This window comes from Gorilla gorilla, chromosome 5 (assembly GCF_029281585.2).
Source record: "Gorilla gorilla gorilla isolate KB3781 chromosome 5, NHGRI_mGorGor1-v2.1_pri, whole genome shotgun sequence".
Lineage (NCBI taxonomy): Eukaryota > Metazoa > Chordata > Mammalia > Primates > Hominidae > Gorilla > Gorilla gorilla.
The window spans coordinates 50075201-50357445 of record NC_073229.2 but is presented as its reverse complement, the minus strand read 5'-3'; the positions used below and the strand labels follow the sequence as shown (position 1 = coordinate 50357445).

The 282245-nt window shown below is 41.1% G+C and overlaps 4 protein-coding genes and 4 pseudogenes across 7 annotated transcripts; all 8 read left to right on the top strand.

The window, feature by feature from the left end:
- The first annotated feature begins 43283 nt into the window (after positions 1–43283).
- LOC115935014 (HLA class II histocompatibility antigen, DRB1 beta chain) lies at positions 43284–229146 on the top strand. Of its 3 annotated transcripts, XM_055390116.2 has the most exons (7): positions 43309–43489; positions 51461–51769; positions 53996–54277; positions 54975–55085; positions 55561–55584; positions 81937–81959; positions 229071–229146. In XM_055390116.2, exons 1-6 carry the CDS (start codon positions 43390–43392, stop codon positions 81948–81950), a joined length of 840 nt encoding a protein of 279 aa, XP_055246091.1. In that variant the 5' UTR covers positions 43309–43389; the 3' UTR covers positions 81951–81959; positions 229071–229146. The 3 variants fall into 3 exon arrangements, with proteins under 3 accessions (XP_030868381.2, XP_055246091.1, XP_055246089.1); XM_031012521.2 differs by lacking the exons at positions 81937–81959; positions 229071–229146 and adding an exon at positions 56373–56707 and having other exon boundaries at positions 43284–43489; positions 51500–51769; XM_055390114.2 differs by lacking the exons at positions 81937–81959; positions 229071–229146 and adding an exon at positions 56373–56707 and having other exon boundaries at positions 43310–43489.
- LOC134758654 (HLA class II histocompatibility antigen, DR beta 4 chain-like) lies at positions 67227–81648 on the top strand (annotated as a pseudogene).
- LOC115935015 (HLA class II histocompatibility antigen, DRB1 beta chain) lies at positions 103363–120312 on the top strand (annotated as a pseudogene). Its single transcript, XR_010134175.1, has 8 exons — positions 103363–103497; positions 103988–104158; positions 107324–107438; positions 114994–115377; positions 117621–117901; positions 118602–118712; positions 119175–119198; positions 119962–120312. The product of XR_010134175.1 is annotated as an HLA class II histocompatibility antigen, DRB1 beta chain (transcript).
- LOC101131587 (HLA class II histocompatibility antigen, DR beta 4 chain) lies at positions 130775–153497 on the top strand (annotated as a pseudogene).
- On the top strand, positions 133969–136095 carry LOC115934941 (putative male-specific lethal-3 protein-like 2; annotated as a pseudogene).
- Positions 177873–190870, top strand: LOC101131235 (HLA class II histocompatibility antigen, DR beta 5 chain). The gene is made up of 6 exons (XM_019029088.4): positions 177873–178075; positions 186035–186304; positions 188556–188837; positions 189541–189651; positions 190130–190153; positions 190455–190870. The coding sequence occupies exons 1-6, from the start codon at positions 177976–177978 to the stop codon at positions 190466–190468; spliced, it is 801 nt and encodes a 266-aa protein (XP_018884633.1). The 5' UTR covers positions 177873–177975; the 3' UTR covers positions 190469–190870.
- Positions 224016–227748, top strand: LOC134758703 (HLA class II histocompatibility antigen, DR beta 3 chain-like). The gene is made up of 3 exons (XM_063707317.1): positions 224016–224037; positions 226556–226837; positions 227537–227748. Exons 1-3 carry the CDS (start codon positions 224016–224018, stop codon positions 227746–227748), a joined length of 516 nt encoding a protein of 171 aa, XP_063563387.1.
- A 28383-nt stretch (positions 229147–257529) lies between the features above and the next one.
- LOC101132303 (HLA class II histocompatibility antigen, DR beta 3 chain) lies at positions 257530–271805 on the top strand. The gene is made up of 6 exons (XM_031012520.2): positions 257530–258864; positions 266543–266812; positions 269097–269378; positions 270063–270173; positions 270649–270672; positions 271472–271805. The coding sequence occupies exons 1-6, from the start codon at positions 258765–258767 to the stop codon at positions 271483–271485; spliced, it is 801 nt and encodes a 266-aa protein (XP_030868380.1). The 5' UTR covers positions 257530–258764; the 3' UTR covers positions 271486–271805.
- Positions 271806–282245: the final 10440 nt, after the last annotated feature.

The window sequence follows — 282245 nt, the reverse complement described above, 5'->3', positions numbered from 1 at the left end:
TCGATTTCCCTCCCTGGCAGTCCCCATCCCCTCCCCTTTCTCTGGCTTCTGTATGTGGGTTAGCTGCTTTTTCTTTTTTGCTTCCATAGTGCATATGGAATTCTCCAAATGTTAAGTTGACCCCCACCTACCTAGAGATCTCTGCTGGTGGTAGCCGATCAATACCTTTGCCTTTTCTACTTGTATAAATCCAGTTTGATAAGTTATTCTCAGGCTCTCAAAAGATCCAGGTGGTTTTGGCCAGGGCAATAAAAAGAGGTTATAATGTCAGATGGTGCTGTCTATAGTAACTGTATGAGATTTTATACAGTTTTTCTTTGCGTTGAGTAATCTTTACGTTCTGTGTTTTGGTGCTTCTTGAATGTGTTTAAAGGAAATTTAGGGACATTGATTACATTTAAAACTTGGCTGGCTCAATTACTCTAAGAATTTTTTTTAAAAATTAAGAATGTCAAGTTAAAAATTGAGGGTAGAATAAGGAGAATTGCATTGACTTAGAAAAATGGTTTTCTTTTCTTAGAGTACCAGATCTTTTAAAACTTGTTATCCTACCACATTAAAATTCCAAATATTTGCAAGGGACTAGAGATTGAGCTAAAGTTAGTCATTAGAATGAAACATTATTTTTTTTCAGATACATCTATTTTCTGTATGTGATAGAAACCATAAGTTAATGGAAGTTCTATTTAGAATCACTCTGTCCCTGATAAATGGCCTTCTGAGATTCTCGGCACTATGTTTTACCTCCTACTGGCAGAGACTGTAAAAAAAAACAAAAAAAAGGTGAAACAAAAAAATGTCCTGACACCTGAGAGCTACCTGGATGCAATTAACAAAGCCTTGGGGTTGCTAGGAGCTAGGCTGGCACTCCCAGGTGGTTTTGGTTCTCCTGTTGAAGATAAAGGATTTCACAGAACATCAGAATCAGACAGTTACTCTCTGAGCGCAGTGGATTCTGTGCTCAGTGGATTCTGAGACAGAATACCAGAATGCTCAGTCATCATGTCTGAACCCAGACAAAACATGAATATTGTCCAAACCACAAAAATAATCAGGCACATCTCTATCTTGGGAGTGATTACTGCTTCTTTACCAACAACACCTGTAGCCTCAGGATAGTCTTCTGTCCCTCTATGTAGGATTTATGAAGCTATCCAATCATAACGTTGCCACCCCAACCCTCCACTTTCTATCAGAATCCAATTAAAAGCAAAATCCCTCTTTCTTAAATCCTCCCCAAAATCACCTAAAACAAGCACAAACCCTACAATTGATTAAAGGTTAATTTTATGTGTCAGCTAGACTGTGATCCCCAGTTATCAAATCAAACACTAATAATCTAGATGTTGATGTGAAGACATTTTGTAGATGTCATTGAAATTCATAATCAGTTGACTTTAAGAATTTATCCTAGAAAAACTGGGTGAGCTTAATCTACACTGTTGAAAAGCCTTAAGAGCAGAGTTGAAGTTTCTCTGAGGAAACAGAAATTCCACTCTGGACAGTGTGTCAGCCTGTGCTGAGAGTTCCAGCCTGCCCTTCCTGACAACTACCACCCAGTGGATTTCTGACTTGCCTAGCCCACCCCCACAGATGCAAAAATTAATTCCTTGTATCATTCTCTTAATGTATTTATTCTCCTGGTTCTACTTCTTTGGTTCCAACAATCTCTTACTGAGGGGCTGCATGATTCTCATGGTGAGTTTTATCCATCATTGCAATGAACAATAAAGCCGACTTGTTCATTGCTTGTATGCTCTTGCTGGTCTTTGGCTGGAGGCATTGAGGTACCTCATTAGGCAGTTGTGAGGAATGTACATACACTGCACTTGGAATGAAAAATTCCTAGGACTCTTTACATATACATGTCATATTTTAATATCATCCTCATTTTCCAAGGAGGACATTAAAGCCCAGAGAGTTGAAGGACTTTTCCCAGGGTCACGCAGCTGGTAAGTAGCACAGATGTGATGCTATGGGGCAAGCCATGAGTCCTTGTGAGGAGTGATGGGTGAGAGTCTCCTTCTGTGCGAATTCAGAATCCAGTGCCTTAACATGATTAGGAGAGATATTTGACCCTATAGGTGGCTTTATTCTTTCTAGCCATTGTGAATGAAGAGGGTTTTTGAGGTCCCCTTTGAGATGTGCTCCCTTTGCCACTCAATATCCTTTTTGCTGTGTAGCAAATAACATGTTTTTATCTTTTTTCCTGTATCCAGACTTACCTGCTTTGTATCTCATGGAAATTCCTTAGGACTTTGGCAAATGAACAAAATGTTTTGGGATGGTAGTCCAGAATTTCACCTATTAAAATTACAGTTTAAATAACTCAACTCCAGTTAAGAAATTAGGGTGTTAAATGTAGGATTAGAATTACATCTTGGATGGGAAGTTGAGGGTGCCATTTCAGATCTCACATCCTTTGGGGTGAAGGGAAAGTCCAAGCAAGGCAAAGTCATTGAAGAGACAATAGACGCCATTTCTTTTCTTTTTTTCTTTTTCTTTTTTTTTTTGAGACAGTCTTGCTCTGTCTCCCAGGCTGGAGTGCAGTGGCGTGATCTCGGCTCGCTGCAAGTAGCTGGGACAACAGGCGCCTGCCACCACGCCCGGGTAATTTTTTGTATTTTTAGTAGAGATGGCGTTTCACCGTGTTAGCCAGGATGGTCTCAATCTCCTGACCTCGTGATCTGCCTGCCTCGGCCTCCCAAAGTGCTGGGATTACAGGTGTGAGCCACTGCGCCTGGCCCGATAGACACCATTTCTATCTTCAACCTAGTTTTGTCTCTCTCCTCCTCCTGCTTCATCCGGCCATAACACAGAGAACCTTGTTCCAGCTGCTTCTGTCTTCAGGTCATAATTTTAATGTAAGTTAAAGTAATAAGTAAATGAAACTCAGAAGAACAGTATACCATTTTAACAAAAGCTAATTTGTTACCTTTGTCTAGTAGAAAGAGAAAAGGTCCTCTTCATAAATAAATAGTGGGAATAAAATTTGGAGTTCAAAATAGTACTTTGTCCAACAATTTTCTCAGAAAGCACTTATTGACATGCCATTGATTCCATAACTAAAATAGCAATGGGATGTGCCATTATAATTGACATCATTAAGAGCCCTCTAAGAAATTAGGTAGAACTTATGTTAGTTCTAATAAACAGTTATAACATTCTCTAAGACTCTGTATATTTTCAAATTGTTTTAGTCTGACTTTATGCACTGGTGAAGTTTTACTCTGAAGGCCAAGACTTCTGTCTTGCAGTAGTTAAAGGTGCTTCACAATAATAACAGAGTCTAGAGTAGCAAAGTGAAAAGAATATAGATTTTGTAATAAGATAAATATATATTCCATGCTGCTTTTCATTTTTTCAGCTGCAGCACCTTGGGCAAGCTACTCAAAATACCTGAGCCTTAAGGTTATTTTCTATAAAACAGAAAGAAAATTATTAGATGATAGTTAATATGGTAAAATGAAATGATAGATAAGTGCAAATTATAAAGTTAAATACAATCCAGTGTCTGACACATAGCAACTATTCCCAAGTGGTAGCTCCTACGTAAAGACAAATATTAGTAATGATAATGATAATAACATCATGCTTTGGGCTGGGAAAGCCTATCAATTTTTCCTCATTCATTTAACCTTCTCCCTGTAGCACTCCAGGCATGTGGGAGCCTGTGAGCCACAGAAGCACTAAGACTTTGCTGAAAAACAAAATTTTTTTGAAGACTGTTGTATCTGTCAGATTTTTCTATGTAACCAAGTACTCCAAAACTTAATGACTTCAAATAATTGTTTAGTGTCTCCTCATGATTCTGTAAGACAGGAAATTGTGCTCAACCCACCTGAGTGGTCTTTATGTACTGGGCAGGTTCAGCTTTTCTCAGGTGGGCTCCCTCACATCTCTGTAGCATCAGTAGGTTTGGCAGGGATATGGGGCCTGTCTCCATCCATGTGGGCTCATTATCCAGCAGGCGGGCTGAGGCTTATCACAGGTGCTGGAAAACTCTCCTGTGCAAGATAGAAACAGTAGGTGTCTTGAGCTGAAACTTAAAATTCACAACATCACTTCCATTACATTCTGTTATTCAAAGCAAGTCATAGTACTAGCTCACATCAAGAAGTGGGTTAATAGATTGCATTTCTTGACAAAATGGGCTACAAACAATTTGTAGCTATTTTTGCAACTTATCATAAATATCCTCTGGCTTTTGGCAATATGTAAATGAATTTGGTGTGCAAGCATTGGAGACCCCCCATATTTGAAATAAATTCCACCCACTTACCTACCAGTCAAGGTCTTATCTTTGCTAATCTGCATTAAAAACACAGTGAAGCTTTCTCAAGGGAGACTTGAACTAAGAACTGTTGAATTCCAATATGAATAAGGTGCTACAATTTATTCTTATAAAAAACTTTATGGAGTTTTACAAATGAAAATACAGAATTATGAAGAATTGTAAGTAATCCCTTATGACTGCCAAGTTCATATTCTGATACAAAGTCCTGTATGCTGATATCCAGTCACGTGGTCTCTCACAATCATAAAATTAATGAAGCAGAGGAAACTTCTAAAAACAATTGTTATTTAATATCATTTCCACCAATTCTTTGTCAGCAACAACTCCTATGTGTGTGAACTAGTTGTTTTAAATAACTCACTTGAATAAACTGCACAATAAAAAATAATATGAGGAGGCCAGGCGTGGTGGCTCACGACTGTAATCCCAGCACTTTGGGAGGCAGAGGCGGGCGGATCACGAGGTCAAGAGATCAAGACCATCCTGGCTAACACGGTGAAACCCTATCTCTACTAAAAATACAAAAACAAAATTAGCCAGGCGTGGCAGCGGGCGCCTGTAGTTCCAGCTACTCGGGAGGCTGAGGCAGGAGAATGGCGTAAACCTGGGAGACGGAGCTTGCAGTGAGCTGAAATCGTGCCACTGCACTCCAGCCTGGGCGACAGAGTGAGACTTCGTCTCAAAAAAAAAATAAAATAAAATAATAATAATATGAGGAAAGATTGCTTTGTAATGCTCTTCTACTGAAAAACATGCAAAATTACCTCCATGTCCAGACCTACCTTCTCCATAGCTCCAGAGTATTCTACAGCTAAACCTAAGAGGTTATTTCATGAAGACTTTGCAGAGACTATGGTATGTAATCAATAAATACTTGTTGATTTGGACTGAAATTCTTAATCATCTGAATCAGTTTACAGAACTGACTGTCTGGAGACTGATATTCCTCATGTCCGGTAGTGATTGATTCTCCTCCCAGGAACTCCCCAGTCCTAATGTACATATTGTAAACATTCTTTGTATAGATCTTTTTATTTACTTATTTAATTTTAGAGATGGGGTCTCACTGTGTTGCTCAGGCTGGCCTCAAACTCCCAGGCCCCACCTCAGTCTTCCAAGTAGCTGGGACTACAGGGGCATACCACCCCACCCGGCTATACAGATACCTTTCCTTAGCATTAATCATTAAACAAACGACAAATAATTTTTAATAAAAACTTTAAAAGCAAGTGCTGCCCAAAGCAATTTATAGATTCAATGGTATTCCTATTAAAAACTACCATTGAGATTCTTCACAGAACTAGAGAGAGCCTGAATAGCCAAGGCAATCCTAACCAAAAAGAACAAAGCTGGAGGCATCACACTACCCGACTTCAAACTATACCACAGGGCTACAGTAACCAGAACAGCATGATACTGGTACAGGAACAGACACATAGAGCAATGGAGCAGAATAGAGAACCCAGAAAGAAGACCTCATACCTACAACTATCTGATCTTCAACAAGCCTGAGGAAAACAAGCAATGGGGAAAGGATTTCCTATTCAATAAATGATGCTGGGAGAACTGGCTAGCCATATGCAGAAGGTTGAAACTGGAACTCTTCTGTACACCATATACAAAAATTAACTTAAGATGGATTAAAGACTTAAATGTAAAACCCAAAACTATAAAAACCCTGGAAGACAACTTAGGCAATACTACTCAGGACATAGGCATCGGCAAAAGTAATTGCAACAAAAGCAAAAATTGACAAATGGGATCTAATTAAACGAAAGAGCTTCTGCACAGCAAAAGAAACTATCAGCAGAGTGGACAGACAACATACAGAATGGGAGAAAAGTTCTGTAAACTATGCACCCAACAAAGGTCTGATATCCAGCATCTATAAGAAACTTAAACAAATGTACAAGGTAAAAATGAACAACTCCATAAAAAAGTGGGCAAGGGGCATGAACAGACACTTCTCAGAAGACACACATGTAGCCAACAATCATATGAAAAACAGCTCAAAATCACTGATCATTAGAGAAATGCAAATCAAGACCACAATGACCATCCCACACCAGTCAGAATGGCTATTATTAAAAAGTCGAAAACTAACAGATGCTGATGAGGTTGTGGAGAAAAGGGAACGTTTATACACTGTTGGCGGGAGTATAAATTATTTCAACCATTCTGGAAGACAGTGTGGCAATACCTCAAAGACCCAAAGGCAGACATACCATTTGACCCAGCAATCCAATTACTGGCTGTATACCCAAAGGACTGTAAATTGTTCTATTATAAAGACACGTGTACATGTATGCTCATTGTAGCACTATTCACAATAGCAAAGACATGGAATCAACCTAAATACCCATCAATGATAGACTGAATAAAGAAAATTTGGTACATATATACCATGGAATACTATGCAGCCATAAAAAAGAATGAGATCGGCTGGCACAGTTGCTCACGCCTATAATCCCAGCACTTTGGGAGGCCGAGGCGGGCGGATCACGAGGTCAGGAGATCAAGACCATCCTGGCTAACACGGTGAAACCCTGTCTCTACTAAAAATACAAAACATTAGCCGGGTATGATGGCTACTTGGGAGGCTGAGGCAGGAGAATGGTGTGAACCCAGGAGGCGGAGCTTGCAGTGAGCCGAGATCGTGCCACTGCACTCCAGCCTGGGCGACAGAGCAAGACTCTGTCTCAAAGAAAGAAAAAAGAATGAGATCATGTCCTTTGCAGGGACATGGATGGAACTAGAGACCACTATCCTTAGCAGACTAATACAGGAACAGAAAACCAAATACCGCATGTTCTCACGTATGAGTGGGAGCAAAATTATAATAACACATACATGGACACATAGAGGGGAACAACACACACTGGGACCTATTGAAGAGTGGAGGGTGGGAGGAGGGAGAAGATCAGGAAAAATTACCATTGGTTACTAAACTTAATACCTGAGTGATGAAATAATCTATAAAACAAACCCCTATGACACATGTTTACATGTTTATGTAACAGACCTGAACATGTACCCTTGAACTTAAAAGTTCAAAAAATGCTCTAAAATGAGGTTTCCCAACCTGAGAACTATTAATATTTTGAGCCAGAGGATAATTATTTTTTTGTGGGAGGCTGTCATGTGTGTTATAGGACTTTTAACAGCACCCCTGGCCTCTATCCAATACATGCCAGTAGCACCCTCCCCAGTAGTGACAACAAAAACTATCTCCAGACATTGTCAAATGTCACTTGAGGGGGAAAATTGCCCCCATTTAAGAATCATTGCTTGATAAGGTAACAGACTCTCTAAAATAAAAATAGTAGCAGTGTATTGTGTTTATGGAATATGAGAAAGAAATTATATGACAACAATTACACAATGGATAAGAGAGAAATCTGGAGTATGCTAATCTAAGGTAGATTTGAAGATAGATTATACATACAAGTAAAATTCTAGGGCAAGAACTAATCCAAAAGAAAGCAAAAAAAGATTTTAAAAATAAATATTTCATAGAATTAATAGAAATATATAGCAAAAATAATTCATCCATATTAATAAGTACATTAAATATAACTGGTCCAGACAGACCAATTAAATGATGGAGAAGAACAGATTGAATAAAAATGGAATATTGAACTATAACCTATCAGCAACCCATTTTAAATATAAAGACATACCTTCATTAAAAGTAAAAAGAAGGGAAATATATACCATGCAAAAGAAATCAAAAGAAAGTCAGAATGATTATGTCAATACTAGACAAAGTAGAAATTGGAGCGAGAAATGTTAATAGGGATAAAGACAGACATCACTTAATGATAAAGGGTTATTTCTCTAAAGAGACATAACAATCTTAAGCACATATGCACCTAACAACAGAGCTTCAAAATACAGGAGACAAAGTTGACATAAAAGGAAGGAGAATAGAAAAATCCAAAATTATCATTGGAGATTTTATACTCATTTCTTAGTATTTCATAGAAAAATTAAGCAGAAAGTCAGTAAGGATATAGAATAACTGAACAATGCTATCAAGTAACTTGACTAAGTTACATTTACAGAACACTCCACCCAACAACAGGAAAGTACATAATTTGAAACTGTATTAATTCTATCTACTATATTTCTCTCTCTGTGAACACCATGTTCTTCTCCACTTACTCATCTTCTCTTGTGGTCTCAAAGAAGTTTTATAACATTTTCTCTGATGATTCTTTATATTCCTTGTTAAATACTTTTTATATTATTTTGCTGTTGCTAATGGATACTTTTTTCCTTCCTCCATCACTAAATATTTTTTCGTACAGTCTTCATGGCTTAGTCTGCCAGAGACAGATGATGCTGCTTCCCACAGGGTTGTGATTTGCTGAAGAGGAAAATATTTAATGTCTTATTTTGCTTTCACTTAAACCCAGCTTCTGCAAGGGCCGATGGTCACCAAAACCTGACTAGAAGGGAGTGAGGTTGTGGAGATTGGGGATTGGGGTGAGGAATTGTAAATAACACATGATACATGGGTGTCCTTTCAGTGCCCTCTGCCTGGAAAATTAACTAACCAGAGAAGTGAAGGGTTCAACAGTCAGATTAAAGAACAGGTAGGCCGGGCGCGGTGGCTCATGCCTGTAATCCCAGCACTTTGGGAGGCCAAGGTGAGTGGATCACATGAGGTCAGGAGTTCAAGACCAGCCTGACCAACATGGTGAAACCCCATCTCTACTAAAAATACAAAATGAGCTGAGTGTAGTGGCACATGCCTGTAATCCCAGCTACTTGGGAGGCTGAGGCAGGAGAATTGCTTGAACCTGGGAGGTGGAGGTTGCAGTGAGCCAAGATCGCACCACTGCGCTCCAGCCTGGGCAACAAGAGCGAAACTCTGTCTCAAAAAGGAAAAAAAAAAAGAAAAAAGAAAAAAGAAAAAAAAAAAAAAGGAAAGAACAGGCATTACCCTGTGCTTTGTGCTTTGAGTCACTATCAAGTGACTTAAACCAAGGACGGCTCATGCCCACAGGTCTACAGAGAAAGAGTAACTGTAAATAGCAGCATCTTAGTGTGTTTGCACTTGTGAAAAGGTAGAGGATGCTTCATTTCTTTAGTCCACGCAGTCTCCAGTGAGTTTCAGGATGTGCCAGTTGAATCTTATCATCCAGGCACTATTTACTAAATTGACAATGAACCTCCAAATCAACTATGAGTTTGGCTTACTGGTATGAACCTGATGTTTGTAGTTTTAAAGTCAGCCAAAAATCCTGGGATGTGTACATTGTGGGAAAAAAATCAGAATTAAAGTGAAGGAATGGACTTGGTTGTTTCCCCAGATGTGTGAGGATAGGTTAATTTCCTGGAGGTAGTTAAAATAAAACCAAAAGGACAAATTGCCTGTACCTCTCATATTCCTTCCCTCCTTATTCCCACCCAATATAAAGAAAGCCAGGCCTCTTTTTGCTTTTGACTCTGAAACTTTCTCTTCAGATATACTGGATGTTTATCAGCCAGGGTGGTAAGAAAACGTCGACAAATTGCCATGTTACCTCCCAGTCATAATGATGATAATAATAATTGATAGTAATGATGATAATAGTGCCTGATATGTATTGAGTACTTACCACATGCCAGATGTTCTTCTAATTGCTTTTACCATACTCGTATTAACTGACGTAACTTTTAGAATGACACAATTAAGTAGGTATATTATTATATCTCCCTCCCCCATTTTACCAATTAGGAAACTGTAGCATGGAAGAGTTAGATACTTGACTAAAGCTACACCGCTAGTAAGAAATGGAGCCAGAATTCAAATCCATGCAGTCTAACTTCAGAGTGATACCATAGAGAGAGGGCAATTGTGCTACACTGTAGCCCAGAAGGGAATTTATGCCACAACTCCTATCACAGGCAAGGGACCATTTGTCAAGCCACAACTTAATTCTCCTAAAGAAGTAATTGCACATGGATCTGGCCACTTACACATCCAACTGTCTTCATCTAGAGGTGCTTCTCCAGGGCCAGCCCTGAGGTGGAAATTTGCATTAATGTAGCTGATTAAGCCCTCCTTTGTAGATGCCTTATGGACAGAAATGGGCCCTTCCTCTTCTCTTTTTTTCTCATACTTGACTGTGGCTCTGCACCCCCAGGAGATTGGTTGCAGGACCCCAGCTGATATCAAAATCTGTGGATGCTCAGTCTCTTCTATAAAATGCTGTAATAGGCCGGGCGCGGTGGCTCACGCCTGTAATCCCAGCACTTTGGGAGGCCGAGGCAGGCGGATCACGAGGTCAGGAGATCGAGACCGAGACCATCCTGACTAACACGGTGAAACCCCATCTCTACTAAAAATACAAAAAATTAGCCAGGCATGGTGGTGGGCGCCTGTAGTCCCAGCTACTTGGGAGGTTGAGGCAGGAGAATGACGTGAACCCAGGAGGTAGAGCTTGCAGTAAGCCGAGATCACGCCACTGCACTCCAGCCTGGGGGACTGAGTGAGACTCCATCTCAAAAAAAAAAAAAAAAAAGCTGTAATAACCCATATCCGTAGATTTAAATCCATGGTAGGTTGAATCCACAGATGTGGAACCTTGGATAGGGAAAGTCGACTGTATTTGATTTATGCACAGACAAACACTCTTGGTCAAGTCCAGCATAATTCATCTACAGGTGATTTAAATAGTGAATGCACTTTGAAGTCTTCATGGTCAGCTGAAGAACCTGAAATTTTACTCTCAGACTTACTTAGAAATCTTACAGGTTCAAACATGTTATGGCTAATAAAATTTTGCAGCTTTGTCAAAAACCATAGAAATATCCCTGAGCTTACACCAGGCTACATGGCACCGAAGGTCAGGGCTTGCTCCCAACCCCAGAAGAGGGGGACCAGAAATTTCCAGTCTGGGAGGGTCCCACACAAAAGTTGCTCTAAAACTACAGACTGGAGTTTTTTTCTGAATTTTTCCTTCTTCAGGGAAAAGAGTGTGAACCTGCGTAGTGCTCTTCTATCTCTGCTCAACTGAGTACCACAGGGTTCATACGTTTCAAGTTTAAGACATTAGATTTAGGGAGGATTCACATCTTTCTTCTTCTGTTTATTTGTGAGGTATGGTGAGGTCATTGTTTTACTTCCATGAGGACAGCGGATAAAAAAGAACTCTTTGGAGGGAAGGAAGAGGTAGAGATGAGTAAAGTTATGTAAAAGGATTGAAAAGTAGACCTGAGAGCGCAATTGAGAACAGAAACTTTGTGGCTATGATCCCAGAGGACCATGAAGACCTGCAGCAGAGGAAAAAAGACACTACAGGGACAGTATAGGCGAACTTCTATGCAATGTCCACATTAAAATGTTCCATACAAATTTCCCTGAACAGAGATTTTTCAAGGCCACTCACCTTAGACCTGGAGGCCCTATTAAGACTGTTGGGAGGAGAAAAATGTAGTCGTTCTTTTATCATCTAATCCTAGTCTTCTGAGTGTCATTAAGATCCTTCCTGTTTTTATAAATATAAATATCACAGTATAGATACATTTACAGAATTGTAACATTAGTCTTTGTAGTTTTTTTTTTTACTTAATCTGTGGATAATTTCCCACAGATCAGACAATCTTCTACATCACTAAACAGTTTCATAAAATCTTATCTTTAATGGCTACAAAAACATCACCACACACTTGAAATAGTATTTATTTAAACATTTTTTACGAGTTAGTGGGTGCGGCGCACCAGCATGGCACATGTATACATATGTAACTAACCTGCACAATGTGCACATGTATCCTAAAACTTAAAGTATAATAAAAAAAAAAAGACAAATCCAAAAAAAAAAAAAAAACAAAACTTGGGGACACTTCAGGAGATTAATTGAAAGATTATATGGGGAATAGTTAAGCCCACCTCTCTTCCACTCTGACCTCTGCCACATAGGTGGCTGGCATCTATCCCTCAAACAAAATACATGAAGTTTCCTCTCAGAAGAAATTGAATGGGCCCAGAGAAAATAATTCCACGCTATGGCCTTCATGGTCCTCCAGTGAAAGAATCAGACCCTGAAACATTAGCCCCAAATTCCTACCAAATTTCATCTGATTTCTTTGAACTCATGACCATTTTTTAGTCCCTGTTATATGTAAAATAATATGAAGAAACAGAAAACATTTTAAGAGAGCAATAAGGATAAACAAAAAGAAAAAACTTAAAACAGATAGATTAGAAATTCAAGACAGCTTTAAATATATACATAAAACAAAGCCAAACAAAATTTTAATTATTATTTTCACAAACATTGGAGAAGGTAGTTCCTTTGTAAAACAAATCAAATTGCTATTAATATTTTCTCCATAGGTAAAACAACAAAAACACTTTGAAAATTAACAATATAGCCATAATATTCATAAGACATTCTTTTTTAAATAACCCAAACACACATAAATAAAGATAAAGCATTTGCTATGCAAGCACATCCAGCTTCAAGACAAGCCACAGCCCCTACCCACCATGCAGAATTCTGGGCCTAAGCTCCTTCTCCATAGATTGATGTAGAAATTACACTACCATAGATGCAAAACAAGGCCTGTCTAAAATCAGATTGTGGTTGCTGAGGAGGAAGTGGGAATGGGGAGTGACTGCTTAATGGGTACGAGGTCTCCTTTGGAGGCGATGAAAATGTTACGGAACTACATAGAAGTGATGGTTGTACAACATGGTGAATGCACTAAATGCTACTGAGTTGTGCACCTTAAAATGGGTTAATTTTGTTATGTGAATTTTACCTCAACAAACAAAAAGACTGCCTAACTCAGGCCCATGCCTTTATATAATATGCTATATAACACACTCTACTACTCTTTAAAAAATCAACAATACAGGACAGTATACTTATCCTAGACTTTCAGAACATATATTCTTTTTTAAAATCTCATTATTTTGAATAAAAACAGTTTTAAATCTATAGATTATATCTCCATCCAACTTCATGATTCATTTATAGTTTGTTTTCTTTTCAGTAAAGTACATTTTTTACTTTCTGTTGAGTCTATGTATTTCTTACAAAACTTATTCTTTGATATTTTCTATTATTCCTAATGCTAATGAAGCTCCCCCTGCCACCAACCTTGCGTATGCCTTCTTGACAGTTTAGTCTGCCAGAGACAAATGATGCTGGCTTCTCTACTTTGCCTTATTAGATAAAAAGAAAAGTATGTAATGATAATATCAAGGTTTCATGTTAATGTGGTTTATGCAAAGATTTATGTCATCATCCTTCCCCTTCAACCACAACCCTATTCTAATAACCACATCCTGTGACCAAACAGCTTTTTTTTCCCTACAAGCATCACACTTATTATTAGTTACTCTGAGATTCTCAATGTGAATTTTAGATAGTGACATATCCTTTGGCCAACACTTGAACAATCTTCACACAAGATGTGAAGAACATGACAACAAACTGTCTGTAACTAAGGGTATCAAAGAACATAGTTAAGGACTCCTGGCTGTGATGGCCGTTTTCAGTAAGACATTATTCTACAGGACACTTTCTGGAGTATGAATTCAACATATTAGAAACTACATTGTGGAGGTTTCCCCTGAAGAAAAAAAAGTAGTTGGGAAACCCGTGACAATAAGGATCTGAAATTAATGTGGTATGAAAATGAGGGTAGGTGCACAGCTCTGGGCCAGCCACACAGAGTTAGGGCCACTGTCTCAACATCTGAAAGAGACTGGGCTTGAACAGTGAGGACTACATTAACCAGGGGGCTGGATCTGCATTGCTCACACTTGAACACAGATTGGAACCCAGCTGACTGTGAATGAGTGTGGAAGAGCCCCCTGCTGGAGGCAAATGACTGGAGCCCTGAGCATATGCTGGGCCATGAGGAAGAGCACAAGTATATATTCTCTGGAACAGGGCTCTTCAGGGCCCGGGCTAAGTCAGCCAGCGCCCTCCTCCTCACCCCACCCAATGGTAAATCTGATAAATCAGTGCTAATTTGCTTTGTATGATAGAATTTACTAAATGTGATGGCTGATATTTTGAGCCAGGGTGGCAAATGCAGCTACTGACTCAAGAGCAATGTGTAGTAGTAACTTGGGTATGAGAATAGGATTGTGAATTGGTATGCAACTTTACCAGTGACAGATGTGTATCACTACCCATTGGCATATATGTTCTAGTCTAGTGCTGAGAAAGATACACAAAATATTAAGATTTTTACAGCAAGATTGGTACCACAAAATGCTCATTTTTAGCTCTCGTGGATTTTCTGTCTTGTAGTTTATTGTATATTTCTCACTCTTGCTGAGGCATCACCAAGTCAACTTGTAAATTCTGTAATCACTTTCTTTCAGTAGATTTCTTATATCTAAATTTTAATTAAGACTAGGAATCCTTTTTGACACTTGGACACTGAAAGGAAGCATCTCTCAATTTCCTCCTTTACTCATGCATCTTCTTATCAACTGGGGAGTCTGGGGGTCATAAGACTGAAGTAGTAGGTGAGGCTCAGACATCAGATCAAATTGAGAATTAACTAAAACAGGGATGGGGCAGAAGCACCTCTCCATAAGACATGCCTACCAGTGTGCCATGTCAGTTTACCATTGCCATGGCAACACCCAGAGGTTACCACTTCTTTCCATGGCAATAATGACCCACTGGGGTCATTGAAGTGGTAATTGGAGTTACCGTCTATAAATTAAGGGGTGGATTATGCAGAAATTTCTACCCTATTTCTAGAAACTTCTGCATAGTCCACCTCTTAATTTGCATATAATTAAAAGTGGGTATAAATATGACTGCAGAACTGCCTCTGAGCTACTATTCTGGGCACGCTGCCTATAGGGTAACCCTGCTCTTCAAGGAGTAGCTTAGTTCCGTAAAAGTTGCTGTCTAACACCACTGTCTCATCCTTGGAATCTTTCCCGAGTGAAGCCAAGAACACTCTTGGGCAAAGCCCCAATTTTGAGGCTTGCTGGCCCTGCATCAAGACCACCCTTGCAATGAATAAATTTATCTCTAGTTATCTCAGTACTGAGGGCTTCTTAATGTGGGAGTCCTCACTTTGGGGAAAATGAAGAATTTGACTGGTTTCGGGGGGTTGGTCAAGGGAGATCTGCTGCAGTCTATGAAGTGATTCTGTGAAAGACAATGATATCTTACTCCACTTTGAGCATTTGATCTGAATGCCCTCTTCACATTAAGCCTCTGTGGGTCCATAACCAAGGGTGCAGGAGTTTTGCTTCTGAGAACCTTTTCCATGATAGAATTCTGGTTATTTCTTTTCTTTCTGTTTGCTATTATGACCTACACCTCTGTTAACATCCCTGTGCATGCTTCCTTGTCCACATACCTAATGTTTCTTTAGAACAAATGCCTAAGACTGGAAGTTCTATGCACTATATTTGTGTCTACAACTTTACTATAACTAGCTGTATAAATTTCAACCCCCACTAGAAGTGTTTAATTGTTCACACTAATGAATTTTCTTGCCAATAAATTATTGTCAGACTTCATTTTGCCTATCTCTTGAGAATTAAATGATACTTTCTAGTGATTTGAAATGTGTTTATCTGATTACTAATAACGGTGGAAATCTTTTCACATTATGTATTGACCTGCTATGCTTCCTTTTCATAAGCTAGCTCTCATCCCTGGAGTGGCACTGAATTTCTTATTATTTTTATAAATATAAAAAGTCATATGTATAGATAGATATAAGCTTATAAGACTTAAATTTTAGTTTTTACAATTTAATTTTCTTATATTATAAGTATTAAAAATAACTTCTTCCAATTTTTGTCATATTTTTAAAGTATATTTTGATTACATTTTTAAAAATATGTATTAAAGTATATTTATTAAAAATTTTACTTTTTTTGTTATTTCATCCTTGTTAAGAAATACTTCAGTTCATAAAATAATCTTCTAAATTTTCTATTTAAAAAATTTAAAAATTACCTTTCCTTTGGCTAAATATTCTATAATGGGATTGCTAGATGATATGATAGCTCTATTTTTAGTTTTCTGAGAAACCTCCATACAGTTTTCCATAATGGCTGTACTAATTTACATTCCTACTAATGGTGTATAAAAGTTCCCTTTTACCCTCCTCCTTACCAGCATTTTTTTGTTTTTGCCTTTTTGATAGTAGGCATTCCAACTGGGATAAGATGATAGTTCATTGTGGTTCCTGTTCACATTTGATTAGTCTGAATTGAATTGATTTTTGTGGGTACTATGTTGTACGAATCCAACATTGAGTTTTCTGTCTGGATAACAAATTCTCTCAGGATGACTTACTGCACTATTTCATAAGTAAATTCCAATGCCAACTCCAACATAAATATGATTTTACATATGAGTGAGTTGGTTCTGGGCCTACTGTTTTTGTTCATTTGTCTATATGTCTATCCATGCATGAATACAACTCTTCTATTTATACTTAAGTCTGATAATAAATTGAGGACTAGCTGGGCAAAATCTTACCAACCTGTTTCTTTCTATGTATAACTAGTAAAGAAACCAAACTGTTTATTTGCATGTGTAACTAACTTGTAGGCTAATCTTAAACAATTGTTCTTCTATAAATATTTATAATCAGCATAGTGATTCCACAATATTATGTTGGGATTTTGAATAGAACTGCATTGGTTCTATAGATTAACTCAGAGAAAAATTGTGTTTATTTTTTGGATATTTTATTCATGAATATAGTATATCTTTCCATTTACATAGGTATAGCTAACGTCTTTTTTTTGTTTTTTTTGTTTTTTTGACAGAATCTCACACTGTCTGGAGGCTGGAGTACAGTGGCACGATCTCAGCTCACTGCAACCTCCAACTCCCAGGTTCCAGCGAGTCTTGTGTCTCACCCACCTGAGTAGCTGGGATTACAGGCTCACACCATCATGCCCGGCTAATTTTTGTAATTTTAGTAGAGACAAGGTTTCACTATGTTGGCCAGGCTGGTCTTGAACTTTTGGCCTCAAGTGATCCACTGCCTTGGCCTCCCAAAGTGCTGGGATTACAGGCATGAGCCACTATGCCCAGTCTCTAATGTCTCTTAATGAAGTGTTAAATTAAATTAAACCACCTAAAATTACCAACAATCATCTGTTTTTGATCAAAAATAATTTTGATCAATTTCATTTAGTTCAATGTAAAACCCTGATGTAACAGACCTCTATAACTTGTTAGATTTATAGATAGTATACCTAACTTTAATTTTAATGTTGCTCAATTATTTGTTGATATAAGACTTGCTTAACATATTGTGTAGGTTAAAAAGTTGAGACTCAGAAAGACCATTAAAATTACCCAGAGTCAGACATCCAGGATATAGCAGAGTAAAATTTAAACTAAATTCTGCCTAATTCTAAAGCCCTGGTACCCTTCTTCTGCAACCAGTTATATTACATGATAAGTTGACTTATCTACATGTGATTGAGCTTATAGACAAATGGGCAAGGAAGTATACATTTGCATCTTGACTAAAGACAATGCTAGTCTTGGCCAGACAAGAATTACGAGGCAATCTGTACCATTAGAGAATTCCAGCTTCTAAATTTCCAGATGCAATTCCTTGTGTTTGAATTGATCCCTAGAAATTTATACCTAAAAAAGCACACATGAGAATGAGGTAATATAGGAAGCAGTGGTTTTTTTTTTTATATAATTCATTTGTTAGTTGTAACTTATGACTGAAGAAGAGCGAGACCAGGAACAAATAAATGTGTTGGAGGTAAGTATAATACGAAAACACTAGAGAATGTAGGGTCAGTGTAGAGTTGTAGAGAAACACCCCTCTGTGTTGAATTCAACTCAATTTGTTTAAAGACACAAGAAATATTTTTTGAATCAAGGCCATTTTCTAGGCATGGTGGGAGATGTAGACTGTGGAAAACAGGCCTAAACTTCAGAGGCTTATGGTCTAACGGGACAGAAAAGAAGTACCCATTTATAATGTTAAGTAATAGGTGGTTTCTTAGAAAAAGATAAATTATGTGCATTTGGAGAATGATGCGTACTTTCAAGGGAAATGCTACAATTAAATATACTTTGAAAATGTCTTTGGATTTTAAAAGGCAGAGACAATGAGAAAGAAGCATGGCATAGACTTACCAAAATCTTTTTTTTGAAATATAGTTTAAACTTTTTTTCTATAATTCTTTTTTCTGCTAGGTCAAACCTATGGTTGAGCCCCCTCTAGTGAATTTTTATTTCAATTATTGTACTTTTCAACTCCATAATTTCTATTTAGTTCCTTTTTATTATACTATTGTCTAAATATTTGTGTCCCCTGCCCCCAGATTTATATTTTGAAGCCCAATTCCCAGTTTCTTAGTGTGTGGTATTAATAGGTGGGGTCTTTGGGAAGTGATTAGGTTATGAGGGTAGAGTCCTCATTAATGGAATTAGTGCTCTTGTAAAAGAAGCTGAGGGAGCTTATTCACCACTTCCACTGTATGAAAACACAGGTGGAAGGCACTGTCTGGGAAACAGATAAGCCCTTGCCAGACACTGAATCTGCTGGTTCTTCGATCTTGGATTTCCTAGCCTCCAGAACTGCGAGCAATAAATTTCTGTTGTTTATAAATTACCTAGGCTAAGGCATTTTGTTACAGCAGCTGAATGGGCTAAGACAACTAACTATTATCGCTGCTGTTGTAACGCCAAAGAATTGGCGTGGCGGCTGCCCACGACGAGTGATAGAGACACGGACCAATAGAGAGAAAAAGCTGTAGGCTTTATTGAGCAGAGTGAAAGTACAAAGCTTCCACAGCATGGAAGGGGTCCCGAATGGGTAGCCACTGCTGGTTTTGGGTGATTGCCTTTTAAACTCTTTAAAGTGGGAAATACGTGCGGTGGGAAGATGTTACCGGAGTGAGAAACAAAGGCAGTAAGCTGCCTTAGATCTTGAGGAAAACCGGAACTGCAACCTAGGTTTTATTTACTTTATGACCTTGTAGTGGCATAGCAAAAGAGACAGGCTCTTACAGGACTTTGTAAAGTATGTTCACAGGGAATTGGAATTGGGAAGTTATATCAGGTATGCTGGTCACAGAAAAAACGGGCAGTTAACATTCCTTTCATCTTTAGTTTTGGGGGAGGGGGAAGGGAGAGAGGGAGAGAAAGACACAGGGAAACTTACAGCAAAATTTTCATTGTTTATAGCTTTTTTGGGGAAGAAAACACATACACAACTCCTGGTGTTAGGAATATTTAAGCATATATCTTCAGTGTTATTCATCCAGGACCGAAGTAAGTCCTGATGCAGGAAATGAGTGAGTTTCACAGCTTTCTGAGCCCGTACTCGACCCAGGAAGCCCAGCTGCACCTCCTCTTATTGTTATTCTCTTTTTGATGCAACATTGCCATCACGCCTTCTTTCACTTCTTTAGTCATCCTTTCCTTTAGGTCTGTGAATGTAATGGATAATGTTATGTGTCAACTTGAGTTGGCTGAGGGATGCCCAGATAGCCCAGACAGGTAAAACATTGTTTCTAAGTATGACTGTGAGGATGTTTCCAGAATATTTTAGTATTTGAATCAGAAGACTGAATAAAGAAGATATCCCTCACTAATATGGGTGGGCATCATTCAGTCCATTGAGGACCCAAATAGAACAAAAAGGTGGAGGAAGGGTGAATTCTCTTTCTCTTTGAGCTGGGACATACATCTACTTCCTCCCCTGGACGTCAGAGCTCCTTCTTCCCCTCCTCCTGCCATGACTCCAGCCCGTGTCCTGGTTCTCAGGCCTTTGGCCTCAGACTGGGAATTGTACCATTGGCTCCCTTGATACTCAACCCTTCTGACTCTGACTGAATTACACCACCTGCTTTCCTGGGTCTCCTACTTGCAGGTGGCATATTGTGGCACTTCGTGGCATCCATAATTGAGTGAGTGAATCACCATACATATCTTTTTGTCTCTGTTTCTCTGGAGAATCCTGACTAAAACATTGAATATATTTAAACATATGTATAGTGGCAACTTAAAATATTTTTGTGTTAAATTTGTTCTCTCAAGCAATTTCTTCTGCCTTCTATTTTTCTGGTGTATTGGTCATACTTTCTTGTTTCTTTGCATAGCTCATAATTTTTGTTGAAAAATGAACATTTTAGGAACTATATTATAGCAACTCTGGGTATTACCCCCACACTGTGCTTGTTATTCTTATTTGCTTGTTTGTTTATGTGATTAACAGTGATTGTCTGGATTATTTTAATAAAGTCTGTCTTCATCTCCTCATCCCACAGTGTTAAGCTTTCGATGTTACCTCAAGGAGGCCCAGCTTCGAGTATATCCAGAGTTACCCTGGAATGACAGTGGTCCTGTAGGACTCTTTTTCACTCTTTCCCTCACCAACCCAGCCACTGAAGTCCATTAATTACCACTCTTTTCAATAATGCCCTGGGGCAAAATTCCTCTACAAAGTAATCCAATAAAATAGTGAGTCGTTCTATGAAATAGTTTCTGAGGTCAGTGTTTGATATTTGTTCTACTTCAGGAGAGCTCCTCCCACCTCTTTTATTCTCTAGTTCTCTTCTGTAAACTAAGCAGCCTACAGTCTAAGCTGTACCTGCATTAGATGCACAAATCTCCCAACTGCTTTTCACCACAACTCTACTGTAATTGAGAGTGCCCTTAGGTTTAAACTTCTCCACGCTCTATTCCAAATGAAGTCACTTCCTTTGGGAATGTATTAGGATATCTATTCTATTTTATGTAGAATAGATATAAAATATATTCTATGTTCCTAAAATATATTCCTAATATATTGCCTTTCCTCCCAGGCAAACTCTCTAAGTCAGGGCTCTGGAGCTGGGTGTAACTGTGGCAAGCTTCTCTCTGAGTGACTCCTCAATTCTAGGAGCTGAGTACTGAGTGGAGGGTGTGGCCAGCAGCCTGCTGTCCTATTGGTTTGCCTCTCCTGGAGTGGAGCCATTCCTTCATGAGTTAGGTAAAGGGTTATTAGGGCCCCAGGAGTCTTAGCATACCACACCCAAGGCAGATTCTCCATTCCACAACTGGGAGTTGGGCAGAAGAAGGGTCCTCTCACTTCTCAACTGCACTTGTGTGGGACATAGTCTCAGCAACAGGTAGCTGCGGGCAGGAGGAGGGATTCTGAATTCCTGCCCTTCCTAGAAATAAAGCGCTCTGATATGGAGCTATGGGGAGAGGGAGGCCTGTGCTCTGGGCTGTAGCAATCTAGAGTGGAGTCTATGCCTCACTGACCTCACTGAGCTGGCATGCAGGGGAGAGGGAGGGTATAGTCTTGGTTCAAATATCACAGACTCTTGCTTTTCTTGCCAATTTTCAGAGATTTTCTTGAACAGATGTCTCATTATTGCTGTTTGTCCTTAAGAGGCTTTTCAGAGGCTTTAATTTTTTAAAAATCAGTTGCATTGGAGAGTGGATCCCATAGTGATTATCTCACAATGAAGAAATGACAGATTAATTTGTCTCTATTAATTTTGTAGACTTCCAATCTTTCCTTATTGGGCAGGTGTTACTAGTATTATAAGAAAAGTAGTGTGTTAATTTTTATTTTTTTAAATAAAAAAGAATATGACTCACTGTACTTTTTCTTCACTTGGATTTTGGAAGTCTGTACCTGCTCCAACAACCAGTAGCCCCGCTGAAAGATAGCTGGGTACTGACATCAATGAGGCAGTGTTGCAGTTAAAATATTCTCTTGTACTTGAGAATTCACCCGAGAAAGTATTGACCAATCCCTACTTACATTGCATGTATATGGAGGTTTCCTTTTGGACCAAGACTTAACTCATAAAGTAGACCTCTTTTACATGAATACTGATATTTTTTTCCAAAAATGAAAATGGCAGATCACTTGGTTATTCCTCTTCTCCCTTGACAGGAATTTCTATATTCTAGGGAGATCTATAGGACATCTCAATAAACCCTACTTAGGTCTATAGCTTCCTGCATGAGGTGTGACACACTTTTCCAACTACTGCTTCATACAAAAGACAAGGAGTTTCAACTTTTTCACCCTTACTTAGGAATTGGCAAGCACAGAATATTAGGAAGTTGTGCACTGGAAGCACGGGGACCATGCCAGGCTTTCAGCAGAGTATCCACATGAAGTTACCAAGGGGGTGACAAATAATTGTAGCTATGTGGCCAGTTTTTCAGGAAGTGAGTTGGAAAGTTCATGAGTATATAATGATGAAAAACTAAGCTACAATGTTTCTTGCCTAATTTGTGGGACTTATATTTCTTAGTCAAAGAGTAAAGATCCCATTCCGTAATTCTATGTTAAGTGCAAATGGTACTATCAATGTACTTACTGGCTAATTGAATTTCACTGAGCATAATTACTCCCAAAATGGTTTCAACAAATAATGTTCTTGTCTTGCCTCTAAGGAGTACTTGAAAAAGAATCCACAAAGGACTGTTTTTATTAGTTAACATTGTTTAGTCATATTGGGGAATTATTTTTCTTTAGGATAATTAAACTATTTTATCTTTATTTTTGTTGAAATCAGTTTCAGAAAATTATTTTCTCCTTTTTGTAATTACAGCTCACTTTTGAACAACACAGGTTTGAATTGCATGGGTCCTCTTATGGGTTGATTTTTAAAAATAAATATATTTGAAATTTTTTGGAGATATATGACAGTTTGCAAAAAAAACCCACAGACGAATCATGTAGCCTAGAAATATTGAAAACTTTCTTAAAGTTAGGTATGTCATGAACTTATAAAACATATGTAGATACTAGTATGTTTTTATAATTTACTACCATAAAATATGCACAAATCTGTTATAAAAAATTAAAACTTATGAAAAGTTATGCACTTACAGACCATACATAATGCCATTCACAGTGGAGAGACATGTAAACAAACATAAAGATATAGTATTGAGTCACAACTGCATTGAATAACTATAATACATAGGACATTACTGTAATAACTTCATAGCCACCTTCTGTTGCTGCTGTGGTAAGTCCGAGTGCTGCAAGTATGTGCATAAAATGCCTCCTGATGCTAATCATCATAAATTGTGTATTGCAGTAAAAAGTGATCTCTTATGGTTCTCGTATATTTTTCATGTTTAGCGTTATGTTGTAAACCTTGAATAACATCATGGGATCTATACAAAGTGCCACTAGTGATGCTGAAGTGCTCCCAAGGAGCAGAGAAAAGTCCTGGCATTACAGGAAAAAGTTGAATTCTTTGATATATACCATAGAGTGAGATCTGCAGCTGCGGTTCTTCACAATTTTAGACACATGGTTTGTCTTGTAAACCAGCTCATGTAAACTTACAGTATCGATAAACACAGTACAGTACTGTAAATTTATTTTATTTTATTTATTATTTTCTTAATATTTCCTTTTTGCTAGCTCATTTTATTATAAGAATATAGTATATAATAAATATAACATACAAATATGTATGACTAGACTGTTTATATTATTGGTAAAACCTCTGGTCAACAGTAGGCTATTGGTAGTCTTTAGGGAGTCAAAAGTTATATGAAGATTTTTGACTGTGTTGGGCATTGGTGTCCTTAACCCCCGCATTAAGTTGTTGACAAAAAGAGTCAAACTCTGTAAAATATTTGAAGAGATTTATTTTGAGCCAAATATGAGTGACCAGTGGCCTCTGGCACAGTTCTAGAAGATCCTGAGAACATGTGCCCAAGGTGGTTGGGCTACAGCTTGGTTTTATACATTTTAGGGAGACATAAGACATCAATCAATACATGCAAGATGTACATTGGTTTGGTCCAGAAAGGAGACAACTTGAAGTAGGGGCTTCCAGGTCACAGGTGGATTCAAAGATTTTCTGGTTGGCAATTGTTTGAGAATTTATCTAAAGATGTGGATTCAACAGAAGGAAGTGTCTAGGTTAAGATAAGAGATTGTGGAGACTAAGGTTGTTATTACCATGCAGATGAAGCCTCCAAGTAGCAGGCTTCAGACAGACTAGATTGTAAATGTTTCTTATCAAACTTAAAAAGGTGCCAGATTGGCCAGGCGTGGTGGTTTACACCTGTAATCCCAACACTTTGGGAGGCCGAGGCAGTGATCACCTGAGGTCAGGAGTTCAAGACCAGCCTGGCCAACAAGGTGAAACCCCATCTCTACTAAAAATACAAAATTAGCTGGGCATGGTGTTGAGCGCTTGTAATTCCAGCTACTAGGGAGGCTGAGGCAGGAGAATCGTTTAGAACACAGGAGGCAGCAGAGGTTGCAGTGAGCCGAGATTGAACCACTGCACTCCAGCCTGGGCGACAGAGTGAGACTCTGTCTCAAAAAAAAAAAAAAAAAGAAAAAAAAAAGAAAGTGCCAGATGCTTAGATAATTCTCTCCTGGATCAAGGGAAAGACCTGGAAAGGAAAGAAGATTTTCTACAGAATGTAGATTTTCCCCACAAGAGACAGCTTTGCAGGGCCATTTCAAAATATGTCAAATAAATATATTTTGTGATAAAATACTTTGATTTCTTTCAGGGCATGCTATCTGTCACGTTGGTATCTTATTGCTACAAAGAGTCTGGTCAGTCTTAAGGTCTTTGTTCTAGTGTTAATGAGGGTCAAATGTGCCTCGATTCTAGAGGGAGGAAGGTATAATGATGCAAGTCCAACCTCCCCTTCCCATTGTGACCTGAACTAGTGTTTCAAGATTACTTTAAAATGTCCTTGGCCAAGCAGAAGGGCCCATTTAGTTGGTTGAAGGGCTTAAATTTTATTTTTGGTTTACAGGGTGAACTGTATTTTCAGTTACTGAAATGACTAATGACAGTGAAATAAAAATGAAATGTTTTTTAGTATTTATCATGGTCCAGGAATGAGTTAAGTATTAACCTGAGAGATTATGCAATTCAACCCTTTAATTTTAGTGATGAAGAAACAGACACTCAAAAGAGAAAATTACTTGACCAAGGTGCGGGTTGGGTGCCAGAATTCTGACCTCATGACCATGAATACCGTGTTTTTATTCCCATTCTACTATGTAACTATATTCACTAACTGAGCCCCAAGGAGCTCTGATAAAGTAAAATATGACTTTTTATGAGAGGGGTATTGGAATTTTACTTTAGATACCCTGCTGATCTCAAATAAACTAATAATTTTAATTCCTGGGCTTTGAGTTTAGGCGGAAGGGGATTTTAATCCTCATAATTATCTCTTAAATCACTACAATTTCTTAAAATCACTCTTTAAAATCACTAATTCTTAGTGATCTCTTAAAATTGCTAATTCTTAGTAACCTACTTATATATTTGTTAATTTTACAAATATCTATTGAGTGCTGGGAACTGAACATTCAGCAGTTAACAAAAATAATGATTAATTGAGATAATACACCAGGACGTACTACTTTGCTAGAACAAAATAATCAGTACATAATAATGTGACTTTCCCTCAAATTGTCCTATGACAATCAGCAGGTGGGGTCATGGGCTTCTTCACCATTTCCATCTCGTTCACCACAGGTGCTCATGCATCACTAGCAGGGAGAATCCAGCGTCATAGTCATGCCCTTCCCTTTTAAAACTCACCAGGGACTTCCCACAGAGGCATGAAAAATATCAGGTAACCTCTTCTCCCCCACCAACACTAAATACTAAGAGTCTCAGTCTTCACTCTGCTTCACAACTACAAAATATGGTATCTTGTCTCTCCACATGGAGTATCTTATTTCTTTCCGTGAAACTACATCGTAGCCATTCTTCTCACTACTTATGAGTCATCCTGCTCCTTCCCTGCCTCCTCCCCAACACGTGAGATCAGATCAGACCTTCTTAGCAGACATATCTGCTGGAGACAAGTGATGCTGCCTCATTCTCTATTCCTATTGGTTGAAGAAACATGCCTGTGACAGGTTGGGGATTTCCAGGAATGCTTTTCTTTCTTGAAATGCCTAGTGCAAGAAGCTGGAATGCCTTCCCCAAAACGAAGTAACCTGAACTGAGACTGATGAGGCAGATTCTGGGTTTGAGAACTGTCTGTGGGTACTGCCTCTGAAAAGAGAGATGTATTCCTTCTAAAACGACTCATCTTTCTCTCTTTATCAAGTGATATTTCCTAGCATGATTATGAGAATATTAGTGCTCAGTAAATCCAACCTCTTCATTCTAACCATTACTTCCTAGTCTTGTAACTACACTGGGATTTCCAAAATAATTTCCTGGTTGATTTCCCTTCCATCTGTAGCTATACAAGTCTTGTTTTTGTTGGGTGGCTTCACTCTGTGCATCCCCTTCCATTCCTGAAGGAAGAATCTTCACTCCCATCAGACAGTACTCCTCTCCCGGCCTGCATCTTTCATCCTTCGTTTCCCTTACATATCGTTTCATTATATTTTCTCTACCCCTTCTACTGTCTTAATTAACCAAACTTGCCCTTTTTAATGAGTGTTACTATCTCATGCACATAGAGAGCTCCAATCTTTAATTTTTAAGGTTCATGTAGGTGTGTAAAACATTTTATTATTATTATTATTTTTGAGACGAAGTCTCGCTGTCACCCAGGCTGGAGTGCAGTGGCGAGATCTCGGCCCACTGCAACCTCCGCCTCCCGGGCTCAAGCAAATCTCCTGCCTTAGCCTCCCAAGTAGCTGGGACTACAGGTGTGTGCCACCACACCCAGCTAATTTTTGTATTTTTAGTAGAGACTGGGTTTCGCCATGTTGGCCAGGCTGGTCACAAACTCCTGACCTCAGGTGATCTACCTGTCTCTGCCTCCCAAAGTGCCGAGATTACAGTTGTGAGCTACTGCGCCCGGTCAGTGTGTAAACCATTTTAACAATTTGGCTCATGTTTGAAAACCCACAAATTTGTGCTCTTATTGTATTTTATAAACCAATCAATTGCAGCGCTTGTTGCAGTGTATTATAGCAAGTTTATGTTGGCTTTGAACTCCTAGGAAACAAGATCTGCAGATCCTATTTATCCTAATAATGCATAACCTTGAAGAATGATTTGCACAAATGCAGCAGTATTAACTTTTTAATGTTCCCCCAAAGGAATAAATGTTATCTTTTTCAAGTCAGGGTATAATTCCCATGTTTCTACCATCACCTCCAAAAGGGGTACAAAAGATTATTTTCAGAGTTGTTATAAAGATTAAATGAGATAATTGAAAAATAGCTAACCAGACCCTGGAACCATTGATTCTCTTTTCCATCATTGTCCCTGCATGTTCTTATAACCAGCAGGTGGGGAGATGACCCTTAATCAATCTGTTTCTTCTTTCCTTTCAATTTTGTCCCTACCACAGATTTTAGTTTTCTACCAGTGATGAGATCCTAGCATTAAAGCAATTTTCTTTTCATTTAGTCCTGGGCAGGGACTTTCCACCTATGTCTGAAAAAGAACAAGTATCCTGATTCACGCTCTACATTCATTAAGCATGCTGGATCTTACTTGAAAAGGGGAGAGTTCTTGGCAATCCACACAGCTATCACCTGTTTCTTTCTACAAATTTCAGGTATTATATCTTTCTCGCACCACATAACTAATAATTTGCCCCTACTCCACCTTTTCACAGGGTCTCGAAACCAGACTAATGCTAGGACTATTGCAGTAGTGTTATTTGCTGGAGACAAATGATGTTACTTCACTCAGTGGTTGCATAGGAAGAAAACTGATAAGTAATGGGGGTTTTCATAAAGTCCCTTTGTCCAGAAAACTGACCTGCTTCATCTGAAAGCACAGAGTCTGGGAACCAGGATAGATAACCAACCTGGGGGTTTGAGAACTCAGTCTTTGGATGCTATCTCTGAAAGAAGAAAAGAGGTCTAAAAAAATTCCACATTTTCTCTTTCTACCCATTAGATAGTAATAATTTGCACAAGTTTGGAAGGACACAAGGCACTCAGTAAAACCAGTACCCTAGTCTCACTGTCACCTCCCCAGCCTTGATGCTCCTCCTGTACCTATAGGACACTTGCCTTACCAACAGATGATTTTGCTGTTTTACATTTGCACACTTCAGTTCATCACCTTCCTAAGAAGTGACTACTCAGCTTCTAAGGCCTCTCATAAAAACAGGTCCTCTCTGTGCATCTTCTCTTACCTATACTATTCTTTAATCTACATGTTCACTCCAGTCAATCTGGGCTTTTCCCTAAATCAACCCACTCCCTGTCCCACCCCCGCTGCCAGTACTGCTCTCACTCATGCAGTTCATGATGGTTCCTTTCCCACTGCTGTTCCTCGGAATCATTTCCTCCTCTTCTCTGCTTCAAGTCTTACTTCTGCAAATGAACTATATTTTCAAGTTTTCTCCAAATACTCCAGTCTGTATGAATATATCCTTTATCTGCTATTCTTGAATTTTGTTACTTTTAAATTATACCCACTCTTTCTTTCTTTCCTTCCTTCTTTCTTTTTTCTTTCTTTCTTTCTTTTTCTTTCTTTCTTTCCTTTCTTTCTCTCTCTCTCTCTCTTTCTTTTTTTTTATTTTTATTTTTCAAAGACAGCCCCACTCTGTTGCCCAGGCTGGAGTGCAATGGCGTGATCTCAGTTCACAACAACCTCTGCCTCTTAGGTTCAAGCGATTCTTATGCCTCAGCCTCCCAAGTAGCTGGGATTTCAGGCGTGCGCCACCACGCCTGGCTAATTTTTTGTATTTTTAGTAGAGATGGGATTTCACCATGTTGCCCAGGGTGGTCTTGAACTCCTGAGCTCAGGCAATCCGCCTGCCTTGGCCTCCTAAAGTACTAGGATTATAGGTGTGAGCCACCACCCCCAACCCCCATTTGTATTTTCATTGCAATTTATAAATGTTTATATTTATACTTAATACATTGTTTATTAATTCAACAACTATTAATAACTATTTTGAACCAGGCATTTTTCTAGGAACTGAGGAGAGAATAGTGCAGAAAGTTCCTGGTGTATGGAGTGTATGCTGTATATGTCTTTTTTTCCTGGTATATATTGATCTTCATCAGATCTTCACCCTGAAACCTTAGCTCCTACCGCACTCTTTGAAACATGGGAGACGTTCAATAAGCATTTGCTCTTTGAATATCATCAGTTATAATCAGTTATACTCTGTGCTTCTTATGGAAGTATGTGCATGTTTTAGTTAATCGCCTTCCTAAAGAAGACAATGGGTGTTTGTCACTCTGTGAAGCCCTCTACCAACTTATTCTAAAGTCAGAAAGGAGGTGAAACCTGCCTTAACATATAGAAAGGAACAGTTTAGTGACCAAAAAGTTTGACAAGAACTGGAACTATATACAAGAAATACCAACCAAATCACAGGACTATTCCTGGAGCCCCCGCTTCCAGTGTCCTTCACTCCATCTTCTCCTTCAACTTCAATTTAACTACAACAAACATTCATTAACATGTGTGCCCATGTTTCCGATTTTCCTGCCCTTTTCCCTTCTGCGACTTCCAAAGTACCTGAGGGTGCATTCCGCTGTTGTTCTTATTTCTCTTTTCCTAACCACAAACACTGAAGCCCCTGGTGAGAGGCTCCTGGCACGAGTGTGATAGGCTCATGGTAGGTCGTCATGAGAAGCTTTCCAGGCACATCCCATGGCACCTGCTAGTTATGCCCAGTAATTTCTTACTGTCCCTGTTTTAGATACATTATATTTGTGACCACTGATGAACCTTTTTCTTATGATTCTGAGTTTTGGATTCTATTTTAAAAATCTTTTTCTATTTCAAGGTCAGGAAGATATTCTCTAATATCGTCTTCTAGAAGTTTTATTGTATTGATTTTTATAGGTAGATATGTTTTCTACTGGAATTAATTTTGTGTATAAAGTGAGATAGGTGTCAAATTTCTTTCTTTCTTTTTTTTCAGTAAGGATATACAACTGATCCAGCAGCATTTATTGACAGGCTGATTCTTTCCGGGTCACTAAATTGACAATTATTAGATCACAAAATAGGCACAAAAGAGAACATACTGTATAGTTTAATTTGTATAATGTTACTAAGCATGTTTAGGAATAAATATTAGATTTTGAAGGTGTATTGAAAAGCAATGAAGGGATTGCTATGGAAGTCTGGTGGTGAGTTGTCTTGATGGGAAGGGAGAGCAATGTAGACAGGAGGAAGCACGGGAGAGCTTCTGGTGCTGGCCTCATGCTGTTTCTTGATTTGGGTGGTGGGTTCATGGATGTTGGCACTGTAATGATTGATTAAGTTGTACATTTATGCTTCACATGTCTTACTATATGTGTGTTCTATGTCACTATACAATGTTAAAAATGTAACACATTTGGTTTCCTAATCATATCCCAGTAATAAATAAATATTTATTTATTTATTTGTATTTATTTGAGACAGAGTCTTGCTCTGTTGCCCAGGCTGGAGTGCAGTGGTGCAATCTCAGCTCGCTGCAACCTCCACCTCCCGGGTTCAAGGGATTCTGCTGCCTCAGCCTCCTGAGTAGCTGGGACTACAGGTGCCCGCCACCACGCCTAGCTAATTTTTGTATTTTTAGTAGAGACGGGGTTTCACCATATTGGTCAGGCTGGTCTCGAACTCCTGACCTTGTGATCTGCCTGCTTCAGCCTTCCAAAGTGTTGGGATTACAGGTGTGAACCACCACACCCAGTCATTATCAATATTTATTAAATACTATAAGTGATGGACATTATTGAATGTGTTGGGGATATAGCAGTTAAGTGAAAACATAGTGTGATACATACATCCACTGCAGGGTTATGATGAGAATCAAATGAAACAAAGTGTCTGGAAGTAGAAAATTCAGTGCCTGGTGTAAAATAAACAATAACTCATCATTTTATTTTCCCTTCATTTGTCTGTGCATAAACCTATGGCAATCAGAGTTGGCATAATAGATCTCTTTGACAGTCTCCATCTCTTGTATAACAAGAATAGCAGGCAGATAGCAGCAGGATAGCTTTTTATTTGTGCTTTTAATACTACCCAGGGACAGGAACGGAAAGCCAGGCATTATGTCTCTATCACTCTAAATGCCCAGCTCCTCCAATCCTCACTGCACATTTTGCTTTACTCTGCAAATATTCTTTATTTGCTAACTACTTATGTCCTAATTTATTCCACAAAGGAAGTTATCAGCCTTTCTTATCAACACCTAATTTAGTCATCCTGTTCTCCTGCAGCTTCTCTCCAAGACTTTATATAAGACCTTCTGGTCAGATGTATCTGCCGGAGATAAGTGATGTTGCTTCAGTCTTTATCCCTATTGGTTATAGAAAAAAACAGCAACAACTGTTTGTGAAGGGATGGGGATTCCCAGTAAATTTCTCTCTTTTTTCTACAAAATGTCTCAACCAGAAAGAAAGAACCAACACACAGATGGATAGGAAGATTGATCCCTTTGGGTGTTACCTACAAAAGGAAAGAAAATATATTCCTTCTAAAAGACCTTCCGTTCCTCCCTTATTCATCAAATACCAGTTCTAATGCACATCTGGAAATCCAAAAGGAGCATGGTATTCCCATCATCCATTTCTGTTGTCACCACACTGATCTCTGTGTCCAATCCTTCATAACTAACCTTGGATTGTAAAAGTTTTACTGCTTGATATTTTTTCCTGCGTCCATCCACATCTTTCTAAAAGATGTAACATCTTTGCCAAATTTTCAGTGCCTTTCTTAGAACTTCAGCTCTGCACATCCACTCTGATCTCCCAGCATTATTTAAGGGAGCCTTTCAATTCTAGTCTAACAGACTCCCCTCTATCTCTATTTCCGTTTCCTGACTCCTCCTGCTTCCTGCACACACGTTATTCATGATAGTTCCTGTTCCCCAGCGAGTCTCTAGCCAACCTGAAACGTAACCCTTCCTCTGTGTTCTGAGTTTCACTTCCTCTGGAACTTACATCTATACAAATGCTTCCTTCTTGTTGTAAATATAAGTTTCTACTTAATTTTAACCATTTTTGTTTTAAAATTTTTGTCTTAAAAATTAATAACACCAAATTGTGTTTGATTGTTTTTTATAGATATGTCTGTTGTAGATCTTGTGACATTTTTATATGAATTTTATATGTCTGTTACTACTATGCGCTCTTTTGTCTGTGTAGGATCTACTTAAAAGTAGGATCTAATTCTTGTGAATCTTTGTATCCCCAGCATTAGAAGAATCTTTTGCACAAAGGAAGCACTGAACACACTTTTTGTGATTGAATATCCCCACCTAGATTGCATGCGTATGTGCACGTGCATATGGTGGATCCTCAGTTAAAATTTACCGAATTTAAAGTGCGGCAAAGATATGAGATAGATATTAAGAATATTTTTCTGACTGTGAGGATTTATATATGGAAATATGTGAAGGAGGGACAATCCCTTCTACAAAATTGTTTTCACCAGATTACCGCTGACTGTTAACCACCTTGTGCGGCTCCCACAACAACTTCTCCTATGCAGAAGCAGATAACTACATTTTTGTAGAAAACAAGAGGATGAACTGACTAGTGAGCAAGGGGTTAAACGGCTCCCAAATCATGTTCTCAATGATGCCCATCAGTCCTCACTTCATAATTTAATTACCAGTTACAAAAGACCTTCTGGATGCTGGATGTTTGGGTCTTCTGGAACTCTCTCCTGCTCTTCTGGTATATCCACAAACAGTCTTGTCAAAACTGGATCCTGATATTTCATACAATTACTTGCTTCAGGACCTCTCTTTTCCTCATTTCCTCACCAAATACTGGAGTCCATTGAGTGAGAAGGGGCTAGCCTCAGCCATATGTCTAATTTGGAAGCCTAGTCAAGAGCTTTACTAGAGCATCCTGTGGGAATCAGTGGCCTTGCCCCAATATTTTCTCATTTTCACACTATTCACTGTTCCCATTCAGTGCGGCTGCTGAGCTATTACTTTGCTTTCTGTCTAGACACTGGTAACCCTGGCTGGAGCGCCATCTTGGCTGATTCTCCCTATCTTATTGTTCTTCCATGACTCACATGTGCTACTGTCCATGAACCATGCTCTTTGTCACAAAATACAATTCTCAGCTTCCCCCCAGCTCCCACTCCTTCTCCCCAACACTTGCACTTACAGAAATGTTTCCTTCTCATTTCCCTTTTCTTTATCTACCATCTTTTATCTGCCCTAATGTTTCCAAATTATCCTTAGTTCTCTTGAAGTAAAAATGGACACTTTTAAAATTGTTTATGTAAGTATGGATGTATATATCTATAAATTTATGTATACATATTTATTTATTCATGGATATTGGTGAATAAATGTCAGGGTAGCCCTACTTTTTACAACCACTTCTCTGTTTGGTCACAATACAGATGCACTCTCTGCATTTGGGTGGGAGGCAGTGAAAGAAATGTCGATTGGCATGATTGTTGAATAGACACATGCACAGGAAATGCCTGGTGTTTAGTTCCCAGCCTCCATTTTTGCTTTCAGTACATATCTCACCTCAACTATACCTCTAGAAGGTATTTGAAGATTTATCCTGATCCTCCCATAAATATAAGAACCTTGTTCCATCCTATGATTTTTTAAATTATTGTATTTTTTTGGCAAATTATAATTGCATATAATTGTAGGGTACAAAGTAATGTTATGATATATATACACAATGTGGAGTAGTTGACTCAAGCTAATTAATATATCCATCACCTTAAAAACTTTTCATTTATTCCTCCTGTCTGTCTGCTACTTTATACTCTTTGACTGATGTCTTCCTATTCCTCCCAATCTGCAGCCTCTGATAATCACTATTCTACTGTCTGCTTCTATGAATTTGATTGTTTTTGATTCCATATATAAATAAGAATATGCAGTATTTGCCTTATTTCACTTAGAAACGTCTAGCTTATTTCACTTAGCATACTGTCCTCTAGGTTCATTCATGTTGTTACACATGGCAGAACAGCGTTTATTTTTTGTTTTTTTTTTTTGAGATGGAGTCTCACACTGTTGCCTGGGCTGGAATGCAGTGGCGCTGTCTTGGCTCACTGCAACCTCCGCCTCCTGGGTTCACACCATTCTCCTGCCTCAGGCTCCTGAGTAGCTGGGACTACAGGCGCCCGCCACCACGCCCGGCTAATTTTTTGTATTTTTAGTAGAGACAGGGTTTCACCGTATTAGCCAGGATGGTCTCAATCTCCTGACCTCATGATCCGCCCGCTTCGGCCTCCCAAAGTGCTGGGATCACAGGCGTGAGCCACCACACCCGACCCAGAGCAGCCTTTTTTTTAAAAGGCTATATGTTACTCTGTTATACAGAATATATTCTGTATATATACCGCATTAAAAAATTTGTCAGTTGATGGACGCTTAACATCTTGGCTATTATAAGTAACATTACGATGAACATGAGAGTGCAGACATCTCTTCAACACACTGATTTTAAGTCCTTAGTCCGTAAACCTAGAAGTGGGATTGCTGAGTCGTATATAGTTCTACTTTTAATTTTTTCATGATCTTCCATACAGTTTTTTATAATGGCTATACCAATTTACATTCCCATCAACAGTGTACAAGTGTTTCCTTTTTTTTTTTTTTTTTCAGATGGCGTCTCACTCTGTCACCCAGGCTGGAGTGCAATGGTGAGATCTTGGCTCACTGCAACTTCTGCCTCACGGGTTCAAGCTATTCTCCTGCCTCAGACTCCCAAATAACTGGGACTACAGGCGCACACTGCCATGCCCAGCTAATTTTTTTTCTTTTTTTCTATTTTTTAGTAGAGACAGCGTTTCACCATGTTGCCCAGGCTGGTCTTGAACTCCTGAGCTCAGGCAATCTGCCCACCTCAGCCTCCCAAAGTGCTAGGATTACAGGTGTGAGCCACCACACCTGGCCAAGTGTTCCCTTTTCTCCACATCCTCACCAACACTTGTCTTTTACCTTTTCAATAAGAACCATTCTTTCTGGTGTGAGGTGATATCTCATTGTGGCTTTAATTTGCATTTCCCTAATGATTAGTGATGTTAAGCTTTTTTTTTTTTTTTTTTTTTTGAGACAGAGTCTTGCTCTGTTGCCCAGGCTGGAGTACAATGGTGCAATCTCGGCTCACTGCAACCTCCGCTTCCCGGGCCCAAGTAATTCTCCTGCCTCAGCCTCCCAAGTAGCTAGGACTACATGCTTGTGCCACCATGCCCAGCTACTTTTTGCATTTTTTGTAGAGACAGGGTTTCACTGTGTTAGCCAGGATAGTCTCAATCTCTTGACCTCATGATCCACCCGCCTCAGCCTCCCAAAGTGCTGGGATTACAGGCGTGAGCCACTGCACCCACCAGTGTTAAGCATTTTTTCATATGCCTGTTGGCCACTTCAATGTCTTCTTTTGAGAAATGTTTATTCATATTCTTTGCTTATTTTTAAATCTTATTTTTTTATTTTTATTTTTTTGCTATTGAGAGTTTCTAGTGTATTTTGGATGTTAACCCTTCATCAGATGTATTGCTTGAAAATATTTTCTCCCAGCCGATAGGTTGTCTCTTCATTTTGTTGTGCAGAAGCTTTTTAATGTGATGTAATCCCACTTGTCTAATTTTAAATTTTGTTGCCTAAGATTTTGGGGTCAAATAAAATAAAAATCATTGTCCAGACCAACGTTGTATAGGTTCTCTCTGTTTTCTTCTAGTATTTTACAGTTTCAGGTCTTATATTTAAGTCTCCAATCCATTTTTAGTTGATTTTTGTATATGGTGTGAGATAAAGATCCAATTTTATTCTTCTGCATGTGAATATCCAGTTTTCTCAGCACTGTTAATTGAAGAGATTGTCCTTTTCCCATTGTGTGTTCTTGGTAACTTTATTGAAAATAACTTGGTCATAAATAAGTAGATTCATTTCTGGGCTCTCTATACTGTTTCATCAGTAGATGTGTCTACTGTTATGCCAGTACCATGCTGGGTTTTGTTGTTGTTGTTGTTATTGTTTTTAGATGGAGTCATGCTCTGTTTCCCAGGCTGGAGTGCAGTGGTGCAATCTTGGCTCACTGCAACCTCCGCCTCCTGGGTTCAAGCAATTCTCTGCCTCATCCACCTGAGTAGCTGGAATTACAGGTGCCTGCCACCATGCCCAGCTAATTTTTGTATTTTTAGTAGTGATGGGGTTTCACCATCTTGGCCAGGCTGGTCTTGAAGTCCTGACCTTGTGATCCACCTGCCTCAGCCTCCCAAAGTGCTGGGATTACAAGCATGAGCCACTGTGCCCAGCCATGCTGTTTTAAGTACTATAGCCTTGTAATATAGTTTGAAGTCAAGTGGTGTAATGGCTCCAGTTTTGCTCTTTCTGCTCAAGATTGTCTTAGCTATTCAGGCTTTTTGTGTGGTTCCATATGAATTTTATATTGTTCATAGATATTGTAAATGGGATTGTTTTCTTGATTTGTTTTTTGAATAGTTCATTGTTAGTGTATAGAAATACTACCGATTTTTGTGTGTTGATTTTATATGCTGCAACTTTACTGTATTCATTTATTAGTTCTAATAGCGTTTTGGTGAATTTTTTTTAGCATATTTTAGATATAATACACATTCTTCTCAAGCACACATTGAACTTTCTCCAGGACAGATGAGATGTTAGGCCACAAAAAAAGTCTAAACAAATTTTGAAGTGCACAACATTATTTTGTTAACTATAGGCACTATGTTAAATAGCAGATCTCTAGAACTTATTCATCCAGCATAACTAACACTTTATACCCTTTTAGTGACAGTGCTCCATTTCCCACAGCCCCCAACTCTTGTTAACTACTATTGTATTCTCTGCTTCTATGAGCTTGAGTATTTTAGTTACCTCATATAAGAGGAATTCTGCAATATTTGTCTTCCTGTAACTGGCTTATTTCACTCAGCATAAGCGAAACTAAAAAGCTTTTGCATAGCAAAGAAAACAATAAACAGAATGAAAAGATAACCTGCAGAATGGAAGAAAATATTTGCAAACCATATATTTGATAAGGGGCTAATTTCAAAAATGTATAAGGAACTCATACAACTCAAGAGCAAAACAACCAACCAAACAAACAAATAACCTGATTAAAAAATGGGCAAAGGACTTGAACAGATATGTCTCCGAAAAAGATGTGATAGACTAAATGTTTGTGTTCCCTCCTAATCATATGTTAAATCCTAAGCCCCAATATTATAGGATTAGAAGGTGGGCCCTTTGGAAGGAATTAGGTCTAGAGTCTATCTAGATAAACACTCCAATCAACTGCCCATATGGGAACACAAATTGGTTTCTGATGGTGTAAAGTTACTAAGGAAAAATAACAACAATAAACAGATGAACAGGATCAATTTCTTCTTACCATGGAGGATATGTATCCTCAACAGAAGCCTGTGCCATTTAAAGGCCATATTAGTATTCATCAGAGTTGATAAGACCCTTTCCAGTAAGATTTCAGCAATGTCCTCCATTGAGGAACTTTGGGTGGAGCCAGTCTTTGCACCATAGCACTATCTAGGTCATGGCTGTAAGTCTACAAGTGAAAAAACCATGGTCAATATTAATGACATTGCAATTAGTATAAGCAATACCACTGAAGGAAATGTGGACAGTTAAAATAATTTAGGAGGCTGGGCACAGTGGCTCACGCCTGTAATTCCAGCACTTTGGGAGGCCGAGGTCAAGAGATCGAGACCATCCTAGCAAACATGGTGAAACCCCGTCTCCACTAAAAATACAAAAACTAGCTGGGCGTGGTGGCGGGCACCTGTAGTCCCAGCTACTCCTGGAGGCTGAGGCAGGAGAATAGCTTGAACCCAGGAGACAGAGGTTGCAGTTAGACAAGATCACGCCACTGCACTCCAGCCTGGCAACAGAGTGAGACTCTGTCTCAAAAAAAAAAAAAAGAAAAAAAGAAAAGAAAAAAAAGAATTAAGTGTTTAAGTCCTGTTCTGGAGAGAAAATAAACCCATGTCTATGTATTTTGCCTCAGTGGCAGAACCAGTTGCTTTTAGAACTGATTCTTGTTATGCTTTTTTGTTTTTCATAGCTTTAGAACTTGTAATAGCAATAAAGATTCCTCACTTCTGGAAAAACTCAAAAATTTGTAATAATCCTTATATTATCTTCTGCTGTGGTTATTATAAAGTATTTTCTTCTGGTTAATAATATAGCTATGGCTTAGATTATTTTTTACTAGCTGGTACCTTTTTTCTTATTCTAACAATTGACTAGACACCTCCTTAAGGTCAAATCCAAAATTCTGAACTGTGGATACTGACAGGCTTTTGTTTGCACCCAGATCATCTTTAGCATCTCTAGACTGATACGTAGTAGTACCAAGTTTTCCACCTTTATCTTGCTGGTGTACCCCTTGAATGAACACAAGACCAAAATAGGGATGCTAGCAATAGTTAGTGTGGTTCTTATGCTTTATTTTTCTCAAAACTGCTGTATGATATTGAGAGTTGCTTTGTTTGACAGGCACACAGGGTAGGAAGAGATGTCATGACAAAAGGAGTCGTTAATTTTTTTACACATATATAAGTTGATTTTATTTAGGTAAAATATTGTTAACATAAATAAGTACTAGTAAGTTTACTTTTTCAAGATAATAAATTGTCTACAAGGATGAACTGTTAGAAAAATAACTGCTAAAAGATTTTATTATTTATTTTAAATAAAATAAGCAACAAACCAGGCACACACTTTATAGGACAGATTGAGAAGTTGGTACAGTTCAACAGGTTCATCAATTTCTTCACTGTCCACACACTGCAGTCACTGGGGAGAGGGCTAGTGGAGCACCAAAATGAAATTTTGAAAAATAATCTGGCCTATTTTGGACTGGATAGATAGGTGGATACTTACCACAGTACAATTAACATAAGATCTAGAAACAGAAATAAAAAGAAAATTCTTTGTACTTACAATATTAGTACAAAGGCCTACAGGAATTCTAGTTGTTCTCTCTATTAACTATGCAATGGCAAGCATTCTGTTATAAAACAGCTAAGTTGAGTCAAAGAATGACATTCGGAAGTTGAAGAAGTCCTGTCAACTGACCTAGATAGTGTCATGGTGTAATGATTGGCGCTACCAAAGTTCCTCAATGGAGGACATTGCTGAAATTTTACTGGAAAGGGTCCTGTCAAGTGTGATGAATACTAGTAAGGCCTTTAAATGGCACCGTTTTCTGTTCAGGATACATATCTTCCATGCTAAGAAGAAACTGGTCCTGTTTATCCATTTATTGTTATTATCATTTTTTCTTTAGATATAAGGATTAGTAACCTGCTTTTTCCTTTAAATTCCAGATTAGTGGTGGTTGCTTTCTGAAAACCCCTGAGAACATTTTGAGACTACTTGGACAAGTGGCAGACATTCTATGATAACTAAGGCTTGCTGATAGCCAAAAGAGCCTATTTTTCCAAAATGTGTTGCAAGCTTTCAGGCTTACTACAAGTGAGCCCCATTCTGTGACAATCAGTAGGACTCAAGACATGCTGTAATCCTACCAATGTCAACCTGCCTGTTGTTCAACAAAAGTCTGTGCTTCCGATTTTACCTGTTTAGTCCTGGGAATGTTGGGATTTATTTCCCGTAAAACCAAACCTATGGTTTCATGCATCAAGACCAGAGACCATGGAAGTTCCGTACTGAAAGCCACTTTCTTCCAGAAACCAATTTAATTGTCATTTCCTCAGGAAATAAGCTCTCGTATTTGACACCTCTCACAGCCAGCTGAGTTGAGAGGATTATTCTCTTTTTTTCAGTGAAAAAGTTCAGCCTATTAGACCACCTATTTGACTGATGGTTTGGTGAGAGTTGCTACATTGTTTAGCCTGAACTATCCTTATATTGAATACTGAAGGAAAGTGTGAGATATATAATTTAAAGAAGCACATCTGTTGTAGTATAAGTGTGTCTCCTTTAAAATTCAGGTAGGGCTCCTCACTCATGAATGGGATTAAGGCCCTTGTAAAACACGCTTCACACAGTTTTTAGCCTCTCATCCTTCCACCTTCTACAATGTGAGTACACAGCGTTCATCCCCTCTGGAGGATGCAAGACGCCATCTTGGAAGTGGCGACCATGCCCTTTGCCAGACATTGAACCTGTTGGTGCCTTAATCTTGGACTTCTCAGCCTCCATGTGTTCTTTATAAATTACCCAGTCTACTGTATTTTATCACAGCACAAATAAACTAAGACAACATCTTTGTTACTCATAAATGTATAAAACATACAGAATTTAGTTCATTGCCATTGGCCATCTTTTTAAATATAAATTTGTATGATTTATAAATAGTGTGTCAAATTTATATAAACAAGTTTTGAAAGTTTCCTTTTAACTGTATTTTAGTACATTCTTGATGTAGAATTACTTATTTTTGCCTCCGCTTTTATCCTGTAATACTAAGGTGAACCTTAGCTTCCTTTCCTAGATCACCACATCACAATTAGTTAATTAGTAAATTATGATTTCCTGTTATCAAATTAAATGTGATATTCTGGTTGCAATTGCACAATTGTCAACAGTACTAAATTATCACTGTAGTGTAGGAACACAGTTTATTCTCAAATCCAGGGACAGTAGTGACTTCTACCCAACCTCTCCAAGAAATCTTTAACTTTCCACATTAACAGAAATATATTTCTGTATTCTATTATGAAATGATCAAACTTGCACTACTTCGTGCTGAGAAATTGGAAATGATGATTGAGAGTAATAGAATGGAGTTATAAATGTTGAGGCTGTTATTATCTTTAATAAGGAGATTTGTGCAGGAGCTATGGATGTCCTTACGTAACATAAACGCAAATTGTGTCATTTCCAGAGGAGAGTAACCATGGTGATGAGGGGAATCTTTTGAAATAACTAGAATTGCTACAAAGTATCTACCCCAAGGTCTATAAAATGTTGCCATTCATTAAAAGAAGTAGTCTTACTGATTTGCACAGCCATGAATTAAAGTGATAAAAATAATTTTAGTATAATGGACATAATTCTCCTTAGAAATTGAATGTGAGGTAGTATAATATAACGACAGAGCCTGAGGGGTTTGGAATTACATATATAATAACCTGGTTCAATAGAATGGACAGAACAACTCTGCTTTAAAATAATTAATATTTTATGTGAAGAGTGTTCAGTCTCTTACTCCTGGTTCCCATTATGATTTCCTCATTTGTTTGAGGCTATGGCCCTTTACTAGTCCACTTCTCTGGTTTTATGGTAAGGGAAGATATAAGAAGATTTTGCAGGCCAGACGTGGTGGCTCACGCCTGTAATCCCAGCACTTTGGGAGGCCGAGTTACTGTTTACTAGCCTTGCATCTTTGCAAAAGTTGTTTAATCTCCATCATTTTATTCTCTTCACTTGTAGGGATGAAAAGGGTATATCCCTCATTCAGCTAATGTGAGAATTGATTAAAAATATGATGTATGGAAAGCTCTGTACAATTCTGAGTATAAAGCAAAATGCTCAAAAATTGCTAAGAAATTTTAGTCATTTTTATTGCAGCATGGTGAGTATCCCATTCCTAGAAACACTAAGGCACATAAGGAAAGACTGCCTAACAGAACTGTGGTAGGGTGTGAATTAATGCAGAACTTTATCTGCATAGTTATACTTTGAAGTCCATTCTGAATCTTAGATGCTACATTTATATAAATATAAAGCATAATAGCTATCTAAATGTAGAATTGTATGTTTAAAATTATACGATTACATCAACTGATGTAATTCACAGATTCTCCCTAGGGTTCTGTTTCCTGAACATTCTGTAACGTATTAGTTAGCAAAGTCTTTTTTTTTTTAAACTGAGTCTCGCCGCATCGACCAGACCGGAGTGCAGTGGCGTGCTCCCAACTCACTGTAACCTCTACCTCCCAGAATCAAGCAATTCTTGTGCCTCAGCCTCCCGAGAAGCTGGGATTACAGGCATGCACCACCAAGACCAGCTGATTTTTGTATTTTTTTTTTTTTTAGTAGAGACGGGGTTTCACCATCTTGGCCAGGCTGGTCTTGAACTCCTGACCTCAAGTGATCTGCCCACCTCAGCCTCCCAAAGTGCTGGGATTATAGGCATGACCCACCGCGTCCTGCCAGCAAAGTCTTCTTATATATTCCCTTATGATAAAACAAGAGAAGTGGAATAGTAAAGGGCCATAGTCTCAATCAAATGAGGAAATCCTAATGGGAACCAGGAATGAGGGATTGAACACTCTTCACATAAAATATTATTTTAAAACAAAATTGTTCTGTCAACAGCTGACTTTGAGTCCTTGATCGATCTCTCAGACCCATGAATACTTGGATTGCACAGTTGACCTTATCGCATTGTTAGGGTAAGTGCTATACAAAGGCACCTTCAGACCCTCCATTGCACATAGGTGGCCCCTGCAAGCCCCTTCCTGTGTGTGTTCTGGAGGTGCCACTAAACTTGGGGGCAGCATCAGGAGACACGCTTGAAAAAACCCTTTTTACTAAGATTAAATTATTAACTAACTTTCAATTTCCTTTAACTTATTAGAGACATCTCTACCTGTAAATAGGTAAAGATTACACTCTCCAGTCAACAGCTGTCATTCTGTCATATCATCAGATACCCAGGGCTGCTGCTCCTTGAGGCATCCACAGAATCACATTTTCCAGTATTGAAAGACCTGAAAGATCACGGTGCCTTCATTTCAACTGTGAGACATGATGTAATTTTCACAAATCTACAACAGTAAGATATAGTGCAACAGGACCAGATTAAGGTCTCCTGGTTTGCAACCATGTCCCCTCCATCTCCTTTACTCCTGAACACACTCACACACTCACTCCTGCAAACAGTTCTCTTGTCAAGTGGGAAATGAATGCTCTTACAAGGCTCAAACTTGTGAACACATCACTGACCAGCACAGAGCTAAAATAATTGGGGCTAAAAATACCGCCCCAATTAAAGTGTTTTACATGCAACTGGTTCAAACCTTTCAAGTACTAAAAACAATCCTGTAAAGAAGGAAATTCTGTTTCAGAAGACGACCTTCATACAGCATCTCTGACCAGCAACTGATGATGCTATTGAACTCAGATGCTGATTGGTTCTCCAACACTAGATTACCCAATCCAGGAGCAAGGAAATCAGTAACTTACTCCCTGTAACTTGGAATGTGGGTGGAGGGGTTCATAGTTCTCCCTGAGTGAGACTTGCCTGCTGCTCTGGCCCCTGGTCCTGTCCTGTTCTCCAGCATGGTGTGTCTGAGGCTCCCTGGAGGCTCCTGCATGGCAGTTCTGACAGTGACACTGATGGTGCTGAGCTCCCCACTGGCTTTGGCTGGGGACACCAGACGTAAGTGCACATTGTGGGTGCTGAGCTACTATGGGGTGGGGAAAATAGGGAGTTGTGTTAACATTGTGCCCAGGCCAGGTGCCTTAAGAAATTGTGACGTATTTTTCAGAGATTGCCCATCTTTATCATATGGATCCCAAATAATTTCCCCACCACAAAAGGAGCTTGGCTACTTGCCCACTCCATGAGACTTGTGTAAGGGGCCTCCATACAGGTCATTTCTACTCAAATCTCCACCAATAAAACCTTTGCATCACATGTCCTCAGGGTCTTTAGAGGATTTGGAAATAAGGATGCTAAAATAAATTCCCCATACAGCACTTGCCTTTATTATGTTGACTTATGTCAGACAAAAGGAGGTTTTTTCTGAAAATTTTGCGGGAGTCAAGGGAATTTAAAGGGTCTCTCCTAAACGATACTGGGTTATGTCCTCCACAGGACCTGTGGTGTTGGCCCCTCTTCCTCATATGTGAGGATGGACCCAGTGGCCTCCCCATTATCTACTTTCTTTTCTTTCTGAACTCCAATGTTTATAAAGCCTGTACCCCTGTAGTGTGTGTAGGTTCTCTGACAGAAGTTATACTTAGTGCTCTGTCTTTCTTGTGGGGAAAAATCCCTGGAACTGAAGCTGAGATCGTTAGTACTTGGAGTCACCTTACAGATACAGAGCATTTATGAGGTATTCTTTGGTGCCTAAAGAACTTAAGGCATCCTCTGAAAACCTGGCCCAGGTTAGTGTTTATTATGAATCTCTTTTAACCTTTCTATACTTGTTTCTCCTACATCTCCTAAGTGCTCCAACTAGACATGACAGAAGAGATTTAACTAACGTAGTATGAGTTATATAAAATTCTATTTTTGTAAGTCAAAAATAATCAAATATCAGAAATTTAATAATGTTCAAACTATGTACTCTGTGTGGGGTTACCGAGACAATGTGGACATTGTTCACATCTCATAGGGCTGAAAGTCAATGAGCAAGTCCTGGGAACTCATTGTCTTACTGAGGTCTTGTCCTAAATTTCATAGGTTGACCCATCATGCCCTCGGCTTTCCTTAATTAGCCATGTCTGCTTACCTCTTCCTCCAGTTTCTCTCTTATTTTTCCCCAGCTATGTTGTTATCATTTCCAGAAATCTCTAAAGCTTGCACAGATCCTTAGCACTATGAGATCCATTGAAAGAGATAGTTTTTTTCTTTTTGAGATAGGGCCTGGCTCTGTCACCCAGGCTGTAGCTCAGTGGTGCGATCGAGGCTCACTGCAACCTCTGCCTCCCACGCTCAAGCAATCCTCCCTCCTCAGGCTCCAGAGTAGCTGAGAATACAGGCAGGCAACCACGCCCAGCTAATTTTTGTAATTTTGGTAGAAATGAGATTTTGCCATGTTGCCCAGGCTGGTCTTAAACTGCTGGACTCAAGCAATCCTCCTGCCTTGGCCTCCCAACATGCTAGGATTATAGATGTGAGCCACCGTGCCCAGGCAAAAAGAGATGACTCTCAATAAAAAAAGTCCTTTTTCTTAAATCACTGTTTCTTTATCTGTGAATTCTTCTTCCAACTAGAAGGAGGAGAAAGAAGTTTGCCTGTATTTCTCACCAGGAGGAGAAGGGGTCTAGTGTGACATCAGAATGAAAGAGTGCTGGAGTTTGAGCCCCTTCTTGCTTTCCAAGATCCCCACAGTGATCAGTTTCCATACCCTGGTTTATTCATGTAAACCACACTTATTTTTCTCAGCAGCTACTGTGTACTCAGCTCCATTCTAGGTTCAGATCATTCTGTTTGATTAAGACAGAGAGGGTCCCGACTCTCATGGAAGTTACACAACAATAGAGGAGACAGACACTAACCCAATAAGCATTTAACAAAGAATAAAATGTTAGAGAGTCATAGTGCACTGAAGAAAAGACAGCAGGTTTGTGAAGAAGAGAGACATGGATTCACCTACTTTAGTTCATATGTTTAGGGAGCTCTACCTGAGAAAGTGACATTCAGCTGAGACAACAAAATAAGTAGACAGTCATGAAGATCTAATGGACGAAAGCTCCAGGGAGACCAAATGAAGGGAAAGCCCTGGTGTGGGAAATTATGTGGAGAGAGAGAAAGAAGGCTAGAGGGGCTGATGTATAGAAAGTAAGGAAATGGAGAGGCAGAAGATGAGGTAGGACACAGAGAGAAAGTCAGGAGCCTCATCATTATAGGCTCTGATGTCCACGGTAAAAAATTTGAATTTTATTTTATTTATTTATTTATTTTATGTATTTATTTAATTTATTTATTTATTTATTTTTTGAGATGGAATCTCGCTTTGTTGCCCAGGCTGGAGTGCAGTGGCGCGATCTCAGCTCACTGCAAGCTCCACTTCCTGGGTTCATGCCATTCTCCTGCCTCAGCCTCCCTAGTAGCTGGGACTACAGGCACCCACCACCACGCCTAGCTAATTTTTAGTATTTTTAGTAGTGACGGCGTTTCGTCATGTTAGCCAGGGTGGTCTCCATCTCCTGACCTCGTGATCCACCTGCCTCGGCCTCCCAAAGTGCTGAGACTACAGGTGTGAGCCACCACGCCTGGCCTATTTTTTTTTTTTTTTTTTTTTGAGACGGAGTTTCGTTCTTGTTCCCCAGGCTGGAGTGCAATGGTGCAATCTCGGCTCACTGCAACCTTCGCCTCCCTGGTTCAAGTGATTCTCCTGCCTCAGCTTCCCAAGTATCTGAGATTACAGGCACCCACCACCATACCTGGCTAATTAATTTTTTTTTTTGTATTTTTAGTAGACATGGGGTATCACCATGTTGACCATGCTGGTCTCGAACTCCTGACCTCAGATAATCTGTCTGCCTTGGCCTCCCAAAGTGCTGGGATTACAGGCATGAGCCACCGCGGCCGGACTGAATTTTATTTAAATAGATACGAGAAGCTACTGTATGGTTACAAGGAGAGTCAATTTATATTCAATTTATTTTTATTTTATTTTATTTTTTTGGTGATGGGGTCTTGCTCTGTTGCCCAGGCTAGATTGTAGTGGCACAATCTCGGCTCACTGCAACCTCTGCCTTCTGGGTTCAGGTGATTCTCCTGACTCAGCCTCCAGAGTAGCTGGGACCACAGGTACATGCCACCACACCTGGCTAAGTTTTTGTATTTTTTAGTAGAGACAGGATTTCACCGTGTTAGCCAGGATGGGCTCTATCTCCTGACCTCGTGATCCACCCACCTTGGCCTCCCAAAGTGCAGGGATTACAGGCGTGAGCCACTGCCCCCGGCCTATATTCAATTTTTAAAACTAATTCTAGCTACTCTGTGGGGATTGGAATGTTGGGGTTCACAAGTGGTCAGGAAGACTATTTAGGAGCACAGCAGGGAATTCTCCAGCAAAAACAGGCTTGTGGCTTCATGGAGTGCATTAGTGATAAAGACGGTGAAAAAGATAAAGTGGACAGACTTGGCATGTATTTTTGCTTACCTTGTTAATGAATTACTGTAAAGGGGGTGGAACAATCAAGTTTATTCCTGAGGATTTTGTTTTGACAAATAAGTGGGTGGTAGTTTTGTTTATTGAGATAGGAAAAACTATGAGAGGAAATGATTTGAAGTGGGTGGTTGGAAATAAAAGTTTTGTTTAAATTTGAGATGATTTATTGACATTTATGTGGAGCAATCAGAAGGTCAATGGCATTTAAAAGACTCATGGTGAGGCTAGGGCTTCAAGTATTTATGTAGGCGGCATCAATACGTGTAGTGTGTTAAATTCCAGGGAGTGAAAGAGGATACATAGGGAGATGGATTGTGTGGAGAAAAAAGAACAGGGCACAGGCCAGCAAAGGGGGCTGAGAAAGAGCCCAGGGATGTTGGAGAAAAATCAAGAGAACATGATGCGTGTAAGTCAAGGAAAATAGATTTTTTTCAAGGAGAAGGGAGAGGCCAATTGTGGTGAGTACCACTAAGAGGAGGGGCAAGTGAGAACTTGACAGAGAAGCAAGTGCTGGGTTTGGTGGAGTTGATATTTGCAGTCAGTGGAGTATCCAGGGAGGAAACTGGATTGGACAATTTCAAGAGCGAGTAGAAGTGAGGATGAGGTTAAGGTTGACTGTTTTGAGTAGAGAGCTTCAGGGAAGGACTGCACTCTGGGTTCAGGGAGCCAGCTGGATCAAAAGGAAAAGGCTAAAGAGGCTGAAGAGAAGCAGGAGGACCTGTGAACCAGAGATGCTCAGTCATTATTAGCGAGGAAATACTAGAGAGCCCCTGTGTGCAGTGATGACTACTCATGCAAAACATCACGCAGCCAATATTTCACACAGCCAGTATTTCACACAGCTAATATTTATTATTGACATAGAATATACCAGTTATTACTCTAGGTCATGAGAATGGAGTGATAAATAAAATGAATCCGGTCGCCATCAGTATATGCCATGTAACATTTTGCAGTGACTGTGTACCAGGCCTGTGAATTTCAGTATGCAATTTCAATAATGATCCTTCTGTATCTGTGGTGTTTAAAAACATATACATCTCTGGAATCTAAAATTGAGAGGTTATAAGTAAAACCCAGTATTACAAATTGAGTGCTGGAAATCAGATTGCAGTTTAAATCTGAGCATATAGAAAGTCCCTTTCTTCTATGTCAGCAGATGCCTTTTGTGTGAGGTTTAGCTGGACTGCATTATTAGACATAAACCAGTGTTTCTGCCCTATGTTTTCAGAATGACAATTCTTTATGAAACTCATAGAAGAACAGAAGACAACTGCAAAATCATGATGAAGATAGTAATTGCTTTAGAATTAAGGAATACAAAAAATAATGTGAGCTGCAGTTATAGGGATCATAAAAGTTTAAATGGGAATGTATTTGAGTATGTGATCCACTAAGAAGAGTCATCATTTAATTTTACACTTAACAGTAATCCTGTGAGGATTACGCTATTATTAAATGCATTTGATAGATTACAAAAAGGCTTATGGCTGGTAAAAATTGACCGAAGTAGAAGAGGTCACCTTTTTATTCAGATTTTCTGATTGTAGAGTTTGAGAGTTTGTCCATCATTAGCGAGTAGTGACTATATTGTGTCTGAATTATTGACAGAATTTCTGATATTCATATGTACCAGGTTGTTTCTTAGAGTGGGGACAGAGATGCAAGGGCTGCTAGTTCCGATGTATTGGGGAAACTTTCATTCATTTTGCATTTATCATTTTAAAAGTTCTGTATGTCTATAATGGTCATGTGTTGAAGAACACAAGGAAGTATTAAATCACTCCTTCTTCTGAGGTTTGACTAGCAAGTTGGGCAAGAGTTACCAAATAAAATACATGTTCCTAGTGAAATCTGAATTTCAGATACACAACCATAATTTATTGAAAATCCAAATTTAACTGGGCATCCTCTGGTTTTATTTGCCACATCTGTCAACCCTAAGTGTGACACATGGACATGGATTACAGTGCTAGCCATGCAAGCCACGGTGACAGCAACTTCACACATGTTTATTTTTAACTTTCTCTGTAAGAAAGTGCTTAGATAATTTAGGGATAAAAAGATAGACATTGCTTGATCCAGGGTGCACACCTCTCTGCCATCATTTCTAAAGGGCAAAGGGAGATTTCTGCAGGTCTTGCTCACAGTCTGGGGAGCTGCTCATTTTTGTAAAGTGTCTGTATGAGAATGTCATTTTCTTGGTTTCCTCCTTTCTGAGGGGACTTGACTACAAAACCAAGAGTTCTGCCTCTGGCCAAGGCTGGAAATGTGATGCCTGCTAGTATTGTTGGGAGTGGGAGACTGAAAGAAATGAGTTAGTTGGGGCATTTAACGGGAATAAAATAGCTGTGGTTGTGATTCATTACTACAGATAATTAGTGGACCAGTGGCGGAGAAATTAAGAAAGAAGATGATGTGAACGATAAATGATATGATTAGTGACTGCTTGGTAAGGCAAGGAAATCATTAAATCTTGGTTCTCACCAAGTTCATTTTCTGAAAAGATAGCACTGCATTGGGACCAGAATTCTACAAAACCTTCTTTTTACATAGGACCAAGATTTTCAACAAATATTTTTCAATGCAATTCTCAGCTGCTCCATAACTAATAGTAGCTTGTTCAACACAGATTTTTTCAGATGGTTCACACCTGTGGTACTTACCCAGGGATGGTTCACCACCCCTCCCTTCCCTCTCATCATCGTTGGGGAACGGTGACAATGTTTGGAACAATTTTTGGTTGTCACAACAGGGGATTTTTCTGATATTTAATGAGTAGAAGCCAGGAACACTGCTAGAGAACCCACAATGTTCAGAACAGCCTCTGCCATCAACAAGGAATTATCTGGTCCAAAATGTCAATAGTGCTGGGGCTAAGAGCACTGGTTCACACTGTGCTCTTTCTGAAAATTCTAGACTCACATCTGTTATACACTCACCACACAGTTTAGTCTTTTATTTTTGCTTGTTTCATTATAAACAATTAGACAGTTGCATAAATTCAACCACTTTCTTGTTGAATCCATTTAGTCAATGCAAGCTCAATATTTTCATATTTATTTTTTGCCTTATGCAATATTTTTCAACATTTTCATGAGTTGTTGGTCATCACTATCTCCATTAACTTTCAACAACTTGCCCTTGTAAGTCACAAATAGGGATGCTGCTGAAATTATTTCTCACTAACATGCCTCAGATTTCTGTAGTGATTCTACATTTGATATTATTCACAATGTAAAATGCTTCTATTTATTCATTTCGCTTTTACCCAAGGATTATTTTTAAGTTATTTTTGTCATTTTCACACTTCAAACATAAAGATAAAAACATCAAAAATATAGTTTTACATATGTGCATATTTTCACACATATATGTATGTATATTTATATGTATGGAAACTACAGAAGCACATGTCACCAATAAGAGCTCTGAGACACCTTCGACCACTTACCCTTATCAGATGAGATTTGCCAGATGAGTTGTGGAAACAAGTTGTTTTAACTGAATATCTGAGTTTTGTGGATTTAGAAATGCAAAGGAAGGTTTGTGGACATTCACAGGGATCATGGTTTTATTCTCCTTAAAACTCTTCTATACTTTCCCATTGTCCTTAGTATAAATCCAAAATCCTAACACCACCCAAGAGGCTTTTCAATACCTGGCTCCTGTGATTTCTCCAGGCTAATCTTTTACCCTCCTTCCCCTCAGCCTCTCTGCTTAAGTGAACTTTGTTCTAGTTTCTTGAAGAAGTTCATCAGTTCAAGCTTTTGTACATGGGATTTCCTAAACCTGAAATGTGCCTCCCGTTTTGTCCAAACAGACACGGGCTCCACTCTGCCCCCTGGCTCACACCTGCTTAACCTGTCAAGTCACATCTGAACCGTCACTATTAAGAGGGTCTCTGGCACCCTAATGTAATTGAGATCATCGTATTATTCTCTGTTCTAGAACGCCACACTTCCGACATTTCTCATTCCTGTCTAAGCTCTTGTGTGTTTGATTTTTGGCCATCGCTTTCACTGCTCTTTAAGCTCCCGCAGCGGAGTGGAGAGGTCTGTTTTCCCTTATTTGGATTCCTAGAGGCAGCGCAGGCCTGGCACAAGGTCAGCACTAAGGAAGTGTTCACAGGATGAACGCGGTGGGTGCTGTTTAAGGAACCGGTAAACGTGTGGGATGAGAGAAGGAGCAGAGAGTGTCTTTGGGGTGGAGGCTCCCAGGAGGAGGCGGCGCGGGCTGCGGTGCGGGGCGGATCCTCCTCCAGCTCCTGCTTGGAGGTCTCCAGAACAGGCTGGAGGCAGGGAGGGGGGTCCCAAAAGCCTGGGGATCAGACGTGGTTTTCCCGCCTGGTCCCCCAGGCCCCCTTTCGCCTCAGGAAGACAGAGGAGGATCCCCTGGGCTGCAGGTGGTGGGCGTTGCGGGTGGGGCCGGTTAAGGTTCCCAGTGCCTGCACCCCACCCAGGGAGCCCCGGATGGTGGCGTCACTGTCAGTGTCTTCTCAGGAGGCCGCCTGTGTGACTGGATCGTTCGTGTCCCCACAGCACGTTTCTTGGAGTACTCTACGGGTGAGTGTTATTTCTTCAATGGGACGGAGAGGGTGCGGTTCCTGGACAGATACTTCTACAACCAAGAGGAGTACGTGCGCTTCGACAGCGACGTGGGGGAGTACCGGGCGGTGACGGAGCTGGGGCGGCCTGATGCCGAGTACTGGAACAGCCAGAAGGACATCCTGGAAGACAGGCGGGCCCTGGTGGACACCTATTGCAGACACAACTACGGGGTTGGGGAGAGCTTCACAGTGCAGCGGCGAGGTGAGCGCGGCGCGGGGCGGGGCCTGAGTCCCTGTGAGCTGGGAATCTGAGTGTGTGTGTGTGTGTGTGTGTGTGTGTGAGAGAGAGAGAGAGAGAGAGAGAGAGAGAGAGAGCGCCATCTGTGAGCATTTAGAATCCTCTCTATCCTGAGCAAGGAGTTCTGAGGGCACAGGTGTTTGTGTAGAGTGTGGTTTTGTCTGTGTCTGTGAGGCTGTTGTGGGAGGGGAGGCAGGAGGGGGCTGCTTCTTATTCTTGGAGGCCTCTGTGGGGAGGTGACAAGGGAGGTGGGTGCTGGGGGCTGGAGAGAGAGGTGACCTTGATTGTCTCGGGTCCTTAGAGAAGCAAGGAAGGGAAATGTAAGGTGTGTGTGGTTGGGGTGAAGGTTTAGGGGAGGAGAGCTGAGGGGTAAGGAAGGTTTGGGATAATGTGAGGAGGCCAGTTCCAGACTGTCCCTGGCACACACCCTTCATGTAATCTCTGAAATAAAAGTGTGTGCTGTTTGTTTGTAAAAGCATTAGATTAATTTCTAGGGGAATTGAGGAGACCTCTGAGGCATCTCTGAAGCCTCTTTAGGTCTAAATTTCTTGCTAGTTTTTTGTTTTTTTAGTGTGTATATTTTTACATAGTAGAAATGACTGTGAAACTAACTTTTTGAATTAAAGTTTTAACACAGTTACTGTATTATGATAATGCTAATAGTTTTCTAGTAGTTACATATTATTCTTTTATATATAGTAGTTGTGACACAACTTACCTCACTTTCCCCTTTGTTGACCTTTATTATGACATTCACCAAAAGTTGAAAATGTGTGTTTCTGGTTAATTTTTAATTTATATTTTTTTCATTTATAATTCTTTTGAATTATTTTGACCTATTTATTGGCCAGTTTTAATAACTGCTGTAAGAATTCCCTATTGTATTTGGTAGGTAATGGACAATGATCTACTGCCTAATATCTCGAGGGCTTAGTATTTTTCTCAGTGACTTTGTGGGTTCTTTGTACTGTGAGATTATTAACACTTTATTGATATTTGATTCAGCATTTGCTCCAGTTTGTGGTTTGTATGTTGATTTTGAAAATTCTTTTCCATGTTAAGAATTTGAACATTTTTATATAATAAAATATGTTGCAAAATTTTTATTAATGATTTACAATCCATCTTAAATCTGCCATTTTGTGGTATTGTTGTCTCCAGGTTTCTCCTTACTTCTAAAAAAAATTGCATTTATTGAGAGTCTGCTAGTGTTAGGGATTTTCCTGGGCATAAGCACCCCAAGTGACGAGTCCCAGACACTGCCTTAATCCAAATGTGATTCTGGAAAGAAAAATCATTTTACAATGATAGGCCTAATAATAATTAAGCTTGTGTTGCATGGGAGATGCATTGATCAGCTAAATGTAAATATAAGAACTTTCAAAACTAAAATGACGTTCCTTAATCCTTCTCTCTGCTTTATGACATGCTTTTCTGGGAAAGTAAAAATTTGGAGAATCATTTCTGTCTGTCCCACCTTCCCAGGGGCAGAACCATTTCTGTGGTGTTCTAAGGTGTGAGTGCATGGCGGTAGTATTCCTAAAAATTCATATTCGGTTTCGTCATGTACCCAACTCTGTCCTGTTATCTATCCACAATGTTTTAAATCATATTTTTCTGTCAAGGTGTACAAGGATGATAAATAGGTGCCAAGTGGAGCACCCAAGTGTGATGAGCCCTCTCACAGTGGAATGGAGTGTGAAGCTTTATGACCTCATAAATTGAAGGTTATCTTCAGTCATTGTTTTATATATTTTACATGCATTAATCCTCATATAATCCCAAGAGGTAAATTAGTATAATTATCCTACATTATAGGTGACAAAGTTGAGACACAGAAGAATCAAACTCTTAAGGCAGACCTTGGATTTGAACCAGGCAACCTGGCTCAGATATCAGTTTTAATTACTACACTCTGTACTTTCAAAGATTTGTAAACACTTTGACAATGCATGACAATTTCAAGCTATGAAGAAACAAACACAATTTTTCACAATATCTCTCAAATCTAATGGGTCCTCACTATCAAGATTAAATTCCAGGCTGATGACACTGTAAGGCCACATGGCCAGCTGTGCTGGAGGCCTGGTCAAGGTCAGAGCCTGGATTTGCAGAGAAGCAGACAAACAGCCAAACAAGGAGACTTACTCTGTCTCCGTGACTCATTCCTTCTACCTTTTTTTCTCCTAGTCCAACCTAAGGTGACTGTGTATCCTTCAAAGACCCAACTCCTGCAGCACCACAACCTCCTGGTCTGCTCTGTGAGTGGTTTCTATCCAGGCAGCATTGAAGTCAGGTGGTTCCGGAATGGCCAGGAAGAGAAGGCTGGGGTGGTGTCCACAGGCCTGATCCAGAATGGAGACTGGACCTTCCAGACCCTGGTGATGCTGGAAACAGTTCCTCGGAGTGGAGAGGTTTACACCTGCCAAGTGGAGCACCCAAGCGTGACAAGCCCTCTCACAGTGGAATGGAGTGAGCAGCTTTCTGACTTCATAAATTTTTCACCCACCAAGAAGGGGACTGTGCTAATCCCTGAGTGTCAGGTTTCTCCTCTCCCACATCCTATTTTCATTTGCTCCATGTTCTCATCTCCATCAGCACAGGTCACTGGGGGTAGCCCTGTAGGTGTTTCTAGAAACACCTGTACCTCCTGGAGAAGCAGTCTCGCCTGCCAGGCAGGAGAGGCTGTCCCTCTTTTGAACCTCCCCATGATGTCACAGGTCAGGGTCACCCACCCTCCCCGGGCTCCAGGCACTGCCTCTGGGTCTGAGACTGAGTTTCTGGTGCTGTTGATCTGAGTTATTTGTTGTGATCTGGGAAGAGGAGAAGTGTAGGGGCCTACCTGACATGAGGGGAGTCCAATCTCAGCTCTTTTATTAGTTCTGTCACTCTAGACAAACTACTTAGCCTCATTGAGTCTCAGGCTTTCTGTGGATCAGATGTTGAACTCATGCCTTACATCAAGGCTGTAATATTTGAATGAGTTTGATGTCGGAACCTTGTAACTGTTCAGTGTGATTTGAAATCCTTTTTTTCTCCCGAAATGGCTAGTTATTTTAGTTCTTGTGGGGCAGCCTTCTTCCCCATTTTCAAAGCTCTGAATCTTAGAGTCTCAATTAAAGAGGTTCAATTTGGAATAAGCATAACTAAACCTGGCTTCCTCTCTCAGAAGCACGGTCTGAATCTGGACAGAGCAAGATGCTGAGTGGAGTCGGGGGCTTTGTGCTGGGCCTGCTCTTCCTTGGGGCTGGGCTGTTCATCTACTTCAGGAATCAGAAAGGTGAGCAGCCTTTGGTAGCTGGCTCTCTCCATAGGCTTTTCTGGAGGAGGAAATATGGCTTTGCTGAGGTTAGTTCTCAGTATATGAGTGGCCCTGAATAAAGCCTTTCTTTCCCCAAACGGCTCTAATGTCCTGCTAATCCAGAAATCATCAGTGCGTGGTTACTATGTGAAAGCATAATAGCTTGTGGCCTGCAGAGACAAGAGGAAGGTTAACAAGTAGGGGTCCTTTGGTTTGAGATCTTGGAGCAGATTAAGGAAGAGCCACTAAGACTAATGGAATTACACTGGATCCTGTGACAGACACTTCACCCTTCATGGGTCACATGGTCTGTTTCTGCTCCTCTCTGCCCTGGCTGGTGTGGGTTGTGGTGACAGAGAACTCTCAGGTGGGAGATCTGGGGCTGGGACATTGTGTTGGAAGACAGATTTGCTTCCATAAGTTTTAAGTGTATATATTTTCCTCTTTTTCCCAGGACACTCTGGACTTCAGCCAACAGGTAATACCTTTTAATCCTCTTTTAGAAACAGATACGGTTTCCCTAGTGAGAGGTGAAGCCAGCTGGACTTCTGGGTCGGGTAGGGACTTGCAGAACTTTTCTGTCTTAGGAGAGGTTTCTAAATGCACCAATCAGTGCTCTGTAAAAACACACCAATTGGCACTCTGTGGCTAGATAGATGTTTGTAAAATGGACTAATCAGCACTCTGTAAAATGGAGCAATCCACACTCTGTAAAATGGACCAATCAATGCTCTTTAAAATGGACCAATCAGCAGGACATGGGCGGGGACAAATAAGGGAATACAAGCTGGCCACCCCAGCCAGCCTCAGCAACCCGCTCAGGTCGCCTTCCATGCTGTGGAAGCTTTGTTCTTTTGCTCTTCACAATAAATCTTGCTGTTGCTCACTCTTCGGGTGTGTGCCACCTTTAAGAGCTATAACACTCACTGCGAAGATTCGCGGCTTCATTCTTGAAGTCAGCGAAACCACGAACCCACCGGAAGGAACAAACTCTGGACACACTAGAATTGATGGTAGAGGTGATAAGGCATGAGACAGAAATAATAGGAAAGACTTTGGATCCAAATTTCTGATCAGGCAATTTACACCAAAACTCCTCCTCTCCACTTAGAAAAGGCCTGTGCTCTGTGGGACTATTGGCTCTGGGAGACTCAGGAACTTGTTTTTCTTCTTCCTGCAGTGCTCTCATCTGAGTCCTTGAAAGAGGGGAAAAGAAACTGTTAGTAGAGTCAGGTTGAAAACAACACTCTCCTCTGTCTTTTGCAGGATTCCTGAGCTGAAGTGCAGATGACTCATTCAAAGAAGAACTTTCTGCCCCAGCTTTGCAGGATGAAAAGCTTTCCCTCCTGGCAGTTATCCTTCCACGAGAGAGGGCTTTCTCAGGACCTGGTTGCTACTGGTTCAGCAACTGCAGAAAATGTCCTCCCTTGTGGCTTCCTCAGCTCCTGCCCTTGGCCTGAAGTCCCAGCATTGATGGCAGCGCCTCATCTTCAACTTTTGTGCTCCCCTTTGCCTAAACCCTATGGCCTCCTGTGCATCTGTACTCACCCTGTACCACAAACACATTACATTATTAAATGTTTCTCAAAGATGGAGTTAAATATCATCTGGTCCATTTGGCTCCGAAGACAAAAAATGAAAAGAAAAGAAAAAGGGAAGGAAGATTATTTCCCAATAGAATAATGATTTTCATGTATATGTCACGAGTATGTGAGGTAATGCATATGTAAAATAACTTGATTTAGACATTCCACACTATAGGCATATATCAAAACTTCATTCTGTACAATATAAATATACTATACAATTTTTACTTGTCAATCAAAAAAGTAATCCTAATGTTTAAAAAGGCGATGCATAAAAACTGAGAACAGACTATAACAACTGAAACAAACTTGGCAAACATGAGATGAGAAACCAGCTAGCAAGTCAATCAGAACTTTTTTTCACCCCGTCTACAATATTTTGTATTTATAACTGTAAATTAGTGTATAGTGTTTCACTCCAGAGACTTCAATAATATAGTGTTATCAAAGGACTTGTACAGATTTCAGAGAAAGACAAATTTAGAAGACGGAGGATTCTCTATTATGTGCTATCTGAGAGTCAGTATGAAATGTCAAATCCAAAAGTACATAATTTAGAGGTCTATTTCAAAGTAATCATTTGAGCATAGTTTCTCCACTGTCAGAGACGACTGTTATTTTATTTTCAATCAAATTAAAACTTGTTTTTATGCATATCTTATTTTTAGTTATATGTTGCTTGTACATAAGTAGCAGCACAATACGTACATATAAACCCTATGAGTATAAATCCTATAGAAATATATTAAGCTGATAATTATGTCTTTTCTGTTTGATCACAGAGTTGCAACAAAGAGGCCTCATTTCCTAAGTTGAGGAAATGATTTTCTCATTTTATATGAGACTCGTGGTGTGGAATTACAAGTTAGAACCAAAATGTGTGGAATGAGTATTTCAATGAAGATGTGTTCTGCTGCTAATAACAGGAAATTACATCTAGTGGCTTTATTTTTCTTTAACCCATTATCTCACATAGCCGATAGATCCAAGGCTGGGCATCTCCAGGGATGCTCAACCCAGCAGGCCAGTGTCATCACCAGTGATCCTGGAACTTCGTAGCTCATCTCTCTATCACACACAGCACGTCAGCTTTCCTGAGATGGTAGGGTGACCCATGCAGCAGCTTTAGGTTTGTTATTCATTCACAACAACTCCCAAAGGCAGGAAAAGGATACTCCTTTCTCCTGTGTGCCTTTATAAGGAGCAACTAAACTGTTTCCAGAGTGTTCCCAGTACCCACTTTCTTATACATTGGAATGACCGTGGGATCACACAGGCTCAGACAAGCCAGGATTCAACCTTTGTGGAGTGGGCCTGATGCACATGGGAAGAAAAGGAGCAAAATTTTATATTTTTAAAAAGAAAGAAATGGTGGATGGAGTAGCAGAGATTGATTTCATCATAGGGAAATGATAGATTGTGGTACTATCAGGTTGTAAGTATTTGAGTTAACTTCCACACGAAGGCCTATAGATTCCTGATAGGCACCCTCAATTCAGGGCTTTGGGTCTTTATATACATAGACACATACACACACACAAACACGCACACACGTATATATGTATATATAGGTGTATATATGTATATATAGGTGTATATACACACACACATATAGAGAGTATTAAATGTCAGCCATTAACTCAATTACAATCAAACAAAAAAGCAAACAATTGTTTTTAGAACTCAATTTATGCTGACATGTTATTTTATGAGGTAAATGTATTTTCCAGGGAAATTGAAAAAAAGTAGAATAAGGAATGACTAGCTCTATAAAGCTCTAAAACATACTATACATTTACTTTTAAAAATGCATTTGTAACTGCTTTTTTTAAATTAAATATGCTAGTAAGACAGAGTCTAGAATTAGAAACAGAGTTGAGATTTAGTTTCAGTTTTTGTAAGTTGTATTCCAAACTCATTTCTTTCACTAAATAAATCCTGGATAAATAAAACTTGAAACATAAAGAGAAAATATAAAATTCACAAGACAGATGTTATTTCTAATACTATCATCATCATTATAATTATGTTTGAAGACAAATAGACTTTCTAATTTCTTATGTGTTGCTGGTGGGAGTGTATGATTCTACAAATACCTGATAATTTGGCAATTTCTTAAAAAGTTTAACATATGTTTGCCCTATGACCCACCAATTTCACTCCTTGGAATCTACCTAAGAGAGAGAAAAACATATGTCCTCACAAAGATATGTGTTCAAGAGTTCAGAACAGCCTTAGCCGTAGTAGGCCCAAACTGAAAACAATCCAAATATCCATCAACTAGTAAACAGATAAACAAAATTCAACTACATCCAGGCAAGGCAATATCATTCAACAATAAAAGGGGACAAAACTAGACTTATCTGGCAGGGGAGACACCATGAACATGAGGATAGTTTTCCCAAGGCAAGTTTCAACCCTTGCACTCTAGATGATGAGATTACTTAATGGGTACAATGCATGTGATTTGGGTAATGGATACTGTAGAAACACTGACGTCACCACTATGCAATTTATGCATGTACCAAAACTACACTTGTACCTTATGCATTTACACAAATGAAAAAAGACAAAAAGAAGTGAAAACAAACAAAATGATGATACATACCACAAAACTTGTGAACTTCAATAATGTTAACTAAGTGAAGGAAATTGGATACAAAAGATTACATGTTGTATGATTTCATTTACTTGAAATATCTAGAAAAGGTAAATTTATGTACACAAAAGGCAGATCATTGGGTGCCTAGGGTTTGGGGTCTCAGTGGGACTTAACTATAAATAGAGAAATCTGGGACATGACAGAAATGTTCTAAAACTAGATTGTTGTGATAATTGCTCAAATCTGTTAATTTACTCAAATCATTAAATTTTACATATACAGTGAGTGAATTTTGTAGTATGAAAATTATGTTTCAGTAAATCTGTTAAAATAATTCTTTTTTAAAAAATAAGACTTCGTAAGCAAGACAAAATCCAGAAGACACAAATGAAAAAATATTTGAAGAAAATTACTGATTTCATTGCATGAAGAAAATAACAAAATTAAAAGAAGTATATGACGCTCAGGAAAAATTTTGATCACGTAAGGCAGACAATGGGCTAACTTTCTTATGAAAAATTGTTAACTAGTCCATAAATAAATTCATGGAAATGCCATAGACAATTGGGCAAAGGATATAGACTCACTATAGAAGAGAATATCCTAATAGTCGATAAATATAAATATTTGCTCAAACTCACCAATGAACAGAAAAATCCAAATTCGAACAGCAATGTAATAAACCAGTTCTCCTACTCCAAAATTAACAAGTACAATAGTTTGTTTTAAACTCAAGGATTTAGAAGATTCTAAGGGAATAGACTCATATTATTAGGATTTTGAGTTATGGCAGTGTAGTAGTATCTATTAAAACTCAAAATACAATTGTCACATGCTTGATGAAAGCAACAAAAATCCCATTCTAAACATCCATCTTAAAGAACAATCGTACATGAGCCCAAGGAGACATAAAATTGGTCGTTTGTTGAGCCACAGTTTGGAATAACAAAAACATTTCCAGATTCAAAAAGAAAAACTGATTAATTTGTCTTGATTATAAAAATTTTGTACATCCTAAAAACTATGCAGCATGTGAAGTGACAGCACACTGCCACTGCAGGATGACATTTGGTGCTGTGTGGGGCACTGTGAGCATATATTGGTGTAACCCTGTGAGTAGTTGGGATAATACAGTATTTCCACTCTGGATTGTTACAGTCTCGGTAAATTTTTCCTCATATGTCCATGATGACATATAAAAAATGTAACAGGGGAGAAAAGAAACACTCTCTACATTTAGATAGAAAAAAGGTAAACTGTGGTATAACCACAGAAAGCAATAATATTCAGGGCTTTAAGTAAATTATGTAGGACTATCAACATGGATTGGAAAAAAATCATAAACCATAATGCCAGTTAGGAGATGGAAAATTATGAGAATTGTCACTGTTACCATAAGAGCAAAAAGACATATAGACTAAACTAAATGGATAAACTGGAAAATAATCTTATTTTTAAAATTTTAACCAGCTGTGGATCAAAAAGTATAAAAATTCCAAATTCCAGAGATGAACAAATTCCACATATGCGAGCAGGGTCAAGTGTCCACTCTTATTCTTTGGTCCATCTACTGAATCTTAACATGGGTGGAAAATTGAGCCTGGCTGAGAAAGGGAGATTGTAAGGGAGTAAAGACAAACCAGCTGAGTTGTCAATAGCCCCGTGGGCTTGTGTGATCCATTACAATCTATAGAGGGCCCCTGAATAATACATATCTACTTTGCCCTGTCAGCTGATTCTCCTTCCAGAAATTTTTCTGACTTCATACTGTTGCTGTGGGAACTAAGGAGGTAGATACAAGACAACGAACATCTCTGTAGCTTTGTGCAAACAAAGATCAGGAAGGAAATCAAGACAGGAACAATGCTTTCAACCATCTTGACTTATTTGGCATTTATAATTGACATATAAATTGACAACATCTAATAACTACAGAATATTTATTTTTTTACATTGCACAAAGATTATCCATGAAATGGAACACATACTATGACTATAAAACTAGTCTTAATTACTTTCATAAGAATAAAATCACCCAGAGTATATTCTCTGAACACAATCTTATCAAATTACAAATTAGTAAGATTGAGAAAACTGCCCAAATTTTTGGAAGTAAAATAATACATTTCTAAATAATCTGTGGCTTGTCAAAGAGGATATCAGAAGGAAATTAGAAAATAATTTTAAATAAAATAATACTACAATGAATTTTTAAAATTTTCGAGATGCAACCAAGGCAGTCCTTAGAGAAAAATATTTAGTTTTAAATGCCTGTATTATAAAAAGATAAATATGTAAAAATCAAAGGTGTAAACTTTTAACTTAATAATAAAAAGAAACAAATTTAAGTTGAAAAAAGTAGAAGAAAAAAGCAAAGGGGTGAGGAAATCGATAACATTATTTTCTTGGTTTTGTCTTCTATTTATTTATGATAGAGCATAATTGTGTTAGTCCATTCGTACATTGCCAGAAAGAAATACCTGAGGCTGGGTAATTCATAAAGAAAAGAGGTTTCGCTGGCTCAGGGTTCTGCAGGCTGTACAGGAGGTGTGGTGCTGGCAATTGCTTCTGGTGAGGGCCTCAGGAAGCTAACAATTATGGGGGAAGGAAAGGGGGGCTCGGGTATCACATGGTGAGAGCAGAAGCACAGAGAAAGTGGGGAAGAGTCTCACTTCTTTAAAAAACCAGATCTCATGTGAACTGAGTGAGAACTCACTCATTACAGCTAGAATGGCACCAAGCCATTGATGAAGGATCTGCCTCCTGACCAAAATACCTCTCACCAGGCCTCACCTCCAACAATGGAGGTTACATTTTAACATGAGAGCTGGAGGGGACAAACATCCAAACTATATCAATAAAATGATTGGTTTAATGTATACTGACTTTGTAATCAGCAACATTACTTAAATTTACTTATTAAATCTATGAGCTTGTCTATTGTTTTTATTTCCTAAGTACCTGATTATGTCAAGAGTAAATAATGACCATTTTACCTGGATGCAATTATCTCTTTGATATATTTTTCTTGCTGTTATCATTCTCTAACTCGTCTAGTACTCCAGATATGAAGGAGACAGTTTTAAACATTTCACTGCTGAGACTAATGTGTGCAATTGGGTAGCTATCATTTCTCAGATTGAGAAATATCTTTTTAAAACAAGTTTGAAAACAGATTTTTTAAAAATTAAGGCCAAGTGCTGAATTCTGTCAAACCATATTTCATGACTATCAAGGTGGTTGCATGTGTATTCTCCTTCCTTCGGTTAATGTAGTGAATCACACTAATTGATTCTCAAATGCTTACATAACCTTGCATTTCAGGAATAAACTCCACTTGGTCATGATATAGTAGCCATCTTTTATATCACTGAATTCACTTGGCTAACATTTTCTTAAGAACTTGGCTCATAAGAGTTATTGGTCTCTTAATTCCTATTCATTGTAGAGTTCCCTTCAGGTCTTGAAGTAAAGTTTACACAGATCTCATCAAACGTAACTGCAAGTGCTTTTCCTTTTTTCAAATGTGTTTGAAGTTTGTATAAAGTTAGTGTTGTTTGTTCCTTAAATATTTTAAAATAGTTACTGAAGCTAGATGAACCTGGGGTTTTGTCTTGGGAAAGCATTATAGAATGGACTTACTTTCTCTATGACATGTGGAACTCTTCCTGTTTTATGTTATTTGTCAGCTTCAGTACATTGTACATTTTGAATAATTTATTCATTACATGCACAGTACATTGTACATTTTGAATAATTTATTTATTACATGCACATTTATTTTTGTAAAGTTATTCATAATATTTAGTATTATTTCATGCTGATAAATCTGTAAGACTATAACGAAAGGTATGAAATTTGTGTAACTGGAGTCTTAGAGGGAGATGACAAATGGGTGATGCCCAAAGAGTGTTTGAAGAAAGATTTACTATTTTCCAAATTCGGACAAAGACTTAAATGTAAAAATTCAAGAATCTGTGCAAACCCAAACGAAAATAAATCCAAAGAAATTTATGCCAAAAAAAATCTCAAAAGCAACAAGAGAGAAATGACATCTCATGCAAAGGAGAAAATAAATTAAATGATTGCTCAATAGAAATCATGCAGACCAGACAAATGTGGCACAAGATATTTTAATGGCTGAAAAGAACGTTAACCTAGAATGTATATCCAGTAAAAACATTATTATAAAATGTTCCATCATGACATTCTTTTTTTTTCTTTTTCTTTTTTTTCTTTTTTTGTTTGTTTTTTAGATGGAGTCTTGCTGTGTCACCCAGGCTGGAGGGCAGTGGTGCGACCACGGCTCACTGCAGCCTCTGCTTCCCAGGCTCCTGTAATCCTCACACATCAGCCTCCTGAGTAGCTGGGATTACAGACACGCACCACCACGCCTGGCTAATTTTTTGTATTTCTGGCAGAGACAGGGTTTTGCCATGTTGCCCAGGCTAGTCTCGAATCCCTGAGCTCATGAGATCTGCCTGCCTTGGCCTTCCAAAGTGCTGGGACTACAGGTGTGAGCCACTGTGCCTGGCCATGACACACTTAGAGGAAGGAAAATCAAGAGAATTTCATGCTAGCCGACTTATGTTAAAACAAGGGCTAAAGGAAGTGTTTGAACTGGAATAGAAATGATAATGGAAGGAATCCTGGATAATTGGGAAAAAAGTAAACAATAAGTGAGTAAAAATATGGTTAGATACAACAGACTTCTTCAGTTTTGTAAATTAATTTGATGGTTGAGGCAAAAACTGCAACATTGACAGATGTGGTTTTGATGCAAGTAGAGAAAATAAAAAATATATATTATACATGCAGAAGTGGAAAGGGATATAAAGGAGGCAAAGTTTCTACACTTTAGTCAAATTGGTAAAATGTCAGCACCAGTAGACTATGATAAGTTATGTTAATAGATAGATAAATCACAAAAACTATACAATGAGATAAACCAAAAAATGATTGATTTAAAAATGGAATTCTAAAAATTGCTTAAGGAACACATTGGAACATAGGAAAAGAAACCAGAGAAGAAAAAACCAAAGGAAACAAAAAAGAAAACAAAAAGCAGATGGCAGTCATAAGAGTCATAAGAGCTCACATATTAATAATTGCATTACATGTAAAGTGTGTAAAAAGACAAATGCCAGAATGAAAAGCAATGACTCTTCGACATGCTCCCTATAACAAACTTACTGCAAATATTACCAGCCCATCTTCCCTTGGCTTCCGTGTGACTGAGGTGGCAAAAGGCCGGTGTGTCAACACTTCCCTGAGCGTGCACACACCCAGCCAGTCTGTGACAGCACTGGGGCTTTGCCCCAACTCCACTCTGAGATCAGCGTGGGCACCCGGGACCCGGGTGAGGCCAAGGGAGAGGCCAAAAAGTGGGAGCAGACACCCCCAAGCCTGCATGGACAGGGGGCCTTCTCAGCCTTGAGGGCGTAGAGAGGCCTGGATCCTGCTGCCTGCAGGGAGGGCCGGGAGGGCCGGGAGGGCGGGGCTTCCAACCCATTCCGTGGAGCCTGCAGGTAGCCCCTGTCACACCTTCTGGCAGCCTGAGGTGCGCGGCTCCCCCCGCTGGGCCCAGGCTGGCATATGGGGCAAGGGTGATGTCTCTGCAAATTATTCCCGTAGCACTCAGGGTGCCCCGGGCTCTCTCTCGCTGGGATAGGGCGGGGGAGGCACCTTGGGGAACAGATCCCAGCCCGGGCCTGGCTGTCAGGAGCGTCAGGCTTGGTCGCCACCCGCGGAGATAAAACCCTGGGAGCCCTCAGGTAGAGCCTCTTCCTGAGGCGCAGAAACTGGGCGCCCTCGGCAGGGTGGGACAGTGGCCTTGCCGCTGGCCTGGTCCTCAAAGTGAGGCCACTCCCACATCTCACCCCAGGCCACTGAAGGGTGGCCCCAGCTCCATGCCCTCCCCACAACTGCAGGGTGAGAGCAGCAACGCAGGAGTGGTGAAGGCTCTGGGCCTGGGGGAGGTCCCCCCCGCTGCTCAAGGGTCGGGGCAGTGCAGTCAGATGCCTCAGTGACGCGAGGCACAGGGGACATGGGGTACAAGGGTCCCACCACGGCCACTGCTCCGGCAGTGGATCCTGCCGCCACCGCTTGCAACTTCCCGCAGCAGCCGGCCACTCTGGATAGCTCACCACTGCCAGCATCACCATTTATCTTAAAATACTAATGTGAACCTCAGCTGGTTTTCCTAGATTACTATCATCACAATTAGTTTCTTTTTTTCATAATTTGTTTCTTTTTTGTGTGTTTCTTTTTCTTTTCTCCTTCTTTCTTGAAGGAGTATGATCTAGTGGCTGAGCTTGAGGGGTATATAATTTGGTTCTATCTACAGTGTACCATTTACTAGTGTACCTTTGCAAAAGTTGTGTTATCTCCATCGTTGTAGTCTCTCCACCTGTAAGCATGAAAAGGGTGTTTATTTTACTGAGCTGATGTGAGAATTAAATAAAAATATGAAGTATAGAAAGCTTTTAATACAATTCTGAGTACAAAGTAAAATGCTTATTTTTATTGCAGCGTGGTGAGAATCCTGCTTCTGGAAACACTAAGGCACATAAGGAAGGAGTGCCCATCAGAACTGTGGTACAGTGTGAATTAATGCAGAGTTTTACATGTACAGTTATACTGTGAAGTCCATTCTGAATCTTAGATGTCACATTTATATTAATATAAAGCATAATAATTATCTAAATGTAGAATTATATGTCTAAAATTACATGATTACATCAGCTGATGTAATTCATAGTTTTTCCCTAGGGTTCTCTTTCCTGAACATTCTGTAACATATTACTTAGCACAGTCTTCTTATATCTTCCCTTATGATAAATCAAAAGAAGCATAATAGTAAAGGGCCATAACCTCAATCAAATGAGGAAATCCTAATGGGAACCAGGAATGAGGGATTGAACACTTTTCACGTAAAATATTAATTATTTTGAAACAGAGTTGTTCTGTCAACAGCTGACTTTGAGTCCTTGATCAATCTTCCAGACCCCTGAATACTTTGATTGGACTGTTGACCTTATCACATTGTTAGGGTAAGTGCTATACAAAGGCACCTTCAGACCCTCCATTGCACATAGGTGGCCCCTGCAAGCCCCTTGCCTGTGTGTGTACTGGAGGTGCCACTAAACTTGGGGGCAGCATCAGAAGACACACTTGATATAAAACCTTTTACTCAGATTAAATTATTAACAAACTTTCCATTTCCTTTAACTTATTAAGGACATCCCTACCTGGAAATAGGTACAGATTACACTCTCCAGTCAACAGCTATCATTCTGTCATATCATCAGATACCCAGGGGCTGTTGCTACTTGAGGCGTCCACAGAATCACAGCATTTTCCAGTATTGAAAGACCTGAAAGATCATGGTGCCTTCATCTCAACTGTGACACATGAAGTAATTTTCCCAAATCTACGACATTAAGATATGGTGCAATAAGGACCAGATTAAAGGTGTCCTGATTTTCAACCATGTTCCCTCCATCTCATTTACTCCTAAACACAGTCACTGCTGCAAATACTTCTGTTGTCAAGTGGGAAATGAATGTTCTTACAAGACTCAAAGTTGTGAACACATCACTGACCAGCTCAGAGCTGGCTCACAATAAGGACCCAATTAAAGTGTTTCCCATGCAACTGGGTCAAACCTTCCAAGTACTAAATTAAAACAATCTTTTAAAGAAGGAAATTATTTCAGAAGAGGACCTTCATACTGCATCTCTGAGCAGCAAGTGATGATGATACTGAACTCAGATGCTGATTGGTTCTCCAACACGGGATTACCCAATCCAGGAGCAAAGAAATTAGTAACTTCCTCCCTATGTTTGGGATGTGAGTAGTGGGGGTCATAGTTCTCCATGAATGTGAGACTTGCCTGCTACCCTGGCACCTGGTCCTGTGCTGTTCTCCAGCATGGTGTGTCTCAGGCTGCCTGGAGGCTCTTGCATGGCACCTCTGACAGTGACACTGATGGTGCTGAGCTCCCCACTGGCTTTGGCTGGGGGCACCCGACCTAAGTGCACACTGTGGGTGCTGAGCTACTATAAGGGGGGTAAAGTAGGGAGCTAAATTTGTCACTGTGCCCAGGCCATGTCCCTTAAGAATATGTGACGTTTTCAACAGGGATTGCCCATCTTTATCATATGGATCCCAAATTATTTCCTCCACAAAAGGAGCTTCACTACTTGCCCTCTCCATGAGACTGTATAAGGGGCCTCTGTACAGGCCATTTCTTCTCAAATCTCCACCAATAAAACCTTTGCATCACATGTCCTCAGGGTCTTTAGAAGATTTAGAAATAAGGATGCTAAAATAAATTCCCCATACAGCACTTCCCTTTATTATGTTGACTTATGTCAGACAAAAGGAGGTTTTTGCTGAAAATTTTGTGGGAGTCAAGGGAATTCAAAGGGTCTCTCCTAAACGATCCTGGGTTATGTCCTCCACAGAACCTCTGGTATTGGCCCCTCTTCCTCATATGTGAGGATGTATTCAGTGGCCTCCCCATTATCTCCTTTCTTTTCTTTCTGAAGCACAATGTTTATAAAGCCTGTATCCCTGTAGCGTATGTAGGTTCTCTGACAAAAGTTATACTTAGTGCTCTTTCTTTCTTATGGGGAAAAATCCCTGGAACTGAAGCTGAGATCTTTAGTACTTGGCGTCACCCTACAGGCAAATAATACCTATGGGGTGTTCTTTGGTGCCTAAAGAACTTAAGGCATCCTCTGAAAACCTGGCCCAGGATAGTGTTTATTATGAATCTCTTTTAACCTTTGTATACTACCTTCGCCTACATGCTCTAACTAGACTCCACAAGAAGAGATTCAGTCAATGTAGGAAAAATTATATGAAATTCTATTTTTGTTAAGTCAAAAGTAGTCAAATATCAGAAATTTGCTAAGATTCAAACAATATACTCTGAGTGGAATTACCAAGACAATGTGGACATTGTTCACATCTCATAGGGCTGAAAGTCAATGAGCAAGTCCTGGGAACTCATTCTCTTACTCGGGTCTTGTCCTAAATTTCATAGGTTCACCCATAATGCTCTCGGCTTTTCTTATTTAGCCATTTCTGCTTACCTCTTCCTCCAGTTTCTCTCTGTTTTTCCCCAGCTATGTTGTCATTATTTCCTGAAATCCTTACAGCTTGCACAGACCCAGAGAACTATGAGGTTTATCACAAGAGATAATTTCTTCTTTTTTTGAGATAGAGCCTGGCTCTGTCACCCAGGCTGTAGTGCAGTAGTGTGATAGAGGCTCACTGCAACCTCTGCCACCAAAGCTCAAGTGATCCTCCCTCCTCAGCCTCCAGAGTAGCTGGGACTACAGGCAGGCAACCACACCCAGCTAATTATTGTAATTTTGGCAGAGACTGTGTTTTGCCATATTGCCAAGGCTGGTCTTAAACTCCTGGGCTCAGGTGATCCTCCTACCTCCCAACATGCCAGGATTACAGATGTGAGCCACCGTGCCCTGCTGAAAATACATGAATCTTAACAACAACAACAAAAAATTCTTTTTTCTTAAAATTACTGTTTCCTTGGCCGGTTGCAGTGACTCATGCCTGTAATCCCAGCACTTTGGGAGGCGGAGGTGGGCAGAACAGGAAGCCAGGAGATCGAGATCATCCTGGCCAACATGGTGAAACCCGTCTTTACTAAAAATAAAAAAATTAGCTGAGCATGGTGGCACTTGCCTGTAATCCCAGCTACTCGGGAGGCTGAGGCAGGAGAATAGCTTGAACCTGGGAGGCAGAGATTGCAGTGAGCCCAGATCACACCACTGCACTCCAGCCTGGCAACAGAGCTAGACTCCGTCCCAAATATAAAAAAAAAGAAAAAAATTACTGTTTCCTTATCTGTGAATTCTTCCAACTAGGAGGAGGAGAAAGAAGAAGTTTGCCTGTATTTCTCACAGGGAAGAGAAGGGGTCTAGTGTGACATCAAAATGAAAAAGTGCTGGAGCTTGAGCCCCTTCTTGCTTTTCAGGATCCACACAATGATGAGTTCCGAGAATGCTGGTTTATTCATGTAAACCACAGTTATTTTTATCAGCAGCTACTGTGTACTGGCCTCCCTTCTAGGTTCAAATCATTCTATTTGAGTAAGATAGAGTGGGTTGGTTCCTACTCATGGAAGTTACACAATCATAGAGGAGATAGACAATAACCCAATAATCATTTAACAAAGAAGAAAATTTCAGAGAGTCATGATGCACTGAAGAAAAGACATCAGGTTTGTGGAAAGAGAGAATTGGATTCACCCAACTTTGGTTCATATGCTTAGGCAGCTCTACCTGAGAAAGTGACATTCAGCTGAGACAACAAAATAAGTAAACAGCCATGTGAAGATGTAAGGGTCAAATGTTCCAGAGAGACACAAACTGGGGGAAAACCCTGGTGTGGGAAGTTATGTGCAGGGAGAGAAAGAAGGCTAGAGGGGCTGACGTAAAGGAAGCAAGGAAATGGAGAGGCAGAAGATGAGGTAGGATGCAGAGAGGAGGTCAGGAGCCTCATCATATTAGGCCCTGATGTTCACAGTAAGAAATTTTAATTTTATTTAAACAGATATGGGAAGCTACTGGATGGTTACAAGGAGAGTCAATTTATATTCAATTTTTAAAACTAATTCTAGCTACTTTGTGGGGATTGGATTGCTGGGGTTCACAAGTGAAAAGGAAGACTTTTTAGGAGCACAGCAGGGAATCCTCAGGGAAAACAGCTCATGGCTTCCTGGTGTGCATTAGTGATAAAGACAGTGAAAAACATGAAGTGGACAGACTCGGCATGTATTTTGCTCAGGTTGTTAATGGATTACTGTAAAGGGGATAGAACAATCAAGCTTATTCCTGAGGATTTTGTCTTGACAAATAAGCGGATGGTGGTGGTGTTTACTGAGATAGGGAAAACTGTGGGAGGAAATTATTTGAAGTGGGTGGTTGGAAATGATTTATTGACATTTATGTGGAACAATCAGAAGGTCAATGGAATTTAAGAGACTCACGGTGAGTTCAGGGCTGGAAGTATTTATGTTGACGGCATCAATACGTGTACTCTGTTAAATCCCAGGGAGTGGAAGAGGATACATAGGGTAATAGCTTGTGTGTAGAAAAAAGAAGAAGGCACAGGCCAGCAAAGAGGACTGAGAGGGAGCCCCAGGGATGTTGGAGAAAAACCAAGAGAACACAATGCATGTAAGTCAAGGAAAACAGATTTTTTTCAAGAAGTGGGGAGAAGCCAATGAGTATCATTAAGTGGGTGAAGTGAGAATGTGAGAGAGAAGCAAGTGCTGGGTTTGCTGGAGTTGATATCTGCAGTCAATGGAGCATCCAGGATGGAAAATGGATTGGACCATTTGAAGAGCAAGTAGAAGTGAGGAAAAGGTTAAGGTTGACTGTTCTGAGTAGAGAGCTTCAGGGAAGGACTGCACTCTGGATTTAGGGAGCCAGCTGGATCTAAAGGAAAAGGCTAAAGAGGCCGAAGAGAAGCAGGAGGATCTGTGAACCAGAGATGCTCAGTCATTAATGGCAAGGAAATACGAGAGGGTCCCTGTGTGCAGTGGTGAATGTTCATGCAAAACATCACACAGCCAATATTTCACACAGCCCATATTTATTAGTGACTTAGAATATGCCAGCTACTACTCTAAGTCATGAGAATGGAGTGATGAATGAAATAAATCTAGTCTCCATCAGTACATGCCATATAACATTCTGCAGTAACTGTGTACCAGGTCTATGAATTTCAGTATTCAGTTTCAACAATGATCCTATTGTATCTGTAGTGTTTAAAAACATATACATCTCAGGAGTCTAAAATTGAGAAGATGTAAATAAAACCCAGTATCCCAAATGTAGTGCTAGAAATCAGATTGCAGTTTAAATCTGAGCATGTAGAAAGTCCTTTTCTCCTATGTCAGCAGATCCCTTTTGTGTGAGGTTTAGGTATACTGCATTATTAGACATAAGCTAGTGTTTCTGCCCTATGTTTTCAGAATGACAATTTTTTATGAAACTAATAAAAGAACAGAAGACAATTGCAAAATCATGATGAAGATACTAATTGCTTTAGAATCAAGGAATAGGAAAAATAATGTGAGCTGCAGTTAAAGGGATCATAAAAATTAAAATGGAAGTATATTTGACTGTTTATTATGTGGTCAGTGCTATAAAAAATCATTATTTAATTTTATACTTAAAAATAATCATGGCCGGGCGCGGTGGCTCAAGCCTGTAATCCCAGCACTTTGGGAGGCCGAGGAGGGTGGATCACGAGGTCAGGAGATTGAGACCATCCTGGCTAACATGGTGAAACCCCGTCTCTTCTAAAAATACAGAAAAATTAGCCGGGCTTGGTGGTGGGTGCCTGTAGTCCCAGCTACTTGGGAGGCTGAGGCAGGAGAATGGGGTGAACCCAGGAGGCAGAGTTTGTAGTGAGCTGAGATCACGCCACTGCACTCCAGCCTGGGCGACAGAGCGAGACTCCGTCTCAAAAACAAACAAACAAACAAAAATCCTGTGAGGATTACGCTATTATTAAATGCATTTGATAGATTACAAAAAGGCTTATGGTTGGTAAAAATTGACCCAAGTAGAATAGATCATGTTTCCATTCAGATTTTCTGATTCTAGAGATTGAAAGTCTGGCCATCATTAGTGAGTAGTGACCAGACTGTGTCTGAATTATTGACGGAATTTCTGATATTCAAATGTACCAGGTTGTTTCTTGCAGTGGGAGCAGAGATGCAAGGGCTGCTAGTTCCAATGTATAGGAGAAACTTTCATTCATTTTGCATTTATCATTTTAAAAGTTCTATATGTCTCTCCTGGACGTGTGTTGAAGAACACAAGGAAGTATTAACTCACTCCTTGTTCTGAGGTTTGACTGGCAAGTTGGCCTGAGGTTGCCAAATAAAATACAGGTTCCTAGTTAAATCTGAATTTAAGATACACACCATAATTTATTGGAAATCTAAATTTAAGTGGGCATCCTCTGGTTTTATTTGTCAAACCTTTCAACCCTAACTGGGACACATGAGCATGGATTACAGGGCGAGCCATGCAAGTCACAGTGACAGTGACTTCACACATTTTTATTTTTTAACTTTCTCTCTGTAAAGAAAGTGCTTAGATAATTTAAGAATAAAAAGACAGACATTTTTGATCCAGGGCATCATTTCTAAAGGGCAAAGGAAGCTTTATGAAGGTCATACTCAAAGTCTGGGGACCTGCTCATTTTTTGTAAACTGTCTGTATGAGAATGTCATTTTTTTGGTTTCTCCCTTTCTGAGGGGACTTGACTACAAAACCGAGAGTTCTACCTCTGGCCAAGACTGGAAATTTGATGCCTGCTAGTACTGTTGGGAGTGGGAGACTGAGAGAAATGAGCTTGTTGGGGCATTTAATGGGAATAAAATAGCTGTGGTTGTGATGCATTACCACAGATAATTAGTGTACCAGTGGCACAGAAATTAAGAAAGAAGATGCTATGAAAGATAAATGATATGATTTGGTGACTGATTGGTAAGGCAAGGAAATCAGTAAATCTTGGTTCTCCACAAGTTCATTTTCTGGAAACATAGCATGTATTGGGACCAGAATTCTACAACATTTTCATTTTATGTAGGACCAAGATTTTCAACAGATATTTTTCAAAATAATTCTCAGCTGCTCCATAACTAATAGTGGCTTGTTCAACACAGATTTTTTTCAGATGGTTCACACCCATGGTTTTTACCCAGGGATAGTTCACCAACCCTCCCTTCCCTCCCATCACCCTTGGGGAATGTGTGGCAATGTTTGGAGGAATTTTTGGTTGTCACAACAGGGATTTCTTCTGACGTTTAATGAGCAGATGCCAGGGATACTTTTAGAGAACCTGCAAAGTACACAACAGCCTCCATCACCAGCAAATTATTATCTGGTCCAAAATGTCAATAGTGCAGGCTGAGAGCACTGGTTCACACTGTGCTCTTTCTGAAAAGTCTAGACTCACATCTTTTTTTTTTTTTCTGTGATGGAGTCTCACTCTGTCACCCAGGCTAGAGTGCAGTGGCGGGATCTTGGCTCACTGCAAGCTCCACCTCCCGGGTTCATGCCATTCTCCTGCCTCAGCCTCCTGAGTAGCTGGGACTACAGGTGCCCGCCACCACGCCTGCCTAATTTTTTGTATTTTTAGTAGAGACGGGGTTTCACCATGTTAGCCAGGATGGTCTCGATCTTCTGACCTCGTGATCTGCTGGCCTCAGCCTCCCAAAGTGCTGGGATTACAGGTATGAGCCACCGCGCCCGGCCTGACTCATATCTTTTATACATTCACCACCCAATTCATTTCTTTATGGTTAATTTTTGCTTGTTTCATTAGAAAAAACTAGAGAGTTGCATAAATTCAACCACTTTCTTGTTGAATCCATTTGGTGTAGAGAACTGGAGGCCAGAGAATCGAGACCAACTCAGTATTCCACTGATGCTATATGACCAAACAGCAAACTGTTTATCAGGAATACAGAATAGGGGCAAACACTCTTCTTTGCTGGCCGCCAGAAGTTTTGCTGAGGGCAATCACTCCCTGGCACTGGGCTCCTTGAGTTTATCTACTGGGACATCTAGAGCCTATTGTTCGAGGAACGCAGTCTTGCAAGGCTGCTCTGGAGCAAGCAGCAGACCAACAACCACCCCCTTCTCACTATCTCTTTTCAATGAATACAAAGAGAGCTCAAAGTTCAGGGCCCTTGTTCACTAAGAGCAAGGTGCCCCCGACCCCTTCTTCCAAATGAACTCTTTTGTCTTTATTCCCCCGTTCGTCCTCCTTTGTTCAGTCCAACAGGGTCCATGGCATAGTGACATTCAAACAGCGACAGGGCAACGCCATAGTGGTTTCGCAACACAGGGACACGAGGATGTGAACAAAGAAGGTCTGCTGGAGCAGAAGAACTGAAATTGACAAGACGTGTGGGGACCCCGGGATGAGTCTGCTGGCAGCAGATATAAGGTCAGTGCCCTAAAGAGGTACTGGGAGCAATATAAGGTCAGTGCTCTAAAGAAGTATTGGGAACAGAAAGTTTTCTGAATCACGGTAACATGGGGCAGAATTTGTGTATTGAAGAAAAACATTATGTGCAGTTGCTTAAAGTTTTGTTGAAACAATCTGGTGCTCAGGTTAGATCTCAGACATTAACAAAAATGCTGCAGGAGGTTATTGCGCATAACCCATAGTTCCCACAGACAGGCACTCTTGATATGGAAAATTGGGACAGAGCAGAAGGATTAAAATGGGCTCATCAAAAAGGTCTCAAAGTTGATCCTTCTCTTTTCTCCACTTGGAGTTTAGTCTGTACTGTCCTTCTGCCATTATCTCCTTCTTATTCTGCTGGACAGCAGGAGTGATGTTCTGAGTCTAAAAATCTGAAAGAATCTGTTGTCCCACTCACAGCTCCAATTTAAAATAAAAAACAGGAGAGGGAGGAAAAAAATTGGCCTATACCACCTCCTCCAATAGCAGAAACATCTGTACTGCCTCCTTCGGTAGCAGAAATAGAGACCCCAATACAGAGAATTTTACACTGTGCTGCCATAGCTGGAGAGCCCTTAGGACCTTGCACTTTTCCTATTTCTGTAAGGCCTGATCCAAATAATCCATAGCAGCTTATTCATGAACACACTCCACTAGAGTTTAAGTTGTTGAAGGAATTAAAATGAGTGTGGTAAACAATGGCATAGAGCCCATTCACTTTAGGACTGCTAGAACCTGTATTTGGTGCTGTGCGCCTTCTACCCTTTGATGGAAAGCATTCAGCTCATGCTTGTTTGTCTCCTTGTGCATACCTGACATGGAATTTAAATCGGCGAGAAATGTGTGCAGACCAGGCTAGACAGAATCGTGTAGCTGGACACAGAGACATTACAGAGGACATGCTGTTAGGTAATGGCCCTATTCAGACCTGGAACATCAAATGGCACTCCCAAATGCCAGCAGTGTGCATAGGCTGCTAAATGCAACTGGGCCACAATTCCAGAAGAGGGAGTCCCAGTGCAATCCTTTTTACATATCATGCAAGTGTTGCAGGAACCTTGTGCACAATTTCTTGCATGATGACAAGATGCAATGAAGCATCAGATTCCTCATACCGATGCTGCAGAAATGCTAACCTTAACTCTAGCTTTTGAGAATGTAAACGCAGATTGTAAATGTGCATTGGCACCTGTGAGGTGTATAAAAAACTTGGGAAATTTTCTCAGAGCCTGTCAGGTTGTGGGAACTGAGCTTCATCGCTCTACAATATTAGCGCAGGCAATGGCTAATTTAGCAGTTGACAAATGTAAAAGGAGCCAAGGGTCAAACCCTAAAATGGGAAAATGTTATAATTGTGGAAAAACTGGACATTTTAAAAAGGAATGCCTCCAGATCTCAGGACAGAAAGGACCTTACAATGCAGTGCCCCACCTAGCAGAAAAAACACCAGGACTTTGTCCTCGCTGTAACCAAAGAAGTCACTGGGGTAATCAGTGCCATTCAAAATTTCATGAAAACAGCACCCACCTGTCAGGAAACTAGAAGGGGGCCTGTATGCGTGCCCCTCAAACAACGAGGGCATTTCCAGTTCAGACCACAGGCCCACTTCAGGGATGGGTCCCAGGAGAAAGATTGATTCCTGGTATTCCTCATCTCAGGAACACCAGGAAGTGCAGGATTAGATCTCCCCACCAGAGAAAGAACTACATTAGTTGGAGGAGACAAACCTACCAAAGTTCCCACTGGCATTTGGGGACCTTTACCAACAGGATACATAGGACTAATTTTAGGTAAAACCCCCTTAACTTGCAAGGCATGACTGTAGTCCCTGGAGTAGTTGACTCTGATTGTGAAGGAGAAATTCAAGTAGTTTTAATGTCAAAATGTCTTTGGGTTTTTGAACTGGGAGAATATATTGCTCAGTTGTTGCTTATTCCCTGCAAATTACATCCTTCTCCACAAACGGAGAAATGAGGAAATAAAGGGTTTGGAAGCACAACTACATGGGAAATCTATCTATCCCAGCCAATAGTCTCTAATAGACCCACCTGTGTAGTACAAATTAAAAGAAAGAAATTTTATGGGCTTATGGATACAGGAGCTGATGTGGCAGTAATACCCAGTAAGGACTGGCCCCCAGTATGGTCTCTCAAACTAACCTCCACATCCCTAGTGGGAGTAGCAGTGGCTAAAAGTGTTCAACAGAGTGCTGAGATTTTATCTTGTCTTGGTCCGGATGGACAGTCATGTACTTTTCAGCCTTATGTTGCAAATATACCAATCAATTTATGGGATCGAGACTTACTTACAGCATTGAATATGAGACTTACAAATGAAAACTTTGATAACCCAGGATTTAAAACATTGAAAGACATGGGATATCAGAGTGGGAAAGATTTAGGGAAATTCCTATGAGGAAAACCTAACCCAATATCAATAACCGGAAAAACAGACAGAAAAGGGCTATGACATCAGGATTTCTGATGGCGGTCATTGATATTTCTCCTCCACCCTCTGCCTTACCATTAGAATGGCCAATGGCAAACCCGTATGGGTGGATCAATGGCCCGTATCTCAGAAGAAGCTGATGCAACTTCAGCAGCTAGTATAAGAACAATTGGACACAGGACATAGAGGAGTCAGTTAGCCCCCAGAATTCACCAGTGTTTGTTATTCCAAAAAAGTCTGGAAGATGGCGACTGCTGCATGATTTGAGAGCTATTAATGCAGAAATTAAACCAATGGGTCCATTACAGCAAGGTGTGCCAACTCCAGTGGTCATTCCTAGAGACTGGCCTCTTGCAGTAATAGATCTTAAGGATTGTTTCTTCACTATACCATTACATGAGAAGGATAAGCCTCAATTTGCCTTCTCTGTGCCTTCTATTAATCAAAGAGAACCTCTTTCTTGCTGTCAATGGAGAGTTTTACCCCAAGACATGCTTAATAGTCCCACACTATGTCAGCATTTTGTAGGACAGGCATTAAAGGAGCCTCGAAATACGTTTCCTACTGCTTACATCATTCATTTTATGGATGACATCCTTTTGGCTGCTCCTACAGATCAAATCTTACATCAGTTATTCTGAGAAACAAAGCAGGCTTTAACTAAATGGAATCTAAAAGTAGCTCCAGAAAAGGTACAAACAACTTCGCCTTATCGTTACTTAGATAATATTGTTACTGAAAGACGTGTACGGCCTCAAAAAGTAGTTCTCCTTAAAGACAGGTTACAGACTTTAAATGATTTTCAACAGTTGTTAGGGGATATTAATTGGCTGCACCCAATGCTAGGTATTGCCACTTATCAACTGACACAACCTTATCAAACCCTACAAGGAGATTCTTCATTAGATTCCCCGCAGCAATTGACCAAAAAGGCAGAAGCTGAGTTACAGCCTGTGGAACAGATGCTTCAGCAACGGCATGCCTCCCAGCTACAGCCACAGAAACCTTTGCTTTCACCATCCTTCACACAAAATTTTGCAGTTTTATAAAGTCTATTCTTTCATTCTTCCTGTGATTACTCATCACAAGCCTATTCCAGGTGGACAAACCTATTTTACTGATGGCTCTTCCAAAGGTGGTACAGCTGTTTATGGACCCAAGCATACTCAAACAATAATGACCTCTGGGGTTTCAGCTCAATACTCAGAGTTGATTGCAGTCATACAGGTTTTACAGCTCACAGCTTCAGATGCTATCAACATTGTCTGTGATTCAGCTTATGTTGTAAATGTAGCCAGTTGCATAGAAACTGCTACAATTAAAAGTACCCTAGAACCAGAACTGCTTAATTTTTTCCTAAGACTTCAACAAACTATTCGCTCTTGTGCAGCTCCTTTTCATATTTCTCTTATTTGCTCTCACACACAACTTCCTGGAGCCCTATCTCTAGGTAATGATAGAGCAAATAAATTGATTGGTTTTGTGTTTCAGCAAGCTCAAACCTCTCATGTATTACTGCATCAAAACACTTCTGCCCTTACTTGTACGTTTAGCTTGCCTCACAGCCAAGCTAGGTCTATAATACAGTCGTGTCCAACTTGCCAGCATGTCCCTGGAGCCACACCTGTAGAAGGATGTAATCCACGAGGTTTGGCTCTAAATGAAATTTGGCAAATGGATTTACACACATAGCAGCCTTTGGTAAGCTTAGCTATGTTCATGTGCCTGTAGACACTTATTCTCATATGCTGCATACTACATGCCAAACAGCTGAGACAGCTGGTCATGTGCGGCAACATTTCTGTCATCAGTTGCTCATATGGGGATACCTAAACAATTAGAAACTGACAATGGACCTGCTTATGCTAGTCATGCTTTTCAAAATTTCCTGTAGCTTTGGGTCATAACCCATAAAACAGGAATTCCTTATAATCCTAGAGGACAAGGCATTATAGAGCAGGCACATCAAACATTACAACACATGTTGAAAAGACAAAACGGAGGAGTAGGAGACAAGTTACCACTGCAATCAAAGTTATATTTAGCCTTATTTACTTTAAATTTTTTGACTCCTGGTACGGATGTTAAGACTCCAGTGGAAAGACATTGGCCACTCTTAGAGAAAAAGAGAAGAGGTTTTCCGAAAGTGTTATGGAAATCCCCAGAAAAAGGACAATGGAAAGATCTGGTGGATTTACCGCCTGTAGTCCCACCTACTCAGGAGGCTGAGGCAGGAGAATCACTTGAATCCGGGAGGCGGGGGTTGCAGTGAGCCAAGATGGTACCACTGCATTTCAGCCTGGTCAACAGAGTGAGACTCCATCTCAAAAAAAAAAAAATATATATATATATATATATATATATATATTTGGAGAATCATTTCTGCTTGTTTTGCACAGGAGATGCATTGATCAGCTAAATGTGAATGTAAGAACTTTCAAAACTAAAATGACGTTCCTTAATTCCTAAATCTCTGCTTTAGGACTCAGGCTTTTCTACGAATATAAAGATTTGGAGAATCATTTCTGTCCGTCCCGCCTTCCCAGGGGCAGAACCATTTCTGTGGTGTTCTAAGGTGTGAGTGCATGGCGGTACTATTCCTAAAAATTCGTACTCGGTTTCCTCATGTACCCTACTCTGTGCCTTTATCTATCCACAATGCTTTAAGACATATTCTTCTCTCAAGGTGTAAGAGGATGATAAATAGGTGCCAAGTGGAGCACCCAAGTGTGATGAGCCCTCTCACAGTGGAATGGAGTGAGAAGCTTTCTGACCTCATAAGTTGAAGGCTATCTTCAGTCATTGTTTTATATATTTTACGTAAATTAATCCTCATATAACCCCAAGAGGTAAATCAGTATAATTTAACCTACATTATACGTGAGAAAGTTGAGACACAAAAGAATCAAAAAACTCTTCCAGGATCAACCAGTAAAAGGCAGACCTTGGATTTGAACCAGGCAACCTGGCTCAGGTATCAGTTTTAATTAATACACTCTGTACTTTCAAAGATTTGTAAACACTTAAACAATGCACAACAATTTCAAGCTATGAAGAAACAAATAAAATTTTTACAACATCTCACAAATCTAGTGGGTCCACACTATCATGATTAAATTCCAGGCTGATGACACTGTGAGGGCATATGGCCAGCTGTGCTGGAGGCCTGGTCAAGGCCAGAGCCTGGGTTTACAGAGAAGCAAACAAACAGCTGAACAAAGAGACTCTAACTTCCTGATTCATTCTCTCTTCCTGTTTTTCTCCTAGTCCAACCTAAGGGGACTATGTATCCTGCAAAGACCCAGCCCCTGCCTCACAGCAACCTCCTGGTCTGCTGTGTGAGTGGTTTCTATCCAGGCAGCATTGAAGTCAGGTGGTTCCGGAATGGACAGGAAGAGAAGGCTGCGGTGGTCTCCATAGGCCTGATCCAGAATGGAGACTGGACTTTCCAGACCCTGGTGATGCTGGAAACAGTTCCTCAGAGTGGAGGAGCATCCAAGCATGATGAGCCCTCTCACAGTGCAATGGACTGAGCAGTTTTCTGACTACCTAAATGTCTCACCCACCAAGAAGGGGACTGTGCCAATCCCTGAGTGTCAGGTTTCTCCTCTCCCACATCCTATTTGCATTTGCTCCATGTTCTCATCTCCATCAGCACAGGTCACTGGGGGAAGCCCTGTAATTGTTTCTAGAAACGATTTCTAGAAACGGGTTTCTAGAAACCTGTACCTCCTGGAGAAGCAGTCATACCTGCCAGGCAGGAGAGGCTGTCCCTCTTTTGAACCTCCACATGATAGCACAGGTCAGGGTCACGTGGTCTCCCTGGGCTCTAGGCCTCTGGGTCTGAGACTGTGTTTCTGGTGCTTTTGATCTGAGTTGTTTGTTGTGATCTGAGAAGAGGAGAACTGCAGTGACCTTCCTGACGTGAGGGGAGTCCAATCTCAGCTCTGTCTTTTATTAGCTGTGTCACTCTAGACAAACTACTTAACCTCACTGAGACTCAGGCTTTCTGTTGATCAGATTTTGAAGTTGTGCCTTACATCAAGGCTGTAATATTTGAATGAGGTTGATGCCTGGACCTTGTAACTGTTCAGTGTGATTTGAAAACCGTTTTTTCCCCCAGAAACAGCTAGTTATTTTAGTTCTTACAGGGTAGCCTTCTTCCCCATTTTGAAAGCTCTGAATCTTAGGGTCTCAATTAAAGAGGTTCAATTTGGAATAAACATCACTAAACCCGGCTTCCTCTCTCAGGTGCACGGTCTGAATCTGCACAGAGCAGGATGCTGAGTGGAGTCGGGGGCTTTGTGCTGGGCCTGCTCTTCCTTGGGACGGGGCTGTTCATCTACTTCAAGAATCAGAAAGGTGAGGAGCTTTTGGGAGCTGAGTCTCTCCATAGGTTTTTCTGGAGGAGGAAATATGGCTTTGCTAGGATTAGTTCTCAGTATATCAGTGGCCCTGGATAAAGCCTTTCTTTCCCCAAATGACCTCCAATGTCCTGATAATCCAGAAATCATCAGTGCATGGTTACTATGTCAAAGCATAATAGCTTGTGGCCTGCAGAGATAAGAGAAAGGTTAACAAGTAGGGGTCCTTTGCTTCGAGATCCTGAAGCAAATTAAGGAAGAGCCACTAAGGCTAATGCAATTACACTGGATCCTGTGACAGACACCTCATGCTTCATGGGTCACATGGTCTGTTTCTGCTCTTCTCTGCCGTGGTTGGTGTGGGTTGTGGTGTTAGAGAAATCTCAGGTGGGAGATCTGGGGTTGGGACATTGCATTGGAAGACAGATTTGCTTCCATACCCTTTAAGTATATATATTTTCCTCTTTTTCCCAGGACACTCTGGACTTCAGCCAAAAGGTAATACCTTTTAATCTTCTTTCAGAAAGAGATTCGGTTTCCCTAGAATGATGGCAGAGGTGATAAGGCGTGAGACAGAAATAAAAGGAAAGACTTTGGATCCAGATTTCTGATCAGGCAATTTACACCAAAACTCATCCTCTCCACTTAGAAAAGGCCTGTGCTTTGCAGGATCATTGACTCAGGGAGACTTAGGAACTTGTTTTTCTTCTTCCTGCAGTGCTCTCATCTGAGTCGTTGAAAGCGGGGAAAAGAAGTTTTAGGAAAGCCAGGTCTGAAAACAATTTCCTCTGTCTCCGCAGGACTCCTGAGCTGAAGTGCAGATGACCACATTCAAGGAAGAACCTTCTGCCCCAGCTTTGCAGGATGAAAAGCTTTCCCGCCTGGCTCTTATTCTTCCACAAGAGCTTTCTCAGGACCAGGTTGCTACTGGTTCAGCAACTCTGCAGAAAATGTCCTCCCTTGTGGCTTCCTCAGCTCCTGCTCTTGGCCTGAAGCCCCACAGCTTTGATGGCAGTGCCTCATCTTCAACTTTTGTGCTTCTCTTTACCTAAACTTTCCTGCCTCCCCTGCGTCTGTACTCCCCTTGTGCCACAAACACATTGCATTATTAAATGTTTCTCAAACAGAGTTAAAAATTATCTGGTCCATTTGGCTGCAAGGACAAAAAATAAGAGAAAGGGAAGATTATTTCCCAATAGAATAATGGTTTTCATGTACATATAATAAGTATATGAGGTAAATGCACATGTTAAATAGCTTGATTTAGACATTCCACACTATAGGCATATATCAAAACTTCATGCTCTACAACATAAATATAATATACAATTTTTACTTTCCAATTAAAAAAGTAAACCTAACGTTCAAAAAGGCAATGCATAAAAACTGAGAACAGACTATAACAACTGAAACAAACTTGTCAAACATGAGATGAGAAACCAGCCAGCAAGTCAATCAGAACTTTTTCTTAACCCCGTCTACGATATTGTGAATCTATACCTTTAAATTAGTATATAGTTTTTCATTCCAGAGACTTCAATTATATAGTATTATCAAAGGACCTGTACAGATTTCAGAGAAAGGCAAATTTAGAAGATGGAGGGTTCTCCATTGTGTTCTATCTGAGAGTCAGCATCAAATATGTCAAATCTGAAAGTACATAATCAATTCAAAAGTTTACTTCAAAGTAATAATCATCTGAACATAATTTATCTGTCAGAGACAACTGTTATTTTATTTTCAATCAAATTCAAGGTTTATTTTATGCATATTTTGTTTTTAGTTACATGTTATTGTACATACATAGCAATACATGTATGTATATATCCTATAAGAATATAAATCCTATAGGAATATACTAAGCTGATAATTATGTTTATTCTGTTTGATCCCAGAGTTGCCACAAATATGCTTTGTTCCTTAAGTTGAGGAAATGATTTGTCTCATTTTATATGAGACTTGTGGTGTGGAATTCTAAGGTAGTACTAAAATGTGTGGGATGAATATCTGAATGAAGATGCCTTCTGCTGCAAATAGCAGGAAATCCCATCTAGTGGGCTTTTCTTTTCTTTAACCCATTATCTCATATTGCCGATACATCCAAGTCTGGGCATCATCAGGGTTGCTCAACTCAGCAGACCAGTGTCATCATCAGCGATTCTGGAACTTCATAGCTCATCTCTCTATCACACACAGGACGTCAGCTTTCCTGAGATGGTAGGAGGACCCCTGCAGCAACTTTAGGTTTCTTATTCTTTCACAACTCCCAAAGGCAGGAAAAGGATACGACTTTTTCCTGTGTGTCTTTATAAGAATCAACTAAACAGTTTCTAGAGTGTTCCCAGTACCCACTTTCTCAAACAATGGAATGACCATGGGATCACATGGGCTCAGACAAGCCAGGATTCAACCTTTGTAGAGTGGGCCTGATGCACATGGGAAGAAAAGGAGCAAAATCATATATTTTTAAAAATAAAGAAATGGTGGATGGAGTAGGAGAGATTGATTTCTGGGTAGGGCAATGAAAGATTGTGGTATTATTAGGTTGTTAGTATTCGTAGTTAAATTCCACATGAAGGCCTAGAGATTCCCAATAGGCATCCTCAATTCAGGGTTTCTGGGTCTTTTTAAATACATATATATTTATTATACATATATTTAAATATATATATATTTTAAAAACATATAAACATATCTAATATACTTACATTGAGTATTAAATGTCAGCCATTAACTCAATTACAATAAAACAAAAAAGCAAGTAAAAAGGATTGTTTTTAGAACTCAAGTATGCTGACATGTTATTTTATGAGGTAAATATATTTTCTAGGGAAATTTTTGAAAAAAAAGCAGAATAAGGAATGACTAGCTCTGTAAGGTGCTGTTTTAAAACACACTATACATTTATTTTTAAAAAGGCATTTGTTACTGATTTTTTTTCATTAAATACTAGTAAAACAGAGTCTAGAATTAGAAAAAGTTGAGATTTAGTTTCAGTTTTTGGTAAGGTGTACTCCAAACTCATTTTTTTCACTGAATAGATCCTGGATAAATAAAAATTGAAACATAAAGAGAAAATATAAAATTAACAAGACAGATGTTATTTATTTATTTATTTTTCTTTTTTGAGATGGGGTCTCGCTCTGTTGTCCAGGCTGAAGTGCAGTGGTGTGTTCCCTGCTCCGCACAACCTTCGACTCCTTGGTTCAAGCGATTCTCCTGCCTCACCCTACTGAGTAGCTGCAACTACAGGTGCATGCCACTGTGCCTGGCTAATTTTTACGTTTTTAGCAGAGACAGGGTTTCACTGTGTTGGGCAGGCTGGTCTCGAACTCCTGACCTCATGATCTGCCTGCCTTGGCCTCCCAAAGTGCTGGGACTACAGGCGTGAGCCACCGTGTTCGGCTGACAGATGTTATTTCTAATAGTATCATCAACATTATAATTATGTTTGAAGACAAACAGACCTTCTAAACCCTTATGTAGTGCTGGTGGGAGTGTATAATTTTACAAATACCTGGAAATTGGCAATTTCCTAGCAAGTTTAACATACATTTACCATATGACCCAGCAATTTCACTCCTTGGAATCTACCTAAGAGACATAAAAACATATGTCCTCACAAAGATATGTGTTTGAGTGTTCAGAACAGCGTTAGCCATAGTAGGCCCATACTGAAAACAATCCAAATATCCTTCAACTAGTAAATGGATAAACAAAATGGTACTACATCCATGCAAGGCAATATCATTCAACAATAAAAGGGGACAAAAATAGACTTATATGGCAGCGGAGATACCATGAACATGAGGGTAGTTTTCCCAAGGCAAGTTTCAATCCTTGCACTCCAGATGATGAGACATTACTTAATGGGTACAATGCACGTGATTGGGGTGATGGATACTGCAGAAACACTGACTTCACCACTAAGCAATCTATGCAGGTAACAAAACTACACTTGTACCTTATAAATTCACACAAATGAAAGAAGACAACATGAATAAAAAGGAATGAAAAGAAACGAAACAAAATTGATGATACTTACTACAAAACTGGTGAACTTCAATAATGTTAACTAAGTGAAGGAAACTAGACACAAAAGATTACATGTTGTATGATTTCATTTACTTAAAATATCTAGAGAAGGTAAATTATAGACACAAATAGCAGATCATTGGGTGCCTAGGACTTGGGGTATCGGTGGGAATTAACTATAAACAGATAAATTTTGGACACGATAGAAATGTTATAAAACTGGATCATTGTGATAATTGCACAAATCCATTAATTTACTAAAATCATTAAATTTTATATAGACAATGAGTAAATTTTGCAGTATGTAAATTATGCTTCAGTAAACCTGTTAAAATAATTCTTTTTTTAAAAAAATAAGACATTGTCGCTAGGTGTGGTGGCTCACACCTGTAATCCCAGAACTTTGGGAGGCCAAGGCGGGTGGATCACGAGGTCAGGACTTGAAGACCAGCCTGGCCAAGATGGTGAAACCCCGTCTCTACTAAAAATACAAAAACATTAGCAGGGCATGGTGGCAGGTGCCTGTAATCCCAGCTACTTTGGAGGCTGAGGCAGAGAATGGCGTGAAGCTGGGAGGTGGAGGTTGCAGTGAGCCAAGATCTCGCCACTGCACTCCAGCCTGGATGACAGAGTGAGACTCCGTCTAAAAAACAAACAAACAAACAAACAAAAACAGGGCTGTGCATGGTGGCTCAAGCCTGTAGTCCCAGCACTTTGAGAGGCTGAGGTGGGCAGATCACGTGGTCAAGAGTTCAAGACCAGCCTGGCCAAAATAGTGAAACCCTGCCTCTACTAAAAATACAAAAATTAGCCGGACGTGGTGGTGCATGCCTGTAATCCCAGCTACTCAAGAGGCTGAGGCAGGAGAATCGCTTGTGAGCAGGAGACGGTGGCTGTGGGGAGCCGAGATCACACCATTGCACCCCAGCCTGGGAGACAGAGCAAGACTCTGTCTCAAAAACAAAAAACAACCACAACAAAAAAACAAAGAGGTGAGGAAATTGATAAAATTGTTTTCTTGGTTTTGTTTTCTATTTGTTTATGGTAGAACATTATTGTGTTAGTCCATTCTTACATTGCTAAAAAGAAATACCAGAGGCTGGGTAATTCATAAAGAAAAGAGGTTTAACTGGCTCAGGGTTTTGCGCGCTGTACAGGAGGTGTGGTGCTGGCAATTGCTTCTGGTGAGGGCCTCAGGAAGCTAACAATCACGGGGGAAGGAAAGGGGAGCCCGGGTATCACATGGTGAGAGCAGGAGCACAGAGAAAGTGGGGAAGAGTCGCACTCTTTTAAACAACCAGATCTCCTGTGAACTGAGTGAGAACTCACTCATTACAGCTAAGATGGCACCAAGCCATCGATGAAGGATCTGCCCCCCACCAAAATACCTCTCACCAGGCCTCGCCTCCAACACTGGAGGCTATGTTTCAACACGAGATTTGGACGGGACAAACATCCAAACTATATCAATAACATAATTGCTTTAATGTATACTGACTTCGTATTCAGCAACATTATTTAAATTCACTTATTAAAACTATGAGTTTGTTTACTAATTTTATTTTCCAAGTAGCTGATTATGTTGAGAGTAAATAATGACCGTTTCACCTGGATGCAATTATCATCTCTTTTATTTATTTTTCTTGCCGTTTTCATTGCCTAACTCCTCTAGTACTCCAGATATGAAGGAGACAGTTTTAAATATTTCACGGCTGAGACTAATATGTGCAATAAGGTAACTATCATTTCTCAGACTGAAGAAATAACTTTTTAATACAAGTTTGCAAATAGATTTTTAAAAAATTAAGGCCAAGTACTGAATTCTGTCAAATCATATTTCAAGACTCTATCCAGGTGGTTGCATGTGTATTCTCCCTCCTTCAGTTAATGTAGTGAATCACACTAATGGATTCTCAAATGCTCAAACAACCTTGCATTTCTGGAATAAACTCCACTTGGTCATGATGTAGTAGCCATCTTTTATATCAATGAATTCAGTTGGCTATTATTTTCTTAAGAACTTGGCTCATAAGAATTATTGGTCCATAAATTCCTATTCATTGTAGAGTTCTTTTCAGATCTTGAAGTAAATTTTACACAGATCTCATCAAACCTAACTGCAAGTGTTTTCCGCTTTTTCAAATGTTTGAAGTTTGCATAAAGTTAGTGTTGTTTGTTCCTTAAATATTTTAAAATATTTACTGAAGCTAAATGAACCTGGGGTTTTGTCTTGGGAAATCTTTATAGAATTGGCTTTCTCTATGAGATGTGGAACTCTTCATATTTTATGTTATTTGTTAGCTTCAGTACATTACACATTTTGAGTAATTTATTCATTGCATGCAAATTTGTTTTTGTAAAATTATTCATAATATTCAGTATTATTTCATGATGATAAATCTGTAAGACTATAACAAAAGATATGAAATTTGTGTCTCTAGAGTCTTAGAGAAAGATGACAAATGGGTGATGCCCAAAGAGTCTTTGAAGGAAGATTGACTATTTTCCAAATTTGGATAAAGACTTTAAAGTAAAAATTCAAGAATCTGTGCAAATCTAAAGGAAGATAAATCCAAAGAAATTTATGTCAAAAAATCTTGAGAGCAACAAGAGAGAAATGACATCTCATGTACAGGAGAAAATAAATTAAATGACAGTGTATTCCTCATTAGAAATCATGCAGACCAGAGAGAAGTGCCACAAGATATTTTAATGGCTGAAAGTAATGTTAACCTAGAATGTGTATCCAGAAAAATATTATTATAAAATGAAGGTTCTATCATGACATTCTTTTTTTTTTCTTTTCTTTTTTTTTGTTTTTTAGATGGAGTCTTGCTCTGTCACCCAGGCTGGAGGGAAGTGGCACAACCATGGCTCACTGCAGCCTCTGCCTCTCAGGCTTATATGATCCTCACACCTCTGCCTCCTGAGTAGCTGGAATTACAGACACATACCACCAAGCCTGGCTAACTTTTTGTATTTTTGGCAGAGACAGGGTTTTGCCATGATGCCCAAGCTGGTCTCAAACTCCTGAGCTTAGGGGATGCGCCTGCCTCGGCCTTCCAAAGTGCTGGGATTACAGGTGTGAGCCACTGCGCCTGGCCATGACATTCTTAGAGGAAGGAAAATCAAGAGAATTTGATGCTAGCAGACTTATCCTAAAACAAGGGTAAAGGAAGTGCTTGAACTGGAATAGAAATGATAAGGGAATAAATCTTGGACAATCAGGAAAAAAAGAAACTATAGAATGAGTAAAGATATGGGTCAATACAACAGACTTCTCTTCTTCAGTTTTGTAAATTAGTTTGATGGTTGAGGCAAAAATTACGACATTGGCAGATCTGGGTTTTGATGCAAGTGGAGAAAATAAAAAATATATATTATAAATGCAGGAGCGAAAGGGATAAAAAGGTAAAGTTTTTACACTGTAGTCAAATTGAAAAAATCTCAGCACAAGTAGACTGTAAGTTACGTTAATAGATAGATAAAACACAAAAACTCTACAATGAGATACACCAAAAAGTGATTGATTAAAAAATGGAATTCTAAATATTGCTTAAGGGACACATCGAAAAACAGGGAAAGAAAACAGAGAAGCAAAAACCAGAAGAAACAAAAACCAAATGGCAGTCATGAGAGCTCACATATTAATAATTGCATGACATGTAAATTGTCTAAAAAGACAAATGTCAGAGTGAAACATAATGACCCGTTGATATGCTACCTATGAGAAACTTACTGCAAATATTGCAAGAGTGGAAGCCTGAAATAGAAGAATGGAAAAAAAAATTGTACTTACTTTTGTCAAAGAAAGCAGAAATGGCTATAATATCAGATAACATAAAATGCACAGAGCAAAGAATATTCTGAGAGACAAACAGAAACACTACATAATCATAAAAATGTTAATTCAGAAAGAAGACATAGCAACTCTAAAAGTATGTACACCATACAACTAAGTTACTTATAAGTAGAGCAAAAAATGGTCAGAACTGGAAGGAGAAATAGACAAATACACAGTTAAACTTTGGGACTCCACAAACCAACTCTGAAAAGTTAATAAAGCAACTGGATAAAAACTCAGCAAGATAATGAAACCCAACAAAACTATCCACCTATAAGATCTAATGGACATTGGCAGACCACCACACCAGACAGAAGAATACACATTTTTTAACTGTCCATGGAATATTTACCAACATCTCTCATACCCTGGACCATAAAAGGAACCTCAACGAATGTAAAGAATTGAAATCATACAGACTGTGCTCCCTGGAAGCAACGGAGCTGAACCAGAAATCAGTAACATGAAGAAAATCAGTATAACTCCAAACACATGGAAACTTAGTAACATACTTTTAAATTACCCTTGGATCAAAAAATGTCTTGGCCAGGTGTGGTGGCTCACGCCTGTAATCCCAACACTTTGGGAGGCTGAGGTGGGTGGATCACGAGGTCAGTTGTTCGAGACCAGCCAGACCAACATGGTGAAACCCCCAGCTCTACCAAAAATACAAAAAAATTAGCTGGGCGTAGTGGCACTTGCCTATAATCCCAGCTACTCAGGAGGCTGAGGCACTAGAATGGCTGGAACACGGGAAGGCTGAAGTTGCAGTCAGTGGAGATTGCACCACTGCACTCCAGCATGGACCACAGAGCGAGACTTCATCTCAAAAAAAAAAAGGGCCTGGCGAGGGGGCTCATGCCTGTAATCCCAGAACTTTGGGAGGCAGAGGTGGGTGGATCACGAAGTCAAGAGATCGAGGCCATCCTGGCCAACATGCTGAAACCCCGTCTCTACTAAAAATACAAAAAATTAGCCAGGCGTGGTGGCGGGCGCCTGTAGTCCCAGCTATTCGGGAGGCTGAGGCAGGAGAATCACTTGAACCCGGGAGGCAGAGCTTGCAGTGAGCCGACAAGGCGCCACTGCACTCCAGCCGGAGACGCCGCATGGCGGCTCACGCCTGTAATCCCAGCACTTTGGGAGGCTGAGGCAGGTGGATCACGAGGTCAGGCGATCGAGACCATCCTGGCTAACACGGTGAAACCCTATCTCTACTAAAAATACAAAAAATTAGCCGGGCGTGGTGGCGGGCGCCTGTAGTCCCAGCTACTCGGGAGGCGGAGCTTGCAGTGAGCTGAGATCACGCCACTGCACTCCAGCCTGGGAGACAGTGCGAGACTCCATCTCAAAAAAAAAAAGATGTCTTAAGAAAATAAAAAGTATGTTCAACTAAGTGATAATGAAAATATAACATATCAAAATGTTTGGCACATAGCTAAAGGAGTAATTTGAACTACTATGCATAGTACAAAATGTATACACTGAAAAAGAGAAAACCTCAGAAACCAATAATCTCAGTTCCCACCTCAAAAATCTGGAAAATTGTCAAAAATAACCTAAAGCAAGAAGAAGAAGGAGAAAAAAAAAAAACTGATATAAAGGCAGAACTCGGTGGCTCACGCCTGTAATCCCAGCACTTTGCAAGGCCGAAGCGGGCGGATCACCTGAGGTCGGGAGTTTAAGCCTGACCAACATGGAGAAACCCCGTCTCTGCTAAAAATACAAAATTAGCGGAGCATGGTGGCGCAGTCCTGTAATCCCAGCTACTCGTGAGGGTGAGGGAGGAGAATCACTTGAACCTGGGAGGCGGGGGTTGCAGTGAGCCCAGATGGCGCCATTGCACTCCATCCTGGGCAACAAGAGCAAAACTCCGTCTCAAAAAAAAAAAAAAAAAAAAAGAGGCAGAGACAAAATCAGTGGAAAAAAAAGTTTGTTCTTAGAAAATATTAATAGAACTGACAAATTTCTAGGACAAAATAAAAGGAAAAAGGAGAAAAAACACCAATATTGGGGTTGAAACATATTATATCACTACAGATTCTTTGACATCAATAGTACACCAAAGGAATACACCATAAACACTTAGGTGAAATGGAAAAGAATCCTTTAAAAGTACAGAAGTACACACTATTACAATTAACTCAATATGAAATAGATAAATTGAAAAGCTCTGTAATTATAAAAAGAACTGAACTTATAGGAGAAATCTCTAGGTTAGAATAGTTTCACAGGAGAAATCTACCAAACATTTCAGTAGAATTAACACAACTCTGCAAAATTTCCTCCAGAAAACAGAAGAGAGGGGAAGACATCCAAACTTACTTTATGAGGCCAGCATTTCCTAAAATCAAAAGCACACAAAAACAGTACAGCAAAAGAAAATTAAAAAGCAATATACCTGCATGACTATACATGCAAAACTCCCTAACAAAATGTTAGCAAGTAAAAAATCTGCCAAACTAAAAATATATGTAAAGTATGCCAAGTAGCGTTTATTTTAGGGACGCAAGTCTGGTTTATGTTTGAAATCAATCAGTGTCATCCTTCTTATTAAGAAGCTAAAGAAGAAACATCGCATGGGTCTATCAATTGACATAGAAAAGGCCTTTGACATAATTCAACATTAATTTATGATTTAAAAAAACCCCTCAAAATAGTAGGAACTGAGGCTGACCTCCTCAACTGGATAAATAACTTCTACAAAAATGTTGTGGCTAAATTATACTTAATAGTGAAAGTCTGAGTGCTTTTCCTCTTCTGCTTCAGCTACTAAGGAAATTCACAAGGTCACAGAATTCAAGATCAACAAAAAAAAATCAATTTTATTTGAATATACAGTAATAAAGAAATCAAAACAAATACTAAAAATACAACACGAATTATTTTCATTCAAAAAACCTCATAAGTATACCAACAGAACATGTACACAATCCATATGCTGAAATGCTGATAAAGAAATAAAAAAATCTGAAGAAATGAAGAGATTTACTGTGTTCATAAACTAGAAAACTAAATATAGTAAAGATGTCAATTCTCCTCAATTTGATATCGAGGTTTAACACAATTTCTCCCTAAATTCCAGCAAGATTTGTAATAGTTGTAGACAAAGTTATTCTAAAATGCATATGGAGAACCAAGGGAACTAGCATAGGTAAAAAAAAAATTTCACAGGGTAAGAGATGAAATAACTATTACCAAATTTCAGAATTTTTATAGCTATAGTAATCAATACTGATTGACATTAGTGCAGGGATAGACATAGATTGGTGGAGCAGCATAGAGAATCCAGAAATACACATATGCAAACACATTTTGACAAAGGTGCAAAATAATTCAATGGAGGTAATATAGGCTACAGTCTTTTCAAACAATGGTCCAGGAGAAAGTGGAAATTCATAGACAAAAACAAAACCAAACAAAAACAAAACAGAAGCAAGAAAGAAATAACAAATTCTCACACCGTATGAAAACATTTACCCCAATGAAATCATGTCTACATGTAAAACGTTTAGAAGAAAACACGAGAAAATCATCAGAACCTAGGGCCTGCTGTCTGAATTCTGAGTTCTCAGACATGACATCAAAAGCACTATGTGTAAAAAAACAAAAAGACAAAAACAAACAAAAAAAACAATAAATAAGGCTTCTTCAGAGTTTAAAACTTTTGTTCTGTAAAGTATCCTGTTAAGAAATGAAAAGTAAGTTAGAGATACGGAGAAAATATTTAAAACACATATATTACCAAGAATGCATTGTCGAAAATATATAATCAACTATAAAAGCTCTTCTATAAAATATATAGCAGAGTGCAGACTATAACATTTAATTGTGGCCAAGCACGGTGGCTCATGCCTGTAATTCCAGCACTTTGGGAGGCCGAGGTGGGCGGATCACGAGGTCAGGAGATCGAGACCATCCTGGCTAACACGGTGAAACCCCGTCTCTACTAACAATACAAAAAAAAAAATTAGCCGGGCATTTTGGTGAGTGCCTGTAGTCCCAGCTACTCAGGAGGCTGAGACAGGAGAATGGCATGAACCCAGGAGGCAGAGTTTGCAGTGAGCCAAGATCGTGCCACTGCACTCCAGCCTGGGCAATAGAGCAAGACTCCATCTCAAAAATAAAAAAAATTTAATTACAAAAGGGGCAAAAGATATGAAGAGACATTTTATCAAAGAGGATACATGTACATGGCAAATAAGCACAATGAATGACATGCAAATCACTAGCCATCAGGGAAATGCAAATTAAGAACTTGATCTAATAGTACCACACAACTCTTAATACAGCTAAAATCTCTAAAAAATCTGACAATGGTAAATGCTGCTGAGAATGCAGAAAAACTGAATTTCTCATACACTGATGGTGAGAATGTAAAATGGGACTATCCTTCTGTGTCTGGAATTTATTCCTTCCGGTGGGTTCTTGGTCTTGCTGACTTCCAGAATGAAGCCACGGACCTTCGCGGTGAATGTTACAGCTCTTAAAGATGGTGTGTCCGGAGTTTTTTCCTTCAGATGTTCAGATGTGTCCAGAGTTTCTTTCTTCCGGTGGATTTGTGGTCTCGCTGACTTCAGGAGTGAAGTCGCAGACCTTCGCAGTGAGCGTTACAACTCTTAAAGTGGCACGTCCAGAGTTGTTAGTTCCTCCCGATGGGTTTGTGGTCTCGCTGACTTCAGGAATGAAGCCACAGACTCTCGCAGTGAGTATTACAGTTCATAAAGGTAGTCCGGACCCAAAGAGTGAGTGGCAGCAAGATTTATTGTGAAGAGCAAAAGAACAAAGCTTCTACAGCGTGGAAGGGGATCTGAGCGGCTGCCACTGCTGGTTTGGGGGGCCAGCGTTTATTTCCTTATTTGGCCCCGCCCACATCCTGCTGATTGGTCCATTTTACAGAGTATTGATTGGTCAATTTTACAGTGTGCTGATGGATCCTTTTTACAGAGCACTGATTGGTGTGTTTATAATCCTTTAGCTAGACACGGAGTGCTGATTGGTGTGTTTTTACACAGTGCTGATTGGTGCATTTACAGTCCTTTAGCTAGACACAGAGTGCTGATTGATGTGTTTATAATCCTCTAGCTAAACAGAAAAGTTCTCCAAGTCCCCACCTGACCCAGAAGCCCAGCGGTCTTCAACTCTCAATCCCCACTCTAAACAGGACACCCCAACGGCTGTTGGGTATTGGGCGATGACCTCTCTAGCTACTTCCTGCTGGATAGGGGTGAAGAAGGGGCCCTGCAGTTGTCGTGTCCTCCAGAAGGGAACTCTTTAGGCCAGTGAAAGGGTCAGTGGCTCAGTCCAGGGGTCCTTGGTAGAAGTTGTTAGTTGAGCTCATTTGGGGTCCCTTTGTAAGACCATCTGTAGCTTGATGGCCTCGATCCTAGAGGAAACAAATTTGACAAGGAGGTTAAAAATACAGGGCCTGAAGGCGAGTAATAGTAAGATGGCTGTCACAGGACCTAGAAAGGGGAGAAGCCATGTTGCCCAACTCCAGAGGTTGGTATAAGAGTTTCAAAGGCATTGTCTGATTTCAGAAGACTTTTCCTGTAAACACTGGGTGGCATCTCATACTATCCCTGACTGGTTAGTGTAAAAACAATATTCTTCCCCTAAGAAAGTGCAGAGTTCTCCTTTCTCAGCAGTGAAGAGGTCTAGGCCTCGGTGGTTTTGAAGAGTCACTGCTGCCAAAGAGTCTATTTGGGAGTATTGTAGAGTAAGGATAGATTTCGTTATTTCTTGCAAACTGTCTGAGAAATCCTTTGAGAGTGTGTGGTAGTAGGATAATGAAGTAGATAAACTGGCTACTCTGGTTCCTCTAGCAGTAGCCATTCCTAACCCTATAAGTAGGGGTACTAGTTGTATGGCTCTGTGCTGATGAACTTGAGCTTTGAGGGGTACTGATAGGGTCTGATTTCCTGGGGCAATGTTAATGTTGGGTCTTAGAAAGACTAAGGTGTAGATGCCTGTCCAGATATTGGGGAGGCAGATATAGGTTGACATTCCACATAAGAAGAATACACCTTGGCTGGGTAGACAGAACTGGTTGTGTATGTGGAAACGTGTGTGAGTTTGTTGTTTTCATTTTCCCATACTCCTAGAGTACTTGCCAATGTAGCTCCGGTGAGTGGCTGGAAAGGGGTGCTGGGAACAAACTGAGTGGCTCCCTGTGTTCTATTTTCTCATTGGAGAAAAAAAGTTTTGTATCTACTAGGAACCATTTGAGAGAGTGATTGAAAGAGGGGATGAGAAGGCATTCACTAGTGTTGGGGGCTTTTAGCCTGATTTGGACTAGGCGGGCATTTTTTGCCCTTCTGAATTGTTCTTCCAGTGCCCAGACTTCAGGGTTGATTCCCTCCTCAAGCAGGAGGCTACAAATGCGTAACTTGTTCCCCACATTCATGTAGATAATGGCTCCAGCTTTGGCTAATATGTCCCTCCCTAAAATGGTATGGGACTTTCAGGCATAACAAGAAAGGCATGTGAAAAGAGCAAAGTCTCCCAATTACAACCAAGGAGGTGGGAGAAATACCTTGTTATAGGCCATCCCAGGATTCCTCGGATGGTAGACAGCTGTCCAGGACCAGAGATTAACACTGAAAAAGCTGTGCCAGTGTCCAGGAGGAAGCCAATTTCATGGCCTTCAATGGTTAAACATACCCGGGGCTCAGTGAGGGTGATGACATGAGCTGGCACTTGCCCCAGGCATCCTCAGTCCTATTGTTGGATCATCTGGTTGGGGGCTTCTGGCCCAGAGAACCTTTGTCCTCTGGGGCAGTGCACCTTCTAGTGATTGCCTCAGCATAGTGGACATGGGCAAGGGGGCCACTTGTTTCTCATTGGACAATCTTTTTTAAAGTGTCCTTGTAAACCACACTGATGATAAGCCCTACTGGGTGATTAGCCTGCTCCATTTTTTGTTCTCTCTGAACCACCAAGTTCTATTTGTCTGAGGGCCATGACTAAGGCTGTGGCTTTTCTCTGATCTCACTTTTCCTTTTGGGTCTGTTCCTCTTGGTCCCTATTATAGAACACCGAGGTTGCCAGGTTTAATAATGCCTCTAGATTTTATTCAGGGCCCAGGGCTTGCTTTTTGGAGCTTTCTCCTGATATCTGTGGCTGACTGGGTAATAAACTTATGTTTTAGGATCAATTGACCCTCTAGTGAGTTGAGTTGGGTGACAGGGGAGTATATTTTCTTAAGCCCTCCCATAGCCACTCAAGGAAAGGAGAAGGATTCTCTTCCTTTTCCTGAGGTATGGTAGACATCATTGAATAATTCATGGACTGTTTCCTAATTCTCCTTAGTCCTTCTAGAACACAGGTCAGCAGATGTTTATGACTCCAGTCCCCATGATCTGAGTCAAGGTCCCAGTGGGGATCCATACTGGGGATGGCTTGCCAACTGGTAGGGAATTTGTCCCTTTCTTCAGCTGTCATTCTATCATTTACTTAACTAAGATACCAGGTATCTCCAAACTCTTGGGCTGCAGCTAAAGCCTCATTCTTTTCATTAAAGGCCAGGGTTTGATCTAACAATAGCATGACATCTCTCCAAGTGAGATCGAACATTTGCCCTAGACCCTGTAGGACATCTATGTACCTATCAGGATCATCTGAAAACTTCCCAGGTCTGCCTTGCCTTGATCTGCTTTAAATCAGAGAGTGAGAAGGGGACATGTACCTGGGCTGGGCCAAATTCCCCTCCCCTTACAGCTTGAAGGGGACATAACCCCATACCATAAGGTATTTCACTCCATTTGCCTTCCCTCTTACAGAAAAGGTCAAGCTGTAGGATAGTATTGTGATTTATACTTCCCTCAGGTGGCCATTTCTCCCCATCAGAGAGTGAATATTGGGGCCAAGCTGTAGTGCAGAAAAAAATGAGCCACCTCTTTTTCAGGGTTAGTGGGTCAAATTGTTCCCAATGGCTTAGGATGCATTTCAAGGGTGAGTATGTTGGTGCCTGAGTGTTTCTCATCTGAAAGACAAAACCATCCATGGTTTTGGTTTGTTTGTTTCTCCCTCTTGCCCAAGAACCCACAATGGTCCCTGGAACCACTGATCGGAATAGTTGCACTCACCAATGCAGGAGCAGAAATACCTCTTGCCCAAGATCCTGCAGCGGTCCCTGGACCCTGCTGATTGGAATAGTTGCACTCACCAACGCAGCAGCAGAAACACTAGTTTTCCTCCTAGACCACAAGGAGGACCGAGGAAGGTCAGATTTAGTGGCCCTTACAGACGCATTCTCGAAAAACTTCACCCTTGCCTGTCCTCCTAGATCACAAAGAGGACCAAGAAAAATAGGATTTAGTGGCCCTTACTGATGCACTGATCAAAAGCTTGTTAGAGTCCTAAGCATTCTCCTGTTAACACTGAGACTTTACGTCTGTCCTATAAAGATGTTATGCCCCAAAAATGAAATGGAGGGCCACACCCTGAGGGAGAGAAGAGATCTCCAGGGTTGGAAGAGTGATGCCTTTTGTCCTCACTCGAATACAAAGGATATCATTTCTGAAGCTCCCCATATCCTAGCTTCAGGAATAGCTTTTGTTAAGCCTGTTAGTCTGAGGAGGGATCCTAAAAGGATAGTTGGTCTCCCCACCCAATGAGGTTTTGGGCAAAAATTATGTCTTTCTGATTGGTGAGCCTGAGTGCCTAAAGAAGGGAATAGAGTCCTGGAGTTTGTACTAGAAATAATTCTTATAGGAGAAACTAGAAATTCCAGAGACAGGGAGTGGTTTTTAGAAGCAGGACTCACCTCAGAGAAGAGAGGCAAGAGGAAGTTTGTCTGACAGGCATTAGGACCCATGGGCAAGGGTCAGGATAGATAGGATATACAGGCGAGTCTCACTCAGGCAAGTAACTTTGAGAGTTCTGCTCATGGCTGCAGCGTTGACCAACTTGTTGTTGGGACCCCTGAGCTGAATGGCTTTCCTCTCTGTTGACCTTTGGCTCAGCCCAGAAGTACAGGAAAAGCAGAAGCTGGTTCCATGCAAACCAATGCTCCCAACTCCAAATAGTCAAGGGTTGTTAGAGAGCCCTTTCCCAGAAAGCCTGATACCCGTGTCTTTAGTCCGGTAGCCGCACTAGTCACTTTTAACTGGCCAACAGGTGCCTGGTATTTAGCCCCCAAATTCTAAGGAAAAATAGGGCAGAATAGCAAGTGAAAGGGGTCCGAAGGTACTCACAGCTTGGCGATAGGTGACTGTCCCATCTGGGGTGCCAAAATGTGTCCCTTTGTGGTCGCCAAAATGTGACCCATCTGGGTTGCCAAATGTGTCCAGAATTTATTCCTTCTGGTGGGTTCTTGGTCTTGCTGATTTCAAGAATGAAGCCACAGACCTTCGCAGTTTGTGTTACAGCTCTTAAAGATGGTGTGTCCGGAGTTTGTTCCTTCCAATGTTCAGATGTGTCTGGAGTTTCTTCCTTCTGATGGGTTCATGGTCTCACTGACTTCAGGAATGAAGCTGTAGACCCTTGTGGTGCATGTTACAGCTCATAAAGGTAGTGCAGACCCAAACAGCGAGCAGCAGCAAGATTTATCATGAAGAGCAAAAGAACAAAGCTTCCACAGTGTAGAAGGCGACCCAAGCCAGATGCTGGTGCTGGCTCGAGTGGCCAGCTTTTATTCCCTTATTTGGCCCCACCCACATCCTGCTGATTGGTCCATTTTACAGAGAGCTGATTGGTCCATTTTACAGAGTGCTGACTGGTGCGTTTTTACAGAGTGCTGATTGGTGTGTTTACAGTCCTTTAGCTAGACACAAAAGTTCTCCAAGTCCCTACCCAACTCAGAAGCCCAGCTGGCTTCACCTCTCACTTCTAGAAAGTTGTTTGGCAGTGTCTTGAAGAACTACACATATATTTGCCATATGAGTCAGGAATAACATTCTGAGACATTTATATCAGAGAAATAAAAACACATATTCACACAAAAATCTTACACAAATGTTCACAACAGCTTTATTTGTAATAACCCCAAAATTAGAAAAAGCCAAATGTCCCTCAACAGGCAAATAGTTAAACTGCAGTGCATTCATCTGATGGAGTATTCCTTAGCAATAAAAAAAAAATTGTTGATACATGCAACAACTTGGATGGATCTCAAGGACATTATGCTGTGGGGAAAATGCCAGTCACAAAAGTCACATACTGTGTGATTCTATTTATGTAACATTTTCAAAGTGACACTATTATAGAGATTGGTGGAGAAGAGACTAGTAGTTGTCAGGGTGATGGTGTGTAGGGATTAGTGTGTGACTCTAAAAGGCAACATGAGGGGAGATCTCTGTGGGATGGAATAGCTCTCCACTGGATTGCGTGGTGGATACATAAATCTGCAAATATGATAAGACACAGGCATAGAACTATGAACACATATCATATTGAAGTCAGTTTCCTGGTTTTGCTACTGTGCTAGAGCTGCTTAACATAAACATTTGGAAAAGCTCCGTGAAAGGGTATGCATACGTCCTTTGTACTGTCTTTGCCAATTTCCTGTGAATCTATAATGATTTTCAAGTAAAAATTTTTAAAAAGCTTTTTTTTTCCTGGCCAAAATCCAAAACTCTCACAAAACCAAATGTTGGCAAGGATATAGAACAATGGGGACTCTGATTCATTGCTGTTGGGAATGCAAAACAGTATAGCCACTTTGGAAGACACTCACTGTTTCTTACAAAGCTAAACACACACTTACCATACAATAATTTCTATGTTTATCCAAATAATTATCTATGGGACTATTGCATTGGTTTCACTTTAATGGTAAACACATGACATTATGTATTTATCAGAACCCATAGAACTGTGTAATAGAGTGAACTCTAATATAACTATGAACCTCAGTTAACAATAAGTATCAGTATTGGTTCATTAATACTAGTGTGCCACACTAATGCAGGATGTTAATAATAGAAGAAACTGAACAGAGGGCTGTTTTAGGGAAGGAGGTATGTGGGAACTCCCTAAACTTTCTTGAAAGTTTTTTGTACACTTGAAACTGCTTTAAAAATGGTCTTGTTACATGGGAGGATATGGACTTACTTTTGCTTTTCATTCCATACTTGTCTGAGTTTGAGTGTGTGAAGGGATGGGTTGCCCCTCCACACCTGTGGGCGTTCCTCATCAGGTAGAACGAGAGACTTGGAAAAGAAAGAGACACAGAGACAAAGTATAGAGAAAGAAAAATGGGCCCAGGGGACCGGCGTTCAGCATACGGAGGACCCACGCTGGCGCGGGCCTCTGAGTTCCCTTAGTATTTATTGATCATTATCGGGCGTTTCCCGGAGAGGGGGATATGGCAGGACAATAGGATAATAGTGGAGAGAAGATCAGCAGGTAAACACATGAACAAATGTCTCTGCATCATAAACAAGGTAAAGAAAAAAGTGTTGTGCTTTTGATGTGCATATACATAAACATCTCAATGCCTTAAAGAGCAGTATTGCTGCCAGCATGTCCCACCTCCAGCCCTATGGCGGTTTTCCCCTATCTCAGCAGACGGAATATACAATCGGGCTTTACACTGAGACATTCCATTGCCCAGGGAAGAGCAGGAGACAGATGCCTTCCTCTTATCTCAACTGCAAAGAGGAGTTCCTTCCTCTTTTACTAATTCTCCTCAGCACAGACCCTTTACGGGTGTCAGCCTGGGGGACGGTCAGGTCTTTCCCTTCCCACGAGGCCATATTTCAGACTATCACATGGGGAGAAACCTTAGACGATATCTGGCTTTCCTAGGCAGAGGTCCCTGCGGCCTTCTGCAGTGTTTTGTCTCTGGGTACTTGAGATTAGGGAGTGGTGATGACTCTCAACAAGCATGCTGCCTTCAAGCATTTGTTTAACAAGGCACACCCTGCACAGCCCTTAATCCATTTAACCCTGAGTTGACAGAGCACATGTCTTAGGGAGCACAGGGTTGGGGGTAGGGTTACAGATTAACAGCATCTCAAGGCAGAAGAATTTTTCTTAGTACGGAACAATATGGAGTCTCTTATGTCTACTTCTTTCTACACAGACACAGTAACAATCTGATCTCTCTTTCTTTTCCCCACAATTGTGTTCTCTATTGTTCACCTATTTATTTTATATTAAAATTATAGATATGTTAGCAAACACATTCTATTTGCAACATTCTCAAGAGTCTGCTTTCTCTAAACCATGGGTAAAGAAACTCGTTATTTATTCATTAAGTCTTACAAGGTTATGCCACCTTGGTTTGTGCTTATTTTGCTTTTCTAGGATTTTTATCGCTAGGCTGTAGAAATTTTGAGGAAAACAATTCCGCAACCAATCAGAGACCCAAATGAAGTTACAAAGCTACACTCCTATGCAAATATCTGACTGGTTGCAAAAAACAACCAATCAGAGGTACTTTGAATTTCACATTTACCACGCAGAAAATGGGCGGGGGGGGGGGCGGTTACAAAGGGAGTAGTCTTTGATCCTTCTGCTACTTAGGCATAGGAAGTTTGAGTTTTCCTTTCAGTTTAGTTCCATTCGGATGTCAACATGAAACGGCCTTAGGTTCCCTGCCTCCAGACCCTGTTCCCCTGGCTTGTCTGGAAGACACTTTGGCTGTTTCTTCCAAAGCCAAACATACTCTACCACAAGATTCAGCAATTGCAATCCTAAATATTTGCCCAAATAAGTGGAAAACTTCTGTCCACACAAAAAAGTGTGCACCAATGTTTATAGCAGCTTTATTTATAATTGCCAAAAATTCAAAGCAACCAAGATGTCCTCCAGTAAGTGAGTGGATAAATTGTGGTAGATCCATACCATGGGTTGTTATTCAACATTAAAGAGAAATAAGCTATCAAGCTAGGAAAAGACATGGAGAAAACCTATATGCATATTGTTATGTGAAAGAAGCCAGTCTGAAAAAACTATACACCATATGATTACAACTATATAACATTCTGGAAAAGGCATAAATACAGTGACAGTAAATAGTGGTTTCCAGGGATTCAGGAGGAAGAGGAGTGCATGAGTAGGTGGAGCCTGGGACAATTTTAGGTGAGCGAAACTACTTCATAGGATAATTTTGTCACTGAAACACCAGGGGTTCAGTCTAAGTCTTGCACACAAGGGCTTCAGTCTGGGTCTTGCTGCTCACCACACAGAAAGCCAATCACTGAGATGACAATGAGTGTTGCCAAAGAAGAAGGCTTTAATCTTTAATCAGGTGGTGCAGCTGAGGAGATGGGAGACCAGTGTCAAATCCATCTCTGTGACTGACTAAAATTGGGAGTTTATCTAGCAGGGAAAAATTTACCTATGTATGAGAAAACAGGAACTAGGGTGGGGTAAGGGAACAATCATAACGAATGGGGAACCTGGAGTCTCATTGACTAGATGAGACGATCTGGTGAGTTCCAGTTCTTTGATACTTTTTGAGAGGCCTGGGAGAATATTTTTTTGGAAAGGAACTCAAATAAAACAAATGTAAGTTTCAAGCTTTAAGACCAGAAGTGTCCATTTCTATGTTTATTTAAAAAAAAAAAACTGCCTATGGGACTCTTGGGTCAGTTCCACTAAATGGTGGATATATGACATAATGTATTTATCAGAACCCATAGAACTGTATAATAAGAATGATCCCTAATTTCACTATGGATCTCAGTTAACTACAAGTATCAGTATTGCTTCATCAGTGGTAACAAGTATACCACACCGACGCAGGATGTTAAGAATAGGAGAAATTAAGCAGAGGGCTGCTTTAGGGAAGAAGGGCTCCATGAACTTTCTCTGCAATTTTTCTGTCCACTTAAAACTACTTTTAAAAAATGGTCTTGTTACATGGAATGATATGGATTTATTTTTGCTTTTTCATTCCACGTTTGTCTGCATTTGACTACATTCTCTATTGCTCATCTACAACCTGTTTGTGTTACAGCTTTTTTAGCCTCATCATTAGGCAGATCCCAGGTTCCTGTCCTGCGTCCAGGAAGAATGAGGTACGCAGACAAGTAGAGGGTTAGCAGGACAAAGAGGAGCTTTATTAAGCAATAGAACAGCTCAGAGAGCCACAGTGGGCAGCTCCTCTCCACTGCCAGGTTGCCCCGACATCTGTTCAGCTATCAACAGAGAGGGTGGCTCCTCTCTGCAGCTGATTGTCCTGTCCTCTCCTCAGTTCTCAGCAGAGAGGAGACCCTGGTGAGGGCAGCTTCACTCTGCAGCTGAGAGGAGACCCTGGGGAGGGTAACCCCTCTCCTCAGCAGCTCATCCCTCATGTCCCTGGCCTCTCTCTCTGCTCTCTCCATCCTCTCTTCAACTCTGCCTGAGCCCAGGGCTTTTACAGGCCTCAGAAGGGAGAAAGTGGGCACCATGGATGGCCATGGGGCAGGCCCAGAAAATGCACAAGTTCCCACTCGTGTCAGCAGGACTGGCAGCCCAGCCCACAGCCTTCAGACCCTCCCTGGCCAGAAGGAGGGGCTTCACTGGGGACTTGCCCCCTTCTGCCCAGGAGACTGTTTGCCTCCCAGCGCCATCCATGGCACCTAGGCTGCTCATGGCAAGGGGCCTGTAGGCCAGCACCAGTTGCCCTCAGCCCATCTTCCCTCGGCTTCCCCGTGGCTGAGGTGGCAGGAGGCTGGTGTGTCAACTTTGCCCTGAGCATGCACACGCCCGCCTAGGCTGTAACAGCACTGGGGCTTGGCCCCAACTCCACTCTGAGATCAGAGCAGGCACCCAGGAGCCTGGAGAGGCCAGGTGAGAGGCCAGGCAGTGGGAGCAGACACCTGCAAGCCTGCAGGGACAGGAGGTGCTTCACGTCCTTGAGAGCGTGGAGTGCAGAGAGGCCTGGATCTTGCTGCATGGAGGGCAGGATTCCTACTCAATCCTTGGAGTCTGCAGGTAGCCCCTGTCACACCTTCTTACAGCCTGGGGTGGGCAGCTCCCCTTACCTGTGCCCATGCCAGCATCTGGGGCAAGGATGATGTGTCTGCAAGTTCTTCCCCTAGCACTCAGAAGTGCCTGGGGTTCCCCCTTGCCTGGATGGGGTGGTGGAGCAGATCACGCCCAAGCCTGGCCGTCGGGAAAATCAAGCTTGGTGGCCATCCCGGGGACACCGCTCTGGGCCACCTCAGGCAGAACCTCCTCCTGAGGCGCAGGAACTGGGCTTCCTCAGGAGGGTGAGACAGTGACCATGCCGCTGGCTGGGTCCCCAAAGCGAGGCCACTCCCACTTCCCAAACCAGGCCCAACAAGCCTGGCCCCAGCTCCATGCACTCCCCACAGCTGCAGGGTGAGAGCAGCAAAGCAGGAGTGGGAGGCTCCTGGCCTGGGGGCGGTCCCGCCAGCTGCTCAAGGGTTGGGGCAGCACAGTCAGCTGCCTCAGGGACGTGAGGCACAGGGGACATGGGGCACAGGGGTTCCACCATGGCCACTGCTCCCGCAGTCGTTCCTGCCACCATCGCTTGCAACTTCCCGCTGCAGTCGGCCACTCTGGACAGCTCACCACTGCCAGCATCACCACCCTTTTATCCTAAAATACTAAGCTGAACCTTAGCCAGATTTCCTAGATTACCATCATCTCAATTAGTTTCTTTTTTCACAGTTTGTTCCTTCTTTTCTTTTCTTTTTTTTCTTTCTTTTCCTTTTTTTTTCTTTCTTTCTTTTCCTTTTTTTTTTTCTTTTTTTTTTTTTTTACAGGGTCTGCCATCTGCCACCCAGGCTGGAATGCAGTGGCATGATCTTGGGTCACTGCAGCGTGGACCTTCCAGGTTCAAGCAATCCACCCACCTCCCGAGTAGCTGGGATTAAATTAGCTTCTAAGTAAATTATTATTTTCTGTTGACCAAATTAAATGTGATATTCTGGTTGCAATTTCACAAATTCCCATAGTACTGAATTATTATTGTGGTATAGAGACATAGTTTATTCTCAAATCCAGGGACAGTAGTGACTTTTTCCCATGAAATTTTGAACTTTTTATATTAATAGAAGTATGTTTTTCCAAAGTAAGTGAGGCACTTTTTTTCTTCTATTTTGAGATGATCAAATTTACTACTTTATGATGAGAAATCTGCAATAATAATTCTGAGCAATAGTTTATATTTGGGAATTTTGAGGTCACTGTTACCTTTAATAAGAAGGAGACTTCTCAGGAGCTATGGGTGTCATCACATAAGATAAATGTAAATGTTGTCATTTCCAGAGGAGGGTAAGGATGATAATGAGGTGATTCTTCTGAAGGAACTAGAATTGCTACATAGTATCTTCCTCAAATCGTATACTGCTGCCATTCATTAACATAAGTAGCCATATTGCTATGTGCATCCATAAATTATAGGAATATAAATAATTTTAATACATAGGACATTATTCTCAGAAATAGGATGTGAAGGATTATGATATAGTGGCTGAGCCTGAGGGATATATAATTTGGTTCAATCTATAGTGTACCATTTACTAGCTTTGTATCTTTGCAAAAGTTGTTTCATCTCCATTGTTTTATTCTCTCTACCTGTAAGCATGGAAAAGGTGTTTATTTTAGTGAGTTGATGTGAGAATGAAATAAAAATATGAAGTATAAAAAGCACGTAGTGCAATTCTGAGTATAAAGTAAAATGCTCATTTTTACGGCAGCAAGATGAGAATCCTGCCCCTGGAAACACTAAGGCCTATAATGAATGAGTGCCTATGTGGTAGCATGTGAATTAATGCAGAACGCTATAAGTATAGTTGTACTTTGAAGTCCATTCTGAATCTTAGATGTTACATTTATATTAATAAAAAGCATAATAATTATCTAAATGTGTATAGTATGTTTAATATTATATGGTTACATCAACTGATGTAATTCATAGTTTTCCCTAGTGTTCTCTTTCCTGAACATTCTAAAATGTATTAGTTAGCAAAGTCGTCTTATATCTTCCCTTATGATAAAACAAGAGAAACATAATAGTAAAGTGCTATAGCCTCAATCAAATGAGGAAATCATAATGGGAACCAGGAATGAGGGATTGAACACTCTTCATATAAAATATTCATTATTTTAAAACAGAATTGTGACCAGGCATGATGGCTCACGCCAGTAACCCCAGCAGTTTGGGGTTACGCTGCTGGTGTAGAACACGAGGTCAGGAGATCGAGACCATCCTGGCTAACACGGTGAAACCCCATCTCCACTAAAAACACACAAAAAATTAGCCAAGCGTGGAGGCACGTGCCTGTAGTCAGAATTACTCGGGAGGCTGTGGCAGGAGAATTGTTTGAACCGAGGAGGCGGAGGTTGCAGTGAGCCAAGATCATGCCACTGCACTCCAGCCAGGGCAACAGAGCGAGGCTCTGTCTCAAAAAAGAAGAAAAAAAAAAGAGTTGTTCTGTGAACGGCTGACTTTGAGAGTCTTTGATCGATCTCTTAGACCCACGAATACCTGGATTGCACACTTGACCTTATCACATTGTTAGGGTAAGTGCTGTACAAAGGCACCTTCAGACCCTCCATTGCACATAGGTGGCCCCTGTTAGCCCATTCCTGTGTGTGTTCTGGAGGTGCCGCTAAACCTGGGGGCAGCATCAGGAGACACACTTGAAAAAGATATTTTTACTCAGATTAAATTATTAACAAACTGTCAATTTCCTTTAACTTATTAAAGACATCACTACCTGGAAATAGGTACAGATTACACTCTCTAGTCAATAGCTGTCATTCTGTCATATTATCAGATACCTGGGGCTGCCGCTCCTTGAGGCGTCTAGAGAATCACAGAATTTTCCAGTATTAAAAGACCTGAAAGATCACAGTGCCTTCATTTCAACTGTGAGACATGAAGTAATTTTCCCAAATCTATGACATTAAGATATGGTGCAATAACGACAAGATTAAAGGACTCCGGATTTACAACCATGTTCCCTCCGTCTCCTTTACTCTTAAACACACTCACACACTCACTTCTGCAACAGTTCTCTTGTCAAGTGGGAAATGAATGCTCTTACAAGGCTCATACTTGTGAACACATCACTGACCAGCACAGAGCTGGCTCACAATAGCTCCCCAATTAAAGTGTTTTACATGCAACTGGTTCAAACCTTTCAAGTACTAAATTAAAACAATCCTTTAAAGAATGAAATTATTTCAGAAGAGGACCTTCATACAGCATCTCTGACCAGCAACTGATGATGCTATTGAACTCAGATGCTGATTGGTTCTCCGACACGAGATTACCCAATCCAGGAGCAAGGAAATCAGTAACTTCCTCCCTATAATTTGGAATGTGGGTGGAGAGGGGTCATAGTTCTCCCTGAGTGAGACTTGCCTGCTCCTCTGGCCCCTTGTCCTGTCCTCTTCTCCAGCATGGTGTGTCTGAAGCTCCCTGGAGGCTCCAGCTTGGCAGCGTTGACAGTGACACTGATGGTGCTGAGCTCCCGACTGGCTTTCGCTGGGGACACCCGACGTTAAGTGCACATTGTGGGTGCTGAGCTACTATGGGGTGGGGGAATATAGGGAGTTGTGTTAACATTGTGCCCAGGCCATGTCCCTTAAGAAATTGTGAGGTTTTCTTCAGAGATTGCTCATCTTTATCAAGGGATCGCAAATTATTTCCTCCACAAAAGGAGCTTGGCTACTTGCCCTCTCCATGAGACTTGTGTAAGGGGCCTCCATACAGGTCATTTCTTCTCAAATCTCCACCAATAAAACCTTTGCATCACATGTCCTCAGGGTCTTTAGAGGATTTGGATATAAGGATGCTAAAATAAATTCCCCATACAGCACTTCGCTTTATTATGTTGACTTATGTCAGACAAAAGGAGGTTTTTACTGAAAATTTTGTGGGAGTCAAGGGAATTCAAAGGGTCTCTCCTAGACGATCCTGGGTTATGTCCTCCACAGGACCTGTGGTGTTGGCCCCTCTTCCTCATATGTGAGGATGGACCCAGTGGCCTCCCTAGTATCTCCTTTCTTTTCTTTCTGAACTCCAATGTTTATAAAGCCTGTATCCCTGTAGTGTATGTAGGTTGTCTGACAGAAGTTATACTCAGTGCTCTTTCTTTCTTATGGGGAAAAATCCCTGGAACTGAAGCTGAGATCGTTAGTACTTGGAGTCACCTTACAGATACAGAGCACTTATGAGGTATTCTTTGGTGCCTAAAGAACTTAAGGCATCCTCTGAAAAACTGGCCCAGCTTCGTGTTTATTATGAATCTTTTTAACCTTTCTACACTTGTTTCTCCTATATCTCCTACATGCTCTAACTAGACATGACAGAAGAGATTTAACTAATGTAGTATAAATTATATGAAATTCTATTTTTGTAAGTCAAAAATAATCAAATATCAGAAATTTAATAATGTTCAAACTATACACTGTGTGGGGTTACCGAGACAATGTGGACATTGTTCACATCTCATAGGGCTGAAAGTCAATGGGCAAGTCCTGGAAACTCATTGTCTTACTGTGGTCTTGTCCTCAATTACATAGGTTCACCCATCATGCCCTCAGCTTTCCTTAATTAGCCATGTCTGCTTACCTCTTCCTCCCATTTCTCTCTATTTTTCCCCAACTATGTTGTCATCATTTCCAGAAATCTCTAAAGCTTGCACAGATCCTTAGCACTATGAGATCCATTGAAACAGATAATATTTTTCTCTTTGAGATAGGGCCTGCCTCTGTCACCCAGGCTGTAGCTCAGTGGTGCGATCGAGGCTCACTGCAACCTCTGCCTCCCATGCTCAAGCAATCCTCCCTCCTCAGCCTCCAGAGTAGCTGGGAATACAGGCAGGCAACCATGCCCAGCTAATTTTTGCAATTTTGGTAGAGAGGAGATTTTGCCATATTGCCCAGGCTGGTCTTAAACTGCTGAACTCAAGCAATCCTCCTGCCTTAGCCTCCCAACATGCTAGGATTATAGATGTGAGCCACTGTGCCCAGGCAAAAGAGATGACTCTTAATAAAAAGATTTCCTTTTTCTTAAATCACTGTTTCTTTATCCATGAATTCTTCTTCCAACTAGAAGGAGGAGAAAGAAGTTTGCCTGTATTTCTCACCGGGAGGAGAAGGGGTCTAGTGTGACATCAAAATGAAAGAGTGCTGGAACTTGAGCCCCTTCCTGCTTTCCAGGATCCCCACAGTGATCAGTTCCCATACCCTGGTTTATTTGTGTAAACCACACTTATTTTTCTCAGCAGCTACTGTGTACTGGGCTCCATTCTAGGTTCAAATCATTCTATTTGATTAAGATAGAGAGGGTCCCGACTCTCAAGGAAGTTACAAGAGTAGAGGAGACAGACACTAGCCCAATAAGCATTCAACAAAGAAGATAATGTTAGAGAGTCATAGTGCACTGAAGAAAAGACATCAGATGTGTGTTGAAAGAGAGAAATGGATTCACCTACTTTAGTTTGTATGTGTAGGGAGCTCTACCTGAGAAAGTGATATTCAGCTGAGACAACAAAATAAGTAGACAGTCATGAAGATCTAACGGACGAAAGTTTCAGGGAGACCGAATCGAGGGAAAGCACTGGTGTGGGAAATTATGTGGAGGGAGAGAAAGAAGGCTAGAAGGGCTGACATATAGAAAGCAAGGAAATGGAGAGGCAGAAGATGAGGTAGGACACAGACAGGAAGTCAGGAGCCTCATCATTATAGGCTCTGATGTCCACTGTAAAAAATTTGAATTTTATTTTATTTTTATTTATTTTTAAATTTTATTTCTTTATTTATTTTGAGATGGAGTTTCATTCTTGTTGCTCAGGCTGGAGTGCCATGGCGCAATCTCCGCTCACTGCAAACTCCACCACCCGGGTTCAAGTGATTCTCCTGCCTCAGCTTCCCAAGTAACTGGGATTACAGGCACCCACCACCATACCTGGCTAATTTTTTTGTATTTTTAGTATAGATGGGGTATCACCATGTTGACCAGGCTGGTCTTGAACTCCTGACCTCAGATAATCTGTCTGCCTTGGCCTCCCAAAGTGCTGGGATTACAGGCATGAGCCACTGCGCCCGGACTGAATTTTATTTAAATAGATATGAGAAGCTGCTGTATGGTTACAAGGAGAGTCAATTTATATTCAACTTTTGTGTGTGTGTGTGATGGAGTCTCACTCTGTTGCCCAGGCTAGATTGCAGTGGCACAATCTCGGCTCACTGCAACCTCCGCCTCCCGGGTTCAAGAAATTATCCTGCCTCAGCCTCCTGAGTAGCTGGGACCACAGGTGCATGCCACCACAGTCGGCTACTTTTGGTATTTTTAGTAGGGATGGGGTTTCACCGTGTTAGCCAAGATGGTCTCGATCTCCTGACCTTGTGATCCGCCCGCCTCGGCCTCCCAAAGTGCTGGGATTACAGGCATGAGCCACTGCGCCCAGCTTATATTCAATTATTAAAATTAATTCTAGCTACTCTGTGGGGATTGGATTGTTGGGGTTCACCAGTGGTTAGGAAGACTATTTAGGATCACAGCAGGGAATTCTTCAGGGAAAACAGGCTTGTGGCTTCATGGAGTGCATTAGTGATAAAGACGGTGAAAAAGATCAAGTGGACAGACTTGGCATGTATTTTTGCTTAGCTTGTTAATGAACTACTGTAAAGGGAGTGGAACAATCAAGTTTATTCCTGAGGATTTTGTTTTGACAAATAAGTTGGTGGTAGTTTTGTTTATTGAGATAGGAAAAACTATGGGAGGAAATGATTTGAAGTGGGTGGTTGGAAATAAAAGTTTTGTTTAAATTTGAGATGATTTATTGACATTTATGTAGAGCAATCAGAAGGTCGGTGGCATTTAAGAGACTCATGGTGAGGCTAGGGCTTCAGATATTTATGCTGGCGGCATCAATATGTGCAGTGTGTTAAATTCTAGGGAGTGGAAGAGGATACATAGGGAGATGGATTGTGCGGAGAAAAAAGAAGAGGGCACAGGCCAGCAAAGGGGGCTGAGACAGAGCCCAGGGATGTTGGAGAAAAACCAAGAGAACATAATGCGTGTAAGTCAAGGAAAATATATTTTTTTCAGGGAGAAGGGAGAGGCCAATTGTGGTGAGTACCAATAAGCTAAGGGGGAAGTGAGAACTTGACAGAGAAGCAAGTGCTGGGTTTGGTGGAGTTGATATTTGCAGTCAATGGAGTATCCAGGGAGGAAACTGGATTGGACCATTTGAAGAGTGAGTAGAAGTGAGGACGAGGTTAAGGTTGACTGTTTTGAGTAGAACTTCGGGAAGGACTGTGCTCTGGGTTCAGGGAGCCCGCTGAATCTAAAGGAAAAGGCTAAAGAAGCTAAAGAGACGGAGGAGGACCTGTGAACAAGAGATGCTCAGTCATTAGCAAGGAAATACTGGAGAGCCCCTGTGTGCAGTGGTGACTACTCATGCAAAAGGTCACACAGCCAATATTTAACACAGCCAGTATTTCACACAGCCAATATTTATTAGTGACATAGAATATACCAGTTATTACTCTAGGTCATGAGAATGGTGATAAATAAAATGAATCCGCTCGCCATCAGTATATGCCATGTAACATTTTGCAGTGACTGTGTACCAGGCCTGTGAATTTCTGTATGCAATTTCAATAATGATCCTGCTGTATCTGTGGTGTTTAAAAACATATACATCTCTGGAATCTAAAATTGAGAGGTTATAAGTAAAACCCAGTATTAGAAATTTAGTGCTGGAAATCAGATTGCAGTTTAAATCTGAGCATATAGAAAGTCCCTTTCTTCTATGTCAGCAGATGCCTTTTATGTGAGGTTTAGGTATACTACATTATTAGACATAAACCAGTGTTTCTGCCCTATGTTTTCAGAATGACGGTTCTTTATGAAACTCATAGAAGAACAGAAGACAATTGCAAAATCATGATGAAGATACTAATTGCTTTAGAATTAAGGAATACAAAAAATAATGTGAGCTACAGCTATAGGGATCATAAAAGTGAAAATGGGAATGTATTTGAGTGTTTATTATGTGATCAGTGCTAAGAAGAGTCATCATTTAATTTGACACTTAACAGTAATCCTGTGAGGATTATGCAATTATTAAATGCATTTGATACATTACAAAAAGGCTTATGGTTGGTAAAAATTGACCCAAGGTCACCTTTTTATTCAGATTTTCTGATTGTAGAGTTTGAGAGTTTTTCCATCATTAGTGAGTAGTGACTATATTGTGTCTGAATTATTGACAGAATTTCTGATATTCATATATACCAGGTTGTTTCTTCGAGTGGGGACAGAGATGCAAGGGCTGCTAATTCCAATGTATAGGAGAAACTTTTAATCATTTTGCATTTATCATTTTAAAAGTTCAGTATGTCTATAATGGTCATGTGTTGAAGAACACAAGGAAGTATTAAATCACTCCTTCTTCTGAGGTTTGACTGGCAAATTGGGCAAGAGTTACCAAATAAAATACATGTTCCTAGTTAAATCTGAATTTCAGATACACGACCATAATTTATTGGAAATCCAAATTTAATTGGGCACCCTCTGGTTTTATTTGCCAAATCTGTCAACCCTAAGTGGGACACATGGACATGGATTACAGTGCTAGCCATGCAAGCCACAGTGACAGCAACTTTACACATGTTTACATTTTAACTTTCTCTCTGTAAGAAAGTGCTTAGATAATTTAGGGATAAAAAGATAGCCATTGTTTGATCCAGGGTGGACACCTCTCTGCCATCATTTCTAAAGGGCAAAGGGAGATTTCTGCAGGTCTTGCTCACAGTCTGGGGACCTGCTCATGTTTTGAAACTGTCTGTATCAGAATGTCATTTTCTTGGTTTCTCCCTTTCTGAGGGGACTTGACTACAAAACCAAGAGTCCTGCCTCTGGCCAAGGCTGGAAATGTGATGCCTGCTAGTATAGTTGGGAGTGGGAGACTGAGAGAAATGAGTTAGTTGGGACATTTAACGGGAATAAAATAGCTGTGGTTGTGATTCATTACTATAGATAATTAGTGGACCAGTGGCGGAGAAATTAAGAAAGAAGATGATGTGAACGATAAATGATATGATTAGTGACTGCTTGGTAAGGCAAGGAAATCATTAAATCTTGGTTCTCACCAAGTTCATTTTCTGAAAAGATAGCACTGCACTGGGACCAGAATTCTACAAAACATTCTTTTTACATAGGACCAAGATTTTCAAGAAATATTTTTCAATACAATTCTCAGCTGCTCCATAACTAATAGTAGCTTGTTCAACACAGATTTTTTCAGATGGTTCACACCTGTAGTTCTTACCCAGGGATAGTTCACCACCCCTCCCTTCCCTCCCATCATCCTTGGGGAACAGTGACAATGTTTGGAACAATTTTTGGTTGTCACAACAGGGGTTTCTTCTGATATTTAATGAGTAGAAGCCAGGAACACTGCTAGAGAACCTACAATGTTCAGAACAGCCTCCGCCATCAACAAAGAATTATCTGGTCCAAAATGTCAATAGTGCTGAGGCTGAGAGCACTGGTTCACACTGTGCTCTTTCTGAAAATTCTACACTCACATCTGTTATACACTCACCACACAGTTCAGTTTTTTATAGTTTATTTTTGCTTGTTCCATTATAAAAAATTAGACAGTTGCATAAATTCAACCACATTCTTGTTGAATCCATTTAGTCAATGCAAGCTTAATATTTTCATATTTAGTTTTTGCCTTATGCAATATTTTTCAACATTTTCGTGAGTTGTTGGTCATCACCATCTCTATTAACTTTCAACAACTTGCTCTTGTAAGTCACAAATAGTGATGCTGCTGAAATTATTTCTCACTAACATGCCTCAGATTTCTGTAGTGATTCTACATTTTATATTATTCACAATGTAAAATGCTTCTATGTACTCATTTCACTTTTACCCAAGGATTATTTTTAAGTTATTTTTGTCGTTTTCACACTTCAAACATAAAGACAAAAACATCAAAAATATATACTGTGTTTTACATATGTGTCTATTTTCACACATATATGTATGTATGTTTATATGTATGGAAACTACAGAAGCACATGTCGCCAATAAGAGCTCTGAGACACCTTTGACCACTTACCCTTATCAGATGAGATTTGCCAAATGAGTTGTGGAAACAAGTTTTTTAAACTGAATTTCTGAGCTTTGTGAATTTAGAAATGCAAAGGAAAGTTTGTGGACATTTACAGGGATCATGGTTTTATTGTCCTTTCAACTCTTCGATACTTTACCATTGTCTTACTATAAATCCAAAATCCTAACGCCACCCACGAGGCTTTCAATACCTGGCTTTTGTGATTTCTCCAGGCTAATCTTTTACCCTCCTTCCCCTCAGCCTCTCTGCTTTAGTGAACTTTCTCCTAGTTTTTTGAAGAAGTTCATCAATTCAAGCTTTTGTACATGGGATTTCCTAAACCTGAAATGTGCCTCCCGTTTTTTCCAAACAGACACGGGCTCCACTCTGCCCCCTGGCTCACACCTGCTTAACCTGTCAAGTCACATCTGAACTGTCACTCTTCAGAGGGTCCTTCTCTGGCACCCTAATGTAATTGAGATCATCCTATTATTCTCTGTTCTAGAACGCCACACTTCCGACATTTCTCATTCCTGTCTAAGCTCTTGTGTGTTTGGTTTTTGGCCATCGCTTTCACTGCTCTTTAAGCTCCCCCAGCGGAGTGGAGAGGTCTGTTTTCCCTTGTTTGGATTCCTAGAGGCAGCGCAGGCCAGACACAAGGTCATCACTAAGAAAGTGTTCACAGGATGAACGCGGTGGGTGCTGTTTAAGGAACCGGTAAACATGTGGGATGACAGAAGGAGCAGAGAGTGTTTTTGGGGTGGAGGCTCCCAGGAGGAGGCGGCGCGGGCAGCGGTGCTGGGCGGATCCTCCTCCAGCTCCTGCTTGGAGGTCTCCAGAACAAGCTGGAGGCAGGGAGGGGGTCCCAAAAGCCTGGGGATGAGAAAGGGTTTTCCCGCATAGTCCCCCAGGCCCCCGTTCGCCTCAGGAAAACGGAGGATGAGCTCCTGGGCTGCAGGTGGTGGGCGTTGCGGGTGGGGCCGGTTAAGGTTCCCAGTGCCCGCACCCCGCCCAGGGGGCCCCGGATGGCGGCGTCGCTGTCAGTGTCTTCTCAGGAGGCCTCCTGTGTGACCGGAGCATTCGTGTCCCCACAGCACGTTTCTTGGAGCTGCTTAAGTCTGAGTGTCATTTCTTCAATGGGACGGAGCGGGTGCGGTTCCTTGAGAGATACATCCATAACCAAGAGGAGTTCGTGCGCTTCGACAGCGACGTGGGGGAGTTCCGGGCGGTGACGGAGCTGGGGCGGCCTGATGCCGAGTACTGGAACAGCCAGAAGGACATCCTGGAAGACGAGCGGGCCTCGGTGGACACCTATTGGAGATACAACTACGGGATTGTGGAGAGCTTCACAGTGCAGCGGCGAGGGGAGCATGGCGGGGGGCGGGGCCCGAGTCCCTGTGAGCTGGGAATCTGAGTGTGTGTGTGTGTGTGTGTGTGTGTGTGTGTGTGTGTGAGAGAGAGAGACAGAGAGAGAGAGAGCGCCATCTGTGAGCATTTAGAATCCTCTCTATCCTGAGCAAGGAGTTCTGAGGGCACAGGTGTGTGTGTAGAGTGTGAATTTGTCTGTGTGTCTGTTGTGGGAGGGGAGGCAGGAGGGGGCTCCTTCTTATCCTTGGAGGCCTCTGTGAGGGGGGGGGGTGATAAGGGAGGTGGGTGTAGGGGGCTGGAGAGAGAGAAGACCTTGATTGTCTCGGGTCCTTAGAGATGCAGGGAAGGGAAATGTAAGGGGTGTATGGTTGGGGTGAAGGTTTAGGGGAGGAGAGCTGAGGGGTAAGGAAGGTTTGGGATAATGTGAGGAGGCCAGTTCCAGACTGTCCCTGGCACACACCCTTCATGCAGTCTCTGAAATAAAAGTGCGTGCTGTTTGTTTGTAAAAGCATTAGATTAATTTCTACGGGAATTGAGCAGAGCTCTGAGGCACCTCTGAAGCTTCCTTAGCTCTAAATTTCCTGCTAGATTTTTGTGTTTTTTTTAGTGTGTATATTGTTACATAGTAGAAATGACTGTGAAACTAACTTTTTGAATTTAAGTTTTAACACAGTTACTATTTTATTATAACGCTATTAGTTTTCTAGTAGTTACATATTATTCTTTTGTATATAATAGTTGTGACACAACTTACCTCACTTTCCCCTTTGTTGACCTTTATTATGACATTCACCAAAAGTTGAAAATGCATGTTTCTGGTTAATTTTTACTTTATATTTTTTTCATTTGTAATTCTGTTCAATTATTTGGACCTATTTATTGGCCAGTTATAATTACTGCTCTAAGAATTCCCTATCGTATTTGGTAGGTAATGGACATTGATCTACTGTCTAATATCTCGAGGGCTTAGTATTTTTCTCAGTGACTTTGTGGGTTCATTGTACTGTAAGATTATTAACACTATATTGATATTTGATTCAGCATTTGCTCCAGTTTGTGGTTTGTACGTTGATTTTGAACATTATTTTCCATGTTAAGAATTTGAACATTTCTATTTGATAAAATATATTGCAAAATTGTTTTAATGATTTATGATCTATCTTAAATCTACCATTTTGTGGTATTGTTGTCTCTAGGTTTCTCCTTACTTCTAAAAAAAATAGTTGTATTTATTGAGAGTACGCTAGTGTTGGGGATTTTCCTGGGCATAAGCACCCCAAGTAACGAGTCCCAGACCCTGCCTTAATCCAAATGTGATTCTGGAAAGAAAAATCATTTTATAATCACAGGCCTAATAATAATTATGCTTGTGTTGCACAGGAGATGCACTCATCGGCTAAATGTAAATATAAGAACTTTCAAAACTGAAATTATGTTCCCTAATCCTTCTCTCTGCTTTAGGACTCATGCTTTTCTAGGAACGTAAAAATTTGGAGAATCATTTCTGTGTGTCCCATCTTCCCAGGGACACAGCCATTTTTGTGGTGTTCTAAGGTGTGAGCGCATGGCAGTAGTATTCCTAAAAATTCATACTCGGTTTCCTCATGTACCCAACTCTGTCCCTTTATCTATCCACATTGCTTTAAATCATATTTTTCTGTCACGGGGTACAAGGATGATAAATAGGTGCCAAGTGGAGCACCCAAGTGTGATGAGCCCTCTCACAGTGGAATGGAGTGAGAAGCTTTCTGACCTCATAAATTGAAGGCTATCTTCAGTCATTGTTTTATGTATTTTAAGCAAATTAATCCTCATATAACCCCAAGAGGTAAATTAGTATAATTATCCTTCATTGTAGGTGACAAAGTTGAGACACAGAAGAATCAAAAAACTCTTCCAGGATCAACCAGTAAAAGGCAGACCTTGGATTTGAACCAGGCAACCTGGCTCAGATATCAGTTTCAGTTACTACACTCTACTTTCAAAGATTTGTGAACACTTTGACAATGCATGCCAATTTCAAGCTATGAAGAAACAAACACAATTTTTCACAATATCTCTCAAATCTAATGAGTCCTCACTATCAAGATTAAATTCCAGGCTGATGACACTGTAAGGCCACATGGCCAGCTGTGCTGGAGGCCTGGTCAAGGTCAGAGCCTGGGTTTGCAGAGAAGCAGACAAACAGCTCTACAAGGAGACTTACTCTGTCTCCGTGACTCATTCCTTCTACCTTTTTTTCTCCTAGTCCACCCTAAGGTGACTGTGTATCCTTCAAAGACCCAGCCCCTGCAGCACCACAACCTCCTGGTCTGCTCTGTGAATGGTTTCTATCCAGGCAGCATTGAAGTCAGGTGGTTCCGGAATGGACAGGAAGAGAAGACTAGGTGGTGTCCACAGGCCTGATCCAGAATGGAGACTGGACCTTCCAGACCCTGGTGATGCTGGAAACAGTTCCTCGGAGTGGAGAGGTTTACACCTGCCAAGTGGAGCACCCAAGTGTGACGATCCCTCTCACAGTGGAATGGAGTGAGCAGCTTTCTGACTTCATAAATTTTTCACCCACCAAGAAGGGGACTGTGCTAATCCCTGAGTGTCAGGTTTCTCCTCTCCCACATCCTATTTTCATTTGCTCCATGTTCTCATCTCCATCAGCACAGGTCACTGGGGATAGCCCTGTAACCGTTTCTGGAAACACCTGTACCCCCTGCGGAATCAGTCATGCCTGCCAGGCAGGAGAGGCTGTCCCTCTTTGAACCTCCCCATGATAGCACATGTCAGCGTCACCCACTCTCCCGAGGCTCCAGGCCCTGTGTCTGGGTCTGAGACTGAGTTTCTGGTGCTGTTGATCTGAGTTATTTGTTGTGATCTGGGAAGAGGAGAAGTGTAGGGGCCTACCTGATATGAGAAGAGTCCAATCTCAGCTCTGCCTTTTATTAGCTCTGTCACTCTAGACAAACTACTTAGCCTCACTGAGTCTCAGGCTTTCTGTGGATCAGATGTTGAACTCATGCCTTACATCAAGGCTGTAATATTTGAATGAGTTTGATGTCTGAACCTTGTAACTGTTCAGTGTAATTTGAAATCGTTTTTTTCTCCCGAAATGGCTAGTTATTTTAGTTCTTGTGGGGCAGCCTTCTTCCCCATTTTCGAAGCTCTGAATCTTAGAGTCTCAATTAAAGAGGTTCAATTTGGAATAAACATCACTAAACCTGGCTTCCTCTCTCAGAAGCACGGTCTGAATCTGCACAGAGCAAGATGCTGAGTGGAGTCGGGGGCTTTGTGCTGGGCCTGCTCTTCCTTGGGGCCGGGCTGTTCATCTACTTCAGGAATCAGAAAGGTGAGGAGCCTTTGGTAGCTGGGCCTTTCCATAGGCTTTTCTGCAGGAGGAAATAGAGCTTTGCTGAGGTTAGTTCCCAGTATATGAGTGGCCCTGAATAAAGCCTTTCTTTCTCCAAATGGCTCTAATGTCCTGCTAAGCCAGAAATCATCAGTGCATGGTTACTATGTGAAAGCATAATAGCTTGTGGCCTGCAGAGACAAGAGGAAGGTTAACAAGTAGGGGTCCTTTGAGATCCTGGAGCAAATTAAGGAAGAGCCACTAAGGTTAATGCAATTACACTGGATCCTGCGACAAACACTTTACACTTCATGGGTCTGTTTCTGCTCCTCTCTGCCCTGGCTGGTGTGGGTTGTGGTGTTAGAGAAATCTCAGGTGGGAGATCTGGGGCTGGGACGTTGTGTTGGAGGAAAAATTTGCTTCCATATCTTTTAAGTGTATATCTTTTCCTCTTTTTCCCAGGACACTCTAGACTTCCGCCAACAGGTAATATCTTTTAATCCTCCTTTAGATACAGATAACAGTTTCCCTAGTGAGCGGTGAAGCCAGCTGGACTTCTGGGTCGGGTGGGGACTTGGAGAACTTTTCTGTCTCACAAGAGGTTTGTAAAATGCATCAATCAGTGCTCTGTAAAAAAACACACCAATTGGCGCTCTGTGGCAAGCTAGATGTTTGTAAAATGGACCAATCAGCACTCTGTAAAATGGACCAATCAGCACTCTGTAAAATGGACCAATCAGCAGGACATGGGTGGGGAGAAATAAGGGAATAAAAGTTGGCCACCTCCCAGCTAGCAGCGGCAACCCGCTGAGGTCCCCTTCCATGCTGTGGAAGCTTTGTTCTTTCACTCTTCTCAATAAATCTTGCTGCTGCTCACTCTTTGGATCCGTGCCACCTTTAAGAGCTGTAACACCACAAAAGTCGGAGGCTTCATTCTTGAAGTCAGCGAGACCAAGAACCCACCAGGTGGAACAAACTCCAGACACACTAGAATGATGGTAGAGGTGATAAGGCATGAGACAGAAGTAATAGGAAAGACTTTGGGTCCAAATTTCTGATCAGGCAATTTATACCAAAACTCCTCCTCTCTACTTAGAAAAGGCCTGTGCTCTGCAGGAGTATTGGCTCTGGGAGACTCAGGAACTTGGCTTTCTTCTTCCTGCAGTGCTCTCATCTGAGTCCTTGAAAGCGGAAAAGAAACTGTTAGTAGAGCCGGGTTGAAAACAACACTCTTCTCTGTCTTTTGCAGGACTCTGAGCTGAAGTGCAGATTAACCACATTCAAGGAAGAACCTTCTGCCCCAGCTTTGCAGGATGAAAAGCTTTCCCGCCTAGCTGTTATTCTTCCACAAGAGAGGGCTTTCTCAGGACCTGGTTGCTACTGGTTCAGCAACTGCAGAAAATGTCCTCCCTTGTGGCTTCCTCAGCTCCTGCCCTTGGCCTGAAGTCCCAGCATTGATGGCAGTGTCTCATCTTCAAGTTTCGTGCTCCCCTTTGTGTAAACCCTATGGCCTCCCGTGCATCTCTACTCACCCTGTACCACAAACACATTACATTATTAAATGTTTCTCAAAGATGGAGTTAAATATCATCTGGTCCATTTGGCTCTAAAGTCAAAAAATGAAAAGAAAAGAAAAAGGGAAGATTATTTCCTAATAGAATAATGATTTTCATGTATATGTCATGAGTGCGTGAGGTAATGCATATGTTAAATAGCTTGCTTTAGACATTCCACACTATAGGCATATATCAAAACTTCATGCTGTACAACATAAATATACAATTTTTACTCGTGAATTAAAAAAGTAATCCTAACGTTTAAAAAGGCAATGCATAAAAACTGAGAACAGACTATAACAACTGAAACAAACTGGGCAAACATGAGATGAGAAACCAGCCAGCAAGTCAATCAGAACTCTTTCTTCCCCCCGTCTACAATATTTTGTATTTATAACTGTAAATTAGTGTATAGTGTTTCACTCCAGAGACTTCAATAATATAGTGTTATCAAAGGACTTGTACAGATTTCAGAGAAAGACACATTTAGAAGACGGAAGATTCTCCATTATGTTCTATCTGAGAGTCAGTATGAAATGTTAAATCTAAAAGTACATAATTCAGAGGTCTATTTCAAAGTAATAATCATTTAAGCATAATTTCTCCACTGTCAGAGATGATTGTTATTTTATTTTCAATCAAAAGTTTTTATGCATGTCTTATTTTTAGTTGTATGTTACTTGTACATACGTAGAAGTACAAGTACATACAAATCCTGTGAGTATAAATCCTATAGAAATATATTAAGCTGATAATTATGTCTTTTCTGTTTGATCACAGAGTTGCAACAAATAGGCATCATTTCCTAAGTTGAGGAAATGATTTTCTCATTTTATATGAGACTTATGGTGTGGAATTACAAGGTAGAACCAAAATGTGTGGAATGAATATTTCAAGGAAGATGCGTTCTGCTGCTAATAGCAGGAACTTAACATCTAGTGGGCTTTATTTTTCTTTAACCCATTATCTCACATAGCTGATAGATCCAAGGCTGAGCATGTTCAGGGTTGCTCAACTCAGCAGGCCAGTGGCATCACCAGCGATCCCGGAACTTCATAGCTCATCTCTCTGTCACACACAGTATGTCAGCTTTTCTGAGATGGTAGGGTGACCCATGCAGCAGCTTTAGGTCTGTTATTCTTTCACAACAACTCCCAAAGGCAGGAAAAGGATACTCCATTCTCCTGTGTGCCTTTATAAGGAACAACTAAACTGTTTCCAGAGTGTTCCCAGTACCCACTTTCTCATACATTGGAATGACCATGGGATCACACGGGCTCAGACAAGCCAGAATTCAACGTTTGCAGAGTGGGCCTGATGTACATGGGAAGAAAAGGAGCAAAATCATATATTTTAAAAAATAAAGAAATGGTGGATGGAGTAGCAGAAATTGATTTCAGGGTAGGGAAATGATACATTGTGGTACTATCAGGTTGTAAGTATTTGAGTTAACATCCACATGAAGGCATATAGATTCCTGATAGGCACCCTCAATTCAGGATTTTGGGTCTATATATATATATATATATATATATATATACACACACACACACACACACACATATGTATATATATGTATGTATATATGTATATATATGTGTATATACACATATATATATACAAACACATAGTTATTAAATGTCAGGCATTAACTCAATTACAATAAAACAAAAAAGCAAGCACACAGGATTGTTTTTAGAACTCAATTAAGTATGCTGACATGTTATTTTATGAGGTGAGTATATTTTCCAGGGAAATTATTGAAAAAAAGTAGAATAAGGAATGACTAGCTCTATAAGGCGCTAAAGCACACCATACATTCACTTCTAAAAACGCATTTGTTACTGATTTTTTTAAATTAAATATGTTAGTAGAACAGAGTCTAGAATTAGAAACAGAAAGAGTTGATATTTAGTTTCAGTTTTTGTAAGTTGTATTCCAAACTCATTTCTTTCACTAAATAGATCCTGGATAAATAAAACTTGAAACATAAAGAGAAAATATAAAATTACCAAGACAAGTTATTTCTAATACTATCATCGTTATTATAATTATGTTTGAAGACAAATAGACTTTCTTAACCCTTATGTGTTGCTGGTGGGAGCGTATGATTTTACAATTACCTGGTAATTTGGCAATTTCTTAAAAAGTTTAACATATGTTTGCCTTATGACCCAGCAATCTCATTCCTTGGAATCTACCTAAGAGGCATAAAAACATATGTCCTCACAAAGATATGTGCTCAAAGGTTCAGAACAGCCTTAGCCATAGTAGGCCAAAACTGAAAACATTCCAAATATCCTTCAACTAGTAAATAGATAAACAAAATTCTACTACATCCAGGCAAGGCAATATCATTCAACAATAAAAGGGGACAAAAATAGACTCATCTGGCAGGGGAGATACCACGAACATGAGGGTAGTTTTCCCAGGGCAAGTTTCAACCCTTGCACTGAGGATGGTGAGAGATTACTTAATGGATACAATGCATGTGATTGGGGTGATGGATACTGTGGAAACACCGACTTCACCACTGTGCAATCTATGCAAGTAACAAAACTATACTTGTACCTTATAAATTTATGCAAATGGAAAAAGACAACATGAATAAAAAGGAATGAAAAGAAGAGAAACAAAATGATGATACATACTACAAAACTTGTGAACGTCAATAGTGTTAACTAAGTGAAGGAAATTGGACACAAAAGATTACATGTCATATGATTTCATTTACTTGAAATATCTAGAAAAAGTAAATTTATAGACACAAAAAGCAGATCATTGGGTGCCTAGGGTTTGGGGTCTCAGTGGGACTTAACTATAAATAGAGAAATTTTGGACATGACAGAAATGTTCTAAAACTGGATTGTTGTAATAATTGCACAAATCTATTAATTTACTCAAATCATTCAATTTTATATATATGATTAGTAAATTTTGTAGTATGTAAATTATGCTTTAGTAAACCTGTTAAAATAGTTCTTTTTTAAAAAATAAGACTTTGTAAGCAAGATAAAATCCAGAAGACACAAATGAAAAAATATTTGAAGAAAATTACGATTTCTTTTCATGAAGACAATAACAAAATCAAAAGAAGTATATGACGCTCAGGAAAAACTTTGATCACATAAGGCAGACAATGGGCTTTCTTATGAAAAATTGTTAACTAGTCCATAAATAAATTCATGGAAATGCCATAGATAATTGGGCAAAGGATATAGACTCACTATAGAAGAGAATATTCTAATAGCCGATAAATATAAATATTTGCTCAAACTCACCAATGAACAGAAAAATCCAAATTCAAACAGCAATGTAATAAACTATTTCTCCCACTCCAAAATGGGCAAGTACAATAGTTTGTTTTAAAATCAAGAATTTAGAAGATTCTAAGGGAATAGACTCTCTCATATTATTAGGATTTTGAGTTATGGCAGCATAGTGGTATTTATCAAAACTCAAATTACAATTGTCACATGCTTGAAGAAAGCAACAAAAATCCCATTCCAAACACCTGTCTTAAAGAACAATCCTACATGAGCCCAAGAAGATATAAAACTGGTTGTTTGTTGAGCCACGGTTTGGAATAACAAAAACATTTCCAAATTCAAAAAGAAAAATTGATTAATTTGTCTTGATTATAAAAATTTTGTACATCCTAAAAACTATGCAGTATGTGAAGTGACAGCACACTGCAGGATGACATTTGGTGCTGTGTGGGGCACTGTGAGCATATATTGGTGTAACCCTGTGAGTAGTTGGGATAATACAGTATTTCCACTCTAGGTTGTTACAGTCTCTATAAATTCATCCTCATATGCCCGTGATGACATATAAAAAATGTAACAGGGGAGAAAAGAAACATTCTCTACATTTAGATAGAAGAAAGGCAAACTGTGGAATAGCCATAGAAAGGAATAACATTCAGGGCTTTAAGTAAATTATGTAGGACTATCAACATGGATTGGAAAAAAATCATAAACCATAATATCAGTTAGGAGGTGGGAAATTATAAGAATTGTCACTGTTACTATAAGAGCAAAAAGATATATAGACTAAACTAAATGGATAAACTGGAAAATAATCCTATATTTTTAAAATTTTAACCAGCCATGGATCAAAAAGTATAAAAATTCCAAATTCCAGAGATGAACGAATTCCACTTAGGTGAGCAGGGACAAGTGTCCTCTCTTATTCTTTGGTCCATCTACTGAATCTTAACATGGGTGGAAAATTGAGCCTGGCTGAGAAAGGGACATTGTGAGGGAGTAAGGACAAACCAGCTGAGTTGTAAATGGCCCCGTGGGCTTGTGTGATACACTACAATCTATAGAGGCCCTCTGAATAATATATATCTACTTTACCCTGCCAGCTGATTCTCCTTCCAGAACTTTTTCTGATTTCATGCTGCTGCTATGGGAACTAGGGAGGTAGACAGAAGACAACAAACATCTCTATAGCTTTGTGCAAACAAAGATCAGGAAGGAAATCAAGATAGGAACAATATTTTCAACCATCTTGACTTAGTTGGCATTTATAATTGACATATAAATCGACAACATCTGATAACTACAGAATATTTACTTTTTTACATTGCAGAAAGATTATCCATAAAATAGAACAAATACTATGACTATAAAACTAGTCTCAATTAGTTTCATAAGAATAAAATCATACAGAGTATATTCTCTGAACACAATCTTATCAAATTACAAATTAGTAAGATTGAGAAAACTGCCCAAATTTTTGGAAGTAAAATAATACATTTATAAATAATCTGTGGCTTGTCAAAGAGGAAATCAGAAGGAAATTAGAAAATAATTTTAAATAAAATAATACTAACGTGAATTTTTAAAATTTTCAAGATGCAACCAAGGCAATCCTTAGAGAAAAAATTTAGTTTTAAATGCCTGTATTATAAAAGGATAAATATATAAAAATCAAAGGTGTAAACTTTTAACTTAATAATAAAAAAAGTAAATTTAAGTTGAAAAAAGTAGAAGAAAAATGCAAAGAGATGAGGAAATCGATAACATTATTTTCTTGGTTTTGTCTTCTATTTATTTATGATAGAGCATAATTGTGTTAGTCCATTTGTACATTGCCAGAAAGAAATACCTGAGGCTGGGTAATTCATAAAGAAAAGAGGTTTCACTGGCTCAGGGTTCTGCAGGCTGTACAGGAGGTGTGGTGCTTGCAATTGCTTCTGGTGAGGGCCTCAGGAAGCTAACAATTATGGGGGAAGGAAAGGGGAGGCCGGGTATCACATGGTGAGAGCAGGAGCACAGAGAAAGTGAGGAAGAGTCTCACTTCTTTAAACAACCAGATCTCATGTGAACTGAGTGAGAACTCACTCATTACAGCTAGAATGGCACCAAGCCATTGATGAAGAATCTGCCTCCTGACCAAAATACCTCTCACCAGGCCTCACCTCCAACAATGGAGGTTACATTTTAACATGAGAGCTGGAGGGGACAAACATCCAAACTATATCAATAACATAATTGGTTTAATGTATACTGACTTTGTAATCAGCAACATTACTTAAATTTACTTATTAAATCTATGAGCTTGTCTATTGTTTTTATTTTCTAAGTACCTGATTATGTCAAGAGTAAATAATGACCATTTTACCTGGATGCAATTATTATCTGTTTGATATATTTTTCTTGCCATTATCATTGCCTAACTCCTCTAGTACTCCAGATATGAAGGAGACAGTTTTAAATATTTCACTGCTGAGACTAATGTGTGCGATTGGGTAGCTATCATTTCTCAGATTGAGAAATATCTTTTTAAAACAAGTTTGGAAACAGATTTTTTAAAAATTAAGGCAAAGTGCTGAATTCTGTCAAATCATATTTCATGACTATCCAGGTGATTGCATATGTACTCCCCTTCCTTCAGTTAATGTAGTGAATCACACTAATTGATTCTCAAATGCTTACATAACCTTGCATTTCAGGAATAAACTCCACTTGGTCATGATGTAGTAGCCATCTTTTATTTCACTGAATTCACTTGGCTAAATTTTCTTAAGAACTTGGCTCATAAGAGTTATTGGTCTCTTAATTCCTATTTGTTGTAGAGTTCCCTTCAGGTCTTGAAGTAAAGTTTACACAGATCTCATCAAACATAACTGCAAGTGCTTTTCCTTTTCTCAAATATGTTTGAAGTTTGTATAAAGTTAGTGTTGTTTGTTCCTTAAATATTTTAAAATAGTTACTGAAGCTAGATGAACCTGGGGTTTTGTCTTGGGAAAGCATTATAGAATGGACTTACTTTCTCTATGACATGTGGAACTCTTCCTATTTTATGTTATTTGTCAGCTTCAGTACATTGTACATTTTGAATAGTTTATTCGTTACATGCACAGTACATTGTACATTTTGAATAATTTATTTATTACATGCACATTTATTTTTGTAAAGTTGTTCATAATATTTAGTATTATTTCATGCTGATAAATCCGTAAGACTATAACAAAAGGTATGAAATCTCTGTCACCGGAGACTTAGAGGGAGATGACAAATGGGTGATGCACAAAGAGTGTTTGAAGAAAGATTTACTATTTTCCAAATTTGGACAAAAACTTAAATGTAAAAATTCAAGAGTCTGTGCAAACCCAAACGAAAATAAACCTGAAGAAATTTATGCCAAAAAAAAAATCTCAAAAGCAACAAGAGAGAAATGACATCTCATGCACAGGAGAAAATAAATTAAATGACAGTGGATTGCTCAATAGAAATTATGCAGACCAGACAGAAGTGGCACAAGATATTTTAATGGCTGAAAGGAATGTCAACCTAGAATGTATATCCAGTAAAAACATTATTATAAAATCTTCTATCATGACATTCTTTGTTTTCCTTTCTTTTTTTGTTTTTTAGATAGTCTTGCTCTGTCACCCAGGCTGGAGGGCAGTGGTGTGACCATGGCTCACTGCAGCCTCTGCCTCCCAGGCTCATGTGATCCTCACACCTCAGCCTCCTGAGTAGCTGGGATTGTGGACACACAACACCACGCCTGGCTAATTTTTTGTATTTTTGGCAGAGACAGGGTTTTGCCATGTTGCCCAGGCTAGTCTCGAATTCCTGAGCTCATGGGATCTGCCTGCCTTGGCCTTCCAAAGTGCTGGGATTACAGGTATGAGCCACCGTGCCTGGCCATGACACACTTACAGGAAGGAAAATCAAGAGAATTTCATGCTAGCAGACTTATGTTAAAACAAGGGCTAAAGGAAGTGCTTTAACTGGAATAGAAGTGATAATGGAAGAAATCTTGGACAATTGGGAAAAAAGTAAACAATAAATGAGTAAAAATATGGTTAGATACAACAGACTTCTTCAGTTTTGTAAATTAATTTGATGGTTGAGGGAAAAATTACAACATTGACAGATGTGGTTTTTGATGCAAGTAGAGAAAATAAAAAATATATATTACACATGCAGAAGTGGAAAAGGATATAAAGGAGGTAAAGTTTCTACACTTTAGTCAAATTGGTAAAATGTCAGCACCAGTAGACTATAAGTTATGTTAATAGACAGATAGATCACAAAAACTATACAATGAGATACACCAAAAAATGATTGATTTAAAAATGGAATTCTAAAAATTGCTTAAGCAACACATTGGAACATAGGAAAAGAAACCAGAGAAGAAAAAACCAAAGGAAACAAAAAAGAAAACAAAAAGCAGATGGCAGTCATAAGAGCTCACATATTAATAATTGCATTACATGTAAATTGTGTAAAAAGACAAATGCCAGAGTGAAAAACAAAGACTCTTCGACATGCTCCCTATAAGAAACTTACTGCAAATATTACATGCCCATCTTCCCTTGGCTTCCCTGTGACTGAGGTGGCAAAAGGCTGGTGTGTCAACACTGCCCTGAGTGTGCACACACCCAGCCAGTGTGACAGCACTGGGGCTTTGCCCCAACTCCACTCTGAGATCAGAGTGGGCACCTGGGACCCGAGTGAGGCCAAGGGAAAGGCCAGAAAGTGGGAGCAGACACCTCCAAGCCTGCATGGACACGGGGGCCTTTTCAGCCTCGAGGGCGTGGAGTGTAGAGAGGCCTGGATCCTGCTGCCTGAGGGAAGGGCCGGGAGGGCGGGGCTTCCAACCCATTCCCTGGAGCCTGCAGGTATCCCCTGTCACACCTTCTGGCAGCCTGGGGTGGGCAGCTCCCCCCGCTGGGCCCAGGCTGGCATGTGGGGCAAGGGTGATGTCTCTGCAAGTTATTCTGCTAGCACTCAGGGTGCCCGGGCTCCCTCTTGCCTGGATGGGGCAGGGGAGGCACCCTGTGGAACCTCACAGCCCGGGCCTGGCTGTCAGGAGCATCAGGCTCAGTCACCATCCACGGGGACAAAACCCTGGGCGGCCTCAGGCAGAGCCTCTTCCTGAGGTGCAGGAACTGGGCGCCCTCGGCAGGGTGGGACAGTGGCCTTGCCGCTAGCCGGGTCCTCAAAGTGAGGCCACTCCCACGTCCCACCCCGGGCCACTGAAGGGTGGCCCCAGCTCCATGCCCTCCCCACAACTGCAGGGTGAGAGCAGCAACGCAGGAGTGTTGAAGGCTCTGGGCCTGGGGGCAGTCCTGCTGGCTGCTCAAGAGTGGGGTCAGTGCAGTCAGCTGCCTCAGTGACGCGAGGCACAGGGCACATGGGGCACAAGGATCCCACCACGGCCACTGCTCCCTCAGCGGCTCCTGCCGCCACCGCTTGCGACTTCCCGCTGCAGCCGGCCACTCTGGACAGCTCGCCACTGCCGGCATCACCACCCTTTTATCCTGAAATACTAACGTGAACCCTTAGCTGGCTTTCCTAGATTACTATCATCACAGTTAGTTTCTTTTTTTCATAATTTGTTTCTCTTTTTCTTTTTCTTTTCTCCTTCTTTCTGAAGGAGTATGATCTAGTGGCTGAGCTTGAGGGATATATAATTTGGTTCAATCTATAGTGTACCATCTACTAGCGTATCTTTGCAAAAGTTGTTTTATCTCCATCATTTTAGTCTCTCCACCTGTAAGCATGAAAGGGGTGTTTATTTTACTGAGCTGATGTGAGAATTAAATAAAAATGTGAAGTATAGAAAGCTTTTATTACAATTCTGAGTACAAAGTCAAATGCTCATTTTTATCGCAGCATGGTGAGAATCCTGCTTCTGGAAACACTAAGGCACGTAAGGAAGGAGTGCCTATCACAACTGTGGTACAGTGTGAATTAATGCAGAGCTTTATATGTATAGTTATACTGTGAAGTCCATTCTGAATCTTAGATGTCACATTTATATTAATATAAAGCACAATAATTATCTAAATGTAGAATTATATGTTTAAAATTACATGATTACATCAGCTGATGTAATTCATAGTTTTTCTCTAGGGTTCTCTTTCCTGAGCATTCTGTAACATATTAGTTAGCACAGTCTTCTTATATCTTCCCTTATGATTAAAAAAAAGAAGCATAATACTAAAGGGCCATAGCCTCAATCAAATGAGGAAATCCTAATGGGAACCAGGAATGAGAGATTGAACACTCTTCACATAAAATATTAATTATTTAAAAATAGAGTTGTTCTGTCAACTGCTGACTTTGACTCCTTGATACATCTCTCAGACCCCTGAATACTTTGATTGGATAGTTGACCTTATCACATTGTTAGGGTAAGTGCTATACAAAGGCACCTTCAGACCATAGGTGGCACCTGCAAGCCCCTTCCTCTGTGTGTTCTGGAGGTGCCACAAAACTTGGGGGCAGCATCAGGAAACACGCTTGAAAAAAAACCTTTTTAGTCAGATTAAATTATTAACAAACTTTCCATTTCCTTTAACTTACTAAAGACATCCCTACCTGGAAATAGGTACAGAATACACTCTCCAGTCAACAGCTGTCATTCTGTCATATCATCAGATACCCAGGGGCTGTTGCTACTTGAGGCGTCCACAGAATCACAGCATTTTCCAGTATTGAAAGACCTGAAAGATCGCAGTGCCTTCATTTCAACTGTGAGACATGAAGTAATTTTCCCAAATCTATGACATTAAAATATGGTGCAATAAGGACCAGATTAAAGGTGTCCTGATTTTCAACCATGTTCCCTCCATCTCATTTACTCCTAACAGTCACTGCTGCAAATACTTCTGTTGTCAAGTGGGAAATGAATGCTCCTACAAGGCTCAAACTTGTGAAGACATCACTGACCAGCACAGAGCTGGCTCACAATAAGGACCCAATTAAAGTGTTTTACATGCAACTGGATCAAACCTTCCAAGTACTAACTTAAAACAATCATTTAAAGAAGGAAATTGTTTCAGAAGGGGACCTTCATACTGCATCTCTGAGCAGCAACTGATGATGCTATTGAACTCAGATGCTGATTGGTTCCCCAACACGAGATTACCCAATCCAGGAGCAAAAAAATCAGTAACTTCCTCCCTATGTTTGGGATGTGAGTAGAGGGAGGTCATAGTTCTCCGTGAATGTGAGACTTACCTGCTACCCTGGCACCTGGTCCTGTCTTGTTCTCCAAGATGGCGTGTCTCAGGCTCCCTGGAGGCTCCTGCATGGCACCTCTGACAGTGACACTGATGGTGCTGAGCTCCCCACTGGCTTTGGCTGGGGACACCCAACGTAAGTGCACATTGTGGGTGCTGAGCTACCATAAGGTGGGTAAAGTAGGGAGTTAAATTTGTCACTGTTCCCAGGCCATGTCCCTTAAGAATTTGTGATGTTTTCAACAGGGATTGCACATCTTTATCATATGGATCCCAAATTACTTCCTCCACAAAAGGAGTTTGGTTGCTTGCCCTCTCCATGAGACTGTGTAAGGGGCCTCCATACAGGTCATTTCCTCTCAAATCTCCACCAATAAAACCTTTGCATCACATGTCCTCAGGGTCTTTAGAGGATTTAGAAATAAGGATGCTAAAATAAATTCCCCATACAGCACTTCCCTTTATTATGTCGACCTATGTCAGACAAAAGGAGATTTTTTTCTGAAAATTTTGTGGGAGTCAAGGGAATTCAAAGGGTCTCTCCTAGACAATCCTGGGTTATGTCCTCCACAAGACCTGTGGTATTGGCCTCTCTTCCTCATATGTGGGGATGGAGCCAGTGGCCTCCCCATTATATCCTTTCTTTTCTTTCTGCAGTCCAACCTTTATAAAGCCTGTATCCCTGTAGCATATGTAGGTTCCTGACAAAAGTTATGCTTAGTGCTCTTTCTTTCTTATGGGGAAAAAATCCCTGGAACTGAAGCTGAGATCTTCAGTACTTGCCGTCACCATATAGACAAAGAATATCTCTGGGGTGTTCTTTGGTGCCTAAAGAACTTAAGGCATCCTCTGAAAACCTGGCCCAGGTTAGTGTTTTTTATGAATCTCTTTTAACCTTTCTATACTAGCTTCTCCTACATGCTCTAACTAGACTCCACAAGAAGAGATTCAATGAATGTAGGAAAAATTATATGAAATTCTATTGTTGTAAGTCAAAAATAGTCAAATATCAGAAATTTGCTAAGGTTCCAACTATATACTCTGAGTGGAGTTACTGAGACAATGTGGACATTGTTCACATCTCATAGGGCTGAAAGTCAATGAGCAAGTCTTGGAAACTCATTATCTTACTGGGGTCTTGTCCTAAATTTCATAGGTTCACCCATTATGCTCTCGGCTTTTCTTATTTAGCCGTGTCTGCTTACCTCTTCCTCCAGTTTCTCTCTATTTTTCCCCAGCTATGTTGTCATTATTCCCTGAAATCCTTAAAGCTTGCACAGACCCAGAGCACTATGAGGTTCATCATAAGAGATAATTTCTTCCATTTTTGAGGCAGGGCCTGGCTCTGTCACCCAGGCTGTAGTGCAGTGGTGTGCTAGAGGCTCACTGCAACCTCTGCCGCCAAAGCTCAAGTGATCCTCCCTCCTCAGCCTCCAGAGTAGCTGGGACTACAGGCAGGCAACCACACCCAGCTAATTATTGTAATTTTGGTAGAGACTGCATTTTGCCATATTGTCCGGGCTGGTCTTAAACTCCTGGGCTCAAGCGATCCTCCTGCCTCCCAACATGCTAGGATTACAGATATGAGCCACTGTGCCCAGACGAAAAGAGATGAATTTTAATTAAAAAAAAAAAATTCTTTTTTTCTTAAAATTACTGTTTCTTTGGCTGGGCGTAGTGGCTCATGCCTGTAATCCCAGCACTTTGGGAGGCCGAGGTGGGCAGATCTCTAGGCCAGGAGATCGAGACCATCCTGGCCAACATGGTGAAACCCGTCTTTACTAAAAATTTTAAAATTAGCTGGATGTGGCGGCACGTGCCGGTAATCCCAGCTATTCAGGAGGCTGAGGCAGGAGAATCGCTTGAACCTGGGAGACAGAGGTTGCAGTGAGCCCAGATCATGCCACTGCATTCCAGCCTGGTGACAGAGCTAGACTCTGTCCAAAAAATTTTAAAAAAAAGAAAAAAAAGAAAAAAATTACTGTTTCCTTACCTGTGAATTATTCTTCCAACCAGAAGGAGGAGAAAGAAGTTTGCCTGTATTTCTCACAGGGAAGAGAAGGGGTCTAGTGTGACATCAAAATGAAAGAGTGCTGGAGCTTAAGCCCCTTCTTGCTTTCCAGGATCCACACAGTGATCAGTTCACAGAACGCTGGTTTATTCATATAAACCACAGTTATTTTTCTCAGCAGCTGCTGTGTACTGGGCTCCCTTCTAGGTTCAAATCATTCTATTTGAGTAAGATACAGTGGGTTGGTCCCTACTCATGGAAGTTACACCATCATAGAGGAGATAGACAATAACCCAATAATCATTTAACAAAGAAGAAAATGTCAGAGAGTCATCGTGCACGGAAGAAAAGACATCAGGTTTATGGAAAGAGAGAATTGGATCCACCCAACTTTGGTTCATATGCTTAGGCAGCTCTACCTGAGAAAGTGACATTCAGCTGAGACAACAAAATAAGTAAATAGCCATGTGAAGATCTTAGGGTCGAATGTTCCAGAGAGACACAATGGAGGAAAACCCTGGTGGGGGAAATTATGTGCAGAGACAGAAAGAAGGCTAGAGGGGCTGACGTATAGGAAGCAAGGAAATGGAGAGGCAGAAGATGAGGTAGGATGCAGAGAGGAGGTCAGGAGCCTCATCATATTAGGCCCTGATGTTTACAGTAAGAAATTTTAATTTTATTTAAACAGATATGGGAAGCTACTGGATGGTTACAAGGAGAGTCAATTTATATTCAATTTTTAAAACTAATTCTAGCTGTTCTGTGGGGGATTGGATTGCTGGGATTCACGAGGGATCAGGAAGCCTATTTAGGAGCACAGCAGGGAATCCTCAGGGAAAACAGCTCGTGGCTTCCTGGTGTGTATTAGTGATAAAGACAGTGAAAAAGATGAAGTAGACAGACTCGGCATGTATTTTGCTCAGCTTGTTAATGGATTACTGTAAAGGGGATAGAACAATCAAGCTTCTTCCTAAGGATTTTGTCTTGAGAAATAAGTGGATGGTGGTGGTGTTTACTGAGATAGGGAAAACTGTGGGAGGAAATTATTTGAAGTGGGTGGCTGGAAATGATTTATTGACATTTATGTGGAACAATCAGAATGTCAGTGGAATTTAAGACTCATGGTGAGTTCAGGGCTGGAGGTGTTTATGTTGACGGCATCAATACATGTACTCTGTTAAATTCCAGGGAGTGGAAGAGGATACATAGGGTAATAACTTGTGTGTAGAAAAAAGAAGAAGGCACAGGCCAGCAAAGGGGACTGAGAGGGAGCCCCCGGGATGTTGGAGAAAAACCAAGAGAACACAATGACTGTAAGTCAAGGAAAATAGATTTTTTTCAAGAATAAGGGGCCTGGGACGCAGACGCAAGCCACTGACAGAGGAGGCCTCTTAACTATGGCCTCTCCATCGAAGAAAAGGATGAAAATGATGAAAACTCAATAAGCAGTTCCTCTGACAGTGGTGAAGACAAGGATGGAAAAATAAGTGAAGTAAGTGATATTGAAGAAAAGACTGAAGTGAAAGAAGAACCGGAGCTTCAAACGAAAAGGGAAATGGAAAAAAGAACAGTAACTCTAGAAATCCCTGAAGTTCTGAAGAGGCAGCTGGAGGATGATTGTTACTACATTAATCGGAGGAAACGTTTAGTGCAACTTCCATGCCACACCAACATCATAATGATTTTGGAATCGTATGTGAAGCATTTTGCTATCAGTGCAGCCTTTTCAGCCAATGAGAGGCCTCGTCACCATCATGCTATGCCACATGCCAACATGAACGTGCCTTATATCCCAGCAGAAAAGAATGCTGACCTTTGTAAGGAGATGGTGGATGGATTAAGAATAACCTTTGATTACATTCTCCCGTTGGTTTTACTCTAACCCTATGAACAAGCTCCGTATAAAAAGGTGACTGCATCTAAGGTTTTTCTTGCAATTAAGGAAAGTGCCACAAATACTAATAGGAGCCAGGAGAAGCTCTCACCCAGCCCACGTTTGTTGAATCCATCCAGTCTGCAGTCTACAGACAGTCAGTCGACCAGTGGTGAACGAGCCACCCCCAAAAGGCGCAAAGCCAAGACGCAAGCAGTGCAGTCTCTGAGGCAGTCCTCGCCCCACACCGCCAACTGTGACAGGCTTTCTAAGAGCAGCACCTCACCTCAGCCCAAGCGCTGGCAGCAGGACATGTCCACCAGCATGCCCAAGCTGTTTCTGCACCTGGAAAAGAAGACACCTATGCATAGCAGATCATCTTCACCTATTCCTCTGACTCCTGGCCAGGAAGGGAGTCCTGTGTTTGCTGGCTTTGAAGGGAGAAGAAGAACTAATGAAATAAATGAGGTCCTCTCCTGGAAGCTCGTACCTGACAATTACCCACCAGGTGACCAGCCACCTCCACCCTCTTACATTTACGGGGCGCAACATTTGCTGCGATTGTTTGTAAAACTTCCAGAAATTCTTGGAAAAATGTCCTTTACTGAGAAGAATCTGAAGGCTTTATTGAAGCACTCTTATCTCTTTGTGAGGTTTTTAGCAGAATACCACGATGACTTCTTCCCAGAGTCGGCTTATGTCACTGCCTCTGAGGTGCGTTACAGCACCAAGAACCCCCAGGCAGTCTATAAAAGTGTTGATGGTTCTGTAAGAACAACTGCTCCATCTAGCATGGCGTTCTGAGTTCCAGGTAAACAATTAACAAGGTGGTGTGTCTTTATCCAGAGCACAAAACACAGCGCCCACCCGGGGGCTTTGACAGAGGTGTGCCCTGTTGTTTGAGTTCCCCATGTACTGTAGTTACTCTGTTTAGAATTATTTCCTAGGTGCCTGAAAGTGTTCTGACATGACACTTGCTACTTTGCAGGCCATCTGTGATGGCAGGTAAAAAACAACTGTGTTCACAGTGAAATGTTCATGGAAGTCTACATAGGTTAAGCCATTTCAGTAGACATTGCAGTTAGTTAGCAAGAACCACATTGTTTCATTATTTGTTAGCATTAAACAAAATTTTTTTTGCAAATTGGTTTCATTCTCTTGATGAAGCTGAGCAACTCTGTCCAACAAGGTTTAGTTTGTACTTGAAAACTGCAAAGTAGTCCCAAAGTATTTTAGAGGGAGTCCGTATTGATGGCAAAAGAAAATTTGCGGCTATAATTTGCTTCTGACGGTTCCCTCTTTGTGAAACATTATTTTTTGTGATTTAAAGAAATCGTTGCTTTTCTTGTTTGCAATTTTACAGCTATACTTTTTTGTGTAATGTTATGGTTCCCTTTCTGTAAAATGTTCTTTTTGGTGATCTAAATAAAGCCTGTCTTGTTTGAAAAAAAAAAAAAGAAGAAGAAGAAGGGAGAAGCCAATGAGTATCACTAAGTGGGTGAAGTGAGAATGTGAGAGAGAAGCAAGTGCTGGGTTTGCTGGAGTTGGTATTTGCAGTCAATGGAGTATCCAGGATGGAAAATGGATTGGACCATTTGAAGAGCAAGTAGAAGAAGTGAGGATGAGGTTAAGGTTGACTGTTTTGAGTAGAGAGCTTCAGGGAAGGACTGTGATCTGGGTTCAGGGAGCCAGCTGAATCTAAAGGAAAAGGCTAAAGAGGCTGAAGAGAAGCAGGAAGACCTGTGAACCAGAGATGCTCAGTCATTACTGGCAAAGAAATACGAGAGGGTCCCTGTGTGCAGTGGTGAGTGCTCACGTAAACGTCACACAGCCAATATTTCACACAGCCCATATTTATTAGTCACTTAGAATATACTAGTTATTAATCTAGGTCAAGAAAATGGAGTGATGGATAAAATGAATCTGGTCTCTGTCAGTATATGCCATATAACATTTTGCAGTGACTGTGTACCAGGCCTATCATTTTCAGTATGCAATTTCAATAATGACCCTATTGTTATCTGTGGCATTTAAAAACATATTCATCTCTGGAATCTAAAATTGAGAAGATATAAGTAAAACCCAGTATCCCAAATGTAGTGCTAGAAATCAGATTGCAGTTTAAATCTGAGCACGTAGAAAGTCCCTTTCTCCTATGTCAGGAGATGCCTTTTGTGTGAGGTTTGTTTAGGTATACTGCATTATTAGACATAAGCTAGTGTTTCTGCTCTATGTTTAGAATGACAATTCTTTATGAAGCTAATAGAACAGAAGACAATTGCAAAATCATGATGAAGATACTAATTCCTTTAGATCAAGGAATAGGAAAAATAATGTGAGCTGCAGTTAAAGGGATCATAAAAATTAAAATGGAAATATATTTGAGTGTTTATTATGTGATCAGTGCCAAGAAGAGTCATTATTTAATTTTACACTTAAAAAAATCCTGTGAAGATGATACTATTACTAAATGCATTTGATAGATTACAAAAAGGCTTATGGGTGGTAAAAATTGACCCAAGTATAGGAGATCATGTTTCCATTCAAATTTTCTGATTCTAGAGATTGAGAGTCTGTCCATCATTAGTGAGTAGTGACCAGATTGTGTCTGAATTATTGACAGAATTTCTGATATTCATATGTACCAGGTTGTTTCTTGAAGTGGGAGCAGAGATGCAAGGGCTGCTAGTTCCAACATGTAGGAGAAACTTTCATTCATTTTGCATTTATCATTTTAAAAGTTTTATATGTCTATCTTGGGCATGTGTTGAAGAACACAAGGAAGTATTAATTCGCTCCTTGTTCTGAGGTTTGACTAGCAAGTTGGCCTGAGGTTGCCAAATAAAATACAGGTTCTTAGTTAAATCTGAATTTCAGATACATACCGTAATTTATTGGGAATCCAAATTTAAGTGGGCATCCTCTGGTTTCATTTGCCAAACCTTTCAACCCTAACTGGGACACATGAGCATGGATTACAGGGCTAGCCATGCAAGCCACAGTGACAGTGACTTCACACATTTTTATTTTTTAACTTTCTCTCTGAAAAGAAAGTGCTTACACAATTTAAGAATAAAAAGACAGACATTTTTGATCCAGGGCATCGTTTCTAAAAGGCAAAGGAAGATTTGTGAATGTCATACTCAAAGTGTGGGGACCTACTCATGTTTTGTAAACTGTCTGAAAGTGAATGTCATTTTTTTGGTTTCTCCCTTTCTGAGGGGACTTGACTACAAAACCAAGAGTCCTGCCTCTGGCCAAGACTGGAAATTTGATGCCTGCTAGTATTGTTGGGAGTGGGAGATTGAAAGAAATGAGTTAGTTGGGGCATTAAATGGGAATAGAATAGCTGTGGTTGTGATTCATTACTACAGATAATTAGTGGACCAGTGGCACAGAAATTAAGAAAGAAGATGCTATGACAGATAAATGATATGATTTGGTGACTGATTTTTAAGGCAAGGAGATTAGTAAATCTTGGTTCTCAACAAGTTCATTTTCTGCAAATGTAGCACTGTATTGGGACCAGAATTCTACACTTTCATTTTATGTAGGACCAAGATTTTCAACAGTTACTTTTCAAAATAATTCTCAGCTGCTCTGTAACTAACAGTGACTTGTTCAACACAGATTTTTTCAGATGGTTTACACCTATGGTTCTTACCCAGGGACAGTTCACCACCCCTCCTTTCCCTCCCACCACTCTTGGGGAATGTGTGGAAATGTTTGGAGGAATTTTTGGTTGTCACAACAGGGATTTCTTCTGACATTTAATGAGCAGATGCCAGGGATATTTTCTAGAGAACCTGCAATGTACACAACAGCCTCCATCACCAACAAAGAATTATCTGGTCCAAAATGTCAATAGTGCAGGCTGAGAGCACTGGTTCACACTGTGCTCTTTCTGAAAAGTCTAGACTCACATCTTTTTTTTTTTTTTTTTTTTTTTGAGATGGAGTCTCACTCTGTCACCCAGGCTGGAGTGCAGTGTTGCTATCTCGGCTCACTGCAAGCTCCGCCTCCTGGGTTCTTGCCATTCTTCTGCCTCAGCCTCCCAAGTAGCTGGGACTACAGGTGCCCACCACCACGCCTGACTAATTTCTTGTATTTTTAGTAGAGACGGGGTTTCACCATGTTAGCCAGGATGGTCTCGATCTTCTGACCTCGTGATCTGCCGGCCTCAGCCTCCCAAAGTGCTGGGATTACAGGTGTGAGCCACCGCGCCCGGCCTAGACTCATATCTTTTATACACTCACCACCCAATTCACTTTATGGTTAATTTTTGCTTGTTTCATTAGAAAAAACTAGAGAGTTGCATAAATTCAACCACTTTCTTGTTGAATCCATTTAATGTAGTGTTGCGGGAAGTCAGGGACCCCGAATGGAGGGATGGGCTGAAGCCATGGCAGAAGAACATAAATTGTGAAGATTTCATGGACATTTATTAGTTCCCCAAAGTAATACTTTTATAATTTCTTATGCCTGTTTTTGCTGCAATCTCTAAACATAAATTGTGAAGATTTCATGGACACTTATCACTTCCCCAATCAACATCCTTGTGATTTCCTATGACTGTCTTTACTTTAATCTCTTAATCCTGTCGGCTGAGAAAGATGTATGTCGCCTCAGGACCATGTGATAATTGCGTTAACTGCACAAATTGTAAAGCATGTGTGTTTGAACAATATGAAATCTGGGCACCTTGAAAAAAGAACAGAATAACAGCAATGTTCAGGGAATAAGAGAGATAACCTGAAACTCTGACCGCCAGTGAGCTGGGCGGAACAGAGCCATATTTCTCTTGTTTCAAAAGCAAATGGGAGAAATATTGCTGAATTATTTTTCTCAGCAAGGAGCATCCCTGGGAAGGAGAATACCCGCCTGGAGGTATAGGTCTATAAATGGCCCTCCTGGGTGTGGTCGTCTTTTATGGTTTGTAGACTGTAGGGGTGAAATAGACCCCAGTCTCCCATAGTGCTCCCAGGCTTATTAGGAAGAGGAAATTCCCGCCTAATAAATTTTGGTCAGACCCTGTCTCCTGATAAGATGTTATCAATGATAATGGTGCCTGAAACTTCATTAGCAATTCACCCCGGTCCTGTGGTCCTGTGATCTCACCCTGCCTCCACTTTCCTTGTGATTTTCTATTACCTTGTGAAGTACTTAATGTCTGTGACCCACACCTATTCGCATACTCCCTCCCCTTTTGAAAATCCCTAATAAAAACTTGCTGGTTTTTGCAGCTTGTGGGGCATCATGGAACCTACCGACATGTGATGTCTCCCCCGGATGCCCAGCTTTAAAATTTCTCTCTTCTGTACTCTGTCCCTTTATTTCTCAAACTGGCTGATGCTTAGGGAAAATAGAAAAGAACCTACGTGACTATCGGGGCAGATTCCCCGATAGTGTAGAGAGCTGGAGGCTGGAGAATCGTGACCAACTCAGCATTCCACTGAGGCTATATGATCAAACAGCAAACTGTTTATCAGGAATACAGAATAGGGGCAAACTCTCCTCTGTGCTGGCTGCCAGAAGGTTGGCTGAGGGCAATCACTCCCTGGCACCGGGCTCCTGGAGTTTATCTACTGGGACATCTAGAGCCTATTGTTCGAGGAATGCAGTCTTGCAAGGCTGCTCTGGAGCAAGCAGCAGACAGACAACCACCCCCTTCTCGCTATCTCTTTTCAATAAATACGAAGACAGCTCAAAGTTCAGGGCCCTTGTTCACTAAGAGCAAGGTACCCCCGACCCCTTCTTTCAAATAAACTCTTTTGTCTTTATTCCCCCGTTCGTCCTCCTTTGTTCAGTCCAACAGGGTCCATGGCATAGTGACTTTCAAACAACAACAGGGAGATGCCATAGTGGTTTCCAAACACAGGCACATGAGAATGTGAACAAAGAAGGTCTGCTGGAGCAGAGGGACTGAAATTGACAAGATGAATGGGGACCCCGGGATGAGTCTGCTGGCAGCAGATATAAGGTCAGTGCCCTAAAGAGGTACTGGGAGCAATATAAGGTCAGTGCTCCAAAGAAGTATTGGGAATGGGAAGTTTTCTGAATCAGGGTAACATGGGGCAGAATTTCCCTATTGAAGAAAAACATTATGTGCAGTTGCTTAAAGTATTGTAACAATCTGGTGCTCAGGTTAGATCTCAGACATTAACTACGATGCTGCAGGAGGTTATTACACATAACCCATGGTTCCCACAGACAGGCACTCTTGATATGGAAAATTGGGACAGAGCAGAAGGATTAAAATGGGCTCATCAAAAAGCTCTCAAAGTTGATCCTTCTCTTTTCTCCACTTGGAGTTTAGTCTGTACTGTCCTTCTGCCATTATCTCCTTCTTATTCTGCTGGACAGCAGGAGTGATGTTCTGAGTCTAAAAATCTGAAAGAATCTGTTACACAGCTCCAATTGAAAATAAAAAATGAGAAGGGGGATAAAAATTGGCCTATACCACCTCCTCCAATAGCAGAAACATCTGTACTGCCTCCTTCGGTAGCAGAAATAGAGACCCCAGTACAGAGAATTTTACACTCTGCTGCCATAGCTGGAGAGCCCTTAGGACCATGCTCTTTTCCTACTTCTCTAAGGCCTGATCCAGATAATCCATAGCAGCTTATTCATGAACACACTCCACTAGAGTTTAAGTTGTTGAAGGAATTAAAATGAGTGTGGTAAACAATGGCATAGAGCCCATTCACTTTAGGATTGCTAGAATCTGTATTTGGTGCTATGTGCCTTCTACCCTTTGATGGAAAGCATTTGGCTCACACTTGTTTGTCTCCCAGTGCATACCTGACATGGAATTTAAATTGGCAAGAAATGTGTGCAGACCAGGCTAGACAGAATCGTGTAACTGGACACAGAGATATTACAGAGGACATGCTGTTAGGTAATGGCCCTATTCAGACCTGGAACATCAAGTGGCACTCCCACATGCCAGCAGTGTGCACGGGCTGCTAAATGCGACTGGGCCACAATTCCAGAAGAGGGAGATTCAGTACAATCCTTTTTACATATCATGCAAGGGTTGCAGGAACCTTATACACAATTTCTTGCACGATTACAAGATGCAATGAAGCATCAGATTCCTCATACCGATGCTGCAGAAATGCTAACCTTAACTCTAGCTTTTGAGAATGTAAACGCAGATTGTAAACATGCATTGGCACCTGTGAGATGTACAAAAACTTGGGAAATTTTCTCAGAGCTTGTCAAGATGTGGGAACTGAGCTTCATCACTCTACAATATTAGCTCAGGCAATGGCTAATTTAGCAGTTGACAAATCTAAAAGGAGCCAAGGGTGAAACCCTAAAATGGAAAAATGTTATAATTGCGGAAAAACTGGACATTTTAAAAAGGAATGCCTCCAGATCTCAGGACAGAAAGGACCTTACAATGCGGTGCCCCACCCAGCGGAAAAAACACCAGGACTTTGTCCTCGCTGTAACCAAGGAAGTCACTGGGCTAATCGGTGCCACTCAAAATTTCATCAAAACAGCACCCCCCTGTCAGGAAACTAGAAGGGGGCCTGGACCTGTGCCCCTCAAACAATGAGGGCATTTCCAATTCAGACCACAGTCCCACTTCAGGGATGGGTGCCAGGAGAAAGATTGATTCCTCATATTCCTCACCTCAGGAACACCAGGAAGTGCAGGATTAGATCTCCCCGCCAGAGAAAGAACTATATTAGTTGGAGGAGACAAACCTACCAAAGTTCCCACCGGCTTTTGGGGCCCCTTACCAACATGATACATATGACTAATTTTAGGCAAAAGTCCCCTTAACTTGCAAGGCATCACTGTAGTCCTTGGAGTAGTTGACTCTGATTATGAAGGAGAAATTCAAGTAGTTTTAATGTCAAAAGATCTTTGGGTTTTTGAACTGGGAGAATATATTGCTCAATTGTTCCTTATTCCCTGCAAATTACATCCTTCTCCATGAAAGGAGAAATGAGGAAATACAGGGTTTGGGAGAACAACTACACGGGAAACCTATCTATCCCAGCCCATAACCTCTAATAGACCCACCCATGTAGTACAAATTAAAAGAAATTTTATGGGCTTATGGATACAGGAGCTGATGTGTCAGTAATATCCAGTAAGGACTGGCCCCCAGTATGGTCTCTCAGACTAACCTCCACATCCCTAATGGGAGTAGGAGCACCTAAAAGTGTTCAACAGAGTGCTGAGATTTTATCTTGTCTTGGTCCGGATGGACAGTCATGTACTTTTCAGCCTTATGTTGCAAATACACCAATCAATTTATGGGATCAAGACTTACTTACAGCATGGAATATGAGACTTACAAATGAAAACTTTGATAACCCAGGATTTAAAACGTTGAAAGACATGGGATATCAGAGTGGGAAAGGTTTAGGGAAATTCCTATGAGGAAAACCCAACCCGATATCAATAACTGGAAAAACAGATAGAAAAGGGCCATGACATCAGGATTTCTGATGGGGGTCATTGATATTTCTCCTCCACCCTCTGCCTAACCATTAGAATGTCCAGTGAGAAACTTGTATAGGTGGATCAATGGCCCCATCTCAGGAGAAGCTGATGCAACTTCAGCAGCTAGTATAAGAACAATTGGACACAGGACATATAGAGGAGTCAGCCCCTGGAATTCACCAGTGTTTGTTATTCCAAAAAAGTCTGGAAGATGACAACTGCTGCATGATTTGAGAGCTATTAATGCAGAAATTAAACCAATGGGTCCATTACAGCAAGGTGTGCCAACTCCAGTGGTCATTCCTAGAGATTGGCCTCTTGTAGTAATAGATATTAAGGATTGTTTCTTCACTATACCATTACACGAGAAGGATAAGCTTCGATTTGCCTTCTCTGTGCCTTCTGTTAATCAAAGAGAACCTATTTCTTGCTATCAATGGAGAGTTTTACCCTAAGGCATGCTTAACAGTCCAACGCTATGTCAGCATTTTGTAGGGCAGGCATTAAAGGAGCCTCGAAATATGTTTCCTGCTTCTTACATCATTCATTTTATGGATGACATTCTTTTGACCGCTCCTACAGATCAAATCTTACATCACTTATTCTGAGAAAGAAAGCAGACTTTAACTAAATGGAATCTCAAAATAGCCCCAGAAAAGGTACAAACAACTTTGCCATACTGTTACTTAGATAATATCGTTACTGAAAGAAGTGTACGGCTTCAAAAAGTAGTTCTCCATAAAGACAGGTTACAGACTTTAAGTAATTTTCAACAGTGGTTAGGGGATATTAATTGGCTGCATCCGATGCTAGGTATTGCCACTTATCGACTGACACATCTTTATGAAACCCTACAAACAGATTCTTCATTAGATTCCCCTCGGCAATTGACCAAAGAGGCAGAAGCTGAGTTACAGTTTGTAGAACAGATGCTTCAGCAATGGCATGCCTCCCGGCTACAGCTACAAAAACCTTTGCTTTCACTATCCTTCAGAAAAAATTTTGCAGTTTTATAAATCTATTCTTTCATTCTTCCTGTGATTACTCATCACAAGCCTATTCCAGGTGGACAAAACTATTTTACTGATGGCTCTTCCAAAGGTCATGCAGCTATTTATGGACCCAAGCATACTCAAACAATAATGACCTCTGGGGTTTCAGCTCAACCCTCAGAGTTGATTGCAGTCATTCAGCTTTTACAGCTCACAGCTTCAGATCCTATCAACATTGTCTGTGATTCAGCTTATGCTGTAAATGTTGCCAGCATAAAAGTACCCTATAACCAGAACTGCTTAATTTGTTTCTAAGACTTCAACAACTATTCGCTCTTGTGCAGCTCCTTTTCGTATTTCTCATATTCGTTCTCACACACAACTTCCTGGAGCCCTATCTCTAGGTAATGATAAGAGCAGATAAATTGATTGGTTCTGTGTTTCAGCAAGCTTAACCCTCTCATGTATTACTGCATCAAAACACTTCTGCCCTTACCCGTATATTTCACTTGTCTCACAGCCAAGCTAGATCTATAATATAAGCCTGTACTACTTGCCAGCATGTCCCTGGAGCCACACCTGTAGAAGGATGTAATCCATGAGGCTTGGCTCCAAATGGATATTACACACATAGCAGCCTTTGGTAAGCTTAGCTATGTTCATGTGCCTATAGACACATATTCTCATATGCTGCATGCTACACACCAAACAGGTGAGACAGCTGGTCATGTGCAGCAACATTGTCTGTCATCATTTGCTCATATGGGGATACCTAAACAACTAAAAACTGACAATGGACCTGCTTATGCTAGTCATGCTTTTCAAAATTTCCTACAGCTTTGGGCTATAACCCATAAAACAGGAATTCCTTATAATCCTAGAGGACAAGACATTATAGAGCGGGCACATCAAACATTACAACGCATGTTGAAGACAAAACGGAGGAGTAGGAGACAAGTTACCACTGCAATCAAAGTTATATTTAGCCTTATTTACTTTAAATTTTTTGACTTCTGGTATGGATGGTAAGACTCCAGCGGAAAGACATTGGCCACTGTTAGAGAAAAAGAGGAGAGGTTTTCCGAAAGTGTTATGGAAATCCCTGGAAAAAGGACAATGGAAAGATCCGGAGGATTAACTGACGTGGGGATGAGGGTATGCTTGTGTTTTTACAGGAGATGGACAAACTGTGTGGGTGCCCTGAAGGTGCGTGCGACCATGGAACAGGAGACTGGAGGAACCCAGGGTGGCCAACCATGGGCCCAGTCTCTTCGGTACAGGTCATGAGCCAGCTGAGCCTGAGTGCAAAGATGGAGAGAAGGACGATCAGAGTCACTATTACATCAACCCCCATAAACTGGGGGCAACTCAGGAAAACCACGCAGGAAGCTGAGAAACTACTGGAGCATCAGGGACAGGCAAAAACCCCTGATTCCACATTCTCGACTATGATAGCCTAATGTCTTGTGCGGTATGTTTTCCCTGTGCAGAGGCAAAAATATATTGGGCGTATGTTCCCAATCCCCCAGCAGTACGGCCTGTACTCTGCAGTGACCCTCCTCCTGAGATCTAACACGATCGGGGAGCATGGACTCCAGGACCCCTAACTCCCCCTGAAATAGAACAGTTAGACTCTCAGAACAATGTCGTCAATTATACTGCTTCACTGGAAGGACTCCCTTTGTGTATCACCTCAAAGACGTCACTCAGCCATAGCTGTCTTACAATTCAAGCTCACACATGGTTGCATCACCATGGAAAAATCATGTACTTATTAAGTCTTGGTTCTATTAATGCAACTGATGTGCTAACCAACCATTCCCGGGCCAATCGCCCTGACTGTGCTGACTATATGGAATGGATTCCCTTCAACAGTTCCTATCCCCCTCTGTGGACCCAGTGTCTTGACCCACTGGCTAGAAAACAATCTATGTTAACTGGACATATTGTTGATTGGGGACCTAAAGGTCAACTACATGAAAAAGATAATAATCAGAAATCATGGCACAAATTTCGCTGGCATTGGTGGCAAGCTTATAATGTTTCTCCTTTATACCACACCGGGATCCAATCCCATTCTGCTGCCCAGATTGCTTGGCATGGAGCAGGCTTTAGCCCGCCTCTTCCTCAGTGGCATTATCTAGGGAGGAAAGGACAAATCCAAGAGATGTTAAGGAAGGTAGCACTCTCATTTATGAATGGCAGCATCTGGGTTGGGATATCATCCAATAATAGCAATAGTAAGTGACACAGTTTTAATGTTACATTTGTAAGGAATATCACCACTCAATTTACAGCTTGTGTTTTTACCTGTAAATCTTGCCAGTTATATCACTGCATTAATCATAGCACATTGCAAACACATAATATCTCTACTTTGATAATTTTGGGTCGCATCCCTGGACTGTGGATTCCCGTTAATCTGTCCAAGCCTTGGGCTGCCACACCTGCTTTGCATTATGTGAAACCTTTTCTAACTCAGCTTACTCATCATGCCTGTGGAGCCTTAGGCATGATAATTTTTGCTATTCTTTTCTTGGTAACACTAATAACTTATGTTGTGATGTCCTCTGTAGCTTTGCATAGTGCTATTCAAACAGCTCATTACATGGAGAACTGGATGCCTACGGCCGACCAAGCATGGCTACTTCACAATAAAATTAACACTGAGTTACAAACTGAAGTGGCAATGTTGAAATCCATGGTTCTATGGTTAGGGGAACAAGTACAAATCTTACAGTTGCAGCAGCAATTGCTTTGTCATCTTAATCACCCTCATATTTCTGTAACCAACTTAGAATATAAGCAAAGCGAGTATCCATGGGACCTTCTGAAAGTCCATTTGCAGGGAGCTTTCACATCCAACATCATCTTTGATATTAGTGAATTACAAAACAAAATTTTTGACTTAAATAAGCAAACTCAAGAGTTTCAGCCTTCTTTAGAAACCTGGACTGAATTCCAGCAAGGCCTGGAGAGCCTCAATCCTTGGACCTATCTAAAACACTACGCTAACATCTCATATGTAGTTCTGGGAATAATGTTTTGTCTCTGTCTTCTGTTCATAGTCTGTAAAACTGGATGGACCGCCAATCGGAAAATGAGAGCTGCCCAACCTGGCCTTACATTCTTTCAATTAATACATAAACAGAAAGAGGGAAATATAGAGAGCCAGAGGCCGGAGAATCATCACCAACTCAGCATTCCACAGAGGCTATATGATCAAACAGCAAACTGTTAAATATAGAATGTGGGCAAACTTGCTTCTGTGCTGGCCACCAGAAGGTTTGCTGAGGGCAATCACTCCCTGGTGCCGGGCTCCTTGAGGTTATGTACTGGGACATCTAGAGCCTATTGTTCGAGGAATGCAGTCTTGCAAGCCTGCTCTGGATCAAGCAGCAGACTGACACACACCCCCTTCTCGCTATCTCTTTTCAATAAATATGAAGGGAGCTCAAAGCTCAGGGTCCTTGTTCACTAAGAGCAAGGTGCCCCCTGACCCCTTCTTCCAAATATACTCTTCTGTCTTTTGTCTTTATTCCCCCATTCATCCTCCTTTGTTCCGTCCAACAGGGATCGTGGCAATTTAGTCAATGCAAGTTCAATATCTTCATATTTATTTTTTGCATTATGCAATATTTTTCAACATTTTTATGAGTTGTTGATCATCACTATCTCTATTAGCTTTCAACAGTTTGCCCCTGTAAGTCACAAATAGTGATGCTGCTGCGATTATTTTTCTTTTTTTTTTTTCTTTTTTTTTTTTTTTTGAGATGGAGTCTCGCTGTCGTCCAGGCTGGAGTGCAGTGGCCCGATCTCGGCTCACTGCAGGCTCCGCCCCCTGGGGTTCAAGCCATTCTCCTGCCTCAGCCTCCCGAGTAGCTGGGACTACAGGCGCCCGCCACCTCGCCCGGCTATTTTTTTGTATTTTTAGTAGAGATGGGGTTTCACTGTGTTAGCCAGGATGGTCTCGATCTCCTGATCTCGTGATCCGCCCGCCTCGGCCTCCCAAAGTGCGGGGATTACAGGCGTGAGCCACCGCGCCCGGCCAGTGATTATTTTTCACTAACATGCTTCAGATTTCTGTAGTGATTCTACTTTCGATATTATCACAATGTAAAATGCTATTTATTCATGTCATTTTTAACCACAGTATTATTTTTAAGTTATTTTTGTCATTTTCACACTTCAATGAAACATAAAGACAAAACATCAAAAATACATACAGTGTTTTACATATGTGTATATTTACACATATGTATGCATGTTTATATGTATTGAAACTACAGAAGCACATGTCACCAATAAGAGTTCTGAGACACCTTTGACCACTTACCCTTATCAGATGAGATTTGCCAAATGAGTTTTGGGAACAAATTTCTTTTAACTGAATTTCTGAGCTTTGTAGATTTAGAAATGCAAAGGAAGGTTTGTGGACATTTACGGAGATCATGGTTTTATTCTCGTTAAATCTCTTTGATACTTTCCCATTGTCTTTAGTATAAATCCAAAATCCTAACAGCACACACGAGGTTTTTCAATACCTGGCTTCTTGTGATTTCTCCAGGCTAATCTTTTACCCTCCTTCCCCTCAGCCTCTCTGCTTTAGTGAACTTTGTTCTAGTTTCTTCAAGAAGTTCATCAATTCAACCTTTTGTACATGGGATTTCCTAAACCTGAAATGTGCCTCCCGTTTTTTCCAAACAGACACAGGCTCCACTCTGCCCCCTGGTTCACACCTGCTTAACCTGTCAGGTCACATCTGAACTGTCACTCTTCAGAGGGTCCTTTTCTGGCACCCTAATGTAACTGAGATCATCCTATTATTCTCTGTTCTAGAACTCCACACCTCCGACGTTTCTCTTTCCTGTCTAAGCTCTTCTGTGTTTGGTATTTGGCTATCACATTCGCTGCTCTTTAAGCTCCCCCAGCGGAGTGGAGAGGTCTGTTTTCCCTTGCTTGGATTCCTAGAGGCAGCGCAGGCCTGGCACAAGGTCATCACTAAGAAAGTGTTCACAGGATGAACGCGGTGGGTGCTGTTGAAGGAACTGGTACAGCGTGTGGGATAAGAGAAGGAGCAGAGAGTGTCTTTCGGGTGGAGGCTCCCAGGAGGAGGCTGCGCAGGCTGCGGTCCTTGAGGGATCCTCCTCCAGCTCCTGCTTGGAGGTCTCCAGAACAGGCTGGAGGAAGGGAGGGGGTCCCAAAAGCCTTGGAATCAGTGGTAGTTTTCCCGCCTGGTCCCCCAAACCCCTGTACGCCTAATAGGCATAATAGGAAGAGGGAGGATGAGTCCCTGGGCTGTGCGTGGTCAGGGTTGCAGGTGGGGCGGATCAAGGTTCCCAGTGCCCGCACCCCACCCAGGGAGCCCTGGATGGCGGCGGCGCTGTCAGTGTCTTCCTTGGAGGCCATCCCTGTGACCGCATAGTTCATGTCCCCACAGCACGTTTCTTGGAGCAGGCTAAGTGTGAGTGTCATATCCTCAATGGGACGGAGCGGGTTCAGTACCTGAACAGATACATCCATAAACGGGAGGAGAACCTGCGCTTCGACAGCGACGTAGGGGAGTTCCAGGCGGTAACGGAACTGGGGCGGCCTGTCGCAGAGAAATGGAACAGCCAGAAGGAAATCCTGGAGGAGAAGCGGGACAAGGTGGACACCTACTGCAGATACAGTTACGGGGTTTTTGAGAGCTTCACAGTACCGCGATGAGGTAAGCGCGGCGGGGGGCGGGGCCTGAGTCCCTGTGAGCTGGGAATCTGCGTGTCTGTGAGGGCGGGGGTCGGGGCGGCAGGAGAGAGAGAGACATCTGTGAGCATTTAGAATCCTCTCAATCCCGAGCAAGCAGTTCTGAGAGCACAGGTGTGTGTGTAGAGTGGATTTGTCTGGGTCTGTGTGGCTGTTGTGGGAGGGGAAGCAGGAGAGGGATGCCTCTTATCCTTGGAGGCCTCTGTGGGGAGGTGATATGGGAGGTGGGTGCAGGGGGCTGGAGAGAGAGGAGACCTTGATTGTCCTGGGTCCTTAGAGGTGCAGGGAAAGGAAATGTAAGGTGTGTGTGGCTGGGGTGAAGGTTTAGGGGAGAAGAGCTGAGGGGTATGGAAGGTTTGGGATAATGTGAGGAGGCCAGTTCCAGACTGTCCCTGGCACACACCCTTCATGTAATCTCTGAAATAAAAGTGTGTGCTGTTTGTTTGCAAAAGCATTAGATTAACTTCTAGGGGAATTGAGGAGACCTCTGAGGCACCTCTGAAGCTTCTTTAGGTCTAAATTTCTTGCCATTTTTTTCTTTTCTTTTCTTTTCTTTTTTTTTTTTTTTTTTTTTTTTGAGACGGAGTCTCGCTCTGTCGCCCAGGCTGGAGTGCAGTGGCGCGATCTCGGCTCACTGCAAGCTCCGCCTCCCGGGTTCACGCCACTCTCCCACCTCAGCCTCCGGAGTAGTTGGGACTACAGACGCCCGCCACCACGCCCAGCTAATTTTTCTGTATTTTCAGTAGAGACGGGGTTTCACCTTGTTAGCCAGGATGGTCTCGATCTCCCGACCTCGTGATCCGTGGGCCTCGGCCTCCCAAAGTGCTGGGATTACAGGCGTTTTGTTTTCTTAGTGTGTATATTTTTACATAGCTGAAATGATTGTGAAACTAACTTCTTGAATTACAGTTTTAACACATTGTTACTATGTTATTATAATGCTAATAGTTTTCTAGTAGTTACATATTATTCTTTTATATATAATAGTTATGACACAACTCACCTCACTTTCCCTTTTGTTGACCATTCACCTGAAGTTGAAAATGTATGTTTCTGGTTAATTTTTCATTTATGTTTTTTGATTTGTAATCCTTTTGAATTATTTTGACCTATTTATTGGCCAGTTATAATTACTGCTCTAAGAATTCCCTATTGTATTTGATAGGTAATGGACAATGATCTACTGTCTAATATCTCGAGGGCTTAGTATTTTTCTCAGTGATTTTTTTGGTTCTTTGTACTGTAAGATTATTAACACTTTCTTCATATTTCATTAAGCATTTGCTCCAGTTTGTGGTTTGTATGTTGATTTTGAAAACTCTCTTCCATGCTAAGGATCTGAACATTTTTGGTTCGTTTGTTTGTTTTTGTTTTTGTTTTTGTTTTGATATAGAGTCTCGCTCTGTTTCCCAGGCTGGAGTGCAGTGGTGCGATCTCGGCTCCCTGCAACCTCTGACTCCCGGGTTCAAGCAATTCTCCTGCCTCAGCCTCCTGAGTAGCTGGGATTACAGGCGGGCGCCACCACGCTCGGCTAATTTTTGTATTTTTAATAGAGACAGGGTTTCACCATGTTGGTCAGGCTGTTCTCAAACTCCTGACCGCGGCCTCCCAAAGTGCTGGAATTATAGGCTTGAGCCACCACACCCAGCCTGAACGTTTTCATTTAATGAAATATATTGCAAAATGTTATTAATGATTTACAATCCATCTCAAATCTACAACTTTGTGGTATTGCTGTCTCCAGGTTTCTCCTTCCTTCTCACAAAAAAAATTGTATTACTGAGAGTATGCTAGTGTCAGGGATTTTCCTAGGCATAAGCACTCCAACTAATGAGTCCCAGACCCTGCCTCGATCCAAATGTCATTCTGGGAAAAAAAAATCATTTTACAATGATAGGTCTAATAATAGCTATGTTTATTTTGCACAGGAGATGCAGTCATCAGCTAAATGTAAATATAAGAACTTTCAAAATTAAAATGACTTTCCTTAATCCTTCTCACTGCTTTAGGACTCATGCCTTTCTAGGAGCTTAAAGATTTGGAGAATCGGCCGGGTGCGGTGGCTCACACCTGTAATCCCAGCACCAAGGCGGGCGGATCACAAGGTCAGGAGATCGAGACCATCTTGTCTAACACAGTGAAACCCCATCTCTACTAAAAATACAAAAAATTAGCTGGGCATAGTGGCACGTGCCTGTAGTCCCAGCCACTCGGGATGCTGAGGCAGGAGAATCACTTGAATCTTGCAGAGACAAGAGGCGGAGGTTGCAGTGAGCCAAGATGGCGCCACTGCATTCCAGCCTGGGCAACAGAGCGAGACTCCATCTCAAAAAAAAAAAAAAGATTTGGAGAATCATTCCTGTTTGTTTTGCACAGGAGATGCATTGATCAGCTAAATGTGAATATAAGAACTTTCAAAACTAAAATGATGTTGCTTAATTCCTAAATCTCTGCTTTAGGACTCAGGCTTTTCTAGGAACATAAAGATTTGGAGAATCATTTCTGTCTGTCCCACCTTCCCAGGGGCAGAACCATTTCTGTGGTGTTCTAAGGTGTGAGTGCATGGCGGTACTATTCCTAAAAATTCATACTCGGTTTCCTCATGTACCCTACTCTGTGCCTTTATCTATCCACATTGCTTTAAGACATATTCTTCTTTCAAGGTGTAAGAGGATGATAAATAGGTGCCAAGTGGAGCACCCAAGTGTGATGAGCCCTCTCACAGTGGAATGGAGTGAGAAGCTTTCTGACCTCATAAATTGAAGACTATCTTCAGTCATTGTTTTGTATATTTTACGTAAATTAATCCTCATATAACCCCAAGAGGTAAATCAGTATAATTAACCTACATTATACGTGAGAAAGTTGATACACAGAAGAATTGAAAAACTCTTCCAGGATCAACCAGTAAAAGGCAGACCTTGGATTTGAACCAGGCAACCTGGCTCAGGTATCAGTTTTAATTAATACACTCTGTACTTTCAAAGATTTGTAAACACTTTAACAATGCATGACAATTTCAAGCTATGAAGAAATAAATAAAATTTTTACAACATCTCTCAAATCTAATGGGTCCACACTATCACGATTAAATTCCAGGCTGATGACACTGTGAGGGCATATGGCCAGCTGTGCTGGAGGCCTGGTCAAGGCCAGAGCCTGGGTTTACAGAGAAGCAAACAAACAGCTGCACAAGGAGACTAACTTCCTGATTCATTCTCTCTACCTTTTCTTCTCCTAGTCCAACCTAAGGGGACTGTGCATCCTTTAAAGATCCAGCCGCTGCGGCACCACAACCTCCTGCTCTGCTCTGTGGTTTCTATCCAGGCAGCATTGAAGTCAGGTGGTTCTGGAATGGCCAGGAAGAGAAGGCTGGGGTGATGTCCACAGGCCTGATCCAGAATGGAGACTGGACCTTCCAGACCCTGGTGATGCTGGAAACAGTTCCTCAGAGTGGAGAGGTTTACACCTGCCAAGTGGAGCACCCAAGTGTGAGGAGCCCTCTCACAGTGCAATGGAGTGAGCAGTTTTCTGACTTCATGAATTTCTTACCCACCAAGAAGGGGACTGTGCTAATCCCTGAGTGTCAGGTTTCTCCTCTCCAACATCCTGTTTTCATTTGCTCCATGTTCTCATCTCCATCAGCATAGGTCAGTGGGGGTAGCCCTGTAATCATTTCTAGAAACACCTGTACCTCCTGGAGAAGCAGTCACTCCTGCTAGGCAGAAGAGGCTGTCCCTCCTTTGAACATCCCCATGATGGCACAGGTAGGGTCACCCAGTCTCCCTGGGCTCCAGGCTCTGCCTCTGGATCTGAGACTGAGTTTCTGGTGCTGTTGATCTGAGTTGTTTGTTGTGATCTGAGAAGAGGAGAACTGTAGCGGCCTTCCTGACATGAGGGGAGTCCAGTCTCAGGTCTGCCTTTTATTAGCTCTGTCACGCTAGACAAAATGCTTAACCTTATTGAGTCTCAGGCTTTCTGTTGATCAGATGTTGAAGTTGTGCCTTACATGAAGGCTGTAATCGTTGACGGAGTTTGATGCCTGAACCTTGTAACTGTTCAGTGTGATGTGAAAACCACTTTCCCCCCAAAAATGGCTAGTTATTTCAGTTCTTACAGGGCAGCCTTCTTCCCCATTTTCAAAGCTCCAAATCTCAGGGTCTCAATTAAAGAGGTTCAATTTAGAATAAACATCACTAAACCTGGCTTGCCCTCTCTCAGGAGCACAGTCTGAATCTGCACAGAGCAAGATGCTGAGTGGAGTTGGGGGCTTTGTGCTGGGCCTGCTCTTCCTTGGGACAGGGCTGTTCATCTACTGCAGGAATCAGAAAGGCGAGAAGCTTTTGGGAGCTAAGTCTTTCCGTAGGCTTTTCTGGAGGAGGAAATAGGGCTTTGCTGAGGTTAGTTCTCAGTATATGAGTGGCCCTGGATAAAGCCTTTTTTTCCCCAAACGACCTCCAATGTCCTGATAATCCAGAAATCATCAGTGCATGGTTACTATGTCAAAGCATAATAGCTTGTAGCTTGCAGAGACAAGAGGAAGGTTAACAAGTAGGGGTCCTTTGGTTTGAGATCTTGGAGCAAATTAAGGAAAAGCCACTAAGGCTAATGCAATTACACTGGATCCTGTGACAGACATGTCATGCTTCATGGGTCACATGGTCTGTTTCTGCTCCTCTCTGCCCTGGTTGGTGCGGGTTGTGGTGTTAGAGAAATCTCAGGTGGGAGATCTGGGGCTGGGACGTTGTGTTGGAGGACAGATTTGCTTCCCTATCTTTTAAGTGTATATCTTTTCCTCTTTTTCCGAGGACACTCTGGACTTCAGCCAACAGGTAATACCTTTTAATCCTCTTTTAGAAACAGACTTGGTTTCCCTAGAATGATGGTAGAGGTGATAAGGCATGAGACAGAAATAATAGGAAAGACTTTGGATCCAGATTTCTGAACAGGCAATTTACACCAAAACTCCTCCTCTCCACTTAGAAAAGGCCTGTGCTCTGCAGGAGTATTGGCTCAGGGAGACTCAGGAACGTGTTTTTCTTCTTCCTGTGGTGCTCTCACCTGAGTTGTTGAAAGCAGGGAAAAGAAGCTTTTAGTAAAGCCAGGTCTGAAAACAATTTCCTCTGTCTCCGCAAGACTTCTGAGCTGAAGTGCAGATGACCACATTCAAGGAAGAACCTTCTGCCCCAGCTTTGCAGGATGAAAAGCTTTCCCACTTGGCTCTTATTCTTCCACAAGAGCTTTGTCAGGACCAGGTTGCTACTGGTTCAGCAACTCTGCAGAAAATGTCCTCCCTTGTTGCTTCCTCAGCTCCTGCTCTTGGCCTGAAATCCCAGCACTGATAGCAGCGCCTCATCTTCAACTTTTGTGCTTCCCTTTACCTAAACTTTCCTGCCTCCCGTGCATCTGTACTCCCCTGGTGCCACAAACACATTGCATTATTCAATGTTTCTCAAACATGGAGTTAAAAATCATCTGGTCCATTTGGCTGCAAGGACAAGAAATAAGAAAAAAGGAAGATTATTTCCCAATATATTAAAGGTTTTCATGTATATATAATAAGTATGTGAGGTAAACGCACATGTTAAATAGCTTGATTTAGACATTACACACTATAGGCATATATCAAACTTCATGCTCTACAACATAAATATACTACACAATTTTTACTTGTCAACTAAAAAAGTGAAGCTAACATTCAAAAAGGCAATGCATAAAACCTGAGAATGGACTATAACAACTGAAAAAAACTTGGCAAACATGAGATGAGAAACCAGCCAGCGAGTCAGTTAGAACTCTTTCTTCACCCCATCTACAATATTGTGAATCTATACCTTTAAATTAGTATACAGTTTTTCATTCCAGAGACTTCAATAATATAGTATTATCAAAGGACTTGTACAGATTTCAGAGAAAGGCAAATTTAGAAGATGCAGGGTTCTGCATTGTGTTCTGAGGGTCAGCATCAAATATGTCAAATCTAAAAGTACATAATCAATTCAAAAGTTTGCTTCAAGGTAATAATCATTTGAGCATAATTTATCCACTGTCAGAGACAGCTGTTATTTTATTTTCAATCAAATTCAATATTTATTTTATGCATATTTTGTTTCTAGTTATATGTTATTGTACATACACAGCAGTACACGTATGCATAAATCCTATAAGAATATAAATCCTATAATTAAGGTGATAATTATGTCTGTTCTGTTTGATCCCAGAGTTGCAACAAATACACTTTGTGCCTTAAGTTGAGGAAATGATTTGTCTCATTTTATATGAGACTTGTGGTGTGGAATTCTAAGGTAGAACTAAAATGTGTGGGATGAATATTTGAGTGAAGATGCCTTCTGCTGTGAATAGCAGGAAATCCCATCTAGTGGGCTTTTCTTTTCTTTAACCCATTGTCTCACATAGCCAATACAGCCAAGGCTGGGCATCTCCAGGGTTGCTCAACTCAGCAGGCCAGTGGCATCACTGGCGATCCTGGAACTTTATAGCTCATCTCTGTCATACATAGCACGTCAGCTTTCCTGAGATAGTAGGGTGACCCATGCAGCAGCTTTAGGTTTCTTATTCTTTCACAACTCCCGAAGGCAGGAAAAGGATATGACTTCTTCCTGTGTGTCTTTATAAGGATCAACTAAACTGTTTCTAAAGTGTTCCCAGTACTCACTTTCTCACACATTGGAATGACCATGAGATCACACGGGCTCAGATAAGCCAGGATTCAACCTTTATAGAGTGGGCCTGATGCACATGGGAAGAAAAGGAGCAAAATCATATATTTTAAAAAATAAGGAAATGGTGGATGGAGTAGGAGAAAATGATTTCAGGGTGGAGAAATGAAAGATTGTGGTACTATTAGGTTGTTAGTATTTGTAGTTAAATTCCACATGAAGGCCTAGAGATTCCTGATAGGCATCCTCAATTCAGGGTTTTTGGGTCTTTTCAAATACATATATATTTATTATACATATATTTAAAAATATATATATTTAAAACCATATATATATATAATATACATACATTGAGTATTAAATGTCAGCCATTAACTCAATTACAGTAAAACAAACAAGCAAAAAGGATTGTTTTTAGAACTCAATTAAGTATGCTGACATGTTATTTTATGAGATAAATATATTTTCTAGGGAACTTTTTGAAAAAAAGCAGAATAAGGAGTGACTAGCTCTATAAGGTGCTGTTTCAAAACACACTATACACTTATTTTAAAAGGGCATTTCTTACTGATTTTTTTTCATTAAATATGCTAGTAAAACAGAGTCTAGAATTAGAAAGAATTGAGACTTAGTTTCAGTTTTTGGTAAGTTGTATTCCAAACTCATTTCTTTCACTAAATAGAGCCTAGATAAATAAAAATTGAAACATAAAGAGAAAATGTAAAATCAACAAGACAGATGTTATTTATTTATTTATTTATTTATTTATTTATTTTTCTTTTTTGAGACGGAGTCTCGCTCTGTTGCCCAGGCTGAAGTGCAGTGGTGCGATCCCAGCTCCCCACAACCTTCGTCTCCTGGGTTCAAGCAATTCTTCTGCCTCACCCTACTGAGTAGCTGGGACTACAGGTGTGTACCACCATGTCTGGCTAATTTTACATTTTTAGTAGAGACACGGTTTCGCTATGTTGGACAGGCTGGTGTCGAACTCCTGACCTCATGATCTGCCTGCCTTGGCCTCCCAAAATGCTGGGACTACAGGCGTGTGCCACTGCATTCGGCTGACAGATGTTATTTCTAATAGTATCATCAACATTATAATTACGTTTGAAGACAAACAGATTTTCTAAACCCATATGTGGTGCTGGTGGGAGTGTATAATTTTACAAATACCTGGAAATTTGGCAATTTTCCTAAAAAGTTTAACATGTGTTTGCCATATGACCCAGCAATTTCACTCCTTGGAATCTACCTAAGAGACATAAAAACATATGTCCTCACAAAGATATGTGGTTAAGTGTTCAGAACTGCGTTAGCCATAGCAGGCCCAAATTGAAAACAACACAAATATCCTTCAACTAGTAAATAGATAAACAAAATTCTACTACATCCAAGCAAGGTAATATCATTCAACAATAAAAGGGGACAAAAATAACTTATCTGGCAGGGGAGATACCATGAACATCAGGGTAGTTTTCCCAAGGCAAGTTTCCACCCTTGCACTCCAGATGACGAGACATTCCTTAATGGATACAATGCATGTGATTTGGGTGATGGATACTGTGGAAACACCGACTTCACCACTGTGCAATCTATGCAGGTACCAAAACTACACTTGTACCTTATAAATTTACACACATGAAAAAAGACAGCATGAATAAAAAGGAATGAAAGGAAAAGAAACAAAATGATGATACATACTACAAAACTGGTGAACTTCAATAACGTTAACTAAGTGAAGGAAATTGGACACAAAAGATTACATGTTGTATGATTTTATTTGCTTCAAATATCTAGAAGAGGTAAATCATAGACACAAAATGCAGATCATTGGGTGCCTAGGGTTTGGGGTCTCAGTAGGACTTAACTATAAATAGAGAAATTTTGGACATGACAGAAATGTTATAAAACTGGATTGTTGTGATAATTGCACAAATCTATTACTTTACTAAAATCATTAAATTTTACATATACAATGAGTAAATTTTGTAGTATGTAAATTATGCTTTAGTAAACCTGTCAAAATAATTCTTTTTAAAAAAATAAGACATTGTGGCCAGGCATGGTGACTCACGCCTGTAACCCCAGCACTTTGGGAGGCCGAGGCAGGCGGATCACAAGGTCAGGAGTTTAAGACCAGCCTGGCCAAGATGGTGAAATCCCGTCTCTACTAAAAATACAAAAAAATTAGCCGGGTGTGGTGGCAGGCGCCTGTAGTCCCAGCTACTCGGGAGGCTGAGGCAGAGAATTGCTTGAACCCGGGAGGTGGAGGTTGTAGTGAGCTGAGATCATGCCACTGCACTTCAGTCTGGGCGACAGAGCGGGACTCTGTCTCAAAAAAAAAGAGACCTTGTAAACAATAAAAAATCCAGAACACACTAACAGAAAAATATTTGAAGAAAATTACTGGTTTCTTTTCATGAAGAAAATAACAAAATTAAAAGAAGTATATGAAGCTCAGAAAAAATTTTGATCTCATAAGGCAGACAATGGGCTTTCTTATGAAAAATTGTTAACTAATCAATAAATAAATTAATCAAAATGCCACAGAAAATTGGGCAAAGGATATAGACTATAGAAGAGAGTATTTCAAGTCGATAAATATAAATTATTTGCTCACACTCACCAATGAACGGAAAAATCCAAATTCAAACAGCAATGTAATAAACTATTTTTCCCCGAAAAAATTGGCAAATACAATGGTTTGTTTTAAAATCAAGGATTTAGAAGATTCAATGGGAATAGGTTCTCTCATATTATTAGAATTGTGACTGGATAGCAGTGTGGTAGTAACTATTAAAACAAAGTGCAATTGTCACATGCTTGATGTGACATTCTAAACATGTCTTAAACAATCCTACACGAGCCCAAGGAGACATAAAATTGGTCATTTGTTGAGCCACGGTTTGGAATAACAAAACATTTCCAAATTCAAAAAGAAAAACTGATTAATTTGTCTCGTGATAAAACTATTGTACATCATGAAAACTATGCAGCATGTGAAGTGACAGCACACTGCAGGATGACATTTGGTGCTGTGTGTGGCACTGTGAGCACATATTGGTGTAACCCTGTGAGTAGTTTGGATAATACAGTATTTCCACTCTGGGTTTTTACAGTCTCGGTAAATTTTTCTTTGTATGTCCATGATGACATATAAAAGAAGTAACAGGAGAGAAAAAACATATCTCAACATTTACATAGAAGAAAGGTAAATTGTGGTATAGCCATAGAAAGGAATAATATACAGGGCTTTAAGTAAATTATGTAGGACTATCAACATGGACTGGAAAAAAATCATAAACCATAATGCCAGTTAGGAAGTAGAAAATTACAAGAATTGTGACTGTTACAATAAAAACAAAAAATATACAGACTAAACTAAATGGATAAACTGGAAAATAATCTTATTTTTAATATTTTAATGAGCCATAGATCCAAAAGGTATAAAAATTCCAAATTCCAGAGATGAACGAATTCCACTTAGGTGAGCAGGGTAAAGTGTCCACTCTTATTCTTTGGTCCATCTACTGAATTACAACATGGGTGGAAGATTGAGCCTGGCTGAGAAAGGGAGATTGTGAGGGAGCAAGGACAAACTAGCTGAGCTGTAAATAGCCCTGTGGGCTTGTGTGATGCATTACAATCTATAGAGACCTCCTAATAATAGACATCTACTTTACCCTGCCAGCTGATTCTCTTTCCAGAACTTTTCCTGACTTCATGCTAGTGCTGTGGGAACTAGGGAGGTAGACAGAAGACAACAAACAACTCTGTACCTTCGTGCAAACAAAGATCAGGAAGGAAATCAAGATAGGAGCAATACTTTCAACCATCTTGTCTTACTTGGCATTTATAAGTGACATATATATTGACAACATCTGATAACTACAGAATATTTATTTTTTTTACATTGCACAAAGGTTGTCCATGAAATAGAACAAATGCTATGACTATAAAACTAGTCTCAATTACTTTCACAAGAATAAAATCATATACAGTATATTCTCTGAACACAGTTTTACCAAATTACAAATTAGTAAGATTGAGAAAATTGCCCAAATGTTTGAAAGTCAAATAATACGTTTCTAAATAATCTATGTCTTCTCAAAGAGGAAATCAAAAGGAAAACTAGAATATAATTTTTTTAAAAATAATATTAAAATGAAGTTTTTAAACTTTTTGATATGCAACCAAGGCAATCCTTAAAGAAAAAATATTTAGTTTTAAATGCTTTTATTATAAAAGGATAAATACATAAAAATCAAAGATCTAAACTTTTAACTTAAAAATTAAAAAAAAAAAAGCAAATTTAACTCCAAAAAAGTAAAAGAAAAAAACAAACAGGGCCAGCGCGGTGGCTCAAGCCTGTAATCCCAGCACTCTTGGAGGCCGAGGCGGGCGGATCACAAAGTCAGGAGTTGGAGACCATCCTGGCAAATATGGTGAAACCATGTATCTACTAAAAATTCAAAAAATGAGCCAGGCATCATGGCGAGCACCTGTAGACCCAGCTACTCAGGAGGCTAAGGTAGGAGAATGGTATAAACCCAGGAGGCAGAGATTGCAGTGAGCAGAGATCGCACCACTGCACTCCAGCCTGGACAACAGAGTGAGACTCCGTCTCAAAAAAAAAAAGCAGGGCTGGGCATGGTGGCTCACGCCTGTAGTCCCAGCACTTTGGGAGGCTGAGGTGGGCAGATCACGTGGTCAAGAGCCCAAGACCAGCCTGGCCAACATAGTGAAACCCGGCCTGTACTAAAAATACAAAAATTAGCCCGACGTGCTGGGGCATGCCTGTAAGCCCAGCTACTCAAGAGGCTGAGGCAGGAGAATCACTTGTGAGCAGGAGACGGTGGCTGTGGGGAGCCGAGATGGCACCATTGCACTCCAGCCTGGGAGACAGAGCAAGACTGTCTCAAAAACAAAAAACAAACAAACAAACAAACAAAAAACCCAAAGAGGTGAGGAAATTGCTAAAATTATTTTCTTGATTTTGTTTTCTATTTGCTTATGGTAAAACATAATTGTGTTAGTCCATTCTTACACTGATAAAAAGAAACAACTGAGGCTGGGTAATTCATAAAAGAGGTTTCACTGGCTCAGGGTTTTGCAGACTGTACAGGAAGTGAGGTGCTGGCAATTGCTTCCGGTGAGGGCCTGAGGAGCCTAACAATCATGGGGGAAGGAAAGGGGAGCCCCGGTATCACATGGTGAGTGCAGGAGCACAGAGAAAGTGGGGAAGAGTCGCACTCCTTTAAACAATCAGATCTTGTGTGAACCAAGTGAGAACTAGGATGGCACCAAGCCATTGATGAAGGATCTGCCCGCCGACCAAAATACCTCTCACCAGGCCTGGCTTCGAACACTAGAGGTTATGTTTCAGCATGAGATTTGGAGGGGACAAACATGCAAACTATATCAATGACATAATTGCTTTAATGTATACTGACTTTGTATCCAGCAACATTATTTAAATTTACTTATTAAATCTATGAGTTTGTCTACTAATTTTATTTTCTAAGTAGCTGATTATGTCAAGAGTAAATAATGACCATTTTACCTGGATGCAATTGTCATCTATTTATTTTTCTTGCCATTTTCATTGCCTAACTACTCTAGTACTCCAAATATGAAGGAGACAGTTTTAAATATTTCACTGCTGAGACTAATATGTGCAATAAGGTAGCTATCATTTCTCAGACTTAAGAAATAACTTTTTAATACAAGTTTGCAAACAGATTTCTAAAAAATTGAGGCCAAGTGCTGAATTCTGTCAAATAATATTTCAAGACTCTATCAAAGTAGTTGCATGAGTTTTCTCCTTCCTTCAGTTAATGTAGTGAATCACACTAATTGAATCTCAAATGCTCAAACAACCTTGCATTTCTGGAATAAATGCCACTTGGTCATGATGTAGTAGCCATTTTTTACATCACTGAATTCAGTTGGCTAATATTTTCTTAAGTACAGGAGAAAATAAATTGAATGACAGTGTATTCCTCATTAGAAATCATGCAGACCAGACAGAAGTGCCACAAGATATTTTAATGGCTAGAATGTATATCCAGAAAAATATTTAACCTAGAATGTGTATCCAGAAAAATATTATTATAAAATGAAGGTTCTATCATGACATTCTTTTTTTCTCTTTTTTCTTTTTTTTTTTTGTTTTTTAGATGGAGTCTTGCTCTGTCACCCAGGCTGGAGGGCAGTGGCTCAACCATGGCTCACTGCAGCCTCTGCCTCCCAGGCTCATGTGATCCTCGCACCTCAGCCTCCTGAGTGGCTGGGATTACAGACACACACCACCACGTCTGGCTAACTTTTTGTGTTTTTGGCAGAGACAGGGTTCTGCCATGTTGCCCAAGCTGGTCTCAAACTCCTGAGCTTAGCGGATGCGCCTGCCTTGGCCTTCCAAAGTGCTGGGATTGCAAGTGTGAGCCACCGCGCCCGGCCATGACATTCTTAGAGGAAGGAAAATCAAGAGAATCTGATGCTAGCAGACTTATCCTAAAACAAGGGCTAAAGGAAGTGCTTGAACTGGAATAGAAATGATAAGGGAATAAATCTTGGACAATCAGAAAAAAAAGAAACTACAGAATGAGTAAAAATATGGGTGGATACAACAGACTTCTTCAGTTTTATAAATTAGTTTGATTGTTGAGGCAAAAATTACAACATAGATCTGGGTTTTGATACAAGTAGAGGAAATAAAATATATGTATTATAAATGCAGGAGTAAAAAGGGATAAAAAGAAGGTGAAGTTTTTATCCTTTAGTCAAATTGAAAAAATCTCAGCACCAGTAGACTATAAGTTACATTTATAGATAGATAGATCACAAAAACTCTGCAATGAGATACACCAAAAAATGATTGATTAACAAACGGAATTCTAAATATTGCTTAAGGGACACGCCGAAAAACAGGGAAAGAAAACAGAGAAGCAAAAACCAGAGGAAACAAAAAAGAAAACAAAAAACAAATGGCAGTCGTGAGAGCTCACATATTAATAATTGCATTACATGTAAATTGTCTAAAAAGACAAATGTCAGAGTGAAAAATAATGACCTGTCGATATGCAACCTGTAAGAAACTTACTGCAAATATTACAAGAGTGGAAGGCTGAAATAGAAGAATGGAAAAAAATAAACCGTACTAACTTTTGTCAAAGAAAGCAGAAATGGCTATAATATCAGATAACATAAAATACACAGAGCAAAGAATATTCTGAGAGACAAACAGAAACACTACATAATAATACAAATGTTAATTCAGAAAGAAGACATAGCAACTCTAAAAGTGTGTACACCACACAACTGAGTTACCTATAAGTAGAGCAAAAAATGGTCAGAACTGGAAGGAGAAATAGACAAATACACAGTTAAACTTTGGGACTCCACGAACCAACTCTGAAAAATTAATAAAACAACTGTACAAAAACTCAGCAAGATAATGAAACCCAACAAAACTGTCCACCTAATGGACATTTGCAGACCACCACACCAAGCAGCAGAATACACATCTTTTAACTGTCCATGGAATATTTACCAACATCGCTCACACCCTGGACCATAAAAGGAACCTCAACAAATGTAAATAATTGAAATCATACAGACTGTGCTCCCTGGAAGCAATGGAGCTGAACCAGAAATCAGTAACATGAAGAAAATTGGTATAACTCCAAACACATGGAAACTTAGTAATATACTTTTAAATTGCCCTTGGATCAAAAAAGATGTCTTGGCCTGGTGCGGTGGCTCATGCCTGTAATCCCAGCACTTTGGGAGGCTGAGGCGGGCAGATCACGAGGTCAGTTGTTCGAGGCCAGCCAGACCAACATGGTGAAACTCCGTCTCTACTAAAAATACAAAAAAATTAGCTGGGCGTGGTGGTGCTTGCCTATAATCCCAGCTTCTCAGGAGGCTGAGGCAGGAGAATTGCTGGAACCCGGGAGGCTGAGGTTGCAGTTAGTGGAGATTGCACCACTGCACTCCAGCATGGACGACAGAGTGAGACTCTGTCTCAAAAAAAAAAAAAAAAAAAAGAAAGAAAGAAAGAAAAAAGAAAAAAAAAGGGCCAGGTGCTGTGGCTTATGCCTGTAATCCCAGCACTTTGGGAGGCCGAGGTGGGTGGATCATGAGGTCAAGAGATCGAGACCATCCTGGCCAACATGGTAAAACCCTGTCTTTACTAAAAATACAAAAAATTAGCCGGGGGTGGTGGTGGGTGCCTGTAGTCCCAGCTACTCGGGAGGCTGAGGCAGGAGAATCACTTGAACCCGGGAGGCATAGCTTGCAGTGAGCCGAGATCGTGCCACTGCACTCCAGCTGGAGATGCCGTCTCAAAAAAAAAAAAAAAAAAAAAAAGATGTCTTAAGGAAAATAAAAGTATATTCAACGAAGTGATAATGAAAATACAACATATCAAAATGTTTGGCACATAGCTAAAGGAGTGCTTTGAAATACTATGTATAGTACAAAATGTATACACTGAAAAAGAGAAAAGTGCAAAAACCAATAATCTCAGTTCCCACCTCAAAGATCTAGAAAAGTTGTAAAAATAACCTAAAGCAAGAAGAAGAAGAAGAAAAAAATGAATATAAAGGCAGAACTCGGAGGCTCACGCCTGTAATCCCAGCACTTTGCAAGGCGGAAGCAGGCGGATCACCTGAGGTCGGGAGTTTGAGCCTGACCAACATGGAGAAACCCCATCTCTACTAAAAATACAAAACGAGCTGAGCGTGGTGTTGCATTCCTGTAATCCCAGCTACTCAGGAGGCTGAGGCAGAAGAATTGCTTGAACCTGGGAGGCGGGGGTTGCGGTGAGCTGAGATCGCGTCATTGCACTCCAGCATGGACGACAACAGCAAAACTCCGTCTCGGAAAAAAAAGAGACAATCAGTGGGAAAAAAAAGTTTGTTCTTTGAAAATATTAATAAAACTGACAAATTTCTAGGACAAAATAAAAGGAAAAAGGAGAAAAAAACACCAATATTGGGGTTGAAATATATTATATTACTACAGATTCTTCGACATCAATAGTACACCAAAGGAATACACCAAAAACACTTAGGTGAAATGGAAAAGAATCCTTTAAAAGTGCAGAAGTACACACTATTACAACTAACTCAATATGAAATAGATAAATTGAAAAGCTCTATATTTATAAAAAGAATTGAACTTATAGGAGAAATCTCTAGGTTAGAATAGTTTCACAGGAGAAGTCTACCAAACATTTCAGTAGAATTAACACAAGTCTGCAAAATTTCCTCCAGAAAACAGAAGAGAGGGGAAGATAAAGTAAGTTGGGAAACTTACTTTATGAAGCCAGCATTTCCTAAAATCAAAAGCACATAAAAATAGTACAGCAAAAGAAAATTAAAAAGCAATATACCTGCATGACTATACATGCAAAACTACCTAACAAAATGTTAGCAAGTAAAAAATCAGCCAAACTAAAAATAAACATAAACTATGCCAAGTAGCGTTTATTTTAGGGATGCAAGTCTGGTTTAATGTTTGAAATCAATCAATGTCATCCATCTTATTAAGAAGCTAAAGAAGAAACTGCATGGTTCCATCAATTGACATAGAAAAGGCCTTTGACATAATTCAACATTAATTTATCATTTAAAAAACCCTCAAAATAGTAGGAACTGAGGATGACCTCCTCAACTGGATAAATAACTCCTACAAAAACGTTGTGGCTAAATTATACTTAATAGTGGAAGTCTGAATGCTTTTCCTCTTCTGCTTCAGCTACTAAGGAAATTCACAAGGTCACAGAGTTCAAGATCAACAAAAAAAATCAATTTTATTTGAATATACAGTAATAAAGAAATCAAAGCAAATACTAAAAATACAACATGAATTATTTTCATTCAAAAAACCTCATAAGTATACCAACAGAACATGTACACAATCCATATGCTGAAATGCTGATAAAGAAATTAAAAAATCTGAAGAAATGAAGAGATTTACTGTGTTCATCAACTAGAAAACTAAATATAGTTAAGATATCAATTCTCCCCAATTTGATATCCAGGTTTAACACAATTTCTCTCTAACTTCCAGCAAGATTTGTAATAGTTGTAGACAAAGTTATTCTAAAATGCATATGGAGAACCAAGGGAACTAGCACAGGTAAAACAAATTTCACAGGGAAAAAGAGATGAAGGAACTCTTACCAAATTTCAGAATTTTTATAGCTATAGTAATCAATACTGATTGACATTACTGCAGGGATAGACATAGATTAGTGGAGCAGCATAGAGAATCCAGAAATACACCTATGTGAACTCATTTTGACAAAGATGCAAAATAATTCAATGGAGGTAATATAGGCTATAGTCTTTTCAAACAATGGTCCAGGAGAAAGTGGAAATTCATAGACAAAAACAAAACCAAACAAAAACAAAAAAGAAGCAAAAGGAAAAAGAAGCAAGAAAGAAACTTAACAAATTCTCAGACCTTATGAAAACATTTACCCCAATTAAATCATGTCTACATGTAAAGCGTTTAGAAGAAAACATGAGAAAAATCATCAGAAGCTAGGGCCTGCTGAGTTCTGAGTTCTTAGACATGACATCAAAAGCACTTTGTGTAAAAAACAAAAAGACAAAAACAAAAACAAAAACATCAATAAATAAGGCTTCTTCAGAATTTAAAACTTTTGTTCTGTAAAGTATCCTGTTGAGAAAAAGTAAGTTAGAGATACGGAGAAAATATTTAAAACCACATATATTACCAAGAATACATTGTTGAAAATATATAATCAACTATAAAAGTTCTTCTATAAAATATATAGCAGAGTGCAGACTATAAAATTTAATTGTGGCCGGGCATGGTGGCTCACGCCTGTAATCCCAGCACTTTGGGAGGCTGAAGTGGGCGGATCACGAGGTCAGGAGATTGAGACCATCCTGCCTAACACGGTGAAACCCATCTCTACTAAAAATACAAAAAAAAAAAAAAATTAGCCGGGTGTTGTGGCGGGCGCCTGTAGTCCCAGCTACTGAGGAGGCTGAGGCAGAAGAATGGCATGAACCCAGGAGGCAGAGTTTGCAGTGAGCCAAGAGCGTGCCACTGCACTCCAGCCTGGGCGATAGAGCGAGACTCTGTCTCAAAAAAAAATTTTTTTGATTACAAAATGGGCAAAAGATAAGAAGAGACATTTTATCAAAGAGGATATATATATATGGCAAATAAGCACAATGAATGACATGCAAATCACTAGCCATCAGGGAAATGCAAATTAAGAACTTGGTCTAACAGCACTACACAACTTTATTTTTTATTTTTTTTTGAGATGGAGTCTTGCTCCTGTCGCCCAGGATGGAGTGCAGTGGCTCCATCTCAGCTCACTGCAAGCTCCGCCCCCTGGGTTCAAGCCATTCTCCTACCTCAGCCTCCCGAGTAGCTGGGACTACAGGCGCCTGCCACTACACCTGGCTAATTTTTTGTATATTTAGTAGAGACAGGGTTTCACTCTGTTAGCTAGGATGGTCTTGATCTCCCGACCTCATGATCCACCCCCCTCGGCCTCCCAAAGTGCTGGGATTACAAGCGTGAGCCACCGCGCCCGGCCCTACACAACTCTTAATACAGCTAAAATCTCTAAAAAATCTGACAATGGTAAATGCTGGTGAGAATGCAGAAAAACTGAATTTCTCATACACTGATGGTGAGAATGTAAAATGGGACAGTCCTTCTGTGTCCGGAATTTATTCCTTCTGGTGGGTTCTTGGTCTCGCTGACTTCAAGAATGAAGCCACGGACCTTCGCGGTGAATGTTACAGCTCTTAAAGATGGTGTGTCCTGAGTTTGTTCCTTCAGATGTTTAGATGTGTCTGGAGTTTCTTCTTTCTGGTGGATTCGTGGTCTGGCTGACTTCAGGAGTGAAGCTGCAGACCTTCGCAGTGAGCCTTACAGCTCTTAAAGGTGGCACGTCCGGAGTTATTTGTTCCTCCTGATGGGTTCCTGGTCTTGCTAACTTCAGGAATGAAGCCACAGACCCTCACAGTGAGTATTACAGCTCATAAAGGTAGTCCAGACCTAAAAGAGTGAGTGGCAGAAAAATTTATTGTGAAGAGCAGAAGAACAAAGCTTCCACAGCGTGGAAGGGGACCTGACCAGGTTGCCGCTGCTGCCTAGGGTGGACAGCTTTTATTTCCTTATTTGGCCCTGCCCACATCCTGCTGATTAGTCCATTTTACAGAGTGCTGACTGGTCCATTTTACGGTGTGCTGATTGGTCCATTTTACAGAGCGCTGATTGGTGTGTTTACAATCCTTTAGCTAGACACAGAGCACTGATTGGTGCATTTTTACAGAGTGCTGATTGGTGCATTTACAGTCCTTTAGCTAGACACAGAGTGCTGATTGATGCATTTATAATCCTCTAGCTAAACAGAAAAGTTCTCCAAGTCCCCACCTGACCCAGAAGCCCAGCTGACTTCATCTCTCAATCCCCGCTCTAAACAGGACACCGCAACTGCTGTTGGGAATTGGGCAATGACCACTCTAGCTACTTCCTGCTGGATAGGGGCGAAGAAGGGACCATGCAGTTGTAGTGTCCTCCAGAGGGGAACTCTTTAGACCAGTGAAAGGGTCAGTGGCTCAGTTCAGGGGTCCTTGGTAGAAGTTGTTAGCTGAGCTCATTTGGGGTTCCCTTTGTAAGACCATCTGCAGCTTGTTGGCCTGGATCCTAGAGGAAACAAATTTGACAAGGAGGTTAAAACTACAGGGCCCAAAGGGGAGTAATAGTAAGATGGCTGTCACAGAACCTAGAAAAGGGAGAAGCATGTTGCCCAACTCCAGAGGTTGGTATAAGAGTTTGAAAGGCTGGCCAGGCGCGGTGGCTCACGCCTGTAATCCCAGCACTTTGGGAGGCCGAGGTGGGCAGATCATGAGGTCAGGAGATCGAGACCATCCTGGCTAACACAGTGAAACCCCGTCTCTACTAAAAATACAAAAAATTAGCAAGGCATGGTGGCGGGTGCCTGTAGTCCCAGCTACTCTGGAGGCTGAGGCAGGAGAATGGCGTCAACCTGGAAGGCAGAGGTTGCAGTGAGCAGAGACAGCACCACTGCAGTCTGGCCTGGGCGAAAGAGTGAGACTCCGTCTAAAAAAAAAAAAAAAAAAGAGTTTGAAAGTCATTGTCTGATTTCAGAAGCCTTTTCCTGTAAACGCTGGGTGGCATCTCATACTATCCCTGACTAGTTAGTGTAAAAACAACACTCTTCCCCTAAGAAGGTGCAGAGTCCTCCTTTCTCAGCAGTGAGGAGGTCTAGGCCTTGGCGGTTTTGAAGAGTCACTGCTGCCAAAGAGTCTATTTGGGATTGTAGAGTAAGGATAGATTTCGTTATTTCTTGCAAACTGCCTGAGAAATCCTTTAAGAGTGTGTGGTAGTAGGATAGTGAAGTAGATAAACTGGCTATTCTGGTTCCTGTAGCAGTAGCCATTCCTAACCCTACAAGTAGGGGTATTAGTTGTATGGATGTTAATAGTAAAAGAAACTGAACAGAGGGCCATTTTAGGGAAGGAGGTATGTAGGAACTCCCTAAACTTTCTCTGGAAGTTTTTTATACACTTGAAACTGCCTTAAAAATGGTCTTGTTACATGGGAGGATATGGACTTACTTTTGCTTTTCATTCCATACTTGTCTGAGTTTGAGTGTATTCTCTGTTGTCACCTATTTATTTTATATTAAAACTGTAGATATGTTAGCTAACACTTATTCCATTTGCAACATTCTTAAGAGTCTGCTTTCTTTAAACCATAGGTAAAGAAACTTGTTATTTATTCGTTAAGTCTTACAAGGTTATGCCATCTTGATTTGTGCTTATTTTGCTTTTCTAGGATTTTTATCACTGGGCTGTAGAAATTTTGAGGAAAACAATTCCGCAACCAATCCGAGGCCGAAATGAAGTTACAAAGTTACACTCCTGTGCAAACATCTGATTAGTTGAAAACAACCAATCAGAGGTACTTTCAGTTTCCCATTTGTCACGCAGTAAAGGGGGGGTGTTACAAAGGGAGTAGTCTCTGGAACTTTTGCTAATTAGGCATAGAAAGTTTGAGTTTTCCTTTCAATTTAGTTCCATTCGGAAGTCAACATGAAACGGCCTTAGGTTCCCTGCCTCCAGACCCTATTCTCCTGGCTTATCTGGAAGACACTCTGGCTGTTTCTTACAAAGTGAAACATACTCTACCATAAGATTCAGCAATTGCAATCCTAAGTATTTGCCCAAATACATGGAAAACTTCTGTCCACACAAGTGTGCACGAATGTTTATAGCAGCTTTATTTATAATTGCCAAAAATTCAAAGCAACGAAGATGTCCTCCAGTAAGTGAGCGGATAAACAAATTGTGGTACATCCATACCGTGGGTTGTTATTCAACATTAAAGAGAAATAAGCTATCCAGCTAGGAAAAGACAGGAGAAAACCTATATGCATATTGTTATGTGAAAAAAGCCAGTCTGAAAAAACTATATACCATACAATTACAACTGTATAACATTCTGGAAAAGGCATAAATACAGTGACAGTAAATAGTGGTTTCCAGGGGTTCAGGAGAAAGAGGAGTGCATGAGTAGGTGGAGCCTGGGACAATTTTAGGTCAGCGAAACTACTTCATAGGATAATTTTGTCACTGAAACACCAGGGGTACAGTCTAGATCTTGCACACAAGGACTTTGGTCTGGATCTTGCTGCTCACCACACAGAAAGCCAATCACTGAGATGACAATGAGTATTGCCAAAGAAGAAGGCTTTAATCTTTAATCAGGTGCTAAAGCTGAGGAGATAGGAGACCAGTGTCAAATCCATCTCTGTGACTGACTAAAATTAGGAGTTTATCTAGCATGGAAGAAATGTAACTATGTATGGGAAAACAGGAACTAGAGAGGGGTAAGGGAACAATCACGATGAATGAGGAACTTGGAGTCTCATTGTCTGGATGAGATGATCTGGTGAGTTCCAGCTCTTTGATACTTTTTGAGAGGCATGGGGGAATCTTTTTTTGGAAAGGAACTCAGATAAAACAAATGTAAGTTTCAAGCTTTAAGACCAGAAGTGTCCATTTCTATGTTTATTAAAAAAAAAAAAAACTGCCTATGGGACTCTTGGGTCAGTTCCACTAAATGGTGGATATATGACATTATGTATTTATCAGAACCCATAGAACTGTATAAGAATTATCCCTAATTTCACTATGGATCTCAGTTAACAACAAGTATCAGTACTGCTTCATCAGTAGTAACAAGTGTACCACACTGATGCAGGATGTTAATAATAGGAGAAACTGAGCAGAGGGATGCTTTAGGGAAGAAGGGCTGTGGGAACTCTATGAACTTTCTCTGCAATTTTTCTGTCCACTTAAAACTACTTTTAAAAAATGGTCTTGTTACATGGAATGATATGGATTTATTTTTGCTTTTTCATTCCGTCTTTGTCTGCATTTGACTACATTCTCTGTTGCTCATCTACACCCTGTTCGTGTAACAGCTTTTTTAGCCTCATCATTAGGCAGATCCCCAGTTCTTGTCCTGCATCCAGGAAGAATGAGGTATGCAGACAAGTAGAGGGTTAGCAGGACAAAGAGGACCTTTATTAAGCAATAGAACAGCTCAGAGAGCTGCAGTGGGCAGCTCCTCTCCATAGCCAGGTTGCCCCAACACCTGTTCAGTTATCAACAGAGAGGGTAGCTCCTCTCTGCAGCTGATTGTCCTGTCCTTTCCTCAGTTCTCAGCAAAGAGGAGACCTTGGTGAGGGCAGCTTCACTCTGCAGCTGAGAGGAGACCCTGGGGAGGTTAACTCCTCTCCTCAGCAACTCATCCTTCATGTCCCTGTCCTCTCTCTATACTCTCTCCATCCTCTTCTCAAGTCCGCCTGAGCCCAGGGCTTTTACAGGCCTCAGAGGGGAGGAATGGATGGCCATGGGGCAGGCCCAGAAAAGGCACAAGTTCCCACTCCTGTCCGCAGGATTGGCAGCCCAACCCACAGCCTTCAATCCCTCCCTGGCCTGAAGGAGGGGCTTCACCAGGGACCTGCCCCCTTCTGCCCAGGAGACTGTCTGCCTCCCAACCCCGTCCATGGCACCTAGGCTGCTCATGGCAAGGGGCCTGTAGGCCAGCGCCAGTTGCCCTCAGCCCATCTTCCCTCGGCTTCCCCGTGGCTGAGGTGGCAGGAGGCTGGTGTGTCAATGTTACCCTGAGCATGCATACACCCGGCTAGGCTGTAACAGCACCGGGGCTTGGCCCCAAACTCCACTCTGAGATCAAAGCGGGCACCCGGGGGCCTGGAGAGGCCAGGTGAGAAGCCAGGCACTGGGAGCAGATACCTGGAAGCCTGCAGGGGCAGGGGGTTCTTCACGTCCTTGAAAGCATGGAGTGCAGAGAGGCCTGGATCCTGCTGCGTAGAGGGCAGGACTCCCACTCAATCCTTGGAGTCTGCAGGTAGCCCCTGTCCCACCTTCACATAGCCTGGGGTGGGCAGCTCCCCCTCGCCTGTGCCCATGCCAGCATCTGGGGCAAGGATGATGTGTCTGCAAGTTCTTCCCTTACCACTCAGGGGTGCCTGGGGCTCCCCCTTGCCTGGATGGGATGGGGGAGGCACCGTGGGGAGCAGATCACGCCCAAGCCTGGCCGTCGGGAAAATCAGGCTTCGTGGCCACCTTGGGGACACAACCCTGGGCAGCCTCAGGCAGAACTTCCTCCTGAGGTGCAGGAACTGGGCTTCCTCAGCATGGTGGGACAGTGATCATGCCGCTGGCTGGGTCCCCAAAGCAAGGCCACTCCCACTTCCCAAACCGGGCCCAACAAGCCTGGCCCTAGTTCCATGCCCTCCCCACAGCTGCAGGGTGATAGCAGTAAAGCAGGAGTCGTGGAGGCTCCTGGCCTGGGGGCGGTCCCTCCGGCTGCTGAAGGGTTTGGGCAGCGCAGCTGGCTGCCTCAGGGGTGTGAGGCACACGGGACATGGGGCACCGGGGTCCCACCATGGCCACGGTTCCCGCAGTCATTCCTGCCACCACCGCTTGCAATTTCCCGCTGCAGCCGGCCACTCTGGACAGCTCGCTACTGCCAGCATCACCACCCTTTTAACCTCAAATACTAAGCTGAACCTTAGCTGGATTTCCTAGATTACCATCATCTCAATTAGTTTCTTTTTTACACAGTTTGTTCCTTCTTTTCTTTTTTTGTTTCTTTTTTTCCTTTTTATTTTTATTTTTTCAGGGTGTCCCTCTGTCACCCAGGCTGGAATGCAGTGGCATGATCTTGCGTCACTGCAGCGTGGACCTTCCAGGTTCAAGCAATCCACCCACCTCCTGAGTAGCTGGGACTGAATTAGTTTCTAAGTAAATTATTATTTTCTGTTGACCAAATTAAATGTGATATTCTGGTTGCAATTTCACAACTTCCAATAATATTGAATTATTATTGGGGTATAGAGACATAGTTTATTCTCAAATCCAGGGACAATAGTGACTTTTATCCATGAAATTTTGAACTTTCTATATTAATAGAAGTATGTTTTCCCAAAGTAAGTGAGGCACTTTTTTTCTTCTATTTTGAGATGATCAAATTTACTACTTTATCATGAGAAATCTGACATAATAATTCTGAGCAATAGTTTATATTTAAGAATTTTGAGGTCACTGTTACCTTTAATAAGAAGGAGACTTCTCAGGAGCTATGGGTGTCATCACATAAGATAAATGCAAATGTTGTCATTTCCAGGGGAGGGTAAGGATGATAATGAGGGGATTCTTTTGAAGGAACTAGAATTGCTACACAGTATCTTCCTCAAATCGTATACTGCTGCCATTCACTAACATGAGTAGCGATATTGCTATGCGCATCCATAAATTATAGGAATATAAATAATTTTAATACACAGGACATTATTCTCAGAAATAGAATGTGAAGGATTATGATATAGTGGCTGAGCCTGAGGGGCATGTAATTTGGTTCAATCTATAGTATGCCATTTACTAGCTTTGTATCTTTGCAAAAGTTGTTTCATCTCCATCGTTTTATTCTCTCTACCTGTAAGCATGAAAAGGGTGTTTATTTTACCGAGCTGATGTGAGAATGAAATAAAAATATGAAGTATAAAAAGCGCTTAGTACAATTCTGAGTATAAAGTAAAATGCTCATTTTTATGGTAGCATGGTGAGAATGCTGCCCCTGGAAACACTAAGGCCCATGAGGAAGGATTGCCTATGTGGTAGCGTATGAATTAATGCAGAACGTTCTAAGTATAGTTGTACTTTGAAGTCCATTCTGAATCATAGATGTTACATTTATATTAATAAAAAGCATAATAATTATCTAAATGTATAATAATGTTCAATATTATATAGTTACATCAACTGATGTAATTCATAGTTTTCCCTAGTGTTCTCTTTCCTGAACATTCTAAAATGTATTAGTTATCAAAGTCGTCTTATATTTTCCCTTATGATAAAACAAGAGAAACATAATAGTAAAGTGCTATAGCCTCAATCAAATGAGAAAATCATAATGGGAACCAAGAATGAGGGATTGAACACTCTTCACATAAAATATTAATTATTAATATTTTTTATTTATTATTATTATTTTTTTAAGTATTTATTGATCATTCTTGGGTGTTTCTCGGAGAGGGGGATTTGGCAGGGTCATAGAACAATAGTGGAGGGAAGGTCAGCAGATAAACATGTGAACAAAGGTCTCTGGTTTTTCTAGGCAGAGGGCCCTGCCGCCTTCGGCAGTGTTTGTGTCCCTGGGTACTTGAGATTAGGGAGTGGTGATGACTCTTAACGAGCATGCTGCCTTCAAGCATCTGTTTAACAAAGCACATCTTGCACCGCCCTTAATCCATTCAACCCTGAGTGGATACAGCACATGTTTCAGAGAGCACGGGGTTGGGGGTAAGGTTATAGATTAACAGAATCCCAAGGCAGAAGAATTTTTCCTAGTACAGAACAAAATGGAGTCTCCTATGTCTACTTCTTTCTACACAGACACAATAACAATCTGATCCTCTTTCTTTTCCCCACATTTCCCCCTTTTCTATTAAACAAAACCGCCATTGTCATCATGGCCCGTTCTCAATGAGCTGTTGGGTACACCTCCCAGAAGCGGTGGCAGCCGGGCAGAGGGGCTCCTCACTTCCGAGACGGGGTAGCCGGGCAGAGGTGCTCCCCACCTCCCAGACAGGGTGGCGGCCGGGCAGAGGGGCGCCTCACTTCCCAGATGGGGTGGCTGGGCAGAGGCACCCCCCGCCTCCCGGATGGGGCGGCTGGCCGGGCGGGGGCTGCCCCCCACCTCCTGGACGGGGCGGCTGCCGGGCGGAGACGCTCCTCACTTCCCAGACGGGGCGGCTGCAGGGCGGAGGGGTTCCTCACTTCTCAGACTGGGCAGCCGGGCAGAGGGGCTCCTCACATCCCAGATGGGGTGGCAGCGGGGCAGAGACACTCCTCAGTTCCCAGACGGGGTCACGGCCGGGCAGAGGCGCTCTTCACATCTCAGAGGGGGCGGCGGGGCAGAGGCGCTCCCCACATCCCAGACGATGGGCAGCTGGGCAGAGACGCTCCTCACTTCTTAGATGGGATGACGTCCAGAAAGAGGCGCTCCTCACTTCCCAGACTGGGCGGCCGGGCAGAGGGGCTCCTCACATCCCAGACGATGGGCGGCCAGGCAGAGATGCTCCTCACTTCCTAGATGGGGTGGCGGCCGGGCAGAGGCTGCAATCTCGGCACTTTGGGAGGCCAAGGCAGGCGGCTGGGAGGTGGAGGTTGTAGCGAGCTGAGATCACACCACTGCACTCCAGCCTGGGCAACATTGAGCACTGAGTGAGCGAGACTCCGTCTGCAATCCCGGCACCTCGGGAGGCCGAGGCTGGCAGATCACTGGCGGTCAGGAGCTAGAGACCAGCCCAGCCAACACGGCAAAATCCCGTCTCCACCAAAAAATACGAAAACCAGTCAGGTGTGGCGGTGCGCACCTGCAATCCCAGGCACTTGGCAGGCTGAGGCAGGAGAATCAGGCAGGGAGGTTGCAGTGAGCAGAGATGACTGCAGTACAGTCCAGCCTTGGCTCGGCATCAGAGGGAGACCGTGCAAAGAGGGAGGGGGGAGGGGGAGGGGGAGGGTATTAATTATTTTAAAACAGAATTGTGGCCAGGCATGATGGCTCATGCCTGTAGCCCCAGCAGTTTGGGAGGCCAAGGCAGGCAGAACACGAGGTTAGGAGATCGAGACCATCCTGGCTAACACGGTGAAACCCCATCTCCACTAAAAATACAAAAAATTAGCCGAACATGGTGGCACGTGTCTGTCGTCAGAGTTACTCAGGAGGCTGAGGCAGGAGAATCATTTGAACTGAGGAGGCGGAGGTTGCAGTGAGCCAAGATCGCACCACTGCACTCTAGCCTGGGTAACAGAGCAAGACTCCGCCTCAAAAAAAAAGAAAAGATAGTTGCTCTGTGAACAGCTGACTTTCACAGTCTTTGATCGATCTCTCAGACCCACGAATACTTGGACTGCACAGTTGACCTTATCATATTGTTAGGGTAAGTGCTATACAAAGGCACCTTCAGACCCTCCATTGCACATAGGTGGCCCCTGTTAGCCCCTTGCCTGTGTGTGTTCTGGAGGTGCCACTAAACTTGGGGGCAGCATCAGGAGACACGCTTGAAAAAAAACCTTTTTACTCAGATTAAATTATTAACAAACTTTCCATTTCCTTTAACTTATTAAAGACATCCCTACCTGTAAATAGGTACGGATTAAGCTCTCTAGTCAGTAGCTGTCATTCTGTCATATTATCAGATACCCGGGGCTGCTGCTCCTTCAGGCGTCCACAGAATCACAGCATTTTCCAGTATTGAAAGACCTGAAAGATTGCAGTGCCTTCATTTCAACTGTGAGACATGAGATAATTTTCCCAAATCTACAACATTAAGATACGGTGCAATAAGGACCAGATTAAAGGTCTCCAATTTACAACCATGTTCCCTCCATCTCCTTTACTCCTAAACACACTCACACACTCACTTCTGCAAACAGTTGTCTTGTCAAGTGGGAAATGAATGCTCTTACAAGGCTCAAACTTGTGAACACATCACTGACCAGCACAGAGCTGGCTCACAATAGGGACCCAGTTAAAGTGTTTTACATGCAACTGGATCAAATCTTTCAAGTACTAATTTAAAACAATCCTTTAAATAAGGAAATTCTGTTTCAGAAGAGGACCTTCATACAGCATCTCTGACCAGCAACTGATGATGCTATTGAACTCAGATGCTGATTGGTTCTCCAACACGAGAGTACCCAAACCAGGAGGAAGGAAATCAGTAACTTCCTCCCCATAATTTGGAATGTGGGTGGAGGGGGATCATAGTTCTCCCTGAGACTTGCCTGCTCCTCTGGCCCCTGGTCCTGTCCTGTTCTCCAGCATGGTGTGTCTGAAGCTCCCTGGAGGTTCCTACATGGCAGTGCTGACAGTGACACTGATGGTGCTGAGCTCCCCACTGGCTTTGGCTGGGGACACCCGACGTAAGTGCACATTGTGGGTGCTGAGCTACTATGGGGTGGGGAAAATAGGGAGTTTTGTTAACATTGTGCCCAGGCCAGGTGCCTTAAGAAATTGTGACATTTTCTTCAGAGATTGCCCATCTTTATCATGGGATCCCAAATTATTTCCTCTACAAAAGGAGCTTGACTACTTGCCCTCTCCATGAGACTGTGTAAGGGGCCTCCATACAGGTCATTTCTTCTCAAATCTCCACCAATGAAACCTTTTCATCACACGTCCTCAGGGTCTTTAGAAGATTTAGAAATAAGGATGCTAAAATAAATTCCCCATACAGCACTTCCCTTTATTATGTTGACCTATGTCAGACAAAACGAGTTTTTTTCTGAAAATTTTGTGGGAGTCAAGGGAATTCAAAGGGTCTCTCCTAGATGATCCTGTGTTATGCCCTTGACAGAACCTGTGATATTGGCCCCTCTTCCTCATATGTGAGAATGGACCCAGTGGCCTCCCCATTACCTCCTTTCTTTTCTTTCTGAACTCCAATGTTTACCCTGTAATGTATGCAAGGTCTCTGACAGAAGTTATGCTTAGTGCTTTTTCTTATGGGGAAAAATCCTTGGAGCTGAAGCTGAGATCTTTAGTATGTGGAGTCACCCTACAGTTAAAGGGCATCTATGAGGTATTCTTTGGTGCCTAAAGGACTTAAGGCATCCTCTAAAAACCTGGCCCAGGTTAGAGTTTATTATGAACCTTTTTTAACCTTTCTATACTATTTGCTCCTATAACTCCTACATGCTCTAACTAGACATGACAGGAAGAGATTCAACTAACATAGGACAAATTATATGAAATTCTATTTTTGTAAGTCAAAAATAGTCAAGTATCAGAAATTTGATAAGGTTAAAACTATATACTCTGTGTGGAGTTACAGAGAGAATGTGGACATTGTTCACATCTCATAGGACTGAAAGTTAATGATCAAGTCTTGGGAACTCATTGTCTTACTGGGGTCTTGTCCTAAATTTCATAGGTTCACCCATCATGCCCTCAGTTTTCCTTAATTAGCCATGTCTGCTTACCTCTTCCTCCAGTTTCTCTCTATTTTTCCCCAGCTATGTTGTCATCATATCCAGAAATCCCTAAAGCTTGCATGGACACTTAGCACTGTGAGATCCATTGAAAGAGATAATTGTTTTCTTTTTGAGATAGGGCCTGGCTCTGTCACCCAGGCTGTAATGCAGTGGTCCGATCTAGGCTCACTGCAACCTCTGCCTCCAAGACTCAAGCTATCCTTCCTCCTCAGCCTCCAGAGCAGTGGAGACTACAAGCCCAACTAATTTTGTTGGAGATGAGATTTCTGCCATGTTGCCCAGGGTGGTCTTAAACTCCTGGACTCAAACAATCCTCCTGCCTTGGCCTCCCAACATGCTAGGATTGTAGGTGTAAGCCACCGCGCCCAGGCACGGTGAATTCATTGCCCAGGCAATGAATCTCAATGAAAAATTTCTTTTTTCTTAAATCACTGTTTCTTTATCTGTGAATTCTTCTTCCAATTAGAAGGAGGAGAAAGAAGAAGTTTGCCTGTATTTCTCACCGGGAGGAGAAGGGGTCTAGTGTGACATCAAATTGAAAGAGTGCTGGAGCTCGAGCCCCTTCTTGCTTTCCAGGATCCTTGCAGTGATCAGTTCCCAGAACCATGGTTTATTAATATAAACCACAGTTATTTTTATCAGCAGCTACTCTGTACTGGGCTCCCTTCTAGGTTCAAATCATTCTATTTGAGTAAGATAGAGAGGGTCCCGACTCTCAAGGAGGTTACACAAGAGTAGAGGAGACACACACTAACCCAATAAGCATTTAACAAAGAAGAAAATTTCAGAGAGTCATAGTGCACTGAAGAAAAGACATCAGGTTTGTGGAAAAGAGAGAAATGGATTCACCTACTTTAGTTCATATGTCTAGGGAGCCCTACGTGAGAAAGTGACATCCAGCTGAAACAACAAAATAAGTAGACAGTCGTGAAGATCTAAGGGACGAAAGTTCCAGGGAGACAGAATTGGGGGGGAAGCCCTGGTGTGGGAAATTATGTGCAGGGACAGAAAGAAGGCTAGAGGGACTGAAGTGAGCAAGCAAGGAAATGCAGTGGCAGAAGATGAGGTAGGATGCAGAGAGGAAGTCAGGAGCCTCATCATATCAGGTTCTGATGTCCATGGTAAGAAATTTGAATTTGAATTTTATTTTATTTAATTAATTTATTTATTTATCTTATTTATTTTTGAGAGGGAGTTTCATTCTTGTTGCCCAGGCTGGAGTGCAATGGCATGGTCTCAGCTCACTGCAACCTCTGCCTCCCGGGTTCAAGTGATTCTCTTGCCTCAGTCTCCCAAGTAGCTGGGATTACAGGTACCTGCCACCATGCTCAGCTATTTTTTCTGTGTTTTTACTAGAGACAGACTTTCACCATGTTGGCCAGGCTGGTCTTCAACTCCTGACCTCAATCTGCCCGCCTGAGACTCCCAAAGTGCTGGGATTACAGGCGTGAGCCACTGCGCATGGCCTGAATTTTATTTAAATAGATATGGGAAGCTACTGGATGGTTACAAGGAAAGTCAATTTATATTCTTTTTTTTTTATTTTTTAATTTTTTTTTTTGAGATATAGTTTTGCTCTGTCACCAGGCTGGAGTGCAGTGGCACTATCTCGGTTCACTGCAACCTCTGCCTTCTGGGTTCAAGAGATTCTCCTGCCTCAGCCTCCCAAGTAGCTGGGATTACAGGAGTGCACCACCACGCCCAGCTAATTTTGGTATTTTTAGTAAAGACAGGGTTTCACCATGTTGGCCAGGATGGCCTTGATCTCTTGACCTCGTGATCCACCTGCCTCAGCCTCCCAGTGTGCTGGGATTACAGGTGTGAGCCACCGTGCCTGGCCTATATTGAGTTTTTAAAACTAATTCTAGCTACTCTGTGGGGATTGGATTGTTGGGGTTGACAAGTGGTTGGGAAGACTATTTAGGAGCACAGCAGGGAATCCTCAGGGAAAACAGGCTTGAGTTCACTAGTGATAAAGACAGTGAAAAAGATAAAGTGGATTTTGCTTACCTTGTTAATGGATTACTGTAAAGGGGGTAGAAATATCAAGCTTATTCCTAAGGATTTTGTTTTGACAAATTAGTGAAAGGTGGTGGTGTTTATTGAGATAGGGAAAACTGTGGGAGGAAATGATTTGAAGTGGGTGGTTGGAAATAAAAGTTTTATTTAAGTTTGAGATGATTTATTGACATTTGTGTGGAGCAATCAGAAGGTCAATAGCATTTAAAAGACTCATGGTGGGCCGGGCAAGGTGGCTCATGCCTGTAATCCCAGCACTTTGGAAGGCCTAGACAGGCGGATCACGAGGTCAGGAGATCAAGACCTTCCTGGCTAACACTGTGAAACCCCATCTCTACTAAAAATACAAAAAATTAGCTGGGCATGGTGGCGGGTGCCTGTAGTCCCAGCTACTTGGGAGGCTGAAGCAGGAGAATGGCGTGAACCAGGGAGGTGGAGCTTGCAGTGAGCCGAGATCGCACCACTTCACTCCCCGCTGGGTGACAGAGCAAGACTCCATCTCAAAAAAAAAAAAAAAAAGAGACCCATGGTGAGGCCAGGGCTGGAGGTATTTATGTTGGTGGCATCAATAGGTGTACTGTGTTAAATTCCAGGGAGTGGAAGAGGTTACATAGGGAGATTGTCTGGAGAAAAAAGAAGAGGGCACAGGCCAGCAAAGGGGACTGAGAAAGAGCCCAGGGATGTTGGGAAAAAACCAAGATTACATCATATGTGTAAGTCAAGAAAAATAGATTTTTTTTTTTCAAGGAGAAGGGAGAGGCCAATTGTGGTGAGTACCACTAAGAGGAGGGTGAAGTGAGAATGTGACAGAGAAGCAACGGCTGGGATTGGTGGAGCTGATATTTGCAGTCAGTAGAGTATCCAGGGAGGAAACTGGATTGGACCATTTGAAGAGCGAGTAGAAGAGAGGACAAGGTTAAGGTTGACTGTTTCGAGTAGCGAGCTTCAGGGAAGGACTGTGCTCTGGGTTCAGGGAGCCAGCTGGATCAAAAGGAGAAGGCTAAAGAGGCTGAAGAGAAGCAGGAGGACCTGTGAACCAGAGATGCTCGGTCATTATTATGAAGGAAATATTAGAGGGCCCCTGTGTGCAGTGGTGACTGCTCATGAAGAGGTCACACAGCCAATATTTCACACAGCCCATATTTATTAGTGACTTAGAATATACCAGTTACTACTCTAGGTCATGAGAATGGAGTGATGAATAAAATGAATCTGGTCTCCATCCATATATGCCATGTAACATTTTGCAGTGACTGTGTACCAGGCCTATGAATTTCAGTATGCAATTTCAATAATGATCCTGCTGTATCTGTGGTATATAAAAACATGTACATCTCTGGAATCTAAAATTGAAAGGTTATAAGTAAAACCCAGTATCACAAATTTGGTGCTAGAAATCAGATTGCAGTTTAAATCTGAGCATGTAGAAAGTCCGTTTCTTCTATGTCAGCAGGTGCCTTTTGTGTGAGGTTTAGGTATACTGCATTATTAGACATAAACTAGTGTTTCTGCCCTCTGTTTTCAGAATGACAATTCTTTATGAAACTAATAGAAGAACAGAAGACAATTGCAAAATTATGATGAAGATACTAATTGCTTTAGAATCATGTAATAGAAAAAATAATGTGAGCTCCAGTTATAGGGATCAAAAAATTAAAATGGGAATACATTTGAGTGTTTATTATGTGATCACTGCTAAGAAGACTCTTTATTAAATTTCACACTTACAAATAATCCTGTGAGGATTATTATAAAATGCATTTGATAGATTACAAATAGGCTTATGGTTGGCAAAAATTGACCCATTTAAAAGAGGTCATATTTCAATTCATATTTTCTGATTCTAGAATATGAGAGTTTTTCCATCATTAGTGAGTAGTGACTTGATTGTGTCTGAATTATTGACAAAATTTCTAATATTCATATGTACCAGGTTGTTTCTTAGAGTGGGGGCAGAGATGCAAGGGCTTCTAGTTCCAGTGTATAAAAGAAACTTTCATTCATTTTGCATTTATCATTTTAAAAGTTCTATAAGTCTATCATAGGCATGTGTTGAAGAACATAAAGAAGTATTAAATCATTCCTTCTTCTGAGGTTTGACTAGCAAATTGGGCTAGGGTTGTCAGATAACAAACAGGTTCCTAGTTAAATCTGAATTTCAGACACACGACCACAATTTACTGGAAATCCAGATTTACCTGGGCATCCTCTGGTTTTATTTGTCAAATCTGTCAACCCTAAGTGGGACACATGAGCATGGATTACAGTGCTAGCCATGCAAGCCACAGTGACAAGTGACTTTACAAATGTTTATTTTTTAACATTCTGTCTGTAAAGAAAGTGCTTACATAATTTAGGAATAGAAAGATAGACATTGTTTGATCCAGGGTGCACACCTCTCTGCCATCATTTCTAAAGGGCAAAGGGAGCTTTGTGAAGGTCTCTACACAAAGTCTGGGGACCTGCTCATGTTTTGTAAACTGTATGAGAACGTCATTTTCTTGGTTTCTGCCTTTCTGAGGGGACTTGACTACAAAACCAAGAGTTCTATCTCTGGCCAAGGCTGGTAATTTGATGCCTGCTAGTATTGTTGGGAGTGGGAGACTGAAAGACGTGAGTTAGTTGGGGCATTAAATGGGAATAAAATAGCTGTGGTTGTGATTCACTACTACAGATAATTAGTGGACAAGTGGCAGAGAAATTAAGAAAGAAGATGATATGAAAGACAAATGATATGATTTGGTGACTGGTTGGTAATGCAAGGAAATCAGTAAATCTTAGTTCTCAACAAGTTCATTTTCTGGAAAGATAGCACTGTATTGGGACCAGAATTCTATAAAACATTCGTTTTATGTAGGACCAAGATATTCACAGATATTTTTCAATACAATTCTCAGCTGCTCCATAACCACTAGTGGCTTGTTCAACACAGGTTTTTTCAGATGGTTCACACCTGTGGTTCTTACCCAGGGATCGTTCACCACCGCTCCTTTCCCTCCCATCACCCTTGGGGAACTTGTGGCAATGTTTGAGCAATTTTCGGTTGTCACAACAGGGGTTTCTTCTGATATTTAATGAGTAGAAGCCAGGGACACTGCTAGAGAACCTACAATATTCAGAACAGCCTCCTTTACCAACAAAGAATTATCTGGACCAAAATGTCAATAGTGCTGAGGCTGAGAGCACTGGTTCACACTGTGCTCTTTCTGAAAATTCTAGACTCACATCTTTTATACACTCAGCGCCCAATTCAGTTCTTTATGGTTTATTTTTGCTTGCTTCATTATGCAAAAGTAGACAGTTGCATAAATTCAACCACTTTCTTGTTGAATCCATTTAGTCAATGCAAGTTTAATAGCTTCATAGTTAGTTTTTGCCTTATGCAATATTTTTCAACATTTTCATGAGTTGTTGGTCAGCACTACCTCTATTAACTTTCAACAACTTGCCCTTATAAGTCACAAATAGTGATGCTCTGCAATTATTTTTCACTAACATGCCTGAGATTTCTGTAGTGATTCTACATTTGATATGATTCATAATGTAAAATGCTTTTATTTATTCATTTCACTTTTAACCAGAGGATTATTTTTCAGTTATTTTTGTCATTTTTACACTTCAATCAAACATAAAGACAAAAACATCTGAAATATATAGTATTTTACATATGTGTATATTTACACACATATATGTATGTATGTTTACATGTATTGAAACTACAGAAGCTCATGTCACCAATAAGAGCTCTGAGACACTTTTGACCCCTTACTCTTATCAGATGAAATTTGCCAAATAAGTTTTATGAACAAATTTCTTTTAACTGAATATCTGAGCTTTGTGGATTTAGAAATGCAAAGGAAGGTCTGTGGACATTCATGGGATCATGGTTTTATTCTCCTTAAATCTCTGATACTTTCCCATTGTCTTTAGCATAAATCTCAGATCCTAACACCACCCACGCCACCCACGAGGCTTTTCAATACCTGGCTTCTTGTGATGTCTCCAGTCTAATCTTTTACCCTCCTTCCCCTCAGCCTCTCTGCTTTAGTGAACTTTGTTCTAGTTTCTTGGAAAAGTTCATCAATTCAAGCTTTTGTGCATGGTATTTCCTAAACCTGAAATGTGCTTCCCCCGTTTTGCCCAAACAGACACACAGTCTCCACTCCGCCCCCTGGTTCACACCTGCTTAACCTGCCAAGTCACATCTGAACTGTCACCCTTCAGAAGGTCCTCCTCTGGCACCCTCATGTAATTGAGATCATCCTATTACTCTGTGTTCTGGAACTCCACACTTCAGACATTTCTCATTCCTGTCTAAGCTCTTGTGTGTTTGGTTTTTGGCCATCACTTTTACTGCTCTTTAAGCTCCCCCAGCGGAGTGGAGAGGTCTGTTTTCCCGTGTTTGGATTCCCAGAGGCAGTGCAAGCCTGGCACAAGGTCATCACTAAGGGAGTGTTCACAGGATGAACGCGGTGGGAGTTAGGGAACGGGTAAAGCCTGTGGGATGAGAGAAGGAGCAGAGATTGTCTTTGGGGTGGAGGCTCCCAGGAGGAGGCGGCGCGGGCTCCGGTGCTGGGCGGATCCTCCTCCAGCTCCTGCTTGGAGGTCTCCAGAATAGGCTGGAGGCGGGGAGGGGGTCCCGAAAGCCTTGGGATCAGAAGGGGCTTTCCCGCCTGGTCCCCCAGACACCCCGTTCGCCTCAGGAAGACGGAGGATGAGCCTCTGGGCTGCGCGTGGTCGGGGTTATGGTTGGGATCAGCTAAGGTTCCCAGTGCCCGCACCCCGCCCAGGGAGCCCCGGATGGCGGCGTCTCTGTCAGTATCTTCCCCGGAGGCCGCCCCTGTGACCGGATCCTTCGTGTCCCCACAGCACGTTTCTTGAAGCAGGATAAGTATGAGTGTCATTTCTTCAACGGGACGGAGCGGGTGCGGTATCTGCACAGAGACATCTATAACCAAGAGGAGGACTTGCGCTTCGACAGCGACGTGGGGGAGTACCGGGCGGTGACGGAGCTGGGGCGGCCTGACGCCGAGTACTGGAACAGCCAGAAGGACGTCCTGGAAGACGAGCGGGCCTCGGTGGACACCTATTGCAGACACAACTACGGGGTTGTGGAGAGCTTCACAGTGCAGCGGCGAGGTGAGCATGGTGGGGGGCGGGGCCTGAGTCCCTGTGAGCTGGGAATCTGAGTGTGTGTGAGTGTGTGTGTGTGTGAGACAGAGAGAGAGAGAGAGGAAGAGAGAGATAGAGAGAGGGAGCACGCCATCTGTGAGCATTTAGAATCCTCTCAATCTTGAGCAAGGACTTCTGAGGACACAGGTGTGTGTGTAGAGTGTGGATTTGTCTTTGTGGCCTTTGTGGGAGGGGAAGCAGGAGGGGGCTTCTTCTTATCCTTGGAGGCCTCTGTGGGGAGGTGACATGGGAGGTGGGTGCAGGGGGCTGGAGAGAGAGGAGACCTTGATTGTCTCATGTCCTTAGAGATGCAGGGAAGGGAAGTGTAAGGTGTGTGTGGTTGGGGTGAAGGTTTAGGGGAGGAGAGCTGAGGGGTGTGGAAGATTTGTGATAATATGAGGAGGCCAGTTCCAGACTGTCCCTGGCACACACCCTTCATGCAGTCTCTGAAATAAAAGTGTGTGGTGTTTGTTTGCAAAAGCATTAGATTAATTTCTAGGGGAATTGAGGAGACCTCTGAGGCACCTCTGAAGCTTCTTTAGGTCTAAATTTCTTGCTATTTTTTCTGTTTGTTTTCTTAGTGTGTATATTTTTACATAGTTGAAATGACTGTGAAACTAACTTATTGATTAAAATTTTAACACACTTACTATTTTATTATAATGCTAATAGTTTTCTACTACTTACCTATTATTCTTTTATATATAATAGTTGTGACACAACTTATCTCACTTTCCCCTTTGTTGACCTTTATTATGACATTCACCAAAAGTTGAAAGTATATGTTTCTGGTTAATTTTTAATTTTTTTTTTATTTGGAATTCTTTTGAATTATCTTGACCTATTTATTGCCCAATTATAATTACTGCTCTAAGAATTCCCTATTGTATTTGGTAGGTAATGGACAATGATCTATTTTCTGTTATCTCCAGGGCTTAGTATTTTTCTCAGTGATTTTGTGGGTTCTTTGTACTGTAAGATTATTAACACTTTATTGATATTTGATTCCACATTTTCTCCAGTTTTTGATTTGTATGTTGATTTTGAAAATTCTTTTCTATGTTAAGAATTTGGACATTTCTGTTTAATAAAATATATTCCAAAACTTTTATTAATGGTTTACAAACCATCTTAAATCTATCATTTTGTGGTATTTTTGTCTCCAGGTTTCTCCTTCCTTCTTAAAAAAAAATGTATTTATTGAGAGTCTGCTAGTGTTAGGGATTTTCCTAGGCATAAGCACCCCAAGTAATGAGTCCCAGACCCTGCCTGCCTTGATCCAAATGTCATTCTGGAAAGAAAAATTATTTTACAATGATAGTATAATAATAGTTATGCTTGTTTGCATGGGAGATGCATTGATCAGCTAAATGTAAATGTAAGAATTTTCAAAACTAAAATAACTTTCCTTAATCCTTCTCTCTGCTTTATGACTCATGCTTTCCTGGGAACTTAAAGATTTGGAGAACCATTTCTGTCTGTCCTACCTTCCCAGGGGCACAACCATTTCTGTGGTGTTCTAAGGTGTGAGTGCATGGCAGTAGTATTCCTAAACATTCATACTCAGTCTCCTTTTGTACCCTACTCGGTCCCTTTATCTATCCACATTACTTTAAATCATATTTTCCTCTCAAGCTGTACAAGGATGATAAATAGGTGGCAAGTGGAACACCCAAGTGTGATGAGCCCTCTCACAGTGGAATGGAGTGAGAAGCTTTATGACCTCATAAATTAAAGGCTATCTTCAGTCATTGTTTTATATATTTTACGTGCATTAATCCTCATATAACCCCAAGAGGTAAATTACTATAATTATCCTCTATTATGGGTGAGAAAGTTGAGACACAGAAGAATCGAAAAACTCTTCCAGCATCAACCAGTAAAAGGCAGACCTTGGATTTGAGCCAGGCAACCTGGCTCAGGTATCAGTTTTAATTACTACACTCTGTACTTTCAAAGACTTGTAAACACTTTGACAATGCATCCCAATTTCAAGTGATGAAGAAACAAACACAATTTTTCACATCTCTCAAATCTAATGAGCCCCCACTATAAAGATTAAATTCCAGGCTGATGACACTGTGAGGCCTCATGGCCAGCTGTGCTGGAGGCCTGGTCAAGGCCAGAGCCTGGGTCTACAGAGAAGCAGACAAACAGCCAAAAAGGGAGATTCACTCTGTCTTCCTGAGTCATTCCCTCTACATTTCCTTTCTCCTAGTTGAGCCTAAGGTGACTGTGTATCCTGCAAGGACCCAGACCCTGCAGCACCACAACCTCCTGGTCTGCTCTGTGAATGGTTTCTATCCAGGCAGCATTGAAGTCAGGTGGTTCCGGAACGGCCAGGAAGAGAAGGCTGGGGTGGTGTCCACAGGCCTGATTCAGAATGGAGACTGGACCTTCCAGATTCTGGTGATGCTGGAAACAGTTCCTCAGAGTGGAGAGGTTTACACCTGCCAAGTGGAGCACCCAAGCGTGACGATCCCTCTCACAGTGGAATGGAGTGAGCAGCTTTCTGACTTCATAAATTTCTCAACCACCAAGAAGCGAACTTTACTAATCCCTGAGTGTCAGGTTTCTCATCTCCCACATCCTATTTTCATTTGCTCCATGTTCTCATCTCCATTAGCACAGGTCACTGGGGGTAGCCCTGTATAGTTTCTAGAAACACCTGTATCCTCTGGGGAAGCAGTCATTCCTGGCAGGAAGGAGAGGCTGTCCCTGTTTTGAACCTCCCCATGATGTCACAGGTCAGGGTCACCCCCTCTCCCAGGGCTCCAGACCCTGCCTCTGGGTCTGAGACTGTGTTTCTGGTGCTGTTGATCTGAGTTATTTGTTGTGATCTGGGAAGAGGAGAAGTGTAGGGGCCTACCTGATATGAGGGGAGTCCAATCTCAGCTCTGCCTTTTATTAGCTCTGTCATTCTAGACAAACTATTTAACCTCATTGAGTCTCAGGCTTTCTGTTTATCAGATGTTGAAGTCGTGCCTTACATCAGGACTGTAATATTAGAATGAATTTGATCCCTGAAACTTGTAACTGTTCAGTGTGATTTGAAAACCTTTTTTTTCTCCAGAAATGGCTAGTTATTTTAGTTCTTACAGAGCAGCCTTCTTCCCCATTTTCAAAGCTATGAATATTGCAGGGTCTCAATTAAAAAGGTTCAATTTGAGATAAAAATCACTAAACCTGGCTTCCTCTCCCAGGAGCACGGTCTGAATCTGCACAGAGCAAGATGCTGAGTGGAGTCGGGGGCTTTGTGCTGGGCCTGCTCTTCCTTGGGGCCGGGCTATTCATCTACTTCAAGAATCAGAAAGGTGAGGAGCCTTTGGTAGCGGCTTTCTCCATAGACTTTTCCAGAGGAGGAAATAGGGCTTTGCTGAGGTTAGTTCTCAGTATATGAGTGGCCCTGGATAAAGCCTTTCTTTCCACAAATGACCTCCAATGCCCTGCTAATCCAGAAACCATTAATGCATGGTTACTATGTAAAAAGCATAATAGCTTGTGGCCTGCAGAGATAAGAGAAAGGTTAACTAGTTAAGGGTCCTTTGGTTTGAAATCCTGGAGCAAATTAAGGAAGAGCCACTAAGGCTAATGCAGTTACACTGGATCCTGTGACAGACATGTCATGCTTCATGGGTCACATGGTCTGTTTCTGCCCCTCTCTGCCCTGGTTGGTGTGGGTTGTGGTGTTAGAGAAATCTCAGGTGGGAGATCTGGGACTAGGACATTGTGTTGGGAGAATAGATTTGCTTCCATATCTTTTAAGTGTATATCTTTTCCTCTTTTTCCCAGGGCACTCTGGACTTCACCCAACAGGTAATACCTTTTAATCCTCTTTTAGAAACAGATTCGGTTTTCCTAGAATGATGGCAGAGGTGATAAGGCATGAGACAGAAATAGCAGGAAAGACTTTGGATCCAAATTCCTGATCAGGCAATTTATACCAAAACTCCTCCTCTCCACTTAGGCCTGTGCTCTGCAGGAGTATTGGTTCAGGGAGACTTAGGAACTTGTTTTTCTTCTTCCTGCAGTGCTCTCATCTGAGTCCTTGAAAGAGAGGAAAAGAAGCTGTTAGTGGAACCAGGTCTGAAAACAACACTTTCCTCTCTCTCTGCAGGACTCGTGAGCTGAAGTGCAGATGACCACATTCAAGGGGGAACCTTCTGCCCCAGCTTTGCATGATGAAAAGCTTTCCTGCTTGGCTCTTATTCTTCCACAAGAGAGGACTTTCTCAGGCCCTGGTTGCTACCGGTTCAGCAACTCTGCAGAAAATGTCCATCCTTGTGGCTTCCTCAGCTCCTGCCCTTGGACTGAAGTCCCAGCATTGATGGCAGTGCCTCATCTTCAACTTTAGTGCTCCCCTTGACCTAACCCTATGGCCTCCCATGCATCTGTACTCCCCTGTGTGCCACAAATGCACTACGTTATTAAATTTTTCTGAAGCCCAGAGTTAAAAATCATCTGTTCCACCTGGCTCCAAAGACAAAAAATAAAAAGAAAAGAAAAAGGGAAGATTATTTCCTAATAGCATAATGGTTTTTATATGTATTTCATAAGTATGTGAGGTAATGCACATATTAAATAGCTTGATTTAGTCATTCCACACTATAGGCATATATCAGAACTTCATGCTGTACAACATAAATATACTATACAATTTTTACTTGTCAATAAAAGTAAACCTGACATTTAAAAAGGCAATGCATAAAAATTGAGAACAGATTATAACAACTGAAACAACTTGGCCAACATGAGATGAGAAACCAGCTAGCAAGTCAATCGGAACTCTTCCTTAACCTATTCTAAATACTGCATATCCATAACTGTAAATTGCATATAATTTTTCATTCCAGAAACTTCAATAATACAATATTATCCAAGGACTTGTACAGATTTCAGAGAATGACAAATTTAGAAAATGGAGGGTTCTCCATTGTGTTTTGAGAGTCAGTATCAAATATGTCAAATCTAAACGGTACATAATCAATGCAGAAGCCTATTTCAAAGTAATAATCATTTGAACATAATTTCTCTACTGTCAGAGACAATTATTTTACTTTCAATCAAATTCAATGTTTATGCATATTTTATTTTTAGCTATATTGCATGTTACTTGTACATATATAGCAGGTACGTACAAGTACATAGAAATCCTGTAAGAATATAAATCCTATAGGAATATAATAAGCTGATAATTATGTCTGATCTGTTTGATTCCAGAGTTGCAATAAAATAGGCTTTCTTCCCTAAGTTGAGGAAATGATTTGTCTCATTTTATATGAGACTTGTGGTGTGGAATTATAAAGAAGAACGAAAATGTGTGGGATGAATATTTCTTTTCTTTTTTTTTTTTTTTAGACAAAGTCTTACTCTTGTCCCCCAGGCTGGAGTGCAGTGGCGCCATCTCAGCTCACTGCAACCTCCGCCTCCCGGGTTCAAGCGATTCTCCTGCCTCAGCCTCCCGAGTAGCTGGGATTACAAGCGCCTGCCACCAAGCCTGGCTAATTTTTGTATTTTTAGTAGAGATGGGGTTTCACCATTTTGGCCAGGCTGGTCTTGAATTCCTGACCTCAGGTGATCCACCCGCCTTGGCCTCCCAAAATGCTGGGATTACAGGCTCGAGCCACCGCGCCCGGCCAAGATGAGTATTCCAATGAAAATGCCTTCTGCTGCTAATAGCAGGAAATCCCATCTAGCAGGCTTTATTTTTTTAACCCATGATCTCACATAGCCGTTAGATCCAATGCTGGTTGTCTCCAGGATTGCTCAACTCAGCTGGCCAGTGGCACCTCCAGCGATCCTGAACTTCATCGCTCATCTCTCTTAATACACAGCACGTCGGCTTTCCTGCGATGGTCGGAGGACCCCTGCAGCAGCTTTAGGTTTCTTATTCTTTCACAGCAACTCCCAGAGGTAGGAAAAGGATACTACTTTTTCCTGTGTGCCTTTATAAGGAGCAACTAAACTGTTTCCAGAGTGTTCCCAGTACCCACTTTCTCACACATTGGAATGACTGTGGGATCACACGGGCTCAGACAAGCCAGGATTCAACCTTTGTAGAGTGGGCCTGACACACATGGGAAGAAAAGGAGCAAAATCATACATTTTTAAAAGTAAAGAAATGGTGGCTAGAGTAGGAGAGATTGATTTCAGGGTAGGGAAATGATAGACTGTGGTACCATTGGGTTGTTAGTATTTGTAGTTAAATTCCACATTAAGGCCTATAGATCCCTGATAGGCATCCTCAATTCAGGGTTTTGGGTCGTTTTATATATATATATATATATATATATATATATATATATATATATATATATATATACACACATATATATATACACACATACATATATACACACACACACATACACACACACACACGGAATATATATATATATATATATATATACGTGGAATAGCTATATATGGAATATATATACATGGAATATCTATATATATGGAATATATATATACATGGAATATCTATATATATATGGAATATATATATACATGGAATATCTATATATATGGAATATATACATGGAATATCTATATATGGAATATATATAGAATATACATGGAATATATATATATAGAAATATATATATATAGAGAGACAGTATGAAATGTCAGCCATTAACTCAATTACAATAAAACCAAAAAGCAAGCAAAAAGGATTGTTTTTAGAATTCAAGTATGCTGACATGTTATTTTATGAGGTAAATTCATTTTCCAGGGAAATTTTTGAAAAAAAGTAGAGTAAGGAATGACTAGCTCTGTAAGATGGTAAAACATACTATACATTTATTTTTAAAACTGCATTTTTTTTTTGAGACGGAGACTCACTCTGTCCCCAGGCTAGAGTGCAGTGGCACAATCTCGGCTCACTGCAACCTCTACCTCCCAGGTTCAAGTAATTCTCCTGCCTCAGCCTCCCAAGTATCTGGGACTACAGGCACATGCCACCACGCCCAGCTAAGTTTTGTATTTATAGTAGAGACGGGGTTTCATCATGCTGGCCAGGATGGTCTCAATCTCTTGACCTCGTGATCCAACCGCCTCGGCCTCTCAAAGGGCTGGGATTACAGGTGTGAGCCTAAAAATGCATTGTTACTGATTCTCTTTTTCATTAAATATGCTAGTAAAACAAAGTCTAGAATTAGAAACAGAAAGAGTTGATATTTAGTTTCAGTTTTTGGTAAGCTGTATTCCAAACTCATTTTTTTCACTGAATGGATCCTGGTTGAATAAAAATTGAAACATAAAAAGAAAATATAAAATTAACAAGACATGTTATTTCTAATACTATCATCATCATTATAATTATGTTTGAAGACAGACTTTCTAAACCCTTATGTGTTGCTGGTGGGAGTGTATGATTTTACAAATACCTGGAAATTTGGCAGTTTCTTAAAAAGTTTAACATATGTTTGCCATATGACCCCCCAGTTTCACTCCTTGGAATCTATGTAAGAGACATAAAAACATATGTCCTCACAAAGATATGTGTTCAAGTGTTCAGAACAGGCTTTGCCTTAGTTGGCCCAAACTGAAAACAATCCAAATGTCCTGCAACTAGTAAATGGATAAACTACATCCATCCAAAGCAATATCATTCAACAGTAAAAGGGAACAAAAATAGACTTATCTGACAGGCTCCCCTGAACATGAACATGAGGGCAGTTTTCCCAGGGCAAGTTTCAACCCTTGCACTCTGGATGATGAGAGATTACTTAATGGGTACAATGCATGTGATTTGGGTGATGGATACTGTAGAAACACTGACTTCACCACTATGCAATCTACGCATATTAACAAAAATACACTTGTACCTTATAAATTTACACAAATGAAAAAAGAGAAAATAAATGAAAAGAAAAGAAAGAAAATGATGATACCTTCTACAAAACTTGTGAACTTCAATAATGTTAACTAAGCGAGGGTATCTGAACACAAAAGATTACATGTTGTATGATTTCATTTACTTGAAATACCTAGAAAAGGTAAATTTATAGACACAAAAAGCAGATCATTGGGTGCCTAGGGCTTGGGGTATTGGTGGGAATTAATTATAAATAGAGAAATTTTGGACATGACAGAAATGTTATAAAACTGGATTGTTGTGATAATTGCACAAATCTATTAATTTACTAAAATCATTACATTTTACATATACAATGAGTGAATTTTGTAGTATGTAAATTATGCTTTAGTAAACCTGTTAAAATAATTCTTTTTTAAAAAATAAGACTTTCTAAGGAAAACAACATCCAGAAGACTCAAATGAAAAAATATTTGAAGAAAATTACTGATTTTTTGCATGAAGAAAATAACAAAATTAAAAGAAGTATATGAAGCTCTGGAAAAATTTTGATCACGTTGGGCAGACAATGGGCTAACTTTCTCAAGAAAAATTATTAGCTAATCAATAAATAAATTAATGGAAATGCCACAGAAAATTGGACAAAGGATATAGACTGACTATTGAAGAGAATATTCCAATAGTCAGTAAATATAAATATTTGCTCAAACCCACCAATGAACTGAAAAATCCAAATTCAAACAGCAATGTAATAAACTGTTTCTCCCCTGTTGGGGACCAGCCTCAACACCACCCGTGGAGTACCCGAAGTCCGGTGAAGACAGAAGAATGAGAAGAGACACAGGTTAAGAGTTAATAAAGGTGGGAGCCAGGGGGCCAGTTGCAAACTGGAGGCTGCAAAAGGCCCAGAGTTCTGGTCTCCACACTATTTACTGAGTACAGTCACTTAGATCTAAGAAGCAGATGTTCAGGGAGAAACAGTGAAAGGGTGGCAGTGGGTCATAGGCGTAATCTACAGCAATAGCGGTTTAAATGAATCTCCTTTGTGCTCAAACAGCTTATCTTTAACTTATCAGAGAGTAGCTAGCGGGAGCAGGCTTAACTAGGAGTCTGTACATCTGTCCACATTCCAATGCTTCAAAGGAGGGTCTTTCTCCTTGAACACAGTGTTTACAGATAAGAGAGCGGGTCTTGCTCTGAGCATGGGAACATGATGGCAATTAGGAGGCTTTTCTCCTCAGAGGCCATTTGTGGCTTTCCACAACTTATTGTCCCATATTTTTATGGCCAGTTTATATAGGCACCCCACAAGTCCTTTTCCCAACACCCCCCCCACAAAATTGGCAAATACAATAGTTTGTGTTTTTTTTTGTTTTTTTTTTTTTGTTTTTTTTTTTGAGACGGAGTCTCGCTCTGTCGCCCAGGCTGGAGTGCAGTGGTGCAATCTCGGCTCACTGCAAGCTCCGCCTCCCGGGTTCACGCCATTCTCCTGCCTCAGCCTCCCGAGTAGCTGGGACTACAGGCGCCCGCCACTGCGCCCGGCTAATTTTTTGTATTTTTAGTAGAGATGGGGTTTCACCGTGGTCTCGATCTCCTGACCTCGTGATCCGCCCACCTTGGCCTCCCAAAGTGCTGGGATTACAGGCGTGAGCCACCGCGCCCGGCCAATAGTTTGTTTTAAAATCAAGGATTTAGAAGATTTAATGGGAATATATTCTCTCATGTTATTAGCATTGTGAGTGGATGGCAGTGTGGTAGTTCTATTAAAACTCAAGCTACAATTGTTACATACTTGATGAAAACAACAAAAATCCCATTCTAAACATCTGTCTTAAAGAACCAATCCTACATAAGCCCAAGGAGACATGAAATTGGTCGTTTGTTGAGCCACAGTTTGGAATAACAAAAACATTTCCAAATTCTAAAAGAAAAACTGATTAATTTGTCTTGATTATAAAACTTGTGTACATCATAAAAGCTATGTAACATGTGAAGTGACAGCACACTGCAGAATGACATTTGGTGCTGTGTGTGGCACTGTGAGCATAGATTGGTGTAAACCTATGAGTAGTTTGGATAATACAGTATTTCCATTCTAGGTTTTTACAGTCTCAGCAAATTTTTCCTTGTATGTCCATGATGACATATAAAAAAAGTAACAGGAGAGAAAAAAATGTATCTCAACATTTACATAGAAGAAAGGTAAATTGTGGGATAGCCACAGAAAGGAATAATATTCGGGGCTTTAAGTAAATTATGTAGGACTATCAACATGGATTGGAAAAAATTATAAACCATAATGCCAGTTAGGAGGTAGAAAATTGCAAGAATTGTCACTGTTACTATAAGAACAAAAAATATATAGACTAAACTAAGTGGATAAACTAGAAAATAATCTTATTTTTAAAATTTTAATGAGCCATAGATAAAAAATATAAAAATTCCAAATTCCACTTAGGTGAGCAGGGACAAGTGTCCACTCTTATTCTTTGGTCCATCTACTGAATCTTAACATAGGTGGAAGATTAAGCCTGCCTGAGAAAGGGAGATTGTGAGGGAGTGAGGACAAAGCAGCTGAGCTGTAAATAGCCCTGTGGGCTTGTGTGATGCATTACAATCTATGGAGGCCCCCTGAATAATATATGTCTATTTTACCTTGCCAGCTCATTCTCCTTCCAGAACTTTTTCTGACTTCATGCTGGTGGTGTGGGAAGTAGGGAGGTAGATAGAAGACAACAAACATCTCTGTAGCTTTGAGCAAACAAAGATCAGGAAGGAAATCAAGATAGGAGCAATACTTTCAACCATCTTGACTTAGTTGGCATTTATAATTGACATATAGACTGACAACATTTGACAACTACAGAATATTTATTTATTTACACTGCACAAAGATTATCAATGAAATAAAACTACTATGACTATGAAACTAGTCCCAATTATTTTCACAAGAATAAAATCATACGGAATATATTCTAGGAACAGTCTTATCAAATTACAAATTAGTAAGATGGACAAAATTGCCCAAATTTTTGGAAGTAAAATAATACATTTCTAAATAATCTATGGCTTGTCAAAGAGGAAATCAGAAGGAAATTAGAAAATAATTTAAAATAAAATAATACTAAAAGAAATTTTTAAATTTTTTGATATGCAACCACAGGAGTCCTTAAAGAAAAATATTTAGTTTTAAATACTTATTTTATAAAAGGATAATATGTCAAAATCAAAGATATAAACTTTTAACTTAAGAATCAAAAGAAAGCAAATTTAACTTTGAAAAAGTAGAAGAAAAAAACAAAGAAGTGAGGAAATTGATAAAACTACTTTCTTGATTTTGTTTTCTATTTGTTTATGGTAGAGCATAATTGTGTTCATTCTGACATTGCTAAAAAGAAACACCTGAGGCTGGGCAATTCATAAAGAAAAGAGGTTTCATTGGCTCAGGGTTTTGCACGCTGTATAGGAGGTGTGGTCCTGGCAATTGCTTCTGGTGAGGGCCTCAGGAAGCTAACAGTCATGGAGGAAGGAAAGGGGAGCCCAGGTATCACATGGTGAGAGCAGGAGCACAGAGAAAGTGGGGAAGAGTTGCATTCCTTTAAACAACCAGATCTCCTGTGAACTGAGTCAGAACTCACTCATTTCAGCTAGGATGGCACCAAGCCAATGATGAAGGATCTGCCCCCTGACCCAACAACCTGTTAGCAGGCCTCGCCTCCAACATTGGAGGTTACATTTCAACATGAGATTTGGAGGGGACAAAAATCCAAACTATATCAATAACATAATTGGTTTAATGTATACTGATGTTGTATCCAGCAACATTATTTAAATTTACTTATTAAATCTATGAGCTTGTCTATTATTTTTATATATTTTTCTCTTTTTCATAATTATTATTTTTTATTATACTTTAAGTTTTATGTACATGTGCACAACGTGCAGTTTTGTTACATACATATACATGCGCCATGTTGGTGTGCTGCACCCATTAACTCGTCATTTATAGTATTATCTTTATTTTCTAAGTACCTGATTTTGCCCAGAGTAAATAATGACCATCTTAAGGATGCAACTATAATCTCTTTTGTATATTTTTCTTGCCATTTTCATTGCCTAACTCCTCTACTACTCCAGATATGAAGGAGACAGCATTTTTAGTGTTTATTTTATTAATTAATAATTATTTTTCATTATTATACTTTAAGTTCTAGGGTACATGTGCACAACGTGCTGGTTTGATACATAGGTATACATGTGCCATGTTGGTTTGCTGCACCCATCAACTCGTCATTTACATTAGGTATTTCTCCTAATGCTATCCCTCCCCTAGCTCCCCACCCCCCAACAGGCCCCGGTGTGTGATGTTCCCCACCCTGGGTCCTAGTGTTCTCACTGTTCAATTCCCACCTATGAGTGAGAACATGTGGTGTTTGGTTTTCTGTCCTTGTGATAGTTTGCTCAGAATGATGGTTTCCAGCTTCATCCATGTCCCTACAAAGGACATAAACTCATCCTTTTTAATGGCTGCATAGTACTCCATGGTGTATATATGTCACATTTTCTTAATCCAGTCTATCATTGATGGACATTTGGATTGGTTCCAAGTCTTTGCTATTGTGAATAGTGCTGCAATAAACATACGTGTGCATGTGCCTTTATAATAGCATGATTTATAATCCTTTGGGCATATACCCAGTAATTGGATCGCTGGGCCAAATGGTATTTCTAGTTCTAGATCCTTGAGGAATAGCCACACTGCCTTCCACAATGGTTGAACTAATTTACACTCCTACCAACAGTGTAAAAGTGTTCCTATTTCTCCACATCCTCTCCAGCATCTGTTGTTTCCTGACTTTTTAATGATCACCATTCTAACTGGTGCAAGATGGTATCTCATTGTGGTTTTGATTTGCATTTGTCTGATGATGTACATTTGCATTTTTCATGTGTCTGTTGGCTGCATAGATGTCTTCTTTTGAGAAGTGTCTGTTCATATCCTTTGCCCATTTTTTGATGGGGTTGTTTGTTTTTTTCTTGTAAATTTGCTTGAGTTCATTGTAGATTCTGGATATTAGCCCTTTGTCAGATGGGTAGATTGCAAAAATTTTCTCCCATTCTGTAGGTTACCTCTTCACTCTGATGGTAGTTTCTTTTGCTGTGCAGAAGCTCTTTAGTTTAATTAGATCCCATTTGTCTATTTTGGCTTTCGTTGCCATTGCTTTTGGTGTTTTAGTCATGAAGTCCTTGCACATGCCTATGTCCTGAATGGTATTGCCTATGTTTTCTTCTAGGGTTTTTATGGTTTTAGGTCTAACATTTAAGCCTTTAATCCATCTTGAATTAATTTTTGTATAAGGTGTAATGAAGGGATCCATTTTCAGCTTTCTACATATGGCTAGCCAGTTTTCCCAGCACCGTTTACTGAATAGGGAATCCTTTCCCTGTTTCTTGTTTTTGTCAGGTTTATCACAGATCAGACGGTTGTAGATGTGTGGTGTTATTTCTGAGCCCTCTGTTCCTTTCCATTGGTCTATACTTCTGTTTTGGTACCAGTACCATGCTGTTTTGGTTATTATAGCCTTGTAGTATAGTTTGAAGTCAGATAGCATGATTCCTCCAGCTTTGTTCTTCTGGCTTAGGATTCTTGGCAATGCACGCTCTTTTTTAGTTCCATACAAACTTTAAAGTAGTTTTTTCCAATTCTGTGAAGAAAGTCATTGGTAGCTTGAAGGCGATGGCATTGAATCTATAAATTACCTTAGGCAGTATGGCCATTTTCAGGATACTGATTCTTCCTATTCATGAGCATGGAGTATTCTTCTATTTGTTTGTGTCCTCTTTTATTTCATTGAGCAGTGCTTTGTAGTTCTCCTTGAAGAGGTCCTTCACATCCCTTGTAAGTTGGATTCCTAGGTATTTTATTCTCTTTGAAGCAATTGTGAATGGGAGTTCACTCATGATTTGACCCTGTGTTTGTCTGTTATTGGTGTATAGGAATGCTTGTGATTTTTGCACATTGATTTTGTATCCTGAGACTTTGATGAAGTTACTTATCAACTTAAGGAGATTTTGGGGTGAGATTATGGGGTTTTCTAAATATACAATCATGTCATCTGCAAACAGGGACAATTTGACTCCCTCTTTTCCTAATTGAATACCCTTTATTTCCTTCTCCTGCCTGATTGCCCTGGCCAAAACCTCCAACACTATGTTGAATAGGAGTGGTGAGAGAGGGCATCCCTGTCTTGTGCCAGTTTTCAAAGGGAATGCTTCCAGTTTTTGCCCATTCAGTACAATATTTGCAGTGGGTTTGTCATAAATAGTTCTTATTATTTTTAGATACCTTCCATCAATACCTAGTTTATTGAGAGTTTTTAGCATGAAGCACTGTTGAATTTTATCAAAGGCCTTTTCTGCATCTATTGAGATAATCATGTGGTTTTTGTCATTGGTTCTGTTTATGTGATGGATTACTTTTATTGATTTGTGAATGTTGAACCATCCTTGCATCCCAGGGATGAAGCCGACTTGATCTTGATAGATAAGCTTTTTGATGTGCTGCTGGATGTGGTTGGCCAGTGTTTTACTGAGGATTTTTGCATCGATGTTCATCAGGGATATTGGTCTAAAATTTTCTTTTTTTGTTGTATCTCTACCAGGCTTTGGAATCAGGATGATGCTGGCCTCATAAAATGAGTTAGGGAGGATTCCCTCTTTTTCTATTGATTGGAGTAGTTTCAGAAGGAATGGTACCAGCTCCTCTTTGCAGGGACATGGATGAAGCTGGAAACCATCATTCTCAGCAAACTATCACAAGGACAGAAAACCAAACACTGCATATTCTCACTCATAGGTGGGAATTGAACAATGAGAACACTTGGACACAGGGCGGGGGAATATCACACATCAGGGCCTGTTGGGGTATGGGAGACTTGGGGGAGGGATAAAATTAGGAGACATACCTAATGTAAATGACGAGTTGATGAGTGCAGCAAACCAACATGGCACATGTATACCTATGTAACAAACCTGCACGTTGTGCATATGTACCCTAGTACTTAGAGTATAACAAAAAGAAAAAAGAAAAAAAAAGTTATTGGTCTATAAATTCCTATTTGTTGTAGAGTTCTTTTCAGATCTTAAAGTTTACACACATTTCATCAAACATAACTGCAAGTGTTTTTCCTTTATTCAAATATGTTTGAAATTAGCATAAATGTAGTGTCGATTGTTCCTTAAATATTTTAAAATAATTACTGAAGTTAGATCAACCTGCGATCTTGTCTTGGGAAAGCTTTATAGAATGGGCTTACTTTCTGTATGAGATGTGGAACTCATCATATGTTATGTTATTTGTCAGCTTCAGTATATTGTACATTTTGAGTAACTCATTCATTACATGCAAATTTTTGTATAGTTTTTCATAATATTTAATATTATTTCATGCTGATAAATCTGTGAGACCACAATGAAAGATATGAAATTTGTGTCACTGGCATCTTAGAGAGAGATGACAAATGGGTGAAGCCCAAAGAGAGTTTGAAGGAAGATTGATTATTTTCCAAATTTGGACAAAGACTTAAACGTAAAAATTCAAGAATCTGGGCAAACCCAAATGAAGATAAACCCGAAGAAATTTATGCCAAAAATCTTGAAAGCAACAAGATAGAAATGACACTTCATGCACAGGAGAAAATAAATTAAATGACAGTGGATTGCTCATTAGAAATCATGCAGACCAGACAGAAGTGGCACAAGATATTTTAATGGCTGAAAATAATGTTATGTTAATCTAGAATGTATATCCTGTAAAAATATTGGCATAAAATGAAGGTTCTATCATAACATTCTGTTGTGGTGGTGGTGGTGGTTGTTTTTGTTTTTAGATAAAGTCTTGCTCTGTCACTCTGGAGGGTGGAGGGCAGTGGCACAACCAAAGCTCACTGCAGCCTCTGCCTCCCAGGCTAATGTGATCTTCACACCTCAGCCTCCTGAGTAGCTGGGATTACAGACCTGCACCACCATGCCTGGCTAATTTTTTGTATTTTTGGTAGAGATAGAGTTTTCCCATGTTGCCCAGGCTGGTCTCAAACTCCTGAGCTGAGAGGATCGCCTTCCTTGGCCTCCCAAAGTGCTGGGATTACAGGCATGAGCCACAGCGCCCAGCCATGACATTCTTAGAGGAAGGAAAATCAAGAGAATTTGATGCTAGCAGACTTATCCTAAAACAAAGGCTAAAGGAAGTCCTTGAACTGGAATAGAAATGATAATGGAAGAAATCTTGGACAATCAGGAAAAAAATAAACAATAGAGTGAGTAAAAATATGGGTAGATACAACAGATTTCTCTTCTTCAGTTTTGTAAGTTAATTTGATGGTTGAGGCAAATATTACAACATTGTCAGATGTGGTTTTTGAGGCAGGTAGAGAAAATAAAAGATATACATTATAAATGAAGGAGTGGAAAGGGATTTAAAGGAGGTAAAGTTTCTACACCTGAGTCAAATTGGTAAACTGTCAGCACCAGTAGACTATGATAAGTTACTAGACAGATAAATCACGAAAACTCTACAATGAGATACACCAAAAAATGGTTGATTAAAAAATGGAATTCTAAATATTGCTTCAGGAACACATAGAAAAACAAGAAAAGAAAACAGAGAAGCAAAAACCAAAGGAAACAAAAAAGAAAACAAAAAGTAGATGGCAGTCATAAGAGCTCACATATTAATAATTGCATTACATGTAAATCATCTAAAAAGACAAATGTCAGAGTGAAAAATAATAACCCATTGATATGTTACCTATAAGAAACTTACCGCAAATATTACAAGAGTGGAAGATTGAAATAGAAAAATGGAAAAAAGTAAACCATGCAAACATTTGTCAAAGAAAGCAGAAATGGCTATAATATCAGATAACATAAAATACACCGAGCAATGAATATTCTGAGAGACAAACAGAAACACTACATAATGATAAAAGTGTTAATTCACAAAGAAGGCAGAGCAACTCTAAATGTGTGTGCACCAAACAGCCAAGTTACAAATAAATAGAGCAAAAATGGTCAGAACTGGAAGGAGAAACGGACAAGTAAATACACAGTTAAACTTTGAGACTTCACATCTCTGAAAAATTAATAAAACAACTATATAGAAACTCAGCAAGATAATGAAACCCAACAAAACTATCCACCAATAAGATCTAATAGACATTTACAGACCACCACACCAAACCACAGAATATAATTTTTTTAACTGTCCATGGAATATTTACCAACATAGACACATAGACCATACCCTGGACCATAAAAGGAACCTTAACAAATGTGAAAGAATTGAAATAATACAGACTGAGTTCTGTGGAAGCAATGGAGTTGAAGCAGAAATCAATAACATGAAGAAAATTGGTACTACTCCAAACACATAGAAACTTAATAACATACTTTTAAATTACCCGTGGATCAAAAAAGATGTCTTAAGGAAAATAAAAATATATTCAACCAAGTGAAAATGAAAATACAACATATGAAAATGTTTGGCACATAGCTAAAGCAGTGCTTTGAAAAACTATTTATAGTACAAAACTTATACACTAAAAAAGAGAAAAGTTCAGAAACCAATAATCTCAGTTCCCACCTCAAGAATCTAGAAAAGTAGTCTAAAATAACCTAAAGCAAGAATAAGAAAAAAAATGAATATAAGGGCAGAACTTGGTGACTCACGCCTGTAACCCCAGCATTTTGGGAGGCCGAGGGGACAGATTACCTGAGGTCGGGAGTTTGATACCAGCCTGACCAACATGGAGAAACCCCCTCTCTACTAAAAATACAAAATTAGCTGGATGTGGTGGCACATTTCTGTAATCCCAGCTACTTGGGAGGCTAAGGCAAGAGAATCACTTTAACCTGAGAGGCAAAGGTTGTGGTGAGCCAAGATTGTGCCATTGCACTCCAGCCTTGGCAACAAGAACAAAACTCTGTCTCAAACAAACAAACAAACAAAAAAAAACAAAAAGAAGGAGAGAGAAAATCAGTGAAAGAAAAAGTTTGTTCTTTGAAAAGATTAATAGAACTGACAAATTTCTAGGACAAAATAAAAGGGAAAAAGGAGAAAAAACACCAATACTGGGATTGAAACATGTTATATCACTAGAGGTCCTTCGACATCAATAGTCCACCAAAAGAATACACCAAAAACACTTAGGTGAAATGGAAAAAAATCCTTAAAAAGTACGCACTATTACAACTAACTCAATACGAAATAGATAAATTGAAAAGCTCTATAATTATGAAAGAAATAGAAATTATAACATAAAGACTGCTGAAGGAGAAATCTCTAGGCCAGAAGAGTTTCACAGGAGAAATCTACCAAACATTTCGGTAGAATTAACGCAAGTCTGCAAAATTTCCTCCAGAAAACAGAAGAGAACAGAACACACCCCAACTTATTTTATGAGGACAGCATTTCCTAAAATCAAAAGCACACAAAAATAGTACAGCAAAAGAATAATAAAAAGCAATATACTCACATGACTGTAGATGCAAAACTCCCTGACAAAATGTTAGCAAATAAAAATCAGTCAAACTGAAAAAATATGTAAATTATTCCAAGTAGCGTTTATTCTAGGGTGCAAGTCTGGTTTAATGTTTGAAATCAATCAGTGTTATCCATCATATTAACAAACTAAAGAAGAAACATCGCATCTATCACCCAGGCTGGAGTGCAATGGTGCAGTCTCAGCTCACTGCAACCTCCGCCTCCCAGGTTCAAGCTATTCTCTTGCCTCAGCCTCCCGAGTACCTGGGATTACAGGCATCCGCCACCATGCCCTGCTAATTTTTGTATTTTTAGTAGAGACGAGATTTCGCCATGTTGGCCAGGCTGGTCTCGAACTCCTGACCTCAGGTGATCCACCTGTCTCAGCCTCCCAAAGTGCTGGGATTACAGGCATGAGCCACTGCACCCAGCCAAAGCATCACTTGATTCTATCAATTGATGTAGAAAAGGCCTTTGACATAATTCAACATTAATTTGAGATAACAGCAACAACAAAAAAACCCTTAAAATAGTACAAATCAAAGACTACCTCCTGAATTTTATAAATAGCTTCTACAAAAATGTTGTGGCTAAATTACACTTAATGGTGGAAGACTGAACGCTTTTCCTCCTCTGCTTCAGCTAATGAGGAAATTCACAAAAGTCACAATTCAAGATCAACCAAAAAATCAATTTTATTTGAATATACAGTAACAAAGAAATCAAAACAAATATTAAAAATACAACATGAGGCTGGGCTTGGTGGCTCACACCTGTAATCCCAGCACTTTGGGAGGCCAAGGCAGGCAGATAATGAGGTCAGGAGATCAAGACCATCCTGCCTAACACAGTGAAACCCCATCTCTACTACAAATACAAAAAAATTAGCTGGGCGTGGCGGCAGGCACCTGTAGTCCCAGCTACTCAGGAGGCTGAGGCAGAGGAATGGTGTGAACCCGGGAGGCGGAGCTTGCAGTGAGCCGAGATCGTGCCACTGCACTCCAGCCTAGGCGACAGAGCGAGACTCCGTCTCAAAAAAAAAAAAAAAGAAAGAAAACAACAACAAAATAAAAACCAAAAAAAAAAACCCATGAATTTTCTTCACTCAAAAATCCTCATAAGTGTACCAACAGAACAATCCATATGCTGAAATCCTGAAGAAATAAAAAATTTAAAGACATGGAGAGATTTACTGTGTTAATCAACTAAAAACCTAAATATAGTAAAGATGTCAATTCTCCCCAATGTGATATCCTGATTTAATACCATTTCTCCCTAAATTCCAGCAAGATTTATAATAGTTGTAGAGAAAGTTATTCTAAAATGTATAGGTCAAACAAATTTCATAGAAAAAAACATGGAGAAGTAACTGTAACCAAATTTCAGAATTTTTATAGCTGCAGTAATCAATATTGATTGACATTAGTGCAGGGATAGACAGAGACTAGTGGAGCAGTATAGAGAATCCAGAAATATACCTATGCCAACTCATTTTGACAAAGATGCAAAAGAATTCAATGAAAGTAATAAAGTCTAGAGTCTTTTCAAACAATGATCCAGGAGAAAGTGGAAATCCATAGACAAATCAAAACGAAACAAAAGCAAAAAAGAAGCAAAAGGAAAAAGAAGCAAGAAAGAAACTTAACAAATTCTCTCATCTTGTGAAAACACGTACCCCTATTAAATCATGTCTACATGTAAAACGTTTAGAAGAAAACATATGAGAAAATCGTCAGGAGCTAGGGCTTGTTGTCTTGAGTTCTGAGTTCTTAGATATGACACCAAAAGCGCTATGTGTAAAAAACAAAAACAAAAACAAACAAAATCAATAAATGGAGCTTTATCAAAATGTAAAAGCTTTTGTTCTGTAAGGTATCCAGCTAAGAAATGAAAAGTAAGCTAGAGATATGAAGAAAATATTTAAAACCACGTATATTATCAAGAATACATTATCTAGAATATATAATCAACTATAAAAGCTCTACTATAAAATCTATAGTAGATTGAAGACTATAACATTTAATTACAAAATTGGCAAAAGGTATGAAGAGACATTTTATCACAGAAGATATATATACATGGCAAATAAGCACAATAAATGACATGCAAATCACTAGCCATCTGGGAAATGCAAATTAAGAACTTGATATTATAGCACTACACACCTTTTAATACAGCTAAAATTCTTTTAAAAACTAACAATGATAAACGCTGGTAATAATGAAGAAAAACTGGATTTCCATACACTGATGGTGAGAATGTAAAATGGCACAGTCCTAGAAAATAGTTTGGCTGTGTCTTGAAGAACTAGACATATATTTGCCACATGAGCCAGGAATTACATTCTGGGACATTTATATCAGAGAAATAAAAACACATGTTCACACAAAAATCTTACACAAGTGTTCACAACAACTTTATTTGTAATAGCCCCAAAATAGAAACAGCCAAAATGTCCCTCAACAGGGAAATAGTTAAACTGCAGTGCCTCCGTCTGATAGAGTATTCCTTAGCAATAAAAAAGAGCAAATTGTTGATACACGCAACATCTTGGATGGATCTCAAGGACATTATGCTGAGGGGAAAATGCCAGTCACAAAAGTCACATACTGTGTGATTCTATTTATGTAACATTTTCAGAATGACACTATTATAGAGATTGGTGGAGAAGAGATTAGTGGTTGTCAGTTTTCAGGGTGATGATGTGTAGGGAGTAGGGTGTGACTCTAAAGGGCAGCATGAGGGGAGATCTCTGTGGGATGGAATAGCTCTCCACTGGATTGCGTGGTGGTTACATAAATCTGCAAAAATGATAAGACAAGGCATAGAACTATGGACACATATTATACCAAAGTCAGTTTCCTGGTTTTGCTAGTGTGCTAAAGCTACTTAAGATATAAACATTTGGAAAAACTGGGTGAAAGTGTGTCCAGAATTTATTCCTTCTGGTGGGTTCTAGGTCTTGCTGACATCAAGAATGAAGCTGCAGACCCTTGCAGTGAGTGTTACAGCCCATAAAGGTAGTGCGGACCCAAAGAGTGAGCAGCAGCAAGATTTATTGTGAAGAGCAAAAGAACAAAGCTTCCACAGCGCAGAAGGGGACCCAAGTGGGTTGCCACTGCTGGCTCGGGTGGCCAGCTTTTATTCCCTTATTTGGCCCTGCCCATGTCCGGCTGATTGGTCCATTTTACAGAGTGCTGACTGGTCTATTTTACAGAGTGCTGATTGGTGTGTTTAAAATCCTTAAGCTAGACAGAAAAGTTCTCTAAGTCCCCACTCGACCCAGAAGTCCAGCTGGCTTCACCTCTCAATCCCCCCTCTGAACAGGACACCCCAACTGCTGTTGGGAATTGGGTGATGACCATTCTAGGTACTTCCTGCTGGATAGGGGCGAAGAAGGGGCCCTGCAGTTGTAGTGTCTTCCAGAGGGGAACTCTTTAGGCCAGTGAAAGGGCCAGTGGGTCGGTCCAGGGGTCCTCAGTAGAAGTTGTTAGTTGAGCTCATTTGAGGTTCCATTTGTAAGACCATCTGTAGCTTGATAGCCTCAATCCTAGAGGAAACTCATTTGACAAGGAGGTTAAAAATACAGGACCTAAAGGTGAGTAATAGTTAGATGGCTGTCACAGGACATGGAAAGGGGAGAGGCCATATCACCCAACTCCAGAGATTGGTATAAGAATTTGAAAGGCATTGTCTGATTTCAGAAGCCTTTTCCTGTAAATGCCAGGTGGCATCTCGTACTATCTTGGACTGGTTAGTATAAAAGCAACACTCTTCCGCTAAGAAGGTGCAGAGTCCTCCTTTCTCAGCAGTGAGGAGGGCTAGGCCTCATCGGTTTTGGAGAGTCACTGCTGCCAAAGAGTCCATTTGGGATTGTAGAGTAAGCATAGATTTTGCTATTTCTCACAAGCTGTCTGAGAAATCCTTTGAGAGTGCGTGGTAGTAGGATAATGAAGTAGATAAACCTGCTATTCCGGTTTCTGTAGCACTAGCCATTCCTAACCCTATAAGTAGAGGTATTAGTTGTATGGCCCTGTGCTGATGGACTTGAGCTTCAAGGGGCACAGATAGGGTCTGATTTCTACAAGATTAGAAGTTAGGATAATATATGTTACACTGTTAACTTTTAGCAAACTTTACTTTTGTGGAAAACTTTGTAAGTTTGGGATTTCAATTATTCTTTGCTATTAATAAGACCTCATTGAGTCCATATTAACTTAGAATTGGTATAGATGGCTCCTTCCTGATTCTGTAAGTACTTTAAGGTTTGGCTGAGTGCAAATAGCTCTCACATTTGAGCAGACCAATTATTAGGCAATTTTCCTAACTCTGGTTCTACAAGAGTTCCCTTATCACTTACTGAATACCCATTGTGTCTTTATCCTTAATTGCCTGGGAGGAACCATCTATGGTCCTGTCCTGAGGGGAGTTCCCCCTAGATCTGGTTGGACCTTTGTATATTAATTAGTTAAGATTTAGATCCCCTGTTAGGAAACCTGCTGGGTTAAGGATTTTGTTTGTTTGTTTGTTTGTTTGTTTTTTGAGATGGAGTCTCGCTCTGTTGCCCAGGCTGGAGTGCAGTGGTGCTATCTCAGCTCACTGCAAGTTCCACCTCCCAGGTTCACACCATTCTCCTGCCTCAGCCTCCCAAGTAGCTGGGACTACAGGCACCCACCACCATGCCCAGCTAATTTTTTTGTATTTTTAGTAGAGACGGGTTTTCACTGTGTTAGCCAGAATGGCCTCAATCTCGTGACCTCATGATCTGCCCACCTCAGCCTCCCAAAGTGCTGGGATTACAGGCATGAGCTACCGCACCTGGCCGGGTTAAGGATTTTTGATAAAAAGGCTACAGGTTGTCAGTGGCCTCAGTGCTTTCGGGCTATGCCCTTGTTTACACTGACAACAAGATGGTATTGGAGTGTTTTACAGTTATGGAGAAGACCTTCAATTATCAATCATAGGTTTTAAATTTACCCTGGCTTTTAAAGGAATAGGGTACACTGTTTTTTCTTTACTACTTCTATCTTTTTCTCTCTGACTCCTTCTTTGTCTCTTCCTCTCTTTCCTTCTCTCTTTGACTTTCTGTCTGTCTCTTCCTCTGTCTCTGTCTTTCCCCCCTTTCTCTCTTCTCTCTTTTCTTTCTGACTCCCTCTTTGTTTCTGTCACTTCCTCTCTCTCTCTCTCATACTTTCTGTCTCTTTCTCTCTTTCTGCCGGTCTTTCCCTGCCTCTGCCAGCTGTTTATGCTGTGGTTCTCCCCTCTCCTTCCCTTTTGATGGCTTCGGCAGTGTAAGACTGCCATCTCCTTGGGTTTTTGCACTGCGTGCAATAACTCCATGGTTTCCTTGTGATATTTAATGGGGGTTCCCCCAGAGGTTAGGAACTCCCTTTCTTTCCATATTGCAGCATGGGCATGTAGGATTAGATAAGGATACTTAGTATCCGTAGCAAAGTCTCCCAATTATAACTGAGGAGGTGGTTATTACAGGCGCCCCCAGGATTCGTCAGATGATAATGGACCTTGAGGACAGTCATCCAGGACAGGAGATTAACACTGAGAAGGCCACACCAGTGTCCAGGAGGAAGTCAATTTCCTGGCCCTCGATAGTTAAATGTACCCAGAGCTCAGTGACGGTGATGACAGGAGCTGGTGCTTGCCCCGGGCACCCTCAGTCCTGTTGTTGGATCATCTGGTTGGGGGCTTCTGGCCCAGAGAACCTTTGCACTCTGGGGCAGTGCACCTTCCAGTGATTGCCTTGACATAGTGGACATGGGCAAGGGGGTGGCTTGTTTCTCATTAGACAATCTTTTTTAAAGTGTCCTTGTAAACCACACTGATAACAAGCCTTACTGGGTGATTGGCCTGCTCCATTTTCTGTCCTCTCTGAACCACCAAGGTTTGTTTGTCTGAGGGCCATGATTAAGGCTGCAGCCTTTCTCTGATCTCACTTTTCCTTTTCGGCCTTTTCCTCTTGGTCCCTATTATAGAACACCGAGGTTGCCAGGCTTAATAATGCCTCCAGATTTTGTTCAGGGCCCAGGGCTCACTTCTGGAGCTTTCTCCTGATTCCTGTGGCTAATTGGGTAATAAACTTATCTTTTAGGATCAACTGACCCTCAAGTGAGTTGGGAGACAGGGGAGTATATTTTCTTAAGGCCTCCCATAGCAGCTCAAGGAAGGCAGAATGATTTTCTTCCCTTCCCTGGGTTATGATGGACATCATTAAATAATTCATGGGCTTTTTCCTAATTCTCCTTAGTCCTTCTAGAACACAGGTCAACAGATGTTTGCGACTCCAGTCCCAATGATCTGAGTTGAGGTTGCAGTGGGGATCCATACTGGGGACTGCTTGCTGACCAGTAAGGAATTTGTCCCTTTCTTCAGCTGTCATTCTATCATTTACTTGACTAAGATACCAAGTATTTCCAAATTCTCGGGCTACACCTAAAGTCACATTTTTTTATTAAAGGCCGGGGTTTGATCTAACAATAGCAAGACATCTCTCCAAGTGAGATCAAAGGTTTGCCCTAGACCCTGTAGGACATCTATATACCTATCAGGATCATCTGAAAGCTTCCCCAGGTCTGCCTTGATCTGCTTTAAATCAGAGAGGGAGAAGGGGACATATACCCAGGTGGGCCAAATTCCCCTTCCCCTACAGCTTGAAGGGGACATAACTGATAGCCCAGGGGGATTGTGGTCCCTTGGAGATTTCTTTGCTTGTTTCCTTTGGGGTGGGGAGATTAGAGAAGGCTTATCATTAATAGGAAAGGGAGCTATAGGGAGGCTAGGATATTGGGGTAAGCTGAGAGGTCCTCTTGTGGGATGTAAATTGCAAGCTTTGCATAGTTGTGGATTCTCCTTCAATGAAAAGAGAGCTTGGACATAAGGTATTTTGCTCCATTTGCCTTCCCTCTTTCAGAAAATGTCAAGCTGCAGGATAATATTGTAATTTATACTTCCCTCAGGTGGCCATTTTTCCCCATCAGAGAGAGAATATTGGAGCCAAGCCATAGCGTAGAAAAAAATGAGCCACCACTTTTTCAGGGTTTGTGGGTCAAACTGGTCCCAATGGCTTAGGATGCATTTCAAGAGTGAGCCTGTTGATGCCTGAGTGTTTCCCATCTGAAAGACAAAACCGCCTGCAGTTTTGGTTTGTTTGTTTCTCCCCCACCCAAGAACTCACAACAATCCCTGGACCCTGCTGATTGGAATAGTTGCACTCACCGACACAGCAGCAGAAACACCTCTTGCACAAGAACCCACAATGGTCCCTGGACCCTGCTGATAGGAATAGTTGCACTCACCAACGCAGCAGCAGAAACACTAGTTTTCCTCCTAGACCACAAGGAGGACCAAGGAAGGTCGGATTTAGTGGCCCTTACTGACACATTCTCGAAAACCTGCACCCTTGCCTGTTCTCCTAGACCACAAAGAGGACCAAGAAAAATCAGATTTAGTGGCCCTTACCAACGCATTCTCAAAAAACTGTTAGAGTCCTAAGCATTCTCCTGTTAGTATTGGGACTTTACCCCTGTCGTATAAAGATGTTATGCCCCAAAAACGAAGTTGAGGGCTATACCCTGAGGGTGGGAAGGGATCTCCAGGGTTGGAAGAGTGACGCCTTTTGTCCTCACTTGAATAGGAAGGATGTCATTTCTGAAGTTCCCCATATCCTAGCTTCAGGAATAGCTTTTGTTAGGCCTGTTAGTGTCAGGAGGGATCCTAAAATTCCAGAAAGTCCCGCACAGCAGACGGGGCTTTGGGCAAAAATTATTTCTTTCTGATTGGTGAGCCTGAGTGCCTAAAGAAGGGAACAGAGTCCTGAGGTTTATACTAGAAATCATTCTTACAGGAGAAACTAGAAAAGCACCAGAGACAGGGAGTGGTTTTTAAAAGTGGGACTAGCCTCAGAGAAGTGAGGTGGGAGGAAGTTTGTCTGACAGGCATTAGGACCCAAGAGGCAAGGGTCAGGATAGATAGGATAGATGGGCGAGTCTCACTTGGGTGACATGACTTTGAGAGTTCCACTCATGGTCACACAGGGTCAACCAACTTGTTGTCAAGACTCCAGAGCTGAATGGCTTCTTCTCTGTTGACCCTCAGCTCAGCCCAGAAGTACAGGAAAAGTGGAAGCTGGTTCCAGGCAAACCAATACTTCCAACTCTGAAGAGTCGGGGTGAGAGGTGACAATGTGCCAGCAGCCCTTGCTCACTCTCTGCGCCTCCTCGGCCTTGGCGTCTGCTCTGGCCATGCTTGAGAAGCCCTTCAGCCTGCTGCTGCGATGTGAGGGCCCCTCTCTGGGGCTGGTCGAGGCCGGAGCTGGCTCCCTCTGCTTGTGGGGAGGTGTGGAGGGAAAGGCATGGGTGGGAGCCAGGGCTGCACATGGCGCTTGCGGGCTGGTGTGTGTTCTGGGTGGGCACAGGCTTGGCGGGCCCTGCACTCAGAGCGGCCAGCTGGCGTCTGCTGGGCATGATTGGGGGATGAGCTCCCTCTGGGCTGCTGGAGTGCCAGGGCTGGGTGCTGCAGAGTCCTGCAGCGAATGCTGGTGACAGGTGAAGCCGGCTGGGCTTCTGGGACAGATGGGGACTTAGAGAACTTTTCTGTCTATCTGAAGGATTGTAAATGCACCAATCAGCCCTCTGTGTCTAGCTAAAGGTTTATAAATGCACCAATCAGCACTCTGTCAAAACGGACCAATCAGCTCTCTGTAAAATGGACCAATCAGCAGTATGTGGTGGGGTCAGATAAGGGAATAAAAGCAGACTGCCTGAGCCATCAGCGGCAACCCGCTTGGGTCCGTTTCCATGCTGTGGAAGCTTTGTTCTTTCGCTCTTCGCAATAAGTCTTGCTGCTGCTCACTCTTTGCGTCCGCGCCGCCTTTATGAGCTGTAACACTCACCACGAAGGTCTGCAGCTTCACTCCTGAAGTCAGCGAGACCATGAACCCACCGGGAGAAATGAACAACTCTGGATGCGCTGCCTTTAGGAACTGTAACACTCACCGCGAAGGTCTGCAGCTTCACTCCTGAAGCCAGCGAGACCATGAACCCACCAGGAGGAACAAAAACTCTGGATGTGCTGCCTTTAAGAGCTGTAACACTCACTGCAAAGGTCTGCGGCTTCACTCCTGAAGTCAGCGAGACCACAAACCCACCAGAAGGAAGAAACTCCAGACACACCATCTTTAAGAACTGTATCCCAGCACTTTGGGAGGCCGAGGTGGGCAGATCATGAGGTCAGGAGATCGAGACCATCTTGACTACAGTGAAACCCTGTCTCTACTAAAAATAGAAAAAATTAGCCGGGCGTGGTGGCAGGCACCTGTAATCCCAGCTACTTGGGAGGCTAAGGCAGGAGAATGGCTCGAACCTGGGAGGTGGAGCTCGCAGTGAGCCAAGATGGCACCACTGCACTCCAGCCTGGGTGACAGAGGGAGACTCCGTATAAAAAAAAAAAAAGAACGGTTACACTCACCACAAAGGTCCGCAGCTTCATTCTTGAAGTCAGCGAGACCAAGAACCCACCAATTCCAGACACAGTAGGTTGTTAGAGAGCCCTTTCCCAGAAAGCCTGACATCCATGTCTTTAGTCTGGCAGCTGTGCTAGTCGCTTTTAACTGGCCAACAGGTGCCTGGTATTTAGCCCCCGAATTCTAAGGAAAAATAGGATAGAATAGCAAGTGAAAGCGGTCTGATGGTGCTCACTGCTTGTCGATAGGTGATAGGTGATAGTCCCTTCGTGGTTGCCAAAATGTGTCTGGAATTTATTCCTTCTGGTGGGTTCTTGGTCTGACTGACTTCAAAAATGAAGCCATGGACCCTCATGGTGAGTGTTGCAGCTCATAAAGGTAGTGCAGACCCAAAGAGTGAGCCGCAGCAAGATTTATTGTGAAGAGTGAAAGAACAAAGCTCCACAGCGTGGAAGGGGACCCACAGGTTGCTGCTGCTGGCCCGGGTGGCCAGCTTTTATTCCATGATTTGGCCCCGCCCACATCCTGCTGATTGATCCATTTTACAGAGCACTGATTGGTCCATTTTACAGAATGTTGATTGGTGCATTTACAATCCTTTAGCTAGACACAGAATGCTGACTGGTGCATTTTTACAGAGTGCTGATTTGTGGACTTACAATCAGTTAGACACAGAGTGCTGATTGGTGCATTTTTACAGAGTGTTGATTGGTGCATTTACAATCCTTTAGCTAGACTGAGAGCACTGATTGGTGTGTTTTTACAGAGTACTGATTGGTGCATTTACAATCCTTTAGCTAGACAGAAAAGTTCTCCAAGTCCCCACTCGACCCAGAAGTCCAGCTGGCTTCACCTCTCAAAAGGGTAAGCATATGTTCTCTGTACTGTCTTTGCAATTTCCTGTGACTCTATAATGATTTACAAGCAAAAAGTTTTTAAAAAGCATTTTTTTGTTGGCCAGGTGCCATGGCTCACGCCTGTAATCCCAGCACTTTGGGAGGCTGAGGCAGGTGGATCACGAGGTCAGGAGATCGAGACCATACTGGCTAACATGGTGAAACCCCGTCTCTACTAAAAAAATACAAAAAAATTAGCCGGGTGTGGTGGCGGGTGCCTGTAGTCCCAGCTACTCGGGAGGCTGAGGCAGGAGAATGGCAAGAACCCAGGAGGCGGAGCTTGCAGTGAGCTGAGATTGCGCCACTGCACTCCAGCCTGGGTGACAGAGCGAGACTCTGTCTCAAACAAAAAAGCAATTTTTTTGGGCTGAATCCAAAACTCTCAGAAAACCAAATGCTGGCAAGGATGTAGAACAACGGGGACTCTGATTCATTGCTGGTGGGAATGCTAAACAGTACAGCCACTTTGCAAGACACTCTGGGTGTTTCTTACAAAGCTAACCATACTTTTAATACAGTCCAGCAATGGCACCTCTGAGTATTTACCCAAATGAATGGAAAACTTATGTACACACATACCTGTGCATGGATGTTTATAGCAGTTTTATTCATAATTGCCAAAAATTGGAAGCCCCCAAGGTGTCCTCAAGGTCAGTGGATAAAGAAATTGTGATACATCCATACTGTGGAGTATTTTCCAACAGTAAAGAGAAATAAGATATCAAGCTATGAAATCACATGGAGGAAACCTATGGACATATTGCTAAGTGGAAGGATCCAGTCTGAAAAAGCTCTATACTGTATAATTACAACTATATGATACTGTGGAAAAGGCAGAAATACAGACAGTTAAGTAGCCAGGGGTTCAGGAGGAGGAAGGATGGGTGAGTAGGTTGAGCCTCAGGCATAGTTAGGGAAACTACTTTGTATGATGCTTTTGTTACTGAAATACCCTAGATTTGTCTAGCTCCTACAATGGCCTCGCACAAAGCCATCACTGAGATGACAAGTATTGCCAAGGAAGAAGGCTTTAATTTTTAATCAGGCACTGCAGCTGAGTAGATGGGAGATCAGCCTCAAATCCATCTCCCTGACTGGCTAAAATTAGGGATTTATGTAGCAAAGAAAGAATGTTACTATGTATGGGAAAACAAGAACTCCAGACAATAAGGAAACAATCATAATCAATGATGGGGACTGGCATCTCATGGTCTGGAAGTGATGATCTGCTGAGTTCCAGCTCTTTGACAATTTTTGAAAGACCTCAGGATCCTTTCTTGAGGAAGGAACTCAGATTTTAAAAATGTAAATTTCAAGTTTTAAGAGCAGAAGGGTCAATTTTTATGTTTATCCAAATAACTATCTATGGGACTATTGGGTTGGTTTCACTTTAATGGTAGACACATGACATTATGTATTTATTGGAACCCATAGAACTGTGTAATAGAGTGAACCCTAATATAACTATGAACCTCAGTTAACAATAAGTATCAGTATTGATTCATTAATTGTAACAAGTGTGCCACACTAATGCAGGATGTTAATAATAGAAACTGAACAGAGAGCTGTTTCAGGGAAGGAAGTATGTGGGAACTCCCTAAACTTTCTCTGAAATATTTTTCTACACTTAAAACTGCTTTAGAAATGGTCTTGTTACATGGGAGGATGTGGATTTAGTTTTGCTTTTCATTCTATACTTGTCTGAGTTTGACTGTATTCTCTATTGTTCATGTATTTATTTTATATTAAAATTGTAGATATGTTAACAAAAACTTAATTGCAACATTCTCAAGAGTCAGCTTTCTCTAAACTATAGATAAAGAAACTTGTAATTTATTCACAAGTCTTGCAAGGTTATGCCACCTTGGTTTGTGCTTGTTTTATCTTGCTTTTCTTAGATTTTTATTAGTAGGCTGCAGAAATTTTGAGGAAAACAATTCTGCAACCAATCAGAGGCCAAAATAAAGTTACAAAGTTATACTCCTATGCAAACATCTGATTAGTTGCAAAAAACAAGCAATCAGAGGTAATTTTCATTTACCATATGCCAGGCAGAAAAGGTGGAGGCTTGCAAAGGGAGTAGTCTCTGGTTATTTTGTTACTTGGGCATAGAAAGTTAGGGTTTTCTTTTGAATTTAATTCTATTCAGAAATCAGTGTGAAACCGCCTTAGGTTCCCTGCCTCCAGATCCTATTCTCCTGCCTCATCTGGAAGACACTCTGGCTGTTTCTTATAATGCTAATCATACTTTACCATAAGATTCAGCAATTGCAATTCGAAGTATTTACCCAAATGAGTGGAAAACATCTGTCCACATAAACAAGTGTACACGAATGTTTATAGAGCTTTATTCATAACTGCCAAAAATTCAAAGCAACCATGGTATCTTCCAGTAAGTGAGTGGATAAACAAATTCTGGTATATCCATACCATGGGTTATTATACTACATTAAAGAGAAACAAGCCATCAAGCTATGAACAGACATGGAGAAAACCTATATGCATACTGTTTCTTCTTTTTTTTTTTTTTTTTGAGACGGAGGATCGCTCTGTGGCCCAGGCTGGAGTGCAGTGGCGTGATCTCAGCTCACTACAACTTCAGCCTCCCAGGTTCCAGCAATTCTCTTGCCTCAGCCTCCCAAGTAGCTGGGATTACAGGTGCGTGCCACCACACCCAGCTAATTTTTGCATTTTTAGTAGAGACGGGGTTTCACCATATTGGCCAGGCTGGTCTCGAACTCCTGACTTCATGATCCGCCTGCCTCGACCTCCCAAAGTGCTAGGATTGCAGGTGTGAGCCACCACGCCCAGCCCCTATATGCATACTGTTATGTGAAAGAAGCCAGTCTGAAAAAAACTATATCCCATATGATTACAACTATATCCCATATGATTACAACTATATAACATTCTGGAAAAGGTAAAAATACAGAGACAGTAAATAGTGGTTTCCAGGGGTTCAGAAGGAAGAGGAATGGATAAGAAGGTGGAGTCTGGGACAATTTTAGGTCAGTGAAACTACTTCATAGGATACTTTTGTTACTAAAACACCAGGTTCAGTCTAGGTCTTGCACACAAGGGCTTCAGTCTGGGTCTTGCTGCTCACCACACAGAAAGCCAATCACTGAGATGACAATGAGTATTGCCAAAGAAGAAGGCTTTAATCTTTAATCAGGTGCTGCAGCTGAGGATACGGGAGTCCAGTGTCAAATCCATCTCTGTGACTGACTAAAATTAGGAGTTTATATATCAGGGAAGAAATGTAGCTAGGTATGGGAAAACAGGAACAGGGAGTCTCATTGTCTGGATGAGATGATCTGGTGAGTTCCAGTTCTTTGATACTTTTTGAGAGGTCTGGGAGATCTTTATTTGGAAAGAAACTCAGATAAAACAAATATAAGTTTCAAGCTTTAAGACCCAAAGTGTCCATTTCTATGTTTATTTAAACAAAAACTGTCTAAGGGACTCTTGGGTTCACTTTATCCACCATTTCACTTTAATGGTGGATATATGACATTATGTATTTATCAGAACCCATAGAGCTGTATAATAAGAATGAACCCTAATTTAACCATGGACCTCAGTTAACAATAAGTATCAGTATTGGTTCATCAGTTGTAACAAGTGTACCACAATGAAGCAGGATGTTAGTAGTAGGAGAAACTGAACAGAGAGCTGTTTTAGGGAAGAAGGGGTGTGGCAACTCCCTGAACTTTCTCTGCAATTTTTCTGTACACTTAAAACTGCTTTAAAAAATGTTCTCCTTACATAAAATGATATGGATTTATTTTTGCTTTTTTATTCCATATTTGTCTGCATTTGATGGCATTCTCTGTTACTCACCTACTTATTTTATATTAAAATTGTAGATATGTTACAAAACACGCCTATTCTATCTGTAATATTCTAGAAATTCTGCTTGGATTCTGTAAACCATAGGTACAGAAATTTGTTATTTATTAGTAAGTCTTACAAAGTCATGCTGGCTTGGGGTGTGCTTTTTTATCTTTTATAATCAGGGTGTAGAAATTCTGAGAAAAAAAGTATAGTTTTTGCAATATTTTATCACCAAACATGGTACCTAATTACTTTGCTTACATTTTCCCTTTAATTCTGATAATAATTCAATGCGGTGAAAATTACTATCAATATTTTTATGAGGAATCCAAGGGTAATGTAAACAAGATATCAGCCAAAACATAGCTTGTAAATTATACAGCCCAGATGCAATCCAAATCTAACTCAATATTTATTTATAGTCTATCACACTGTCATGGATGACTCATCTTTATGGTTTGTGGTAGGTTCTCATAACCGTTTCAGAAATAAATACTGTCATACTTTTACAGAAAAATTAGCAAGAGCTCACTGTGTTTCTAATATTTTCTTTTCATCTTAATGCCGTATCCTGCCCCTGCTCTCCTTACTCAGTTTTTCCACCCAAATACACATGTCCAAACATATGATGGTTTCAATAATAAGTCAGACTGTTCTCCTGGTACTAAAACAGGCATCCAAGGCTTTTTCTTAAAGAACAGGCAATGTCAATATTCAGTGTCTGATCTCAGTCCTCATTAAGTTTGGAATGAGCAATGCTGATATGTAAATCTTGTAATATTTGTGAGTCTTCCTCTCATTCTACTCCCCAGTCTACCCCGTGTCTCCTCCTCTCCATCTGTTTCACCCATCTCAGAGGCCAAACCCTAGGGTTTCAGATTTACTCTACTGAAGCTACAGGCATGTCATTGACTTGCAGGCTCAAGAACCAAAAACTGATTCTGAGCCCATTGCCCAGTAGAGATCTCTTTAACAAAACAAACAAACAAAAAAACCTGCTTTAGCTTTTTCCTCCAAAGGGTGAGGACACAGCAACAGAATTGCCTGCACACGCTCAGAAAGAGACCAACCCAATGAGCCTGGATATTTCTGATTAATTCTGTTACTAAGAAGTGTAGGAATCTTCCATTCTTGTCTAACTTGGAAGAAAGAATTCAGCCAAGAGATGTATAGCAAGGGTTGAGTAGCACAGATTATTGAAGGAAAATAAAGTACATTCCTAAGGAGGAGTAGAAAACAGTTCTGGGCTGTTCCAGCTGGAAAAATAGTAGTAGCAGTGTTTATTTAAAGAGACAGTATGCTCTGAAAGAGGAGACAGAGTGGGCTGCTCAAAAGAAGGAGCCAGCAGCAGCCAGTGCTGAAGGACTCTATGAGAATCTCACATGATTATTCAAGAAGGTGCCTGAGGGGCTGTCACTTGCAAACATGTTTCAGGAGAACTCTTTGGGTGCACATGCTCTGTGGTTGCACATGTTACTACACATGTTGCATGTCTGAGTATTTAAAATCTCCACCCAGAGCTGTGTTTTTTATTATTATAATGAGCAAAAGATTATTCTATGGGAAGTTTTCGGAGGAGTGCACAATTTCGTCAGTGGAGAAAGTCCCTGCCATGGCTGTTTCAGGCTAGGGCCTGATAAGTTCCCTCCAGGGGCGGAGGGACCAACCACAGGGCCAGATGTAGCCAGTGTAGCCATTGCCCTCTTTGCTATTAGTGCGCAGCGCTGATTATCAGTGGGCAGTGACTCCAAGGCTTCTTTTCCCAGGGGCTCCCTTGTCTGCTCATTTCTGGCTTTCTGCCTACTCTAACAATTCCAGAGCTTGTATGATACATTCGATTCAGACAATTGAGGATGAACCGATCACATAAATACTCCTGCTCCCCTCACTGCAAATAACCAGCTCAAACACCAGAAAATTCACCGAAGAACCATCAAAATAGTATAGTATATTCAGAAAAAATCATTATTTGAAGAAACTTGAAGCAATAAGTACATGCAGAATGTCCCCATAGAATGTTCAGAAAATTCTACAATAGAGAAATAATCCTACGCGGTATATTCCAGAAACATTTCACGGTGGTAATAAAATGATGGGAACAAGTTTTGAAAGTGCTCCCTTTTACCCTATTCCAGTATGTTACTCATAAAGAATTACTTTTCCTTGCCACCGATAATAGTCTGTTCTTACATTGCCATAAGAAAATACGTGGGACTGGGTAACTTATAAAGGAAAAGGTTTAATTGACTCACAGTTCTGTATGGACGGGAAGGCCTCAGGCAACTTACAATCATGGCAGAAGGGGAAGAGGCCCATCTTATACGGCAGCAGGCGAGAGAGAATGCACCCATAGGAGGAACTGTCAAACACAAAACCATCAGATCTAGTGAGAACTCACTCACTATCGCAAGAAAAGCATGGGGGAAATGGCCCCATGATCAAATAACCTCCAACCAGGTGCCACCCTGGACATGCGGAGATTATGGGGATTATAATTCAAGATGAGATTTGGGTGGGGAAACAGAGCCAGCCTAACTATGTCACTGTTACAGGATCATTTGTGGTGTTGCTTTTCTTGCCAGAATCCTGTGGCTGGTAATGCCTTTGCCTGAGTTTTGCTTGAGCCAGCTGAGCTCACTCCACCCACTTCACGTGGCAGGCTGTACTCTGCTCACTCTACCAGCCTGGATCCCACACCTGCCAAGGGTGAGTCAGGTGGCGAGGGATGTGTGAGCAACAGAGCGTGTGGTCCAGACACTGTGCACAGCCAGGAATGTTGGCTGTGCAGGGTGGGCAGCTCTAGGTGCCAGCATGGGTGCCAGCTGCCCGAGGCTGCAGCTGGACCACGCACACCACAAGCAGCTTTCACAGCTGGCACTGGGGAACATAGTGGCACCTGGAAGATTGGGGACCTCAGGAACCACAGGCCCCAAAAAGGGAGTCACATCCATGGCTTGGTGAGCTGCCAGCTTTGGGCTACCTGAAGAACCACAGCTCTTCTCTCCTCTTTGCCCGTGACATGGCAAGCAAGGGGCATGTTTCAGTCCTGTTTGTGTTACAGCTTTTTTAGACTCACCATTTGGTAGATGCCAGGTTCTTGTCCTGAGTCCAGGAAGAATGAGGTATGCAGACAAGTGGAGGGTGGGCAGGACCAAGACGAGCTTTATTAAGCAACAGAAAAGCTCAAGAGACCCTCAGTGGGCAGCTTCTCTCCATAGCCAGGTTGTCCTGACACCTGTTCAGCTCTCAGCAGAGGGTAGTTCCATTCTGCAGCTGATCATCCTGTCCTCTCCTCAGTTTTCAGCAGAGAGGGGACCCTGGGGAGGGTAGCTCCACTCTGCAGCTGAGGAGACCCTGGGGAAGGCAGCTCCACTCTGCCACTGAGACGAGACCCTGGGGAGAGCAAGTCCTCTCTGCAGCAGGTCATCCCTCATCTCCCCGTCCTTTCTCTCTGCTGTCTTCATCCTCTGCTCATGTCTGCCTTAGCCCAGGACTTTAACAGGCCTCAGAGGGGAGGAAGTGCGCACCATGGACGGACATGGGGCAGGCCCAGAAAAGGCACAAGTTCCCACTCCTGTCAGCAGGACTGGCAACCCAGCCAGCAGCTTTCAGGCCCTCCCTGGGCTGCAGGAGGGGGGCTTCATCAGGGATCTGCCACCTTCTGCCCAGAAGGCTGTCTGCCTCCCACTGCCATCCATGGCACCTAGGCTGCTGTGGCAAGGGGCACCTGTAGGCCAGTGCCAGGTGCCCTCCACCCATCTTTCCTCAGCTTCTCTGTGGCTGAGGTGGCAGGAGGCTGGTGTGTCAATGCTGCCCTGGGCATGCACACACCCGGCCAGGATGTGACAGCACCAGGGCATGGCCCCGACTGCACTCTGAGATCAGAGTGGGCACCTGGGAGCTGGGAGAGGACAGGCAGTGGAAGCAGACACCCCCAAGCAGGGACAGTAGGTCCTTCTTGGCATTGAGGGCTTGGAGTGCAGAGAGGCCTGGATCCTGCTGCAGGGAAGGCGGTGCTCACACCCAATCCATGGAACTGGCAGGTGGCCCCTGTCACAACTTCTGGCAGCCTGGGATAGGCAGGTCCCCTCGCTGGGCCCAGGCCAGCATCAGATGCAAGGGTGATGTCTCTTCAAGTTCTTCCCCTAGCACTCAGGGGTGCCCATGTCTCCGGAATTTATTCCTTCCAGTGGGTTCTTGGTCTTGTTGACTTCAAGAATGAAGCCAGACCCTCACGGTGAGTGTTACAGTTCTTAAAGATGGTGTGTTTGGAGTTTGTTCCTTCAGATGTGTCCAGAGTTTCTTCCTTCCGGTGGGTTCGTCATCTCACTCACTTCAGGAGTGAAGCTGCAGACCTTCGTAGTGAGTGTTACACTCTGAAAGGTGGTGCGTCCGGAGTTGTTTGTTCCTCCTGGGGGGTTCGTGGTCTTGCTGACTTCAGGAATGAAGCCACAGACCCTTGCAGTGAGTGTTATAGCTCATAAAGGTAGTGCGGATCCAAAGAGTGAACAGCAGCAAGATTTATTGTGAAGAGTGAAAAAACAAAGATTCCACAGTATTGAAGAGGACCCAAGCTGGTTGCTGCTGTTAGCTCAGGTGGCCAGCTTTTATTGCCTTATTTGGCCCCACCCACATCCTGCTGATTGGTCCATTTTACACAGCGCTGATTGGTCCATTTTTACAGAGTGCAGATTGGTGCATTTACAAACCTTTAGCTAGACACACAGTGCTGATTGGTGCATTTTTACAGAGTGCTGATTGGTGTGTTTACAAACCTTTAGCTAGACACAGAAAAGTTCTCCAAGTCTCCACCCTACCCAGAAGCCCAGCCAGCTTCACCTCTCACCCAGGGCTCCCCCTTGCCCGGATGGGGTGGGGGAGGCGTGTTGGGGAGCAGATCGCAGTCCAGGCCTGGCCATCAAGAGCATAGACTTGCTGGCCACCCCCAGGGACACAACCCTGGGCAGCCTCAGGCAGAGCCTCCTCCTGAGGCACAGGAACTGGGTGCCCTCGACAGGGTGGGACAGTGTCCTTCCCACTAGCCGGGTCCCCAAAGCAGGGCCACTCACACTTCTCATCCTGGGCCCCTGAAGTGTGGTCCCAGCTCCATGCCCAACCCACAGCTGCAGGGTGAGAGCAGCAAGGCAGGAGTGTTGGCGGCTCTGGGCCTAGCGGCGGGTCCCACTGGCTGCTCAAGGGTTGGGAGTGCAGTATGCTGCCTGAGGGACAGAAGGCACAGGGGACATGGGGCACAGGGGTCCCACTTCTGCCACCATTACTTGCAACTTCCCGCTGCAGTGGAACAGTCTGGGCAGCTTGTCACTGCCATCATCACCACCCTTTTATCCTAAAATACTAAGATGAACCTTAGCTGGCTTTCCTAGATTACCATTATCACAATTACTTTTTTTTTCACAATTTGTTTCTTCTTTTATTTTTCTTTTCTTTTCTGTGTTTTTGTTTGTTTGTTTGTTTTGAGATGGAGTCTCATTCTTGTCACTCAGGCTGGAGTGCAGTGGCACAATTTTGGCTCACTGCAAGCTCCACCTCCCGGGTTCAAGCGATTCTCCTGCCTCAGCCTCCTGAGTAGCTGGGATTACAGGCATGTAACACCACACCTGGATAATGTTTGTACTTTACTGGGTTTTGCTATGTTGGCCAGGCTGATCTCGAACCCCTGACCTGAGGTGATACACCTACCTTGGCCTCCCAAAATGCTGGGATTACAGGCGTGAGCCACCATGTCCGGGTTTTTGTTTTTGTTTTTTGTCAGGATCTCCCTCTGTCACCCAGGCTGGAATGCAGTGGCATGATCTTGGGTCACTGCAGCCTGGACCTTCCAGGTTCAAGCAATCCTCCCATCTCCCTAGTACTGGGACTAAATTAGTTTCTAAGTAAATTATTATTTTCTGTTGACCAAATTAAATGTGATCTTCTGGTTGCAATTTCACAACTTCCAGTAGTATTGAATTATTATTGGGGTATGGAGACATAGTTTATTCTCAAATCCAGGGACAATAGTCACTTTTACCCAAGAAAATTTGAACTTTCTGTACTAATAGAAGTGTGTTTTTCCAGAGTAAATAAGGCACTTTTTTCTTCTATTTTGAGATCGTCAAATTTACTACTTTATGATGAGAAATCTGAAATAATAATTCTGAGCAATAGTTTATATTTAGGAATTTTGAGGCCACTGTTACCTTTAATAAAAAGGAGATTTCTCAGGAGCTATGGGTGTCATCACATAAGATAAGTGCAAATCTTGTCATTTCCAGAGGAGGGTAATGATGATGATGAGGGGAATCTTTTGAAGGAACTAGAATTGCTACACAGTATCTTCCTCAAATTGTATAATACTGCGGTTCATTAAAAGAAGTAGTCTTACTGCTATGCACATCCATAAATTATAAGGATATAAATAATTTTAACACAAGGGTCATTATTCTCAGAAATAGAATGTGAAGGAGTATGATATAGTGACTGAGCTTGAGGGGTATATAATTTGGTTTAATCTATAGTGTACCATTTACTAGCTTTGTATCTTTGCAAAAGTTGTTTTATCTCCATCATTTTATTCTCTCCACCTGTAAGCATAAAAAGGGTGTTTATTTTACTGAGCTGATGTTAGAATTAAATAAAAATATGAAGTATAGAAAGCCGTTAGTACAATTCTGACTACAAAATAAAATGCTTATTTTTATTTATTTATTTATTTATTTATTTTTAAGACGGAGTCTCGCTCTGTCACCCAGGCTGGAGTGCAGTGGTGCAGTCTCGACTGACTGCAAGCTCTGCCTCCTGGGTTCACGCCATTCTCCTGCCTCAGCCTCCTGAGTAGCTGGGACTACAGGCGCCCGCCACCACACCTGGCTAATTTTTTGTATTTTTAGTAGAGACGGGGTTTCACCTTGTTAGCGAGGATGATCTCCATCTCCTGACCTCGTGATCCTCCCGCCTCAGCCTCCCAAAGTGCTGGGATTACAGGTGTGAGCCACCGCGCCCGGCTCTACTCTGCCCCTTTATCTATCCACATTGCTTTAAATCATATTTTTCTCTCAAGGTGTACAAGGATGATAAGTAGGTGCCAAGTGGAGCCCCCAAGTGTGATGAACCTTCTCACAGCGCAATGGAGCGAGAAGCTTTCTGACCTCATAAAAGGAAGACTACCTTAAGTCATTGTTTTATATATTGTATGTGCATTAATTCTCACATAATCTCAACAGGTAAATTAGTATAATTATCCTCCATTACAGGTGAGAAAGTTGAGACACAGAAGAATTGAAAAACTCTTCCAGGATCAACCAGTAAAAGGGACCTTTGATGTGAACCCGGCAACCAGGCTCAGACATCAGTTTTAATTAATACACTCTGTACTTTCAGAGATTTATAAACACTTTGACAATGCATGCCAATTTCAAGCTATGAAGAAACAAACATAATTTATCGCAACATCTCTCAAATCTAATAGGTCCTCACTATAAAGATTCAATTCCAGGCTGATGACACTGTAAGGCCACATGGCCAGCTGTGCTGGAGGCCTGGTCAAGGCCAGAGCCTGGGTTTACAGAGAAGCAGACAAACAAAACAGCCAAACAAGGAGACTTACTCTGTCTTCCTGACTCATTCCCTCTACTATTTTTTCTCATAGTCCGTCCTCACGTGACTGTGTATCCTGCAAAGACCCAGCCCCTGCAGCACCACAACCTCCTGGTCTGCTCTGTGAATGGTTTCTATCCAGGCAGCATTGAAGTCAGGTGGTTCCGGAACGGCCAGGAAGAGAAGGCTGGGGTGGTGTCCACAGGCCTGATCCAGAATGGAGACTGGACCTTCCAGACCCTGGTGATGCTGGAAACAGTTCCTCAGAGTGGAGAGGTTTACACCTGCCAAGTGGAGCACCCAAGCGTGACGAGCCCTCTCACAGTGGAATGGAGTGAGCAGCTTTCTGACTTCCTAAATTTCTCACCCACCAAGAAGGGGACTGTGCTAATCCCTGAGTGTCAGGTTTCTCCTCTGCCACATCCTATTTTCATTTGCTCCATGTTCTCATCTCCATCAGCACAGGTCACTGGGGATAGCCCTGTAATCATTTCTAAAAACACTTGTACCCCCTGTGGAATCAGTCATGCCTGCGAGGCAGGAGAGGCTGTCCCTCTTTTGAACCTCCCCATGATGGCACAGGTCAGGGTCATCCACTCTCCCTGGGCTCCAGGCCCTGCCTCTGGGTCTGAGACTATATTTCTGCTGCTGTTGCTCTGAGTTGTTTGTTGTGATCTGAGAAGAGGAGAAGTGTAGGGGCCTTCCTGGCATGAGGGGAGTCCAATCCCAGCTCTGCCTTTTATTAGCTCTGTCACTCTAGACAAACTACTTAACCTCTGTGAGTCTCAGGATTTCTGTTGATCAGATGTTGAAGTCCTGTCTTACATCAAGTTGTAATATTTGAATGAGTTTGAGGCCTAACCTTGTAACTGTTCAGTGTGATTTGAAAACCCTTTTTTCCCCAGAAATAGCTAGTTATTTTAGTTCTTGCAGGGCAGCCTTCTTCCTCATTTTCAAAGCTCTGAATCTCAGGATCTCAATTAAAGAGGTTCAATTTGGGATAAAAATCACTAAACCTGGCTTCCACTCTCAGGAGCATGGTCTGAATCTGCACAGAGCAAGATGCTGAGTGGAGTCGGGGACTTTGTGCTGGGCCTGCTCTTCCTTGGGGAAGGGCTGTTCATTTACTTCAGGAGTCAGAAAGGTGAGCAGCCTTTGGAGGCTGGCTCTCTCCATAGACTTTTCCAGAGGAGGAAATATGGCTTTGCTGAGGTTAGTTCTCAGTATATGAGTGGCCCTGGATAAAGCCTTTCTTTCCGCAAATGATCTCCAATGTCCCACTAATCCAGAAATCATCAGTGCATGGTTACTATGTCAAAGCATAATAGCTTGTGGCCTGCAGAGATGAAAGAAAGGCTAACAAGTAGATATCCTTTGGTTGGAGATCCTGGAGCAAATTAAGGAAGAGCCGCTAAGGCTAATGCAATTACACTGGATCCTGTGACAGATGCTTCATGCTTCAGGGGTCACGTGGTGAGTTTCTGCTCCTCTCTGCCCTGGTTCATGTAGGTTATGGTGTTAGAGAAATCTCAGGTGGGAGATCTGGGGCTGGGATATTGTGTTGGAAGACAGATTTGCTTCCATATCTTTTTTTTTTTTTTTGAGACGGAGTCTCGCTCTCTCCCCAAGCTAAAGGGCATTGGCGCGATCTCAGCTCACTGCAACCTCCTCCTCCTGGGTTCAAGTGATTCTCCTGCCTCAGCGTCCTGAGTAGCTGGGACTACAGGCATCTACCACCACGCCCAGCTAATTTTTTGTATTTTCAGTACAGATGGGGTTTCACCATGTTGGCCAGGATTGTCTCGATCTCTTAACCTCGAGATCCACCCAACTCAGCCTCCCAAAGTGCTGGGATTACAGGTGTGAACCACCGCACCCGGCCTGCTTCCATATCTTTTAAGTGTATGTCTTTTCCCCTTTTTCCCAGGACACTCTGGACTTCAGCCAACAAGTAATATGTTTTCATTCTCTTTTAGAAACAGATTTGCTTTCCTAGAATGATGGTAGAGGTGATAAGGCATGAGACAGAAGTAATAGGAAAGACTTTGGATCCAAATTTCTGATCAGGCAATTTACACCAAAACTCCTGCTCTCCACTTAGAAAAGGCCTGTGCTCAGCCAGGTGCAGTGGCTCACTCCTGTAATCCCAGCACTTTGGGAGGCTGAGGTGGGTGGATCACCTGAGGTCAGGAGTTGAAGACCAGCCTGACCAACAAGGAGAAACCTTGTCTTTACTAAAAATACAAAAAAAATTAGCCATGCTTGGTGGCACGTGCCTGTAATTCCAGCTACTTGGGAGGCTGAGGTACGAGAATGGTCTGAAACTGGGAGGTGGAGGTTGTGGTAAGCGCACCACTGCACTCCAGCCTGGGCAACAAGAGTGAAACTCTGTCCGATAAAATGAATAAATAAAAAATAAAAGGCCAGTGCTCTGCAGTAGTATTGGCTCAGGGAGACTTAGCAACTTGTTTTTCTTCTTGCTGTACTGCTTTCATCTGAGTCGCTGAAAGAGGGGGAAAAAAGCTGTTAGTAAAGCGAGGTCTGAAAACAGCACTCTCCTGTGTCTTTTGCAGGACTCCTGAGCTGAAGTGAAGATGACCACATTCAAGGAGGAACCTTCTGCCCCAGCTTTGCAGGATGAAAATCTTTCCCACTTGGCTCTTATTCTTCCGCAAGAGAGAGCTTTCTCAGGGCCTGGTTGCTACTGGTTCCATAACTCTGCAGAAAATATCCTCTCTTGTGGCTTCCTCAGCCCCTACACTTGGCCTGAAGTCTGAGCACTGATGGTAGTGCCTCATCTTAAACTTTTGTGGCCCCCTTTACCTAACCCTATGGCCTCCCGTGCATCTGTACATCCCCTGTGCCACAAACACATCACGTTATTAAATTTTTCTCAAACATGGAGTTAAAAATCGTCTGGTCCAACATATGCAAATCAATAAATATAATCCATCACATAAATAGAACCAATGACAAAAACCACATGATTATCTTAATAGATGCAGAAAAGGCCTTGGGCAACATTCAAGAGCCCTTCATGCTAAAAACTCTCAATAAACTAGGCACTGATGGAACACATCTCAAAATAATAAGAGCTATTTATGACAAACCCACAGCCAATATCATACTGAATGGGCAAAACCTGGAAGCATTCTCTGTGAAAACTGGCACAAGACGGGGATGCCCTGTCTCACCACTCCTGTTCAACATAGTATTGGAAGTTCTGGCCAGGGCAATCAAGCAAGAAAAAGAAATAAAGGGTATTCAATTAGGAAAAGAGGAAGTCAAATTGTCCCTGTTTACAGATGACATGATTATAAATTTAGAAAACCCCATTGTCTCAGCCCAAAATTTCCTTAATCTGATAAGCAACTTCAACAAAGTCTCAGGATACAAAATCAATGTGCAAAAATCACAAGCATTCCTATACACCAATAACAAACAGAGAGCCAAATCATGAGTGAGCTCCCATTCACAATTGCTACTAAGAGAATAAAGTACTGAGGAATCCAACTTACAAGGGATGTGAAGGACCTCTTCAAGGAGAACTACAAGCCACTGCTCAAAGAAATAAGAGAGGACACAAATGGAAAAACATTCCATGCTCACAGATAGGAAGAGTCAATATCATCAAAATGGCCATACTGCCCAAAGTAATTTATACATTCAATGCTATCCCCATCAAGCTACCATTGACTTTCTTCACAGAATTGGGAAAAACTACTTTAAAGTTCATATGGAACCAAAAAAGAGCTGGCATAGCCAAGACAATCCAAAGCAAAAAGAACAAAGCTAGAGGCATCATGTTACCTGACTTCAAACTATACTACAAGGCTATAGTAACAAAAACAGCATGGTACTGGTACCAAAACAGATATATAGACCAATGGAACAGAACGGAGGCCTCAGAAATAATGCCACACATCTACATCTACAAACATCTGATCTTTGACAAACCTGACAAAAACAAGCAACAGAAAAGAATTCCCTATTTAATAAATGATGTTGGGAAAACTGGCTAGTCATATGCAGAAAGCTGAAACTGGATCCCTTTCTTATGCCTCATATAAAAATTAACTCAAGATAGATTAAAGACTTAAATGTAAGACCTAAAACCAGAAAAACCTTAGAAGAAAACCTAGGCAATATCATTCAGGACATAGGCATGGGCAAAGACTTCATGACTAAAACACCAAAAACAAATGGCAAGAAAAGCCAAAATAGACAAATGTGATCTGATTTAACTAAAGAGCTTCTGAATAGCAAAAGAAAGTATCATCAGAGTGTACAGGGAACCTACAGAATGGTAGAAAATTTTTGCAATATATCCATTTGACAGAGGGCTAATATCCAGAATCTACAAATAAACAAATTTACAAGAAAAAAACAACCCCGGCCGGGCACAGTGGCTCACACCTGTAATCCCAGCACTTTGGGAGGCTGAGGCAGGTGGATCACGAGGTCAGGAGATCGAGACCATCCTGACTAACACAGTGAAACCCCGTCTCTACTAAAAATACAAAAAAATTAGCCGGGCATGATGGTGGGTGCCTACAGTCCCAGCTACTCAGGAGGCTGAGGCAGGAGAATGGCATGAACCCGGGAGGCAGAGTTTGCAGTGAGCTGAGATCGTTCCACTGCACTCCAGCCTGGGCAACAGAGTGAGACTCCATCTCAAAAAAAAAAAAAAAAAGGAAAAGAAAAAAACAACCCCATCAAAAAGTGGGCGAATGATATGAACAGACACTTCTCAAAAGAAGACATTTATGCAGCCAACAAACATAAGAAAAAAAGCTCATCATCACTGGTCATTAGAGAAATGCAAATCAAAACAACAATGAGATACCATCTCACACCAGTTAGAATGGTGATCATTAAAAAGTTAGGAAACAACAGATGCTGGAGAGGATGTGGAGAAATAGGAAAGTTTTTACACTGTTGGTGGGAATGTAAATTAGTTCAACCATTGTGGAAGACAGTGTGGCAATTCCTCACGGATCTAGAGCTAGAAATACCATTTGACCCAATGGTCCCATTATTGGGTATATACCCAAAGGATTATAAATCATTCTACTATAAATATACATGCACACATATGTTTATTGCAGCACTATTCGCAACAGCAAAGGCTTGGAACCAACCCAAATGCCCACCAATATTAGACTGGATAAAGAAAATGTGGCACATATACACATATACTATGCGGCATAAAAAAGGATGAGTTCATGTCCTTTTTAGGGACATGGATGAAGCTGGAAACCATCATTCTGGGCAAACTAACACAAGGACAGAAAACCACACACTGCATGTTCTCACTCATAACTGGGAGTTGAACAATGAGAACACATGGACACAGGGAGGGGAACACTACACACTGGGGCTTGTCAGTGAGTGGGGGGCTAGGGGAGGGATAGCATTAGTAGAAATACCTAATGTAAATTATGGGGTGATGGGTTCAGCAAACCATCATGGAACATGTATACCTATGTAACAAACCTGCATGTTCTGCACATGTAGCCCAGGACTTAAGGTATAATAATAGTAAAAAAAAAAAAAAAAGAAAAGAAAAAAGAAAGTGGAAAAAAATCATCTGGTCCATTTGGCTCCAAGGACAAAAAAGAAAAAGAAAAGAAGAAGGGAAGATTATTTCCCAATAGAATAATAGTTTTGGTGTATATGTCATAAGTATGTGAGGTAATGCATATGTTTAATAGCTTGATTTAGACTTTCAACACTATAGGCATATATCAAAACTTTGGCTCTACAACATAAATACACTATAAATTTTTTACTTGTCAGTTAAAAAAGTAAACCTAACATTTACAAAGGCAATGCATAAAAACTGAGAAGAGACTGCAACAACTGAAAGAAACTTGGCCAACATGAGATTTTTTTTTTTTTTTTTTTTTTTTTTTTGAGATGGAGTCTTGCTCTGTCGCCCGGGCTGGAGTGCAGTGGCGCAATCTCGGCTCACTGCAAGCTGTACCTCTTGGGTTCACACCATTCTCCTGCCTCAGCCTCCCGAGTAGCTGGGACTGCAGGAGCCCACCACCATGCCCAGCTAATTTTTTTGTATTTTTGGTAAAGACGGGGTTTCACCGTGTTAGCCAGGATGGTCTCGATCTCCTGACCTCATGATCCACCCGCCTCAGCCTCCCAAAGTGCTGAGATTACAGGCGTGAGCCACTGCATCTGGCCCAGAACTCTTTCTTAATACCATCTACAATATTGTGTATCTATTACTGTAAATTAGTATATGGTTTTTCATTCCAGAGACTTCAGTAATATAGTATTACCAAAGGACTTGTACAGATTTCAGAGAAAGACAAATTTAGAAGATGGAGTGTTCTCCATTGTATTCTGAGAGTCAGTATCAAATATGTCAAAACTAAAAAATACATAATCAATGCAGAAGTCTATTTCAAAGTAATAATCATTTGAGCATAATTTCTCTACTGTCAGAGACAACTTATTTTCAAATTCAGTATTTATTTATGCATATTTTATTATTAGTTATATGTTACTTGTACATACACGTCAGTACAAGTACTTATAAATCCTATAAGAACATAAATCCTATAGGAATATATTAAGCTAATAATTATGTCTGTTCTGTTTGATCCCAGAGTTCCAACAAATAGGTCTTGTTCCCTAAGTTGAGGAGATGATTTGTCTTATTTTATATGAGACTTGTGATGTGGAACTAAAATGTGTGGGATGAATATTTGAATGAAGATGCTTCTGCTGTGAACAGCAGGAAATCCCATCTAGAAGACTTCATTTTTCTTTAACCCATGATCTCACATAGGCAATAGATACAAGGGTGGGCATCTCCAGGGTTGCTCAACTCAGCAAGCCAGTGGCATCAACAGCGATCCTGGAACTTCATAACTCATCTCTCTATCATACACAGCATGTCAGCTTTCCTGCGATGGCCGGAGGATCCCTGCAGCAGCTTTAGGTTTCTTATTCTTTCACAAAAACTACCAAAGAAAGGAAAAAGATACTACTTTTTCCTGTGTGCCTTTATAAGGAGCAACTACACCGTTTCCAGAGTATTCCCAGTACCCACTTTCTCATTGGAATGACCGTGGGATCACACGGGCTCAGACAAGCCAGGATTCAACCCTTGTAGAGTGGGCCTGATGCACACTGGAAGAAAAGGAGCAAAATCATATATTTTTAAAAATAAAGAAATGGTGGATGGAGTAGGAGAGGTTGATTTCAGGGTAGGGAAATGATAGATTGTGGTACTATCAGGTCGTAAGTATTTGAGTTAACTTCCACATGAAGGCCTAGAGATTCCTGATAGGCATCCTCCATTCAGCATTTCAGGTCTTTTTTAATACATATGTATCGAGCATTAAATGTCTGCCATTAACTCAATTAGAATAAAACAAAAAAGCGGGAAAAAGGATTGATTTTAGAACTCAATTAAGTATGCTGACATGTTGTTTTAACGGGGGAATTTTTGAAAAAAGTAGAATGAGGAATGACTAGCTCTATAAGGTGCTAAAACATACTATACATTTATTTTAAAAAATACATTTGTTGGCCTGGCGCAGTGGCTCATGCCTGTAATCCCAGCACTTTGGGAGGCCGAGGCGCGCAGATCACGAGACCATCCTGGCTAACATGGTGAAACCACGTCTGTACTAAAAATACGAAAAAATTAGCCGGGCATGGTGGCGGGCACCTGTAGTCCCAGCTACTCCGGAGGCTGAGGTGGGAGAATGGCGTGAACCTGGTAGGTGGAGCTTGCAGTGAGCCGAGATCTCACCACTGCACCCCAGCCTGGGCGACAGAGCGAGACTCCATCTCAAAAAAAAAAAAAAACACATTTGTTACTGATTCTTTATTTTTTATTAAATATGCTAGTAAAACAGAGTCTAGAATTAGAACCAGAAAGAGCAGAAAGAGTTGAGATTTAGTTTCAGTTTGTGGTAAGTTGTATTCCAAAGTCATTTCTTTCACCAAATGGATCCTGGATGAATAAAAATTGAAACATCAAGGAAAATATAAAATTAATAAGACAGATGTTATTTCTAATACTATCATCATCATTATAATTATGTTTGAAGACAAACAGACTTTCTAAGCCCTTATGTGTTGCTGGTGGGAATGTATGATTTTACAAATATCTGGAAATTTGGCAATTTCTTTAAAAGTTTAACATACGTTTGCCATATGACCCAGCAATTTCACTCCTTGGAATCTACCTAAGAGACATAAAAACATATGTCCTCACAAAGATACGTGTTCAAGTGTTCAGAACAGCGTTAGCCATAGTAGGCCCAAACTGAAAACAATCCAAATATCCTTCAACTAGTAAATGGATAAACAAAATGGATAAACTACATTCATGCAAGGCAATATCATTCAACAGTAAAAGGGAGCAAAATGAGACTTATCTGGCAGGGTAACACCATGAACATGAGGGTAGTTTTCCCAAGGCAAGTTTCAACCCTTGCACTCCGGGTGATGAGAGATTACTTAACGGGTGCGATGCATGTGATTTAGGTGATGGATACTGTGGAACACTGACTTCACCACTGTGCAATCTGTGCATGTAATAAAACTACACTTGGACTTTATAAATTTACACAAATAAAAAAAGAGAAAATAAATGAAAAGGGACAAAATGAAGATACATATTACAAAACGGATGAACTTTAATAATGTTAACTAAGTGAAGGAAACTGGACACAAAAGGTTACATAATGTATCATTTCATTTACTTGAAATATGTAAAAGAGGTAAATTGATTGACGCAAAAAGCAGATCACTGGGTGCCTATGGCTTGGGGTATCGGTGGGAATTAACTATAAATAGACAAATTTTGGACATAACAGAAATGTTAAAAAAAAACTGGATTGTTGTGATAATTGCACAAATCTATTGATTTACTAAAATCATTGAATTTTACATATAGAATGAATGAATCTCATAGTATGTAAATTAAGCCTTAGGAATCCTGTTAAAATAATTCTTTTTAAAAAAATAAGACTTTGCAAACAAGACAAAATCCAGAAGACACAAATGAGAAAATATTTGAAGAAAATTACTGACTTCTTTGCATGAAGAAAATAACAAAATTAAAAGAAGTATATGAAGCTCAGAAAAAATTTTGATCACATAAGACAGACAATGGGCTTTCTTATGAAAAATTGTTAACTACTCAATAAATTAATTAATGGAAATGCCACAGAAAATTGGGCAAAAGATATAGATTGACTATAGAATCTCTTCCATAGTCAATATTGGAATCTCTTCCAATAGTCAATAAATATTTGCTCAAACTCACCAAAGAAGGGAAAAATCCAAATTCAAACAGCAATTTCTCCCCCCGAAAACTGGAAAATACAATAGTTTGTTTTAAAATCAAGGATTTAGAAGATTCTATGGGAATAGATTCTCCTATACTATTAGGATTGTGGGTGGATGGCCGTGTGCTCTTAAAACTCAAAATGCAATTGTTACATGCTTGATGAAAACAACAAAAATCCCATTCTAAACATCTGTCTTAAGGAAACAATCCTACATGAGCCCAAAGAAATATAAAATTTGTCATTTTGAGCCATGGTTTGCAATAACAAAAACATTGCCAAATTCTAAAATAAAAACTGATTAATTTGTCTTGATTATAAAACTTTTGCACATCATAAAAACTATGCAGCATGTGAAGTGACAGCACACTGCAGGATGACATTTGGTGCTGTGTGGGGCACTGTGAGCATATATAGGTGTAACCCTGTGAGTAGTTGGGATAATACAGTATTTCCACTCTAGGTTTTTACAGTCTCGGTACATTTTTCCTTGTACATCCATGATGACATATAAAAAATGTAACAGGAGAGAAAAGAAACATTCTCAATATTTAGAAGAAAGGTAAATTGTGGGCCGGGCACAGTGTCTCACGCCTGTAATCCCAGCACTTTGGGAGGCCGAGGCGGGCGGATCACGAGGTCAGGAGATCGAGACCACGGTGAAACCCCGTCTCTACTAAAAATACAAAAAAATTAGCCGGGCGCGGTGGCGGGCGCCTGTAGTCCCAGCTACTCAGGAGGCTGAGGCAGGAGAATGGCGTGAATCCGGGAAGTGGAGCTTGCAGTGAGCCGAGATCGTGCCACTGCATTCCAGCCTGGGCAACAGACCGAGACTCCATCTCAAAAAAAAAAAAAAAAAAAAAGAAGGGTAAATTGTGGTATAGACATAGAAAGGAATAATATACAGGGCTTTAAATTATGTAGGACTATCAACATGAATTGGAAAAAAATCATAAAACATAATGCCAATTAGGAGGTAGAAAATTACAAGAATTGTCACTGTTACTATAAGAACAAAAAAAAATAGACCAGACTAAATGGATAAACTGCAAAATAATCTTATTTTTAAATTTTTAATGAAGCATAGATCAAAAAGTATAAACATTCCAAATTCCGGAGATGAACAAATTCCACTTAGGTAAGCAGGGACAAATGTCCACTCTTATTCTTTGGTCCCTCTATGGAATGTTAACACGGGGGGAAGATTGAGCCTGACTGAGAAAGGGAGAAAGGGACTGAGGACAAAGCAGCTGAGTTGTAAATAGCCCTGTGGGCTTGTGTGCTGCATTACAATCTATAGAGGCCCCCTGAATAATATATATCTACTTTACCTTGCCAGCTGAGTCTCCTTCCAGAACTTTTTCTGACTTCTTGCTGGTGGTGTGGGAACTAGGGAGGTAGACAGAAGACAACAAACATCTCTGTAGCTTCCTGCAAACAAAGATCATGAAGGAAATCAAGATAGGAACAATGCTTTCAACCATCTTGACTTAGCTGGCATTTATACTAGACATATATACTGACATCTGAGAACTACAGAATGTTTATTTATTTACATTGCACAAAGATTATCCACGAAATAGAACAAATACTATGACTATAAAAGTAGTCTCAATCACTTTCACAAGAATCAAATCATACAGAGTATATTATCTGAACACAGTCTTATCAAATTACAAATAAATAAGATGAAGAACGTTGCCCAAATTTTTGGAAGTAAAATAATACCTTTCTAAATAATCTATGGTTTGTCACCTAAAATCAGAAGGAAAATTAGAAGATAATTTTAAATAAAATAATACTAAAGTGAATATTTAAAATTTTTGTTACACAACCAAAGCAGTCCTTAGAAAAAAATATTGTTTAAAATTCTTGTATTATAAAAGGATACAACATTGGAGGTTACATTTCAACATGAGATTTGGGTGGGACAAACATCCAAACTATATCAATAACATAATTGGTTTAATGTATAGCGACTTTGTATCCAGCAACCTTATTTACATTTATTTATTAAATCCATGAGTTTGCCTATTATTTTTATTTTCTAAGTACCCGATTAGGTCAAGAGTAAATAATGACAATTTTACCTGGATGCAATTCTTATCTCTTTCGTATATTTTTCTTGCCATTTTCATTGACTCCTCTACTACTGCAGATATGAAAGAGACAGTTTTACATCTATTTCACTGCTAAGACTAATGTGTGCAATAGGTTAGCAATCATTTCTCAGATTGAAGAAATACCTTTTAAATACAAGTTTGCAAGCAGGTTTTTGTTTTTATTTATTTATTTTTTTTTGAGATGGAGCTTTGCTCTTGTTGCCCAGGCTGGAGTGCAGTGGCGTGATCCAGCTCACTGCAACCTCTGCCTCCCAGGTTCAAGCGATTCTCTTGTCTCAGCATCCCGAGTACCTGGGACTACAGGCACACACCACCACGCCTGGCTAATTTTGTATATTTACTAGAGACAGGGTTTCTCCTTTTGGTCAGGCTGGTCCTGAACTCCCGACCTGAGGTGATCCACCCAACTCAGCCGCCCAAAGTGCTGGGATTACAGGCATGAGCCACTGCGCCCTGCCGGATTTTTAAAAAATTAAGGCCAAGTGCTGAATTCTGTCAAATCATATTTCATGACTCTATCCAGGTGGTTGCATGTGTATTCTCCTTCCTTCAGTTAATGTAGTGAATCACACTAATTGAGTCTCAAATGCCCAAACAACCTTGCATTTCTGGAATAAACTCCACTTGGTCATGATGTGGCAGCCATCTTTTATATCACTGACTTCAGGTGTCTAATATTTTCTTAAGAACTTGGCTCATAAGAGTTATTGGTCCATAAATTCCTATTTGTTGTAGAGTTCTTTTCAGGTCTTGAAGTAAAGTTTACACAGATCTCATTAAATGTAACCGCAAGTATTTTTCCTTTTTTCAAATATGTTTGAAGTTTTCATAAAGTTAGTGTTGTTTGTTCCTTAAATAGTTGAAAATAGTTACTGAAACTGGATGAACCTGCAGTTTTGTCTTGGGAAAGCTTTATGGAATGGGCTTACTTTCTCTATAAGATGTGGAACTCTTCATATTTTATGGTATTTGTCAGCTTCAGTACATTGTACATTTTAAGTAATTTATTCATTACATGCAAATTTATTTTGTAAAGTTGTTCATATTATTATTATTTCATTCCGATAAATCTGTAAGACTATAACAAAAGATATGAAATTGTGTCATTGGAGTCTTAGAGGGAAATGACAAATGGGTGATGCCCAAAGAGTATTTGAAGGAAGATTGACTATTTTCCAAATTTGGACAAAGACTTAAATGTAAAAATTCAAGAATCTGTGCAAACCAAAACGAAGATAAATCCAAAGAAATTTAGATCAAAAAAACTTTTTTTTTTTTTTTTGAGACAGAGTCTCGTTGTGTCGCCCAGGCTGGAGTGCAGTGGCGCGATCTCCGCTCCGCCTCCCGGGCTCACGCCATTCTCCTGCCTCCCCCAAAAAACTCTTGAAAGCAACAAGAGAGAAATGACGTCTCATGCATAGGAGAAAATAAATCAAATAACAGCGGATTGCTCATTAGAAATCATGCAGACCAGTCAGAAGTGGCACAAGTTATTTTAATGGCTGAAAGTAATGTTAACCTAGAATGTATAACCAGAAAAATATTATTATAAAATGAAGGTTCTATCATGGCATTCTTTGTTTTTGTTTTGTTTTGTTTTTAGATGGAGTCTTGCTCCTTCATCCAGGCTCGAGGGCAGTGGCGTGACCACGGCTCACTGCAGCCTCTGCCTCCCAGGCTCATGCGATCCTCACACCTCAGCTTCCCGAGTAGCTTGGATTACAGACACACACCACCACCCCTAGCTAATTTTTGTATTTTCGGCCAAGACAGGGTTTGCTCATGTAGCCCAGGCTGGTCTGGAACTCTTGAGCTCAGGGGATCCACCTGCATTGGCCTCTCAAAGTGCTGGGAGTACAGGTATGAGCCACCACGCCCAACCATGACATTCTTAGAGGAAGGAAAGTCAAGAGAATTTGATGCTAGCAGACTTATCCTAAAACAAGAGCTAAAGGAAATGAACTGGAATAGAAATGATACTGGAAGAAATCCTGGACTATCAGGAAAAAAATAAACAATAGAATGATTAAAAATATGGGTTGAGACAACAGACTTTTCTTCAGTTTTGTAAATTAATTTGATGGTTGAGACAAAAATTACAACATTGTCAGATGTGGTTTTTGATGCAAGTATAGAAAATAAAAAATGTATATTATAAATGCAGGAATGGAAAGGGATATAAAGGAGGTAAAGTTTCTACACTTTAGTTGAATTGACAAAATGTCAGCACCAGTAGACTATGATAAGTTATGTTAATAGATAGATAAATCACAAAAACTACACAGTGAGATATACCAAGAAAAGATTGATTACAAAATGGAATTCTAAAAATTGCTTAAGGAACACATCAAAGAACAGGAAAAGCAAACAGAGAAACTAAAACCAAAGGAAACAAAAAAGAAAACAAAAAGCAGATGGCAGTCATAAGAACTCATATCAATAATTGCATTACATGTAAATTGGCTGAAAAGACAAACGTCGGAGTGAAAAATAATGAACCATAGATATACTACCTATTGTGTCCAGAGTTTCTTCCTTCTGGTGGGTTCGTGGTCTCACTGACTTCAACAATGGGGTTTGTGGTCTCACTGATTTCAAGAATGAAGCCATACACCTTCGTGGTGAATGTTACAGCTCTTAAAGTTGGCACGGACCCAAAGAGTGAGTAGCAGCAAGATTTATTGTGAAGACCAAAAGAACAAAGCTTCCGGCCAGATGCAGCGGTTCACGCCTGTAATCCTAGCACTTTGGGAGGCTGAGATGGGCAGATCATGAGGTCAGGAGATTGAGACCATCCTGGCTAACACGGTGAAACCCCATCTCTACCAAAAATACAAAAAATTAGCCAGGTGTGGCAGCGGGCGCCTGTAGTCCCAGCTACTCGGGAGGCTGAGGCAGGAGAATGGTGTGAACCCCAGAGGTGGAGCTTGCAGTGAGCCGAGATTGCGCCATTGCACTCCAGCCTGGGTGACAGAGTGAGACTCTGTCTCAAAAAAAAAAAAAAAAGAACAAAGCTTCTACAGTGCAGGAAGGGACTGGAGCAGGTTTCTGCTGCTGGCTTCGGTGGCCAGCTTTTATTTCCTTACTTGTCCCCGCCCATGTCCTGCTGATGGGTCCATTTTACAGAGTGCTGATTGGTCCATTTTATAAACCTCTAGCTAGCCACAGAGTGCTGATTGGTGCGTTTTTACAGAGCACTGATTGGTGCATTTTACAAGCCTCTAGCAAGCCACAGAAAAGTTCTTCAAGTATCCACCCGATCCAGAAGTCCAGCTGGCTTCACTTCTCACAAGAAACTTACTGCAAATATTCCAAGAGTGGAAGGTTGAAATAGAAGAAGGAAAAAAATAAACCATACAAACATCTGTCAAAGAAAGCAGAAAGGGCTATAATATCAGATAACATAAAATACACCGAGCAATGAATATTCTAAGAGACAAAGAGAAACACTAAACAAAGATAAAAGTGTTAATTCAGAACGAAGACATAACAACTCGTAATGTGTGTGCATCAAAAAACTGAGTTACAAATAAGTAGAGCAAAAATGGTCAGAACTGGAAGGAGAAATAGACAAATACACAGTTAAACTTTGAGGCTTCACAAACCATCTCTGAAATATGAATAAAACAACTGTACAAAAACTCAGCCAGATAATGAAACCCAACAAAACTATCCACCAATAAGATCTATTAGACATTTACAGACCACCACACCAAACAGAAGAATACACATTTTTAACTGTCCATGGAATATTTACCAATGTAGATCATACCCTGGACCATTAAAAAAAACTCAACAATTGTGAAAGAATTGAAATCATACAGACTGTGTTCTCTGGAAGCAATGGAGTTGAACCAGAAATCAATAACATGAAGAAAATCGGTACAACTCCAAACACATGGTAACTAAATAACATACTTTTAAATTACCTGTGGATCATAAAAGATGTCTTAAGGAAAATAAAAAACGTATTCAACTAAGTGAAAATGAAAATATAACATATCAAAATCTTTGGTCATTAGCTAAAGCAGTGCTTTGAAAAACTATTTATAGTACAAAATGTACACACTGAAAAGGAGAAGAGGTCAGAAACCAATAATCTCAGTTCCCACCTCAAGAATCTAAAAAAGTAGTCCAAAATAACCTAAAGCAAGAAAGGAAAAAAAAGAATATGAGGGCAGAACTCTGGGGCTCACACTTGTAATCCCAGCATTTTGGGAGGCCAAGGCAGGTGGATCACTTGAGGTTGGGATTTCCAGACCAACCTGACCAACATAGGGAAACACCTATGCCAACTCATTTTGACAAAGAATCATAATGATTCAATGGAGGTAATATAGTCTATAGTCTTTTCAAAATACAGTCCAGGAGAATGTGGAAATCCATAGACAAAAACAAAACCAAACAAAATAAAAAAGGAAGCAAAAGGAAAAAGATGGAAGAAAGAAACTTAACAAATTCTCACATCTTATAAAAACGTTTACCCCCAATTAAATCATGTCTACATGTTAAAGGTTTAGAAAAAACATATGAGAAAATCGTCAGGAGCTACAGCCTGGTGTCTGAGTTCTGAGTTCGTAGACATGACACCAAAAGCCCTATGTGTAAAAAACAAAAACACAGGCCAGGCACAAAATTAGCCAGGCACAATAGTGGGTGCCTGTAGTCCCAGCTACTTGGGAGGCTGAGGCAGGAGAATGGTGTGAACCCGGGAGGCGGAGTTTGCAGTGAGCCAAGATCACGCCACTGCATTCCAGCCTGGGTGACAGAGCAAGACTGTCTCAGAAAAAAAAAAAAAACACAAACACAAAAAACAAAATCAATAGATGGGGCTTTATCAAAATTTAAAACTGTTTTTCTGTAAGGTATCCTGCTAAGAAATGAAAATTAAGCTAAAGATACAGAGAAAATATTTAAAACCACATATACTACTAAGAATACATTATCTAGAATATATAATCAACTATAAAAGCTCTACTATAAAATCTATAGAGTGCAGACTATGAAATTTAATTACAAAATGGGCAAAAGATATGAAGACACATTTTATCACAGAAGATATGTATACGTGGCAAATAAGCACAATGAATGACATGCAAATCACTAGCCATCAGGGAAATACAAATTAAGAACTTGATGTAATAGTGCTACACACCTCTTTTTTTTTTTTTTTTTTTTTTTTGAGACAGAGTCTCCCTCTGTCACCCAGGCTGGAGTGCAGTGGCACGATCTCGACCCACTGCAAGTTCCGTCTCCTGGGTTCATGCCATTCTCCTGCCTCAGCCTCAGGAATAGCTCAGACTACAGGTGCCTGCCACCACGCCTAGCTAATTTTTTGTATTTTTAATAGAGACAGGGTTTCACTGTGTTAGACAGGATGGTCTCCATCTCCTGACCTCGTGATCTGCTCACCTCAGCCTCCCAAAGTGCTGGGATTAAGGCGTGAGCCACCACCCCCGGCCCCCCACACCTCTTAATACAGCTAAATTTTTTTAAAAAGCGACAATGGTAAATGCTAGTGAGAATGCAGAAAAACTGGATTTCACATACATTGACAGTGAGAATGTAAAATGGCACAGTCTTTCTAGAAAAGTTTGGCAGTGTCTTGAAGAACTAGACATATATTTGCCATATGAGCCAGGAATTACATTCTGGGACATTTATTTCAGAGAAATAAAAACACATGTTCATACAAAAATCTTGCGCAAATGTTCACAACAGCTTTATTTTTAATAGCCCCCAAACTAGAAACAGCCAAAATGTCACTCAAAAGGCAAATAGTTAAACTGCTGTGGCTCCATCTAATGAAGTATTCCTTAGCAATAAAAAAGAGCAATAAAAAACATGCAACAACTTGGATGGATCTCAAGGACATTATGCTGAAGGGAAAATGCCAGTCACAAAAACCACATACTGTGTGATTCTATTTATGTAACATTTTCAAAATGACACTATTCTAGAGATTGGTGGAGAAGAGATTAGTGGATGGCAGTTGTCAGGGTGACAGTGTGTAAGGAGTAGGGTTTGACTCTAAAGGGCAGCATGGTGGGAGATCTCTGTGGGATGGAATAGCTCTCCCTTGGATTGTGGTGGTTACATAAATCTGCAAATATAGTAAGACACAGGCATAGAACTATGGACACATATTATACAAAAGTCAGTTTCCTGGTTTTGCTACTGTGCTAGTGTGTCTGGAATTGGTTCCTTCCGGTGGGTTCTTGGTCTCCCCGACTTAAAGAATGAAGCCACAGACCCTTGCAGTGTTACAGTTCTTAAAGATGGTGTGTCCGAAGTTTGTTCCTTCCCAGTGTTCAGATGTGTCCAGAGTTTCTTCCTTCTGGTGGGTTCGTGGTCTTGCTGACTTCAGGAGCGAAGCTGCAGACCTTCACAGTGCGTGTTACAGCTCTTAAAGGTGGCATGTCCGGAGTTGTTTGTTCCTCCTGGTGCATTCGTGGTCTCGCTGACTTCAGGAACGAAGCTGCAGACCCTCGCAGTGAGTGTTACAGCTCATAAAGGTAGTGCAGACCCAGAGTGAGCAGCAGCAAGATTTATTGTGAAGAGTGAAAGAACAAATCTTCCACAGCTTGGAAGGGGACCAGAGCAGATTGCCGCTGCTGGCTCGGGTGGCCAGTTTTTATTCCCTCATTTGGCCCCACCCACGTCCTGCTGATTGGTCCATTTTACAGAGTGCTGATTGGTGCATTTTTACAGAGTGTTGATTGGTGCGTTTACAAACCTTTAGTTAGACACAGAGTGCTGATTGGTGCATTTTTACAGAATGCTGATTGGTGTGTCTGGGTGCCTAAAGAAGGGAATAAAAGCTGGCCACTCGAGCCGGCAGCAGCTACCCACTCGGGTCCCCTTCCACGCTGTGGAAGCTTTGTACTTTTGCTCTTCACAATAAATCTTGCTGCTGCTCACTCTTTGGGTCTACCTTTATGAGCTGTAAAACTCACCGCAAGGGTCTGCAGCTTCATTCCTGAAGTCAGTGATATCACATACCCACTAGGAGGAACAAACAACTCTGGACTCCACCTTTAAGAGCTGTAACACTCACTGCGAAGGTCTGCAGCTTCACTCCTGAAGTCAGCAAGACCACAAACCCACCAGAAGGAAGAAACTCTGGACATATCTGAACATCAGGAAGGAACAAACTCCGGACACACCATCTTTAGGAACTGTAACACTCACTGCAAGGGTCCGCGGCTTCATTCTTGAAGTCAGCAAGACCAAGAACCCACCAGAAGGAACCAATTCCGGACACATTTTGGCAACCAAGAAAGGACACATTTGGCGACCCAGATGGTACGATTGACTATCACCAAGCAGTGAGTACCATCACACCCCTTTTGCTTGGTTTTCTGTCCTATTTTTCCTTGGAATTTGGGGGCTAAATACCAGGCACCTGTCAGCCAGTTAAAAGCGACCAGTGTGGCTGCTGGACTAAAGACACTGGTGACAGGCTTTCTGGGAAAGGGCTCTCTAACAAACCTGACTCTTTGGAGTTGGGAGTGTTGGTTTGCCTGGAACCAGCTTCTGCTGGTCGAAAGAGAGGAAAGCCATTCAGCTCCAGGGTCCCAACAACAAGTTGGATGACCCTGTGGCCATAAGCGGAACTCTCAAAGTCATGTCACCCAAGCGAGACTCGCCCATGTATCCTATCTATCCTGACCCTTGCCTCCTAGGTCCTAACACCTGTCAGACAAACTTCCTCTTGCCTCTCTTCTCCGAGGCTAGTCCTGCTTCTGAAAACCACTCCCTGTCTCTGGTGCTTTTCTAGTTTCTCCTATAGGAATGATTTCTAGTATAAACTTCAGGACTATTCCTTTCATTAGGCACCCAGGCTTACCAATCAGAAAGACATAATTTTTGCCCAAAGCCCCATCGAGGAGAGGACTATCTGGAATTTTAGGATCCCTCCTCAGACTAGCAGGCCTAACAAAAGCTATTTCTGAAGCTAGGATATGGGGAGCTTCAGAAATGGTATCTTTCCTATTCATATAAGTGAGGACAAAAGGCATCACTCTTCCAACTCTGGAGATACTTTCCTTCCCTCAGGGTATGGCCCTCCACTTCATTTTTGGGGCATAACATCTTTGTAGGACAGTGGTAACATCCCAATACTAACAGGAGAATGCTTAGGACTCTAACAGGTTTTCAAGAATGCATCAGTAAGGGCCACTAAATCCAACCTTCCTCAGTCCTCCTCATGGTCTAGGAGGAAAACTAGTGTTTCTGCTGCTGCATCAGTGAGTGCAACTATTCTGATCAGCAGGGTCCAGGGACAATTTTGGGTTCTCAGGCAAGAGGTGTTTCTGCTGCTGCATCGGAGAGCATAACTAGTCCAATCAGCATGGTCCAGGGACCATTGTGGGTTCTTGGGCAAGAGGTGTTTCTGCAGCTGCGTCGGTGAGTGCAACTATTCTGATCAGTAGGGTCCAGGGACTGTTGCAGATTCTTGGGGAGGGGGAGAAACAAATAAACCAAAACCGTGGGTGGTTTTGTCTTTCCGATGGGAAACACTCAGGCATCAACAGGCTCACCCTTGAAATGCATCCTAAGCCATTAGACAAATTTGACCTGCAAACCCTGAAAAAGAGGTGGCTCTTTTTTTTCTGCATTATGGCTTGGCCCCAATATTCTGTCTCTGATGGGGAAAAATGGCCACCTGAGGGAAGTATAAATTACAGCACTATCCTGCAGCTTGACCTTTTCTGTAAGAGGGAAGGTAAATGGAGTGAAATACCTTATGTCCAAGCTTTCTTTTCATTGAAGGAAAATACACAACTATGCAAAGCTTGCAATTTACATCCCACAAGAGAACCTCTCAGCTTACCCCCATATCCTAGCCTCCCTATAGCTCCCCTTCCTATTAATAAGCCTTTTCCAATCTCCCCCACCCAGAAGGAAACAAGCAAATAAATCTCCAAGGGACCACAAAACCCCCCTGACTATCGGTTATGTCCCCTTCAAGCTTTAGGGGGAGGGGAATTTGGCCCAACCCAGGTACGTGTTCCCTTCTCCCCCTCTGATTTAAAACAGGTCAAGGCAGACCTGGGGAAGTTTTCAGATGACCCTGATAGGTACATAGATGTCCTACAGGGTCTAGAGCAAACCTTCTATCTCACTTGGAGAGATGTCATGCTATTGTTAGATCAAACCACGGCGTTTAATGAAAAGAATGCGGCTTTAACTGTAGCCCAAGAGTTTGGAGATACCTGGTATCTTAGTGAAGCAAATGGTAGAATGACAGCTGAAGAAATGGAAAAATTTACTACTGGTCAGCAAGCCATCCCCAGTATGGATCCCCACTGGGATCCAAACTCAGATCCTGGGGACTGGAATTGTAAACATCTGCTGACCTGTGTTCTAGAAGGACTAAAGAGAATTAGGAAAAAGCCCATGAATTATTCAATGATGTCCACCATAACTCAGGGAGAGGAAGAAAATCCTTCTGCTTTCCTCAGGTGGCTATGGGAGGCCTTAAGAAAATATACTCTCCTGCCACTCAACTCACTAGAGGGTCACTTGATCCTAAAAGATAAGCTTATTACCCAATCAGCCACAGATATCAGAATAAAGCTCCAAAAGCGAGCCCTGGGCCCTGAACAAAATCTGGAGGCATTATCAAACCTGGCAACCTCAGTGTTCTATAATAGGGACCAAGAGGAACAGGCCCAAAAGGAATAGCAAGATCAGAGAAAGGCCTCAGCCTTAGTCATGGCCCTCAGACAAATGGAACTTGGTGGTTCAGAGAGGAGAGAAAATGGAGCACACCAGTCACCCAGTAGGGCTTGTTATCAGTGTGGTTTAGAAGGACACTTTAAAAAAGATTGTCCAATGAGAAACAAGCTGCCCCCTCACCCATGTCCACTTTGCTGAGGCAATCACTGGAAGGCGCGCTGCCCCAGAGGACAAAGGTTCTCTGGGCCAGAAGCCCCCAACCAGATGATCCAACAACAAGACTGAGGGTGCCTGGGGCAAGCTCCAGCTCCTGTCATAATCCTCACTGAGCCCAGGGTACGTTTAACCATTGAGGGCCAGGAAATTGACTTCCTCCTGGACACAGGCGTGGCTTTCTCAGTGTTAATCTCCAGTCCCAGATAGCTGTCCTCAAGGTCTGTTACCATCCGAGGAATCCTGGGACAGCCTGTAACCAGGTATTTCTCCCACTTCCTCAGTTGTAATTGGGAGACTTTGCTCTTTTCACATGTCTTTCTTGTTATGCCTGAAAGTCCCATGCCCTTTTTAGGTTGGGACATATTAGCCAAAGCTGGAGCCATTATCTACATGAATATGGGGGAAAAGTTACCCATTTGTTGTCCCCTGATTGAGGAGGGAATCAACCCTGAAGTCTGGGCATTGGAAGGAACAAACTCAAGCTCCAGCCTTAAGCCTTCCCACAGGAAAAGGCTTCTGAAATCAGACAATGCCTTTCAAACTCTTATACCAACCTCTGGAGTTGGGCAACATGGCTTCTCCCCTTTCTATGTCCCGTGGCAGCCATCTTGCTATTACTCGCCTTCAGGCCCTGTATTTTTAACCTCCTTGTCAAATTTGTTTCCTCTAGAATCAAGGCCATCAAGCTACAGATGGTCTTACAAATGGAACCCAAAATGAGCTCAACTAACAACTTCTACCGAGGACCCCACCTGACCCAGAAGCCCAGCCAGCTTCACCTCTCACTAGAGCTCCTTAAAATACAAACATTTGGAAAATCTGGATGAAAGGGTACACATATGTTCTCTGTTCCGCCTTTGCAATTTCCTGTCACTCTATAATGATTTCAAAGTAAAAAATTTTTAAAAAAGCATTTTTTATTTTCTGGCTGAAATCCAAAACTCTCACAGAACCAAATGCTGGCAAGGATTTAGAAAAATGAGGACTTTGATTCATTGTGGTGGGAATGCAAAACAGTACAGCCACTTTGAAAGACTCTCTGGCTGTTTGTTACAAAGCTAAACATACTCTTACTATACAATCCAGCAATGGCACCTCTGAGCAAATGAGTGGAAAACTTATATCCACACAAATATCCGTACATGGATGTTTATAGCAGTTTTATTCATAATTGCCAAAAACTTGAAGCCCCCAAGATGTCTGCAATAGGTGAGTGGATAAAGAAATTGTGATACATCCATGCCATGGGGTATTGTTCAACAGTAAAGAGAAATAAGCTATCAAGCTATGAAGGCACATGGAGCAAACTTATAGGCATATTGCTAAGTGGAAGGAGCCAGCCTGAAAAAGCTCTGTAGTGTAAAAGCACAACTATATGACACTGTGGAAAAGGCAAAAATACAGACAGTAAATAGACCGGGGTTTCAGGAGGAGGAGAGATGGGTGAAAAGGTTGAGCCTCAGGCATAGTTAGGGAAATTATTTTGTATGATGCTTTTGTTACTGAAACACTGTGGATTTGTCTAGCTCCTTTTGAGATGGAGTCTTGCACTGTCACCGGGCTGGAGTGCAGTGCCATGATCTCAGCTCACTGCAACATCCACCTCCCCCGTTCAAGCAGTTCTCCTGCCTCAGCTTCCCAAGTAGCTGGGATTACAGGCGCACACCACCACCCCCAGCTACTTTTTATATTTTTAGTAGAGATGGGGTTTCACCATGTTGGCCTGGATGGTCTCGATCTCTTGACCTCGTGATCTGCTCGACTTGGCATCCCAAAGTGTTGGGATTACAGGAGTGAGCCACCGTGCCTGGCAGACACTCTGGCTGTTTCTTACAAAGCTAAACATACTCTGCCATAAGATTCAGCAATTTCAATCCTAAGTATTACCCAAATGAGTGGAAAATTCTGTCCACACAAACAAGTGTACACGAATGTTTATAGCAGCTTCATTCATAATTGCCAAAAATTCAAAGCAACCAAGATGTCCTCCAGTAAGTGAGTGGATAAACAAATTGTGGTATATCTATATCATGGGTTATCATTTAAAATTAAAGAGAAATAAGCTATCAAGCTATGAACACACATGGAGAAAACCTATATGCATATTGTTAAGTGAAAGAAGCCAGCTAAAAAACTATATCCCCTATGATTACAACTATATAACATTCTGGAAAAGGCAAAAATACAGAGACAGTAAATAGTGGTTTCCATGGGTTCAGGAGGAAGAGGAATAGATGAGTAGGTGGAGTCTGGGACAATTTTAGGTAAGCAAAACTACTTCGTAGGATACTTTTGTTACTGAAACACCGGGGGTACAGTCTAGCTCTTGCACACAAGGGCTTTGGTCTGGATCTTGCTGCTCACCACAAAGAAAGCCAATCACTGAGATGACAATGAGTATTGCCAAAGAAGAAGGCTTTAATCTTTAATCAGGTGCTGAAGCTGAGGAGATGGGAGACCAGTGTCAAATCCATCTCTGTGACTGACTAAAATTAGGGGTTTATACCACAGGGAAGAAATGTAACTATGTATGGGAAAGCAGGAACTAGGGAGGGGTAAGGGAACAATCATGATGAATGGGGAGTCTGGAGTCTCATTGTCTGCATGAGATGATCTGGTGAGTTCCAAATCTTTGATACTTTTTAAGAGGCCTGGGGGATCTTTTTTTGGAAAGAAACTCAGGTAAGACAAATATAAATTTCAAATTTAAGACCAGAAGTGTCCATTTAACTGCAGATTTAAAAGAAAAAAACTGTCTATGCGACTCTGGGGTCAGTTCCACTTTAATGGTGGATATATGATATTATGTATTTATCAAAACCCATAGAGCTGTATAATATGAATGAACCCTAATTCAACTATGGACCTCAGTTAACAATAAGTATCAGTATTGGTTCATCATTTGTAACAAGTGTACCACACTGATGCAGGTTGTTAATAATAGGAGAAATTGAGCAGAGGGCTGTTTTAGGGAAGAAGGGATGTGGGAACTCCCTGAAATTTCTCTGCAATTTTTCTCTACACTTTAAACTACTTTAAAAAATGGTCTTGTTACATAGAATGATATGGATTTATTTTTGCTTTTTTATTCCATATTTGTCTGCATTTGACTGCATTCTATATTGCTCATCTACTTATTTTATATTAAAATTATAGATATGTTACAAAATATGTATGCCTATTCTATCTGTAATATTCTCAAAATTCTGCTTGGATTCTATAAACCATAGGTAGAGAAACGTGTTATTTATTAGCAAGTCTTACAAGGTCATGCCGCCTTGGTGTGTTATTGTTTTATTTTATAAAATTCGGCTGTAGAAATTTTGAGGAAAACAATGGAAAGTTTAGTTTTTGCAATATTTTATTATCACCAAACATGGTACCTAATTACTTTGCTTACATTTTTCCTTTAATTCTGATAATAATTCAATGTAGTAAAAATTAACAGCAGTATTTTTATGAGGAATCTGAGGCTAAGATAAGTAGGATACAAGTGAAAACATACCTAGTATATGATACGGCCCAGATGAAATCCAAATCTAACTCAATATTTATTTGCAGTCTATCACACTGTCATTGATAATTCACCTTTATGGTTTGTGGTAGGTTCTAGTAACCATTTTAGAAATAAGTATCATCATACTTTTACAGACAAATGAGCAATAGCTCACTGTTTTTCTAATATTTTCTTCTCATCTTAATGCCGTATCCTGCCACTGCTCTCATTACTCAGTTTTTCCACCCAAATACATATGTCCAAATATATGATGGTTTCAGTAATAAGTCAGACTGTTCTCCTGGTAATAAAACAGGCATCCAAGGCTTTTTCTAAAGGAACAGGCAATGTCAATCTGCAGTGTCTAATCTCATTCCTCTTTAAGTCTGGAATGAGCAATGCTGATACGTAAATCTTGTAATATTTGTGGGTCTTCTTCTCATTCTGCTCCACAGTCTACCCCCTATCTCCTCCTCTCCATCTGTCTCACCCATTCTCAGAGGCCAAACCCCAGGGTTTCAGATTCACTCTACTGAAGATACAGACATGTCATTGACTTGCAGGCTCAAGAACCAAAAACTGATTCTGAATCTATTGCCCAGTAGAGATCTCCCAACAAACAAACCCTGCTTTAGTGTTGCCCTGCTGAGGACTAGACCACAGCAACAGAATTGCCTGCACATGCTCAGAAAGAGACCAACCCAATGAGCCTGGATATTTCTAATTAATTCTATTACTAAGAAGTGCACGAATCTTCCATTCTTGTCTAACTTGGAAGAAAGAATTCAGCCAAGAGATGCATAGGAAGGGTCGAGTAGCAGAGTTTATTGAAGCAAGATAAAGTACATTCCTAGAGAGGAATGGAAAACAGTTCTGGGCTGTTCCAGCTGGAAAAACAGTAGTAGCAGTGTTTATTTAAAGAGAAAGTATGCTCCGAAAGAGGAGACAGAGTGGGCTGCTCAAAAGGAGGACCCAGCAGCAGTCAGCGCTGAAGGGCTCTCTTTATGAGAATCTCAGATGATTATTCATGAAGGGGCCTGAGGGGGTGTCACTTGCAAACATGTTTCAGGAGGACTCTTTGGGTGTGCATGCTCTGTCTTGTACTTGCTACTACGCATGTTGCATGTCTCAGTATTAAAAATCTCCACCCAGAGCTGTGTTTTTTACTTTTATAGTAAGCAAAAGGCTATTCTAGGTAAGTTATTGGAGGAGTGCACAATTTCATCAGTGGCCAAAGTCCCTGCCATGGCTATTTCTGGCCAGGGCCTGATAAGTCCCCTCCAGGGCTGGAGAAGCCCAACCACAAGGCCGGATGTAGCCAGTGTAGCCATTGTCCTTTTTACTATTAGTGCACAGTGCTGATTATCAATGGGCAATGACTCTAAGACTTCTTTTCCCAGGGGCTCCCTTGCCTGCTCATTTCTGACTATCTGCCTACTCTAATGATAACAGACCTTATATGATACATTCGACATTCAGACTATTCAGGATGAAGGGATCACACAAATCCTGCATCTCCCCTCACTGCAAATAACCAGTTCAAACACCAGAAAATTCATCCAGAAGCCATCAAAATAGTATAGTATTTCAGAAAAATTACTATTTGAAGAAACTTGAAGCAATAAGTACATGAAAAATGTCCCCATAGAATGTTCAGAAAATTCTACAGTAGAGAAAGAATTCTATGCAGTATATTCCAGAAGTATTTCATGAAGATAATAAAATCATGGGAACAAGTTTTGAAAATGCCCCCATTAACCCTATTTCATTATGTTATTGATAAACAATTACTTTTCTTTGCCACCTGTAATACTTCATTCTTACATTGCCGTAAGAAAATACCTGAGACTGGGTATTTTATAAAGAGAAAGGGGCCAGGCGTGGTGGCTCACATCTGTAATCCCAGCACTTCAGGAGGCCGAGGCAGGCAGGTCACGAGGTCAAGAGATCGAGACCATCCTGGACAACAAGGTGAAATCCCAGCTCTACTAAAAATACAAAAGAGGCCGGGCGCGGTGGCTCACACTTGTAATCCCAGAACTTTGGGAGGCCGAGACAGGTGGATTACCTGAGGTTGGGGGTTCAAGACCAGCCTGACCAACATGCAGAAACCCTGTCTCTACTGGAAATACAAAATTAACCGGGCATGGTGGTGCATGCCTATAATCCCAGCTACTTGGGAAGCTGAGGCAGGAGAATCACTTGAACCTGGGAGGAAGAGGTTGTGGTGAGCTGAGATCGCACCATTGCACTCCAGTCTGGGCAACAAGAGCGAAACTTGGTCTCAAAAAAAAAAATACAAAAAAAAATTTAGCTGGGTATGGTGGCACGCACCTGTATTCCCAGCTACTCGGGAGGCTGAGGCAGGAGAATCACTTGAACTCGGGAGGCAGAGGTTGCAGCGAGCCGAGATCACACCACTGCACTCCAGCCTGGCAACAGAGCAAGACTCCATCTAAAAAAAAAAAAAATTTCTTCTTTTTTTTTTTCTCTTTTTTCTTTTCTTTTCTTTTTTTTTTTTTTTTTTTTTTGATATGGAATCTTGTTCCGTTGCCAGGCTGGAGTGCAGTGGTGCAATCTTGGCTCACTACAACCTCTGCCTCCTGCGTTCAAGCGAGTCTCCTACCTCAGCCTCCCAAGTAACTGGGACTGCAGGTACATGCCACAATGCCTGGCTAATTTTTTTTCTAGGTTTCGCTCTTGTTGCCAAGCCTGGAGTGCAATGGCGCAATCTTGGCTCACCACAACGTCTGCCTCCCTGGTTCAAGCAATTCTCCTGCCTCAGCCTCCCGAATAGCTGGGATTACAGGCATGCGCCACCATGCCTGGCTGATTTTTGTATTTTTTTTAGTAGAGACGGGATTTCTCCATGCTGGTCAGGCTGGTCTCAAACTCCCAACCTCAGGTGATCTGCCCGCCTTGGCCTCCCAAAGTGCTGGGATTACAGGCGTAAGCCACCACACCCAGCCCCAGCTAATTTTTGTATATTTAGTAGAGACGGGGTTTCACCGTGTTAGCCAGGAGGGTCTCAATCTCCTGACCTCATAATCCACCCGCCTAGGTCTCCAAAGTGCTGGGATTACAGGCATGAGCCACTGTGCCTGGCAGGAAAAAGGTTTAATTGACTCACAGTTCTGTATGGATGGGAAGGCCTCAGGAAACTTACCATCATGGCGAAAGAGGAAGGGGGCCATCTTATATGGCAGCAGGCGAGAGAGAATGTACCCACAGGAGGAACTGTCAAACACTTATAAAAACCATCAGATCTCGTGAGAACTCACTCACTATCACAAGAACGGCATGGGGGAAACGGCCCCCATGATCTAATCACCTCCCACCAGGTCCCACACTGGACATGTGGAGATTATGGGGGTTACAATTTAAGATGAGATTTGGTGGGGGAAACAGAGCCAGACTAACCATATAACTGTTATGGGATCATTGGGGTGTTGCTTTCTTGCCAGAATCCTGTGGCTGGTAATGCCTGTGCCTGAGTTTTACCCGGGCCAGTTGGGCTCATTCCACCCTCTTTTCCTGGCATGCAGTGCTCAGCTCACACTACCGGCCTGGACCCTACACCTGCCAAGGGTGAGTCAGGTGGCGAGGGATGTGTGAGCAACTGAGCGTGGGGTCCAGCCACTGTGCAAAGCCAGGCATGTCGGCTGTGCAGGGCAGGCAGCTCTAGGTGCTGCCATGGGTGTCAGCTCCCTGTGAGGCTGCAGCTGGACCAGGCACACAACAAGCAGCTTCCACAGCTGGCACTGGGGAACAACGTGGCACCTGGAAGCTTGGAGACCCCAGGAACCACAGGCCCCAAAAAGTGAGTTACAGCCCTGGCTCAGTGAGCTCCCAGGTTTGGGCTCCCTGAAGAGCCACAGCTCTTCCCTCCTTCTCTTTGCCCACGACATGGTGAGCAATGGGCATGTTTCAGCCGTGTTTGTGTTACAGCTTTTTTAGCCTCACCATTTGGCAGATCCCCAGTTCTCGTCCTGAGTCCAGGAAGAATGAGGTATGCAGACAAGTGGAGGGTGAACAGGACAAAGAGGAGCTTTATTAAGCCATAGAACAGCTCAGAGACCTGCAGTGGGCAGCTCCTCTCCATAGCCAGGTTGTCCTGACACCTGTTCAGCTCTCAGCAGAGAGGGTAGCTCCTCTCCACAGCTGAACATCCTATTCTCTCCTCAGCTCTCAGCAGAGAGGAGACCCTGGGGAGGGCAACTCCTCTCTGCAACAGGTCATCTCTCATCTCCCTGTCCTCTCTCCATCCTCTGCTCAAGTCGGCCTGAGTCCAGGGCTTTTACGGACCTCAGAGGGGAGGAAGTGCACATCATGGGCAGCCATAGGGCAGGCCCAGAAAAGGCACAAGTTCCAACTGCTGCCAGCAGGACTGGCAGCCCAGCCTGGTGATCAGGGCCTCACCAGGGACCTGCCTCTTTCTACCCAGGAAGCTGTTTGCCTCCCACCGCTATCCATGGCAACCAGGCTGCTCATGCCAAGGGGCACCTGTAGGCCACACCAGTTTCCCTCAGCCCATCTTCCCTCAGCTTCCCCATCGCTGAGGTAGCAGGAGACTGGTATGTCAATGCTGCCCTGAGTGTGCACACACCTGACCAGGCTGTGACAGCACCGGGACTGGGCCCAACTCCACTTTGAGATCAGAGTGGGAGCTGGGAAAGACCAAGGGAGAGGCCAGGCAGTGGGAGCAGACACCCCGGAATCTGCAGGGACACGGAGGCCTTCTCGGCCTTCAGGGCGTGGAGCACAGAGAGGCCTGGATCCTGCTGCAGGAGGGTGGGTCTCCCACCCAATCCGTGGAGCCCGCAGGTAGCCCCTGTCACACCTCGCAGCCTGGGGTGGGCAGCTCCACTCGCTGGGCCCAGGCCGGCATCTGGGACAAACGTGATGTCTCTGCAAGATCTTCTCCTAGAACTCAGGGGTGCCCAGGGATCTCTCTCGCCTGGATAGGGCCGGGGAGGCATCTTGGGGAGCAGATAGCAGCAGGGCTTGGCCATGGGGAGCATCAGGCTCGGTGGCCACCCCTGAGAGCACAACCCTGGGCGGCCTCAGGCAGAGCCTCCTCCTGAGACCCAGGAACAGTGCTCCCTCGGCGGGGTGGGACAGTGGCCTTGCCGCTGGATGGGTCCCCAAAGTGGGGCAACTCCCACTTCTCACCCCAGACCCCTGAGGCATGGCCCCAGCTTCATGCCCTCCCCACAGCTATAGGATGAGAGCAGGAATGCAGGACTGGTGGAGGCTCCGGGCCTGGGGGCGGGTCCTGCTGGCTGCTCAAGGGTTGGGGCAGCACAGTTGGCTGCCTAAGGGACTCAAGGCACAGGGGACATGGGGCACAGGGGTCCCACCATGGCCACTGCTCCCACAATCATTCCTGCCACCACCGCTTGCGACTTACTGCTGCAACTAGCCACTCTGGACAGCTCGCCACTGCCATCATCACCACCCTTTTATCCTAAAATGCTAAGGTGAACCTTAGATGGCTTTCCTAGATTACCATTAGTTTCTTTTTTTCACAATTTCTTTCTTCTTTTCTTTTTTCTTTCTTTGTGTGTGTGTGTGTGTGTGTGTTTTTTTGACAGGATCTTCCTCTTGTCGATGATGATGAGGGGATTCTTTTGAAGGAACTAGAATTGCTACACAGTATCTTTCTCAAATTATGTAATGCTACCATTCATTAAAAGAAGTAGTCTTATTGCTATGCACACCCATAAATTACAGGGATATAAATAATTTTAATACAAGGAACATTATTCTCAGAAATAGAATGTGAAGGAGTATGATATAGTGGCTGAGCCTGAGGGGTATATAATTTGGTTCACTCTATAGTGTACTTTTTACTAGCTTTGTATCTTTGCAAAAGTTGTTTTATCTCCATCTTTTTATCCTCTCCACCTGTGAGCATGAAAAGGGTGTTCATTTTGCTGAGCTGATGTGAGAATTAAATAAAAATATGAAGTATACAAAGCCCTTAGTACAATTCTGAGTACAAAGTAAAATGCTCATTTTTATGGCAGCATGATGAGAATCCTGCCCCTGGAAACACTAAGGCACATAACGAATGAGTGCCTATCAGAACTGTGGTAGGGTGTGAATTAATGCAGAACTTTATATGTATAGTCGTACTTTAAAGTCCATTCTGAATCTTAGATGTTTCATTTATAATAATATAAAGCATAATAATTATCTAAATGTAGAATTATACGTTTAAAATTATACGATTACATCAACTGATGTAATTCAGTTTTTCCCTAGGGTTCTCTTTCCTGAACATTCTGTAACATATTAGTTAGTAAAGTCTTCTTACATCTTCCATTACGATAAAACAAAAGAAGCATAATAGTAAAGGGCCATAGCCTCAATCAAATGAGGAAATCCTAATGGGAACCAAGAATGAGGGATTGAACACTCTTCACATAAAATATTAATTATTTTAAAACAGAGTTGTTCTCTCAATAGCTGACGTTGAGTCTTTGATCGATCTCTCAGACCCCTGAATACTTGGATTGCACAGTTGACCTTATCACATTGTTAAGGCACCTTCAGACCCTCCATTGCACATAGGTGGCCCCTGCAAACCCCTTGCCTGTGTGTGTTTTGGAGGTGCCACTAAACTTAAGGGCAGAATCAGGAGACACATTTGAAAAAAACCTTTTACTCAGATTAAATTATTAAAAACTTTCAATTTCCTTTAACTTATTAGAGACATCCCTACCTGTAAAGAGGTGCAGATTACTCTCTCTAGTCAACAGCTGTCATTCTGTCATATCATCAGATACCCGGGGCTGCTGCTCCTTGAGGTGTCCAGAGAATCACAGCATTTTCCAGTATTGAAAGACCTGAAAGATCGCAGTGCCTTCGTATCAACTGTGAGACATGAAGTAATTTTCCCAAATCTATGACATTAAGATATGGTGCAATAAGGACTAGATTACAGGTCTCCGGATTTACAACCATGTTCCCTCCATCTCCTTTACTCCTAAACACACTCACACACTCACTTCTGCAAACAGTTGTCTTGTCAAGTGGGAAATGAATGCTCTTACAAGGCTCAAACTTGTGAACACATCACTGTCCAGCACAGAGCTGGCTCACAATAGGGACCCAATTAAAGTGTTTTACATGCAACTGGATCAAGCCTTTCAAGTACTAATTTAAAACAATCCTTTAAAGAAGAAAATTATTTCAGAAGAGGACCTTCATACTGCATCTCTGACCAACGACCAATGATGCTATTGAACTCAGATGCTGATTGGTTCTCCAACACGAGATTACCCAATCCAGGAGCAAGAAAATCAGTAACTTCCTCCCTATAATTTGGAATGTGGGTGGAGGGGGGTCATAGTTCTCCCTGAGTGAGACTTGTCTGCTCCTCTGGCCCCTGGTCCTGTCCTGTTCTCCAGCATGGTGTGTCTGAAGCTCCCTGGAGGTTCCTGCATGGCAGCGCTGACAGTGACACTGATGGTGCTGAGCTCCCCACTGGCTTTGGCTGGGGACACCCGACGTAAGTGCACATTGCGTGTGCTGAGCTACTATGGGGTGGGGAAAATAGGGAATTTTGTTAATATCATGCCCAGGCCATGTCTCTTACAAAATTGTGACATTTTCTTCAGAGATTGCCCATCTTTATCATGGGATCCCAAATTATTTCCACCACAAAAGGAGCTTGGCTCCTTGCCCTCTCCATGAGACCATGTAAGGGGCCTCCATACAGGTCACTTCTTTTTCAAATCTCCACCAATAAAACCTTTGTGTCACATGTCCTCAAGGTCTTTAGAGGATTTAGAAATAAGGATGCTAAAATAAATTCCCCATACAGCACTTCCCTCTATTATGTCGACTTATGTCAGACAAAAGGAAGTTTTTACTGAAAGTTTTGTGGGAGTCAAAGGAATTCAAAGGGTGTCTCCTAGACGATCCTTTATTATGTCCGCCACAGGACCTGTGGTGTTGGCCCCTCTTCCTTATACGTGAGGATGGACCCAGTGGTCTCCCCATTATCTCCTTTCTTTTCTTTCTGAACTCCAATGTTTATAAAGCCTGTATCCCTGTAGTGTATGTAGGTTCTCTGACAGAAGTTGTACTTTGTGCTCTTTCTTTCTTACGGGGAAAAAATCCCTGGAACTGAAGCTGAGATCGTTAGTACTTGGAGTCACCTTACAGGTACAGAGCACTTATGAGGTATTCTTTGGTGCCTAAAGAACTTAAGGCATCCTCTGAAAAACTGGCCCAAGTTCGTATTTATTATGAATCTTTTTAACCTTTCTATACTTGTTTCTCCTACATCTCCTACATGCTCTAACTAGACATGACAGAAGAGATTTAACTAACATAGTATAAATTATATGAAATTCTATTTTTGTAAATCAAAAATAATCAAATATCAAAAATTTAATAATGTTCAAACTATATACTCTGTGTGGAGTTACCGAGACAATGTGAACATTGTTCACATCCCATAGGGCTGAAAGTCAATGAGCGAGTCCTGGGAACTCATTGTCTTACTGGGGTCTTGTCCTAAATTTCCTAGGTTGACCCATCATACCCTCAGCTTTCCTTAATTAGCCATGTCTGCTTACCTCTTCCTCCAGTTTCTCTCTATTTTTCCCCAGCTATGTTGTCATCATTTCCAGAAATCTCTAAAGCTTGCACAGATCCTTAGCACAATGAGATCCATTGAAAGAGATAATATTTTTCTTTTTGAGATAGGGCCTGGCTCTGTCACCCAGGCTGTAGCTCAGTGGTGCGAACGAGGCTCACTGCAACCTCTGCCTCCCATGCTCAAGCAATCCTCCCTCCTCAGGCTCCAGAGTAGCTGGGAATACAGGCAGGCAACCACGCCCAGCTAATTTTTGTAATTTTGGTAGAGATGAGATTTTGCCATATTGCCCAGGCTGGTCTTAAACTGCTGGACTCAAGCAATCCTCCTGCCTTAGCCTCCCAACATGCTAGGATTATAGATGTGAGCCACTGTGCCCAGGCAAAAGAGATGACTCTTAATAAAAAGATTTCCTTTTTCTTAAATCACTGTTTCTTTATCTGTGAATTCTTCTTCCAACTAGAAGGAGGAGAAAGAAGTTTGCCTGTATTTCTCACCGGGAGGAGAAGGGGTCTAGTGTGACATCAAAATGAAAGAGTGCTGGAACCTGAGCCCCTTCTTGCTTTCCAGGATCCCCACAGTGATCAGTTCCCATACCCTGGTTTATTTGTGTAAACCACACTTATTTTTCTCAGCAGCTACTGTGTACTGGGCTCCATTCTAGGTTCAAATCATTCTATTTGATTAAGATAGAGAGGGTCCTGACTCTCATGGAAGTTACACAAGAGTAGAGGAGACAGACACTAACCCAATAAGCATTTAACAAAGAAGAAAATGTTAGAGAGTCATAGTGCACTGAAGAAAAGACATCAGGTGTGTGTTGAAAGAGAGAAATGGATTCACCTACTTTAGTTTGTATGTTTAGGGAGCTGTACCTGAGAAAGTGATATTCAGCTGAGACAACAAAATAAGTAGACAGTCGTAAGATCGAACGGACGAAAGTTCCAGGGAGACTGAATTGAGGGAAAGCACTGATGTGGGAAATTATGTGGAGGGAGAGAAAGAAGGCTAGAAGGGCTGACATATAGAAAGCAAGGAAATGGAGAGGCAGAAGATGAGGTAGGATACAGAGAGGAAATCAGGAGCCTCATCATTATAGGCTCTGATGTCCATGGTAAAAAATTTGAATTTTATTTTATTTTTATTTATTTTTAAATTTTATTTATTTATTTATTTTGAGATGGAGTTTCATTCTTGTTGCCCAGGCTGGAGTGCCATGGCGCAATCTCGGCTCACTGCAACCTCCACCTCCCGGGTTCAAATGATTCTCCTGCCTCAGCTTCCCAAGTAACTGGGATTACAGGCACCCACCACCATACCTGGCTAATTTTTTTGTATTTTCAGTATAGATGGGGTATCACCATGTTGACCAGGCTGGTCTTGAACTCCTGACCTCAGATAATCTGTCTGCCTTGGCCTCCCAAAGTGCTGGGATTACAGGCGTGAGCCACCTCGCCCGGACTGAATTTTATTTAAATAGATATGAGAAGCTGCTGTATGGTTACAAGGAGAGTCAATTTATATTCAACTTTTGTGTGTGTGTGTGATGGAGTCTCACTCTGTTGCCCAGGCTAGATTGCAGTGGCACAATCTCGGCTCACTGCAACCTCCACCTCCCGGGTTCAAGAAATTATCCTGCCTCAGCCTCCTGAGTAGCTGGGACCACAGGTGCATGCCACCACAGTCGGCTACTTTTTGTATTTTTAGTAGGGATGGGGTTTCACCGTGTTAGCCAGGATGGTCTCGATCTCCTGACCTTGTGATCCACCCGCCTCGGCCTCCCAAAGTGCTGGGATTACAGGCATGAGCCACTGCGCCCAGCTTATATTCAATTATTAAAATTAACTCTAGCTACTCTGTGGGGATTGGATTGTTGGGGTTCACCAGTGGTTAGGAAGACTATTTAGGATCACAGCAGGGAATTCTTCAGGGAAAACAGGCTTGTGGCTTCATGGAGTGCATTAGTGATAAAGACGGTGAAAAAGATCAAGTGGACAGACTTGGCATGTATTTTTGCCTAGCTTGTTAATGAATTACTGTAAAGGGAGTGGAACAATCAAGTTTATTCCTGAGGATTTTGTTTTGACAAATAAGTTGGTGGTAGTTTTGTTTATTGAGATAGAAAAAACTATGGGAGGAAATGATTTGAAGTGGATGGTTGGAAATAAAAGTTTTGTTTAAATTTGAGATGATTTATTGACATTTATGTAGAGCAATCAGAAGGTCAGTGGCATTTAAGAGACTCATGGTGAGGCTAGGGCTTCAGATATTTATGTTGGCGGCATCAATATGTGTAGTGTGTTAAATTCTAGGGAGTGGAAGAGGATACATAGGGAGACGGATTGTGTGGAGAAAAAAGAAGAGGGCACAGGCCAGGAAAGGGGGCTGAGACAGAGCCCAGGGATGTTGGAGAAAAACCAAGAGAACATAATGCGTGTAAGTCAAGGAAAATATATTTTTTTCAAGGAGAAGGGAGAGGCCAATTGTGGTGAGTACCACTAAGCGGAGGGGGAAGTGAGAACTTGACAGAGAAGCAAGTGCTAGGTTTGCTGGAGTTGATATTTGCAGTCAGTGGAGTATCCAGGGAGGAAACTGGATTGGACCATTTGAAGAGCGAACAGAAGGGAGGACGAGGTTAAGGTTGACTGTTTTGAGTAGAACTTCGGGAAGGACTGTGCTCTGGGTTCAGGGAGCCCACTGAATCTAAAGGAAAAGGCTAGAGAAGCTGAAGAGACGGAGGAGGACCTGTGAATCAGAGATGCTCAGTCATTAGCAAGGAAATACTGGAGAGCCCCTGTTGTGCAGTGGTGACTACTCATGCAAAGGGTCACACGGCCAATATTCAACACAGCCAGTATTTCACACAGCCAATATTTATTAGTGACATAGAATATACCAGTTATTACTCTAGGTCATGAGAATGGTGATAAATAAAATGAATCCGCTCGCCATCAGTATATGCCATGTAACAGTTTGCAGTGACTGTGTACCAGGCCTGTGAATTTCTGTATGCAATTTCAATAATGATCCTGCTGTATCTGTGGTACTTAAAAACATACACATCTCTGGAATCTAAAATTGAGGGATTATAAGTAAAACCCAGTATTAGAAATTTAGTGCTGGAAATCAGATCGCAGTTTAAATCTGAGCATATAGAAAGTCCCTTTCTTCTATGTCAGCAGATGCCTTTTATGTGAGGTTTAGGTATACTGCATTATTAGACATAAACCAGTGTTTCTGCCCTGTGTTTTCAGAATGACAATTCTTTATGAAACTCATAGAAGAACAGAAGACAATTGCAAAATCATGATGAAGATACTAATTGCTTTAGAATTAAGGAATACAAAAAATAATGTGAGCTACAGTTATAGGGATCATAAAAGTTAAAATGGGAATGTATTTGAGTGTTTATTATGTGATCAGTGCTAAGAAGAGTCATTATTTAATTTGACACTTAACAGTAATCCTGTGAGGATTATGCTATTATTAAATGCATTTGATACATTACAAAAAGGCTTATGGTTGGTAAACATCGACCCAAGGTCACCTTTTTATTCAGGTTTTCTGATTGTAGAGTTTGAGAGTTTTTCCATCATTAGTGAGTAGTGACTATATTGTGTCTGAATTATTGACAGAATTTCTGATATTCATATGTACCAGGTTGTTTCTTCGAGTGGGGACAGAGATGTAAGGGCTGCTAGTTCCAATGTATAGGAGAAACTTTTAATCATTTTGCATTTATCATTTTAAAAGTTCAGTATGTCTATAATGGTCATGTGTTGACAAACACAAGGAAGTATTAAATCACTCCTTCTTCTGAGGTTTGACTAGCAAATTGGGCAAGAGTTACCAAATAAAATACATGTTCCTAGTTAAATCTGAATTTCAGATACACGACCATAATTTATTGGAAATCCAAATTTAATTGGGCACCCTCTGGTTTTATTTGTCAAATCTGTCAACCCTAAGTGAGACACATGGACATGGATTACAGTGCTAGCCATGCAAGCCACAGTGACAACAACTTCACACATGTTTACATTTTAACTTTCTCTCTGTAAAGAAAGTGCTTAGATAATTTAGGGATAAAAAGATAGCCATTGTTTGATCCAGGGTGGACACCTCTCTGCCATCGTTTCTAAAGGGCAAAGGGAGATTTCTGCAGGTCTTGCTCACAGTCTGGGGACCTGCTCATGTTTTGAAACTGTCTGTATCAGAATGTCATTTTCTTGGTTTCTCCCTTTCTGAGGGGACTTGACTACAAAACCAAGAGTTCTGCCTCTGGCCAAGGCTGGAAATGTGATGCCTGCTAGTATTGTTGGGAGTGGGAGACTGAGAGAAATGAGTTAGTTGGGGCATTTAGCGGGAATAAAATAGCTGTGGTTGTGATTCATTACTATAGATAATTAGTGGACCAGTGGCGGAGAAATTAAGAAAAAAGATGATGTGAACGATAAATGATATGATTAGTGACTGCTTGGTAAGGCAAGGAAATCATTAAATCTTGGTTCTCATCAAGTTCATTTTCTGAAAAGATAGCACTGCATTGGGACCAGAATTCTACGAAACATTCTTTTTACGTAGGACCAAGATTTTCAAGAAATATTTTTCAATACAATTCTCAGCTGCTCCATAACTAATAGTAGCTTGTTCAACACAGATTTTTTCAGATGGTTCACACCTGTAGTTCTTACCCAGGGATAGTTCACCACCCCTCCCTTCCCTCCCATCATCCTTGGGGAACAGTGACAATGTTTGGAACAATTTTTGGTTGTCACAACAGGGGTTTCTTCTGATATTTAATGAGTAGAAGCCAGGGACACTGCTAGAGAACCTACAATGTTCAGAACAGCCTCCGCCATCAACAAAGAATTATCTGGTCCAAAATGTCAATAGTGCTGAGGCTGAGAGCACTGGTTCACACTGTGCTCTTTCTGAAAATTCTACACTCACATCTGTTATACACTCACCACACAGTTCAGTTTTTGTAGTTTATTTTTGCTTGTTCCATTATAAAAAATTAGACAGTTGCATAAATTCAACCACTTTCTTGTTGAATCCATTTAGTCAATGCAAGCTCAATATTTTCATATTTAGTTTTTGCCTTATGCAATATTTTTCAACATTTTCGTGAGTTGTTGGTCATCACCATCTCTATTAACTTTCAACAACTTGCTCTGGTAAGTCACAAATAGTGATGCTGCTGAAATTATTTCTCACTAACATGCCTCAGATTTCTGTAGTGATTCTACATTTTATATTATTCACAATGTAAAATGCTTCTATGTACTCATTTCACTTTTACCCAAGGATTATTTTTAAGTTATTTTTGTCGTTTTCACACTTCAAACATAAAGACAAAAACATCAAAAATATATACTGTGTTTTACATATGTGTCTATTTTCACACATATATGTATGTATGTTTATATGTATGGAAACTACAGAAGCACATGTCGCCAATAAGAGCTCTGAGACACCTTTGACCACTTACCCTTATCAGATGAGATTTGCCAAATGAGTTGTGGAAACAAGTTTTTTAAACTGAATTTCTGAGCTTTGTGAATTTAGAAATGCAAAGGAAAGTTTGTGGACATTTACAGGGATCATGGTTTTACTGTCCTTTAAACTCTTCGATACTTTACCATTGTCTTACTATAAATCCAAAATCCTAACGCCACCCACGAGGCTTTCAATACCTGGCTTCTTGTGATTTCTCCAGGCTAATCTTTTACCCTCCTTCCCCTCAGCCTCTCTGCTTTAGTGAACTTTCTCCTAGTTTTTTGAAGAAGTTCATCAATTCAAGCTTTTGTACATGGGATTTCCTAAACCTGAAATGTGCCTCCCGTTTTGTCCAAACAGACACGGGCTCCACTCTGCCCCCTGGCTCACACCTGCTTAACCTGTCAAGTCACATCTGAACCGTCACTCTTCAGAGGGTCCTTCTCTGGCACCCTAATGTAATTGAGATCATCCTATTATTCTCTGCTCTAGAACTTCCCACTTCCGAGATTTCTCATTCCTGTCTAACCTCTTGTGTGTTTGGTTTTTGGCCATCGCTTTCACTGCTCTTTAAGCTCCCGCAGCGGAGTGGAGAGGTCTGTTTTCCCTTGTTTGGATTCCTAGAGGCAGCGCAGGCCAGGCACAAGGTCATCACTAAGAAAGTGTTCACAGGATGAACGCGGTGGGTGCTGTTTAAGGAACCGGTAAACATGTGGGATGAGAGAAGGAGCAGAGAGTGTTTTTGGGGTGGAGGCTCCTAGGAGGAGGCGGGGCGGGCTGCGGTGCTGGGCGGATCCTCCTCCAGCTCCTGCTTGGAGGTCTCCAGAACAAGCTGGAGGCAGGGAGGGGGTCCCAAAAGCCTGGGGATGAGAAGGGGTTTTCCTGCATAGTCCCCCAGGCCCCCGTTCGCCTCAGGAAAACGGAGGATGAGCTCCTGGGCTGCTGGTGGTGGGCGTTGCGGGTGGGGCCGGTTAAGGTTCCCAGTGCCCGCACCCGGCCCAGGGGGCCCCGGATGGCGGCGTCGCTGTCAGTGTCTTCTCAGGAGGCCGCCCGTGTGACTGGATCCTTCGTGTACCCGCAGCACGTTTCTTGGAGCTGCGTAAGTCTGAGTGTCATTTCTTCAATGGGACGGAGCTGGTGCGGTACCTGGACAGATACTTCCATAACCAAGAGGAGTTCGTGCGCTTCGACAGCGACGTGGGGGAGTACCGGGCGGTGACGGAGCTGGGGCGGCCTGTCGCCGAGTACTGGAACAGCCAGAAGGACCTCCTGGAGCAGAAGCGGGGCCGGGTGGACAATTACTGCAGACACAACTACGGGGTTGTGGAGAGCTTCACAGTGCAGCGGCGAGGTGAGCATGGCGGGGGGCGGGGCCTGGGTCCCTGTGAGCTGGAAATCTGAGAGTGTGTGTGTGTGTATGTGTGTGTGAGAGAGAGGGAGAGAGAGAGAGAGAGAGGAAGAGAGAGACAGAGAGAGGGAGCGCGCCATCTGTGAGCATTTAGAATCCTCTCAATCCCGAGCAAGCAGTTCTGAAGGCACAGGTGTGTGTGTAGAGTGTGGATTTGTCTGTGTCTGTGTGCCTGTTGTGGGAGGGGAAGCAGGAGGGGGCTGCTTCTTATCCTTGGAGACTTCTGTGGAGAGGTGACAAGGGAGGTGGCTGCGGGCAGCTGGAGAGAGAGGAGACCTTGATTGTCCTGGGTCCTTAGAGATGCAGGGAAGGAAAGTGTAAGGTGTGTGTGGTTGGGGTGAAGGTTTAGGGGAGGAGAGCTGAGGGGTAAGGAAGGTTTGGGATAATGTGAGGAGGCCGGTTCCAGACTGTCCCTGACACACACCCTTCATGTAATCTCTGAAATAAAAGTGCGTGCTGTTTGTTTGTAAAAGCATTAGATTAAGTTCTAGGGGAATTGAGTAGACCTCTAAGGCACCTCTGAAACTTCTTTAGGTATAAATTTCTTGCTAGTTTTTTGTTTTTCTAGTGTGTATATTTTTACATAGTAGAAATGACAGTGAAACTAACTTTTGAATTAAAGTTTTAACACAGTTACTGTATTATTATAATGCTAATAGTTTTCTAGTAGTTACATATTATTCTTTTATATATAATAGTTGTGACACAACTTAGGGATCACTTTCCCCTTTGTTGACCTTTATTATGACATTCACCAAAAGTTGAAAATGTATGTTTCTGGTTAATTTTTAATTTATATTTTTTCATTTGAAAAAATGTGGAGAGGTCTGTTTTTCATTCAAAAGAGTTCTTTTGAATTATTTTGACCGATTTATTGGTCAATTTTAATAACTGCTCTAAGAATTCCCTATTTTATTTGGTAGGTAATGGACAATGATCTACTGCCTAATATCTCTAGGGCTTAGTATTTTTCTCAGTGACTTTGTGGGTTCTTTGTACTGTAAGATTATTAACACTTTATTGATATTTGATTCAGCATTTGCTCCAGTTTGTGGTTTGTATGTTGATTTTGAAAATTCTTTTCCATGTTAAGAATTTGAACATTTTTATTTAATAAAATGTATTGCAAAAATGTTATTAATGATTTACAATCCATCTTAAATCTGCCATTTTGTGGTATTTTTGTCTCTACGTTTCTCCTTACTTCTAAAAACATTGTATTTATTGAGAGTATGCTAATGTCGGGGATTTTCCTGGGCATAAGCACCACAAGTAATGAGTTCCAGACCCTGCCTTAATCCAAATGTGATTCTGGAAAGAAAAATCATTTTACAATTGGCCTGATAATAATTCTGCTTGTGTTGCACGGGGGATACATTGAGCAGCTGAATGATAATATAAGAACTTTCAAAACTAAAATGACGCTCCTAAATCCTTCTGTCTGCTTTAGGACTCATGCTTTTCTAGGAACGTAAAAATTTGGAGAATCATTTCTGTCTGTCCCACCTTCCCAGGGGCAGAACCATTTCTGTGGTGTTCTAAGGTGTGAGTGCATGGCAGTAGTATTCCTAAAAATTCATACTCGGTTTTCTCATGTACCCAACTCTGTCCCTTTGTCTATGTACATTGCTTTAAATCATATTTTTCTGTCACGGTGTACAAGGATGATAAATAGGTGCCAAGTGGAGCATCCAAGTGTGATGAGCCCCCTTACGGTGGAATGGAGTGAGAAGCTTTCTGATCTCATAAATTGAAGGCTATCTTCAGTCATTATGTATTTTACGTAAATTAATCCTCATATAACCCCAAGAGGTAAATTAGTATAATTATCCTTCATTGGGGGTGACAAAGTTGAGACACAGAAGAATCAACTCTTCCAGGATCAACCAGTAAAAGGCAGACCTTGGATTTGAACCATGCAACCTGGCTCAGATATCAGTTTTAATTACTACACTCTGTACTTTAAAAAATTTGTAAACACTTTGACAATGCATGCCAATTTCAAGTTATGAAGAAGCAAACGCAATTTTTCACATCTCTCAAATCTAATGGGTCCTCACTATCAAGATTAAACTCCAGGCTGATGACACTGTAAGGCCACATGGCCAGCTGTGCTGGAGGCCTGGTCAAGGTCAGAGCCTGGGTTTGCAGAGAAGCAGACAAACAGCCAAACCAGGAGAATTACTCTGTCTTCCTGACTCATTCCCTCTACCTTTTTTTCTACTAGTCCATCCTCAGGTGACTGTGTATCCTGCAAAGACTCAGCCCCTGCAGCACCACAACCTCCTGGTCTGCTCTGTGAGTGGTTTCTATCCAGGCAGCATTGAAGTCAGGTGGTTCCAGAACGGCCAGGAAGAGAAGGCTGGGGTGGTGTCCACGGGCCTGATCCAGAATGGAGACTGGACCTTCCAGACCCTGGTGATGCTAGAAACAGTTCCTCGGAGTGGAGAGGTTTATACCTGCCAAGTGGAGCACCCAAGCGTAACGAGCCCTCTCACAGTGGAATGGAGTGAGCAGCTTTCTGATTTCATACATTTCTCACCCACCAAGAAGGGGACTGTGCTAATCCCTGAGTGTCAGGTTTCTCCTCTGCCACATCCTATTTTCATTTGCTCCATGTTCTCATCTCCATCAGCAGAGGTCACTGGGGATAGCCCTGTAACAGTGTGTAGAAACACCTGTACCCCCTGCGGAATCAGTCATGCTTTTTTTTTTTTTGAACCTCCCCATGATGTCACAGGTCAGGGTCACCCGCTCTCCCCAAGCTCCAGGCCCTGATTCTGGGTCTGAGACTGAGTTTCTGGTGCTGCTGCTCTGAGTTACTTGTTTTGATCTGGGAAGAGGGGAAGCGTAGGGGCCTACATGACATGAGGGGAGTCCAATCTCAGCTCTACCTTTTATTAGCTCTGTCACTCTAGACAAACTACTTAGCTTCATTGAGTCTCAGGCTTTCTGTTGATCAGATGTTGAACGCTTGCCTTACATCAATGCTGTAATATTTGAATGAGTTTGATGTCTGAACCTTGTAACTGTTCAGTGTGATTTGAAATCCTTTTTTTCTCCCGAAATGGCTAGTTATTTTAGTTCTTGTGGGGCAGCCTTCTTCCCCATTTTCAAAGCTCTGAATCTTAGAGTCTCAATTAAAGAGGTTCAATTTGGAATAAACATCACTAAACCTGGCTTCCTCTCTCAGGAGCACGGTCTGAATCTGCACAGAGCAAGATGCTGAGTGGAGTCGGGGGCTTTGTGCTGGGCCTGCTCTTCCTTGGGGCCGGGCTGTTCATCTACTTCAGGAGTCAGAAAGGTAAGGAGTCTTTGGTAGCTGGCTCTCTCCATGGGCTTTTCTGGAGGAGGAACTATGGCTTTGCTGAGGTTAGTTCTCAGTATATGAGTGGCCCTGAATAAAGCCTTTCTTTCCCCAAACGGCTCTAATGTCCTGCTAATCCAGAAATCATCAGTGCATGGTTACTATGTGAAAGCATAATAGCTTGTGGCCTGCAGAGACAAGAGGAAGGTTAACAAGTAGGGGTCCTTTGGTTTGAGATCTTGGAGCAAATTAAGGAAGAGCCACTAAAGTTAATGGAATTACACTGGATCCTGTGACAGACACTTCATGCTTCATGGGTCACATGGTCTGTTTCTGATCCTCTCTGCCCTGGTTGGTGTGGGTTTTGGTGTTAGAGAACTCTCCGGTGGGAGATCTGGGACTGGGATATTGTGTTGGAGGACAGATTTGCTTCAATATCTTTTAAGTGTATATCTTTTCCTCTTTTTCCCAGGACACTCTGGACTTCAGCCAACAGGTAATACCTTTTAATCCTCTTTTAGACACAGATTCAGTTTCTCTAGTGAGAGGTGAAGCCAGCTGGACTTCTGGGTTGGGTGGGGACTTGGAGAACTTTTCTGTCTCACAAGAGGTTTCTAAATGCACCAATGAGTGCTCTGTAAAAACACACCAATGAGTGCTCTGTAAAAATTGACACTGTGTGGCTCGCTAGATGTTTGTAAGATGGACCAATCAGCACTCTGTAAAATGGACCAATCCACACTCTGTAAAATGGACCAATCAGCACTCTTTAAAATGGACCAATCAGCAGGATACGGGCGGGGACAAATAAGGGAATAAAAGCTGGTCACCCTAGCCAGCACCGGCAACCTGCTTAGGTCCTTTTCTATGCTGTGGAAGGTCTGTTCTTTCACTCTTCACAATAAATCTTGTGCTCACTCTTTGGGTCCGTGCCACCTTTAAGAGCTATAACACTCACTGCAAGGGTCTGTGGCTTCACTCTTGAAGTCAGCCAGACCCTGAACCCACCAGAAGGAACAAACTCAGGACACACTAGAATGATGGTAGAGGTGATAAGGCATGAGACAGAAATAATAGGAAAGACTTTGGATCCAAATTTCTGATCAGGCAATTTACACCAAAACTCCTCCTCTCCATTTAGAAAAGGCCTGTGCTCTGCAGGACTATTGGCTCTGGGAGACTCAGGAACTTATTTTTCTTCTTCCTGCAGTGTTCTCATCTGAGTCCTTCAAAGAGGGAGAAAGAAACGTTAGTAGAGCCAGGTTGAAAACAACACTCTCCTCTGTCTTTTGCAGGATTCCTGAGCTGAAGTGCAGATGACAATTTAAGGAAGAATCTTCTGCCCCAGCTTTGCAGGATGAAAAGCTTTCCCTCCTGGCTGTTATTCTTCCACGAGAGAGGACTTTCTCAGGACCGGGTTGCTACTGGTTCAGCAACTGCAGAAAATGTCCTCCCTTGTGGCTTCCTCAGCTCCTGCCCTTGGCCTGAAGTCCCAGCATTGATGGCAGCGCCTCATCTTCAACTTTTGTGCTCCCCTTTGCCTAAACCCTATGGCCTCCCGTGCATCTGTACTCACCCTGTACCACAAACACATTACATTATTAAATGTTTCTCAAAGATGGAGTTAAATATCATCTGGTCCATTTGGCTCCAAAGACAAAAAATGAAAAGAAAAGAAAAAGGGAAGATTATTTCCCAACAGAATAATGATTTTCACGTGTGTGTCATGAGTATGTGAGGTAATGTATATGTTAAATACCATGATTTAGACATTCCACACTATAGGCATATAACAAAACTTCATGCTTCCACATAAATATGCTATACAATTTTTACTTGTCAATTAAAAAAGTAATGCTAACATTTAAAAAGGCAGTGCATAAAAACTGAGAACAGCTTATAACAACTGAAACAAACTTGGCAAACCAGATGAGAAACCAGCCAGCAAGTCAATCAGAACTCTTCACCCCATGTACAATATTTTGTATTTATAACTGTAAATTAGTGTATAGTGTTTCACTCCAGAGACTTCAATAATATAGTGTTATCAAAGGACTTGTACAGATTTCAGAGAAAGACACATTTAGAAGACGGAGAATGGAGTCTCCATTATGTTCTATCTGAGAGTCAGTATGAAATGTCAAATATAAAAGTACATAATTCAGAGGTCTATTTCAAAGTAATAATCATTTGAGCATAATTTCTCCACTGACAGAGACGACTGTTATTTTATTTTCAATCAAAAGTTTTTATGCATATTTTATTTTTAGTTATATGTTACTTGTACATAAGTAGCAGTACAAGTACATATAAATCCTGTAAGAGTATAAATCCTATAGAAATATATTAAGCTGATAATTATGTCTGTTCTGTTTGATCACAGAGATGCAACAAAGAGGCCTCATTTCCTAAGTTGAGGAAATGATTTTCTCATTTTTTATGAGACTCGTGGTGTGGAATTACAAGGTAGAACCAAAATGTGTGGAATGAATATTTCAATGAAGATGCCTTCTGCTGCTAATAACAGGAAATTACATCTAGTGGGCTTTATTTTTCTTTAACCCATCATCTCACATAGCTGATAGATCCAAGACTGGGCGTCTTCAGGGTTGCTCAACTCAGCAGGCCAGTGGCATCACCAGCAATCCTGGAACTTCATAGCTCATCTCTCTATCACACACAGTATCTCAGCTTTCCTGAGATGGTAGGGTGACCGCTGCAGCAGCTTTAGGTTTGTTATTCATTCACAACAACTCCCAGAGGCAGGAAAAGGATACTTCTTTCTCCTGTGTGCCTTTAGAAGGAGCAACTAAACTGTTTCCAGAGTGTTCCCAGTACCCACTTTCTCATGCATTGGAACGACTGTGGGATCACACGGGCTCAGACAAGCCAGGATGCAACCTTTGCAGAGTCAGCCTGATGCACATGGGAAGAAAAGGAGCAAAATCATATATTTTTAAAAATAAAGAAAAGGTGGCTGGAGTAGCAGAAATTGATTTCAGGGTAGGGAAATGATAGACTGTGGTACTATCAGGTCGTAAGTATTTGAGTTAACTTCCACACGAAGGCCTATAGATTCCTGACAGGCACCCTCAATTCAGGGTTTTGGGTCTTTATATATATATATGTGTGTGTGTGTGCATATATATATATATATATATATCTGTGTGTATATGTGTGTGTATACATATATACACACACATACATATGCAAATATATATGTGTGTATATATATGTATACACACACATATATACACATATATATACACACACACATATAGGAGAGTTATTAAATGTCAGCCATTAACTCAATTACAATAGAACAAAAAAGCAAGCAAATAGGATTGTTTTTAGAACTCAATTAAGTATTCTGACATGTTATTTTATGAGGTAAATGTATTTTCCAGGGAAATTATTGAAAAAAAGTAGAATAAGGAATGAATAGCTCTGTAAGGCGCTAAAACATACTATACATTTACTTTTAGAAATGCATTTGTTACTGATTTTTTTAATTAAATATGTTAATAAAACAGAGTCTAGAATTAGAAACAGAAAGAGTTGAGATTTAGTTTCAGTTTTTGTAAGTTGTATTCCAAACTCATTTCTTTCACTAAATAGATCCTGGATAAATAAAACTTGAAACATAAAGAGAAAATATAAAATTACCAAGACAGATGTTATTTCTAATACTGTCATCATCATTATAATTATGTTTGAAGACAAATAGACTTTCTAAACCCTTATGCGTTGCTGGTGGGAGTATATGAGTTTACAAATACCTGATAATTTGGCAATTTCTTAAATAGTTTAACATATGTTTGCCTTATGACCCAGCAATCTCATTCCTTGGAATCTACCTAAAAGACATAAAAACGTATGTCCTCACAAAGATATATGTTAGGGTTCAGAACAGCCTTAGCCATAGTAGGCCAAAACTGAAAACAATCCAGATATCCTTCAACTAGTAAATAGATAAACAAAATTCAACTACATCCAGGCAAGGCAATGTCATTCAACAATAAAAGGGGGCAAAACTAGACTCATCTGGCAGCGGAGATACCATGAACATCATGGTAGTTTTCCCAAAGCAAGTTTCCACCCTTGCACTCCGGATGATGAGACATTACTTAATGGGTACAATGCATGTGATTTGGGTGATGGATACTGTGGAAACACCGACTTCACCACTATGCAGTCTATGCAGGTAACAAAACTACACTTGTACCTTATAAATTTACACACATGAAAAAAGACAAAAAGAAATGAAAACACAAAATGATGATACATACTACAAAACTTGTGAACTTCAATAATGTTAGCTAAGTGAAAGAAATTGGACACAAAAGATTACATGTCATATGATTTCATTTACTTGAAATATCTAGAAAAGGTAAATTTATAGACACAAAAGCAGATCACTGGGTGCCTAGGGTTTGGGGTCTCAGTGGGACTTAACTATAAATAGAGAAATTTGGGACATGACAGAAATGTTCTAAAACTGGATTGTTGTGATAATTGCACAAATCTATTAATTTACTCAAATCATTCAATTTTACATATACAGTGAGTGAATTTTGTAGTATTCCAAACTGTAGCTGTGAACACAATGAGTGAATTTTGTAGTATGTAAATTATGCTTTAGTAAGCGTGTTAAAATAATTCTTTTTTAAAAAATAAGACTTTGTAAGCAAGATAAAATCCAAAAGATACAAATGAAAAAATATTTGAAGAAGATTACTGATTTATTTGCATGAAGAAAATAACAAAATTAAAAGAAGTATATGACGCTCAGGAAAAATTTGATCACGTAAGGCAGACAATGGGCTAACTTTCTTAGAAAAATTATTAACTGATCAATAAATAAATTCATGGAAATGCCATAGATAATTGGGCAAAGGATATAGACTCACTATAGAAGAGAATATTCTAATAGCCGATAAATATAAATATTTGCTCAAACTCACCAATGAACAGAAAAATCCAAATTCAAACAGCAATGTAATAAACTATTTCTCCCACTCCACAATTGACAAGTACAATAGTTTGTTTTAAAATCAAGATTCTAAGGGAATAGACTCTCTCATATTATTAGGATTTTGAGTTATGGCAGTGTAGTAGTGTCTATTAAAACTCAAAATACAGTTGTTACATGCTGATGAAAACAACAAAAATCCCATTCTAAACATCCATCTTAAAGAACAATCCTACATGAGCCCAAGGAGACATAAAATTGGTCGTTTGTTGAGCCACGGTTTGGAATAACAAAAACATTTCCAGATTCAAAAAGAAAAACTGATTAATTTGTCTTGATTATAAAAATTTTGTACATCCTAAAAACTATGCAGCATGTGAAGTGACAGCACACTGCAGGATGACATCTGGTTCTGTGTGGGGCACTGTGAGCATATATTCGTGTAACCCTGTGAGTAGTTTGGATAATACAGTATTTCCACTCTAGGTTGTTACAGTCTCAGTAAATTCTTCCTCATATATCCATGATGACATAAAAAAAATGTAACAGGGGAGAAAAGAAACATTCTCTACATTTAGATATAAGAAAGGTAAACTGTGGTATAGCCATACAAAGGAAAAATATTCAGGGCTTTAAGTAAATTATGTAGGACTATCAACATAGATTGGAAAAAATATTTAAAAATATTAAATATTAAAAATATTAAACCACAATGCCAGTGAGGAGGTGTAAAATTATAAAATTATAAGAATTATAATTATAAAATTATAAGATATAATAAATATCTTTATTATAAGAATTGTCACTATTACTCGGGAGGCTGAGGCAGGAGAATCACTTGAACCCGGGAGGCGGAGGTTGCAGTGAGCCCAGATCACGCCACTGCACTCCAGCCTGGCGACAGAGCTAGACTCCATCTCAAAAATAAAAAAAAAAAGAAAAAAATTACTGTTTCCTTATCTGTGAATTCATCCAACTAGAAGGAGGAGAAAGAAGTAGTGTGCCTGTATTTCTCACAGGGAAGAGAAGGGGTCTAGTATGACATCAAAATGAAAGAGTGCTGGAGCTTGAGCCCCTTCTTGCTTTCCAGGATCCAAACAGTGATCAGTTGCCAGAACCCTGGTTTATTCATATAAACCACGCTTATTTTTATCAGCAGCTACTGTGTACTGGGCTCCCTTCTAGGTTCAAATCATTCTATTTGAGTAAGATACAGTGGATTGGCCCCTACTCATGGAAGTTACACAATCATAGAGGAGATAGACAATAACCCAATAATCATTTAACAAAGAAGAAAATTTCAGAGAGTTATCGTGCACGGAAGAAAAGACATCAGGTTTGTGGAAAGAGAGAATTGGATCCACCCAACTTTGGTTCATATGCTTAGGCAGCTCTACCTGAGAAAGTGACATTCAGCTGAGACAACAAAATAAGTAGACACTCATGAAGATCTAAGGGACAAAAGTTCCAGGGAGACAAAATGTGGGGGAAATCCTGGTGTGGGAAATTATGTGCAGGGACAGAAAGAAGGCTAGAGGGGCTGACGTATAGGAAGCAAGAAAATGGAGAGGCAGAAGATGAGGTAGGATGAAGAGAGGAAGTCAGGAGCCTCATCATATTAGGCCCTGATGTTCTTAGTAAGAAATTTTAATTTTATTTAAACAGATATGGGAAGCTACTGCATGGTTACAAGGAGAGTCCATTTATATTCAATTTTTAAAACTAATTCTAGTTACTTTGTGGGGATTGAATTGCTGGGGTTCACAAGTGGTCAGGAAGACTATTTAGGAGCACAGCAGGGAATCCTCAGGGAAAACAGGCTCATGGCTTCCTGGTGTGCATTAGTGACAAAGACAGTGAAAAAGATGAAGTGGATAGACTCGGCATGTAATTTGCTTAGCCTGTTAATGGATTACTGTAAAGGGGATAGAACAATCAAGCTTATTTCTAAGGATTTTGTCTTGACAAATAAGCAGATGGTGGTGTTGTTTATTGAGACAGGGAAAATTGTGGGAGGAAATTATTTGAAGTGGGTGGTTGGAAATGATTTATTGACATTTATGTGGAACAATCAGAAGGTCAAGGGAATTTAAGAGACTCACGGTGAGTTCAGGGCTGGAGGTGTTTATGTTGACGGCATCAATACGTGTACTCTGTTAAATTCCAGGGAGTGGAAGAGGATACATAGGGTAATAGCTTGTGTGTAGAAAAAAGAAGAAGGCACAGGCCAGCAAAAGGGACTGAGAGGGAGCCCCAGGGATGTTGGAGAAAAACCAAGAGAACACAATGCATGTAAGTCAAGGAAAATAGATTTTTTTCAAGAAGAAGGGAGAAGCCAATGAGTATCACAAAGTGGGTGAAGTGAGAATGTGAGAGAGAAGCAAGTGCTGGGTTTGCTGGAGTTGGTATTTGCAGTCAATGGAGTATCCAGGATGGAAAATGGATTGGACCATTTGAAGAGCAAATAGAAGTGAGGATGAGGTTAAGGTTGACTGTTCTGAGTAGAGAGCTTCAGGGAAGGACTACGCTCTGGGTTCAGGAAGCCAGCTGAATCTAAAGGAAAAGGCTAAAAAGGCTGAAGAGAAGCAGGAGGATCTGTGAACCAGAGATGCTCAGTCATCATTGGCAAGGAAATACGAGAGGGTCCCTGTGTGCAGTGGTGAATGTTCATGCAAAACATCACACAGCCAATATTTCACACAGCCCATATTTATTAGTGACTTAGAATATGCCAGCTACTACTCTAAGTCATGAGAATGGAGTGATGAATAAAATGAATCTGGTCTCCATCAGTACATGCCATATAACATTTTGCAGTGACTGTGTACCAGGCCTTTGATTTTCAGTATACAATTTCAATAATGATCCTATTTTATCTGTGGTGTTTAAAAACATATACATCTCTGGAATCTAAAATTGAGAAGATATAAGTAAAACCCAGTATCCCAAATGTAGTGCTAGAAATCAGATTGCAGTTTAAATCTGAGCATGTAGAAAGTCCCTTTCTCCTATGTCAGCAGATGCCTTTTGTGTGAGGTTTGTTTAGGTATACTGCATTATTAGACAGAAGCTAGTGTTTCTGCCCTATGTTTTCAGAATGACAATTCTTTATGAAACTAATAGAAGAACAGAAAACAATTGCAAAATCATGATGAAGATACTAATTGCTTTAGAATCAAGGAATAAGAAAAATAATGTGAGCTGCAGTTAAAGGGATCATAAAAAATTAAAATGAAAATATTTTTGAGTGTTTATTATGTGGTCAGTGCTAAGAAGTCATTATTTAATTTTACACTTAAAAATAATCCTGTGAAGATGATGCTATTATTAAATACATTTGATAGATTACAAAAAGGCTTTGGTTAGTAAAAATTGACCCAAGTAGAAGAGATCATGTTCCCATTCAGATTTTCTGATTCTAGAGATTGAGAGTCTGTCCATCATTAGTGAGTAGTGACCAGATTGTGTCTGAATTATTGACAGAATTCCTGATATTCATATGTATCAGGTTGTTTCTTGAAGTGGGAGCAGAGATGCAAGGGCTGCTAGTTCCAATGTCTAGGAGAAATTTTCATTCATTTTGCATTTATCATTTTAAAAGTTCTATATGTCTCTCCTGGGCATGTGTTGAAGAACACAAGGAAGTATTAACTCACTCCTTGTTCTGAGGTTTGACTAGCAAGTTGGCCTGAGGTTGCAAAATAAAATACAGGTTCCTAGTTAAATCTGAATTTCAGATACACACCATAATTTATTGGAAATCCAAATTTAAGTGGGCATCCTCTGGTTTTATTTGCCAAACCTTTTGACCCTAACTGGGACACATGAGCATGGATTACAGTGCTAGTCATGCAAACCACAGTGACAGCGACTTCACACATGTTTATTTTTTAACTTTCTCTCTGTAAAGAAAGTGCTTAGATAATTTAAGAATAAAAAGACAGACGTTTTTGATCCAGGGCATCGTTTCTAAAGGGCAAAGAGAGCTTTGCAAAGGTCGTGCTCAAAGTCTGGGGACCTGCTCATTTTTGCAAACTGTCTGTATGAGAATGTCATTTTCTTGGTTTCTCCCTTTCTGAGGGGAATTGACTACAAAACAGAGAGTTCTACCTCTGGCCAAGGCTGGAAATGTGATGCCTGCTAGTATTGTTGGGAGTGGGAGACTGAGAGAAATGAGTTAGTTGGGGCATTAAATGGGAATAAAATGGTTGTGGTTGTGATTCATTATTATAGATAATTAGTGGACCAGTGGCACAGAAATTAAGAAAGAAGATGCTATGGAAGATAAATGATATGATTTGACGACTGATTATAAAGGCAAGGAAATCAGTAAATCTTGGTTCTCCACAAGTTCATTTCCTGGAAACATAGCACTGTATTGGGACCAGAATTCTACAACATTTTCATTTTCTGTAGGACCAAGATTTTCAACAGATGTTTTTCAAAGTAATTCTCAGCTGCTCCATAACTAATAGTAGCTTGTTCAACACAGATTTTTTCAGATGGTTCACACCCATGGTTCTTACCCAGGGATAGTTCACCACCCCTCCCTTCCCTCCCATCACCCTTGGGGAACATGTGGCAATGTTTGGAGGAATTTTGGGTTGTCACAACAGGGATTTCTTCTGATATTTAATGAGTAGAAGCCAGGGACACTTCTAGAGAATCTGCAATGTACGCAACAGCCTCCATCACCAACAAAGAATTACCTGGTCCAAAATGTCAATAGTGCTGAGGTTGAGAGCACTGGTTTACACTGTGCTCTTTCTGAAAAGTCTAGACTCACATCTTTTTGTTTTGTTTTGTTTTGTTTTGTTTTGTTTTGTTTTTTTGAGATGGAGTCTCACTCTGTCACCCAGGCTGGAGTGCAGTGGCACAATCTCGGCTCACTGCCAGCTCTGCCTCCGGGTTCATGCGATTCTCCTGCCTCAGCCTCCCGAGTAGCTGGGACTACAGGTGCCTGACACTGCGCCTGGCTAATTTTTTTGTATTTTTTTAATAGAGACTGGTTTTCACCGTGTTAGCCAGGATGGTCTCGATCTTCTGACCTCATGATCTGCCCGCCTCAGCCTCCCAAATTGCTGGGATTACAGGCGAGAGCCACCATGCCTGGCCTAGACTCACATCTTTTATACTATCATCACCCAATTCACTTCTTTATGGTTAATTTTTGCTTGTTTCATTATAAATAACTAGACAGTTGCATAAATTCAACCACTTTCTTGTTGAATCCATTCAGTGTAGAGAGCCGGAGGCTGGAGAATCATGACCAACTCAAAATTTCCACCGAGGCAATATGATCAAACAGCAAACTGTTTATCATGAATACAGAGCAGGGGCAAACTCTCCTCTGTGCTGGCCACCAGAAGGTTTGCTGAGGGCAATCACTCCCTGGCGCTGAGCTCCTTCAGGTTATCTACTGGGACATCTAGAATCTATTGTTCAAGGAATGCAGTCTTGCAAGGCTGCTCTGGAGCAAGCAGCAGACCGACAACGACCCCCTTCTTGCTATCTCTTCTCAGTAAATACGAAGGAAGCTCAAGGCTCAGGGCCTTTGTTCACAAAGAGCAAGGTGCCCCTGACCCCTTCTTCCAAATATACTCTTTTGTCTTTATTTCCACGTTCATCCTCCTATGTTCAGTCCAACAGGGTCCATGGCATAGTGATGTTCAAACAGCGACAGGGCGACACCATAGTGGTTTCTAAACACAGGGACATGAGAATGTGAACAAAGAAGATCTGGTGGAGCAGAGGAACTGAATTTGACAAGACGAATGGGGACCCCGAGATGAGTCTGCTGGCAGCTGATATAAGGTCAGTGCCCTAAAGAGGTACTGGGAGCAATATAAGGTCAGTGCTCTAAAGAAGTATTGGGAATGGGAAGTTTTCTGAATCAGGGTAACGTGAGGCAGAATTTTTCTATTGAAGAAAAACATTATGTGCAGTTGCTTAAAGTTTTGTTGAAATAATCTGGTGCTCAGGTTAGATCTCAGACATTAACTACAATGCTGCAGGAGGTTATTATGCATAACCCATGGTTCCCACAGACAGGCACTCTTGATATGGAAAATTGGGACAGAGCAGAAGGATTAAAACAGGCTCAGTAAAAAGGTCTCAAAGTTGATCCTTCCGTTTTCTCCACTTGGAGTTTAGTCCATACTGTCCTTCTGCCATTATCTCCTTCTTATTCTGCTGGACAGCAGGAGTGATGTTCTGAGTCTAAAAATCTGAAAAAATCTGTTGTCCCACCCACAGCTCCAATTGAAAATAAAAAACAGGAGAAGGAGGATAAAAATTGGCCTATACCACCTCCTCCAATAGCAGAAACATCTGTACTGCCTCCTTCGGTAGCAGAAATAGAGACCCCAATACAGAGAATTTTACACTGTGCTGCCATAGCTGGAGAGCCCTTAGGACCTTGCACTTTTCCTATTTCTGTAAGGCCTGATCCAAATAATCCATAGCAGCTTATTCATGAACACACTCCACTAGAGTTTAAGTTGTTGAAGGAATTAAAAGGAGTGTGGTAAATAATGGTGTACAGAGCCTGTTCACTTTAGGATTGCTAGTATCTGTATTTGGTGCTGTGCGCCTTCTACCCTTCGATGTAAAGAATTTGGCTCACACTTGTTTGTCTCCTAGTGCATACCTGACATGGAATTTAAATTGGCAAGAAATGTGTGCAGACCAGGCTAGACGGAATTGTGTGGCTGGACACAGAGACATTACAGAGGACATGCTCTTAGGTAATGGCCCTTATTCAGACCTGGAACATCAAATGGCACTCCCACATGCCAGCAGTGTGCACAGGCTGCTAAATGTGACTGGGCCACAATTCCAGAAGAGGGAGTCCCAGTGCAATCCTTTTTACATATCATGCAAGGGTCGCAAGAACCTTATGCATAATTTCTTGCATGACTATAGAAGGCAATGAAGCATCAGATTTATCACACCGCTGCTGCAGAGATGCTAACCTTAACTCTAGCTTTTGAGAATGCAAATGCAGATTGTAAACGTGCATCGGCACCTGTGCGGTGTACAAAAAACTTGGGAAATTTTCTCAGAGCTTGTCAAAATGTGGGAACTGAGCTTCATCG

Excerpts from the sequence above, each read along its gene's own strand:
- LOC115935014 (XM_055390116.2), top strand. The coding sequence starts at position 43,390 with ATGGTGTGTCTGAGGCTCCCTGGAGGCTCCTGCATGGCAGTTCTGACA. Across the intron at positions 54,278-54,974 it reads CCCTCTCACAGTGGAATGGA|AAGCACGGTCTGAATCTGGA; the intron begins GTGAGCAGCTTT and ends TTCCTCTCTCAG. Across the intron at positions 55,086-55,560 it reads CTACTTCAGGAATCAGAAAG|GACACTCTGGACTTCAGCCA; the intron begins GTGAGCAGCCTT and ends TCTTTTTCCCAG.
- LOC101131235 (XM_019029088.4), top strand. The coding sequence starts at position 177,976 with ATGGTGTGTCTGAAGCTCCCTGGAGGTTCCTACATGGCAGTGCTGACA. Across the intron at positions 186,305-188,555 it reads CTTCACAGTGCAGCGGCGAG|TTGAGCCTAAGGTGACTGTG; the intron begins GTGAGCATGGTG and ends CCTTTCTCCTAG. Across the intron at positions 189,652-190,129 it reads CTACTTCAAGAATCAGAAAG|GGCACTCTGGACTTCACCCA; the intron begins GTGAGGAGCCTT and ends TCTTTTTCCCAG.
- LOC134758703 (XM_063707317.1), top strand. The coding sequence starts at position 224,016 with ATGCCCAACCCACAGCTGCAGG. Across the intron at positions 224,038-226,555 it reads GCCCAACCCACAGCTGCAGG|TCCGTCCTCACGTGACTGTG; the intron begins GTGAGAGCAGCA and ends TTTTTCTCATAG. Across the intron at positions 226,838-227,536 it reads CCCTCTCACAGTGGAATGGA|GAGCATGGTCTGAATCTGCA; the intron begins GTGAGCAGCTTT and ends TTCCACTCTCAG.
- LOC101132303 (XM_031012520.2), top strand. The coding sequence starts at position 258,765 with ATGGTGTGTCTGAAGCTCCCTGGAGGTTCCTGCATGGCAGCGCTGACA. Across the intron at positions 269,379-270,062 it reads CCCTCTCACAGTGGAATGGA|GAGCACGGTCTGAATCTGCA; the intron begins GTGAGCAGCTTT and ends TTCCTCTCTCAG. Across the intron at positions 270,174-270,648 it reads CTACTTCAGGAGTCAGAAAG|GACACTCTGGACTTCAGCCA; the intron begins GTAAGGAGTCTT and ends TCTTTTTCCCAG.